At 42.7% G+C, this 288,358-nt stretch overlaps 1 protein-coding gene across 1 annotated transcript; it reads left to right on the top strand.

Moving 5' to 3' along the window:
- Positions 1-82,902: 82,902 nt before the first annotated feature.
- On the top strand, positions 82,903-249,303 carry Atp10a (ATPase phospholipid transporting 10A (putative)). Its single transcript, XM_027404730.1, has 22 exons — positions 82,903-82,965; positions 84,915-85,474; positions 156,676-156,880; positions 190,822-190,907; positions 207,928-208,034; positions 208,373-208,504; positions 209,636-209,766; positions 211,367-211,619; positions 214,798-215,015; positions 216,366-216,560; positions 219,733-220,330; positions 224,774-224,877; positions 224,995-225,121; positions 228,974-229,158; positions 234,497-234,821; positions 237,120-237,196; positions 240,519-240,644; positions 244,856-245,056; positions 246,750-246,830; positions 246,932-247,036; positions 247,465-247,652; positions 248,030-249,303. The coding sequence occupies exons 1-22, from the start codon at positions 82,918-82,920 to the stop codon at positions 248,646-248,648; spliced, it is 4,671 nt and encodes a 1,556-aa protein (XP_027260531.1). The 5' UTR covers positions 82,903-82,917; the 3' UTR covers positions 248,649-249,303.
- The last annotated feature ends 39,055 nt before the right edge of the window (positions 249,304-288,358 follow it).

Genomic DNA, 288,358 nt, shown 5'->3' with positions numbered 1-288,358 from the left:
GGATCTTTACCCTGGTCGCCATGTTCATCACTTGGGAGAAGGAGTTGTCAGACTTTGAGTCCACCTTAGCTAATGGGTTCTTGAAGTCTGATGTTAATTAACTGCTTTGTAAATACCTTAGCCAGTCTCTTTGCTGCAGGGATTCTCTGGATCTTTAACATTTTAATGAGCACTGGGACTCTGTTGGGGAAGACAAAGAAAGGAACTTGCAGCCTCTTACAAATGTATTCACCCCCAGGTTTTATTTTTTACTGAGCATAGCACAATTAGTCGGGAGTTTTTCCTATGCCAGGCACAAGAGAGAACTCCTAGGCATTTTCAACACAGCCTTGGCATTCAAAAGCTTTCAAAGCAACTATTCCATGAGGCTCTCTTGAGGCAAGCACCAGCTTTGACTTTCTGGAGATGGAATAAGCATGAGCAGCAGCCATTAAAGTTTGTGGAAACTGATGAGACATTTGCCTGACTTCCTTGATGTGTATGTTCAGTCCAACTGGCATTTCCAATAGTGAGCTGGATGGGTTTTAATTGTTGTTGTTTGAATTATGTACGCCCTCATCAGTGATCCGCCTTAGTTCTCTCTTTCTATAGGATGTCATTTAAACCTTATTAATTAAGTTAAGCATCCTAACTCCTGAACTTGATAAAATAAAATAAATGCAGTTGAAGGGACCAGCTCCCCTTTCGGCAGTCATAACGGCCAAACATGTGCTTGTCTGACCTTGTCCTAGACACCAGAAAGTCAAATGTCTGCCTCATGACAAGGAACCAATCAGAAGTTAGCTGGTAGCTATGCTTTATGACCCTGGGTGTACTTTATGGACAAGCACGACAAGTGCACAGTAATGATGCACAGAGCATAGCAACCACCCTGGGAGGGCCTATGGGCCATAACAACCAGTTGGCCAATCAACACAGGGCAAGCCCTCCAAGCCTGGAGGCACACCAATCGTGAGCCTCTGCGTACCCCTAACACTTCCCCTTACGCTGCCCTATAAGATCTAGGTCCTGTGGCTCCTCAGAGTCTTTTTGGAGCCATCCAGCATGGCGGATGGGTGAAAGACCCCAGCTAACATGGGGTTAGCTCGTTAAACTATATAATAAAGCCTCATACAGTTTGCATCAAGCTCTCGAATTTGCCTGGTGATTGGGGTGACCGTGGTTGTGGCCTGGGACCCCGGATACCTGAGTTTTCCAGGGGTCTAACACAGTGAGAACCCTCTGGATAGGCCATAACCCTCACATTTTGCAGCTGAGAACTGTAAGGGATAAAGGATACACACTTTGTGCAAAGCCACACTGCAGATTATCCTCAGAATGACATGTACATACAAAACTCAAAGCCCCAAAGAACATATGAGTCACAATGATGAGTGATAGCCATTCAACATTCGCAAACTGGTAACATTTTAATTCATATTTTTTAATTCATAATTTTTTCTTCCTGTCTTAGCAACTGTTCTGTGGCTATAAAGAGACACCATGGCCAAGGAAACATGTAGAAGAATGCATTTAATTGGGAACTTGCTTGCAGTTTCAGAGGGTGAGTCCATGACTATCACTACATTCCATTCCCTGCCTTCCACAGGCTTGTTCATATTACGGGGGGTGGGGGGGGAGGGGGCAGGGAGGAAGGAAGGAAGAGGTGGAAATGACTGTTTCTAGGTATGGTGGAGGAGAAATTTTATTATAGATGAAAGGGATTGCATAGGTAGAGGCAGGGACATCTGGGAGATTCCAGAGTGGACATGACCATACTCAGCTGGGCCATGTGGCCATGTGGGGAGGTGGTGTGGGGGAAAGGATAGGGGAAGAGAAGAGAACCAGGTGCAGCAGCCAAGAGGTCAAAGGTACAAAAGCAGCAGGTAATTAAAATGTCTGAGTTACATAAGGAAGAGCCTCCTGGGGAAGAGCAACCTTGGCTGGAGTTTAGGGTAGAGGCTGGGATATGCCAGCCATACACTGAACAGGTAGGGACTGAAAGCTGCTGAGAGAACTTGGGGGGTGGCCAGGTTGCTTTGATATGTTAAGTAGGCACCTCAGCCTTTGTCCTGGAACTTATCTATTATAAAGCAAAATGCATTTAGTCCAACTTCAAAAGTCCCCACAGTCTTCCAGTGTTTCAAAATGCAAAATCCAAATCTCCTCAGAGACCCAAGACAGTCTTAATTGTGACCTTCTATACAACAAAAGAGCAAATCACGTACTTCTAGCATACAAAGGCAGTGAATATTCGTTACCATTCCAAAAGAGAAGAATGGAGTAGTAGTGAGGAAGTAATAGAACAGAGCAGGGCAGACTCTAAATCCTTCAGTTCCATGCCTCATGTCAAAGGACTCAGAAGGCACTGCCCTTACAGCTTTGCTGACTGCAACACACTTCTCTCTCTTGGTCTGGTTCCACTCCCTGTATGCAGCGCTCCCTGGAGAACACGCCTCTGCCTGGGGTCTCCAAACAACCTTTTACGGCTCCACAAATGGCCTCCCTGGACCTGCATGCAAAGACTCCCCTGCCACACACCCAGCCTTAGAAGGTTTCCTTATCTAAAGAGGAAGATTCCTGAACTCCTTTCTCACTGTATCCATGAATCTCAAGTCTGGTCTATGCTGCCAAATTCTCCTGCCTGCTAGGTCTGGAGCATGACTCCCTCTTTGAATTACATTTGCACAGACTTCATTTGTTGTTGTTTTTCTCTTTCCAGTTGCAGGATTAGCTGGGTGGGCTCTTGTCTTCAGGGCACCACTTCCTTTTATTCCATTTAGCGACTAGGTTCTCTTCCCCTCCACCCACACCCCAGCACAAGCCTTGACTCCAATGTCAAATTTCCTGGTGCTCTTTTTCTCCTCAAATTGTACATTTTGTATATTTTTTTGTCTTACTTGCTCTTTCATTGTAGACCCTTGGAAGAGTGATCACTAATAATGAATGGCACAACGTAGTCAACATTAGGGAGTCCTGAAATTTCTACCAAAGAAATCAGTCCCAAACTCAGCCTCAGGCAGATTCTTAGGACAGGGAAAAAAAAAAAAAAAAAACCAGCCATACTTTTTACCAAAATAACACAAGAATTGTCTCTAGACTAGTTGCTAAGCTGTTCCCTTCTGGAAACTCTCTAGTCCACAGTGGTCTCAACACTACTGTCTTCCAAGTTCCTACTAGACTGGCCCAGTAAGCCCACTTATGTCATACTTTCCTAGTGTTTAAAGTTGGACCCCAAAAACTCAAGTATCTGGGGTCCCAGGCCACGTTCGAGGTCACCCCAATCACCAGGCGGATTCGAGAGCTTGCTGCAAACTGCACGAGGCTTTATTGTAATTTAACGAGCTAACCCCATGTTAGCTCGGGTCTTTCACCCACCCACCATGGCGGATGGCCAGAAAAGACGGTTTGAAGCCGCTGCGCACAGATCTTTATAGGGCAGCATAAGGGGCGTGTCTAGGGGTACACAGAGGCTCACGATTGGTGTGCCTCCAGGCTTGGAGGGCTTGCCCTGTGTTGATTGGTCAACTGGTTGTTATGGCCCATAGGCCCTCCCAGGGTGGTTGCTATGCTCTCTATGTCATTGCTGTGCACTTGTCCGTAAAGCACACCCAGGGTCGTAAAGCATAGCACCACCAGCCAACTTCTGATTGGTTCCTTGTCACGAGGCAGGCATCTGACCTCTAAGTGACCAAGGCAAGTTTATGGCAAGCATGTGTTTGGCTGTTATGGCTGCCGAAAGGGGAGCAGGTCCCTTTGAAAGACCTCAGAAGAGGTACTTTTGTAGAAGGAGACCCGCACCCAGGAATCAGCGAAACCACGAACTCTGGATGCAAGAGCAAGAGGGTTTATTGATGGCGCCGGGCACCCGGGGACCTAGCTTTTTGTTAGGCTAAGCCCCGAGCCCCGGAAGGGGAGTCCTTTTATAAGGGAAAAAGGCACCGTAATAGTCAGGCGAAATGGCCTTTATCTTTTGCTGGTCCAGATGGCTGACCTTGGGACGAAGGCTCCCCATTGGGGGGGCGTGGGGGCGGGGGAAGTGGAGGCCGGCGGGGGCAGGGACAGCGGGATGAAGGGGAAGCAGGGCGGCTCCGCCCTTGGCCTTGGAGGTGGCTCCCTGCTCGCAGCTCGCAGCTCCCGGACAAGCATCGCCCGCGCTGCACTCTCCAGCCCCTGGCCGCATCCTAGCCCTGCCCTGCTCTGCTCAGTCCCCGCCGTGCTGCCCTCGGTCAACTGCTCTTCCCAGCCCATCCTGGCTGCTCCAGAGAGAACACCCAGCATCGGCATAGGCGGGGGGAGACAGAGAGGCAGCGGGCCTTTCACCTTCACTAGTCTTCCACGTTCCTCCCCAAACCAGCATAGTCAGGCCTGTCATAGCAATAAACCACTCTCTGGTACCAGCTTCTATATGTTACTTTTCTATTGCTGTGGAGAGACATCATGTCCAAAATTCCAGCATGGACGGGGAGGGGGAGTGTTCAGAGACAGGTGGATTTCTGTGAGTTTGAGGCCAGTCTCAACATAATGAGTTCCAGGACAGCCAGAGCTACATAGTAAGATTCTGTCTATAAATAAATAAGTACTCCTAATTGGGGCTTACTTATAGTTTCAGAGGATGAGTCTATGAACATCCTCGCAGGGAGCATGACAGCAGGCAGGTAAGCATAGCACTTGAATAGTGGCTAAGAGCTTATATCTCATCCACAAGCACAAGGCAGAGAAAAAGAACACTAACTGGGGATAGCTTGGGCTTTTAAAATGCCAAGGTCCTCCAGAAGGCCACACTTCCTCCAATAAAGCTCTACTTCCTAATTCTTCCCAAACAGTTCCAGGAACTGCAGACCAAGTGTTCATATACATGAGACTATGGGGACCATTTTCAATCAAACCACTATACTTCCTGAGCATCCCCATGTACTTGGCAATTTGATAAGCATGATACTATCCAACCAAATGTCTTTGGCTTGAAAAGTCTCACACTTAACATTAAGTAGAACATTGATTTTCAGTGTTAAATTGCTGATATTTATATATTTAACATATTTTTTCAGGCATTACTTCCATTAAGCAGAAACTGCCTGAATGTAAGTTTTGAAACACAGGTTTCTGTTTTCCTCATCCATGTACTGACGGGTTCATTTATTTACTGTGCACCCAAGACCAATGAATCAGGTTTATATTTTAAATGTCAGCTGTGTGCCTGCTGTGGTGTATACAGTTAGGTTTGTAAAAGAAGTAATCCCATTCCCAAGAATCTCACAGTTGAAGAGCGGTCACAAAGTAGTAAAAATTAGCATATGTGTACAAGAACTGGGCCTCAGGGAAAAAGTACCTCAAATATAACACTTCTAACAGGCTGTTCTTTGAATTGAAACCACAGCCATCTCAGAACCAAGGTCTCTCTAACCTTCATCCAAATCCTGTCTTCTACCTTTGTTTTCTTATTTTAGTTACTGTCCCATTACCTGGAACAGACACCATGACCAAGGTAATTTATAGAATAGAGCCTTTCATTGGGGATTTGCTTACAGTTTCAGAGAGTTAGTCCATACTCACCATGGTAGGTGGTATGGCAGCAGGCAGTCAGGCATGGTGTTGGAGAACTGGTTGAGAGTTCACATCAACCCACAAGTTGAAGGCAGGGAGAACAAGACTGGGGGTGTCTCACACTTTTGAAACCTCAATGCTTACCCCCCAGTAACACATCCTGTCGACCTCCTGTAATAAGACCACACCTGTCAATCCTTCCCACTGGAGAACAAGCATTCAATCATAAGAGCTATGCTGACTCTTCAAACTATGACACCCCATGAAACACAGGAAAAGACTTTTAAAAAATGTTTTAACTTATTTTGTGAGTGTCATGTGTGTGTAGAGGTCATAGGGTAAGTTGCTAGAGTCAGTGCTCCCCTTCTAATATGCTGGTCCTTGGGACTGAACTCAGGTTGTCAGGCTTGGGGGCATGCACCTTTTCCTGATGAGCCATCTTGCCAGTTCAAGGAAGAGACAAGTTCCTTTATAGAACTGAAGACTGGATTTCCTCAAAGATTAGGGAAAAGATAACAACCCACAGAGAGCCTAGACAAATTTGACCTAAGATACTCTATCCTGAGGTATTGCTTATCTCCCCCAAAGTACTTTAATCCACTTCTACAATTGTCTGAAGCCTCACTGTCCCCCACCTCATGAAAGGGTCAGGGAGCTTCTAAACCCTGCTGGATGTTAGTAGACAGAGGCTCCCATGAACCAGATAAATTTCTCTTGTCATTTCTCCTGTCTATCTACCCATCATGACTTTATCTCTCCAGCTGAAAAAACTGAACCTCCAGAAGTGAGAGTGAAGGTCCACTGGCCCCTACAGAGGGAGCTAGGGGAATTCAGAAGAGTCCCTGTGTCAACCATAGGAAATGGAAGACTGAGCACTGGGGTACACTTTACAGAGAGATGGAATAATAACAAAGGTAAAAAGGTCTGAGAAGAATTAAGGTGATGCTAAACCAAAGTAGCACCTGAGGTGTGACAAGCATATCCATAGTGCTACACAGAAAAGGTTGTGGGTCAGAGGCAGGAAGTCAATAGCAAAAGTGCTGACAGTTTCATAGAGGGAGAAAGTCTAGAGTACCATGTAACCTTTGTCCTAGGCCTGGGAAGTTCAGCTCAGTGTTCCTGCAATTTTGAGGAAAGTCATTTTTGTGAGGGCCATCTTGTGCATTGGTGGGTGTCTAAGAGAATTACTGGATTCCACCCACAAGATGGTAGTAGCTAGAAACTTCCAAGTCTCTTCTAAAAGGAAAACAAGAACACACTCAAAGATCATTCAAGCATTTTCATGTTCAGGATGGGACAAAAGTATCACTGGAGGAATGTTTGGAACTAACTAATATGAAGGTATAAGTGAGCAAGACCCTTTGGTCCCAACAGTGAGACATGGTGTCTGATAGGTTATGCTAATGAAAAGCTGGAGTCACTGGGAAACAATGGGAAGTTCCACTGGTAAAAGTCTCATTAGAAGTGTGTGTTGGTAAGGATTCAAATTCCCTTCAAGATTCCTTGACATGAAGCAGGAAAAAACAAGAGTATTAGCTTTCCACAGATACGACTGTATTTAGTCAGAGAGAAATCAACCTAAAGGGGAAGAGTTGGGTACAATTCCCACTGTCAAGGTTTCAGTCTGGGCTCCACATGGCCTCACTCAGCCTGTGGTGCAGTAGCAATCATGGCAGAAACATGTAAGTAGAGGAAATGGATCACATCATCAGATAGCAAAGAGAGAAATAGAAGGGTCCAGGGACCTAACATCTTCTATTTCTTCCCTCTAGGCCTATCTATTACAGGTTTGACTAATTTGCAGGAGCCAAAAACTGACAACTACACCTATATTAATGTGTTGGAGACTCAAACTGTAACACACAAATAACAACTAGAAGTTTCTTTCACCACTCCACAGGCTGTCACTGAAGACCATGTCTTGAGCCTCCTAGGGAAATGTTTTGGAACGGAGCAATGGAGTAAGAGACTAGCGATGGGGACCCAGATAGAGAAAAATAACAGATAAAAACCACAAGACTTCCAAGTCAGAGGTTACAGAGAGCAAGAGAAACAGCTATCCATGGAGTGTCTGGGATAAATGTGGCCAATAATCTAGGAGGGAAGGAGGACATGGGGAAGAGCGAACTGAGAAGTGGATTGAAAGCAAGAAGAAGCCAGCACATCCCAGCACCAAAGACACTTAAACTGCCTTGGGAATCAGATGTCTTTCTGTATGAGCTCTTAGCAGTACTGTTCTGTTTGTCTTTCTGCCTGGTGTGCAAATCTGTTCTATCAGCTTCAATGTTCTTGGCAATCTGATGATTATTCTTCCACATGCAAGTGACAAGCCCCAGCATCATTTCACTCAATCCCCCTTTTTCTCTTGATAGCTGATATAAATACAGATATTTGTATAGCAATATCGTTTCCCAGAGTTCTAATGTCAGCTCATTCTCGTACATTGCCAAGGCCACTATCCATTCCCTGTGTCCCTTTTGCCAATTTCTCCCTTATATCCAATTTAAGTTATTGATTATATAGGCATCTTTCTAAGGTACCATTTTAATCATTCCATTCCCCTGCTCAGCAGCCATCTCTCATGAGTCTCTCATGAGCTCAGGCCCAAATCTGACCATCTTATCCAAAGGCTTCTCCTCTAACGCCTCACCCACAGATTCCCACAGTGAATCTGTGATCCAGACTCTGCTCTCATTGTCTTTACCTGTGCTGCTCCTCCTGCTTGCAGGAGCACTATCCCATCACCTGCCTGCCTTTATTGTCACTTCCTTCAGAATAGTCCCCTTCTTTCCAGGGCCTCAGATGCCTGAGCTTATTTTCATCTCTACCTCACTGTACTTTATTATCTATATGATAATTGATCTTCCCAGGAGGCTGTGGATTTGTGAGGGAACTGCAGGATTGCATCAGTAAAGACCTGCGTGTGGTCAATGCTTAGTAAATGCAATCTGAGAATGAAGTAAAAATCCAACAAAGAAGCAATTTCAGTATCATCCTGCTGCCCTGACTTTTTACTATTATGGGTAAATGGACACCATGAGACACAAGTGCTCGTTAGAAATTATCCACTCTAATTAAAGAAAGAGAGGGACAGGGACTTGAGGGAGGAGAGAGGAGGAAAGGCGCTCTGGCTTTGTCTATTGTGTGAAAGCTTTCTCTGAATACAGAAAGAGAGAGGAGGGGAGGTAGAAAGCAAAGACCAACATTTGGATCTTTCCTGAACTCACAGACAGAAGTCACAGTATTATATAAAAATAAATAGATTGATTGATTAATTAATTTGGAGACTAGAAAGATAACTGTTTGACAATTAAAAGCACTTGCTGTTCTTGCAGAGGAGCTGGCACTCCCATGGCAGCTCAAAATCAGCTGTAACTCAAATTCCAGGGGATCAAATGCCCTCTCCTTGACTTTTCAGGCACCAAGTGCATAGGTTGTATACATACATAAATGCAAGCAAAACACTCATATGCATAAAAATAAACTGAATGTTTTAAAAACTAAGTTTGTCTTTTTTTTTTTTTTTTTTTTTTGAGACAGGGTTTCCCTGTAGCTTTGGAGGCTGACCTGGAACTAGCTCTTGTAGACCAGGCTGGTCTCAAACTCACAGAGATCCACCTGCCTCTGCCTCCAAAGTTCTGGGACTAAAGGCATGTGCCACCATTGCCCAGCCTAGTTTGTCTAATTCTCAAGATGGTTTTCTTAATCATTAAAAAACTGCTATGATAATTTCTGTCAATGTAAAATATACTGTTTTCTCTCTGTCTGTATGAATACATTTCAAAACCCCTAGTGGATGCCTAAAACTACAAATGATACTGCACATATGTGTCCTGATTAGCTTTAATTATCAACTTGATGTAACCTAGAGTCATCTAAGAAGAGAACCTCAAATAAGGAATAGTCTAGATCAGATTGACTTGTGGGAAACTGCCATGATTGTTAATTGATGTAGGATGGCTCAGCTCACTGTGGGTGGTACCATGCCTGGGCAGATGGTCCTGAAACTGTATCGAAAGCCAGCCTTCTAGCAGCATCCTCCATGGTTCCTAATGTACCTCTTTGGATATGAAATGAACTCCTTGTCCTAAAGGTATGCTGTAAGGTATAGTAACCAGGCCTGTCTTCAAGTTCTGGAGATCTACAAAGATGACACCAGCTAACAATCTAAACAACAGAGGAGAGGCTACCTTAAATGCCCTCCCCTGATAATGAGATTGATGACTGACTTATATGCCACCCGATAGCCCTCATCCAGCAGCTGGTGGAAGTAGAAGCAGACACCCACAACTAATCACCGAACTGAAATCCAGATGCAGAGAAGGACGAGTGATGAGCAAAGGGGTCCAGACCAGGCTGGTGAAACTCACAGAAACAGCTGACCTGAACATTGGGGAACTCTTGCTCCCCAGACTGATAGCTGGGATACCAGCATGGGACTGATCCAGACCCCAGGAACATGGGTTTCATTGAGGAAACCTCAAAAATCCACGGGACCCCCTGTAGTAGTTCAGTACTTATCCCTAGCATAGGTGTGGACTTTGGAAGCCCATTCCACATAGAGGGATACTCCCTGAGCCAAGACACATGCGGATGGGCCTAGGCCCTATCCCAAAGGCCATGATAGACTCTGATGACACCCTATGGAAGGCCTCACCATCCAGGGGGAGCAGAAAGGATATGTGATAGGTAGGGTTTTAGATGGGGGGGGTGGTAAGGGAGGACGGGAGGGAGAAGGGAACTGGGATTGTCGGGTAAAACAATCTTGTTTCTAATTCAAATAAAAAAATTTTCAAAGTAAAAAAAAAGAATTCAAATAGCTAATAAAAAATTATCTATTTAGTCACTAAGAGGCTAGTGGGTATGTAGTTTACACACAGTGAAAACACTATGTGATTAATATATTAGATAGGATGATATAGGAGGTAGCCAGCCTATGTAAAAGTGCATGGTTCTAGTCAGTTAATACCCCCAAACCAGAGACTCACTGTGTAAGAAGTATCTGGTGGGTATACATGACTATAGGATCTGGGGGCCTGTGCTTAAAGAAATGCAGATACTCATAAATTTTACTGAGCACAAGGCTCCATACTCCTGCACAGACTAGACACTGATGAAATCAGGTCTTCTGTCCTTTAAATGAGTAAGGAAAGCTTGGTAACAAAATGTTTGGCAAGTTGTATGTGATCGTATGTTTTCACAGTTGATGAATGCAGTTCAGCCTTCTACCCTCCTGCCCACTGGCCTTCATGAGAGCAACAACTGCAGCTATGTGATTTTCTTCTGGATTATTTGATATTTTAAATCACTTCCTGATCTAAAAGTATTCACCCATGGTAAAATGTTTCTTACCAAGATCTTCCTGAAGATACCAGTGAATGCAAGCCTACAAAGATCAAAAGGTGTGCACCAGGTGAGCCTTTGCACTGTTCTGTTCAAAAGGCAGAGCCATGGGTAATTGTAGAAGACAGTGGGAGCCTGGAAAGTAGGACTGAAAAAAAGCTCAGAAGCTACAAGACAAGCTTTGTGACAGACTCTATTGCCCTAGACACAAAGCAAGCATGGGATCCGATGTGAATGAAGAATGAATGCATTAATTAACTCAAGAAAGAGTCCAGCAGGATGGCAAAGCTGGTTCCCTGAGTTCACAGAACAAGGTCCAGGGCATTTTCCAGGAGAAAGGAAGAAACATGTCCCTGAAGTACGTTTTCTATGTAGAGACAATCTCTGTTAACGCCCTAAGCGGCAAAGGGGGGAGGGGAACACAATAGAAATGCTGAACCTTTAGTAGAAATTTCTCTACTGGATTCACACCTGCACTGACTAGGGCAAGTTCACAGTCACTTGTAGGGTCTCATAATCTAATATGGCCCATAACAGTAAAGGTTAATCCCAGGGACAGTAACATGACAAAATACTACATGACAAAGTACACAGCAAACGTGACTTAGCTGAAGTAATTAAGATGACTAAATCAGTTGACTTTGAGCTCAGGTGGGTTTAATCTAATTTCAAACACTGTTAAAATAATTTTTCTTCAACTGGCGACAGAATGGAAAGTTGAAGAGAAGGGTAGAATGGGGAGAGGAGATTCTGAGCCTTGGAGATGGAAAAGCTATGCACCAAAAACCCCAGAGTACCTTGAGGTTTGGGACCATCACAGACTGGTGGGCAGTGGGAAATGGGAGCTCGGACCTACAACCCCAACAACCTGGAGAGCAAGCAATATCTAAATGAAAAGAGCATAAAATAAGACCAGTTGTCTCCTAGATCATTCATACCCTTCCCAGCTGGCTCTGAGTTCTTCCAATCTTTGCTCCATCCTAATGCAGAGGAGGGTGTTTCACAGTGCCATATCTCCAGATCAGTGCTGTTTTTAATCAACTAACAAAACGCATTTAGCGAACATTGCAGCCCAATACATATACTCACATGTAAACACAGCAGTGCCCCCGTCTGTGAGGACTGTGTTCCTTCATTGACTGCCTGAAGCCATGAAAATGCTGAACCCTGTAACAAAGGTACTAATTTATAAACCAGGCACAGTAGATAATACAGCAAAATTAGAGCAATATCCTATAACAAAACTTTTATGGATGTTCTCTATCTATCCCATTGTATTTATCCTTCTAATAGTAATGTCATAACTGAGATAGTAACTAAGTGACTGGTGTCATATACAACAGCATGGACACACTGGTTGTAACTACAATTCACAACCAGGGTAAGATAGAGGAAGACAACATGAACTTTGATCATGATACTCAGAAGGGCATGCAACTTAAGGCTTATGTATTGCTTATTCTATAATTTTCCTTTTTAATATTTTTTAGATCATAAGTGACCTTGTGCAACTAAACTATTAGAAAGCAAAACGACTTTCTAAATTTGACAAAATACATAACATTTTCTGAACCAAAGTGTGTCCCCTCAAAATGTATATGCCAAAATCTTAGCACTTGAGAATTCATAATGGACCTTTATTTGGAGATAATCTATTTAAAGAAGCAAATTAAAGTAAAACCTTATTTATTAAACACAATCAAGTATAAAAAGTATCCTGGTTATAAAAAAAAAAAAAAAAAAAAAAACGGGATATTGGCATGAAGCCAAACAGAGGAAGCCCAGGGGAAGACTCAGGGAGAAGGCAGCCATCTGCAATCCAGGAGAAAAGACCGCAGGAGCAACCAGCCTTGTTGACCTCTGGGCTCCAGAACTGACAGACAATGTGGTTGGTTTTTTTTTTTTTTTTTTTTTTTTTTTTAAGTTTCCCAGTTTGTAGTACTTTGTTAAGTCACTATAGTGACATCTTGCTTTGATCCTCAGGTCACTCTGGACTAATATAACTCAAGGGATACCTCAATGTTTCCTAGTCTATTCCCTTTCTTTTTGTGAAATTTTATTTATTTATTTTTATGTGTATGAATATCTTACCTGAATGTATGTCTACACCATGTACGTGCAGTGCCCACCAAGGCAAGAAGAGGCTGTAGTCACAGACAGTTGTGAACTGCCATGTGTGTGCTGGAAATTGAAACCAGGTTGTATCTCAGATTCAGACTTTTTTGTTTTGTTTTGTTTTTTGAGACAGGTTTTCTCTGTTTATCCGTGTAGCTCTGGCTGTCCTGGAACTCACTCTGTAGACAAGACTGGCCTTGAACTCACAGAGATCTGCCTGTCTCTACCTCTCTGAATGTTGAGATTAAAGGCATGTGACACCATTGCCCAGCTCAGACCTTTTTTAAAAAAAGACAGTTTCTCACTCTGTAGACCAGGCTAGCCTAGTAGTTCTGGGGTCAAAGACATGTCCCACACCTGGCTCTATTCCTTTTTTCCAACCTCTTTAGCACTATTTGTGACCAAGTTGATTCCAGAGCCACAAGTGTTGCAGAACATTATTTTAAAATATGTTACATTTGTTTATACTGGGGAACATTTGTTTTAATGATGTGAAGATGCATTGCATAAACTCTGAAAAGTTGTTAACTGTGCCTGTTTGCCTAATAAAGACCTGAATAGTCAATAGCAAGGCAAGAGAAAGGATAAGAGCAACTGGCAGGCAGAGGGAATAAATAGAAGGAGAAAAGAAGGGATCAGGAAGGGAGATCAAGGAGCAAGAAAAGAAGAGGCCAACCACCCAGCTACACAACCAGCAACAGAGTAAGAAAGAAAGAAAAGTTATACAGAAATAGAGAAAGGTAAAAGCCCATAGGCAAAGGATAAATAGGATAATCTAAGAAAAGCTGGCTAGAAACAGGCCAAGCTAAGGCTGGGCATTTGTAAGTAAGAATAAGTCTTCATGTGTGATTTATTTGGAGCTGGGTGACAGACCCTTCCCGAAAAGAGCAAAAAAGAAAACAACAACACACAAGTGGACGTCACTTACAAGCTGAAGAACAGAATTCTAATACCCTCTGATTTCCTACACTAGTAACATAAGACGTGCTATTACTAGCTTGAGAAATGAAAAATTCTGTATGTCCGATTCAGACAATCAGTTTGAGAGATGGGGACTAAATCTGGAGCCTCCACAGTAGAAATGAACTCCCCCAATCATTCCCGAGGCAGATGCAGTAAATGATCCCCTCTACAGCCCTTTGAGGCACAGAACATGAACCTGAGTTTACAGAGAGGGGTGCAATTTTTCAGCTTTTCACAAAATTATGTCCTACCTCTGAATGTATCTTGGTTGCATAACTTCTTAGTCACACAACAAGTAAAAAGAAAATACAGGAGTGGTATTGAGATTTGGTATTCATCCATTCTGGAGATGTAGAGAGGAGTAGCTTAGCCAGGGCTTGGTGGAAACACTTTTATATGAAAGGCAAGAAATGATGCTGAAGCAAAGCCAGAGCTTGTGGCATTTTTAAGAGCAGGGTGATCTTTTAAGAGCCCCTGTGATCACATCCTGCTGCCATGTAGGTGGAAAATTAAAGGCTTCAGGTAAATATCCCTTACATCATCACCACCATCATCACTATCATCACCATCATCATCATCATGGCCTAGTAATAATTACCTTAATAATGAGAATGTGTATGGAATTTCATAGCTCAGAAAGCACTTACCACAATAGCAATTTTTTAGCATATATAGATATATAGATATATAGATAGATAGATAGATAGATAGATAGATAGATAGATAGATAGATAGATAGAGAGCAATAATGGCAATATGTTATGCATCAATACCAGCAACAGCTTTTCCAGGTTCTGCAGTCCTTTGAACAAAATTGTAGAGACATCCAGCACACTCCATTTAAAAAAAACAAAAAACAAACAAAAACAAAAATCAAACAAACAACAACAATAAAAAACTAAAAACAAAAACCCAGAAAACAGCACAGTTCTATTACTCTTGTGGTACTTGGCACCATTTTTTTTTAATTAGTTTCTCAGTCATCATCTGGGAGGAAACCATTCTGAGCAACATCATTAAAAACAGCTCTGATAAAGCATGGTCACTAATATGTATCATAAAGCAGGTCCACATATGAGTGAGTACATATCATGTTTGTCTTTTGTGATTGGGTTACCTCACTCAGAATGGTTTCTTCGAGTTCCATCCATTTTCCTGCAAATTTCAAGATTCCATTGTTTTTTTTCTGCTGAGTAGTACTCCATTGTGTAAATGTACCACAATTTCTCTATCCATCCTTCGGTTGAGGGGCATCCAGGCTGCTTCCAGTTTCTGGCTATTACAAATAATGCTGCTATGAGCATGGTTGAACATATGTCCTTGTTATATGAATGTGCTTCTTTTGGGTATATGCCTAGGAGTGGAATTGCTGGATCTACAAATAGCAACTTTTGCAGCTATTAGATGCAGGTCTTAGGACACAGTGGTCTGTGCCTAAAGGGTGGAGTGAGGTATGGAGATGGTGAGCATCTCTTGTGCTCTGGAGATACGAGGATATATGCCAGGGTTCCGGGGCCTCCCTGCTTCTCCCACCAATCCTGAGTTAAGAGCTCCCTTTCTAGGTGGATACAAGACAGCACATCTGCTTCCTGTGTGCTGATTCCCTAAACCACTTACCCTCCTCACTTTTGTCTACTTCAGAGGCACCAGTCTGTTTGAGATGGGTACACGTGTGTGCTTGTGCATGCATGTCTGTGCGAGTGTGTGTTCCATGTGTCCATGTGTGTGTGCCTGCGTAAAATAAAGATTCTGTTTCAAAACCAGGAGTGGGCTCTGATGTTGTTTCATTTTCTTTTATTTTTAATTGATATATGGTATTTGTACTTATTTATGCAGTAAAGTATTCTAATTCAATACATTATTCAGTGTGTGCTCATCCAATCTGGGTAATTAGCACTTTGGGCTCTTTCAACTTTTCTATTACTTGGACATAGTGGAACTTGCTGTTTTAAATTGTAGTTGCTCTACTGTGCTTTTTAGCATCAAAATGACTTTCCCTCCCTGGCTACATTTTGGTGCCCTGTCTCCTTGTTCTTGCTCTCCGTTCTCCTGCTCTTCTTAGCCCAAATGACCCCCATCCCACCGTCCACTTCAGTGGACAAACCCTCAGAGGGTGCTACCCGGGCTGTTGCTGGCCCCAAGTGGTACTTAGAGGGTTCATAATTTACAATATTCAAGGTTCACTCACCAAAAAAAAAATAAGAAGTTTGAACCACTTTACCATCTTTTTTATATGAATTTGAATATTACAGTCCAGGAAGTGCAAGCCATGCTCCTGCAAGGCAACTTGGACAGCAGCATAATATGAAGTTTCTGGGATGTAGTGGAGCTGCTCAGAACTGATGCTGTGATTACAGAGAAATCACAGTCTGGATCTCCAGGGAGGACCAGCCACAGGGCCTGAATGCAGCCTCTCCTCCACTGGAGTTGCTTAAAGAGTTTTCAAAGCCCCTGTTCACTCCCTCAACAGGTCTGAGACATATACACTGGATCTGGGAGAAGCTAGTGTAGAGTCCAAGTGATCTCAGCCTTGGGAAGCCAGAAGGCTCTGAACCTGGGCACTCTGCCCATTTCTTTCCAAAATGCAACTGGGATTTCCAAGTGTTCCAGATACCTGCCACAGGTTCTGTGAGAGTCTCTAACCAGATGCTTTTCTTCCAGCTGTGCTCTTGATCCCACTCTTTCCCATAGCTTGGCAGGCTATACTTTGGGGAATGTGAAACTTAAATTGCAGATGCCTCACCCTGGAAGGAAGTGAGAGTATATACCATTGTGATTCAAACAGCACAAAGGTAGAGGTTCCCAAGTGTCCATGGGTGACTGAGTCTGGATGGTAGCCACAGTGTGGCAAAATTCATCTGGGCATTAGCAGATGTCACACAGAGTCAACACACAGGGGGAATATTTGGAAAACAAAATCTGTTCTGTCCACATATTGACCCTTTCTCTTGTCATTATTTTCTAAATACAGTGTAATAACTGTTTACATACCATTTCTATAGTACTAAGCACTAGACTTCATCTAGGAATGACTAAAGGCATATAGAAATAAACACACAGGTTATGCATAAACACTATTCCATTCAAAATTCAGACTTGAGCATCCTAAGCTTGTTGTTCCCAAGGGCCTGGACCATTCCCTGAAGATACTGAGAAACAGCTATGTACCTATAGTGTAGAATATTATTCCTTCTTAAGGCAGGAAGGGCATGGCATGGCAATGCATGTACACAACCTCAGCATTCAGCAGACTGAGACAGGAGGATCACAAGTTCAAGGCCATCCTGATCTATAGTAAGATAGACCATACTGTGATGTCTATTCTTGGTTGCCAACTAGAATTAACTAATAACCTGTGAGGGGTTATTTCTTAAGAATACCATTTGAAATAAGAAGGCCCACTTTTAATCTGGATCTTTTGAGATGGGAAAGCATGCCTTTATTATGAGCCACATCTTCTGCTGGCAGCCTACATAAAGGACATGGAAGAAGGAAGCTTGCTCTCTTTGCGTGACCTCACTCTCACTGGCAAGTCCATCCTGCCACTGCCATTAGAGCCTGCTTCTTCAAGATTCTGATGTATACTGAAGACCAGCTAAGGCATCCAGCCTCGTGGACTGGGTGACTACTGAATTCTCATACTTCTGTTGGTAGACAGCCAACTAGCTGGACCACACCCTGTAAACTATTCTCTTCATCTAGAGAACACTGACTAATACAGAAACAAACAAAAAACTGAAAAAAGATTTATACCCTTTGGAGGTGAGGTATAGCCTGGAAGCAAGACTTTACTTCCCAGGTCTGAGGGCTTAATCAGACATGGCCTGAGCACACAAGGATTCCCCACTAGAGAAGGGATTTCCTGCACAGCCCAGACCAGCCTAATACTGTGTTGGCCAAGCTTGGCCTGAAGACAGTGCCAAACCATTTCCTAACTTCCTCAGGCCTCTGCAACTCAAGGCCTGTGGATCTGGTCATTTCTCTCCTGCTCCTACACTGTTTTCCCAATGTCCTGGAACTTGGGAAATAAGATCTTGGCTCCTTGCAGGCTTAGATGTCTTGGTGAGAGCCCAATTTTTTCTTCTAAGTTGGCCCTTGAATGCTACATGGTCTGAGTCTGAACTGAAATGGTTGGAGATGAAAAGGGACTGAATTGAACATAATGTGAACCCCAGATCTCAGGGCCTTCATCCTATGCAAGGGAAAGGAAGGTACTCAGGACGAATCCCACTTAGAGTTCGTCTCTGAGTGGTATCACAATACTCCTGAAGGAGGGTCTCTCAAGACTCAGCAGTTCTGTGCAGTAGCAGCTCTGATACACTCATTTTTTGAAAGAAACCCTCACCTGTTCTCTCCTGGTGAGTGCCACCACCCACCGTGCAGTGCATGGCTCAGATGGAAAGCCAAGCCCCTATTGTCAGAAGGAACTGAGGAGAAAGCAAATCTTAGGGTACCTCATCTTGGGAACTGAGAAGTAAATTGGAACCAGGAGACATTGGTAACAGCTGAGACCAATCCACAGCTGTGCAGCTCCTCCACGCCTCACTCTGCCCTTCCTGGCCACACCCACACTGGACCTCCCTTCTTAAAGGACAAGAAGATTAAGAAGCTTCCAGTACCAACAGTCTCCCAGAGAAAACAAAGAAGTGTGCTCAGCTCCCTTAGTGTGCCAAGAGGGAAGACCACATAGGGGAGCACAGAAGTGAAATAGGCTGTGGTCAGAATAATTCCTACAATACTGGCTCTGGTTACATGTAAAATTTAAATAGTGTCTCTGACTTTCAACATGAAAATGTATGGGAGTAAATACAACAAAAATGAGGAGGCTTGGAATTTTGAAGTAGTGTAGTATAACACACACACACACACACACACACACACACACACACACACACACACTTCTTGCAAATAACCAAATAGCACTGTTATTCAAGGCCCATGGATGTCCCAGCTCTGGTCCTCCTTCTGCCTGGCTCTAAGGCCATGCCAGGTGAGGATATTGCTGCAGTCATTCAAGAGCAAACTGCTCCTCCTCCCCTGCCCCACAGCCAGTTAGCTTAGACCCCTCTAGAAAAACCATTTTCATGGCTCCTCAGTGAAAACCATGAGTGGCCCAATAGCACCGAGTGAAGTCAGCCATACATCTGGATCCTAAAGATGCAGTGGTCTTTCTGAAGTCACTGGTGGAGGGTACAGGATGGGGTGGGGGCTGCTGTTGTTTCATTCAAATCATGCAGGTGTACCACAATACCACTAAATTTTACTGTCTTATCTATCAACTAGAATCAGATGTGGTAAATATAATAATTCACTTGTCATAGAGCCACTAGTAAAAATGGCTTGGGCTTATGGTGTGCATGGGGAAAAACAAGAGAGACTGTTTCAGAAGTCGTGTTGATGGTCTGACAGGAGTTTCAAGTGAGAAGCTGGAACTTCAGGCACGTGTTTCTGGTTTTATAGCAAGTATATATCCTATGTGTATAAATGTGCCTGTGTGTGAGTGTGTGTGCTAGGCATGTGTGTGAGTGTGCCTGTGTGTGAGTGTGTATGCTAGGAATGTGTGTGAGTGTGACTGTGTCTGACTATGCCTGTGCATGGGTGTTCATGGGTATGTGAATGTACAGGATTTTGTGCACATGGGTAAACATACATGTGTGAGAGGATCCACGTGCATGTACATGAGTGTGCAAGTACATGCTCATTGATGGCATCCTTCAAAAGTGAAAAGCGGAACCACGCACATACTTTGGTAGCAGTCTATCCATTGGAGACCAGCTGGATTGTTCTTTCAATAGCTTTAATTTTAAAACATACATAAAAAGAAGGGAGACACTATTAACATAAGGATGTTTTGTGGTATTTGACTTTTTATTAATTTGGAGATGATTTGTGGACACCTGGGAAATCTTCTGTGAGAAAGAAAGGCCTTTACTATTGAGAACACTGCTGTGCCGACTAGACAGCCCTCTCAGACTGGGCAGTGATGCCCCTGGTGGATGCTGCCAGCTGTGAAGACTGGGTACCTGCAGGCCTCAGGCCCCATCTTACTGGCTTTTTTATAACTGAGCCATTTCAAATAGAAATCTGTGGCCTTAAATAAAAATGAAGGATGAGAGACCAAGACCCCTTGGGAAATTAAAACTCTTTAAGAAGACAAAGGCTGAACACTTTATTGTTGAATTGCTAAGTGTTCTTAATCTCTAGGCAAACTTGATATAATATTCCTAGTCTCTGTAAAACTCAGTGTTTGCCACTAAAATACATTGCCAGCAAACTCGCCTGAGTAAATACATATACCCTGATTCTGACATTATTATAAAAACCACAAGGGGAATCAGGAGATGGTGGGTTTGGTTTGGTTCTGGTTTTTTAACTTTTGCGTTACTGATTAAAGTCCAACCCTGTCTAACAGTTCAGTTTATTTTTAAATTTCTATATGCTGGTTCCACCATATCAATATCAGTTTTACACACACACACACATACACACACACACACACACACACACACACACACACACTCGCAGACACACACACAGACACACACATGCAGATACAGATATACACTCACAGACACATACAGATACAGATATACACTCACAGACACATACAGATACAGATAAATACACAGGCACACACAGAGACACAGATATAGATACAGACACACAGATAAACACACAGGGACACACACAGATGCACACACAGAGAGAGACACACACACATACAGATACACACACAGGCACACACATAGGCACACACACAGATACACACACACACAGAGACACACACACACATACAGATACAGATATACACTCACAGACACATACAGATACAGATATACACTCACAGACACATACAGATACAGATAAATACACAGGCCACACAGAGACACAGATACAGACACAGACACACACACACACAGATAAACACACAGGGACACACACAGATGCACACAGAGAGAGAGACACACACATACAGACACACACACACACAGGCACACTCACAGACACACACAGAGACATACACACAGACACACACAGATACACACACACACACACACACACACACACACACACACACACATGCACGCACGCACACACATGCTTCAAATGTAAGTCAATACATGCTCTCTTAGACCAGAGTGAGACAAAATCTCCAGGACAGCTTCTCACTGTTGCTCAGGACATCGCATTGTTTTTTGTTTTTTGTTTTTCTGGAGGATGTCAAGTTGTTTATTTTTATGATAACAAAACTGTTCATCGGAAAGTTTCAGGTACCAAGGGAAACATTGCCTTAAGGCATGTGAATTACATATTCAGGATGCCAGTGGCATTCTGGAGGGGCTGTAACAACTGACTGGCCTCCTGGAGCTAGGACATAGCTCTCCCACCTCTTCCCAATCCAATGGCTCAGAGAGCACACCTTTTGTGTATTATTGTAAGAAATACACGATTCCAACAGAAGGTAGGGGTGCACATCTGTAGTCTCAGCAGCAAGAAGCTCATGAGCTTGAGGCCATCCTAGGTTATATGATAACCAGAGTCTGCAGCAAAATAAACAATGAAAATAAAGAAATTCATTTTAAAAAGTCTTTGGCTACTCTACCAATATATTCTGTGTGGCATTTAATTCATTTCTGCATTCACATCGGAACTCCTTCAGAATCAAAGGCTGGCAATCCAGGGATGACTGGGTACATGCAAGTATTCAGACTGCTCCCATGAGGTCCTCTTTCCCTCTCTATGCGATTCTGAGGCTGTAATGCCAACGTGTTGTCTCCTATGCCCATGGTGCCCTGAGATTCTAAGAAAGCCCACTGAATTTCAGTCTGCCCCACCCACAACCTCTTCCTTCTAAAACTGCCCAAGTTTTTGATGACAGACTATTAGATTTGGACAGAGCATGTTCATTTCTTATACTACCTTTATACCAAATACAAAATTGGAAGCCAGGTATGGCAAGGCATGTCTGTAATCACAACACTCAAGAAATTGAAACTGGAGGATCTCAAAGTCAAGCCAGCCTAGACTACATAGCAATTTCTAAGCCAGCCTGAGCCATGAGACAAGGTCCTGTTTCACAGGCAGGAGGTATGCATTATGAGAATTTTCCCAACACAGTCAAGGAAAGTGTCTTGGCCCTGCTGCCATCTTGGCAATAGCTACTGAGGGATGGTTTCACTTTCGATGGGCATGCTTTCCTCTTTTTGTATGACACTTCTCAGGCAACATAGTAAAATAGAGTTAAACGGGTTTTTTATTTTTTTTAAAATCACACTTCTACTTAAGGCTTAGGAAAGGAATCTAGATGAAAAGCAAGACAGTGTCAGGTTAAGCCATTTTAATTGCATGACTCACACCATCACCCTCCATGCCCCGGCCCCAACCCTCCACCCCCACACACTAAGTGGCTTCAGAAAGGGTTCTGGCATCATCGCTGTGGGCTGCTTACCACTAGATGGAGCCATTGCCTACAGTGAGCACCCCGCCTCTGCACTTTTTGCCTTGGGGAGGGGCAAAGAAAAATCCCACATATAGCATCCTGTATTCAACATTAACAGGGTCACAAATATCTCTGATCCATGTCGTTCTTTGTCATAGGCTTTCAGTTGAAGTCAGGACCCTCTTCAGCCTTCTCTAGGCTTGGAGGATGTCAGTGATTTAGGAAGCATCTTAAGGTAATACAGTCACCATGTATGCAGAAGGCTGCATCTACTGGCATTTGAAAGAAAGGCACAATTGAAATTGTTCTTCAGAGAAGCAGGGTTGAAATCAACAAAGGGCTCCAGAGAAGTGCACTGCACCTGTGGAACACATTTAGCTACAACAGAAAGATCTCACAGTCTGGAGCCTGAGGAGTAGGTGGCTGGGGATTGTGAGCCATAGGTGCCTTAGGCTGTCTGGAGGTGTGCTCTCCTTAGGCAGTAATAACACTTTACCCTCTTCAAATGAAGCGGTGAGGTGAGTCAAGGCCTCTTTTACCCTGGAAAACAACATTTCCTGCAGGCAACTTTCTTTGCAGGAAAGCTGGGACCTGGGGAGCAGTTGAGCAGTAACTGTCAGTAAGGGATGAAGGCAGAGGGACAAAGAGACCATCACCTACCAAGCATCACAACAAAGGGCACCAAGATACACGTCAGTGTGGATGTCAGGCTGCACTGGCCCCTGTACTTTCTTATGTATCTATTACTATGAGATGACTCTGGGAAATATTGACTTTTCAACTTTGTTGGTGGGAGCTGTGGATTGAGCCCAGGGCCTTGTATAGGCCAAGCACATGCACCCTTCCCCTCTACCACTGAACTGCAATTCCCAGTCCCAGCAGCAGCAGCAGCTATCAAGGGAGTCTCAGAACACCTATACTACTGTCCTGATTACTAAGCCACATGGGATAGCTGTTCCCTAGTGATGTGCCAGAGGGTGACAGTGAGAGAGGAAAGTTCCAAGAGGCCAGCTTCTCTGGGACTCCCCAGTCATGTCCATTCTAGGACCTACATATCTGCAGAGACAGCCCACAGGCAGGGCCAGGGAGTCCATGAACCAGGTGACACTGGTCCACATCTCTTTTCAAGCACTAGGATTTGCCCCAGCTGGACAATGAGGCATCTGGTACTTAATATATGTGACACTTCTGCTGCACTCAGGGACAAATCCCTCTTGAGTCTCTAACAGACCTTGAACACATTCTGCTTGGGGCAGGGGAGCAAAGCATGTTGCCATTAGGCAGCCCACTTGGGAAAAACACAGCCCCACCCTTCAAGAGAGCAAAGACAGAGAGGTGACTGTGGGGGCCTCCTTCTCCTCCTTCCCACTCTGCACAGGACTCAGGCACCACTGCGATCGAATTGGTAAGACATGTGTTATTTTAAGAACTAAAATTTCCCAGAACTCTGAAACACTCCAAGAACATTCAAAGAAAGCTATTTTTGGCCTCTGAAGGTTAGGCTAATATTTAATCCTTCTCGAATCATCTGATTTATTGCAAAGATAAGCCCTTCTCCGGGTTCCCAAGAGAAAACAGCATCCACAGTGCAAAGCTCTTGCTTTCTGCTGACAAGCAATGGTGGTGCCAAGGTGAGTGGAGCCCCGAGGGACAGGTCAGACCACGTGTTTGCAGAGGTCTCCAGTCACTGCAGGTATGAGATGAGATCTTTTTTTGTTCACCATTCTCTATGTCCCTAGATCCCGGGGCCACTAGGAAAGTTTAATGAGCTGCAGAAAGCAAGATATCACCTTTCTATAGGTCAAAGCCAAATTATAGGATTAAAAAGGCAGAAGAGAATTCATTTGCATTTTTTTATAAAATAATTGCACACTTTTCTGTTACCTAGTGCAAATTTAGTTGTACACTACTTCTCCTTAATCTTTTAAATTATTCATAGATGCATGCCAACGTGTTTTCTTCCAATCTAGACTTGGACTACCATAACTGGAGACTGCTTGGCCTTCCAAAGTGACCTGCACTGTCTCCTACTCTGTTCTCCTGTGTGGATGCTCACTATGCACAGGTGACATGGTGGAGAGAGACCGATGCCCACATGTAGATCATAAGACACACAGAGAGTGAAGGAAAAGGGCTGGAAAAACAGATTCCAAACACATGGAAGCTGTGAAAAAACAAGGGTGGCCATGCACAGACAAGGCAGACTCAAAATCAAAACTCTCACAGGAGTTTAATCTCAGAAAAGTCATTTCACCAAAATAATTAACTATACACATACCTGATGTGTATGCACTCAACCATACAAGGTGACCATACAAAGATCTGAAGAAGTTGACAACCTAACAGCAATAGTAAGAGGCTTCAGTTCCCCGTTTTCAACAGTGGACAAAGGATCCAGACAGAAAGTCAATGATTATAGACTTGATTCATGTTATAAACTGAATGGATCTGACAGACCTGTTATAGTACATCCAATCCAGCAGCACAGTGCTCATCTCTCCCAAATGCATGCAGCAGGTCTCCAAGTGTATCAAATGTCATCAAATCCAACAAAACAGAAATAAGCTCTTGTCAAATTCCTCCTCTATCTGCAATGAATAACTATAGAAATTAACACCCAAAGAAAATAGGACAATTAACAAATAAACAAGACTTGAACAACCCACCTTTGAAAAACCACTAAGCCAAAGAAGAAATCAAGACAGACATTAGCAAACATCTTGAAACAAATAAACATGAAATGTACCAAATTCTACAGGTTTGGCAAAAGCAATCTTGAGAGGGGAGGTTAAAGCAAGAAGTTTCTGAGTTAAGAACAATCTAAGGCCAATAAGTTAACTTCATACCTCAAGGAAATGAGGAAGGAGGAAGAGGGGAAGAAAGGGAAGGGGAAGGGAGAAGAAAGAAAAGCAACCCACATAGCTAAGTTGACAGAAGGGGGGGAAATAGAAGAAGAGAAGTAAATGTAACAAAGAATAGCAAATTTACTTTAGGATTAACAGAATGTACAAATTGTATCTTTTTAGCTTAAAATTAATTAGCATACAAATTTTTAGATTATTTTAGATTGTGTAACAGCATCTCTGAGCAGTGTGTTTTAGTGCATCTATTTCTCCTTCCTCCTCCTCAGTCAGCTGTAACCCTGGCCACCCCCATACTCTCACAAACCCCCTTTTCCCTTGTTTCATTTCCCTTGTTTTACTGCAGCCATGGATTTTCATCAAAAAGCTCCAGAGGAGGTAGCTCTAAAGGTTTGAAAAAAAAAAAAAGACATCTAAATGGCTACTAGGTTTGTGGAAAGGTGTTCAGCATCACTGGAAACTGTGGCAATGTGAATCGAACCAGGATAAGATGGCTGTTGCTGGGACAAAGAGGAAGAAACAAGAGTTGATGCAGATATGGAGAAAATGAGGCCTCCAACATTTGTAGGGATGCGAATTATTCACTGTGAGAAACAATGTTAAGGCTCCTCAAAACATTAAAAACCAAACTTATGTGATCCAACTGACTTCTGATAATAGATACAGAATTAAAACCAGCCTGTTAGCTGCAACACTGCTCACAGTAGCGAAGAACAATCCACAGATAAGTAAAGAAATAGCATGTGCCTGAAATATTGCTGTACTCTAAGGAAGGTGATTCTTCCATTTGTAATAACATAGGTGAACATCAAAAGCGTTATGCTAAATAAGCCCAGCACCAAAAAGAAATGTTCCCTGGAGCCACACCCCTGGCAGTCAGGAGATCAATTGGCTCATTTGTTTGAAGATTCTAGGTTCCAGCTGCTTTTGGATGAGCATGTCTTCCAGAAAATCTAGCCCACCATGCAGCTCTCAGCACAGGCTGACTCTCAGCAGAGTCACTGTAGCCATGCCAACCACAGGAAGGAAACAGATGCTCTCTCTGTCACTGGGCATGAGTCAGGGCACTTAGTAAAATCTTTTTTTGGTCACATATTGTAAAGGGCATCAGTAAATGAGTATAAGTAAATGAATATAAACTACAGATATCCAAGGTTCTAAGAGCAGGTATTGCCATGCCTTGGGAAAGAAGATGGAAGTGAGCCACACCCATCTGTAGATATATAGGGACTTCCTGGGTATTGCAAGACCTGGAGCATTGTAAATGTCAGTAAATTTCAGGGGAAAATAATTCAAGAGAACCTGACTGTCGGCTGCATGACAGTGGAAGAGCTCTCATTAAAACCACTTGTCATTAATAGATAACACTGGGGATTCCGTGTCATCATATATGACTCCAAAAGTCCATGCAGTCCATTAGTAGAAAACTCCTGACTTAAAAGGCAAATGTTCCAAAGGAATAGTGACCATCTAAAGCAGGCCAGGAAAGAATGTCAGCTTATCAGTCAGCATCATCACACCCAGTTAAATGTTACCAGATGAACTGAGTATGCTTCTTCTTCACCCTTAAACAGAATGGTGATTTTCATCCAATTGCAAAGGAACTGATTCCCTCCTGAGAACATTCAGATAGTCATTTTAATATTTGGCATTTTATCTCCTAATTTTTTTCTGCCTACACCAGCAGATTCCCACTTTCAAGCATAATACAAAGACCATCACGAGCCTCCCATCAACACACATGCTTTGGAATTCATTTTGAGTGTTTCCTAAACAACGACATGTATAGAATGCAACCATGAATGTGTGATTCTGAGTATCAGCCACTTTAAGTCTCCAACTTGAGTCTGATGGGTAAGAATGGTAGTTCTTACAATACAACATCATGGTTCATTTTCCTCCTGCTTTTAAAAAATAATAAGAATAAAAAGTAATTTTTAAAAAAGCATCCAAATGGTTACACAAACATTAACAGAGATGTCACAATCAGTCCTGTGCCCAGCTGGTAAACAGTGCCACCATGAAAGTCCTCAAAATTGTATTCAGCTGATGTCTATAGTGTTCAGTTAGCATAAGAAAGGTAGACAAGGAACAAAGGTCAAAGGAGAATCTAGGGGTTGGTGTTTCTTTGTTTCTTCTTTCTTGTCGGCATTTTGTGGAGTGAAACAGATTGCAAACAGGAATATAATATCCACCCCAGGAATTTACCTTGACAGATGCAACTGCTCTTTTTTCATGAATGCTTTGGGAGATTCTATTATTAGTGTACGGTCCTGAGGTACTTCACAAAAAGAAAAAGAAATCACTTTTCTCTAGGCAAAAGCTTAGACATAGAACTTTCCCTTAAAGGATGCGCATCTGTGTGCTTGCTGAGCCTCACTGCCAAAGTGCCAAAGTGTGGTCCTTTAATTATGGGCAGCCTCTCAGACAGAATACAGTGCCATCATCTCATCTTTCAGACTGTCTCTGCTAATCCCATTGTGTCTTCTCCCTTTCACTCATTCATATTTTTATGGCAGAAATAAAAGCTGTTTGTATTCATTAAGAGATGTATTTTAGGCCAGGGTGATAGCTCAGCAGGAAAAGGGGCCTACTGCAAAGCTGACAACCCAAGTTAGATTCCCAGGACTCACGGAATAGAAGGAGAGAGCCAACCCCCACTCCTGATCTCCACCCCTGTGGTTTGCCATATGCAGGCAACACACTAAATAAGTAAATATAAGAACATGAAAGAGATTATACTTCACTTCTCCTCATTTTGTACCGTCAATATCACAAACACTCGGCACTATCTCAGTGTTCTTTATGGATTTTGTGGATGACATGATGCATCCACCCACCCTACCCCTACATTTCCCACCAGATGAGAAACTTAGAAGACAGTTGAAGTCTAATTCCTCATGGAGTCACATTTGATGACTGAATAGGTGGAGACAAGCCAGGTCCTGGAGGGCAGAAGGACAGAGCTGAGGGGCTCAGCACTGACTGAGACAGGAGGCCACTGCATCATGAGCAGGTCATTGTTGTATTAAAAAAAGGGGGGGGCAAAATGAAGTGATCTTCCCTGAAATCTGGAGTTCAGTGTGGCCCAGAACCACCAGACAGTTCTTCAAACAGCAGCCCAGTTCTCATCTTTGAGTTTCTAACTAGGGGAAGCAAACTGACTACTGGTTTGGTAGTTTAACATCCAAGGCGTTTGAGCTTCTCATTCCTCTTCTCAGGAACTTTTAAATGACCTCTGTGGAGGCAGCTGTAAAGTGTCTGCTTATATCAGGCAAACACTGTGTCCCTAATCTACAAGGAGTCTAAGATGTCTTTGCATGCATGAATGCTCTATGTTCCTGCTGAAGGCTCCACGAAGACAATCACAGCAAGGACTTTCAAAATGCCATCCTCCAGGAGCTGACTGAACATCTCAAAGCTGCCTTACTGTGCTGTTACTGTTGGCCCTCTCTCTAAAAGCCAGGATGGAAGCATATGCTGCGTGCTGGTACATGGTAGTGGGAGTGACAGCATCTTTTACCAAGACCTACTCTACAAAGTGTCAGAGATCAATGAACAAAATCTCAGATTTCAAGGAATTTCTTATCTTTCTTTCTCTGCCTTCACCAATAGAGATGTTATTAGGCGGAAAACTTTCCCCCACCAGCAGGAGTGTGAGCATTGATGGTGCAGATTCTTTGTGGTAGGAGTTCTCTGATATGAACATCTTATGTGTTTCCTTTCAGATATGATGTACCACTTACTAAGAAACCAGGCCATGGAGTAATAGCATAAAATCTTCATGCCAACCACACTTTCACCACTTGTATTTGGTTTGATACTCTTTGTTTATTTGTTTATTTTTTGTTAATACAAAATAAAAATTGAGGAGGACCGGTGGGAGAAGGGAACTGGGATTGTCATGTAAAACAATCCTGTTTCTAATTCAAATTTAAAAAGTTGGAAAAAACTAAATAAAAATAAAAGTAAATCTCTTTTATAAAGATCTCAGAGGCAAGGTCTCATCAGAGAATATGAGGAACGTAAATGATGATAAAAAATATTTAACAACATGCATAATATATCATTAATATGTAAATCAAAACCAAAATCCCCTCTAGTTGTCTAGTGGAAAATATATTAAACAGCACTGGTGCTTGCTAAGCAATGTGAACAACTGAGCAAACTTCTCATTAACTCACTCCTATAATTCCAAATTTTAAAATATTGATTGCAGTGAGTCATATAACATGCAAATTCCTGTCTGATACAGTTTGACCTTGAACATTCCCCAAAAGCCCATGTATTGAAGGTTTTGTCTCCAGAGTAGAGCTTCTGAAGGGAGGGTGGGCAGTGGAAGCCTTAAGGTGTGAGGTCTGGGTGAGGTCCTTGGTTTTTAAAGGTGGTTCCTTGAAAGAGACTCACTCTCCCTCTCTCTCTCCCTCACCTTCTCCCCCCTCCCTACTCTCCCTTCCTCCTTCCCTTCCCCTTCTCTTTCTGACCACCCCTTTTCTCTTCCTGGCCATGAGAGGAGCAGTTCTCTTCTCAGGCACCCACCAAGATGCAATGTCTTCACATTGGTCCAAAACAGTGAGGCCTGAAAAATAAAATAAAATAAAATAAAAAAATTGAGCTGGGATTGTAGTACATGGCAGAGTTCTTGCCTAGCAGCATAAAGCCCAGAAGAGCAGAACAATAAAAGTAAAAACAAGATTGAAACAAAAATAATACCTCCAGTATAAGAAAAATGAAACTTTGCTCATATTACCCTTTAAAAGTGTGTTCTTTTTCTAATGACCTGAAAAATAGTCTTTGGGTGGGGAGATGGCTTAGAGGGTAAAGGCAGCTTCATCTCAAGACTGACTCCCTGAGTTTCATCCCCAAGACCCATATGGTAGAAGCAGAAAACCTAATTCTACATGTTTCGCTCTGACCTCTACATGAGCACTATGCTCCTGTGCCCAGATACATACACACAAACAAACAAATAAATGAATAAAACTCAGTGAAAACATGTATTTAATTATTCCTTAAGCCAAACCCTGGAGTTCAATGTATTGCTTGTCTGCCACATAGAAAAGATTCAGCACCTCTTTTCCTGAACTTCATTCATATCCACAGATGTGAGCACAGATGCAAACAGAGGGCAATTTGTCAATGAAAATGAAGTGGCGCTAAACAATGTCATCCTGTCAAAGCAGTTAATAGAATTATATTTCATTAACATTATTTTAATTTTTAACTGTTGTAGGGAGTCTTTGTTGATGTTATTATTATTACTATTTTTACAGAGTCTCAGCCACCAGATATGATGCTACATGCCTGTAATGTCAGGATTCAGGAGGCTGAGGCAGGAGGATTGCCATGAGTTTGAAGGAAGCCTGGCCTATATAACAAGACTTTATCTAAAACAAACAAACAAACAAAAGGTTCTAATAATTTCAAAGATATTCAAAATGCATGTGAATAAAAATCATGTCTATTTTTTTCCAACAGAAAAAAACTAAGATGTTGGAGATAGTTTGGCTTTTAGGTCAATGTGGCAGAGATTTTCCATAGATTGAGTTGTCTAAATCTGTAACATCAAAGTTTTTGCCAACAGACTGCAAGTATGTGATAATGTGTTTTACCAATAATAAAAAGAAAAGACTCACAGTAGCATAAGCTTGCAGCTACTTCAAGAAGCTGAGTCAGGAGGAATACTTAAACCCAGAAAGACCAACCTGGGCCACAAAGTGAGGACCCTATCTCAAAAACAAAAAACAAAAAACAAAAAACAAAAAACAAAAAAACAAAGGGAGTGAGGATTGATCTCAACCCAGCAGAAAAAGTAGTTTATAATCACACACTAATAATGGTTTTTTTTCTTTTTCTTTTTGAAACAGTGTCCCATTATGTAGCTCAGGTAGCCTGGAACTCATCATGGTCCTGGTTCAGCCAGTGCTGGGACTTTATGTGTGCATGACCACACCCAGTTCTTAGCAAAGCTATTTTTTGATGTTAATGATCCAAGTTTTTTTCAACTCTTTTTGAAAAGGAAACAGGAATAGTAACTGGGGAAAGTCTGCCTCCATGCAAGAGTGTGCTTGGTGGAGATCCAAGAGCACCCTGGTAGAACAACACACTTTTGTGTTTCTTTGCTATTGATCTAGATCACAAGTTGGGAAGCTGTAGATGACTGACAGTGAAAAACATATCCTGTCAGTAGCCATGGGATTCCCAGCTTGCTGGAGAGGCTCTGCTGACTTCTTCCTGGTAGCTAAAAAGACTGGACACCGTCCATTTGCGAATTTCTATGGATTTTTTCTGATGCACCCAGACATTTGTCCTGAGACTCTCCTGTACCTGTTGCAGTAGTTCACTGGTTCTTTCACTGCTGAGTTAAATGACATAGTTAGCATATGCTTACTTTACGACTGTATGAGAATCGTGACCTAGCCTTTTTCCTTGAATTTTGTCTTTTCACAATGAAATTTCTTTCTCACATTCCTCTCAGAGGTTGAGAAAGTAAATGACTTAAGTGACAAATTCCATGGCAGTCCCATTTTGACTTTTAACAAAATTGAATCAAGCCAATGAGCAGCCTGCAAACAATTTGTCAGGATGGATTATTCATAATTTGGGCTATACAACCCCTTCCCCAAATACCCAAAGACCTGGATACTGTAACAGTAACTAGAATTACTCCATTTACCTTAAGATGTTGAACTCTGCTTAGGTCTAGCATCAATCTGTGCCCATGACAGGCATATGAATCACTTAGAAAATAAGCCCAATAACAAAGTAAGTGCTGAACTGTCAACTATTCTAACAATTGTTTCAAAATGACTCAGTGTCTTTGCATCAGTGTATATGCATTTTGTGGCAGAAATCTATGATAACCAGTAATCAAAAAAAGACGTAAGTAAATATCTACTATATCAGGGGGAAAGCTGTGAAGAAGAGTTAAACACATAAGGGGGAAATCTTCTAATTTACACCTGTTAAAATTTTTGTGAACCTTTTCTCTTTTGTTTCCTATCTCTTTGTTTTTAAGGGTGATGGTGCATTTTCAATGACTATTACTATTAGAGCATAGAAAGGCCAGCAGGATGGCATAGAGGATTGATGACTAAGGTGTTTGTTTTGACTTTATTGTTTGGGTAAAAGTGATATACTTCATGAATCTCTCAGTTCCATCTCTAGTGTCAAAAGGTAAAAATTAAATGAAAACAATTAAAATGACTATATGTGCCTTACATATGTTTAATGTCAATGGTAATGTAACAAAAAATGTCGCCTTTTCGAACATGAAAACAAGATGACAAACAGATGAAAGACATCCTCACAACCTGTGAACAGGTGAGCGGTTCCCAGTGAACACTGAAAAACATGTGACAAACAGTTCAGAGGCTGTTACCCTGACCACCTTTTGTGTGAGGGTTTTCTGTTGAAATGGAAATGTTTTTGCATAATTCCCCTTCATTAAGTTTCTCTGTGCTATTTCCTTTATTTTCTAGATGTTTACTTAGTCCTTTCTTGTTCAATTATATTATGTACAGTGTTTAATAGCTCACTGAAAACATATTAAAAGGATCAATACCCTGATGCCTCCCACTACTCTGCTTTCTAGAAATGTCAGCATATACTGTTACCTCCCCAAGGACACAACTTTCTGATCCAGACTCTCTCCACCAGGATATAAAGCCTTTCCACTCTCACTGTCTGTATTAGTCAGCTTCTTATTCCTGTAACATAATACCTGGGGCAATTAACTTAGGAAGAGAAACCATGTACCTCATGGTCTGGAAGTTCCAACATGACACAGGCAGACCCCATTGTTTTCAGCTTTGGGCAATGGCACAGACGCACAAGGCAGGACGTAGAGGGTCTCACAATTCCCTCCAAAGACACACCCACAGTGACCTAAGAACCACTCACTAAGCCTCAGTCTTTAAATGTGACCCTACCTTGTATTAGCAGTACCAAAGAGACCAAGTCTTAAAGGGGACATTTGCCATGCAAACTGCAGCACCTCTTGGAAGTATTTAAAGTTCACATTTAAGGTGTCTATTATACACTGAAATAGTTGCAAAGGCTTTCCAGCATATGCTAACAACAGCTGACCACCATCCATTTTTTAAAATGTTCAAACAAGCCCTTCCTTGAATTAACTTTGTTTCCTTCCCCAACAGAATTTTATTAAAATAATATTTTTCTATGCACTACCCAATTTCCTAAGGTTTGTTTGGGAGAGAGGTAATGTCTTTTCTTTTCTTTTCTTTTCTTTTTTCTTTTCTTTTTTCTTTTCTTCAAATAGGGTCTCATTCTAAACTCTTGATCCTCCTGCTTCAGCCTCCCCAGTGTTCCAATTACCAGAATGCATCACCATGTCTGACTTGATGGGGTATGGTGTTATGTGTCTATAATCCCAGCACTTCAAAGCTTGAGCAGGAGGTCACAACTCAGGTACACTTGACTCAAAAAATAAAAGAAAAAAGAAAAAGAAAAAATGAACAAAATATACAGAAACCTTATTTTTAAATAAAATTATTTCTTTATTTTACAGACCATCCATAGTGTTCCCTCCGACCTTTCCTCCCAGTCCCTCCCCCAACCCCATCTCTGTTGCCACCCCCAAGCCACTCCTCCTCCATTTTTGTTTAGGAAAGGGCAGGTCTCCCATGAGTATCAACAAAATATCAAATTCAGTAAGACTTCACCTTAAAGCAGTAAAACACTTCACAGTGTATTAGGCTGGGATAGTTAACCCAGTGTGAGGAATAGGGTCCCAAAAGTCAGTAAAAGAGTCAAGACAGGCCCTGTTCCCACTGTTAAGAGTCCCACAAAAGGACCAAGCTACACAACTATAATTTATATGCAGCGTGCCTGGGTCAGTTCTAGTTTGCTTGTTGTCAGATTGTAGCAAAGTTATTCTTTATTTTAAAGCTAGTATTTGCTTATGAGTGAATGCATACCATACTTGTCTTTCTAGGTCTGATAAACCTCACTCAGGATGATTTTTTTCTAGTTCCATCAATTTTCCTTCGAATTTCCTCGTGTCCTTGGTTTTAGCAGCTGAGTAATACTCCGTTGTATAAATGTACCACATTTTCTTTATCCATCCCTCAGTGGAGGGACATCCAGGTTGTTTCCAGGTTTTTACTATTACAAATAAAGCTGCTAGGAACGTAATTGAGCAAGTGTCCTTGTGGTATGATTGAGCATCCTTTGGGTATATCCCCAAGAGTGGTAAAGCTATTTTTTGTGGTAGATTGATCCCCAGTTTTTTGAGAAACCACCACACTGACTTCCAAAGTGGCTGTAAAAGTTTGCACACCCCCTAGCAATGGAAGAGTGTTCCCCTTGCTCTACATCCTCTGCAGAGTGAGCTGTTGCTTGTGTTTTTTAGCCATTCTGATAGGTGTCAAATGGAATCTCGGAGTTATTTTGTTTTGCATGTTGGCTGGTGACTAAGGCTGTTGAATATCTCCTTAAACCTCAGCGATTTGAGATTTTTCTGCTGTGAATTCTCTGTTTAGGTTTGTACCCCATTTCTAAATTGGTTTACTTAGTCTTTTGATGTCTAGTTTCATGAGTTCTTTATATATTTTGGAAATCAGCCCTCTGTAAAATGTGGGGTTGGTGGGGTCTTTTCCTGTTCTGTAGACTGCCATTTTGTCCTATTGATGGTGTCCTTAGCCTTACAGAAACTTTTCAGTTTCATGAGGTCCTGTTTATTAACTGTTTATCTTAGTGCCTGTGCTATTGGTGTTCTGTTCATGAAATTATCTCCTGTGCCAAAACCTTCTAAATTATTTCCCACTTTCTCTTCTATCAGGTTCAGTGTACCAGATTTATGATGAGGTCTTTGATCCACTTATACTTGAGTTTTGAGCAGGGTAATAAATACGGATCTATTTGCATTCTTCTATGTATTGACATCCAATTAGAGAATCAATCATCATTTGTTGAAGATGTTTTCTTTTTTTCATTGCATAATTTTGGCTTCTTTGTTAAAAACCAAGTGTCCATTGGTATGTGGGTTTACATCAGAGCCTTTGATTTGATTCCATTGATCTGGCTGTCTGTTTTTATACCATTATCAAGTTTTTATTACTATAGCTCTGTAATAAAGCTTGAAGTCAGGGATGGTGTTCAGGAATTATTGTGCAGGATTATTTCAGCTGCCTTCAGAGACTTGAAGTTCTTGTTATACAGGTATTTCATTTGCTTGTTTAGACTTATACCAAGCTATTTTATATTATTTGATGTTATTGTAAAGATGTTTTTTTTCTCTAATTTCTTTCTCAGCCCATTTACCATTTGTATGTAAGAAGGCTACTGATTTTTTTTTTTTAGTTAATCTTATATCCAGTCATTTGACTAAAGATGTAGGAGTTCCCTGGTAGAGTTTTGGGGATCGCTTATGTACACTAACAATTAATGACACTTTGACTTCTTCCTTTCCAAGTTATATCCCCTTGACTTACTTTTGTTGTTTTATTGCTCTTGATAGAATTTCAAGTATTATATTGAAAAGGTATGAAGAGAGTGGAAACCTGGTATTATTCCTGATTTTACTGTAATTGCTTTGAGTTTCTTTAATTTGATGTTGGCAATTGACTTGCTGTATATTGCTTTTATTATGTTGAGGTATGTCCCTTGTATCCCTGATCTCACCAATACTTTTATCATGAAGGGATGTTGGATTTTGTCAAAGGATTCTTCAGTGTCTAATTAGATAATCATGTTTTGCTGGGCGTTGGTGGCGCACACCTTTAATTCCCAGCACTCAGGAGGCAGAGGCAGGCAGATCTCTGTGAGTTCGAGGCCAGCCTGGTCTCCAGAGCGAGTGCCAGGATAAGCTCCAAAGCTACACAGAGAAACCCTGTTTTGAAAAACAAAAAACAAAAACAAAACAAAACAAAAAAGAAACAACAGCAATCCCCCAAAAATAACCCCCACAGATAATCATGTTTTTACTTTCAGTTTGAGACCTAAATTTTTAGTTCTCTTATACATCTCTAAATGTTAAATAATTTCCCCCAAACACTACTAATATTCAATTCATTAAAGCAACATACTACAGTGTAGCTTTTGACAAGTAATTTAAAATACTACGGAAATGCACAGCTTTTTAAAAATCCTCCTTCTATTGAAATCAATGCCACTGAGGTTTTTTTCCCACATAGTGTATCTGTAGGAGAGCATCCTGTCTCATCAACATAAAACAGAGCTCTGTTTGTTGTTTGTCTGTTTTTATGTTTTATGATGGAGAAAATGTTCACATAAATAAACGAGTGTGTGTGGTTCATTACAAGCATTATTCTTCTAAGCCACGTGCTGGCCTGCACTGGAACCACACTGCAAGGATGAAGAACTGTCTCTAATAATGTGACCTTATCTTCTACACTGAGCAAACCCTCTGGTATATAGGAAGCAGAGCCCCAGAACATGTGCCTGGACCCAAGGCCCAGCCCTCAGCTGCCAGATTTCTCAAAATGTTACTCATGCTATGAGCACTCTTTAGTCTGCTGAAGCATGGTGGCCTTTTGCTCTAAATAGATGCACCCTTACTTTGGTTAGGGGAAGTCCTGGGGTAGGGCTGGGAAGGGAAGACCACACTTTGTCAGAGCCTGTGTTGGGGTAAGGCAAGAAGGAGCTAGAATGCAGTTCCCTGAAAACTGCCTCTGCCTGGGGCCAGCTACAGATGGCTTCCCAGTCCAAACCATGATACCCATAGTTTTCCTTTTCCTGAAGCCTGCCAGGGGTGGGGGTGGGGGGGAATCCATGAGAGGCTTCTGGACTTATGTGTCTGTCCTCAAAGCCCAACAACTAAAAGATGTGGTACAGGAAACTGGAGAGTGACTCAACTGGGGAGCTCCAGAGCAGGGACACAGAATCTGCCAGAATTGCACAGACTAGTGCAAGCATTCTCTCTCTCTCTCTCTCTCTCTCTCTCTCTCTCTCTCTCTCTCTCTCTCTCTCTCTCCTTTTTAAGTTTTCTGGTAAGAAGCACTTCTACTGTCCAGGATGGCGTTAATGAAGATAATGAAGATAATTTGGTGTAGCCACTTTGTCTTCATTGTGGCAGGCTAGGGTCCAGTTCTTTTAGTTAGAGCTGTGGCCTGTAGCCAAAAGATCCCAAGGATGGCTGAGCAGAATGAAGTGTGTAACATGCTTCACAGGGCTCTTGTCCCTGGGACAGGGCCAGCACTGAAAGCAACTTAGAGGAGGGTGGTGTTCTCTGTGGAAGAAAAGACAGGCAGGCTGAGAGCAAGACCTTGGTTTATATGTCCCTTCCTTTGGGTCACCTTTCTCCCTAGATGCTGGCATATTGGCCCCTGTGCTAGCAAGGCCTTTGTGACATAGATCTCACAAGATGCACAGGTGGGATCCAGCCCTCTTGACCAATTTCCATGCAGGTCTCTCCAATCTTTGTCCCTGACTGCAGCAGAGGCTCGTGTGTAGCTGAGGGTGAAGTGCTTGCTGGACATGCCTGACACTTTTGATTCAATCTCCAATTCCAAAGGGCAAAAAAGAAAGAAAGGAATGAAGGAAGGAGGGAGGGGAGGAGGGAGAGCTTCTGCTAGCTGGTCCTCATTTGTATCTGTACTTGCCCAGGGTAGCCTTGCGGCCACCATTCTCCAAATTCAGCCCCCTGAGCACTGGAATTCTAAGTGTGGCCACCACCACAATCGATTTTCTTGATCCTCCTTTAAATCCCTGCCTGAGGAAAGTCCAGGTTACCAAACGAATTGTTTGTCCAGCTGGAACCTGAGGATGGGGCCCTGTCTCCCCACCTTCGGGGGAAGACAAGAGCCTAGCTTCAGTAAGCTCCAGTTAGCAAAGGCAGTTGGGCCATGGGCCACTGATTACTTCCCTGGCTTTGCTGAGCCTCCACTCACCTCTCTTCCTACTCCCCCATTCTCCCTGCTAACAGTAATCACATCTTGCAGTATCAGCATATGCCAGTCTCCTTCTCCACTGCACTAGTTATTATTGATTAAATTCTGTCCTGGACACGTGGCACTCCTTCTTTACCTGTGAGGCTCTGGATTCTGGAGGGGCTGGCTGGTCTCCTTTAGTAAGCCTCTCAGTGACTGAAGTCTGATCTACTGTCTGGGCTTGCAAGGCACAAGTTTTCTGTTTAGTGTGTTCTCCTGAGTGTAGTCTCCTCTGACAGACCCTGGCCAACTGGTAAACAACAGAGGGGTCCACCTCTTCTCCCTCCGATTCAGCCTCCATCCATGTGACTTTAGACATCTGTCTATTTTCTCCATAAATATCTGCTTTTTACCTGTTTTCTCTGAACATATAGACATAATTGTTACATAGTCATGCCATTCTCTTTACCCATTTCTTCGTGCCTAGGGTTAACACTAGATTAAATAATTTATTTCTAACAGTGCCTATGAATCTCTGCCTTCAACCTTGATGTTGGTTCTCACACAAGATAACCACAGTTCACTTTGCTCTGCTTCTGAGCAGCTGGGAATATCTAGAGACTAAACCCAATGTGCTCAAGTGGACCTTTGATACAGAGTATCAACACCATGGTATAGACCATGTGGCCATTCAATAAGAATATGGCTTCCCCCTTCCCAGGTCAACAACAACATCTCTGGTCATACATGGTATCTCTTAAAGACACGCCTGATTCAGTCTGGCCACACAAGATGATCTCCCTTATTATGGTTTAGAAGTGAACTAGCTAAGGATCTCTACTTAATTTACAATTTACAAAGTTTGGTATGCTACCACATATAACCTAGGCATGGTAACATCTCAAACAGTCACAGGTTTATCCACACACGAAGGAAAGTAACTATTCAAATCTTGAATATTAACAATGGGGACTTTGAAATGTCCAGAGATCCACAAGGATGAACTCGACTAAGAATCTAAGTAATAGGAGACAGGCTACCTTAAATGCCCTTCCCTTACAATGAGATTGATGACTACCCTAAATGTCATCCTAGAGCCTTCATCCAGTAGCTGATGGAAGCAGAAGCAGAGATCCACAGCTAAGCACTGAGCCAAACTCCTGAAATCCAGTTGTAGAGAGGAAGGAAGGATATGCAAAAGGTCAAGACCATGCTGGGGAAACCCACAGAAGCAACTGACCTGAGCAAGTGGGAGTGCACAGACCCCGGTTGTAGAGCTGGGGAACCAGCATAGGTCCGAACCAAGCCACTTGAATATGAGTGTCACTTAGGAGGCCTGGGAAGTCTATGGGACCTCTGACACTGGAACCAGTATTTATCCCCAGTGCACAAATGGACTTTGTGAGCCCATTCCCTATGGAGGGATACTCGCTCAGTCTAGGCCCTGCCCCAAATATGACAAACTTTGATGATCCCCCATGGAATGTCTCAATCTTTCTGGGGAGTGGATAGGGGATGGGATGGGGGGTTTGGGGGGACATGGGAGGGTGGGAGGGAAAGGGAACTGGGATTGATATGTAAAATAAGATTGTTTCTCAATTAAATAAAAATACACATATAAAAAAAATGAGGACTTTGGAAAGCATATGAACCTACAGATCCAAAACAGCAGTGAATCTTCACTACACAGAACAACAGCAGGATATTCAAGAAGAGCCCCAGCTCCATTACAGGTGTAGAAGAAACCAGAGGCCTCTGACCAGACCAAGGCCTCGTGATAATGAATATTTCAAGTACAGATGAACAGACTAAAGGGTAAACTGTGTGTCTCAATGGGCTACACTACAGGTTCCACAACAAGATTGTTCTTTTTTTGTTTGGAATTTTTATTTTTCTTTTAAATTTGATTCTTCTTTGGTAGGGAGAGTATATGTGCAAGAAGACAAGGAGATAACTGGGAATGGAATGCATGATGTGAAAACCCACAAAGAATCAATAAAAGTAAAAGAAAAAAAAGGATAAGGTCTTTGAACAGTAACTTAGAATTCTTTCCACCACGTGTCCCATTATTTTATTCTACCTGTGCCAAATCTGATACAAGAATGTCTTGTTCCATCATTCAGTCCTACAGAAGAGTGAACTTGGCTCCCACTTGTAAGCAGGGACAGCCAGCAAAGTGTTCACCACCATGGGATAACAGAGCTGTGCTGCCGACATGACTGACTACAGACAGAGAGAAGCATGTCAGACTCCTCCCCTACACATTATAGTTCCATCGTCATTCTTAGACTAACCTTTAACCAGCTGAAAGCTTTATGTATTCTAGGTATACATAACTTGCTAGTGAAGGCTAGAGTTTTCCAGACAGATGAGCAGTTTACTCAATACCTTGCTGCCACCCATGTCACATGGAGCCTCCAACACATTCAGCTCTGCAGTTGCTAAATGCCAGGCTCCCAGCAACTGGGGCAAATGGAAGGAAGAACTTGTGAAACAAAGGAGACAGTGAGTTATCACTGGGGAAATGGTAGAAGAGATATGATCAATTGAGAGAATGTTCATCCTGGATCATGGAGACTAAAAGAGAAAACTGAACAAAGTTTAGGAGCTAGCATGCAGCTCAGAGGTAAGGTACTTCCTTAGCATGCACAAGGCCAAAACTCAGCACCACAAAATGTTGACTCCTAACTTTCACTACTAATAAGAATCTGTAAGTGTTTAGCTGCCATGTTTAGCTGAATAATCTTATTTGGTGCATCCCTGCCAACATCAGCATGACACGCAAATTTATCCCACTTTTGTTAGTAAGGTAATATATACATACCACTCCTAAGGGCTTACAATAGAAAAAGCAAGCACACCCAGTTGCAAAACTCATTGACTGTACAGCCTACAGATTCAGGTATTCTGGAATTTTTCACTTTTTATAGTGAGGGTATCAATGTTGTTTGCTTTTTGATTATTTTTTAAATTTTTCATGTAATACATTTACATCATGTTTTCCCTTCCCCCAATTCCTCCCAGATCCCCCATCTCCAAATCCACACAACTTTGTTTTTTCTCTCTCTAAAAACAAGCAAAAAAAAATCCAATATAAGAAACACATTCAAAAAACATGAAAACAAAAATCAAGATAAGCAAGCAAGAGACCAATTGCATTGAATCTAGTAGGGTGGTCATTTTCACTCTATCATTCCTACTGGTCCATAAACATGATGGAAGTCTAATTTCTGGTGTCTTCTTCAATGTCTTAGGGATTTTGTTATAAAAATCTTTCACTTGTTCAGGTAGAGTCATCCCAAGCTATGTTTTGAGACTATTGTGAAAGGTATTGGTCCCCTGATTTCTTCTCAGTACATTTGTCATTTATATGTAGTGAGGCTATTGATTTTTTGTGTTAACTTTGCATTCAACTACTTTATTCAAAGTGTTTATCAGCTGTGGAAGTTTACTTGTAGGTTTTTGGGGGTTTTGTTTTTTGTTTTTTTTGGGGGGGAGGGTTCAAGACAGGGTTTCTTTGTGTAGCTTTGGAGCCTATCCTGGCCCTCACTCTGGAGACCAGGCTGGCCTCGAACTCACAGAGATCCGCCTGCCTCTGCATCCTGAGTGCTGGGATTAAAGGCTTGCGCCACCAACACCCAGCTACTTGTAGGTTTTAAAGACCTTTTATGTATAAACTCATATCATCTGCAAGTAATGATACTTTGACTTCTTCCTTTCTTGTTAGTATCCTCTTGATTTCCTTCTGTTGTCTTATTGCTCTAGGTAAGACTTAAAGTACTATATTCAATATGTACAGAGAGAGTGGACAACATTGTTTTATTCCTGATTCTGGTGAAAATACTTTTAGTTTTCCTCCCCTTAAGTTGATGTTGGATACGGATTTGCTGTAAATTGCCTTTATTATGTTGAATTAGTATCCCTTATGTCTCTAATTTCTCCAGGACTTTTATCATTAAGAGGTGTTGGATTTTGTCAAAGGCTTTTATTTCATCTAATGAGATGATTATGTGTTTTTTGTCATTCAGTCTGTTTATACGGTGTATTACATTTATCATGTACTTTTATGTTGGACCTTCTCAGCATCTCTGAAACAAAGCATCTTTAATCATAGTGAACGAAATTTTTTTGTGGTCCTAGATTTGGGTTGAAAGTAATTTTTTTCAAATTTTTGCATTTATGTTCAAAAGAAATATTGGTGTATAATTTTTGAGGGGTCTTTGTTTGGTTTTGGTATCAAGGTAATGTGGTCCTGTAAAAGGAACTAGGGAATGTTCCTTCAGTTTCTATTTTGTGGGATAATTTGAGAAATATTGACATTAATTCTTTGAAGATCTGGTAGAATTCTGCACTGAATCCATCTGGCGCTGGATAGGAAAGTTATAATTACAGCTTCTATTTCACTAGGGGTTATGGGTCCATTTAAATTGCTTTTTTTTGATCTTGATTTAATTTTGGTAGGTTGTATATCTCAATGCAACCTTTTCTTTTAGGCTTTTTAGTTTGGTGGATTACAGATTTTTAAAATAAGTCCTTATGAATGTCCTAGGCATCTGTTGTTATGTCCACCCCTTTTTATATCTACTTTTATCAAATTGGATCTTTTTTCTTTATCTTTTAGTAAATTTGGCTAAGGGGTTGTCAATCTTAATAATGTCTTCAAAGAACCGGCTGTCTTCCTTCATTGATTCTTTGTATAAAGCTGTTTTTATGTTGATTTGAGCCCCTTAGTTTGATTAGTTCTTCTTGTTTCTCTAGAGGTTTCAGGTGTTACTAATATGAGATCACTCAGATTTTTTTATGTAAGCACTTAGTGCTATGAACTTGAATTTTGAACCTTCTTCATTGTATCCCAAAGGCTTGGATATGCTGTGTTTTCATTTTCTTTCAACTCTAAAGTTTTTAATTTCCTTCTTGATTTCTGTCTTGAACCATTTTTCATTCAGAAGTAAGTTGTTCAGTTTTCAGGAGTTTGTGCACTTTATGTTGTTGTGATATCTAGCTTTAATACATAACAGTCAGATATGTTGCCACTGGGGGTCCCTGGAAGAAGTGTTTCTGAGGATTGACAGCTGAGAAGGGAAGGTTAAAAGGTTGAGGATTGATGGGAAGGATCCATGCTGGGTCATCCTTTGAGGGTAAGTCTGAACTGGCAATGATACAACCTAGAATGATTTCGTACATCAGACTGGCTGTTAGCATACCTATGAGGGACTTTTCTTAATTGGGCTCATTGTAGTGAGAAGACCCATCCTAAATATAGGAAGCGCCATCTCCCAAGCAGGGCCTGAATGGCATAAGAGTGAGAAAGGCGAGCTGTTTAATAAACGTGCACCCATTCATCCCTCTGCTGTTTGTTGACTGTGGCTGTGAAGTAACTAGCTGCACTGAGTTCCTGTCACATGACTCCCCTGCTGCGTATGATACACTGTAACCTTCAACTGTGGGCTAAAATCTGTCCTTTCTCCCCAAAAGTTGCTTTTTTTTCCAGGGCACTCTATCACAGCAACATGAATGAAATTTGAGCATGTGTAAGTCTTTGCAGCAAGCCCCAGAAGACCTCACCCATTTCACCTTCCAGTCTGACAGCTTGATATTCAGCGATTACGGACATCTTACCCTGCCTTACCTTCAGCAAATGTTTCATTGACCTTGTTTCTACAAAACACATTCAAGTCCTCTGAAGCTTCTTTCACATCCATCCATCCCCTTGTCATTTTTATAGCTATGTGTATAATATATACACTCAATGGCCATATTGAATTAAGTTTGCTAGTGCTGTCTTCTGGATTCTCCTTTGTGGGTCCATGTATGCATCTTGATCGTTCCCAAATGTCTGTAGTTTTGCTCACTTGTTGGCCTTTTCTTTATAGGGAGGGATACAGGGATGGTTAAGGACAAGAAATAGTTGAATTAGCTGCTGCTCTTTGGCAAGGAAGCCACAAACACACACAAATCATAGAGCTTATCCAACAGATAAGAGAGCTATTGGTGCCTTGTTCCCAGTGTGGTGGAATCTGCCCTCATTGAGAACTTCTGCAAAATGGGCATTCAAGCTTCAGCTGAGAGTCTGATGCATGCCTTTTTGTAGGCAAAGGACAGACCAGAGCTCAACATCTTCATTGTGCTCATGCTTATGCTAAAATGCAAATCTAGATACTGTGATTTAGGAAACTTAAGCAATAAAAAGAATTAAGTGGTTTCTGTCATGTTAGTTGAAGAGATCATTGAGGGTTAAATGTGGAAAATAGTATGACGTGGAAGAAGAAGGAAACAGATGTCCATTTTAACTTACCCCTCACATGACTGCCAGTGCACTAGGTTCTCCGCGCTTGTATGGCTTTTCCAAGATGCTTAAAATGGAGCCACTCAGGCCACATAGTACATATTGTACCTCTACATGATATCTTAATGAGGCAGTAGAGTCAGGGGAACATCTCTTTATTCATAATGGAACTGGCTCTTTGCCACTTGAATTCTCCTGGTGGCCTTGTGGGTGTTTTGCCTCCTCCTTGAGCTGTAATGCTTGAAGCAGGCAAAAATATCTATCTCTAAATCCCATGGACAATTTGTGATTTCTAAACCATTATTCCTAGGAAAACCAAATATCAAATGTTAGAATTGTGTCCCAACCCCCCGCCAAAAAAAAACATTAGAAAAGGGTGACTATTAAGTGGTGTGTCTTGCCAGTGGCCCTGTCAGAGGAGTAACAGATGGCAATTGACTTCAGAGGATCAGCCCACCAGGAAACAAAACCCTGATGGATGAATCTTGTATAGGCAAGCCCCAGAGAGCCTGGACTCCAGAATCTTTCTTGCTATTGCTATGTCTTTATATGTTTGCCTGTGCCATTTTTCTCTGGTATCTGGCATGATGTGAATGGGTGTGGGAAGATCACCACTGCCCTTAATGTATATGACCATCTCTTGGAAATATCCTGTCCATTCTACTGGGCATTTTTACCTGTGGGTTTTGTTTTTGTGTTTTGATTTGTTTTGTTTTGTGTTGAGACAGGGCTTCTCTGTGTAACTTCAGAGCCTGTCCTGGAACTTGCTCTGTAGACCAGGCTAACCTCACAGAGATCTGCCTGCCTCTGCCTCCAAAGTGCTGGGACTAAAGGCATTTGCCACCACCACCCAGTTTACCTGTGGATTATTATGAAGATGATTTCCTCCTAAGCTGTACTGTTTAACTGAAGCAATAATTTTATACAACAATAGTGCTAGTTTAAATAGGATTTTGATGTTTGAGGGTTTTTGATATATATAGTAAGGGATTGTGATAGAGGTTAGTTTAGTGGAAAAATTAGCATAGGTAAAGGTAGGATAAAATGTTGTCCCTGCCTCTGATAAAGCAGAGGCTTGGAGGATAAATAAATAAATAAATAAAACAAGGAAGTATCACACAGCTAGAATACATGAGTTTTATTGTGGAGCCAAATACACTGTGGCTTAGGTTAATGATTAAGAAAAACAATTGAGTCCCACTAGCCCAGCTAGCTAAAATTCTTTTAATCTTAATGTTGGGAGATATATTCTCAGGCTTTACAGTATTTCATAACTGAAACAAAACTTTGAAAATAACTTAAGGTTAGACTAAAATGCTTTTGTCAAATAGCTTTGAGGCGAAAAATCAAAAAGGACTGTCTAAAGTTTTAGAAAGGCACATAGCTGAGTGAGGGACTCGTTAAGGTTAGGGATCAAAATCGAAGCAGCCTGATTATTATTAGCTGATGTGCCTTTCTTGCTAGGTTGGGAATATGACTAATTCTTTGTGCCTATTTCTGCCTTCAACTTCCTGATGATGATGATGATGATACTGTTGATGAGTATGTACCTGGAGGATTGAAAATAGACCTGACTGATTCTTTTTCACATATGAAAGTTTAGATTTGTGATACTTCTAATATTTCTTATAAGATTACCCTTTGAGATAAATAATAAAATGATTGGTCCTTTCTTTGTAATCACAAAATGCAGACTGCCAGCAAAAGAACTGGCTGAGAAAAATAACTTGCTTGCTCACCCTCTGTTAATCTATAACAAGTTGCTTGGAGAAGAATGTATGTGGGTTCTTGGGACAACTTGTTTTTCACCAGCAAAATGTAAGCTACTTAATCATGTAAGAGATATGGAAAACATGCTGCTTTTTTCATGTATTCACTGTAATCATTCACATGAAAAATAGAACATAATCACATTGTCATTTTTATATTGCTTGAAAGATTTTCCTGGTATCTATAAACTGTACGGAGAGAAAAAAACCAAAGTTAGTTAGAAAGAAACCATCAAGGATGAGAGAAAGAAAACATCAGGAAATATGTAGAGGAAAAATAAGGAACAGAAGAAAAAGGAAGTCAAGAAGGAAGTCTTTTCCCTTAGTCCTTCAGATAAAAGTCTTGGTTCACTAACTCCATTGGATCCTCATCAAGTCCTGTGCTGCTAGGGACTGGTCCTCACTGAGGTGGTGGTGTCTCAAGGAGAGTCTGAGTGTACTCAATGGTGCTGTGATTGGAGTTCCTCACCCCATTAACATCCTATGTGTTTTCTTTTTTCAGTACCCTAACATGCTGACATGCTAGAGAAACCTCAATTGAGTTCAGTATGGAATAGTTCTTGTTAAATATCTGTTGGTAGGAAATGCTAATAGATACACTGTCTGTGAGAGACTGGCTTCCAAAATCTTCTCCAGGGTAATAATAATTTAAAAAAAAAAACAAAAAACAAAAAAACCTCAGTGTAGTGGGTTTAGGGAAAAATTCTTATCTACCTAAAAAGGCCTTTATGAAAAAACAGACTCACATGATCAGAAAACAACTTTATTTCTCCATGCTTCTTTAAAATTGCTCTTTGCTGTCTGTATGGCCGTTGCTGGCCTACTGCCTGTGTTCCTCCCCTCTCTAATCACTGCTGTTTCTGCTCTCTGCCCTCTACATCGCTGCCCTCTGTTACTTACTCTGTCTGCCTCACTCCCTCCCCTCTGGCTCTTTCTCCCACAGTCCAACTCTGGACAATAATTGGTTGTTTTTCAGGGCCTGACCCATACTCAAAACCCAACATAAGTCACGTAGTTTCTCTCAGGCTAGGAATATCACAATGACTCGCCTTGCACATAGCTCTAAGTTGGTGATGGTTCCTAGATAGTAAATGACATTGAAAATCAAGACTTAACAATAACAATTAATTAGCTAGACCTTGAGGTTGGGGAGTACGTGCAGACTAAAGTTGCTTCAAGCTTTGGCCTTGACTCAGCAAAAAACTGCCTGGAAAAATGACTTTGTCTCCAGGGGCTACCAGCCTGCTTTGAATTTGCTCTGAGGTCTAAAGATAGCTTGTCTGTGTAAAAGGTTGTCTTTGTGACTGAGAATCCTAGGTCATCCTATGGTCATCTTCCTGACCATCCACAGCTATATGTGTGCCAAACAAATATAAAACATACCACCACAGGGCTATGGGAAGAACCCAGAGCTGTTCTTATTAGGGAGGTAAGTAAAGTCACTCGATAATGTTATGGACAGGAACAACCAGTCATTCAGTCAGCAAACCCATGGCTTTGTCAAGTGGGATTCCCCAATAATGCCTGGTGAGTCATCTTTGCCTACAGTGTTTAGTGGGTCAGCTTGTTCAATACTAGTTTTCACCGCTGTACAGTCCCATAGCCCTCTACAGATAATTTCCATTTCCTATAAGCAAAAATATAAAAGCCACAGTTTCTACAACTACACCTTGAGCATGTACCTCCTTATGGGCAGAGGCAGAGAACAATTGCAAAGGCTTCAAAGGAACCTCTAATTTACGGAACAACTACACCCTTGTGAAAGCAGAGATGACAGCCCAGAGCTGAAGCTGCTGCCAAAATGAACAACATATTGTTCCCCACTTTGAAAAGACAGACAATATCAGTGAGGAGCAAAGTGGGTGATTAAGATAAAGTGGCACATGACCCTTTCAGATCCAACATGCCTGAGGATGGCTCCAGCAGCAGGCTGATTTGAAATATTAGAGGGGGTGGGTCAAAGGTCATCTTGATAAGTTTCAAAGAGAAAGAACAACCTTGCTTTAAATGGTTGGTGCATAGTGCTTCAAAAGAAACTGGGGGCAGGGTATTCAAAATGTCCTTTGTTCTTTGATCCTGCAATAGATCTGGAAGATGAAAATCTCATCATAACAAAACGGATGTCAATTTAAATAATGTCCAGTCTGGATAACAAAAATCCCATCAAAGAAAGAAGAGAGGAGGAAAAGAGATGACACTCACAAAGAACAAAGTGATTCTGAGAACTAAGGAAATCATTTCCTCCTGGCACAAATATAAAAGGTGTAATGATAAAAATAATAATTGCGCCAAACAATTTGTTCCCAATTCATGTTTGCAGTTATCTCATTCCATATTTTAATGAAACTCCAGGAAAAATTGAGTTTCCCATTTCTCTTTTTAGTGCCTCATGACCTCCAACCCATGTGTCTGTACAGAGTAAAGGAGGTCTCTGGGTGTCTGTATAGAGTGCAGAGCAAGGGCTGTCGCAGAGTTCAGTAGCATTGGTGGTGCACAATGTCATCTGGGTGGGCCCTATTTTTTCAGGCTCTGGCTGGACTTGTGAAGCCCACAGAACACTCTTCTCCCATCTGTGGACAGGGCAGATTGTGGCTTTTACCTGGCAATAAGACCAGCAGAACATGGGTCCAGAAAGGTGTGACTTTGACTCAGATGCCGGAAGTTTTCCTAAAAAAAATTCTCTCCACAGTGTTCTCTTACTCTGCATCCACACCACCACTAGCTATTGATTTAAAATGGACTTCCTCCTGATACTGAGAGGTTCATCTCCCACAAGCTGCACTGGGCCGAAAGCTGCTATTAACACACATGCCCTTGGCCTCACTCACAAGAACTTGTACGCAGTGTTTATCAAATGTAATAAGAATAGCCCTCCTTTAAACTAGAAATATTTAACTAGAAGAATTCTTTTGATGTTTTTAATAATTGAAAGTCAATATAGTCTATCATATCAACAAATTAAGGAAAAATTACCTGGTAATAGCAATAGTGGCAGAGAGGGCAGAATCTGGCAGCCTTTCTTGTTGAAGGCTCCCAAGGCCCTAGGACAGGGTAATCAGCTCAGCTATTAGAGAATGTCTGCCCACTGTGCAGCTATTGTCATGCTGAGTAAGAAGTCCTTTCTTCAGAGAACAGGACCCAGGCAGGGTGCACTTTCTTGTCATTCCTTTCTATCACGTGCTAGCTAACACAATGAGACAATAAATGGAATGAGAATATGTATTGATTGGAAAGGGAGAACAAAACTTTGCATACAACGTGACTGGCTGGACTAAAATCTGGAAAAAAAAAAAGCAGACAGACATCCTCAGACACCACAGAGACTACAATCACTGATCACTGGTTGAATCAAGGTTTCAGGACACAAGTAAACAAGAACCCTCCTTTATGATCATTTTTATTACTTTGTAGTTGAAAGGTTCAGGCATTATGCTGGCCTGCCCCTGTTACCTGGTGGAACAGGAAGTACCCTGGTCAGTCCAAGGTTCCATGGGAACTAAGTCTGCATGCAGGTGCAGAGGACCCCTTTAAAAGACAGATCCCTGCTCATTTACGCTCTCTCTTGCTCTCTACTCTTCTCTCTGCTCTTCTCTTCTCCCACCTACACTCTCTCTGTCTCTATGGCGACCGGCCATGGCGGTCAGTCATTACCCCTGTTCCTCTTCTCTCTGTGTCTCCCTACTCTGCCAGGCCCTTATAATAAACTTATAGCCAACATGTCTCATGTCTTAGCATTTCTCTTTTCTTCTTTTTAAACAAAAGAATAACAGTAGTACTTAGATTACATGCCTTTTGTCTTTGCTTTCTAGTTCTGCAGTTCCATCTTCCTGTTTCCCTCAGCAACTCTCTAGTCATGTTGCATAAGGTAGTACAAGCTTGAGGATCAGAAGGCACAATGAAGGAGCAGGTTACCCCTGCTCCCTGAGCCCACTCATGTGGAAAGCAGTATATCAATCAACAGATAATTCAGGCAGCATTCATTGGACAGCACTAGTCTGGGTGGGCAGCAGTTACTGGAAAACAATGGTTTACTGTGATTTTCAGTAAAAAAAAAAATAAATATATATATATATATATATATATATATATATATATATATATATACACACACACACACAGGTATTTCTCAATGAACAGTGGAACTTTGTCCTGATAAAACCATTATAAATTGAAAATACTTGAAGTAAAAAAAGTATGTAAGGAGTGAGGAATGTAAGTGTTGAAGAACTTCTGTCTACCACTTATGAGGACCTGAGTTGATTCCCAGCAAGGCACACTCACACACATGTACACACACACACACACACTGCGCACGTGCACTCGAGCACACACACTGAGCATTCGATTCACTCAGCCTGCCAAACATCCTAACTGAGATGAGAAAGCACTGCTATCTCCCTAGGGTTGCCTGGTGATGGCAGATGCCCAGTATCACAAGAAAGGATCAGGCTTCACGTCATCGCCTGTGAAGAGATCAAAATTCAAAGCCAGAGGTATGGTTTCTATTGTATGCCCTGCCATAAAACCAAAATATCACCCGTTGAGCCATCGTAAGTCAGGGGACATATGTGTTTTTATGATCAATAAGTAGAAAAATCTGAAGATTGAGTCCAATAAAATCTCATAGCTTGGAGCATTGTGTTTTCTTCTAGGAGAATGAGAAAATCAGGACATTTTTTTCTTTAGTTGTGTGGGAGTGAAAACTGGATTCCTTCAGGCAGGCAGCATTGAGAGATTTCAAGTATAAAAGATGATGTTACTGTAAAAGAATATCACCTTCTAGAACAAAATTTCTTTTCTTTCCTGTCTTTATTTTTGAAAAGTGCTTGTTGATGCAGGGTCTTTCTATATAACCCTGGATGGCCTAAAATTCGAGATACTCCTCCTGCCTCAGACTCTTGAGTGTTGGGCCAAGAAATAAAGAAGCTCACAAATCCTGGAAGAATCCGAGTCTTGTCTCTATATTGGCCTCTTGTTGTAAAGAATCAAATCAGATTCACTGATTTAACATCTTTGTAAACAAATTCAGGTGAGGCACCCTCTCTATCACTGCACCCCATTCACAGACTTCCCAAGTCCTCCTCCAGGGACTAGTTTGGTAAGTACCCCATGCTATTTGATACTCATTTTTCCACAACCTGTCAGATCTAGCCTGGGTGCCACAGCTAGTGCCCTGGCTTAGTTTGGCTACCCGTTCCTACACAGAAGCCGACCTCTAGGCTTCACTGGGTTCCAAATCCCAGGTGGACCTAGCTCCAACAACTCTTATGCTACAGCCAAACTCTAGGATCCTGACAGGACGTACTCTCCCTACAGACATCCAAAGGTCCCTCCTAGAGTGCCTCATCACCCCACTAGATAACCAGAATTCCCACATCTTCCTCCAAGTTTTAGCCTGAGTCCCACATCCTGCATTCCAGCTTCTGACAAACCCTTGACACATCAACAAGTTTAGGAGGGGCTCAAGAGATGGCTCAGTGATTGAGAGCACTTGCTGTACAACTACAAGCACCAGGGTTAGGATCCCAACACCATATGACAAGCTGGGTATATGTAAAGCTCACTCTAGTGTCAGCTCCGAGGCAGGCAGAAACAGAAGGATCACCATAGCTCAGCTTGCTGGCTACTGGCCCACTGAGTCAACACAAGCCTCAAGTTTAAATTTAAAGAGAACCCCTTGCCTCAGATGAATAGGCCACGAGAGATAAAGGAGAGCACTTAACACTTCCTATGATCTCCGTGGGAACGCACATGTGCATGCACACATTCACACACACAGACATAGATACACACACCAAAACAAATCTTTTAAAACATATTATGAGGGGGCCGGAGAGATGGCTCAATGGTTAAGAGCACTGACTGTTCTTCCAGAGGTCCTGAGTTCAATCCCCGGCAACCACAGGGTGGCCCACAACCACCTTAAATGAGATCTGGTTCCCTTGCTGGCATGCAGGCAGAAGACTGTATACATTATAAATAAATAAAATGTTAAAAAGAAAAACATATTACGAAAACAAAAAGGAGCGGTGGTGGCATACACATTTAATCCCAAAGCTCAGGTGGCAGAGGCAGGTGGATGTCTGTGAGTTCAAGGCCAGCCTGGTCTACAGAGTGAGTTACAGGACAGCCAGGACTGTACATAGAGAAACCCTGTCTCAAAAAAAAAAAAAAAAAAAAAAAAAAAAAAAAAAAAAAAAAAAAAAAAAGCCACACAAAAAAAAGAAAGCAAACTACGGATTTTTTTTTTTTTTCTTAATCAAAATGGTATGGCATTTGAGCTAGATGTGGCAGGCAACTCCAAAATCTCAGTACCCTGGAGGTTAAGGCTGAAAATGTTTAAGTTTTAGACTAGTCTATGCTACAGCAGGAGACTACCTCAAAACAACAATAATGGAAAATGTGATGTTAACAGCAAAAAGGACTACAGACCAATGAAGCATAAGGCCGTGTTCTGAAATATAATACAGTACATATATTTTGTTTGATACAGATGTGCCCTTAAATCAGGGAGTAAAAGAAAGACACCTCAAGTAGATGTTGACATAGGTTCTTATTTAAAAGAAAACTGGATGCATATCTTAGTTATATGTGGGAAAATGCTTTCCCCATAGCTATTGGGGTTACTTGGAATGTGTTGTAGATATCAAAGTTAACAATGGGCTCCTGTGAAGGACGAGTGAAGAGCAAAGGGATCCAGACCAAGCTGGTGAAAGTCACAGAAACAGCTGACCTGAACATTGGGGAACTCTTGCTCCCCAGACTGAAAGCTGGGATACCAGCATAGGACTGATCCAGACCTTGGGAACATGGGTTTCAGTGAGGAAACCTCCGAAATCTACAGGACCTCCTATAGTAGTTCAGTATTTATTCCTAGCCTAGGTGTGGACTTTGGAAGCCCATTCCACATAGAGGGATACTCCCTGAGCCAAGACACAAGGGGGTGAGCCTAGGCCCTATTCCAAAGGATACGAAAGACTCTGATGACACCCTATGGAAGGCCTCACCATCCAGGGGGAGCAGAAAGAATATGTGATGGTAGGGTTTTAGTTGTGGGGGGATGGTAGGGGAGGATAGGAGGGAGAAGGGAACTGGGATTGTCATGTAAAACAATCTCGTTTCTAATTCAAATAAAAAATATCTGAAAAAAGAACAATGGGCTCCTGTTATGAAAACAGTTCATTTGCACAGAGACAAGCCCACCCATTCATATGTGTGGAATTATCTCTAGATAATGTATAATATCTGCCATGGTGTGAATCCCATGTGAGACGCTCTTATGCCTCATCATTTAGGAAATGACAGGGGAAAGTCCACACTTACCCAGCTCTGAGGAAATGGTTTGCACATATTTTCAATCTGTGATTGGTTAGATCTACAGAGATAAAATGGATACAAATAACTATGTGTCATGGAAGGCCCCAGGAAGAGAAAATAGTTAAGACCTCTGAGATAAACTGGAAGGGGGGTAGAAGGGAAGGGATGGAGGATGGGAACATGAGAGATCAAGAAGAGCCTGTTGGGGAGGGATGAAGGTGGAGAGCAATTAAAGAGATATCTTGATAGAGGGAGCCAATATTGGTTTAGAGAGAAACCTGGTGCTAGAAACATTCTCAGGAATCCAAAAGGATGGCCCCAGCTAAGACTCCTAACAATAGTGGAGAGGGTGTCTGACCCGCCTTCCCCTTTAATGGGATTAGTGGCTACCCTAAGTGTCATCATAGAACTACATCCAGTAATTGATGGAAGCAGATGCAGTGATTCACAGCCAAGCACTGGGTTGAGCTTCTGAAGTGTGGTTGAAGAAAGGGAGGAGGGACCATATAAAAAAGGGGTGGGGGGCAAGACCATGATAGGGAAAACCACAGAGACAGCTGACTCAAGCTAGAGGGAGCTCACAGTCTAAGGACTGACATCTGGGGAACCTGCATGTGACTAAATTAGACCCTCTGAATTATGTGACTTGGTCTGTTGAGGGGAGGTTGGTCCCAGGCAGTGGCACCAGAACCCATACCAGGGGAATGAAATGCATTTTTGGAGCCCATTCCCTATGGTGAGATACCTTACTCAGCTTTGAGACGGGGCCTAGGGGAGTGGGGTCTTGGTCCTGCCTCAACTTGATATACCAGATTTTGTTGACTCTCCAAGGAAGGCCTTACTCCTGAGGAGTGCATGGGGGCGTGGGAAGAGAGGGAGGGAGGTGTGGAGGGGGGCAGGAGAATGGGAGGGAGAGGGAACTGGGGTTGGTATATAAAATGAAAAATACATTTTTGCGGGGGGGGGTGGTGGTTCGGGACAGGGTTTCTCTGTGTAGCTTTGGAGCCTATCCTGGCACTCGCTCTGGAGACCAGGCTGGCCTGTGAAGGGACCAGCTCCCCATTTCAGCAGCCATAACAACCGAACACACACTTGCCTGACCTTGTCTTGGTCACTAAGGTCAGATGCCTGCCCCTTTCGACAGCCATGACAGTAACACGTGCTTTTCTGACCTTGCCTTGGTCACTAGAGGTTAGGTGCCTGCCTTGTGGTAAGGAATCAATCAGAAGTTAGCTAGTGGTGCTATGCTTTAAGGCTCTGGGTGTGCTTTATGGACAAGTGCACAACAATGACGTGCAGAGCATAACAACCACCCTGGGAGGGCCTAGGGCCATAACAACCAGTTGGCCAATCAACACAGGGCAAGCCCTCCAAGCCTGGAGGCACACCACTCCTGAGCCTGTGCATACCCCTAGACACTCCCCTTACACTGCCCTACAAGATCTCTATGCAGCCCCTTCGAGCTTTGGAATCTGCCTGGTGATTGGGGTAACCGAGGTCCTGGGCTGAGACCCCAGAGGCCCGAGTTTTCCGGGGGTCTAACAGCATGGAACTCACAGAGATCTGCCTGACTCTGCCTCCCAAGTGCTGGGATTAAAGGCATGTGCCACCAACACCCAGATGAAAAATACATTTTTAAAAGAAAAAAAAATGGTTGCATGAAAAATAAAAGACCAAGAGACAGATATTGGGGTTCAAGCTTCAAACTGAAGATCAGAAAACCAAAGTGGCTAAGTCACTAGCTTTTACCTCTACCTCAGGCAGAAAGAGCTGATTCTGTCTCCAGGAGCTCTCACCAAGCTTCTGACTGCTGCCTCTCCTCAGCGTGACTGGACAGTCTATGCCTGATACTGACTACTCAAGATCTTGCTCCTATCTTTTATACCTCCCTAGTACTGGGATTAAATTTCGTGTAGTCAGTGTGGCCTTGAACTAACAGAGATCCATTTACCTCTTAATCCTGAATCCTGGGATTAAAAGTGTGTATAACACTACTTAGTTTCTATAGCTAACTAGTGTGGCTACTTTGCTATTTTGATCTCCAGTGGATTTAATAAGTCATAAACAACATATCACCACAACAAATAGCTGTGTGTTATGACTATAGTGGATGTTAAACATATTTCCTTTCTAAGAAAAAATAATTAAGTCTCCTTATTTTCCAGCATAAGAAAAAGTCCTTAAATTTGGATGAGTTTTACCTTTCTAATATGACTCAAAATTTGAAATTAGGACCACTAAAAGAAAATACTAACAATAGAAAAATGATTTGTGAGTATATGTATGTATGTAACTTCACAGGGACTAAATAAACATAGTTTTTAATCCTAGGAAAAGATTGATCCATCTCATAAAAATAGGAGACACATAAATCAAAACAATACTGAGACAGCATTTCACATGTGGCCCGGATGACAAAAGTAAAAACTATTGATGAAAAGTCACACTGAGCCAAAGGAGCAGACGCCTGCAGTACTGGCATAGAGAACAATTTAACAATACCAAGCAAAACCACACTGTTTACTCATGATCCTAAAATCACACTTCCAAGAACCTAGCTTAAAGATGTACTTGTAAAAATATGAAAATATGTAGGTGGGGTGTTTATTCACTGCAGCAAAAGACCAAAAATAACCCACAAGTAAACCTGCAGGAAATTGGTGGAAGGCACCATGTGCACCCTGCACCAGTAAGAGCCAAAGGGAATCTGGGCGAGGTTGCTATGCTCCTAACTGTATTTATTTTAAAAGTGTTGTAATAAAATGCTAAGTACTGCATATACTTCCTCCCCAGGGAGATTAACCTTAGGGAAACTTAGGTTCTTACTCATTGACACAAAGATCTGAGAGTGGCCTGAGTCCCCCTCATCAGCTAGGGACAGCCCTTGATTTAGAAAGCTCCCAGTGTTTCTAAGTCTGAAAGTCATTGCAGTAAGACTTCTGCCTGGCCACTTTCCAGAGAAATATTTTGTTGCCATCGCAATGCTTTTCCATTTTTCAAATGTCTGATTCTGGCCGCCATTCAGACTTGGGTTGGCTGTATCTGCCAGAGCCGGAGAGGTCCCTGGCTGCCTGCAGCTACTGCGGAGAGATAGATGCCTGTACTCTGATTTGATTTACCTCTCTTTTCCGGATTACAAAACCCCAAGGTCATTTGTTTGTTTGTTTGTTTGTTGTTTGTTAGTGTTCCCTCCCTGCCCTGGGCCTCTAGTTAGCACTACTTGGGGGAAGTTAAGGTTTCCCAAAAGCTGTTAGGTTTCTTTGTTCAGCTTTAGCTTAGCTCCATCCCCCCAGCACTGGAAAGTAAACATACAAATGAATGAATGAAAGCATGTATTCACAGCATTACTCGTGCGAGTGTGTACATTAACTGTGGTACGCTCATAGAATGGAATATTTATTATTCAGTTCTACAAAGCCATGACATATGAGACCATGAAAGGACATGGGGGAAACTCAAATGTATGCTAGTGAGCAGAATTAGTCACTGTATCATATATAATTTTAACAATGCAGCATTCAGGAAAACATAAAGCTGTTGAGCCAAGAAAGAATTAGGGGCTGGGACGTGACATAGTCAAAGGGCATTTTTCCAGCATCGTATGAGATCCGGGACTCTACTCCTAACATTAGAAAAAGGTAAAGAGGAGAAATGGAAGGAGGAGAGAGAGAGAGAGAGGGAGGGAGGAGGGAGGAGGGAGGGGGAGAGAGAGAGAGAGAGAGAGAGAGAGAGAGAGAGAGAGAGAGAGAGAGAGAGAGAGGAGAGAGAGAGAGAAAAAAGGAAGGGAGGGAGGGAGGGAGGGAGGGAAAAACTCAGTGATTGCCATGGGTTAATGGAGAGGAGGGGTGAACTGGAGGATCAGACGGTCTAGGCAGAGAATGACTGATACCTTAAGGATAGGTGCTGCCCATCATACACTAGTTCAAATCCATGGACTACACACTAAGACTGAAAGCTAAGCACACAGACTGTAAGTGATATAATGTGACAACATAGGCTCATTAGCTCTGACAAACTAACTGATTGGGGTAGGGTGATGTACACGATGCAAAGGCTAAATAGGGACATTGCACCTTCCTTTCAATTTTGCTACAAAATATAAACCTGCTCTAAAATGCGTTTGTTTAAAAAAAAAAAAAAGATTGCGGGCTGGGCGTTGGTGGCGCACGCCTTTAATCCCAGCACTCGGGAGGCAGAGGCAGGCAGATCTCTGTGAGTTCGAGGCCAGCCTGGTCTCCAGAGCGAGATAGGCTCCAAAGCTACACAGAGAAACCCTGTCTCGAAAAACCAAAAAAATAAAAATAAAAAAATAAAAAAAAATAAAGAAAAGATTGCACTGATAAACAATACTAGAGAAAAATTGAAAGGTATTAATAAATGGGAAGTTCAGTTATATAAAATTTGCATGTTATTTTATCACTCACTCCACAATCTCCAGTTCCGAAAGACGTCCTTGACTCCTAGCCCAGTCCACCACAACTAATAATAAACATTGCATTCTAGACCAGCACCTCCCCATTGTGCTTCCATTTGCCTCCCCATCCCTGGTCCTCGGGATCAAACCTGAGCCTTTCAGAGGCAGCCAAGCGCTCTTTACCCCTGACTATCTCTCCAGGCCTCAATTTGCGCTGTTTCCTTCTCAAACCCAAGAGAAGCAAAATGTGGCAGCACTTCCAGCATGCTGCAGGAATTTCCCGTCTACTCAGAAATAAAATTGGCAATGTCTGATGCTGTCTATACTTCTCTGCATTGAAAGTATAGAATGAGCCTCTCACAACATGGTAAAACCTGCTTTCTTTCTACACAAGAGCAGCACTCGCCACACTCAGTTCTATAGGACTGGGGCAGCAGGCTTCCTTATCGACCACTTTTCATTGATCCAAATTTCCCAGAGGCTGCTGCCTCTAGGGATCAAGGTTCAGGTCTTCCTCATGCACCATCCTCTAAACCTCAATTATCCACTAACTTGGAAAACCTAATAGAAATAAGCGAATTTTCTACATGCATATGACAAGAGAAAATTAAACCAAGATTAACTAAGTAATTTAAACATATCCATAATCAGCAACAAGATTAAAAGAGTAATTAAATAGTCTCCCAACAAGCACATGGACCCCAGACTGCACTCTGGGATGCCATCACAAGAGTGATCCAGACCCCTGAACGTGGATGTCAATGAGGAGGCCTCTGCACTCTATGGGGCCTCTGGTAGTGGATCAGTATTTTTCCCTGGTGTAAGAAGGGAACTTGAGAGCCCATCCCACATGAAGGGATACTCTCTCAGCCTGGACACATGGGGGAGGGCCTAAGCCCGGCCCAGGATGATGTTGTGAAATTTGGGGAGCACCCATGGAGGGTCCTACCCTCCATGGGGAGCAGAGGGGGGAGGTTGGAGGGGACTGATGGGGATTTGGGGGAGAGGGGAGGAAGAGGGAGAAGGGATTGACATGTGAAACAAGCTTGTTCCTAATTTGAATAAAAAAAAAGTTAGTGCTGGGAGTTGGTGGCGCACGCCTTTAATCCCAGCACTCGGGAGGCAGAGGCAGGCAGATCTCTGTGAGTTTGAGGCCAGCCTGGTCTCCAGAGCCAGTGCCAGGATAGGCTCCAAAGCTACACAGAGAAACCCTGTCTCGAAAAACCAAAAAAAAAAAAAAAAAAAAAAAAAAAAAAGGATTCCAACAGAAAATTCTTCAAGCTGGTAAGTATTTTCATCAAAATGGCAAAGAACAAAATGAACACTCAAGAGTCAGTAGCTTTTCTATATACTGATTGCAAACAGACTGAAAAATGAGGGAAACAATTCAATCCACAATAGCCAAACAAAGAAATAGAATATTTAGGAATAAACCTACCCAATGAAATGAAATATTTATACAACAAAAATTTTACAACATTGGAGAAAGAAATAGAGGCAGACACTACAAGTTAGAAACACCATCCATATGCATAATCAGAAGAATTAATCTAAAATTAATCAAAATTTCAGGACTATTATTCACTGGCATAGAAAAAAAGACAATCTCAAATGTATATGGAGGCCCAAAAGTCCAAAGATAGCCAAAGCAATCCTTAATAAAAAGAATATAGTGTGAGGGATCACTATACCTGATTTCAAAATGTATTGCAGAGAAAGTAATAAAAGTAGTATGATAGTTTCACAAAAACATATGCATAGATTAATGGAATCTAATAGAGGATTTATACACAAGTCCATACTCTTACTTGATATTTGACAAAGATGTTAAAAATATACATTACCAAAACAAAAAAAACAAAACAAAACAAAAAACCCAAACAGCCGAGCGGTGGTGGAGCACACCTTTAATCCCAGCACTCAGGAGGCAGAGGCAGGTGGATCTGTGTGAGTTTGAGGCTAGCCTGGTCTACAGAGCAAGTTCCAAGACAGCTAGGACTGTTACACAAAGAAACCCTGTCTCGAAAAACCAAAAGAAAGAAAGAAAGAAACAAAGAAAGAAAGAAAGAAAGAAAGAAAGAAAGAAAGAAAAATCTCATGATCTGAAACTTCTAGAGAAAAAGTAGGAGTACTCTTCACTATATACAGTCCTTCTGAATAAGGTTCTGGTAGTGCAGGAAATAAGGCCAACAACTGATAAGTTGGGTTTCATGAAAGTAAAATACTTCTGCTCAGCAGAGGAAATTTTCAATCAAGTGAAGAAGCAGCCTAAAGAATGGAAGAAAATCTTTGCCAGTTATCCATTCAGCAGAGAATTTGTGTATAAAATATACAAAGAACTAAAACTATGAAACATTAAGAAAACAAAAAAAAATCCCAATTTTGAAAGCACTATGGATATAGTTTGCTTTGTTTTGGCATGATAAACATGGTGGCCGAGAACAGCTTGGGGAGGAAAGGGTTTCCTTCAGTGTATAGATTAGAATCTATCATCAAGGGAAGGAATTCAAGGCAGGAACTGCAGCAGAGACCACAGAGAAACAGAGGATCTTTGTTTACTGGCTTGTTTCTCATGGCTTTTTTTTTTTTTTTTTTTTTTCTGTACAACTCAAGTCCTCCTGTCCAGGGATAGCACCACCCACAATGGTCTGGGCTCTCCCACAGCTTCCATTAGTCAAGAAAATGTCCACATAGTCACACTCATAGGCAGTCTGATAGAAGCAATTCCTCATTTGGGATTTCTTTTTCCCAAATGACTGGCTTGTGTCAAGTTGACAACAACAACAACAACAGCAACAACAACAAAAACTTAACCAACACAGGAATTGGACAGAAAATTCTCAAAAGAGGAAATAAAGCCAGGTGTTGGTAGTGCACGCCTTTAATCCCAGCACTTGGGAGGCAGAGGCAGTTGGATCTCTTTGAGTCTGAGGCCAGTATGGTCTACAAAAAAAAAAGAAAAGAAAAGAAAAAAAGAAGAAATAAAAATATATAGGCAATACTAAGAGAGAGAGAGAAGTGTTCAGCATTCTTAGCCTTCAAGAGAACTGCAGATTAAAACTACTCTAAGAGTCCATCTCACCCCAATCAGAATGGTAATCACCAGGGATACAAATGACAACAAATTTGGGGAAGGATGTGGAGAATGAGGAACTGATACATACTGTTGATGGAAGTGTAAACCAGAGAAGTCACTTTAGAAGTCAGTCTGGAGATTTTGTAAAGCACTCCAACTCAACTACCATATGATCCAGCTATAGCACTCGTGGGCACATTCTGTATCCTACTACAGAGATACTTACACACCCACAATTACTGCTGCTCTATTCATAAAAGCTAAGCAATGGAATCAACCTAGATGTCCACTGACTGATAAATAGATAGGAAAATGTGTTACATACACACAACAGAATTTATTTGTCTTGGGAGAAAAAGGAAATCATGAAATTTGTAGGTAAATTGATGAAACTAGAAAAATGAATGATATAATTCAGGCTTTCAAACAAATCTCATGTGCTTTTTTTTTTTTTTTTTTTTTTTTTTTTTTTTTTTTTTGGTTTTTTTTTTTTTTTTGGTTTTTCGAGACAGGGTTTCCCTGTGGCTTTGGAGGCTGTTCTGGAACTAGCTCTTATAGACCAGGCTAGTCTCGAACTCACAGTGCTCCACCTGCCTCTGCCTCCCGAGTGCTGGGATTACAGGCATGTGCCACCACCGCCCGGCCCATGTACCCTCTCTAACATGTGAATCTTATCTTTGGATCCTTTGGTTTTCTGTGTTTAACTTGGAGCATATATGGAAAATAGAAAGAGTTTACTGGAGGGTATACAGGTAAAAAGGAAGTAGAAAGGGAATACTAGGGGCAGAAAGGTTTAAAGTGGGTTGAATGGGAATGAAGGAAATGAAGGAGAGAGGTGTAGGGAGACACTGTAGCCCCACCTCCTAGGAGCCCTACAGGTGTGCCTGGCTACGCCCATGAGGGCGTGGTCAGAGGAGGTTCAGGATGGGGGAGGAGTGGGAAGAGTGGGGGGAGTGGGGGGGATGGGGGATGGTTCTTAAGGGGTGGCAGACACATGGGGAGCCCTGCTCTCTGGCCTCCCTACCTTGCTGCCTCTGGACACGCTCTGGCTTGTGCTTGGCCGGTATTACTTGAATAAAGATATTTTAACCTATAACTTCACGTTATAGAGAGGTAAACTAAATTGAAGTGTTAAGAAATCCATAAACCTACTGTTTTGAAATCCAATAGAAGAGCCGGGCGTTGGTGACTCATGCCTTTAACCTCAGCACTCTCGAGGCAGAAGCAGGTGGATCTCTGTGAGTTCGAGACCAGCCTGGTCTACAAGAGCTAGTTCCAGGACAGCCTCCAAAGCCACAGAGAAACCCTGTATCGAAAAAAAAAAAGAAAGAAAGAAGAAAGAAAGAAAGAAAGAAAGAAAGAAAGAAAGAAAGAAAGAAAGAAAGAGAAAAAGAAAGAAATCCAATAGAAGAAATAGTGGAACACATGTGATATGAAACAAAAGGAACAGAAATCATGGTGTTAAAGATTTAAGCAGAGATAGGGGTCATAGGTGGGGATAAATACAGGATAAGGAATGGTTTCACTAAAACTAAGGATGTGTGAACAAGCCTACGCAGATCCACCAGTTGTATGCTAATTACAAAATTATTTGTTCTTTTTAAAAGTAGTTTAAATGAGGTACCCTGTATGGGTAGACAATGCACAATGATGAAAATGAGTTAATGAAAAATCTCAGTGCAAAGAACCCTGGGTTCAAGCCCAACACCATAAGGAAAAGGAAATGTTATATATTGCGGAAGAAAGGAAAGAAGGGGGGAAGGAAGGGAGGAAGGAAAGAAAAGCTCTTATTTAAGAAAAAACAAACTGTAACGAAGTAAAGTTTAAAATTGTCTGGAAGTAGTAATAGCAAACTACTATAGTTATTAACTGGAAAATTAGAATGGTCACCATTAGGAAAACTTCAAGTATATACTAGAAGAAAATTAGGAAGAAAATATGGCTAATGGCATTTTAAAAATTGTTGTGCCTGAGTCACAAGGATTCCCAAAGAGACTAGGGAGACAGACCACTGATGCAAATGCATAAGGTTTATTAAATTGTTTATCCTACACCTCGGGAGGGACCCTGTCTAGCAAGCTGACACAGCAGCCTCTAGAGGGGTGTAGTTCCCGGTCTATTGCTAGGTTTTGTTTGTTTGTTTGTTCTTGGATTTTTGTTGTTGTTGTTTTTCGAGACAGGGTTTCTCTGTATTGCTTTGGAGGTTGTCCTGGAACTCGCTCTGTAGATCATGCTGGCCTTGACTCACAGAGATCCATCTGCCTGTGCCTCCTGAGTACTGGGATTAAAGGCATGCACCACCAACACCCCTTATTGCTTGGCTTTAAAGACAAAAGTTACAGGATTACATCAGTAGGTACGGGTTAATTTCTGATTGGTTGACATTTGGGGAACAATCAAGAAATTTCTCCAAGTCATATTTTGGCATGAAATACCTGTGTACCAGGTATTCTCATTGGTCAGTGCTGAGAGGGAACATTCTGTGCTTTCTATGGCTTTGTCTTGTTACTTGTAGGTGGCCTGTTTTTCATAGATATCAATAGTTTTTAGAATTGCATCCTGGAGACTATAGGGGAGGTTTTGGTCTTCCCTGGAGTTTCTTTTGTGGCCAAACAGTTCCTAGGAACCAAGTACCTAGGAGGCTGGGGGAAGGGGGGGTGTCTGGAGTTTCTTTGTGTTTAGTTTTGGTCCTTGGCTCCAGGAGGACAGAGGATCTGGAGTTTCCTTGTGTCAGAGGTCTAAGTGTCTTTTCTGTCATGGCTGCTAAAGCAGGGGGCTGAGTGAGGGTCTGCTCCCTTGATTTTTAAATTATTAGAAGTGAAGCCTTTGAGTTTAGTTTTCCCCTTTCAAAAATATCCCTAACTTGTGGAGATAGCATGATCCTGCCATCTTCATTCCTCATGAGGAAGACTTCAGTCCAGAAGTTAGAGAAGCTTATAATGGCAGACCTGAGGCATGAGAATGGCAGCCAACCTATCACTCAGGATGGCCTGGGTAACATCTCCAGTCTGCCTCTGAAAGGTGGAGGAGGAGTCTACATCTGGGAAAATGTCCATGGCAATAAAAATGACAAGCTAAGCTAACAAGGCACTACATTATAGTTAAGAAATTAACAGATCTATCATGATAGACATCCCTGGTTCAGGAGGCTTCCTGGAATATACCAATGCCCTTTTCTCTACACCACAGAAACTTCTACAAACCAGACCTGGGACATGATCTTTCTATTGGGCAAGACTGTCTAGGAGGAAAAGAGGCTCCGCTCAGAGGAGGGAGCATGGGGAACCAGACTAGTGACACTGAACTTACTCCTTAAGGGCTTGGGATTTTTCTTTAATAAAAATCCTGTGTCTCTGTGTGTGCTTTCTGCATCCACTGTCCCCTTCTTCGTGCCATCCCATGCCCTCTACATCTCCCCATGGCCTCTGTATTTATTGTATGTCCTGTGTCCCTTCATGTTCTCTGTGTCCCTCTGAGTTCTCCCTCAGAGTTTTTGTCCTAGCAGTCACTGATGTAGTGAAATAGTTTGTTCATGTCAATGGAGCTATCTCTCACATAATAGCCTCTCCTGACCCTTCTCCCATTTCCACACAAACCTGCCAGGTTCTGACTTACCAGCTAGTGAGTACTAAAACAGAGCTGGGTGGGGTCTTTGCATCTCCAAAGAATTTCCATTTCCTCCAGGTAACTACAATTGGAACACAGGGTTTGACACATGAGCTTTACTACCAAGCCTTTATTTAACCCTCAGGCCTTAGAACTAACTTTTGAAATTCTGTGGTAGAGAAAGCCAGATGAGCAAGACTGCTGGAAACTCATTATGAAAAGCCATTCCTCCCACTCCACCAAGGCTGGACAAACATGCCACATGACAGGAATATAGAAGAGAGGAGGAGGTAAACTGCGGTGCTAGACACAGAGAGGCACTGAGAGGCTGGCCAAGGAGGGAAAGACAGAGCAACTCCCCTATGCTCGCCTTATCACACATTGTCTGCTCTACTTCTTCCTACATAAATTCCATTCCCTTGGTTTTTTCTTTAATAGAGATTGGAATGTCTCAAACCAGGTCTGATGGTATACACGTGCAATCCCAGCACTCCAGCACTTGGGAGGTAGAAATAGGAGGATCAAGAATTCAAGGCCAGCCTTAGGTACATAGAAAATTTGGGCTCAGCTTGGATTAACTGAAACCCTATCAAGGAAAATCAGACGGTGTGTGTGTGTGTGTGTGTGTGTGTGTGTGTGTGTGTGTGTGTGTGTGTGTGTTATATATTTATCTATATGTATTCATAGTTTGAGTGTATTTCTGTGTATATATTGAGGGAGAGGAGATAGATGTTCGGGGTATCTCTATGTTGCCCAGACTGGTCCTATACTTCTGGACTCAAGCAATCCTCCTCTTTCTGCTCTGCCTCCTGAGAAGTGGGGCAGGTCAGGACTCTCACTGGGTTTCCCCCTTTGATTCAGTTTTCTGTTGCATGTTTAATCCAGCATTTTTGACTGCTACAACCCACCCTAAGTCCTCAGTATTTTTTTCCCTAAGTCTGTACATTCACATGCTCTCAGCTTCCCATTCACCTTTCCAGGGCCACTTAATGCCACTGGCAAACACTCTGGGAAAGAGAAAGCACAGCATCGGTCCAGCTCATAAGGACTTTAGACCAAACAGGCTGCAGGAGCCACAAAGACCTCACATACAGCAGTATCGGGTGACAGCCATGCCTTTGAAGATGAATGGCTCCTGGAGAGTGCCCAAAGATAATGAGCAGAGGAAGAAGGCTTCCTCCAGGAGCAGAGGGAGAGCTGCAACAATGAGGAGAGTAGGTGCAGGGAGGCACAAGAAAGAGACAACATGTCAGACTTGAGAAGCCTGTTTAGTTTATAGACCCCAGAAAAGGTTGAAGAGAGTTCACAGAGGACTTGGAACAGAGGAGAAACTCTGTTTGATACACATATTCCAAAGGATCACCCTCTGGGCTGAGAACACAGTTCAGTGGTAGAGCATTAGCCCAGCAGGTCTGCCACTACAATAAACTGAAATAAAATTGTCATAAGTGATAAATAAGCCACCCTTGCTACTGTGTAGGAAATGGAACACAGTGAGAATGTATAAGGGTGGCACTGAAAGGAGAAGTCAGAAGACTGTTTTAAAAGTCTCAGGGAAAGCCAGGCATGGTGGCACACGTTGACTGTCTTAACACTCAGGAGGCTGAGACAGGAGAATGGCCAGAAGTTCGCAGCAAGTCTGAATGACATAGTGAGTTCCAGGTCAGCCTGAGAGCTATGAGACCTTCTGAAAACACAAACACACACTGCAGGGGGAAAACAGTGGCTGTGTGGGCTGGGATGAAGGTAATGCTTCAATAGCCTGTATCCTGGTGTAGGCTGAAAGAGGAGGCAAGCAGCCAGTCTTTGGTTTGTGTGAACTTCCTCTGTGTTTCTTGTGGTTTTTTTTCCCTTTGTCTTTTCCTTTTTCTGTTGTAGTTTTTAGCTTAGCAGATTGCAGTGAGGATTTGAACTATTTCTTTCTTTGTATTTATTCAACTTACCAAAGAGTGTTTGTCTTCTTAGTGTTGAAGGGCCTCTTTTTTTTTTGGTTTTTTGAGACAGGGTTTCTCTGTGGCTTTGGAGGCTGTTCTGGAAATAGCTCTGGTAGACCAGGCTGGTCTCGAAATCACAGAGATCCGCCTGCCTCTGCCTCCCAAGTGCTGGCTCACACCGGTAGAATTTGCTGAAAGGGCCTCTTTCAAACATAGCTTATTCAGAATTTGCAAGGTGAGCTGGTTGATGCTCCTGGGATTCTTCCCCTGAATGACCAGGAGCCACATTGCTTCTCAGTGTCTCACTTCAGCAGACAGACATTAAAGAGGTCTTACAGCTGCATCCTTAAGAAGTGCGCAGAAGCTGATTATTTACAGGCCTAGCATGCATCTTGTCACATACAAGGCCAGAATAGGCTACCCAGAACGTGTTTCAAAATGAATGCATTTTTTAAAAAGATCCAGAAGGCAATTTGAAGAGACACCCACTGGCAATAACTGGGCAACTGGAGCAGCATGTGTTAATTACCACAGGCTGGGTGACAGTGAGTGCATTGTGTCAGGAGAACACTCTGGGCAAAACCAGAATTTTAAAACTGGTGACCACTGGAAAATGAGCATGCAGCCTAGCATTCTGCAGGCTGGTGAGCAAAGAGAAATAATACAGCATTTACAAAAGGATATACAAAAAGTTGATTTAGTTCAGTGGGGTTAACTGTTGAGAAGACTCATAGGTTCCAGTGTGGTCATGCATACAGACCTGCAGACAAGAGAATTTGTGACAGCCAGGAAGTAAAGCCATGCTGCACTGCCAGTGTCTTCCAGCAAGGAGTTCACAGGCCTGCTGCCCTGTCTCCCTCTGGTATGTCTGTGACAGATGCACTGTCTTTCAGAGTTGGACCAAGTGGTCAGGGAGGCACGTGTGAGGCAGGTGGAGCAGACCAGCTGAGCCAACCTCAATGAGTTGCAGAAGATGGCAGAAAAAGGGCAGGGGGTGGAGTGAACGGGAGCAAGCATGCCTCTTCCATGTCATTTGGTTTCTCTGGGTGTTCATTTAATGAACTTAGAACAAGCCAGCCGTTTCCACGTAGTCTGTAATTAAAAGAAACAATAACATGTTATTTCAAAGAGAACTGTTTAAGAACTTTACTTCATTAGCCAATTAGACCAGCTCCTCCCTCTCCCTGGGAAGGCCCCATGAAGAGACTTATGTGGATGGGGAAGCTGTGAAATCTATTAAGGAAATATCAAGTAGACTGGTGAGAAGAAAGTCTTCAAACTAGACTTTCACAATTACCCTCCACCGCTGCTGGCTTTAAGCTCCCCGACCATCACAAAAGCATTCTTGGTAGAAAGTAAAGCAAAGGACAAGAGGCTAGCCCAAGAAAGCCCAGCCAGCCCTTGGCATTCCCTCTTAGGAGATAAAACTTGCCCATGACAGTTAGAGCACACGAATAGTGTCACTGTGACCAGAGTCCCAACAGCTTAACTGCAGCCAGCGCCTTGGTCCTCGAGTTAGGTCTCTGCTCCTGGCCATTGTATCTCAGAATCATATCATCCAACCTATTTCTCAAGTGTAGGACATTTAGGAAATTTTCAGGAGCGTAATCACATGAAGAATGACAGTCAAGGATTACCTTAACTAAATGCTTGCATGTCAAGTAACAGAACATTACCATGCCAGACACACCCTCCATCCATTCACACTCTCCTTCCAGAGGTTAGCACTCCACAGTGAGACACTATTCCATCCAGTGAGACAATTTCCAGATGCCACAAATCAGCACCATGTCCACTCCACAGGCAACCGCTGTTCTTTTCCTAACCTTGAACTGAAACAAAACTGAATCAAACTTCCTGAATTTTCCCCCCTGGGTTTCATGCAAAATAACATTCTGAGATGTACCAGGTTTGTAAGTATGTCTTTTAAAAATCTCTTAACAGTATATACATAGAAACACACACACACACACACACACACACACACACACACACACACACACACACACAGAGTGTTGGCTGCAGTGTGAGACCATAGGAAAAACACTCACTTCCCCTGACATATTTGTCTTCTCATTGACTGGTTCACAAAGTGCATTGATTTCTAGCTTCCAGGGATGATGTTAAAAGCTGCAATAAAACTTGTCAGTGATGGCCCACACCTATAGTCTCAGAGAGGCAGAGGCTGGGTGTATCTCTGTGCATTATAGGCCAACCTGATCTACAGCAGAGCGAGTTCCAGGACAGCCAGGGCTACAAAGAGAAACACTGTCTGAAAAAAAAAAAAGCTTTGTAACGAACAAGCCTCTGCTTGCTTGTTTTACTTTTTGAGACAGAATCTTACTCTGCAGCCCAGGCTTGCCTATGCAGCATAGGCTAACCTCAAACTTACTGCCACGACTGGCTTCCAATGTACTCAGTGATGGGATTATAGGTATGACCCACAATGCTTGACAACAAGCCTTTTTGTGTATATGTCTTGTCATTTCTCCATAATAGATGTCTAAGACTAGAGTTACTAGATCATGGGAAAGATCTGTCAAATTCAATAAAAAAGCTGCAAACTACTATTTTCAGTTCTATGCTCTCCACACCATCCCTGTTCCACACTCACCAGTACTTGTCGTCATTTCTTTCTTTAGTCATTCTTGTATCCATACATTTGTATCTAAACCTAGAGAACCTTGATTTTATTTTGAATTTAGGATCTTTACTTGAAAGGTTGAGATTGAAGTATAACTTGAGTTCTGGAGATCAAGACCTGCCTGAGCATTGTAGGGACACCTTATCCCAGTTAATAAATACAGTTAATAAATACAATTATTGATGAAGCCACTTGGACCTCTTAGTACCCTTGGGCTGTACTTTTTCTTGCTGTAAATTCCAGGCAAGCCTGGGCTGGAATAAGACTCTGTCTCAAAAGTAAAACAAACAATTCCTTTGGTAAGCAGCTTTGTGTGCAATGGTTCCATTTGTCTAGTTTCCCATATATATTTCTATAGAATCACTCACATATTTCCTTGGTACTGTTTACACATACCTAGTGGTTGTAACAACTGTAATTCCACTTAACCTCTACACTTTATGCTTTCCTGTACATGCTAAAGCATATGGCAAATTGGCATACACTTGCTTAAGCCATCACTTGATTTTGGTTACAGTTCAAAATAAACGTTAGAATCTTCTACAGTTTTTACCTGTGATATTTGGTGTTGTCACTGTCTTTGATCTGGGGTTCCATCTATACTCATTTCTCTTGCCCTGGAGCATTTCAGCTTCTTTTCTAACTCAGGTAGCAGCTGGTGGCTGTCTTCTTTGTATTCAAACCTTCTTGAGGCACAGTTTCCTCAAACAGCCCAGACTGGTCTTAAACACTTGGAACCTGTTGTCTCAGTTTCCCAAGTCCTGAGAGTTTAGGCTGGTGCCACCAAGCCTGACTAACCTTTATGTATCTTAAAAAATCTTTGTTATTAAAATTGGTTTTTATTTATGTATGGTATGGTATTATTCTTATTATGATGATGATTACGATGATGAAAACAAGACAGAGACGCATGTAATTCAGGCTGGCCTTGAACTACATAGCTGTGGATGACCTTGAAGTCTTGTTATTTCTGCCTCCACCTTCCAAGAGTTGTGATTAAAAATGAGTGCCACGGCTAGCCTGTCTTCATTTTTGAGAGGTATGTTTTACTGGCTATAGAATTATTGACTAGGCCTGGCGTTGGTGGCGCATGCCTTTAATCCCAGCACTCGGGAGGCAGAAGCAGGCGGCTCTCTGTGAGTTCGAGACCAGCCTGGTCTACAAGAGCTAGTTCCAGGACAGCCTCCAAAGCCACAGAGAAACCATGTCTTAGAAAAAAGAAAAAGAAAGAATTATTGACTAGCTTTTGTTTGTTTGTTTGTGTTTCTTTGTAGTCCTAGGTGTCCTGTAACTTGCTCTGTAGAGCAATGTGACCTTAAACTCAGAGATCCACCTGCCTCTGCTTCCTATGTACTGGAATTTTAATTCAGGGTGCCACTAGCACCCAGTGATAGTGTTTTGGATGGGTATTTCTATCATCACTTTAAATATATCACTCCTCTGTCTTCTAGAATGCCCCCCACTTTTTTTTCCGTGAAAAGTAGCTGTATTTCTAGCCTTTGCCTCTATTCAGTGGGTCTGTTTTTCCTGTCTGCTTTCTAGTTTTCTTTTTTCTTATTTTTGACTTTCAGCAGTTGTACGTAAAAAGTTTTGTGAGTTTCCTGAGAGTTTAGGGAAGCTTTTTTTTTAAAGATTTTATTTATTTATTATGTATACAACATTCTGTTTCCATGTATGTCTGCACATCATAAGAGGGCAGCAGATCTCATAACGGATGGTTGTGAGCTACCATGTGGTTGCTGGGAATTGAACTCAGGACCCCTGGAAGAGCAGTCGGTGCTCTTAACCTCTGAGCCATCTCTCCAGCCCGGAAGATTATATTTTCACAATGTGCTCCTCTTTCCTGTCTAAGGCTTCTGCTCTCCTGTTTCCCCCTCCCCCCCCCCGCCCACATTAGAAGATGGAATATTGTCTTACAAATGTTTTTCTCTCCTCTATTCAGATTGAATAATTTACATACATCCATACGCGCATGCATATATGTATATGAATACATGTTTTCTGGCTTGCTTGTTCTTTTATTATGGGAACAGAACACAGGGCCTCCACACATCCTAGGCAAGTACTCACCTGCTCAATTATGTACCCAGTCATGAAAATCTATGTTTATCTCTTTGTTTATTGATATTCTCTCAACATTTTTAATCTACTGTTCAACCCACCTAAGTAGCATCTTCATTTATTGCATAGTTCTTTTCAGCTTTGATATCTCCACCTGGATTTTTTTTTTATCGTTTCCATTTTCTTGCATATACTTTATTTTATATTCATTAAGAGTATAGTTTTCTTTACATTTTAGTATGCTTATAGTAAGTGGTTACTTAAAATCTCCTGTCCTCTCATTTCAAACTTGGGTCATGTAAGTTGACAATTTCTCTCTCTCCACCCCTTCCTTCTTTTTCTTCTTGTCTTCCTCCTTGCTCGACCTTTCTCTCCCCCTTCCACTACCACACCTAGCTACAGAGGTTGGGTTCCACTGTTTTGTCTTGGCTGGTTATGTCTTAACAGCTACTTCCCAGGCTTTGTAGTGTCACCTTATAGTTCACTTGACATTTGTATTCAGAATCATCATCTCTCCTGTGTTTTATTCTGCAGGACTGTGGTTGGGATCAACTTGTTTCAGAATGCCTGGACTACAATATTGTGGGGTCTAGAGTAGCCCCTCCTCTGACTGGGCTAGCTCTGCACTTAGTCCATGACCTACCTGGGATCCCCTTAGATTATTAAGGATGCTCAACCTGGTATTGAAAGCAGAAATGCTGAGGTAAGAGGGATGCACCTGTGGCACTAAGAACGTTTCCAAGTCCCCAGAGTTTCTGTTTTACACAGCAGCTTCACAGCACCTGGTCTTACACAGTGTCTGCCTGCATGTACTTGCTTACTTTGTAGCCAAAGATGCTATGTGGAATTCTTAAGATTCTTTCCTGTAAGTTCTCTGTTTCCAGCTTCTCCCAAAATATAACTGCTTAAACAACTCTGAACTTCAAGCAAAACCTCCAGTAACTCCAGCTACACTTTGAAATAGCCATCAGGTAGCAAACTGACACAATCTGTTCTTGCTCTATACATCCCTCCTTTGCCCAGCATCTGAAGATAATTCCTGAAATACCATTTGCCCTTGTTTAAAGTTATTTATGATAATGAGGCTGGCCAGTCTAAAGAGAAGGCTTTCTCTGTTTTCAATGTAAAGACTTTCTTCCCCTAATTCATTCATCACTTAATAGCATATATTCTATCATATCAAACAAGTCATTTTATTATTATTATTATTATTATTATTATTATTATTATTANGTCTTTCGGAAACCCTGTAGTTATCCATTAACTGGCACCCTTGGCTACATGGAGAATTTGAGTTTATGTGAGTACATTTCAAAAGGGGGGAGATAGTGTCTAAATAATGGGTCTCTTCACATAAATATTTATTTTTGGTTTTTCGAGGCAGGGTTTCTCTGTGGCTTTGGATGCTGTCCTGTTACTAGCTCTTGTAGACCAGGCTGGTCTCAAACTCACAGAGATCCACCTGCCTCTGCCTCCTGAGTGCTGGGATTAAAGGCCTGTGCCACCAACGCCAGGCAAACAAGTTAAAAAGCTCGTAGTTGGATCTTGGGAGCCGGTGGACAGTCCGCCCGTCCTGCCCCTTGCCTCTCGGAGCCCCCTTGATGCTCTTAGCTGAGTGTCCCGAGGGGCCCCAAGCGTTTGCTTTGAAAACAAGTCATTATTTATCTAATGATGATTTCTGTCAGTTACTCCATAAGATAGAATTGGATTGATGGTAGGGTTTGATAAGGACCAATCCCAGGATCTTGCAAGGGTAAGCACATACTCTACCAATGAGCTATACCCTCCACCCATGCTCCTTCTCCCTTGAGTCTTATCCTCCTATAGGCTGATCACACCAACCATTTACTCAACAAAGCATTTAACTAACCTGCTGCTTTTTATTAGCTAAGTTTGTGTCCCTGAAGTTAATATTCGGAAGTCCTCATCACTCTTAATACCTTAGAATGTGACCTTATTTGGAAGTAGGTGCATTGAAGATGAGTTTGGGTTACTTTTGCCGTGATGAAACACCATTACCAAAAACAGCCTGGGGAAGAAAAAGGGTTTATTTCAGCTTACAACTCAATCACCAAGGGAAGTCAGGACAGGAATTCAAGGCAAGAGCAGAAGGCAAGAAGGGAAACAGAGGCCATGGAGGAGTGATGTTTACCAGCTTACTCCTCACTTTCTCAGCCTGCTTTTTTATACAACTCAGGACCACTTGCCCAGGTGTGTCATGACCCACCATGCTATGGTCCCACCCACATAATCACATAAATCATTAATCAAGAAAGGCCAATCTAGTGAGAGCCTGTTCTCAATTGAAGTTCTGTTTCCCAAAATGACTCTACCTTTCATCAAGTTGACAGCAAAAAAAAAAAAAAAAAAAAAAAAAAAAAAAAAAAACGGAAAAACTAGTCTTCACACCAATGAAATCCTAAGTAGAAAGAATAATGTAGGAAGGGTCATCATCTCAGATTTCAAGTTATTCTAAGAAGCAATAATAAACTGGCAAAAAAGCAGAGGAATAGATCTGAGCCACAGAATAGAGGACCTGCATATGAATTTATAAAGCTACAGCCACATAATCCTCAGTAAATGGTGCAAGGAAAAGCTGGATATTCACATCAGAAGGATGAAACTAAATCCTTATCTTTCACCTTATTAAAAAATAAAATAAAATAAGCCGGGCGTTGGTGGCACATACCTTTAATCCCAGCACTCGGGAGGCAGAGGCAGGCGGATCTCTGTGAGTTCAAGGCCAGTCTGGTCTCCAGAGCAAGTGCCAGGATAGGCTCCAGAGCTACACAGAGAAACCCTGTCTCGAAAAACCAAAAAAATAAAAAATAAAAAAAATAAAAAAGATAAAATCAGCTCTACCTTGCCAAGCAAGATGGACCCACTGGTGCAAGTCTGTTATAGGGGTAACTAGCTATTTTCTGATTGGATGTCTGTTATACAGGAGGAATTCAAATCTAGTACTTGAATGTCATAATGAAATGTCACAGTGAAACCCATTATTATGTATAAAGACATGTTAATGCAAACACTAAAAAAGTCAACTCTGAATGGATCAAAGACCTTAATATAAGACCAGAAACCAAAACTGATAGCAAAAGCAGGGAGGGGGATATGATAAGAGATCAGCATAGGCAAAGGCTTTCTAAATAGGCCTTCATGCATTTAAGAAATAAGGTCAATGATAAACAAACTGTATCTCATGAAATTAAAAAGCCTTCATATAGCAAAAGAAACGGTTAATATCAAGTGAAGAGACAGTGCTCAGAATGGGGAAAAAAAAAACTTTGTTAGCTGTACATCTCACATCTCGATTATGCAAATCATTTGTTGTCAGGGGACCCTGTAAGTGTCACTCTTGCAGAGAAACCATCCACATGAGGTGAAAAATGAAACTCAAGTCAGCACCCATTTTGCAGGCACTGTGTCAAAACTTCCAGAGACTGACCTTAGGGTTTATTCTTCTTACACATTTAAGCACAGTAAAACTTCAGAGGAAGGATTCCAGGAGATAATTATCACAACACAGCTTCAGGCATAGCTACATAGAAACTTCCTAGCTAAGTAGCAAAGAATGAGTTCTACTCACTGATAAACGATGCTCAGGGCAAGGCCTAAGGAGGATGGATTTGTAATAAGCAGAAGGATAGATTCTATTGATGGAGGATACAGAATTCATTGGACCTCTCTCATAAGGAATGGTTCTATGAATTCACTAAAAGACTAAGCTCAGGATTAGGGCATAAACAGTGCTCAGGATGTTGTGGCATTCAGGTAGGCTGGCTCCATAGAATGTCAAAAAGATCACCAGGTTGTAGGACAACATCCACTCCAGCCTTCCAGGTGACCAAGAGTCAGTCATTTCCTTCCCTTGAAGAAAACAGGCCTGCCTTGCCCTATTCCTCCTGTGCTTTCTGTGACCTGTGTCTTCTATAATTTTTAAAAGCTAAACAAGATATCAAACAAGCCAATAAATGAATGAGTTAATGAAATAAGCAGAAATGTCTCAAAAGATGAAATATAAACGGCCTATAACCATCTGAGCAATAAGCAACCTAGTTGCATTACCATACAAGAAACGCAAATCAAAAAAAAAAAAAAAAGGTAACTAATACAGGCAAGAATGTGGACAAAAGGGGACATTTACTCACTTGTGAGAATGTAAACTAGTGCAATCACCATGGAAACTAGTATGGAGGTTCTTTTCAACAGACTAAGATAGATCTATCCTACAATGAAACTATACCATTCCTGGGTATTTTCTCAAAAGTCTTCAAGTCAAGGTCGGAAAGATTATGTTTACATCACTATTTACTATTGTTCACTGCTATTCACAGTAACTGTGTTATGAAACCAAACAATAGAGAAATGCATAAAGAAAAATGGTTTATAAAAGAGAAGCTTTCAGCCATAAAGAAGATGTTATATCATTTGCGGGAAAACAGGTACAAATGGAGATCATTGTGTTAAGTGAATCATGCCAGTTTCAGAAAGACAACTGTTCAGTGCTTTCTCTTGTTTGTGATTTCGTGCATGTTGTGTAAATACATAGGATAAAGTCTGTATTATGACAGGAAAGTAAAAGTGAAGCTTCTAGAGAAAGACAGGGGGTCAATGGTCAATGTGAAGCACAAGCAGCTAAAGGAAGGTAGGAGGGTACAGGGTGTCAGTAGCAAACAGTATATGTTTTTATGAAAATACCATAGTACCACATTCAGTGAGCAGCAACAGTGGTAAATTTTAAAATTATAAATGAAGCTGGCATACATGTTTTTGATGTTTTTCATTTTAAAGAAAGTTTAGTGTGGTAGAGGATTCTTTTTTTTAAATCTATTTTTATTTAAATTAGAAACAAGCCTGCTTCACAGGTCAATCCCAGCTCCCTCTCCTTCTGCTCCTCTCCTACCCCCTACCAATTCCCTTATCTCTCCCACTCCATCCCCCCTCCACTCCATGGGGGACCCCCAAATCTATCATTCTCCTGGACAAGGTCTAGGCCCTCCCCTATGTGTCCAGGCTGAGAGAGTATTCCTTTATGGAGAATGGGCTCCCAAAGCACATTTGTACACCAGGGATAAATACTGATCTACTACCCGAGGCCCCATAGATTGCCAACACCTCCTCACTGACACCCATGTTCAAGGGGTCTGGCCTCCCTGGGGTCCATGAGCTCCCCCTTGTTCAGGTCAGCTGTTTCTGTGGGTTTCACCAGCCTGGTCTTGACCCCTTTGCTCATCATTCCTCCCTCTCTGCAACTGGGTTCCAAGAGTGTTCAGTGTTTAGCTGTGGTGTCTTCGTCTGCTTCCATCAGCTACTGGATGAAGGCTCTAAGATGGCATGTATGGTAGTCATCAATCTCATTATTGGGGAAAAGCATTTAAGGTAGCCTCATGATGGGGATTCTTTTAATCTACCAACATAGGAAGCACAGGCAAAACTGTCATGAGTTGTTCCAGATCAGCCCTTTCTTTAAAAGGGGGAGGGGTGGAAGAGCAATGACTTCACTCTTAAGTGTTTGCTGCTCATGAAGGGGAGAACCAGAATTCAGTTCCCAGAAACTGTTCCAGGCAGCTCACAGTTGCCAGGAACCCCAGCTCCAGGGGATCTGATTCTCTCTAGTTTCCTCGGGTATTCCCACATGTGTGTACACGCTCACATACAGACACACACAAACACATACAGACAGACACAGGCACACACCTACATGGAGGCACACACACACACACACACACACACAGAGATACAGGCACACACATATACACACACAAATACAGACACATAAATAAATAAAAAAATTTAAAAACTCATATTTAAGTAACAAATACATCTGAAATACAGAGTAAGGATTTATTTACTTTCCTTTTAAAATAGTCAGTTTCCTTAATGTCAGAACCTAGTATTTCTTTCCTCTTTTTCTTGGGACCATATTTATCACAAACTGAATTTCCATATATGGAGAAATGTATTGGGTGTTTGTTTTACAGATGTATATTTCTGCTTAAAGAACACCAGAAATAATACATTTATTAATAAAAGATATACTAAGATATATCCTTTGTATCATTATATACTGATAGTGGAATTTATGTTTATATTTTTTGTGGCTTATCTTCTGAATTTATCATTTATCATGTGAACAATATATATTAGGTATCATTAGTTATGAAGTCTAGCAATGATGTATAGCTATATAGCAATCAGAAGATTAATATTAAAATCAGTTAAAATTAGTAAGTTTAATAATTAGTGAAATGTCAGGTATACTATTACTCTTAAATATATTGCTCATATGTTTGTGTATCTTTAATATAAATATTAGTTAAATGTAACTTTATAAAAAATTTCTAAAAATATAAATATATATTTAAGTAATAACTAATGAAATCCATCAGCTTTATTTAGATATCACCATTCACCCATATATTTGTGTTTTGTGAATTTATCATACATAGATAACTGTAACAGCACTCCAGTTTTTACAATTAAATACAGAACAGCTCTATCACAAGGATGCTTTGAAGTATCCTTTTATAACTGCAGACTGTTCCATCCTTCCCATCTCCATAATCACTGGCAATCAGCATGTTATTCTCATCTTTATTAGTTATTGTTTCAAGAATGCTATGTTAATGAGATTACACTATGCAGCCTGTAGAGATGGGTTTTCTCCACTCAGTATTCTTCTCTTGAGACCCATTTCAGTTGTGTGCATCCATAGCTTGCTTTTATGGCTGGCTAGTTAATTCTGTGGTGTGTATGCACCAAGAGTTGCTATCCATTAGCTTGTTGTAGGGATTTGATCTGTTTCTAGTTTCTGACTACTATGAATAGAGCTATTATGCTTTGTGTATGTTAAGTTTTAATTTATCTAGGAAAAGTGCCCAAGAGTGCAGTGGCTCTATTCTACAGTAAACACACTTTAGTTTATGAGAAATGATCATATATGAATAACAATATTCTTCTTAGTATTGCTACTAATATCTGTTATCTCTAAAACAGTAATGCCATGAATGTAGGCTCTTGAGAATTATATTTTATGTTGGGTTTCAAGATTCTTTCACGTTGTTGCCTGTAGGTCTAGTTAATTTTTGTTGTGATAAGTTTTATTTTGTGAATCATTTTATGAACAAAATGTACCATTTATGAGTGTGTTATTTGTGTGTAAAATTCCTTTGTACATTTTCTTAGGAATGAGGATATTGAGTTTTTGAGAATTTAATTTTCAAATGAACTGTATGAAATATTAGTCAGGTAGTTCCAGTAATTTACACTCCCAGCAGCAGTGTTCAAGAGTCCTTCCAATCCATATTCTCTCAAGCATTCAGTATCAATTAGGTTTTTAGTTTTTGTCAATGCACTATAATGTTACTTTCCTATTTCTAAATAAGTGTTGCTCATTTATCCTTATTTGTTCTTTGTCTGCAGAGCTTCCCTGGTTCCCAAGTTTGTGGATGAAGCATCATCATCTCAGCTTCAGAGTCATATGCTCTTTCACGTCAGTCCTTTCTCAAATCCTCATGTATTCTACTGATTTTGTTTCTCTGGGGATTTTGGAAGTTTTTTCATGTGATTTGTTTGAGACCCAGTCTCCAACCTTATTCTCTTTCCGTCCCTCCGTCCCTCCGTCCCTCCGTCCCTCCGTCCCTCCGTCCCTCCGTCCCTCCGTCCCTCCGTCCCTCCGTCCCTCCGTCCTCCGTCCCCTCCGTCCCTCCGTCCCTCCGTCCCTCCGTCCCTCCGTCCCTCGTCCCCGTCCCTCCGTCCCTCCGTCCCTCCCTCCCTCCCTCCCTCCCTCCCTCCCTCCTCCCTCCCTCCCTCCCCTCCCTCCCTCCCTCCCTCCTCCCTCCCTCCCTTCCTTCCTTCCTTCCTTCCTTCCTTCCTTCCTTTTTGCTTGTTTTGGGTGTTTAAAGTTATGGTCTCAATCAGCTTTAAGTCTTGGACTTGGTACAATTTGCTACTTAGTTTAGGCTGGCCTTGATCTCCTGTTTCTTCTGTTTCCACACAGTTCAGGGATTGCAGGCATGTACCACCATGCCTTCTCCTCCCCTCTAACCTGAAATCCATCTGCCATTGCCTCTCAAGTATAGAGGTTATGGATGTAACCACTGTTCTTCGCAGGAACTGTTCTTAAGGAATAGCAGTTGAAGGATGAGCTTCTTGAACTGTTTTGGGAGTTTCTACATTCACTCCCTGATTTATCAGAGGTGAAGATACTAAGGCAGTGTTTCTCAACCTGTGGGTATCGGTTGATACCTTTTGGGGGGTCGAATGACCTTTCCATAGGAGTTGCCTAAGACCATTGGAAACCACAAATATTTACACTATGAATCATAACAGTAGCAATTACAGTTATGAAGTAGCAACGAAAATAATCTTACGGTTGGGGGTCATCATAACATGAGGAACTGTATTAACAGGTCACAGCATTAGGAAGGTTGAGCACCACTGTGCTAAGGGCTCCATCACCAATCATACAATAAGCATTGCTAGCTCATAGCATGTACTATTTGCAGAGACAGAAAAATTATATGCCCTGATACCAAACATTTCTACTGTTCCTCATTTGCTCCTTTTCTTGTCAGCTTTGATGATAAAGAGGAAAATCCCACTTGCATGAATTTCTTCTGTGCTGTCTGGTGTTCTCAAAAAGCCAGTGATTTGATAGCAGTTCAGGTTCATGCTCATTTCAGAAGTGACTAAACCTGAAAGCTCATAACAATCACCCAAGAAGTCTTTAAGAAACATGGTACTAGAGCCAGCAGACCTGTGCGATTAATTGCTCTAGCACCGAGCCTAAGAATGTAATATAGCAACAGTAGAAGCTCAGTGGATAACACTAATTTGAAGCTAGTTTGTAGAGAAACTACCTGAAAATCTCCAGATGGGATACTGGCCATTCCTGTCAGGATGCTGCAACTCAGTGGCCTCATTATTTTCCCAACTGCCCCAGGGCTACTTTCTCAAATTTTGAGTTTTCAAATTTGTTGTTGGAAAAACAACAACAAACCTGTTTATAAAAAAGTCTTTACTAACTTAGCTCTATTATACATAGTCATCTTTCCATATCCATGGGATACTAGGTTAGTATCTGTCTTCAGTCTTCCACCTCTATGCAGATACCAAAACCATGGACACTCAAATCCTTCATATTCAAAAATTGTCTAATAGTTACTTATAATCTAGGCACGCTCCATATACTAAGCCATCCTTAGATTTCTTCCTAATACCCAATGCTGTAAAAATAGACTATATTGTTCAGAGAAGAATAACAAAGAACAATACCTGTACATGTTCAATGCAAATGCACTTTCCCCAAATATCTTCTACTTGTGATTGGTGGAATCTTAAATGCAAAATTTGTTGACAGGGACAGGCTGGTGTACTTCCAAACCAAACTGTAATTTATTGCCTTTTCTGATCCTACTGTGCTTAGAACCCATCCTATATCTACTAAAAGGAAAAATCAGGTCCTACTGTCCCATGCTTCTGTCCTGGGGAATCCATGGCTTCTGTGCAACTCCAGCAAATACAGACAAGACCTCTGTCCTTTACAAAGGATAGTGAAGCCCTGGATGCTGACGACTCTGCCTTTCCTACTCTTTCTTGCACATGGACTGACTAACCTCCCTCCTTTCCTTTGTCCTTCCTGTTCACTCTGTTCCTGTGGCTTTGCCCTGTGGGGATGTGACTTGCAGCCCTAACCATATGGCACTGTGTCATTGTCCGCCTAGGAATAAACTGCTTTATCCTAGTCATTAGAGTCATTTCCCCTAGAGTGCTCAGACCTGTGTAACAATTTATATCTTCCCCTGTGATGGCTAAAGAAACTTAACAGGGTACCAGACATCCCTTAAGGGCCATTGAACCTTGCCCTGAAATGCCTGTGGAGATCCTGGTGGCTTGCAGGTGAGAAAAGAAAAGGATAATAGTGATCCTGTTGTGAGATATTTAACCACTTTTGCTTTTGTAAACTTCCTTATTGCTATGTGACTGGGATGAAGTGATCTTTCCTAACTGTATAACTTAAGAGAAACAACAGAGGGAGTAAAGCAATGGTCTTGCCTGGATATGGATTCCATAGATAACTGTGATGCACACCTTTGATAACCACTGTTATAAACCCTTTCTTTAGCCCCCTTCAGCACAATTCATTTGTCTCTAAGCCTGTCATCCTTCTGCTAGCAGTAAGAATGAATTCATTTAATCTAAATTTGAATCGAATCTGTCTTTGGTCTTTCCCAGTGGATCTGAATGCTGTAACAGCCACAACCTTCCACACCTTGGGTGGCAGCTCCACTTTCAGATGCTTGGCCATATGTAGTTCTTTCCTTTATACCCAAGTAATAGTAAATCCTCTTGCTCTAGTAGTTCCCTTTCCCCACCACATAACCACTGTCTGAACCACTTTCTACTCTCTGTACTGCAGAGGTATATATATATATATATATTATATATATATAATATATATATATATGTATATGTATATGTATATGTATATATGTATATATATGTGTGTGTGTATGTATATATATGTGTGTGTACACACACATACATGCATAATACACACACATATATATTGCCTCCCTTGATTCATACAATGAACAGGGAAATTTGAAAATCTGAATCCAATTACATGATTCCACAGAACTCAACACCTGCACAAGGATTCCCTTTGCATTCAATATAGAAGTCAAAATTCTCACTAGTCTTTGTATGTCTATGTAATCTCATGTTTATGCTCCCTCACTTAGCTTCAAACACACAGGTCTCCCTGCTGAACCCAGACTCCTGTGAGCACCTAAACTTGCTGCTGCCTGGCATGGCTTGTAGCCTTGGGCCTATATCCAGGGCTGTCAGAAAGCCTCCTGACTTCCATCCACAGAGGTAGTAGCTGTACACTCACTCTTGTGCTCTGTGTCCCAGCATGTCTTTGCTGGGATTATTACACTGGAATATGTAGTGCTCCTAGAGTATTCTGACTCCAGCAGAGGATGGGGGTCAGGGAAGGACAGTGGGTTTCTGAATGAATGACAGGCAGAGCCCTACCTGTTTAGAACCAGAGCTGTCCTGCTTTGGGGCCTTTGTGCAGAAGGTCTCCTCTGCCTGGGTCTTCCACAGATCTTGCCTCATCCAGGTGTAATCCCCTGTTGACTCCCTCTTTCACCTCTCCTGCACCCCTACAGGGTTCTACCTATGACTCTTGGCAGGTTCTCAGGATTTCTTGTGGGTTGCCTTCTCTTCCTACTAGAATATCAGTGGCACAAGGATGTTTGTGGACCTTGACAGTTTTTCCTTTCATTCCTGCTGCCTACAACAATGCCAGGGCACAATGCCAGTGGTGAAAAGAGGCTTTCTGAACAAGATGGTTCCAGTGTTCTGCCCAGGACCCAGCAACCTGGTGTCATTAAAAGTTTAGCCATATGGGTGGCAAGCACAGAGCTGGCCAGGTTATATCACAGCTTTGTCCCTGTCTAGGCAGGCTACAATCTAAGAATTAGTCTAGTGGGCAACATCTAAACTCAAAAAGTCCTACAAAACCTAGGATCGTGGTGTGTGTGTGTGTGTGTGTGTGTGTGTGTGTGTGTGTGTGTGTGTGTAACTTCTGAGCGATGAGATGAGCTAAGCCCAATTGGAGTTACTGAATTAGGATTGGTGAAGACCATGTGAGAGAAGATTCCAGACTGGTGGGGCAGTGTGACTCACAGAATCTTGGAATGTTAGCATGGAATGTAGACAGGAGGGACACGTCTGTTCTGAGAAGGGTAAGGAGACCTCTCACCCCGGGGTGGGCAGGGACTAGAAGGGACAGAGTTAAACCAGCTGGTGCCAGTTCCCCTAGAATTTGACTTTGAAAGCAAAGGGGGATTCCTAGGAGCTCCAGGGTAAGGACATGGGATTAAGTAAGTGATCAGGTAACTGCCTTGACAGTGAGAACTGGGGTGAAACAAGGATATTGGGAGGATATAAACCAACCTGAATGCTTTGGGGGGCAGTCCTCGAATACCTGTAAAGACAAGAGACAGCCAAGGAGTGGAGGGATCTGGCAAGTGGTGGAACTCCACGGGGTTGAAGGAAGGAGTTGAAAACAAAGTCATAGGTGTTAAGGACGGAAACCAGTCTGCTCACTCATTTCCTGCTAAGCTTTAGCTTAGGGCACTATTGGTCTACTACAAGTGTTCTTTTTGGGAAATGCAGACACTTTAGCCCAATGTTTTTCTAATCTTTTATTCACACTTGAAAATTGAACCTGGTATTGGGGGTGAGGGTGGGGATATTTGATAGATGGCAGGTTTGTTGTTGTTGTTTTGATGCCGTTGCATTATTTTCCTTATGTTGGATTCTAGTGAATAGAGTGGGTTATGGCAAGAATGAGACCCTCCTACAGCTGGGGAGGTTGTAGACCAGGGAGCACAAAGTGGGGATCATCCAAAGACAGGGATAGGAGAAGACAAATGATTTGAGTAAAGCCAGGGCAGAAAATGGTCAGCAGACCCAGGGCCATCAAATGCTGCTGAGGTAGGTAGATGACACAATGAACCCTTGCAGGGAGAGAAAGGAGGGCTAACCTGTCACGGGAAGAGGTTAAGGTTCTCAAATCTGGACACAAATTGCTTCCAAATTACTTCTTATTTAGTCTCTCAGCCTTGTGCCCCCCCTCCCCCGTCTACAAATATCCCTATTTCTCATCTCTGCATTTGCAAAGAGTGGAAGCTGTGGCCCCTCACTTCATGGCTAGGGGCCCTTCCAAAGCCAACTTCATCCTCCCAGCATTCACATATATTACTTCTCTCTCCCATCAATAGGGAAGGAGCCCTTTGCTCATGTTCCCTCTGCTGCCTGTCAGCCTCCGCACTGCCCAGTCTCTTTCTAGATCTCCTCAGAGTTGCCCTCTTAGGAATCTCAGTCCATGTCCACCAGGCAGGGAAACGACTCAAATATCTCTCTTTGAATGTACATTATAATATTCCCTTCTACGAAGAAATAAGAAAATGATTCTTATTTGGGGAATAAAGAAAACCGATGATGTTTCTAGAATAAGACAATGTCTGGTTCACCAAAAAATTACATCTGAAAGTAGGTGCAGGCAGGACAGTAGGGTAGGGATTTTTGTAAAATTTTGTAAAAGGGCAGAAATAGTGATTCATGGTGAACTTTTAGGCGCCAACGCTCTCTTCAAAATAGAATTTGAAAACTGGAAAATTGGTGTGCCTGGGACTCTGAAATTTAACTCTCAAGTCTCAGACTTGAGGGGGGGTGCCTAATCCAGCTCTCAAGACACCATTTCCTGGTCCAGAATTAAGTTAGTCCGCTCCAGGCAGAGCGCGCAAGCTAGAAGGGGATGGGGCAACCTGCCTCTCTGTCCCGAAGTTTCCCTCTCAGTCGCAGAGTGCGTTTGCAAAACCTCTGGGACTGAACTGATGCTTCAGGGAAACGAAAGTAAAGCTCTCTAAAGTTTCAGCGCGGGCTCTTTTTGTTTCCCGCTATCCGCCCAATCTGAATCTGGGCGCTGAACGAGGGCGGGGCGCAGGAGCCACCTCGGCGGAAACAGCCCCAGGCCGCCTGGGTGGCGGGAGGGGGACTGCGAGGGGCAGAGTGCCTGGCCCGCCCGCTCCCTCCCGCCCGGCGGGGACTGCAGACCTCGAAGGTTGGACGGGCCCCGCGGGCTGGGCGGGGCGCGGCACGCTGACCTCGGTGTCTGTGCGTCCCGCAGGAGGGGAGCCCGCGCCGCCGCTCCCGGGCGGCAGGCGATGATCACCTAGGAGGCTGGCGCGAGCGGCAGACGAGCCGGGCGCGGCGACACGCGGCCATGGAGCGGGAGCTCGAGGCGGCCGAGGAGTTTGCACCCCCAGGACGGCGGCGGCGTCCTCGACGAAGGCGCTGGGAAGGCAGGATGCGCACCGTGCGCTCCAGCCTGCTGCCGCCACTGGGCACCGAGGACCCAGCGGCCGGAGGCCCCAAGGGGGAGAAGCTACTGATGCGAGGCTGTACCCAGCACCTGGCCGACAACCGCCTCAAGACCACCAAGTACACGCTGCTGTCCTTCTTGCCCAAGAACCTCTTCGAGCAGTTCCACCGCCTGGCCAACGTGTACTTCGTCTTCATCGCTCTGCTCAACTTTGTGCCAGCGGTGAACGCCTTCCAGCCAGGCCTGGCACTGGCCCCTGTTCTCTTCATCTTGGCGGTCACAGCCATCAAGGACCTCTGGGAGGACTATAGCCGCCACCGCTCGGACCACGAAATCAACCACCTGGGCTGCCTTGTCTTCAGCAGGTGAGCCTTGCTGGGCCTCTTGGGGTGGAGTACCTCTGGGAAGTTGATGCTGGGCGTGAAGTGCACGGGGGCACCAGGGTGGCCCAAGGAGCAGCCTGGGCCCTGTGAAGTCATTCAACCTCAAAGGTGTCTCAGCGCTCTAGATTCAGGGGGCCACACGGGCTCCCTTGCCCCAAGCTGACATTCCAACTTAGTTTCTAAGCCAGAACAAACCCATGGTTGGCATCTGGTAGCACCTAGGGCAGCCTCATGTGATCACCTGAAGTCCTGGCCTCAGTGCTTGGCCAGCCACCATGGCATTTAACACACAGGAATGTACAGCTCCGTCTTAGGACAAAAACTTTTGATACACCTGGCACAGATCAGATAGACGGTCAGGGGCACAAACAACAGTCCATCCACTTAATGTGAACTGTGATCGGGCTACAGACTGGGTACCACTTCTTCTTCTTCTTCTTTTTTTTTTTTTTGGTTTTTCGAGACAGGGTTTCTCTGTGGCTTTGGAGGCTGTCCTGGAACTAGCTCTTGTAGACCAGGCTGGTCTCGAACTCACAGAGATCCACCTGCCTCTGCCTCCCGAGTGCTGGGATTAAAGGCGTGCACCACCAACGCCCAGCAAGGGTATCACTTCTTAATCTTCCCTCCCTCCCTCCCTCTCTCCCTCCCTCCCTCTCTCTTTCCCTCCCTTGCTCTCCTTTCCTCCCTCTGCTCTCCTTTCCTCCCTCTGCTCTCCTTTCCTTTCTTGTCTATCTCCTCTTTTTCCCCCCAGTGCTTTTGAGATAAGTTTCTATGTAGCCCCCAGCCTGTTACTGAGCTGGTGATGATCCCTACCTCAGTGCTGGGCTTACAGCCATGAGCCACCACACTGGCCAGGTTTCTTTCTCTGTGTAGCCCTGGCTGTCCTGGAACTCACTCTGTAGACCAGGCTGTCCTGTAACTCAGAGAGGCCCCCTGCCTCTGCCACCCTAGTGCTGGGATTAAAGACATGTGCCACCATCATCAGGCTCTGGCCAGTTTTCTTTCTTTTTTTCTTCTTTCTTTCTTTTTTTTTTTTTTTTTTTGGAGACAGGGTTTCTCTGTGGTGTAGCTTTGGAGCCTATCCTGGCACTCACTCTGGAGAACAGACTGGCCTTGAATTCACCACAGAGATCCGCCTGCCTCTGCCTCCCCAGTGCTGGGATTAAAGGTGTGCGCCACCAATGCCCAGCTGCCAGTTTTCTTAATAAGAATTTTGTTTCCAGATGAAAAGTGGCCTTGAGGGACCAAGATGCTTCCAGTTTGGTGATAGGGAGTTACCTTCCAAAGGAAGTCTCTGCTGTCAGAACCCTAAGGCTGGGATGTAAGACAGGGTTTCCTGGTATACCCTCACCTTTATCTGCCACCTAGACATCCACATAGAGGTAGAACATCTTTGAGCTCTCTGCCCAGTGGCTGGGACGCCCCTGAGGAAATATTGTAGTGATATTGTAGCCTCCCTCTAAAGCTCAGTTCATCATTTTCCTCTGGCTCACCTTATTGGACTTGGTCTCCTAGCTGGTTGACATTCTTCTTGTTCAGCCTCCACCAGGCCTGAAGGCACCCTAAGAAGCCCCTGCCTTTCAGTTGCAAATTGTGCCCCATACATAAGGGTGTTGTTGTTGGGACAGCTTAGAAGGCTGGGAATCTCTTCCTCTTTACTTGAGCTTTGATTTTTGTCTTTGATAAGGTTCTTGCTGTGTTGCCTAAGTGGACTTGAATCTTTCTACTGTCTGGGCAGTGGTTGAGGTTCAGACAAGTTAAATAACTTGCAGCTACTGCAGAGTGGTGCTGCGGCTCGGTTTCTGCTATGCCTATGCTTGTGCCTCTCAAACTTCTTGGAAGAACCACTGGGGAGTTTGTTTAAGTATCAGACCTCAAATGTGTTAGACCAGCAGGGCTGGGATGAGGCCCAGGAATGAGTACGAAATAGCAAAAAGGTGATTCTGATGTGATGACCCACCTTTGAGTAACACACCCTTGCTTGCCTGGGAGAGGTGCTGATTGGCCAATCACCAGACATGGTGACGTGGATGGCAAGGGCTATGGAATTTCCTGAGTCCTGTTCACCAGAAGCCTTAGCAAGGGAGTGGGGAATCTTTTATACAAAAACTCAGTGTCTCCAACTCCAGGCAGCCATGCGTCATCTGTCTTCTGCACACATTGAGTCAGGGCTCTAACAGGTCTCTGAGTCTGTGTACATGGACTTCCCACTTCCACCCAGCCTATCACTCCAGTAGCTTCCTTTTCAGAACTATTTAGGAAACTTAGGAAACAGTTTCTTTTCAGTTGACAAAGTGCTGCCCATTTGTCCTTTGGCCCTTGATAGCAGCCCTGACTGGTGGATGAAAAAAACAGGGATCTGACACTGTAAAACCACATCCAGTTTGTTCCCGAGCATCCATTACGGCCCTCCAGAGAGGCCTGTGATGTTCCCAGTACTCAGCACCTCTAAGTTAAATTCTTGAATAGTTTCCCTTGGCATGAATAGCTCTTCCACTAGGGAAGGTCCCTGGGTCATTAGTGGGTTTGAGAGAGATGATGGCTGCATCTTACCTCCTTTTCTGACATTGTCATCATCCCAGTGCAGAAGTTGCCAGCATTTTTGTTTTTGTTTTTGTTTTTTGTTTTTTTCGAGACAGGTTTTTCTCTGTGTAGCTTTGGAGCCTATCCTGGCACTTGCTCTGGAGACCAGGCTGGCCTTGAACTCACAGAGATCCGCCTGCCTCTGCCTCCCGAGTGCTGGGATTAAAGGCCCGGCTGCCAGCATTTTTTAAAAAATCAATTTCCTACTGTAAGAAGGGCAGTTAGCATTATGCCCCACTTCTCTTCCTAGTTGTGGGAAGATAGGTCAAATTCTTCCATCCCCAGGAGCCTGTGATTGATGTTATCAGGCCTTTGGGATGAAAGGAGGCAGAAGCTGGGTTCCATCCAAGGCTGCTCTTTAAGCCTCTGAGAGAGGCCCTAGACTGGGCTCCTGGTCCTGGTTTGCAGCTGTTGGCCCTGGTTTGCAGAGTGATTATCGGGAGATACCTCTTAGGGAAGGCAGGAAAGAATCTGGGGTTGCCATGTAAGAACCAGAGGGGTGTGACCAGAGAGGTTCAGGGAAGGTAGGTGCTTCAGATAAGGGATGGTGGAGATGGGGTGACATGCTGGCCAGGGCACAGAGAGATCAGGATTGAATTATAAGGCATATGGGGCCAGGAGGGACATGGGTTTTGGCTCATGGGTCACTTATTGTACTGGGAGAGCCCAGGAAGAAACCTGTCATGTCAGTCTGGGTAGTGCCTTTGTGAGCAGAGAAAATCACAGGCCACTGTGAAATGTAGAGGTCTGTCCTGTCTTGTGCCTATTCCAGGTGCCATTGCTTCAGTTACAGTATAAAGGAGGTATTTACTCAATCAGAGTAGCTTTGTTCATTTGTTTGAGATGGGTGGTCTCAATCTGGTGCCTAGGCTGGCCATGACTCCTGGGATCACGTAATCCTCCTGCCTCAGTCACCAAGTAGCTGGGACTGTCGGTGGGTGCCAGTATATCGAGTTCAAAGCATGAGAGCCCTTACCAGGGACCCTGTCCTACAAAGGTGAACTGACAACATGTGACTCTATGGCCTTTCGTGTGTCTGCTTCCCAGTCACAGACTCTTGAGCTCCTTGCTGTGAGGACCCTCTGTAGCAATTGTCATGAGTGCAGCTTCCTAGGCAAAGCATTTTAAGCAGCTATTATTTGCCTATGTTCTGAATACATTTTATCCTCCAGTGGATTGCAGATCTATTTAGGAAGATCCCTTGAGCCACACTCCCCAGGCTGGAGCAATATCTGTCTCTAGGTCAGGGGTTGACACTCCTGAGCTGGATAGCACCACTGTTTAGGGCAAGGGTCCCAGCACTGTATAGCTGGTGACAATCTACAGTAGAAAGTTTACAGCGGGGATTATGTGGAAACCAATAATCCATGCGTGAGGCAGTCCCTTATGTGAAGTGTGCAGTTAATTGCATCAAACACGTGCACATTCTCCTGGGTACTTTAAATCAACTCTAGATGATTTGCTACCTAATACATTGGAGATAATGTGTAAAGCGTTGTTCTTTTGTGTTGTTTAGGCAGCAAGGACAAAAAAGGGATACACAGATATATTTTACTTTTAGTGCAATGTTTGGTTGAGGCCTTGGATATAGACTCTGCAGGTATGGGGGGCTGGGTGTGCCATAGTGAGATGTGGTGAAGCAGCAAAAGGACCCACCCTTTTACAATTTTCTGGAAGGTGCTCAGGCTTAGTTTATTAAAAAGAGCCAGCTGTCTGGGCAGTGGTGGTGCACGCCTTTAATACCAGCACTCGGGAGGCAGAGGCAGGCAGATGTCTGTCAGTTCGAGGCCAGCCTGGTCTACAGATCTACTTCCAGGACAGTTAGGGCTGTTACACAGAGAAACCTTGTCTCAAAAAATACCAACCAACCAACCAACCAAACAAACAAGAGGCAGCTGAAGAGAGACCAAAGTCAGAAAGAGAGTCTATGTCTGACCTTAGGTAGGACCATGTTTATTCACAGAGAAGGGCCAGAAGGGGCATCTTGTCACCCACGTGTGCAGATGGCCAAAATGCTACAGGGGAAGATGGTATGTGACCCCTTAAGGGGCAGAAATGACTTCTGTAGTCCTTCGGAAGCTGGGAAATGTAGTCCTTCAGCAGGAAACTATCATTCCTAACTATGAATGGATATCAAAAACTGCAGGACGGGTGTTCCTGCTGTTTTCTGATGAAGAAGGTCTTTGTTGGAGTGGGTGGTTCTGGGTCCATTGAAGAGGTTGTTTGTTCTCTGGTCATGTAGTTGTGGGAGGGGTCTTAACATGATCATCTGTGATGGATCAGGTGATTGAGGTTCTAATATTCCTGATTGGATTTGGGAAATAATTATTAGAGGACTATAAGCAGATGATTTGCTTACAGACTAAAACAGAGATTTTCCAGGAAGGTTGAAGGATAGGGAGGAACAGAGGTGGGAGAAAGTAGGTGTAGAGTTGATTCAGGGTGACCAGTGACTGGTGTCATTGCTAGGATTGTTGCCCCAAAATGAACTAGCAGAAGAAGTAGGGAGCTACAGAGCGTCAAAGGAAGGAACCAGGACTAAATAGAGGACTAATGTAAAGAGTTATTTCTGGCTCAGGGTAATAGGGATAAAGGTCCTTTTAAGGAAGAGTTTCTCCGCAGCATTCAAAAGGTCTTTTTCCAAAAGTATCAGGAATAAATGGAGCTGTTGTAGGGTGAGAGCTATTGGGAGAGCTGACATGGAACATTTTATTTGGGTATGGGGTGAAGTTCAGTAAGTAAAATATTTAAAAGGCAGGGTAAAAACTAGGTATGAGGATAATAAGGAGGAAAACATGATCAAGGGGAGGAGCCAGAATGGGAGGGAACCAGAGGAATTTATTCTGGTCCCTATGTCTCTAGGCCACGTTTCAGTTTCAAACCAGTTAGAATTTGTTGGCCTGGAAGCAGCATTGTTCAAGGAGGACACACATCCCACCCTTGGCAGCAGTCTGAATCTGGTCCTTTTTAATTTTGGAGTGTTGAAGGCAGCAGCCAGGAGATGAGCTGGTCCTGAAGGATGTTAAGCTGATCTGAGCTGGTGAGACAGGCTAATTGATCCAAATCAGGCTTCGGTCTAGCTGCTTTAGTAACAATGTCCACAGTGGCAAGAAGGATGAGTTGGATGGACCATGCCTCTTTGGCCCCTTTGAGAGGTTATCCAAACTGCTTTTAGGAGTTTGAGGGCATCCATCTTTTGGGAACCGCTTCAAGGCTGACAAAAGGGCAATGAGGGAACCAGCAGTAATGAGGGGAGCAGCAGTTAGAACGCCTCAGAAGAGGGTCCACTCAAGGGGTTATGACAAAACTTAACAGTTGTCACAGATATGGAACATAAGGTAGGAGGTGATAACTGTACATCTTTGGAGGGAATATTCAGGTACAAAGTTATATGAGGAAAATGTATACATCAAAATGAACATGATTTACATTCAGTTGTACAACTGGCTGGACCGTGTACCAGAGCTCTGTAGAATGATACTGTAACTGTAGTTAGCTGGGTTTTTTGTTTTGTTTTGTTTTGTTTTGTTTTTTCATCAGACTAAAGGAACAAGTACCTGGAAGCTTTGTAAAAGTCAGCATCCAAGGAATGAATCTGAACAGAAAGTGTCTACATGGTATTCCTTGCTTTCCCATATGGTGAACCTTGTGTATTTGTTTTAAATATCATCAGATATTAACAATACCAGCTATTATTTTATGACCAAAACCAGAAACAATTTGATTAGCTTTTTTTTAAAACTTGGGACTGTTTCCTTAAATGACCATATCTAGTATTTGAAAACATGACAATACATGTGTTATTAGCATCAAATTGTTACACCTGTATCCCAAGCTTATATAGTAAATATATTTTACATGTCAGGTTGTATAAAGAGACAATTCTAAGTTGTATTCCCTTAAAAGAAAAATGATTTTCAATTTCCAGTTTAAAAGTATATTTGCAGAGATAGTGACCACCTTTCTTTCTCCTCAGGTCTCTCCTCTAGAACACTCTAGAGCATCCTATGTTACTACTCAAGTCAGCAACTGCCATGGCAAGAGTCAATGATCTGTTTTACGTTTTCTAAAATTGACCCTAACAGAACCTTTTAAAGTTTCTACACTGGGCCAACAGATGAAAGATGATAGCTGTCAGTCTTGTCAAATCAGTAATAAATAATTTACAGCATGGACTGAATTAATAAGGCAGGCTAAAGCCAATTCTTTTGCTCCTTTTGTCCTTGGACAAATCTCTGGGTCACCACATGCTGATGGCAGTAAGCATATGTCTTACCATCATTCTATTTAAAAATAGATTGCTTGTTTAGTTACACAATTTGTAAAGAAAAAATAACAAAATTAAGCGAACTTTAACAAGTATTGGATTTTGGAATTTTTTAGAAAACATCTAATCTACAAGCATCACTGCCAAGCTTGTGCACTCCTTGAATCATTTATTACTCTACAGATAAAACCGACTCTCAAAGACACTGCTTGGGTATTCTGAATACCCTTTCAAAGCTCTGAGTGTGATGTTCAAGTGTCTGGCATTCTCCTTTAATGAAAGAACATGAAGGGTTAGGGTGTAGTCCCTAAAATTAGCTTCAGCTAAGAGCAAGATTCAAATGCCAGGGTAAAGGGCATTACGAGTTGAACTATAATGCAGGTCCCTTAACCATTCAGGTGGTAGCTTAGGGACAATGTTCCCCTGTTCACAGTAGCCTCATATGTCAGTTTGGAAGACATTGAGAACAGAGAAATTGATATTTGCCTCTCTGTAGTTTGAGACATTTAGGATGGGGGTGTAGATTCTGAGGTCCTTCACTAGACAAGAGAATCCATCCCCCTGTCATATAAGACTAGAGGAGCAATTTATCTTTAGATAAGGAAGAAGTTTTTTTTTTTCTCCTGGTTTGGCCTACATGGACAGAGCTGGTCAGACCTACACCCCTAGAGCTGGTCAGGCCTATGTAGCCTAAGGCAGGAGCAACAGACTTCTGGCAAGCCTTCTTTCCCATGCATCCTTGTCCTGTGATGAGGCCATCAAGCAATGTCCTCTGGTGGGATAGGGCTCCATCCAAGATAACTTCTGCTGCATCCAAGGGAACTGCTTGAGCCTGGCGGGGGTTTCCTTCCATGCAAGTGTATTGTAAATTTAACCCATTTTACTCAAGCATTTAATCTTTTATAGCCAAGTTTTAAAATACATATGATTTTGAATATTATTTCACAGTAATCAAACTTTAAATTTACTTTAAACTTGTTTCAAGCTTGACAACATATATAGAATATTAAATGATGGAGATCTCTCTATGCTCATCTATCCTCCCAGAGTTAGTTTCCCGCTGAAGGATTACACTTTCCAGCTTCCCTTGCAGACTCCAGAAGTCATCCTGGCCCCATAGAAGAGTCCCTCTTTCATCATTCCCTGTAGGTATTTTGGCCATCTGCACATGTGTGTGAAAAAATGCCCCTTCCTTGTGAATAAACATGGTCCTATCTAAGGTCGGACCACCTCTCTTTTGTACTTCCATCTCTCCACAGCTGCCTTTTGAAATCAGTCTAACACTCTGGAGACAGTGTTCTCATCCTTTTAGCTGTGGGCAGCAGTGCCTGAAGTAGAGTATACAGTAGATGGGCACCCCTGCACATGGAACCCTAGTGCTTGGGCCCCATCTCTTCCTCATACCCTGCCTAATTTATCACATCCTCACACCCTCCCGGAGCTAACCTTTTTGTTTTTTCCTGCTACAGGGGATTATACCAAGTCTCACACATTCTAAAGGTTTGTTCTACAACTGAGATATACTTTTGTTTGACTTTGTCTTTAGTCTGTTGCATGACATACTGACACATACTTCTCCCTGACTCTTCTGGGCTCCCTATGTGGATCTGAGTATATATAGGCTTGGAAAGTCTTCCTATCATCACTTGAGAAAACAGTCTGGAATTCTATCTATCTATCTATCTATCTATCTATCTATCTATCTATCTATCTATCTATCTATCTATCTATCGCCCTGTTGCATTTCCTTTACTCTCTGTTGCTCCAGGGAGCCAGGGTTGCCTTTAACCTATGCTCTCTGATCTTCACGGTTTGTTGTTTCAGGAGAATTGAGAAGGTGACACTCTCCTAGTTTTTTTTTTTTTTTTTTTTTTTCTATGATGCCCTGCTCTGTGTCTTGCCTTCCTCCTGCTCTTCTGCCTTTGGGTGCCTTCCTTTCCCTTTCCTGGTGAGCCTGCCTCTTTCTCTCCAGAGCTTTGAATCCCTGGGCCATAGTTGTTCACCCCCCACCCTGCAAACATACCTGCAATAATTTACCTTTTAAAAAGGATACAATAGTGTGTAGATTGTGGAGTTTGAGATAGAACTGGGTTTGTATTCTTTTGACTGGGGAGAAGTAGCCTTGTCTTAATGGGACCTCAGTAAAACCCAGCTTCTCTCACCTTTTTGTTTTGTTAAATGATAATTAAACTCCTAAGGAGTGGCAAAGTTGTTTACAACTTTAGTGTTACCCAGGGAAATAGTGTTAACTGGAAAACAACGGGTGTGGCTCCAAAGCCTCTATGGCCTCTGAACCTACTGTAATGTGGCCAAAGTTGTTTTGTCTGTGTTCCCACCCACCCTTCTCAGTTTACGGAGACAGGGTCTCCCTGTGTAGTGCAGTAGTGCAGTGTAGTGTAGTCTCACAAGCATAATCTTCCTGCCTCAGCTATGTAGCACCATCCACTTATTTTGAAGCAACTCTTAGTCATCATGATATTTCATCTGTTAATGCTTTTTAAAAAAGTCTTGACTGTTTTAATAAATGAAAGTACAAATACAATTATCATGCTTAAAATTGTTAAGTTCTTGAAGTTATGAAATAGCCTAGTCTGTGTATTCCCAGGTCTTACAAGTGATTTTGTTTTTCAATTTGTTTGAATATGATCCACATGAAGTCTATTGATTGCAATTAGCTGATAAATTTCTAAGTATCTTCCAATGTGTAGATTTCCCTTGTAACCCCTCCCCCATTCATTTCTCTTGCTTTGACCTCAGAATTTGTTTTCAACAGTTGGCCTGTTTGTGCTTGTGCTGCAGGGCCTCTGGCTGCACATTGCTGATGACATCTGTGGTTTTCTTAGCGTGTTTCTACCTTAACATCTATGAAGTGGCAGGGTTATGGTAGACACTTCTGCAGCGCTCCATCAGGCTCAGGTTTAAATTTGGCTTGGCCAAAACAGCATTCACAGGTGGTATCTGTACCACATTTAGAGATGAACACATGGTGTTTCCTTGTTGCTGTGTGTCAAGGCAATGCTTGGAGCTATCTCTGCACCTCCTGAGTTGCTGGAGGGTGGAAATGGTGGGAATATGATTCTTGCTTCCAGGGAGCCCTCGCTTTAACTGTAAAAAAAAAGAGAAGTGCTTGGTGGTGTTCCACTATTGTTTTCCAATGAGAAACAATTTACTTGTTACACTTTATTAATTTTATATTGAAATAATTTTAGACTCATAGAGAAGTTATAAAGATAGTGTAGAATTCTTGTATACCCTTCCCTTACTCCTCCTCCTCCTTACTCCCCTCTCTGTATGCCCGCCCACCCCCATGTGGTGCTGAGCTTCATGCCCCCTTGTCCACTTTTAGCTAATGTTAACATTTCCTCATTTCTCTACTTTCACTACAAAGGCCCAAACTGGAAACTAATATCGGCGCAAAGCTATGTATTTCAATTTTTCCTTCCTGGTGTTGGACACTTCACCAGAAAGCTTTACTTCCCGCTTCAGAAACATTAATTAAACTACATTTGTTTTCATTTCAAAGCAGTCTTTCTTCCTTCCTTCCTTCCTTCCTTCCTTCCTTCCTTCCTTTCTTTCTTTCTTTCTTTCTTTCTTTCCTTTTTTGGTTTTTCGAGACAGGGTTTCTCTGTGGCTTTGGAGGCTGTCCTGGAACTAGCTCTTGTAGTCCAGGCTGGTCTCGAACTCACAGAGATCCACCTGCCTCTGCCTCCTGAGTGCTGGGACTAAAAGGCATGTGCCACCACTGCCTGGCTCAAAGCAGTTTTTCTATGGATGCATTAAGGAGTTTGGGTCGTACATCCTCTGCTGTGTTTTTTATACATGCTATTCAGGTATAAACACACACACACACACACACATACACACACACACACACACACAGAGGATTAAGCGTAAGACCTTTTGAACACAAAGCATGTGCTCTACTATTGAACTACACTCCTAGCCCCCAAAGTTCCTTTTCAATATTCATAGTGGGAATATAAGGGAACTTCTGTAACATGATAAATAGTATGTATAAACTCCCCCCTCTCTCTCTCTCTCTCTCTCTCTCTCTCTCTCACACACACACACACACACACACACACACACACACACACACAGGGCACTGTGGTGGGGGTGGTGGGTGTTGGAGTTTTCAGTATCTGTTGAGAAGATCATGCAGGCTTGTCATTTATTCAATCAATATGATTTGTATGTCAAATTGCAAAATATTTGCATACAAATGTCCATCTATATTAATACACTGTCATTCTACAAGTGCCAACAATGTTTAAGGCACAACTAACAGTCCAATCCTCTACCCTTCTGTATTAAGAATAGTTCCTTTCATGAAGTCCATGGTGAGGGAACCCTGTCTCTTAGTGTAGCACTCTTGTACTTCCATGTCCTCAAGTCCTGAGGCTTGGTGGATTGCCCATAATTTCTCAGCTGAGGGCCCATCTGAGACTTGAAGCTGACTGTGTTTGCCCAGTGTGTTTTAAGTGGTATTAGCCATCCCGAGGAGTCACACTTTTGCAATATAGAATGTAGACTTTCCCAAGCGTTTTCTTTATCCACAGGGATAAAGCTCTAATGCCTCAGTCTTCTTCAGTGTGACACCTCAGGAATAAAAAAAAATGTTCCTGAGCCATCAATGACCAAAACATTCGATGTTCTTGCTACAGGCCTGGACACAGCAGCTTCCACCTTCTGGCTACCCATCTCGAACACCAGGCCAGACACACACTAGAGCCTCTGACTTAGGTCTTAGTGGCTCCAGAAGCTGTGGGTGTAATGGGGCCTCTGTCCCAGCCCTGCTTCTCTGCCTGGTGGCCTCTCCAACCCTGACATCCTAGGGAGATGACACCTCCCTCAGCACTTGGGCTTTTCTTCATGGGGAGTTTTAAAACTGCTCATTCAATCTTTTCTTAGACCTTTCAGATTTTATATTTCTTGAGTTCTTGAGATAGTCTAGAGGTTCTTCATTGCACCTAACTCTTCTTGTATAGAGTTGTTTATAATATTTTTCTTCCCATTACTTTGATTATGATATATCTTCTCTTATTAATTTTAAATGTGTTTCTTTAAACATTTTTAGAATGTAAAATAGTGGTTTCATTGTGGCCTTTTATAGACATATATGATTATACTTTGTTCTTATTTGTTTTCTGCGTCATGTCCTCTCTCCCTTCCTTTTGCTGGTCTCTCTCCTTTCCTTAAGTAGCCCCTGCTTTCATGCCATGTATATTCCATAACCCTCTTGTTCCATAACCGTCACCTTCCCCACAGATCTATCCTTTACAGCGTTCCAGTTTCATTCCCCTTTACAGTTAAATAATAATACTACATTTTCTTTATCCATTCATCTCTTGGTGAACATCTAGGCTCCCATATTTTATTTTTGTTAATAGAGCAGCAGTAAACATGGATGTGCAGGTATCCGTATGCTGACTTGGTGGATTTATACCTGAGAGTGGGTAGCTGGATAGTACAGGAACTCTATTTTCAGCCTTTTGTGGGACCCCCATGTTGGTGTCCCTAGTGGCTGCATAGTCCCACCCCCTACCCCACAGAAGTATATAAAGTTCCTTCTATCCCACAAGCTCAGCAGCATTTGCTGTCATTTCTTTTGTTGATGACAGCTATTCTGGCCATAGTGACATGGACTTCCAATGCAGCTTTTATTTTTGTTTCCCTGATTATTGATTGATCATTTGTATTTCTTTGAGATATGACCATTCAGTTTATTAGTCCTTTCCAGAATGGATGATTTGGGAGAGGAAGGGGTATTAGTACTTAATATTTTGACTTCTTTATAGATTCTTAATATGTATTAGTCACTTTTCTGTTGCTGTGATAAAACACCATAACTAAAAACAACTTAAGAGAATGTTTGTTTTGGCTCGTAGTTCCAGAGCAATGAGACCAGCAAGGCAGGTTAGAAGCATGGCAGCAAGCAGAAGGCATAGTGGCAGGAACTGAAAACTGGGAGATCACATCTTTAACTGTAAGAATGAAGCAAGGACAGCCAATTAGAAGTGGGGTGAGACTATAAACTCAAGGCCCACCTCTTTTGACATACTTCCTCCCAGCAAGGCCATACTTAATAAGCAAGACAAGGCACTTTTTGCACCGTGTTTAGGCTTTATTTTATTGGATGAGAATTCCATGCAAGCATATAGTGTGTTTAAATCCAGTCCTTCCCCCAGTTTTCTCTCCTCCAACTTCTTTCCTATTCCCTACCCTTACTTGCACAGGATCCACTTACTGTTGCCAGTGTAGTGTCATTTGCTAGAGTATGGGCAGCGTCTCAGGGGACATAGCCCTGAAGAAAATTGACTCTGCCTCTCCCAACAGCCATCACTTGCCAGCAGCACCTCATATAAGGGTGTGACTCCTCGCCTCTTTCCATGCATGCTGTGATTTTGTCTGGCTTATTCTTGTGCATGCTGTCACAAGCATGCACATTAGTGTGTGCATTTGCCCTGCTGGGATTGGAAGAGAGTCTTTCCATGTAGTCATCCACCGCCTTTGGCAGCTACAATCATCCTAGCCCCCTCAGTGAGATGATCACTGAGCCTTAAGGGGAGGATACCTGATACACATGTCTCATTTATTTGCTGGGCACTCTACAGTCTCCTTTTCTCTATATTTTTTTGACCATTTTGGGCTTCTGTGTCAATCACAAAAGAAGCTTCTCTGATGATTGCTGACAGATGCACTAATATATTAGTATGAGTCATTAGCTATCTGTTTAACACTGTGTCTCTTTAGCAGAGTAATAGCAGTAGGTTCTCTCCTAACATCTATGATATGCTTGGCCTCAGATTCTTGCCCCCATTAGTAGTGGCAGGCATAAATTCTACCTTGTGGAATGGGCCTTAAATCTAATCATAAAGTTGTTGGTCCCTCTAATAATATTCACGCCACTATGGCACCAGGGAGCGTGTCTTGCCAGGCTGGTCATTATTACAGTTACTGGTAGGTAAGTGAGCATAACACCTTCTAGCCCCGTGAAAGCTAGGCCAGTAAGCATGAAACTTCCAGTTCAGTACCACCCTGATTTTTCCACATTCTATGGCTTGAATGTGTGGTATTTTCACAGTAGGGTCTTACCATCAAGTTCAGCAGGGTAACCAAGATCAATAGCCTGTATTTTTTTGGGGGTTGGGAGGCTTCTGTATTGGATCCCTCTGACAGACAACTCCAAAAGAAACAATCTATTCCTGGCATTTGGCTCTTTTATTTGCTAACCCATGGTATCTTAGAAAGTCCCCTCACCCACCAAATTATAATAAGATAACTTCACTTAATCCTTTTTAAACGTGTGTAAATATATATTAGGAAGCTTCTTATGGCGATAAGTTTCCATTTGGGTTTTTCAAAGTCTTCAGTGTTAGTAGTGTTAGTTATCTGGCCCCATCTTTCCTCTTCCCTGCTCTCCCATCCTCCATCCTACTTAACCCTTCCTCCTCTTTATTCCCCACAGCTGTGCTAGCTGCCTTCTACCAACCCTTGCTTAAAAGCTGCCTACCTACCATCTCTTACTGGTTTCCTGACTTCTATGTGGAGTCCTAATTTAAACACACATAGCCTAAGGTTCAAAGAATTTAACATAAATATATGAGAGAGAACGTATAATGTTAGTCTTTCTGGGTTGGGTTACCCCAATCAACATCAATATTTCCAGCTCCGCCCATTCATCTCTGAATTTCATGACATGATTTTTTCTTAACAACTAAATAGCATCATTTTATGTATATGTACTATGCTTTGAGTATCATTCAACAGTTGATGAACAAGGCTGTTTCCATTCCCTGGCTATTGTGAATAGAGAAGCCATGAGCATGGATGAAGAGAATAGTAGGATAGAGTCTTTGTAGTATATAGCTGATTCATATGGTAGACCTATTTTTAGCTTTCAGAAAACTCCACACTGAATTCCATAATCGGTGGAGCAGTTTGCACTCTCACCACCAATGCCTGCTCTAGTATGTAGTCAGCCACTTGTCTAGGAACTATTTCATTTAAACAGTATTTATAGTTTAAAATCAATAATTGGCTTGAGCTAAATATTTATTTGCTTATTCATCCAGTCATTTGTTTATTTATTTCCTTATGTTTCAAGTTAAACCCAGGGCTTTGTACATGGTAGGCAAGCACCCTGCTACCTAGCTATATGCCTTCCCCAACATGTAGATATTTTTGTAACTGATATTCTTGAGTCAATAGAAAACATTTGACTCGACTTCAGAGTTCTTTTGGTATAACCTCCAAACATTTCCTCTGGTCCTTATTTCAGGCTCATCTTACATATTTTCTACTATTAGTCATGACTGGACTAATAGATGGCCCTGTTATTTCTAATGCAATTCCTTTGTAGGTGAAGTTCCCATTTCCTAGCTTCATTATGGTGACTATTGCCTCGGCAGATTCTGTCTTTCCTGCTGAGAGTGGTCAGGTGTTCTAGAGGGGCAACACTATCAGGCGTGTGGCCAGTATTTAGTTATCACAGAGTCTTCCATAGTTCAGGGGACTTGATGCTCACGAGCCACGACTGCTGAGTCTGATATTCTTGTTCTTCTTGTGACAGTCCCACCCTCAGAGACCATTTAGGCAGATGTTGAACAGCTTTTTTAGTTCTGGAGACAAAGCTTACCCACACATCTGGACTCCTTAGCTAGGGGAGGTTGAGGTGGTAAGGCCGGCATGCTCTTGCCCTTCACAGTTTGGTGGCCAGCTTCTTCCTGTTGAGTTCTGGGAACAGGGGAGCCCAGAAGGCTTATTTGTCTATTTGTCCAAGACCTCCTTGCTATATATAGCAGAGTGATATAAAAAAGCAGATGCTATTTTTGTTACTACATTTTTAGAACACCCTTAACATTCTATGCTTACTTGGTTTGCATTTTGCTGAAGTACAGTTTGTATACATTACCCCACACAAATCCTCTGGCCATTTTTCCAGTGCAGATACTATATTTTGGAATACTTTGCAAGCCAAATTGGGTTTGCATGGTAATGAGTTATTTTACTTACTTTAACATTTTAATAATTAAAATCTCTGTGACGCAGAGCCCTTGCCAGCACCTATGTGCTGGGAAGCAGCTGCTTAATACGATCACTCTCCTCATTTAAACATGAGGAGTGATACTGACTAACCATAGTGCAGATAGAAGTCCTCCATGTACTATGAGGAATAAGGACTTGAACATGGAAAGGGTAGAGAATAAACGAACATGGAAAGGATAGAGAAGAAACGCAGGTGGGCGTTTGAAGAGGTCAACTTCTTTTCATTAGCGGTATCTCTTTGTTAGCTACACTACAATTTCCTTACTACTGAGACCTTTATGTCACAGTGTGACCGGTCTTCAACTCTTCAATGTGATCTAGATGTTCTTCCAACCAAGGCAAAGCTATCATTAGCTTATGGAGCTTTATTGTGAGTACAGTACATAGTGTGGACAAAACAATGTCAGAATGACTGTGGGGACTGCACACTATATCTTTTCAAAGAAGTAAAAACTAAGGCATTATTTGGATTAACAAGTTAACAATGTTGTATATAGGATAACTTAGTAAATCGAGGTTTATTTATTTATTTTTTTGAGACAATTTTACTTTTGTAAACCTGGAGGACCTGGAACTCACTATGTAATCCAGGCTGGTCTGAAACTCAGTAATCTGTCTGCCTCAGCCTAATTGCTTTTGTTTTTAAAAACGAAATGATTTTAATTTACTGTCCCACTTAATGGTGCCTTTGAGATGGTCTTTTAAAATATTTGTTTATTTACGTGTGTGTGTGTGTGTGTGTGTGTGTGTGTGTGTGTGTGTAGCGGGGAGAGGGAAAGGGGAGAGGATAGCTTGCCTGTTGGTTTTCTCATATCTCTTTCTACCATGTGGAATCCGGTACTGAATCCAGGTGTCAGGCTCAGTGGCTGCTACCTGTATCAGCTGAGCCATCTTCTGGCTCTGAAAAATAACCTCTTTATTTTTTGCCCATGAACAATCATAAAAATCAAAACCCTAAATAAGCCTCTGGTTTCTTAAAGGAATATAAATCAGGATCAGCCTTGCAGGAAGGGAACTTCCCTACAAAGATGCTGTGGGAAGTCTCATGGAAGACATGCATACTCTAGGGACCCACAGTCTTTTCCATAGTAGAGGGATGCCAGCAGCTCAGAGACTGGCCTTATTTGCACTTGAGCATCAGGCTTGAAGCGTGTGTGAACAGTTGGGCTTCCCTAGAAACTCCTTGAGGGTAGGAACAGTTTTCCTATGGTGGGCTGAGTGCCCAAGCCCCACAGGGAAACTCCCCAGCCCGTTTTCCTTCTCTACACAGTATTCCTGGGGAATTCAGCACCAGAGGAGTTAATGAAATGGCAAGAATCCCAAAGTGTCACATTTGAATGGAGTCATTTGTGAGATGTTTGCTTTGTCTTGTCTTTTTTTTTTTTTTTTTTTTTTTTGAGAAAAAGTCTCACTATGTAGACTTGGCTGCTCTGGAACTCCCCATGCTTTTGGTTTTGTTTGTTGGTTTGGAACAGAGTCGCACTAGGTTGAGCTTGCTGGCCTCTTGATTCTTTTTCTCCACCTTCTGAGAGCTGGGTTTACAGATGTGTGTGACTAGGTGCAGCTCTTACCATTTGTTTGTTTGTTTGTTTGTTTGTTTGTTTTTCTCCTTGCTGTACAGAGGAATAAATAACCCCATGATTGGACACATACCATGCAAGTGTTCTAACAGCTGAGCTACGTGCCTGATTTCATTACTATTAGGCATTTTTGTGTTTATGCTTCTAATGATTACCAGGGACAGCCATATTCAGGAGTTATACTTTGGTTCCTGGTAAGAGTCTTTGTCACTTTATGACCTGAGGAACCTTGGTGGCCAGCAGTGCGTATCACTGAAGCTGAGAGGTGGGCTTGGTCGTTGTGTCCCGGCTCTGCTTCCACAGGCCTCTCCTATGACTGCCCACATTAAGCAAGCTGGCCAGCTGGCCCAGTGAGCCACAGTGACTCAGGAGGGAGGAGGACATGAGCCTGCTGGTCTCCTTCAGCCTAGATACCAGCACTTGTTCTACAGTCCAGTTCTCCCAACTCCTAAGTACATGGAAGAGCAGTGTGGAGACGTCTGATTAGGGCCACGTCAGAAGGTGTGGCCACATCCTTCTCTAGACTTTTCTCTCCAAGGCTCAGTTAGAGATTGCACTAGATACTGCTAGTATATTTTCCAGTTGGAAAAAAAAATCAATGACAAAATCCCAGACCTATACCTTAGTCATCTCCGACACACAGCAGCTCAAAAAAACCTACTGATTCAGGGAACTAAAAACAATCCGAGGGAGACAGTACAGGAAGAGAGCGGGAAATGTAGAGGAGGCTGCTGCTCCGAGGGGATGCCCTGGGTTGTATCCTGAACAAACTTGGTATTTTTCACAGAGGGAAACTTTTCTCCAATTGTCTTCTGTAGATAATACACAGAGGAAACTCTTCAGGATGTGGGTCTGGGCAAGGATCTTTTGGTAATGACTCCCAAAGCAAGGCAACAAAAGTAAAAATGGACAAAGAGGGTTATATTAAATTCAAAAGCTTCCACACATCAAAATAAACAGTGAATGAAGTGAAAAGACCAGACATAGAATGGGAGACAACCATTGCTTAATTGTTCTCCACTGAACAGTCTTTAAGACTGTATATGTGGTGTTTATTTAGTAAACAATAGCGCTTTTATTAAACTGTGCGATTTTACTGCATGTCTTGTCCCTCAGATCTGTTTTGTAGAAAGACAAGTAACATTTCATATTATAATGGTTATTGCTCTCATTATTTTATTTGCTCTTTTTTCATGGCAGACATGTGTGAGGTTATTCTTGGCTTATATTTCTTATTATTACCCTCACCGAACAATTTTTACTTATAATTTGCTTTATGGTGGGTATACTGGAGATTGAACTCAGGGTCTCAAACGTATGTTAGGCAAACAGTGCCTAGCCCTGTAGTTTATCTCCCTCCCTCCCTCCCTCCCTCCCTTCCTTCCTCCCTCCCTCCCTCACCCCTTCTTTCCTTCCTTCCTTTCCTCAATCCATTGCCTCCCTTCCTCCTTCCCTTCTTTTTCCTTCCTTTGCTTTTCCCCCTCTTTTCTCAATCATGGCTTTTTGCATAAAAATTCTGACTCGTGGTTGGGATTTGATGACTTTAGTTTGTAATTCTGTGTGTGTGTGTGTGTGTGTGTGTTTGTGTGTGTTTGTGTGTGTGCACGTGCACGTGTGCGTGCGCGCGCGCACGCGCGTGCATGAGCTGAGGGCCAGCAGGTTCCTCCTGTACAAGCTGTATATAGTTAGTGGTATGTGCTCAGGGCCAGCATATACCCCCTCTACAATGTACAGTTGGAGCTATGTGCTCAGGGTCAACAAATTGCTTTTGTACAGGCTATAGTTGGTGGTGGTGTGCTGGACCCTGTAAAGGTGGATGTGTCCTTACACAGGAGGAGAGACCTAGGCTGTGTTTCCACTCACTGCTCCCCCTGTCAACCTCCCTGTTTTCTATTTTCCCTTCTCAGTTTCCTTTTCTGATGATTTCTCAGTGAAGTGTCTGGTAGTGCACAGTAGCAAATGCTTCTTACTGCACCAAGGGACTTGAGAAGGCAGCTCTGAGTGGAAGCACATGTCTGTAATACTCAGTTCTATTCCCAACTTCTGGCTGCAGTGACATCTCAAATCAACTCCTTTGTACCAGTCCAGCATTAGCCATGTCTTTTCATTTTGCCACTGATGCTGGGACATCTGGGACATCACTGGCCTTGATAGGAGTGCCCCTCCCAGGGTTCACTAGTTACTAGAGAGCAAACCACTCTTTTGAAAACATGCTTTAAGGATGAAGACAGAGGATCAATGTGAGTTCATCATACCTAGCCACCTTCATTAGTCTCTCTTCACTATTCCAGGTCAGGCACTACAGAATTAGAGATGGGCCAGATGCCTGAAGCCTGTTGGCATGCAGGCCAACCCTAAACATATTTGTTCTGCCTCTCTTGTCTGTTTACAGGGAAGTGAGAATAGTGCCCCCCCTGCCCCCCACAGCATGAGGTAGTGGGCATCCTCTTCAGAGTCACTCTGAGTTAAAAACTGTCTAACCACATGGTTTGTTTATTGATTGATTTTTGCAGTGCTGGAAATCAAATCCAGAGGCTTTCTTACACTAGGCAAGTGCTTTCTTTCCCACTGGGTTCCACTGAGAATGCCACCTGTGTTCTCAGTGGCTGTTGTCTCCTTCCTGTGGATTCGCCACACTTGAGAAATAAAAGAATGTGTGCATTCAAAATGGTTCTGGCCTGAAGAGATGGCTGAACAAATACAGTGCTTGACAGGCTAGTATGAGGCCTGGAGTTCAAATCCTCAAAACTCATCTGAAAAAGACAGATGCCCGTTAACACAGGATGTAAGAGGGGGAGACAGAGAGTCTCAGGAGTCAGCTTGCTAGTTGCTCAAACTGTGAGCCCCGAATTAAGTGAGAAACTGTGCTTCAAAGTATAAGGAAGAGACCAATTGAAATCTCAGCTTTGCTCTTCTACACATTCAAGCATACATGCATGTACACCACATAGGCATGTACACACACAAAAACAAAATAAAAACAACAACCAAGAGGTTTTCCTGGAGTTGCGTCTTCTTTGACCATTTTTTTTCTTTGAAGTTTTACCTCTCTAGCTCTCTCTCTCTCCCCCTCTGTCTCCCCCTCTGTCTCTGTCTCTCTCTCTTTCTGTGTGTGTGTGTTCGTCAGTGGAGGAAGACCCTTCCCTAGAGTAGGCAGCTCAGCTACAATGAGGTCTTGAAGGGAAAAGTGCTCATTCTGGGGGAGAGTCTTCCTCCTCAGTAAATCCCTCAAGGAGATACCCTCTCAAACCCTCCTGCCCAGAGGTCTGTCTAGTAATTGATTCCAGAGTCACTCAAATTGATAGCCAAGATTAAGCATCACACCCTCTCATCCTGTAACACAATGTGCACACACAGGAGTTGTAATTGTCACTGAGAGTCTGAGTCCTTTGAGCATGGTCTTTATTGTGTTTTCCTTTAAAAAGTAATTCACTACAGCTGGGCGTTGGTGGCGCATGCCTTAATCCCAGCACTCGGGAGGCAGAGGCAGGCAGATCTCTGTGAGTTCGAGGCCAGCCTTGTCTCCAGAGCGAGTGCCAGGATAGGCTTCAAAGCTACACAGAGAAACACTGTCTTGAAAAACCAACAAAAACCCAAAAAACCAAAAAAAATAATTCACTACAGAAAAATACATAAGTAGCATTACTGTTTTTGTTATTTTAGTGGAAGTATATTCACACTGCTGTGTAACCATCACAACTATTCTTCTCTGGAACATTTTCCACTAGATCCTGTACCCATTAAATGCTGGTAGCTCATTCACACTTCCCCTGGCCCCTGCTAACTACCTTCTATTTTATGTCTTTGTGAATATTGAATTACCTTGTGTAGGTGAAATCATGCAGTATCTGTTTTTGTAGCTGGCTCATTTCACTTAGCATGGTGACTATGTTGGATATGTGTTAGCATTTGCTTCCTTAAGGCCAAATAGTTCATTTTTTTGGGGGGGTATACCACATTGTTTGTCTACTTAGCTATGAACTGAGTATGGTGGTTTGAAGGAGAATGGTCCCCATAAGATCAAGTGTTTGAATACTTGGTCCTCAGCTGATAAAACTGTCTGGGAATGACTAGGAGCTGTGTGGCCTTCTTGGAGTTACTGGAGGAAGGGTTTGAAGTTTCAAAAGCCCATGCCATGCCTTTCTCAATTAGTTCCCTCTGCCTTGTGCTTGTGTCTCAAGATGTAATCTCTCAGCTACTGCCTACTGCAGTATTCTTCATTGTGATGGTCATGGACTCTCTCCCTTTAAAACTATAAGCTCCAAGTAAACTTTTCTCCTGTAATCTGCCTTGGTCATAGTGGTTGATCACACCAATGGAAGAGTAACTAAGGCAACCAGTATTCTGACATGCCATGCTGAGGTGACAGATACATACCATCATGGTTACACGGGTGCTGGGGATTTGAACTTAGGTTCTCGTGCTCTCATAGCAAGTGCTGAGCCATTTCTGCAGTCCAATCCTCCACCCGGCTTAGTTGCATGTCTTGAACTGAAGAGTTTCCTGCAGTCTTGGAATGTTAACATCTGTGAAGCTGCAGTCTTTGGAAGCTTCAGCAACCCCAGTGTGGGCTGGGGTGGTGATAGTTGGAATGCAGCTGACCCACCCCAGACAGAGGTAGTTGGCCGAGGGCTGGATCTATTATTACTGTTAGTTCACCACAGAAAAATATGAAAACAGAGACTTCTGGTGCTAGAACAAGATGGTATCAATTCACTTTAACCTGCCCCTCCCTGTAAATACAACTTGACCTTGGAAGTAATTCAACAGTCTATAATAAAAAGCCAAGGGATGTCGGGAGGCGCTGTAGGACCTGAGGACAACTGTCTGGGCTTCTGTTCTAATTCCAGGTGTATCTGACCTGGGCACAGGAGGTCCTAACCAGAACTAAGTGCCTGTGTAGACAAAAGCTATCAAAGCACAGGTTATAAAAGGGTCCAGTGGAGGCTCCATGGAGACCCAGGGCACTTCATGTCACATTCCAAGGGTAAGATGACACTCTTGACCTTCCTTGTCCCACTCGTCTTCCTCAAGGAACTATCTCATGTCTTGACTGCTTTCAAATTGTGGTCTTTGCTTTTTTAATGTTGAATTTTGAGTAGTTGTCACTATCTTCTTGTGTTTTACTGCTTTTAAATGTTTAAACTACAGTGTGTGTGTGTGTGTGTGTGTGTGTGTGTGTGTGTGTGTGTGTTTCAGCTTCAAGGGAAGAAGAATGTTTGGCAGATGTGGTCTATTGTCAAATGACTGACTGTTCCCAGTCAGTTTCTAGTTCTGTGCTTCCCTGACTGGTTGCTAAGTTATGTCACTACAGCATCTCAGTGAGGTCCCATCTTTTCCTTGCTTGCTTTCCTCCCTTATTCACGTGGATAATGTCACTTGTGAGGGATCTGTGGCTTCAGTCTTTGTAGTGTTGTGCCTCCGCAAGGTGTGCTCCAGGGCTTGTGCTACAGTGAGGCCTGTGGCCTGGGTAGGAAAGAGTAACACACATTACCATCTCCTGCAGAGTGTGAGTCCTAGGGATGCCTTACAGCAATAGCAGTTGTGTCTCAGTTCTGCAGGCTGCAGCTCTGCAAGACATTATTGGAAGGATCATGCCCCAGAAGACTCTCCGAAGAAAACTTCCCTGTCTATTGGTGTCCCTTAGCTTATTGATACATCATATAGTTTTAGTTTCTCTCACACATGGCTGTTTTCTTTCTGTAGGAATCCCCGTGTCTATGTTATCATCTCCTTGGATTAGGGCTGACCTTAAGCCATTATGACCTCATCTTAGCAGCTCACATCTGCTGAGGCTTTGTTTCCAAATAAGGTCACATTCTGATGTTCCAGATGAATGTCAGTTATTGAGGGGCCATACACGGCACAGCAAAACACCATAGACTGTTATTGACACAAACATCTCTACAGTGGGTCTTTTCATTCCCTTCCTTCCTTCTTTCCTTCCTCCCTTCTATCCCCCCTTCCTTCTGTTCTTCCTCTCCTCCCCTCTCCCATCCCTCCATCCCTTCCTTCCTTTCTCTTTCAGTGTTATCCTTTGGTAGCAAATAATGAATTATCAATGGCAGGTGGTTATTTGGAAATACATGGCATTGCTATTTTCTATACACGTAGAGGGACTTGTGAGTGGAGGCTAGCTGGACCCAAACACTAGCATATCCTGTGAGTTCCAGAAACTCAGAAATGGCATATTCATTCAATAGAGTCTATAAAGACCATCCTTGATTCAAATATCTTGAGGATCTTTCACAGCACTGATGAGTCATTTAAACTTGATGGAAAATTTTCATATCGGCACTCAGCATGTTGCTTTGGATTGCCCTGATGTGGCCCCACCCCATTAGAGATTGCTTTTCCTGAACATATTTATCAAGTAGATTAACTGTGCGTGGATAAAGTCAGCATTTTTCTGGGCAAGCATAAACACACAGAGCCCATTATAGCTATGGTAATTGTCCAACAATGTACAACTGCAGTGTGGAGAACCTTGTAAGAGAGGAGTTGCTCAGAGCCCTGAATGCCCCCAAACCACACAGCTTTGGAATTAGACAGGGTGTGTCCAGATGATCCAGATGGCCAGACACAGTGGAGGGGCTGCTGGGCCAGGCCCACTGTACAGACTGTCTGTTGAATGTGTGCTAGGGAAGTCGGGGTGGGTGATAAGTGTTTTGTCTGCATTTAATTGCAGATTGCTTCCTCATCCCAAATACAATTTTGGTTTTGAATAATGTAGATGAAGTACAATCTGGTTCAACTCTAGACTGCATTCTGGAAAGTACTGAGAGCTTCCTCAGAGCACTATTATCTCAGCTAACAGCTTCTCTGGTTTCACTGACAGTGCTAGGAAGTGAATATTCTTATGTTTGAAGTGTTGATTCCCATGGCAGTTACATTCTGGAGGCCTTGTTAGGTAACATACTTACTTAAATCTACTTGTGTCTTTTAAAAGGGTATGATGGCAAGAATGAAAAGGAGTAAACCATGTTATGGTGACATTTCTTCATGGCGCAGTACAGATGCAAAAAAAAAATGGTTGTAAGGTTAGAGCTTTGGACTGAAGGTTCCAGAATCAAGTGAGTGAAGAAAGGGAGGGATCCTGTAGGCTGTTTCTAGAGATATGTGAGAGGAAAAATGGAAGGGTCCTGAGGGCCACTTCTTAGAGATGATATGAGAACGTGATGCCCACTTCTTAGAGATGATGCTACATTGAGAGAATCAGAGTTTGAACATGAATTACTGAAAAAAAAAAGCTGTGTCTGCAAAGTCTGTTTGATTAGAACTGCAGTGATGTGGAGAGGTTGGAATGCTTGCTGCAGGTCCAGCAACAAATGGTAGCTCATCATGGGCTATTCTTAGCTCCCCATAAGCCTGCCTTTACTTACCTCTATGTTGGACCTAATCCTCTGTGACTAACAGACCCAAATCCTTTATAATGCATAAACAGTTTCTACCAAAGAAAGGGCAAAGAATGCTGTCGGATACCATCTAAGGGTTTTCTCTGCTTTGATATAATGCACCTACTCAATATACCCACGAAAGTATCGAAAATGTGTCTTGATTTATGACTGTCTTTGCTCTGGAGCGATCCAAATCTATGTTCCCTGGCCATGGTCACTCATATTTGGTTCCAGAATAAACTATCTCATATTCCCTTTGAGGTGAGAGTCATGTTTTTGTATAGGCCAATTCTGAAATCTCTAAGATTTTCAATTCAGCAGGGTTTTCTTTAGAATTATAAACAATTATTACCCAAGCCAGTTTCTGACACTGGAAATGATGTAGCACTAGGTAGTATTAAGATTGGCCACTCTTTAGCAAACCATGTTATTTTGGAGGGTTTGGGACACCAAGGTGACAGCAAGAGTTTTCAATGAGCACGTTGTAGGACAACCAGGTGTACTCTGAGGTTCATGATAGGAGGACAAGGGGGGCTCAGGCTGTGCACAGACTTGCTGATAGTCACACTGTGTCATATGCCTCAAGCCTCATCACTCTGTGTTGACCCAGCCTTACCCAAGTAGCCTTTCACCTTCCACTGTCCTGGACTCCACTATCACTGTCTTGTTCTTACCTATGATAAGGCCTCTTGTTCCAACCTGTTCTCTCTGCTCTTACTTCCATTGTGGAGGCCAACACACACTATCCTTCAGCCAGAGTGAGGGACAGAAACAGAAACTGCATCCCAGTACTCCTGGGGAGCTGCCAGGGCCTTCTCACCTCCCTGGAATAAGATCCAAGCATTTGTTTGGTCTACAGGACTCTACCTGACTGCCTCCTGCCTCACTCCTTACTTCTCATTCCCCCACACTGTGTCCTCTTTCTTGTGCATGCTACTCTAAGGCCAGCTCTACTTTAGAGCCTCGTGAGGCTATTCTTGCTGGAACTTCCCCTCAGCTCTCGCTTGACTTCCATGGTGCTTCCATGCATCCCAATGTCTTGTCCTCAGAGGGACATTCCTTTCTTACATAATCTCTGCCTTACTCTGTTTTATTTATCTTTATAGCACATACCACTACCCTGCCCTTTTACAGATTTGTGCCCTTGGCTTGTTCCCAAACCTCTCTCAGTGTAAGAATGTAAACTTACAGGAGCAAGAACTTTGTTTTGTGTATGGCTGCTTGCCTGGTTGCTATAGTAGGGAAACACCTGCCACATAAAATGTGTGTGTGTGTGTGTGTGTGTGTGTGTGTGTGTGTGTGTGTGTGTCTGTGTCTGTGTCTGTGTCTGTGTCTGTGTCTGTATGTGTGCTATAGCTCTTGTGTGGAGAACAGAGAATAACCTTAAGCAGTTCTCCTATTTAACCATTTAGGTCCCAGGGATCCAACTCAGGTTATTAGGCTTAGCTGCAGGTGCCTATACTCCCTGGGCCATCTTGATGGCCTCCAAATTTATTTATTTATTTATTTATTTATTTATTTTACTGGGATTTCTGTTTTAGTTCATATTTAAGTTATAGCTGATGCTATATACTAATGTAAGTTTACTAATAATGAGAGCAAAGTTCTGCTATTCACTGATCTGTCTGTGGACACTGGTAGAGGTGTCATCATCGTTAGTGGCCTTACTCTGTTGCCATGAGGACCTGTGAACCAGTATCGCTTCTTCCCATCAACAGATTTGAACAAATGTCATAATTTTTCTTCTGTGGAAAGGCACATTCATTCACTGTTTTCTCTTGTTTCACAACAGACAAAACCACAATAGGCTCTTACTTCCCCTTGCCCATGCCTGTTTCTTCAGGCAGATTGGAGTTGTGGTATCCACTGCTCCATCTCCTTTTACAGGGATCAACAGAATTGTCTGTGTTGACCATAGCTTTGCAGTCAAGGTTGTTTGGGACAACCAACCATAGAAAGATCTACTTTGGCTATTTATTTATTTATTTATTTATTTATTTATTTATGAGATAGAGTTTGGACATGTAGCTGAAGTTGGCCCTGAATTCACAATCCTGCTGCTTCAGCCCTTTAAGTACTGGGATCATAGACGTGCCATCACATCCCACAAGGCCTATCTTTTGGCTAAATAATTCTATTACTAATCTATCTTTGGAAAATAATTTTTAATGTAATCAAATATTCAAGTACCAAAGTAGCTCATTTTTTAAGCAGCAAAAATAGATGCTATGATACATTCATTTGTTGGGATACTCTCTCATTATTAAATTACATACAAATACTTTTTAATTACAAAGAATATGCTTAAGATTTAATATGATAATACAAGTGATTTTAAATACATGATATTAGTTTCTCTAGGTACTGCTTTTGGCTGCATCCTGTTAGTTCTGGGGAGTCACATTTTCCACTCATCATAAAGTATCCAAATTTCTTTTGTTGGTTATTTAATAATTCCCATGTATTTATGCTTTCTTCACAGCTTCTGTTGCTGTTGCTTTTATGTGTTCATTCCAATGAAGAAGGTGTGGCATTTGCCTATTAAACTTACTGAGATGGCTTTAAAGCTCAGCTTCTACTGTGGGCTACAATGTTGCATGAGCATGTTCCAAGAAGGGGAAGCAGCTGCTGCTGTTGGGAGGAGTGTTCTATATCTATAATAGGCAGATTGTTTTGGAATAGTGTTCATTCTGTTTCCTTGTTGAGTTCCCACCAACTGATCATCTTTTACGTTGAAGGTGGGGTCATGAAAACTAATTATTTTTCGATTACCCCTCTGTTGATTTTGTCATTTGTTTCAAGTTTTGGAGTCTATTTGGTGCATTTGGTCTTAGTTACTGTGATACTCCTCATGGAGTGGCTCCTTTATCATTACAGAGGGTCCTTGGTCTCTACTATTAGTTTTCACTTTCAAATAGCCAGTGTAGCTAACTTTGTACATGTTGTATATTGTTTCAACCATTTGCCTTCTATTTATTTGATTTTGAATGTCTTATTTTATACTGAACACATAGATACATCATTTTTATTTTTTCTTTTTGGTTTTTGGTTTTTCGAGACAGGGTTTCTCTGTGTAGCTTTGGAGCCTATCCTGACACTCGCTCTGGAGACCAGGCTGGCCTCGAACTCACAGAGATCTGCCTGCTTTTGCCTCCTGAGTGCTGGGATTAAAGGTGTGCGCCACCAACACCCGGCGATATATGATGTTTTTAAACAACCCATTCTTTGCTGTTTTTTTTTAAACAGTCAGAGTTTGACTCATACTAAATCCATGTACTAAAAAATGTGAATTAAGTGTGCTTTTGGCTTCCATTATACCATGTATTTCTGCTCATCTATTTCTCTTTTCCTGCCTTATTTTGCTAAACGCATGTTTCTTAGAATATTATTTTAGCCTCTTGTTATTTCTCTATTTTTAAGTAATTTTCTTAGTGATGACTTTGAGAATTATAACTAACATCATTAATTTGCAGATTAATGTTGCATTGACTGCAGTTCTGTGAAAGGCTTTGCTCCTGGGAGCTGTGTGCCAGCCCTCTGATTTGTCTGTGCTGTGATGCACACCATGCCTTTACACCTCTAAGCCTGTTGGCATGAACGTCTAAGTTATTGCTTCATGCTGTTGTTAAGAGTTACATTTTGCTGGACAATGGTGGCACACGCCTTTAACCCCAGCACTCGGGAGGCAGAGGCAGGTGGATCTCTGTGAGTTTGAGGCCAGACTGCTTTACAAGAGTTCCTGGACATCCAGGACAGTTTCACAGAGAAATCCTGTCTCCAAAAATCAAAACTAAAACCAACCAACCAACCAACCAACCAACCAACAAACCAACCAACCAACCAACCACCAAACAAAAAGAGCTACATTTCTAGTCTTTTGTTTCTGTAGCAAATAGTTGCTTGTGGTCGGTAGCTCTTTATCTTGTAGTTACAGTCCTGTAAGCTTTCATTTTATTTACAGAACCCCCTTCCCTACTGCTTGAAGCAAAGGTCTACAGGTGGCAATTTCTCAATTTTTCTACCTTTACCTTATCCTTCAATAGTTGTACCTGGATACAGACTTAGTGTCTGATAGTTTTTCTTTCAGTACTTTGAAACTGTCACTCAATTCCCTTTTGTCTTTCATTATTTCAGAAATCAGCTGTTAAGATTATTGGTACCCCTTGAAGAGGAAGACAGGTTTCTCATGCTTTTAAAAAAACTGTTACTGAAAGAGGCACTGAGGCAGTGGCCCATCTGGCTGTGATGTATATCAGTTTAGATGGTTTAGTTTTTACTTTCCCTTAGTTGTCTGCTGAGCTTTGAGAATTTCATATTTTCAGCCACTCAGATCTATGTTCCTCCTAGAACCCTAACTGTTCATGCATCTGTGTGCATGAGGCCATCACATCTATCTCCAGGGTTCTGTGGCTGGATCTCTGTCTGCAGCCTCAGCCGATGGCTGTGACTGTGTACGGGCTCTTCCCCCTCAGGAATCTGCTGGGAGCCTCTCATTTTCTCATTCCAGTGCATTTCAGCACCTCCACTTGGTTCCTCTCTGTTTTTTTTTTTTTTTTTTTTTTTTTTTGTCTCCTCACTGATACATTCTATTTCAGGAGATGTGATCGTCACAATTCTTTTTAGCTCCTTAGACTTTTAGTTCTTTAAACAGAATTGTTTTGCCTAGTAAAACATAGACTGTTTTTCCCAGGAGTTCTACTTTCTTGTTTATTTTCACATCCTATTAATGTTTTCTTTTTCTCCCCCCCCCTTTTTTGGGGTGGGTGGGAACGCTGGGTCTTGTTATAATCAACCCAGTCTTATCAACATCTGGAATTGTAGTTATTACAACAAAGGGCTCAATACCTGTTTTCATGATTTTTCTTTGTTGAAAATAACATTTTGGGCCAGTTTGTGTCGTATATGCTTTTAATGCCAGCATACTCGAAAGCCAGAGGCAAGTGGATCTCTGTGACTTTGAGGCCAGCCTGGCGTTTACATAGTAAGTTCCAGGCCAGCCAATGGTACACAGTAACACCCCCCCCCCGCGCCCGCCCCCCCCCCCCCCCCCCCCCCGCCCAAAAGGAACACAAAAAAAAAAAGAAAAGAAAACAAGAAAGAAGGAACATTTGAATAAAATAATATACAGATTCTGGAAATAGAACTCTTCTCTTTCCATGGGGTTTGCTGTTACTTTGATGTCTGCCTATTGACTTTTCTGAACAAACTGGAAGGCCCAGTATTCGTTCTCTTGTTATATGGGCACCGGAGACTCTGCTTTGTTAGCATAGTGGTCAGAAAGTAAGTGACCTAAAGTAAACAAGAAAAACACTGTTAAGATATAAGAAAGGAGGATGGCTGAGTAGCTTCTCGGTTACTTGGTTTAGTGAACCTTTCCCTTTGAAAGTAGAAAGTGCTCCTTTTGGAGCCTGTGCCCACATAAAAATCAATTTGCTTTGCTGCAAGGCTTTGGTTATTGGTGGGTGCCAACAAGCTGCAGCCCTTGTTTTTATCCATGAACTTTGTGGGAATGTGTCTTTATCACTTGCTTCTGCAGAGACAGAGGTGAACAGGTGCATCAGAAAGGCTCAAGCTCCTTACAGAAAAAAGTTGGTTAATCCCTCATATACAATGGAGTAAGTCAGTGTTTTAAATTGCTTTTGTTTATGTGTGTGTTTTTTTTTCCTGTCAATACAGGGTCTTGTCATGTAGCCCAGGCTGGCTTCAAACCCTCTATACATCCTTTGAATTGTGACCATCCTGTCTCATCTCTGCCTCAGCCTCTCAGAATGGGAATTACAGATGTGCACTGTCACTCCCACTATTTGTTCTGTATAGTAATGAATGGGAAATGTGTTAACTCTATTTGCATATTGTTACATTCAAGAATGAATTCATCAGAACATTTTTTGATATGGAAATGTTTTGTTTTCCTTATGGAAATTAAGATCAACAGAAGCTGAATTAATTTGAGTAATGTTTTCTATGCTCTGCATATATTACATTTTTTTGAAAGCTTGTGTGTGGAAACAAGTTGGTTTAGCAGCATAAATTTTAATGTTTGAACTACAATATGGTAGATTTTAAATCTCAAAGTGGGAGGAATGCCTAGTTGGAACTCTCAATTCCACAGAAATGTGTGAGTTTATAGGGGCATGGAGAGGCTCAAACTTTGTGCCATCAATGTTGTGAACTTAAGCATGCAATACTACCTTCTGACCTTCATTGTCTCTTTTACTATGTTGGTATCATACAACTCATGTGAAAAAAAAAAAAAAGGAATCAGAGCCTGGGGAGATAACTCAGGCTATTAAAAGTACTCGCTAGTCTCTCAGAGGACAGGCATTTGGTTCCTAGCTCCAAGTACCCCTGTGGAGTGGTTCACTAGTGCCTGTATCTCCAGCTCCAGGGGAATCGCATGCCATCTTCTGGTCTCTCAGGGCATCTGCTCATACAGTCATGTACCTACAGACGCATACATACACATAGACAAAAATGAATCTTAATTTTCAAAAAAAATGTGAATCAAATGAGGTCATGTATGTGTCTATCCCTCATAAACTGTAAGAGCTTAAAAATTGCTCCTTACTGTTATTACTAATAATACTGTCATGTCTGTAAAGAAGATGCAAAGGAGAAATTCTGTTGCCAGTGCCTATAATATTTTCCTTTGTAAATTGGATCATCAACATGTAGTAATAGTGATATTAATGAGGCTCATGCATGAACACATCCTGTCCACCACTGCCAAGTTTTAGCAACCCACCCCTCATCTTTCTTTTCTCCTTCCTTCAGGAAAGAGAGCAGGTGCTGCTTGTTGCTTGCTTATTTCATTGAGCCTAGTGTCTCCAGTCCTGTCTGCTGTGTTGTAGGTAACAAGCTTTCATTCTTTATGGTCGAGTGAAATTTCACTGTGTATCTATACTCTACACTTTCCTTATCCATTCATATGCCCATGGGCTGCTTGGTTAATTCTGTATCTTGGCACTTGTGAATGGTACTGGAGTGAACATGGGAAGGCAGGTGTTTCTTTGATATGTAGATTTCATTTCTTTTGGACATATGCCCAGAAGTGGGATTGTGGGATCATATGGCAGGTCTATTTTGAGTGGTTTTATTTTGGGGTGGGGGCATCCATACTGTTTCCCATTGTGGATACACTAATTTACATTCTCAAAACAATATAAGAGATCTTTCTCACCTCCTCCCCAGCATTTAATTATTTTTGTTTATGTATTTATTTATTTTGATAATAGCCATTTTGACTGGAATCAGACGGTGTTACTGTCTGGTTTGATAGGCATTTTACTAGGTGACTAACGGAACATTTTTTTTTTTTCATCTTTGTTAGCTATTTGTACTTTAGGGAAGTTCAGATTGCTTGCCTGCATCCTTAAGAATTCTTAAGGGGTCTTAAGCCTTTGTCAAGTGGGAGTTGGTAGAACCCTTCCCATTAGGTGTGTATCTTTTCAGCCTCGCCTCCCTTCAGCTGTGCAGAAGCACTTCAGTCTGATGGAATCTCATTTGCCAGTTTTTTACTGTAGTTTACAATCTCTAGGATTCTACCCAGTAAAGGGAGCCTGAATCAAGGCATTGGATTGTTTCTTTCCTTCCTTCCTTCCTTCCTTCCTTCCTTCCTTCCTTCTTTCTTTCTTTCTTTCTTTCTTTCTTTCTAGAATTTTAGATTTTGCATTTAGGTCTTTAAAGACAGACTTTTTATAAAATATGTATTAATAGAGCTGGGAAGTGGTGGGGCATGCCTTTAATCCCAGCACTCAGGAGGCAGAGGCAGGTGAATTTCTATGAGTTTGAGGCCACCTGGTTTACAGAGAGAGTTCCAGGACAGGCTCTAAAGCTACACAGAAACTCTGCCTTAAAAAACAAAACAAAAAATGCTATTATATGAATACTATTAACTCAAAATCAACACAGAATTTCTAAAGTCAGGCCCCAGTTTTGAGGTTTTACATTTAAAACTATGCTCTAATATGTTAAAAATATTATTTCCATAAATAGCTGGTTAACATCTTTAAGTCTGTACATTGCAGAAGCATCAGGAATTTCCATGGAGACTCAGTACTTCATAACTTCATGTTTGTGACCATAGATGGAAAGTTAAGTGCAGGAAAAGGATCTCATAGGAACCTAATTTGTTTTTATTTTAGCGTGAAGTAGCAATTCAGTTTGATTAGCATTGATTTACCACAGTCAAACATCTATTTAGCCTGTAATCCCTGGGGCTGGAGACTGTAGGGCAGCCTAGCCTAGAGTGAGATAGTCTCAAAATCAACAGAACAAACACAACTTCTTCAGCTGAGAACTGATAATCCACCATATAAAAGTTAAAGGTTGTTTGTGGAAGGCATAGAGAGAGGGGGCGGTGGTGGGGGTAATGAGAGCTCAGTGTGGTTTGCATTTGGTGTGAGGAAGACCTGGGATTTGTTAACCATTGCTGCTTAGGTGATCATTGTGTTTGTCCATTGGGTATGAAACTTAGAACCTGGGTTCCTCTACAAGGTGGAATATTGTATACCTCTCATAGCCTTATTGTGTGGTAGACAGAAGAGTACCAGCTCCTGTGCTCTTTCTGCCACCCTGATCCTTAGGTTAGCATGGACAGGACAGAACATAGGTCATGTAAATAAAATCCCACAGTTATCATCCAGGTGAAAATTATAATGTATGACTGAAATCAATGCAGGTTATGATTGATGGTGACTTGTTTTGGCAGCAGTTCCCAGCTGAAGATTTAGCATCACACAATATGAATTATATTGTGTGGTTATTCCATGAAATAATCCCTGCCACTGATTCCTGTCTTGGTGTGTATGTAGTTTTGTATCCCTCTCAGTTCACTATGACTGTATTTCCTGTGTCATATGATATTCTGCAGAAATGTGATTTTTTTTTTTTTTTTACACAGGCTTTCTTTGTATAACCCTGGCTGTCCTGGAACTTGTTCTGTAGTCTAGGCTGGTCTTGAACTCAGAGATCTGCCTGCCTCTGCCTTGGCAGTGCTAAGATTAAAGGCATGTACCAACATAGCCAGCTAGAAATGTAATTTAAAACAAAACAAAACAAAAAAAACTACAAAGTTTCTGTTTACAAGACTTTCATCATTATTTCACTACTGGCTAAGTGTAGTCATGGTAGGTGGCCATATCTCAAAGACAAATTAGTGCATGTGTGCGTGCTTAGGTGCGTGCGTGCGTGCGTGCGTGCGTGCGTGCGTGCGTGCGTGCGTGCGTGCGTGTGTGTACGCGCACACACACGCACCAATGTGGGTATGTTTGTGTGCATATGTGTATGTGCCTGTACATGTGAGTGTATGTATGCGCACATGCAAACTATGGTACATGTGGAGGTCTATGTCTATGGCACATGTCCGAAAGCAGCTTTCAGAAATTCAGCCCTCTTCAGCCTTGCTGAGGTAGGGTCTCTCTTGCTTTTGATCCTGCCTTGTATCCTGCAAGCTTCTAAAATTACTCATCTGTCTCTGACTCTGACTACAGTACTGCTGTGATTACAGTTTCATGCTACTGCACCCAGCTTTGGATGTGGGTTCCAGGGATCAAGTCAGGGTTGTCAGGCTTGCATGGCTAGTGTGGGTCATCTCCTAGGCCCTAAAAGCTTTGTGCTTTCTCTTATAGTCCTAGCAAAGCTTCCTCTCTTCTGTATTCAATGTCTCAATGTTGGAATTGAAGGCCTAGAAGGCCTCTCTACATCCGGACCTTTCACTAGTCCCTAAATCAAGTCTTTGCCTCCAAAACAAACAAGGTATTGTCTTATGTCTAGCTGTGTCTCCAGCCAGGGAGAGCAAACACTGTTCCTTTAAAGTTATTAGTCACGTTTTGTTTTATGTTTTTCCTTTTAAAGAACAGCTGTTTTTTGTCCTCTTAAAAATTTTATGAATTAACATTTTGGAAGGTGGGAATGGTCAAACTCAGAGCCTTGTGCATGCTGGGTAAGCCCTTTTCCACTAAGCCACTCCTCCTCTTTAGGGTTTTAAAACATGTTTTTTTTTTGTTTTATGTGTAATTGGTGTAAATGTGTGGACACAATACATCCAAGTTTTCCTCTTATCATTACTACCACTAAATGTATTTATGACATGTAAATACGAAAACTTGACTGAGCTTAAGCCTTATATGCCTTCCCTTTTTTATACCTAGAAAAACAAAAACTTGAAGTATTCTTGGAAACCCTGAGGGACCATTCTGTAGTGTGCCTTCTGTTGGTGTTGTTAAAAACGCTCTGACCAAAGGCACCTTTGAAGAGAAAAGGGCTTATCTGGCCCACATGTCCAGGAACTCTGGCTCTCATTAGCTTTTACTTCTCTTTCTTTGCTTCCGATGACCACCTGTCTAGGAGCAGTACTGCCTGCAGCCTGTGGGCCTCTCCTACATCAATTAGCAATCAGGAAAATACTATACAGATATGCCTCCAAGCCAGTATTATCAAGACTCCCCAGACTAAGGTGTGCTGAGATTACTTTGGGCAGTATCAAGCTGACAGACACTAACTAGGAGAGATCCTATGTTGGTCCCTCTCAGCCCTTACGGGAGAGTGAACACAGGACATGTGTACTCATGCATTTGAGGGAAATTCTCTGTGTTCCTGATGCTACCCACTCCTTTCTGTCTCATTATCTCCTGTCTTAACTTGCCACCTCTTTTTGGTGCCACTAGTGATTGAACTCAGGCCCTTGAACAGGCTAAGCAAGAGCTCTGCCAATGAAGTATAGGGCAACTTTTAACATCCCTCTTTTCCATTCTGAAATTGGATCTGTTGTCTATACTAACATTGACCTCACTGTGTAGACCTAGCCTAGACTGGATCTCTCTGATCTTCAGGCTTCAGCCTCTTGAGTGCTGATATTGCAGACATGAGCCATGGCCTAGGTCTTATCACACACCATTTAAAGTTATATTTCTCCTTTCATATGATGAATTGTCCCAGGAAGCATTTATTGAACTCTTTATTCTGCATCAGTTAAAAATTCTTACCTTTATTGTCTTTATTAGTATGGATACTGGATACCACACATAAGTGTGTAAATCTTTTTTTAAACTCTAGTCACTGATGTTGTCACACACAACCAGAAAATACATTTATAAACTTTGTAATGGTGGAAATTTCCACTGAGATTGGATCTCTGATGGGGAATGTACTTCTCTATTGATTTTCCCCCACATAAAATAGCTACTGTCAAGTTTGTATGCATCTGGGCAGCTACCTTCTGTTCTAATGTGTAAGTTACTGTAATCAGCCCTTAGATACTTTTGTAACATGAAGTAGGCTAAGTGAAATTTTATTTCCAATTTTCTTTTTTTCTCTTTCCATTAAGAATTCTAGCATATTCTTTGAACAATCTTTTTAATAGTGCAATTTGATTTTCCAGGTTATTATAATTTATTATGAATTAATTTATGAGCCAGGTCCTCACATAACATAGGCTGACCTCTAACTTACTATGTAGCCAATGATGACCTTGAACTCTTGACCAAGGTGCCTTCATGTCCATAGTGCTCGGGTTATGGGTATATACTACCATGCCTGGCTTTTAAATTTACTATGGATTGGTATACACACACTGTGGCATCAAGTAATGCTTCGTCATTACATATGTACATTGTGTAATGGTGACTTACTTTCCAGTTGTGTACAGATTTGCATGGTTAAGAGAACAGAGGAAAACTTGGATTATAGGTAGTGGATTGTATAGATGAAGTAAATTATAAATTTCAGGCAGTTCTTTTTTAAATCAAATTCTCTTATCAAGTTATAAGCCAGGAGCACATATTTTGAGTAGTCTGAAACATGAACAGCAGGAGGAATTCTTCTTTATTCTACCAGGCTTTTGGGTTTCAGTTGCCCCCAGTGAAAAGTCTTCAAGTGCAGCAATTTTATATCTGTTGACTTTGAATATTGACTTTGAATATAAGGCACAGCTCAGAAATCATTGAGGGTTCTGGGTTGTTGCTCATTGGTAGGGGACCTACCAAACACAGAGGCTTTGGGTTCCATTATCAGCACACCAAAAGTAACTAAACTAAGATAGTTTCAAAAAGTAAGCCATCCATTGTTGTCTCATCTGTTAATTTCTTGTGAGACCATCTGTACTGTATTGAATCTGTGACCTGTTGATAAAAGGAAGTAGAAAAGCAACTGTGACCATTGTTACTTTTTACTTTTTCAAAATGCACCACTAACAGATTTGCAGCATTTTGGGAAAATGTTAAATAAATTTTTACTGTTTTTAAAAAAATACACAGGTTTCGAGTTCTCTGTTAGGGTTAGAGTTCTCTGCTATGCCACTCATCATTAGTAGATACTTGAATTTTTGCTTTCTGTGCAATCCATTTTATTCTCTAGGAAATATCAGAAGGGAAAATCAAAGCCTTTGTCTTTATTTAGATTTTCATATTTGTTTACTTTTGTTTGAAAATCAAAATCAGAAAAGCAATATGAGGTTTATTTCATTCCTCACCAACTAGAAATATTTCAGACCTTAAAATTTAAATGTCATTCATTGCTGGTAAAGGAACAAGTAGATGTCAGTTGAGTTCATTTTTCTGGTTTTCCTATAAATTAATTTTGAAAGGTAGTCAAGGTCCTCTACGATGGACATATTTTTTCGCAGTATCATTTTTCCTTTTTCTGAAAACTTTTCCACAATACATAATTTTAAATTAAATCTTGGGTTCTCCACCTGGAATTTGAAAGGTAAAGTTTCTATATGTTCACAAAAGTTGAAACTAAAACAAATCAAAGCAAAAATATATCAGCCTAAGCCATCCAGCCAGTTCCTATTTTTCCTAAAATGGATATGAAATGAAAGAAGTCTGCTGTTTAACATGTCTGACAATTTTATTTTCTTGGGAAAAGCCAGTTTTCATACATGCAAACACTTATTTAAAATAAACTCAGTAATGTTCCTTTTTTTCTTTTTGCAAAAGATATTCAAGTTTGCTTTTAGCATGCATTCCTATAACAACCAATAGAAATAATTCAAAGTTTTGGGCATGATCTTTGTCTTTGATGAAGCTGATATATTTAAATCCCCATTCCTGGGGGCACGCCAGACAAGCACTTTATAACTGAGCCACACCCTCAATCCAAAATGTTCCCTCTTACTGACTGGTCACTTCAGTCATGGAAAGTTTTGAACTGGTGGGAGGTTCTGAGGGAAGTGAGGGCCTAGGAGGGGATGTGACCTTGAGAGTCCCACTGGTGGTATGTGCCCTGGCTCCTTGGTGTTTGGAAAACCATTTCACCCTGGGAGATGGGCCTATGTAGCTGCAGGAATGGCTGAGTTTCCCAACTCATTAGACATCTGGATATGGAAATCTTCAGAAATATCCACTTGATAACCATTTTTAGACTATTTTGTCACTTGTTGACAGCTTGTCACTGTGCTCCAGAGCCCCATGGAATAGACCTTCTGTGGGGTCATGAGAGTGCTAGACTCAGAACCTTGAACCTACCTAGTGTTACCTTCACCCTTGTGTGGAGAAAGAAGGCTGTACATGTATACACAGAGAAGCCATCCTGGAGCATGTGGATGCCCTACTCTTGTGCAGTCACCTGATCTGTGTTTGGAAGTCATAGTAATTGTTTAGGGTGCTGCTAATCTCCCTTAGTCAGAACCCTAAAATTTACCAGACTCTGTGGTGGATGTCTACCTCTGGCTTTGATGTTTGTACTGCAGCATTGGGTTTTATGACATTAAACCTCTGGGTGCCTGGTGGTTTAGCTGGGGTAGTACAAGAGGGTAAAGAGAGTGGAGGGTATTCTGTCCAATTAAGCAGAACTAAACCATCTGGAACTCAGTTGTAGCATCATTTTCTTTAAAAGGACATTCTAGTCCCTGGAGAGAACTTCCTTACAAACTCATTGTCCACAAACCAGATGGATATTTCCAGTTTCAAAGGCACATTGTGTACATGCAAAAGAAATACAAGTATTTGTGCCTATTGTTATCTGTTTTCAATACTGGTCCCAGTCTCTGACAAACTGTGTGATATGGCAGGCTCCATCTTTATCTCCTCAGCTGGAAAATTAAGAGGATTTTTTTCACCTTACTGTAGGCACAAAATGAGTTCCCAAACTAGAAAGGGTAGTGCCAAAGGCAGTGTGCAATGGCCTGTTTGAAGTAACTGGCTCTTGTCAAGCCAGCTTTACAACTTGGAAATCCCCAGGGATCACAAGGAAATAGATACTTCACAGAGTCCCACTTACCACAGATTGTGAGGAATGAAGGGCAGATGGGTTTGGATCCATGTGCCATGGTGTTGAACATTGCCATTGTCAGGGAAACCAGATAGATGGCACCATCTCCAGTCTGGTACCCTCTGTTCCCTGGCATCCTGCAGATTCTCTCAGAGGTCTTTTAATCCTGCTTGAAAGGATTAAATTAACATTTCCCTTCTAGCAGGTTTGCCCTTAATAAAGCTATATCTATCTTTATAAGCCTAGAAATGTTTTTATCTCTCTCTTGTTTTTAAAATACATTTTTCTTCAGTGGAGAATTATAGGATTTATCATTTTCTCTCATTAATTTTTTTCCAGTCTTTTATGCTTCACTGCTTCTCATGAGGTTTGGTCATTGCCTTTATCTCTACTTCCTTGTATGTCTTATTTGTTTACAATTTAGTTGTCAATTTTTGGCAGTTTTGTGAGCCTGGGTCTAGTGTCCTTCCCACCCCCCACTGGGATTCATTGAACATTTTGAATTTGTGGCTGTAAGTTTTTCATCTTATTCAGTCTGTTTCGTATGGGATCCCATGTTGCTTCTTCAGGTTCAGGAGCTTTCTCTCTCGTTCATGTTTTATAATCTGTCAATCTCATCCATCTTTATAGTTCTCAAATCTACACATTTGGTTTCAAAGGTTGTTGTTTTTTGTATTTATTCCCTCCATGTCTCTACATGCTTGAATCTTCTCTTTGACTTTTTGGATACGTGGACATGCCAGCTGTGTTGTTAGTTCATGTTTAGCATCTGCAGCATTTTTGGGTCTTTCTCTATGTGATTCTTACTCTCTTTATAGCCTGTGCATTTTCCTGCTTTTTTGTATGCCTGTTATTATTATTATTATTATTATTATTATTTTATTTTTTAAATTAGAGTCTCCCATGGTGGATTTTACCTTACAGAACTGTGGCCATGTGTGTTCCTACACAGGTTGCTGAGTGGCCTTAGATAAGATTGGTGACTTCAGGGTGGTATGGCTGTAGGATCAGATCATTTACTCAGTTTGGTTCTATGGAGGACTCCTTTTCACTTATCCTAAGTGGGATCCAAGTGTCCCTTTCTCAAGGGCTTACTTTTGCCCACTACTGAGAAAATAGCCACCAGATCACCTGTTTACCTGGGAATTGAGAGGTTTTTCTCCCCTAGCTGGTAAGACCTAGGGCTATTTGTGAGGTGCTGACCTTAGGCAGTGTCTCTATCTAACTCCTGCTTCTCTCTGGCTGTGGCTCCTCTCCTCACCCCCCCCCCCCCCGTGTTGCCTCTTAAAGACTTGGCCAAAGCCCCAGCAGGACCCTCTGAAGATCCCCAGTCTATACTTTTGGGGGCTCCATCCTGCAAATTCTGCCTCTTTTGCTCTCTCTGGGCCAGAAGCTCTGTGGTTTTCACATTGGGAGCCAGGGTTCTGTAAGGCTCCTTGTTTTGTGCTACAGCAGGGAGACTGTAGGCAATGAAATGGGGCCAACATAGCTCTGCTTTTGCCCTTATCATAGGATCATTGTCTGTGTTTCCACAGTTTAGTGTCTGAAACCTGTTAAAAATGTGTCACTTGTGGTAGGTAGATCCTGAGTTTTCATGGCATCTTAGTCAGAAGTGGAGCTGTCTGTGGTCACTGCTGAAAAGTCTTTTATGCTGAGTTGGGGATGTCACTCACTTTTTAGATTTCTTGCTGCATGCATGAACCCCTAGTTTTCACCCCTGGCATGAATAAAACCAATGATAGGGGCACATACCAGTAAACACATCTCTCTGAAGTGGAAGTAGGAGGATAAGAAGTTCAAGGTCATCCTCAGTTACTAATGAGTTGGAGGAGATCCTGTCATTTAAAAAAAATGGAGAGAATTATGCTTTGTTTTTTCTAAAAAAAAAAAATCCAGTTCAGAGATTAATAATGTGTTTGGCTGCCAAGAGAAAATAATACTAAGTAGTGTGTTCCACTGTGTTGAAAGAAAAATAAAGACAACCCCAAAGTAAAATAAATAAATGAATGAATGAATCTTGCTTTAATTTAAAGTGGAACAAAATGAGTATTTTTTTTCTTCTGTACTTGAATCAGGTTGATTGTAGATAAATCAGGACTTTGATATCATCAGCAAAACAGTCTTACAGGCTCAGGAACAAATGTAAGTGTTCCAGGGAAAGGCTTGTGGGTGTGCTCAGGGTGCTTATTTTCCCTCACTTTGAATGAAAAGAGAAAGGTATTTATTTTTATAGTAATATTTTCTTAGAGTGATTGTGCAGCAGTAGAACACAGCACCACATATTACAAAGCAGAAGCAAACAGTTTTCTTCCGGGTACAGAGCGTGATAGCAAACTACAGACGTTCTCTGTGGCAGGCGAGAAGCTGAGTGCTGGTTCCTGTTTCCTGCTTTGTTGTTTTTGAGTGTGATTGATACCACAGTCTTCGCCAGAGAATACTCAGAAACTAAGAAAGTGGTTTTTAGAAAGACATTAGCACTAAAAATGATTTTGGTTTTAACTCCTAGCTTTCAGCTGTGTAGAGAGCCAAGTTCAGGTCACAGCTTCCAGCTTTGCTCTTATGAAACATTCACTGTGCCTCCTAATTGTGTTGTGTACATATACACACACACATATATAATAAACATTTTAACTATATATATTTCATAGGATGTGTTTTGATCAGATTCACACCAATTCTTTCCCGTTTCTCCTTCCCAATCCACTCTCTATTCACCCCTTCAATTTCGTGTCCTCTCTTTTAAAAAAGAGAATTGATATCCCTTTGATTTCAATTTGTGCTATATACTTAAGGATGTGAGATCATTCACTGAGATGGATAAATAAATAATAATAGAAAAAAAAAAAACTTGACTCTTCTTCCCCTAGATGCCAGCAAGTGTCCATAACTCCTCAGTTACTATCTGGAATTCATGGAACTGTATTTTATTTCATGTTAGAGTATTGACAGGCTTGATCTTAAGAAGGTCTTGTGCAGGTTACCTACAGCAGCTGTAAATTAATGAGTATAATGGTCTTGTCATATCCAGAAGACATTTTTTCATTCTGTTTCTCCCCAGCCCCTTGCCCTTATAATCTTTTTGTTTGTTTGTTTTCTGTTTTTTCTTTTTCCCATATAATCTTTCTGTTCCTCTTTTATGGCCTTTAAGTCACTGAGGTGAGTGTGTGATATAGATGCACGGTTTGTGGCCGAGCTGTTTGCTGACACTTACTCTTTTCAGTTTGACCAGTATGTTTCTGGGCTAAGCACTATTGACTGCATCAATAAACTTCTCTGATGAAGTCTAAGAGCTGCACTAATCTATGGATAGAGAGATGGACTTTAAGGAACAGTTTAATACTAGGACCATTTAGCTAACTCCTAGTAGTGGGCTCATCTCTGGACCTGTCAGCTCCAAAATTATGTGTTATTGACTAGATTTGTAGTACCAGGTATGCGTTTCCCCCTGTAGAGTAGACTTTAAATCCAATAAGGAAGTGGTTTGTTGCTCCAATAACATTTGTTCCACTATTATACCCATAGACACAGCTTGCCATGCTGGTGATCATTAGAGTTGACAGAGTTCACAACCGGGTAAGACTGTGGGTCATCCCCCGCATCCCCCACAGTCAGCATAGCACCTTCCTGCTTGTCTTTTGATTCATTTCAGAGGGGAACAAGTGCTGAATGAGGCTATGAGAATAAGCGCTGAGTGAGACTCTATCATTCCCATGTGAGACTGTGTGTCCACTAGGCCCATAGACCTCAATGTGCCTATGACTTCCAGTAGCAGGCCTAAGTTTCCTCTGGCACTGGGTTATTCTGAGCTGTCACAATCCTTACATCATGGAGAGCAGGCCAGATCCAGCCAGGCATGACAGGTGGGGTACAGAAGCCCTGGAAGGTGTGATGGTTAAATTCTTCTTTGCATGTTGGGATGTCAGATCAGCTATCACATGTACTGGTGGTATCCATGATCTTATGAGGGCTTTTTTATTTCCTTTCTTGTAAGTTTTCACACCCCTTTCTACCTATAGTCCTTCCACAAATGCTTTAAAAATAGCAGAAGTCCCAGGCCAGCTACATAGTGAGACTGTCTCTAAATAAAGAAATAAGTAAAAATAGCGAAGTATGCACCATCTCCAAGGGATGCTTATTTGCCGCTGGGCCAGAGAGAGCCAGTGTGTAAAGCCACAGGAGTCACTGGAGTGTGGAGTCTCCATACTGGCAGGTACTGGAGCTCTCCCAGCATGCCTCATGATGCTCACTTATGTCTTTTCTTCCTCTTCACCTCAGATTTCTTTCTTAGTTCTGACTTTTTTTCTTCTTCCAACTGTGCCTTTTGCTTTGAGGAATTCTTTATTTTTGCTGGCAAGTTCCGGTCTGTAAGCAAAGTTTACTTCTGTCTCGGAGATTTCCTTACATTTTACAGGCAGTGATAATTTTTAGAATGTCTCTTTGTCTCTAGGAGAGTGTTCTGGATTTCCACAGAGTAGCCTCCTTGAGCTGGTCCACCCACACCTACTTCCCTATGACTTATGTTTGCCTTATTCCTACCATTGCAAAGGTAACTTACAAGTATTTATGGGCTTTAATAAATACCAAGACACAAAGTCTTGCTAAGGTGTCTTCCAGGCAGGCTGGCAGGTAGTGAGCTTTGCCTGATGGTAAAATTCCAGGCACCATTAAAAGGTACAGCTTGAGGTACTTGCCACCATAATTGATGTACAGAATTTGATCTCTGGGGCATGGTGGAAGGAGAGAATTTACTTCTGCAATTAGTACTCTGACCTCCACATGTACACTGTAGTAATCTATGCCCCCCATATAAATAAATAAAATGTAATAGAAACATTTTTAAAGGCACAACTTACTAGGTTTGTGAATGTGGCCCAAGTGATGGAGTACATGCCAGGCCTGCGCAAGGCCTAGGGTTCCTTCCCCAGCCCTGCCAGGAATGAATGAATGAATGAATGAATGAATGAATACATGCAACTTAGTTACAGTATGGCTAGCTGACATTGTGATTCAGGCAGATCAGCATTGCACCACCTGCGTCGTGAGGCTTCGGGTAGCAGGGAGGATGCCTTCTGCTTAGCTTTCCTGCAATTGACTGTTTTTTTTTTTTTTTTTTTCACACTCTCATCTCCCTGACTTCTATCGTTGCCACTAGACTTCCAGAGATTCAGACCCAGGCCATGCCTAGACTTGTTCATGTGCTCTGAACTGCTTACTCTATGTACTGTGGGGTACAGATACACCCAATTGATTTTGTGGCTATTATAGGCAGGCGGCTATGAGGAAAACCCTGTTAGACGTAGGACCTTAGTTTGATTTGTCTATTCTGCTTTAGCCAACTTCCATCAATGTCTATTTTCAGCATTTGCAGAACAGCCAGTGTACCCAGGATCCGGTACTATGCTTTGTTTAAAACATAGAGCCACTATGTTTTGAAAAACAAGTACACAAGAGTTACTTCTTAGAACATCTCAGATTTAAAGAAACTATGTAAGAGTTGGTAAAAGCATTAGACTCGTGACCTCAGACTGAGGTCAGTGCATTTGCTAAGCATTTCAGGCACCTCAGGTTCCTTTGGTAGTAGGAAGCTCCCCTGAGCTGAGGGACACGTCCTGTGGAACCTACCCTCAGCAACTTCATTGTTTCTTATAACAGCTATGGAGTGATGAGGATCTAGAGCCTTGCATCTTCTGGCAGCAGATCGCACAAGAAGGTTTGGGGTGTAGGAGATCTTTGGGGGTTCTTTTCCTTCTCTGTCACCATCTCCTCCCTCACACTGCTGTGGATGGACCATAGAGAGTGATAGAGGAATTCTCAGCCATCTTTCTCATCTGAAGACTCGACTTTCCTGTTTGTATGTCCTGGGAATTAAACTCAGGGTCTGGAGGATGCTGAGCCCCAATTCTACCATTTTGTTAACAGTCCCTGCAGATAATGCTGATTTTTAAGACAAGTCTTTAAAATAATGGCACTCTTTCTGTTGATAAATATATCAAAAAGCTACAGGATTAGTTTTTCTACTCAGTTTGTCAGTGTGTCCTGGATGCAGCTCAAGTGCTTGTATTACTAGTGTGGGTGATTAACAGCCTCCCATGGTGGAAGAGCCCACTTTCTCTTTGGGTGAGGAGCCCTGATCTTATCACTCACACAGGTGGCTATGGTGCAGAGGTGAAACTGAGAAGAAAGGCCACAGGAAAAAGGGCCACCTGTTTCTTTTCTCTATCTCATTGGTCCTCTATTTGGGGACTTTCAGCCAGGAAGCCTTCTTCAGTTACACAGTGCCATTCCATATGAGATGATTACAGATGGAATGTGGTGTGGAGGCCTCTCCTGGCCAGCCTTCCTTGCTGGGAAGCCTGTTCACAGGCACAAACTGTACATAGAGAATGTGAAGGACTTTGGCGCTTTCCCCAGAAGAAAAAGAGAATGAATAAAATCAAAGCACTTAAAACGCACATATAATTTTTGGTATTACTCTAAATGCGCTTATTGCACACACAAGAAAGGAAAAAATTGATTCTTGTATAAATTTCCCACATGTTCAGTCTTAAAAGCTCACAGCAACATTCTGGCGAAGTGCATGGATTTCTTCAGTTAATCTTTGACATTTCTTGTGAGTTTTTTCCTTTGGTTTTAAAAGGAAATGCATTCCTGAGGAAACTAAGAATGAAAAGCACGTTTTCCATCTCCTCCCACACCAAGTCTCTTGGAAGCCTTCACCCCTAGACAAGTGCTCTCTTGTGTGCCCATCTCTCAGCTCTTCTCCACCTGGTATCTTTTGGGCCCTTCATCATCCCACACTGTCTAACTTTTTTCTAGTCTCTTTCCAACCCCACCATCTGTCATACAGCATGGAAGCCTCTGCAGAACACAGGGGACACTGCAGCCATCAAGTACCTTCTTGCCATGGTTGCCTGTCTTCAGCTTCGGCCTATAGTCTCTTATTTTCTAGTAGGGTTTTACTGCCCACTCATCACAGTTATTTCTGGGCACTTTCCAAAACCTGAGAAATTCTGTTGTGACTTGAGTACTGAGGTCAAACTTAACCAGCCACATTCAAGAAGCCTCTTTGAATTTCCCCCAAAGTTGTGTAATATTTGTCATGTAATTGGAGTAAAGATTCAGGCTGGTCACCTCGTGGATGGAAACGGTGATGAAATAACACATGAGGCAAGAGCCAGAGGTCACTCATGTGGACCATTTTCACACCTGGGAACTGAGTTACAACGGGAAGCGAGCTGTGTTGAAGCAATCCTTTCTTACTCTTGAAGTTGACTGCCCCCCAATGTGCCATGCAGGAGAGTGAAGCCACAGTGAACCTGACAGAGGCGAATGAGCCTCAGGACTGGACAGCACTTTTGATATGCAGGGAAACTTCATGCTGCTGTCACAAATAAGAGCTGTACTTATTGTGCATGGGGACAGAGTTAAATCAGGGCTATCATGTCCTCAGCCTGCTGATGTGTTTGGCATATGTGACAGTAAGATGATATACTTTATATTACACAGTCTTTTCCTTTAAAAAATTAATAATGTTCCACCATGGGCCAGTGTATTCTGTGTGCTGCAAGAGGCTGTATGTAACAATTAGGATACATAGATTGGGGGAATTGCTTCAGCAAATAGCTGGGACTGCTATTTTTGCTTTTGGTTCCCAGACCTCCAGTCTAGAAAGATTGTGGAGGTTATAGGTTTGCTCTCCTTCTGTCTTTTACTTTTCTATTTTTTTTCTGGACTGGGTTCAGCTTTGTTCCAATGGGCCTGGAACTTGCCATGTAGCTCATATTAGATTTAAACTCAAGACCTACCTTCCTCAGCTCCTGAGTGCTAGGATTACAGTTATGATCTGTCACATTCTGAATGTGTCCTCTCTTCTCTCTCTTTTTCTAAGTAAAGGTAGGTGCTTGTTTGAATGGAACAAACTGAAGTGTTCAGTAATCTCCAGGTTTAAATGCATTTGAGAATGAAAATTGTCAGGCCTTCATTTGTAAAACTTGGATTCAGCATTTTTCTTTTAAGAAGCTGTTCCTGAGTATCTGCAGGGTTTCATTCAAGGACCCAATCCCAACCCCAAGTACCCAAATCCACAGAAGCTGAGGTTGCTTCTGTGTATATTAAATTATTCCAAGGTGAGTTACAACAGTAACTAATCCAATATGGAGAAACACCAGGTAAAAACCTGGTTCTGAAACAATCCCTTCCAGTAGGCATCAGCCATATCTTTTCAAGTGTACAATATAGATTTACCTAAATTCTGCTTATGGTTCATTTTAGGCACAATAGTGGCCCCAAAGATGTGCACATCCAGGTCTTTGGGAGCCGTAAGTATCTTGGTTTGGGTGGCAGAGAGAAGGAAGGTATTAATGCAATAACTGTCCTTAGGAAGGTTGTTTTGGATGTCCTGGTTAGACCAGTAGCCCTTAAAACACAGAAGAGAAAAGCAGCGAGATACCAGCTCAAGGAGAGACCTGGCATTGGTGCTGGTTTTGAAGATGGGGAACAGAGGTATCCTACAGAAGAGGAGAGAGACACAGAAACTCTGCTTGAGCATCAGAAATCTGTTGGGATTTTGAATTCACTCATCTGTTGGGATTCTGGCTGATAGAACTGGACACAGGTCATTTCTATGGTTTTGGCTACTAAGGTAGTAGAAATCTGGTACAGCAGTCAGGAAGGCCATTGGTAAATATTGAAGAGCTCCTCCAGGGATTCAAGCAGCAGCAGCTCAAGGGTGGGTGCACAGCCTAGAAGCTCTTCCCTTGTAGCATGGAGCAGCCTCAAGAGTCCTGGGTGATGGGGCCATCCCTTTTTCAGAGTGCATTTTGTAGTTTCTGTACTCCAAGAAGGAAAGGATCCAGATGGAGAGGGCCCAAACAATTCTGGCCCAAGCAACTTTTGCTAACTTAGTACAGGCAAATAGTTTTACCAAGCCTTCCAATGAACAACAGCAGTTTTGTGTTTTCTGTTGAACCTTGTGGACCATCTGACATAGTCATGTGGAGCACATGGCCTCTTTATTCTTAAGAGTGCTGATGAGACCCTTGGCTTTGTAGTACCAGGAAGTGTCCAGTCCTCTGCCCAGTGCTGGCAGCCAGCTATTTAATAACTTGGATTGATTTTGTCCCATCTGTTATGTAAGCAAAATTGGGCTCATAAGTAAGTATTGGGACTTATACTTGGTGAGCTAGGACTCCTCTCTTGTTCTATTATGTGGAGTGCAGGCAGAACAGCCTAGATGAAGATGCAAAGAACAGAAAGATATATTTCCACCCAAAGCAGTTCTTCCCCACCAGATTGGACAAGGATCTCTATGGGCAAATTTAGGCCTGATAAATGGAAACTCAGATGTTTGGCAAAGATGACTAGGAGTTGAATAGAGGTGGGCTGTGCAGAGTGGGTTTGTGCGTCTTGGAGGTTTACAATCTTCATGCCATACAGCATACACCAAGCCATATTCTCATTACTTGTTTGTATTTAAGGATGCTTAGTCCAAGACCTAGTGGGCTATGCAGCTCCTTCCTTCTCATGCCAGGGTTTAACCCAGACAAATGCTTCCATGTACAGTGACTCTGATTTCTGCTTTACAGTCATCTTACTTGGGGCATGGGTTGCTGTTGGCTAAATGCCCTGCAAACTTCTTCATGCCATACAGCATACACCAAGCCATATTCTCATTATTTGTTTGTATTTAAGGATGCTTAGTCCAAGACCTAGTGGGCTATGCGGCTCCTTCCTTCTCATGCCAGGGTTTAATCCAGACAAATGCTTCCATGTACAGTGACTCTGGTTTCTGCTTTACAGTCAGCTTACTTGGGGCATGGGTTGCTGTTGGCTAAATGCCCTGCTCGTTAGAAGCATGCATTAATTTCCGTAATGTACTGGACACAGTGTGGATTACTGCATACTTTTTATCATACCCTTCATGTAACCCTGTCTCCCTGGGGCACCTAACTGTTCTCTTTTCCACCCAGAGCAGACTCACCAAGTCCAAGGCCACAATGATTTAATCTCCCCAGGTGGGCAGCACCAGTAACTCACTCTCCCATTACTTATTCAGGTCGTTTCAGGAATGCTCTTATTTGTTAGCACACTGAATCATGACCTTAGGTTTCACTGCCAGTGTGTGTGTGTGTGTGTGTGTGTATGTGTGTGTGTGTGTGTGTGTGTGCTCGTGCATGCGCATAGAATCCCATACACTGTTGGTGGTAGTGTAGATTAGCGCTAGAGAACAGCATAGTGTTTCTCAAAGGCTTACAATGGTGCTCTCTCTTGTATAACATGTTCCATAATTGGAATAATGCAGGGAAGAACATCCTGACTTAAGCACCAGGATGACACACCTTTTTAAAGGTGTACAAATATAGTGTCTCATCTCAGTTTAAAAAATAAATGAGAATAAGATAAAACAGAGTTATCATTTGACCCAGTCATCCCACTTTGGGGTATATGTTCTAAACATTGAAATCAGTGTATGCAAAAGACATCTGCACCACTCTGTTTCTTAGGGCACCATTGACAAGAACCAAGTCAGTCATTAGCACATGGGTGGGTGAAGAAAATGTGTTAGATGTACCTGATGTAATGTTATTCTACTTAAAAAGGTCCTGTTGTTTGCAGCAACAAGCAAGGATGGACCCAGAGGAGAATGTGCTAAGTGAAATAAGTGAGACACAGAAGGGCAACTCCTTACTCGTACAGTCTCATTATATGTGGAATTCAAAACAATGGAGCCCATAGCAGCAGAGTTGTATGAAGGTTAACGGAAGCTGAGGGCTGAGGGAGAGATGGTGGAAAGAATCGTTAGAGTGAAAGCATCCATTATTATTATTAAGGGATGGATATGTTAATTACCTTGATCCCTGGAGAAGTGTTGAAGTGTTGAGAGAGGGGGGGGGGAGAAAGGAGAGATAGGAGAGATTTAAAGGGAGACTTGTTGGCTGTGAAGCTGTTGGAGGACTGAGTTAGCAGAGAAAGAGCTAAAAGCCTGTGCAGCTTATAGGAACCCAAGACTCCTTTGAAACTGCACTGATGATCTGTTCTGAAAAATTTCAGTGTTTTCTCTGTTAAGGTTGTTTTTGCATAACTTACATTTTTCTATTAAAAATTTTCATTCAGTAATGTAATTGTTGCACCTTTAAGTAATCTTTACACTTTTTCCCGTATCTGCCCTTCCCCGGGCCACAGGAAGCTCAATGTCTTACTGACAATTTTTTTTTTTAAGTTTCTACAGAGTATTTAGAGATGATATATTTAGTAAGTGTCCTGATTTAAAGATGTCTCACTGCAAATCTTTATGGGAACATCACGTTAAACTGTGTAAGTGGATAGTGTGCCTAGTCTGGTAAACATGTAAAACTGTCTGGATTCTAAGCAGCAGGTTGAGCATGGGTCCCTGAGCATGAAGAATTGTTACTGATCTTTCTGTGGTTGACTTGCATGTTGGGAGAGTGTCAGAGAGTGAGGAACAAGGGCTCAGAACTTGGAGTTTGTTTATGAATCCACCCTTCCATGTGGTCTGGATAAAACTCACTCACACTGCTGCTCCTGAGCCATGTCTTCTCAGGATTTTTACTTTTATTTCCTTACAGAGCAAGTTGATGTCACTTAGTTGGAGGTTTTGTTTTGGTCTTGTTTTAAACAAAGGTATTCTAAACTTTTGGGGTTCATCTCAAGTTGCTGGCTACCTAGGACATGCTCAGCCATCCATCTGTAAAGGGTGGGAACGCTTTTCTTCTGGAAAAGCTGGGCGAAGGCGAGAAAACCTGCTGGTCCAGATGTAGCTTCCAGGTGGGATTATTCTTTCTGGCTGGCAGATCTAAGGGGGCATGTCAGATCTAAGACAGGGGACTTGGCAAGCTGTCAGGATGTCCTGGGGGCTGGACTGTGGCCCCCCAACTGCTGAGTGTGTTCTCTGGCCATAGGAACCTGGAAGCTGTTGAGCCAGATTGTAATCTAGCACTTCAGAGGCAGAAGAAAGACTCCTTTTTCTGCTGGCGATTTGAAGCTCACCTTTGTTCTGGTGTGACCTGGCTATTCTGTCTGTAGACTGTCCAGACCGGCTGTGGAAGGCCATCCGATACCCCCACCCTCCTATGCCTTTTGATACTCAAGTGTCCTCCTTTGATATGCCACTCACATGGGCCTTTTTCTGTAACAGATGACCTATACAGCTATCTTGGAGGGTCACTCAAGACCCTCCAGACTTCTGGCCCGGGGTAGAAGAGTGCTGGCAGTGCCTGCTGCCCCTCTCTATACAGGAAGACCTGGGCTTGATCTGGGTGTAGCCCTTACTGGGACTCAATCCTTGAAGCAGGAAGAACACATTGTTCCAGGCACTTCCAGGGTATGTACAGTTTGCCCTACAGAGCCTGGAACTTTTCATTGACTTCGGGGTTCAGTTCTTCCACTAGGCAGGATTGTTGTGGCCAAGTGCACCCACTATAGGTGGCATAGACAAACTTTGTCATCAGGTTGTGCGTTGGCAGTGACAAGAAAAGAGAGGCAGCCAGCTTGGGGCCTTCCCTTGCCCTATTATGAATCTAGCTTCCCAAACTGGGGGTCCAACAGACTTTCTAGGGAAGTTGTATTTTTACAAAGGCCAAGCACACTACAGCAAAGTCTCATACTCTTTCTTCATAGAAACCTATTGTGACAGTGATCAGCTTGATAGACTTCACTGGAGAGTGTGACCTAGACATGGAACTAATGCCCAGGGTGAAATGTGAGGGTGGCTGTGCTGTACAACATAGAGGGGGTATCTTTAGGTCCCTGTTTCCCACCAGAAGACAGTCACTATTTGTTACCGGTGCCAAGTGCTTGTGGGAAGGAAGTCTTTTGGGGTCATCTGCCCTAGGCACCGTACCTTGGTAGAGTCTAGTGTCCCACTTCCAGTTGTCTATTGCTCATGAGTCAGGTGCTAGACCAAACTGAAGACATCTGAATTCTGTGAGAGACTCTTTAAAATAGTAATTTAAAATAAAAACAATAGCATAAACTTGAAAAGTGGGAGAGAAGTCAAAGAGCGACTTGAGTTGAGGATAACGGCATCTGTGAAAGGTGTGGACAGGTGTGGCACGGTCCAGAGCCTGGGACCCCAACAGAACTTGTTAGGGCTCCTCCTTCAGGTCTTGCCTAGCAGCACAAGGAGTCCAGAGACTTTTATTTGTGAATCTTTTTCTGAAAACAAAACAAAACAAAACAAAATAGAAAACCCACAATGTTCTATAATGCGGAAGAATCTTAGGGGACATATGCGAGGTAATCTAACTATAGACAAACACTGCTTATCTAGACAGGCAGAAGATCCCTCTGTGAAATTCTAAGGATCAAAATTTTTTAGATTTTTTTTCAGACTTGGATGTTTACATGTACATAATGAATTGCTTTGGGCTAGGACACAAGTCTAAGCAGGGGTGTTATTATCGTTTATCTTTCTTATACGCCCCATGTGCACAGCATTCAATGTTCTTAGCACACTTCCACTTTGACTGCAACATGTTACACATGAAACCTGGTAAGAACTTTTCTTTTGTTGCATCACGTGGACACTCAAAACCCTTTTTGATGTTCTGATTAAGGTACCTAGTATGAATGTGGAACACACACACACACACACACACACACACACACACACACACACACACACACACACACACTCACTCACTCACTCACACACCAACCACCACCACCACCACCACCACCACCAACAAAACAAAACCAAAAAATCCACACAGGGACAGGCAGAATGGGATGATCGGGGACCGGAGATAGGATGGAGAATAATTAGCCTTAGAGCTGTCTAGAAGGCATAGAGGGTAAAGGTGCTTGCCTCCAGGACTGTAATTCAATTCCAGGGAGAACCCATATGGTAGAGAGAACTCTACAGCTCAACTGTAAGTTGTCATGTGACTTACACACACACACACACACACACACACACACACACACACACACACTGAATAAATAAATAATGTGATTAAAAATTTGAGACTAGCTATTGGTCATAGTATGCAAGGTTTCGGATAGACTGCATGAATAAGTTTAGTTATCTGTTGCACAGTATGGTGGGTGACTACAGTTAATGTCTATTTCAAGATTGCTGAATAGATTTTAATCGTTGCCCCTATAAAAACACAAAGATGTGTGGTAGCTAATGGATTCAATAACTTGATTTGATCATTTCACTGTGTGTATCAAAATGTCACACTGTGACCACACATGTATGTATATAAATAGTTATTAATCATTTAAAAACCTAAAACATAAACAATTAAGGAATGTTTCTCATGTTGTAGCAAGAGGGAAACCTGTCCAGTAGGAACTCAGATTTCTGCTATCACTGCCTTCTTCGGCCACAAATAGCTCTCTGGCCAGCCAGTTAGTCCCAGAGGAAAGAGGTAGGTTTTGGTTAAAGCATACCCATGTAGGATGCATGTGACTGTAGCTATCCGCTAATGCCTTTCTGACTGTGAGGATCACTTAAAGATGGCTTCCTTAGTACAGGCCATGTCCCACAGTGCCCATGGGGTAACTCTTCCCTGGCAACTCATTTGCAAGACATTTGTGCATATATAAAAAGATCCAGTCCCCCTGGAGTCTTCCAGGTTTCAGGCCTAGCTAGGTGTACTCACAGGGTCATGGCTAGATCTATTCTATGTAAGGGAATGTAGCTAGTTAGAGCACATTGCAGATTTCCAAGGAGCCGAAAGAGAGGGTGTTGAACATATTCACCATAAAGATATGATTATTTTTGAGGCTATGGATAAGCTATTTTCCCAACTTGATCATTAAATGTATGCATATTATTATATATAATACATACTAATATATGTTTGTGTACTAACATGTAATATATTTATGTATAATATTATATTGTGCCTCATAAAATGAAGCCATACTATAAATCAGTCAAAATATTAAAATTAATAAAAAAAACTGAGCTGAAGGTGACTGGCAAGGCTATGTGGCTCTTTGTGGATGTGTGATAGTCATTTAACAAGCATTGTCCCAGCAGTCTCAGACAACATAGCTCTGTTGTGTAGTCTCATGTGTTTTGATATAGTAGGAGGCTCCTGGCTGAGTCATTCACTCAGAAAAGCCCAGGGGAAGGCATAGCTTGCTTTTTGTTTAGAGACAGGGTCATGCTAGGTACCTCAAATTGACTTTGAACTCATGATCCTTTAGCCTTGACTCCTGTGTGATACAATTACAGGTGGGTACCATCACACCTGGCTTGTCTTTGCATTCCTGAGTGGTGACACTAATACATAACCACTTGTAAGCCACTTACTTTCTCCAAGGAAGGGGAAACATAGTTTTCCAAAGTTCTTTAACTTTGGAAGTTAAAGAAGAGCAAGTTAGCCCCATGCATTTCTCAGCATTCTTTAGATAACCTGAAATTAGAAGAGGGAGTTAATTTATTTGGGGACTTTCACTGACTCCTAGCTGGGTGCTGTATTACCTTCCTTTGACTCTCAGTATCCTCTGAGAGTCTTTGAAAGGACAGCACTGCTCTTGGGACAGTGAGGATGAAGTAGGAACTGTGAATCTGCAGTAGCCATCTTGGGGTTCCCTGTTCATGGCCCCCAGTTTTAGAAGATGGCCACCAGCAGAGAAGGAAACATAATTTGCTGTGAATTCCAGTACCATTTCTTATTCTCTTTATATAATTGATGGGTTCAATTTCTCTAGGTGGCTGTCACTTTCCTTACTTTCCTGAGGGAAGCTGGGGGGGGGGACCTCAAGCTTAAATCATAGAGGTGTCTTGTCACCCCACAAGTGGTATCAGAAGGAATTGCATCCTAGTTGCTCATTTCAATCCATTTGTAACAACCCTTCTACTCTAATGTCTGCATCCACCACTATGTGCTGTGTTTATTTATGATCCCAGAGTGACCATAATTGTGTAGCCTGCCGTGATTTAGGATGTTTGCCAGAAATGTATTACTGGGAGATACTGCTGTGGTGGCATTTTTTGGATATCCTTTTTGTTAAAAGAGGTTGTGTTTATGATGCCAAATTCTGCATCATTGTGAGAAGGTAGCACCTAGAGTGGCATTGCTTGGGGTGGGTTGGGAGAGGTGTTTGCAGTGAAGGACAGCAGCAAGCCTCAGAAAGCACCTCCATTGCTGACCCGGCTGCTTCCCTTTGTGTGTGAGAAAGCCCATTTCCCTCTGGCTGTCAGTCTTCTCAAAGGTAGAGGAGAGGAAGGAGCTTTGTTATCATGAAGTCCTGTAACAGAAAGTTTCTGATTCAGAGGAAGCAGGATCTCTGGGGAAATGGTGGTGTGCACTAACCATTCTCCTCCTTGCACTACACACCTACGGTGCCATGTGTCCAAGCTTCTGGGGCAGACCTTCCTTCATTCAGGCCTGTGGGCAGCACCAGTCAGATTTATTGATTGTAAACACTCGGGGGCAAAACACATGGGGGTGCCTTGGTTTCACTCTTGAGATCTGCAGAGGTTAGGGGACTCTCTCTGGGGTAGGTACAAGGAAGGGTGACTAGGCCACTCTGTCCCTGGGATGATTCCCCTTCTTCTTCGCCACAAAGACCAAGAGGAAGTTCCAGCTTTCTATTCTTGGAAAGCCACTTCATCTTGCGTTGGGAAAGAACCTGGCATCATGTTAGAAAGCGGTCAAAGCCTGGACATGGTAAGCAAGAACAGTAACTGTCAACAACATGGCTCCTGGAGGCTTCAGGAGAGCGTGGAGTCAGGTAATGGAACTCACACCTAGAGAAGCCAAATCTCCTAGGAATATTTACAAAAAGGCAGTGAGCATTTAGAAGGGGGAGTGATGAAAGTGCCTCTGACAGAATGGAGCAAAAACAGGAATAAATGCAACAGTTATAGTGCTGGACCTATGTAAGGAGAGGAAGAGGCCTTGAGTTAGCTCAGTCCTGAGTGAATGTGCACTGTTAACATGGGCACTGGCATGTCCAGGACTTGAGAGTCTCAGACTCATGGAGAAAATGGCAACATCTTCTCCTTGGGGGTGAGGCTCAGAGGGCAATGGCAAAGCTTTCCCATGTGGTCCAAGTGTGGATGTTGTAGTGCATGCAGAAAATGTCCTGCATAGCTTCCTCCTCCTGGGGTATTTATGGCCTGCAAATGACTCCTCTCCAGAGACTGCTTCTACTGAGACTAGCTATACCTGTCTCCTTAACCCAGCTGTATGTAATAATCTTGCTTCTTTGTTTCTCTCTGTGTAATAACCCTGCCTCCTTGATCTACCTGTACATAAAATCCTGCTTCCTTGGTTTTCTATGTGTAATAACACTGCCTTCTTGTTTTGCCATGTGCAATAACCCTGACTCCCTTATACAAGTCTCTGTAATAAACAAAACCAAGCTATGGTTTCTACAGCAGAGTACAGACCATTCAATCCCAGCTATTCCCCTTGAGTCTTTTCACCCTCTCACTGCCCCAGTTAAGTCTAAGTCTCTGAAATCCGTGTGAGCACTCAGCAGACTTCTATGAAGAAAACTGCATTTGCTTTCTTACAGATGTAGGGATCAAGCCCAGGAGGTTGTGCCCCTGAAGAAATTACCACCCCATTCCAAACTATGTTCAGCCACATCCCCATTCAGCTACAAAATGTATTTTAAGGTGTGAAGAAGTCTTAAGACGGTATACCATTTTCCTTGGCCCTGCATGGGAATTCACCGAGATGAATTGTATCCTAGAGGGACATTTCAGTTCACCTGTGACAACCCCTTTACAGTAGTGTCTGCATCCAGCAAGATATGAGAGTGTTTCTTTATGGACCCTGAGTGATCATCACTTAGGACATTTGTAATAAATATATTATCAGGAAATATTGCTGTGGTGACTTTTTTTTAGAAAGCTTTGTGTTGTCATTGTTGTTGAAAAGAGGTTACTTTTATGATGTCTAATTCTTGATTGTGGGGAGAAGGTAAGCGCCTAGATTGTCATTGGTGGATTGGAAGTGAGTGGTTTTGGTTGAAGAACAGCCTCAAGCCTGTACATATGCTATGCCATTCCACCTGGAGGGTTGTATTGCCAAGAGGTTTAAAACACAAAGACCAATTTTTATTTTTTTACCAGATACTGGAACCACTGTGACTCACAAATATTTCTAAGCAAGCAACATAGAAGCTTTTCCGTCACATGCTCTGAGTCTCAAGGGCACAACCTTGGGGCTGTCTTACCCAGAGGGAGCGGGGAGCTTCAGTCAGATTGCAGCAAAGTTCTTCCCAATTCCCAGGATAATGGTGGAGCTGATCAGTAATGCTGTTTGGTCAAACAAGTGTGGTGTTGACATGAAAAGACAGAAACTACTAGAAACTGCAGACAAGCCCACATCATTCTATGCAGAGCAGAGGGGTATTTCCATTCACCGGGGGAAAGGATGGCTTCATAACTAGCATTAAAAAGGCTGGTTGGCCAGGAAAAATGTGTTGGCCAGGAAAAATGTGTTGGGCACTGTTGTGGTTTGAGTGTGAAATTTCCTCCTTAGGTTTGAGTGTTTGAAAGCCTGGTCCTCAGTCAATTATGCCGTTTAGGAACCTTTACTAAGTGGAGCCTCACTGGAGAGAGTGGGTTACTGTGGGGCATGCCCTGAAGGCCATAGTTCAGTCACTTCCTGTCTGCCCGCCCTCTGCACCCAGACTGTGGACATAATGTGCCCGCCACCTCCCACATCTTATCCTCCAGCTGCCTTCCTTTCCCCACCATGATGAATGGCTACACCCTTTTTCAAACCAGGGATCAAAAAACCCGCTCCTTCCTTTAGTTGCCCCTTGTCAGGCATTTGGTCACAACAAGAAGAAAAGTAATGAGACCCTCACTCTTGTGGTATCGTAAAAATGAGTTTCAGGTGGTTTAAACATTTAAATGTGTTTAAGGAAAACGCTCTGTGCTCACCTCCCAATAAAGTAAATAAGGGAGCTAGGAAATACCATGAACAGCCCAGACTGGGCCCAGAAACATCAGGTTATTTAATGATATACAAATATAAGACCATGCATCATGCTACAAGCACAAATTACAAGAGAAGAATGCGGTGTGCAGGGAGGAAGGCGGGGAAGAGATCATAGTTTGATAGAAAAATATTCACAGGGGAAAAGACAGAGAAAGATTTCTAGTTTACATATAAATGCTCCCACAGTTCAGCTGATCAAAACAGGAACAAAGCAAAAGAAAAAAAAAGTAAAGAGGTGTGCGGATGAACTCGAAGGATGTGTAGATTTGGGCATCCAACAGAGATCCTGGCCCAGTCCCTGTGGATACCAAAGGATGAGTGTGTTTTGAGAATTCCTCCATTCCAGGAGAGCAGCCACATTAGAAATAACTGTCCAAAAAGTTTTAAAACACTTTTTGGACAGTTTGTAGGCAATCTTGACTTAGGTATCATTTCGCTTTCCTGGGCAGGTATATTTCCTAGGAAATAGTCATTTAACCTGAGTGGTCAGTGCCACACTGGAGTGCATGACTGTGGTCTTTAAGCAGTCTAGTCTGCTCTCTTCTTGGACTGGGAAACTTGACTTCCTAGCCTGCTCCCCAAGTACCAAGGGCCCTCGTGTCTGCTCAAGCTTTGCTGGGACATTGTATAGAACATTCTGACTTCAGCCTGGGATAGCCAGCATTCCCCATTATTTTGTTTTGTTTTGTCCTTTGCATCATGGTCTTGTCCTGTAGCCTAAGCTGGGCTGAGACTCGATAGACTCCTGCCTCAGTTCCCCCATTGACTGTAGATGTGTGCCTCCATGCTCCGCGTTCCCATTCATCTTGGTGTATTGCTTTTATAACACATGTAATAGAAAATAACTTAGGAAATGTGGTTTTCCTCCCTATTTTTATTTACTTATTAATTGACATGTAAAAGTTGTATTTGTGGGGCACTATCTGATGTTCTGATAATGAATACATTGTGTTCAGAGGGAGTATATGGACTCCTCATTCACTTATCACTTCTCCGTGGTGAAAAGTTCAGTCCATTCTCCTCGCATTTTTGAAGTATATGTCACTGTCATCCAGAGCCATGCAGCTATGCAGTAGGAGACAGCATTCCTTTCTCTTGTCTAACTATAGCTTAGCACATAGCTACCAAACTTTCCAACCTTCAACCTCCCCACCAACTTGGGTCCACCGCTCTCTTCTCTGAGCTCCCCTACCTTTCTCATCTGGTGGCGTCCATTTTTCTCCCTCTCTAACTCTGTGAGATCAGCTTTTAAAGATTACATGCGAGATCAGAAAGTACATTTCATGCTGATAGTTTAAGTGATGGTATTTTTAGTAGTTTGGGAAGGCTCTGTTCAGAAGAGCCACTCCAAGCATCGTCTTTGACTGCCTGTGATTTCAAGTTGGACTCTGAATCAGTTAGTTCATGGTGCTGAAAGAGCAGATATTTGAGCTGTGGTAGAAGGAAGATCCATCCTGGGTGTTACAAAGCACATTTGGCTCGGTTTCTCCTTTGGCTCTTGACCATTCTGTTTCAGTGATGAGTTCTCACCTACATGGTTTTTAAAATATGTTGTTTCTGTAAATGTTTGCTTCATAATTCATTTTCCAGAGTGTCTGGGTTGTATGCTTCGATGCAAGACCTCTCCACCAGGGCTTATTCTGATGCCCAGGGGGCATTTGGCACTTTCTACAGTTGGCTTCTCTAGTGAGAGGGAAGGGTGCTGGCATCTTTTAAATGCATGGGTGCTCCTTGATGTCCTGTGATGTGCATACAGCTTCCTGCAGTCAGCTATGATCTGGCTCCGAGCTACTGTGGAGGTCAAGGCAGGAACATGGCAAGTTCAAAGCTACCCTGGGTAGTTTAGTGTGAGTCACAAAATTAAAAGAAGAAACAGAGGCTGTATCGCAGTAGCAGTAGAATACCAGTTTAGGACGTGTGAGTCCTGAATTCAATATATCCAGTTCTGGGAGTCCAGGTGGGAGGTGGGAGGGTGGGTTGGGAGGAACAGAACTACCTGGCTCAGAATGTCAGCAGTGCTGAAGCTGCAGAGCCCTTTAAAGCTGTTATCTCTTATTCTGGGCTTCCTAATTCCCTGTCTATTGAGGTATGAGAACATACAGCATTTAAGTAATTTTAAATAGTGCAGGTTTCTTTTTCTTCCTGATTCTCTCTCTTCATCTCTACTTCTTTGTTTCTCTGCTTTCCTCTCAAACAGGCGTATGCGCGCGCGCGCACACACACACACACACACACACACACACACACACACACACTTACACATACACCACTTGTTTACTTGCCCATCATCTGAAAACAAATCTCATGAAAGGATTTTCTATTTCCTATTATAAACACTGGAGCCCTCTCCACTAGTTACTTCTTGATGCTCTGTAAGCCAAGAGATCATAGACAAGGTTGAGATAGAGCAAAAAATGTTTTATTTGGGAGCAGATTAAGGTTGCAAATTGGGAGCACATCTTCAAGGGGACCAGATCAGCACACGCTTAGAGATCATGGGTATGGGTTCATCAGGGTCAGCAGGTGGAGTACATGCTGTGTGTGGATCTATGAGAACTCAGCATCCAGGATGGACTGGACTCGGCAGCCATTCTCACATCCTGCACTGAAAGATTGCTTCCCTGTGATGTGAATTCCATTTCTGACATGATGGCAGCGTGTCTCCTATCAGTAAATCCCTATGATCTGGCAATCACTTTTTGCAAGTATTTACCCCCTCACACATTCTGCAGCCTTTTTTTTTTTTTTGAATTTTTGTACTTTTATGTCTTAAAGACTTGTTCTGTTTGCTTAAGGACTATGCAAAGCCCCCTCAGCGAGCCAAAAGAACAGTCTGTTTCAGGGTGCTTGGGATGCCTCAGGGGGGCTGTTTGAGAGGTGGGTTTAGTTCTGTGGGCATTCCCTTTTCTTAGTTGCTTCTTCTGTGGGCCTTACTAGATCCCACCCCATTATAACCTTTAAATTTGCTTGACCATGATGCACTTTGGAGATGATAAAGTGCATCTGACTGCTTATAAAACAGGTATGCTTGACCAAACGCATTTTTGTTGGTTTAACAAATGTAACCACGTTAGTGGCAATATGCCCAAACTAACCCTGGATGTCTTAGCAGGAAATACAAACTGACAGAGACCAGAAGCCTACGTGATGTCTATAAAGACCCCTGCCTTTACATAGACTGTGATGAAATGGGATAAAGAAAAGACACTGGCCATGCAGTCATATTTATCTGATTATGTTGAAATTGTGCCTGTGTACTTCATTTCATTGAAATCTTGTGAACAGTTGTAGTTGTCTTTCTCATAAACAATGTACTAGCTAGCGTTTGTTTTAAGTCCATACCAGAAGTCAAATGTAAGATGTGACTCACTTGTGGTGTTTCTGGCTTTATTAGTTAAAATGAAACGCCTACTTCAAAGGCAATATAAGGGAAAAGTCACATGCAAAGCAGCCTGCAAAGTGAAGTCCAGCATGACCATGGCCCTATTTAGTTTCACAGTGCCAAGATAGGGGCAAGTGTACAGGGTAGGAGTAAAGAGCTAAGGGGGCGGGGATGGGTCTGGTGTGAAGGGGCGGGCTTGCTAAGGGTCTGAACTAGCTCAGACTCTTTTACAGATCAGGCAGCCTAGGCATTGAGAGCCGAGGGCCTGACTCGGGATGAGTCACCAGCTCAGGTGAGAATCTATGTGCATCTGGGCTTTGTGACCTTCAGGGAAAGCATGAGGCAGGTGGGAGGCCTCATTAGCAATAACCGGTTGCTCCAAATCAGAGGTGTAGTAGTTTATAAATATGTCCTTCAAAAGGGTCATGTAAGAATCTGTAAAGTAGCTTTGTGCCACACAGGACACAAACCTGTCTGTGGCTTCTTCCTGCAGTGACATGTGATTTGTCTTAGGAGGGGAGCAGGGCTCAGAGCTGCTGCTCAGCCTAAGGCCAGGAGAGAAACCAGCTTTTCTCCTCAACGAGAACAACACCAGAGGGAATTGCCCAGAGCCAGAGGCCACAGCAGAGCACTGTCCTATAACCACAGCTCAGATGGTTCTGGACACATGTGGTCCCAGGAATAATGGCTAATCTCAGAGTCTGCTCAGGCCTATTGAGGGCATATGTGCCAGTTTATAGCCCAATCTTTAATTTGGTGTCCTTTGACCTTGGATGAAGTTCCTCTAATTGTTTATAAAAGTGTAGGCATTTTGATAAAAGCACTAGAAACTGCCATTCTGTGCCTCTCAAACACTGCAATGTTTGCTCCAGCGTGCATAGCAAAATGTATTTTCAGACACAATGGTCTCTGGCTGCACAATTTCAAATGGACATGGGAGGTAGAGTTTCTTGCTTAGCATTTTCCAAAGTGTTTGTGGATGTTCTTTTTTTAGGCCATCAGATGGCCTGTGCTTTCAAGGTCAAACCTCCTTTGCCGTCAAGGATTCCAAAGTAATATGGGCTTTTACCATTGGACTGCTGAGTCTCTTTAGGATCCATTTCTCTGTCTGAAAGTGGGAATTTACAAGAGGGCTTCCCAAGATGCAGGCTGGAGAGGACATGGTGTGGTGGCTTCTGCATGATATGGAGTGGAGGGATCTGTGCCTTTTTTTTTTTTTTTTTTTTTTTGCTTGCTTGTGATTCCTGCCAGTACTAAAATGATGGAGTCTCAGTGTTGAGAGAAAGTAACAATGTAAACCATCTAGACCAGCTGGTGCTGGCTCTAGACCACAGATAAAAAGCGCTGGTGGCTCTGGAGTCCCCATGGCCCTTGCACAGAGGGCAATTTTGAAGAACAGTTGTGTCTTTTGAGAGACTAAACAGTCTGATGTGTTTTAGTGCTGAGTAAGTCTCCGGGGACATGAATGAATGCCAGGAATGTTTACAAAGATGACCCTCTGTGTCCATGGTGAACTGCTGGGAGTCACAGTTTCCAAAAGGGAGAGGATGTGGCCATTCCATGCACACATTCCAGGACTGTTTTCCATCTGCATTCCCCCTGACAGGGTTTCCGGGCAGAATGTACAGTAACTAGATTCTCTTGCTTTCAGCACCCATGGGACATGGGTGGGTACCATAGAACCCTATGCTCACCTTCCAAATGTGGGCTTATCCCTTACCCACTGGGCTTCATTTGATGGCATAGTGCCTCCCAGCTGCCCACAACCATGGCATCATTATGAACCTGCCTTTGGCCTTTCATTGCTCCAGACTAGGCTTGTCTGTCCTCTCTGCACTCCTTAACCCTGTGCTCAAGGCTCACCTCTGCCTGTCTTCCCAGAGCATCCTGAGGGGTCTCAGCAGGGACACCCCAGAAATTAGTAACCCATGTAGTGTTTATGGGCATTCTCAGAAATGTGGACAGCATGCCATTGCAAAAGCTCAGGGTTCTTTGTGCTGATAGCAGCACCATAAAACTTGAATGACTGTCACATTATGAATGCTGACTGACTACCAAGTCAGAAGCGTGAGTGCCTTTTATTCTTACATCTTCCCATGTAGCCTAGAAAGAGTTTAAGAGATGAAACCATTATATTCATAAGTCCAGAGACCAGTCTGAACATGGGGATAGTGACAAGTCAAATAATTATAATGACCATTCATTTACAGGGGACAGCAATAAGCTGCCAAGGTATTAATTGGTTGTGAGAGACAACAAACTCTGTCTTTCTCTTAAAAACTAAAAAAGCCACCCCCCAAAAAAACCAAACAAACAAACAAAGAAACAAAGCAAAATATTATTTCTTTACTTCTGAGGTCAAAGTATGGGCAAATAGCCCAAATATAAATCCCCTTGAGAGCAATGCATTGAAATAGAAAGGTAGTTGGGTAGTCTGTCATTTTCTGTATTAGTTACTTCTCTCATTTCTGTAATAAACACCTGGTAGGAGCAATGTGAGGGAGACAGTTGCTTTAGGCCCATGGCAGCAGGAACAGGATAGCTGGTCATGTTGCATCCACTGTCAGGAAGGGCAGAGAAGACTGTTGGTGCTGCTTTCTGCCCTTTTCATTTTATTCAGGCTGTGAGTGCAGGCCATGGGGTGGTACCAGCCACACTCAAGAAGGGTCTCCCCCAACTCAGTTAAACATCTCTAGAAAGCCCCCACAGACATCCAGGGGTGTGTCTCCTAGGTAATTCTAAATCCAGTCATGTTGACATTAGAGATGAGCTGTCTCTCTTTTTCTTATACTTTCCCCCATGTTCAATTCTATAAGTAGACCTTGTCTACTTTAGAGAGATGAGTAAATTGCACAGTAGAGACCCCTCTTACCATGAAGACACTAGAGAGCCATGAGACTCATACAATGAATGGAAATCCTGACAAATACATCCCTGACCAAAGCTTCAATCTTGAATTTATGAAGAACTACAAAGCAGTAATTTCCTGGCTTAAAGTAAAAGTGCTTTTTAGCTGGATAGAGCAATTACTTTAAATTCTGGAATACTTAATAGTCTCAAAAGCATGATTTCTATGAGTAAAGTAGTTTTAACCAAGCTTAAGCCAATGATCAAAGTGATGAATTAGGAGACCTTGTTTTATTTTTTCTGTAATGAAATTGATCATCCAAATTCTTTTTTAGTACTGTTTTTATTTTTTATTTATTTATTTTTTATATTTATGTATGTATGTATTTTATTTATTTATTTAATTTGGTTTTTTCGAGACAGGGTTTCTCTGTAGATTTGGAGCCTATCCTGGAACTCATTCTGTAGACCAGGCTGGCCTCGAACTCACAGAGCTCCACCTGTGTCTGCCTGCTGAGTGGATCATCCAAATTCTTATACCAAAGTATATCGTTTGACAAATAATGGTTCAGATGAGAACAGCAAGACTATATGCGATGGATTATAAAGAGTTAATGCGTTTTCTCCTGAAGAAAACTGCAGAAGCCTCAGATTCCTTCATATGTGTTTAGCACCATTACTTTCCAGCCGAGCAAACAGAGACCGTAAAGCAGTGTTGCAGGTATCCAGGTGATCTGTGGCTGGCTGGCCAGGCCAGGCTTCTACCCAACTCTCGGGGTGGCAGCGCCTTTGCCTCTTTTGAAAGGACTTGTTTTTGCCGGTGATCTTAGGTCTGGCTCTTTTGAGCAGAAGACACTCTTTCACTGTTTTCTTCTTTGTTTCTTGTTTTTATTCCTATTTTACTTAATTTTTTCTTAGAATTTTGTACGTGAGCACAACATTTACTTCATTGCCACCCCTCCCTCTCTTCTTCCAACTCCTCAAATTCATGACCTCTTCATTATTGTTACATGCATATATATACATGCACATACACAAAACCCAAACCAACAATGGCAACACCAAAACCCCTACTGATCCACTAAGTGCTGCTCCTATATTTAGGGATGACTAGTTAGGACTGAGTAACCCATTAGGGAGTTCATCACTGAAGAAAATTGATTCTTTCTCTTTCCTCTGTCACTGATTGCCTTTAGCTCTTCGTTTATGGGTGAGGGCTTGTAAGATGTCTCTCATCACCACTGGCATGTCCACTGGTGTTGTCATTATGCAGGTCTTGTTTAGGATTCCATACTGTTGAGATGTAATGGGTGCAACTTCCTTTTCATGTCTAGAAGACACTTGTTTTGCAGCAGGCGTCTTGGTGCTCCAGCTTCCAGCCTTCCCACCTTCTCTTTTCCAGTTTCCCCTGTGTCTCCTGTGTAAGGATTGCATTGCAGATGTATCATTTGGGGCCGAATACCCCACAGTCACTTATTCTCTGCAGTTTGATGAGTTGGTGTCTCTGTAATGGTCTCCATTTATTGCAAAAAGAAACTTCTTTGATTAGAAGTGATTTATCTGTGAGTATAAGGGTTAAGTATTTAGAATAGCTAGAAATTACAGTGGTTTAGAAAAGTGTCAGTAGGTTATCCTCTAGTGTCTATGGCCTCTCCTGCCACTGATAGTTGATGAGTCTCAAGAACCACACACATTTTCTCTACCTAAGTGTTCTTTGAACTCTTCTTGGGTTGATGGTCTTCGATTAGGCCCATGATGAATCTTGAGTTGCGACCTCAGCTAAGGGAAGAGCTGGTTATCATCCTCTGAGGTGATGATGATTTTAGCTTTCTTGAGTTGAGACCTCAGCTAAGGGAAGAGCTGGTTATCATCCTCTGAGGTGATGATGATTTTAGCTCACACTCCAAGGGTGTGCACCGTCAAAGCCTTTTGTTTATATGTCATGTCACCCTCTGGTGGACCATACTCCTGTTTCATGAGGTAGATCTTTCTTAGGCATAGATACTGTAAAACTAAGTGCTGGGGGAGATTTCTTGTTCATTGCTTGGTTTATATAGACTATGGGGCTGCCAGAAAGAGAGAGAGAGAGAGAGAGAGAGAGAGAGAGAGAGAGAGAGAGAGAGAGAGAGAGAGAAGATTGGAGAAGAAAGAGAGAGAGAGAAGATTGGAGAAGAAAAAGGAAGAAAATAGCGGGGAGGAGGGAGAGGGAGAGCTAGAAGGCCCTGGCCTTTGGTATAGGAATTAGTGATAAACATGTTGTTTTTTATGACTGTATAATAAATATCACACATGTAAGCTACTAAACACTACACAAACATGATCTCACACTTTCTATGCCCTACAGGGATTAGCTGGATCCTCTGCTCTTAGTCTTGCCAGGCAGAAAATACGAGCTGACCTCACATAGAAGGTTCCAAGGCTTCTGCATTTAAGAAAAGGTATTCTTGTCCACCTCCTCCCATTGAGTAGGTTTGGACTATGATTAGAATGATCCCACAAAAACTTGCAAGGAAATTTAATCCTTACTGTAAGAGACTCAGAGGCGAGACACTGAATTCTCCCACAGATTAAGGAACTACTGGGTTGTCTCTAGACTGTCTTTCACAAAATCTGGTTTGGCTCTAGTCCTTGGATCCCCTTTCTGTTATACCCTGTGCTGGCTTGTATGTCTGCAGATGTGCTACTTGTCCTTCACCAGACACTGCCCATTGGCCTTGAACCTCCTCCTTTCCACAGCCATGAACTGAAACCTTTGTGGTTTATGTATTATCCAGTCTAAGATATTCACTCATAGCAACAACAACAACAAAAATGATTAAGAAAGTCTAAGGTATCAGATTCTCATGCTGGCTGGCGAGTGAGAGCTGCACCCTTAGGTCCTGGCCATGTGGCCCCTTCTTTGTCATCCGTATACATCCTTGTCTCTGACATCAGGCATAGATTCACAATACTCATATATCTAGATCCACCTCCCATTGGAAGCTGCCCCATGGGTCAGCTTACAACACAATGATTGGTTACTGGCTTCCATGGGTGTAACTGACTCCAGCCCATTTGTAGAATGATCCTGTATAACCAGTGTTACCAGGTTAGGGTCATCTTGGAATCTTCTGCCATATAGAGGTAGCATCTGTCCTTAAAAAGAATTCACTATGGTATTCTTTTTAAAAAAGTGTCACTTCTAAACTTCCTATAAGGTCATCTACTGTGTTGAGGACTATAGTTTCTGTAAGCCCCCTACTACTTATTTAATTTTCTTTTTCTTTTTGTGGGTTAGGATCAAACCCAGGACCACATGCATGCTTGACACATTCTTTACCACTGAGCTATATCACCAGTCCAGCTCTGTGGCTGGTTCCTGGAAAGAGTGGCTTTTCCTGGGGAGACTAGATTGAAGCTATCTGTAGAGATTGAGTACTAGGACCTCTGGGACATTTGCTGTGGAGAAAAATGGTGGAATGTGTAGCTACTTGAGCACTGAACACAGAAGCGTGAGGAATGTGGAAGTAGACCTAAGTAGGTCACCAGGTCAAAGCCTCAAGAAGAGTACTCCTAAGAGGCCCAGGTGCCATCAGATGGATTGACTTCTGCTTTCTCTGTAGTGCTTTCCCTGTGCCGTGGTATGGAGCCTGTAGAGCACAAATGTGGATAAAACACACAGTGTGTTGCCTCCACCCAACCTGCCTCTTCTGCCCACCCTTTTCTGGCAATTCAGCCTGTGAACTGTTCCCAATTAGAGAATCGGGATTCAAGGTCATGAGGGAGGTAGTCACCCAATGCCTAACAGTGGGGGTTGTTTTCACACACAGGCATCATCAGGCCATCTTGTTCTTGCGGGACCTTTGTAGTGGCCCACCTATAGTTACAAAGACTTAGGCTGATCACTCCATGTGGTATCTTGATGCATTCAAGAGACAGAAACAGTGACCATAGGTGGGTGAATCTGATGACAAAGGAATCAGCACACTGCTTTATAGTAAATATTATTTATAACCAGATGTGTGCTTTAAAATGATCACAGAGAGGTTGGAGGTTTAGCTCAGTAGACAAGCATCTGTGGGCTTGGTTCCCCAGCACTAGGGTAAGAGAATAAAAGCAGGTAGTGGAGAAAACAGACAAGCCAGCAACATCATCACTTACCATCTAATATCATATCCTGCGTATGGTTACCTCTGGTGTGCTAAAGCAGCTTGCAGCACAGCAGCTTTGTTTGTGGCAACATCGCAGCAGACCTGAAGTTATACACTACACCGTGGCACTACAACAGCTCTCATGTCATTATGTGATGGTATCCGTTTAGCACACTGTTGCAGAAGTCTGGCATTGAGCTGAGCTTGTTGCAATAATGATGTGCTGTATTAATCAATGTGCTGCAGTAGCCAGGTATCTAGAGCTGGGTCCTCAGGAGGCTTCTTTATAGTGCCCCTATTGGTTAGCTCTGACGGGGAGTTTCCTTCGGTATGCACATGCCCCTCTCTATTACTGTTCTAAATAAAAGCGAGCTCTAATGGGGAGGCAAAGCTAAGCTCTCTGAATTTGTATACTGTGTACAAACTCAAAAAAGATGATACCTCTGAGCTTTTCCGCTTCCTATCCTGGAATGGGTCCCAAGACCCCCAATCTGGGGGTTCCATTGGATCAAAGCCTTACCCATGGACCTGAGGACATTTACTGCCATTCTCTGTGGTGGAAAATGTCTTTAAATTGCTTTGCACTTTCTGTAGAAACCCAGTAATAGTGTTGATGAAGAAGGGAAATTAAAGGCAAATACTTCTAATGATAATAAACTCAGGGTCTTACCTTTGGAAAAAGAATTGTAAATGCACTTAACATATTTAATTTATTTGATAACAAGGTCATATTTCTCCATGTTTAGAAGCAATCAGACTGGTAATTAACAAGTAAGAAAGGTGATGGAGTGTCCCTTCTGTGCCTTATCTCAGAGCTACCCATTTCTGGGGGTTTTGAGGGGGATCTTAGAGTTACCAGTGGGCCATATAGTTCCCTGGGCTAAACATAATAGGTCTACATGATCATTACAGTGGAACTAGATGGAAACACACTTTGCTGTGTGGGGTATGTGATCCACTATGTGGACTTGATTGCTACAGCCCACAAAGTACTCTCTAGTGCATGTGTCTGTCTCTTAGCATTTATATTCAAGGATAGAAGCTGCATTTAAATCTTACTTTTATTATAATGACCAGTGCTGTGCTTTGAACATATTTGGGTTGGTGGATCTTGAATTAGTAAAACACAAGAAAATAGAGGCTTAAAATGGAAGAAGGTTCAGGAGTGGTGGTGTGCACTTGCAGTTCCAGCTGCTTGAGTTTCTGAAGTAGGGTTCTTTGAGCTTGGAAGTTTGGGGCCAGTTTGGGCAACAGACAGACAGATGAGAGTACAGAGAAAGGAAAGAGAAGCCGGGGAGAAGCTGAAGGTGCCACTTGTAGCAGGCAGCCCTTGACGTTTGTGGGGATTTCCTCCAATCCAGTGTGGACTCTAAGACAGTTGAAAACATTCACAGTCAGCTATCTACACTCTATATTTAACATCCAAATGGCTAAACCCACCTTCAAGAAAGTGTTAAAACAACCTTTTTGTCCTATCAGACTTAGACTGCCCAAGGGGAGGCCTTGCCTTCTCCAAGGAGCAGATGGGAGGTGAGTGGGAGGAGAGGAGAGAAGGGGAAATGGGGATTGCAATATAAAAAAATGAACTTATAAAAATGGGGATGTTAAAAAATTCTACAATCCCCAATAAAAAGAAAGAACAAAACCCAAAACAACACAAAAAACGACCTTTGTGTTGGATTAATGGGTTTGTTTTTCCAGCAGTCATGTGAATGACCCAACCAGCAGGTTCTGAAAGCTGCTGAGGTTGGTGACTGTAGCTTGTGTCATGGGCTTCATCTTGATTAGGTAGGGAGGATGGATCTGGTTTCATACCCATTTTGCAGACCCAGAAGTGAAATATGGCATTGCTTAGCGATCATTTCTGGGCCTTGCAGGAGCACCAGTGCCAGCACTTTTCAGGACCCCATGTCTTTCTAAACCACTGCAATGTAAATCTAGTTTCACAGGGTTTAAATTTTTTTAATTATATTTTTTTATTTCAGGCAAATAAATGCAAAGTTTACCATTACAATTAAGTTACATTTTTTGAAACAAAACAAAATTGTGACACGCAATGGAACCTGCCATTGTAACTATTTTAAGTATATAATTTGCTGTGTCAGTTTTTTTTTTTTTTCCTACTCCAGCTGCTGGTAATTCTAATCTCTTCTCTATGTGTACCTATTCTAGGTCGTTCATGAGAGGAGGCATTATATAGTCTGTTTGTTAATCTTCACTTAACACAAGACCTTTAAGGTTCACCTGTGTTCTAGCTTTCTTTCCTACGTATTGGGTAATATTCCACTGCATGTGTGCTATATATGTCTGCCAATCCATCAGTCGGAGGAGGGGGTTGATTCCATGTTGTGGCTGATGTCATACATAATGAACATAGATGATCTGTTTGAACCTTTGCTTTCTATTCTTTGGGGCCACGGGTCTGGGAGTGGTTCTTTTAAATATTTTCTAGTGATGAAGCCATTGGTCTGTATAGTATCCATAGTGTTGAGTGCCACACCATTGTCTAGTGCCTGAACATTTTGTCAGCCCAGAAACAGCCCCCCTTCTCATTAAGCAGTCAGTTTTCATCTCCCTATCTTCCAACCACTGTAGCTTTGAATTCATATTCTGTCTCTATGGTTCTGTCTATTCTGGCCATTTCAAATAATTATATGTATATATAGCCTTAATGTTGTTTTTGAAAATAACTTTATTGTGAAAAAGTAGGCATAGCTTAATTGACCCTTAAATACTCACCAGCCAAATTCAGCATGGTTGGATCTTGCCAGTCACATTAATCCAAATCTCTCACTAGGGAGGAAAAGAAGTATGTGACTCGATACTGGAAAGAAATCCGAGTGGGCGACTTTGTCCGTCTTCACTGCAATGAGATCATACCTGCTGATGTTCTGCTGCTATCATCCAGTGACCCTGATGGGTTGTGCCACATCGAGACTGCTAACCTGGATGGAGAGACGAACCTGAAGCGACGACAAGTGGTCCGAGGCTTCTCGGAGCTTGTAAGTAATCTGCATTCCCAGGGCACCACCAGTAACTGTCTCCCTTCAAGCCTGGGTTATTGGGCTGGACCACTTTTCCTAGTAGACAGAAACTGAGGGTCTGAGAGCATCTTCGTGCCTCAGCCTGTGGTCAGCCTGCTCCCACAGGGATGGGGCTCTTTCTGATGGTGATTTGTAGTGTACACTTAGTGAGTTTCTCAGAAGGATATTTACTTTGAAGAATTGTTGAGTTAATATTCTGAAACAGTCAACATTTACTGAGTCAGTGTCCGAGGTCACTAAATAGCAGCATAGCAGAGTCACAGCCTGTTCCCATGTAGGTTGGGAACATTGTCTCCTTAAGTGACCTTCTCAGTTCAGCCTTAGGGCTTCCAAAGTTGAATTCTGCCTCAGATGTGTGAACCAACAACTTAAGTTGAGTGAGCAGTAGGAAAGGAGGCAGGGAGGTTTTACCCACAAACAGGCTAGGAAATGCTGAGTCCCCAAGGGGCTTTCGCATAGGTGTTCTTCAAAAAGGGTTTCCTCTTCTGAGTCTGTAGAGGCATTCAATGCTAATACCAGGTGAAATAATGAGACAAAAGTCCACAAGTCCCCAGATGTCAGGAAATGTCTACGAGGAAGTGGGTAAGCCTCCTCCTGACCCCACCTACTTTATCCTGCATTTCTTATCTGAGTCACTCTTTCAGGTCTGGCCATTGAATGCACTGAGGATGGCCCAAGGGAGTGAGTCCCAGCATTTGAGGGAGGAAGTCACTGGGGATTTCTTCTGAGCCATCCTACCCACTTCCCAATAGAGTTCTTTGGGGGCTAAGAATCAGGGTCCACAGGGCTGGCTTTAGCAACTGGCTTGGTTTGATAGTTTATGGACCCACATGAGCATACTGCAGGCATTGTGGGTGAAGTGATTCCTTGATCAGGATCCCTGAGTGCATAGGAGCCCTGGCTCCCACTCTTGCAGTGTTCTGCTATTCACCTCACTCAGCATCACCGTCCCTGCCACAGATGCCCCTTCACACTCCTAGAAGGCCATGAAGGGAGATTAATGCTGAGACCTGTGGCTGGAGGTTTCGAGGCAGCTGCCTCCACGGATGCCACTTTCTTACAAGTCTGTGCCTTACGGTATTACTTACTGTCTTGCCCTTTTCTGTTTCCATCATAATTTCCTCATTTATCTTTGACTTAGGAAAACAAACAAACTAACAAAAAACTGATTTTCTACCAAATATTTTTTGTGGAACTGTAGAGACATAATTTAAAAATTACTTGTATGTAGTGGTGTATGTTTATAATCCAAACTGGCCTAGAAACTGAGGCAGAGGATGGAAAGCTCAAAGCCCAGGTGGGCTATGTAAAAAGACACTGCTAAAAACAAACAAACAAACAAACAACTTAATATATATGTGTGAACATGCAAAGTACCACATATGTGTATATATTTACACTTATATGAACATTTGTTTGTTTAAATGAAGTACTCTCGTTCCAGGCCAGGAAAGCTACAAAGCTTGTTTGTTAAGGGCTCCATGCAATTTCTGACCTTGCCTGATGATTATGCTTTCCTGAATTTGGTAGTTGTGTGTATCCACATGCAGGGCAGTGTCTTAAATAAGTCTTGGCAGTCAGTCTTATATGTAGGTTTTTCACCTGGCCCATTGTGTCCCAAAACATGAAACCTCTGCCTTGTCTCCAGGAAACCAGTAGGTGGATGGGTGAGCTAACACTGAAGCATTGATAGCTGCAAGGGACACAAGTCCCCTTCCAATTCTTACCAGGAGGCAGGAAGAGGTGGGATGGGATACAAAGACTAGCATACAAGTACCGAACTGTGTGGAGGATGAGGCAAACCTAAGTGAACGTGTGTGAGTATCTCAGGTTGAGGGAAAGATGATGATATGCAGAATCAGGGGTAGAGTGTCCATATTTGGTTCCGTGGGAGTGATCACCACAAGACTGACTCCTTAGCTAACTTCCAAGAGTTTATTCATTTCATATTGTTCACTCTTCCAATTCTGAACTTACCTACTCCCCCACCCCCCATTTCTCAAATAGCAACCATGACACTTCATAGCTTCATCATGCTTTGTTTAAATCAGCCAGGTGTAAGTGGGATGCTTAAGATTCAAAGATGGAGTGACGGCTAATCTTGGTAACCTGGAATTTAGAATCACCATGTGTCTGTGAGGGATTATGTGGTTCATTGAAGTCGGAGACCCACCTTCACTATGGACAATAGTATCTTATGGCCTGAGATTCTAGAATGAATAGAAACGAGAAAGCAAACTGAGCACAGGCATCCATCATGCTCTGCTTCCTGACTGTGGATACAGCATGACCAGCTGCCTCACGTGTCTGTTGTCATGAGTGTCATGGTAGATTGTATCCGTAGCAGTTCAGGAATAAACCCTCAAGCTGCTTTCTATCTGGTGTTTGGTCACAGCAGGAAAACTAACAAGCAAAAAGTGTTTTCTATCACTCTCTAGGGCAGTGGTTCTCAACTTGTAGGTTTAGACCCATTTGGCAAACCTCTATCTCCAAAAATATTTGGAGCAATAGCAAAATTAGAGCTATGAAGTAATTTTGTAAAAATGAAATAATTTTATGGTTGGGTGAAGATGGAGATTTTTCTGTCCAGCCAGGTCCCACAGCTGCATCAGCCCCAAATAAACATACGGGCACTATAAAAATCATTTAACTGTTGGCCGATGGCTAGGACTTCTTACTGGCTATCTCTCTCTTAATTATTAACCCATTTCTATAAATCTATGTATTTCCATGAGGTCTTGGCTTACCGGAGAACGCCCTGGACCTGTTACTCCCTTGTGGTCTACATGGTGTCCTTTCTGCCTACCTTTCTCATAATTCTCCTTATCTCCTAGTCCTCCTATCTTCCTGCCTCTACTGGCTATTGGCCAAGCAGTGTTTTATTCATCAACCAATAAGAGAAACATATATACAGAAGGGTATCCCCCATCAGTTGGGGGTCACCACAACATGAGGAACTGTATTAAAGGGTGGCAGCATTAGGAAGGTTGAGAACCACTGCTCTCAGGAGACCTGAGGAAGCAAATAGAACTGAGTCATAATCTAGACAGATTGGGTCAGACTAAAAGCTAAATAACGCTGACTTTCCAGGAAAAGTTTCTTTGATAACAACAAAATTCTTCAAGATGTACGCACATTTTGATTCTCACATTGATGCGTTTTTCACCTTCAGAATTACTGCTTAGGTACTATAATTCTGAAATTTGTGTATTTATTTTCCACAAATGCCCAACAACTGACAAACCAAGCCTCTAAGGCAGCATTACAATGTAAGTTCTATTTTAGGGGTGTTTTGTTTTTGTTTTTGTTTCTGTTTTTTTTTTTCTATTAAGCATTAGAAAGATGAAGAATGGACCAGGGTTTGGATCCTGATTCATGTGAGATTCAAAGTAATGTTTTACCAGTTTGGTAGATGGTCAGTTGGAAGGAGTAGAGTGCAGGAAAACTTAAGTTAGAAGTAATTTTCATATCTGTGTTTCTTTAAGAATAACAGGTGGCAGGGGATAACTGTGTCATCAGAGTCTAGTCAGGAGATAAATCACACATGACTACATCAGAGCAAGCCTATCAAGGATTGTTATGTGTTCTTGTGGTGCTAGTAAGGGAACACAGGGTGCCCCAGCTACACATCCAGCACAGATGTGAAATGAGGTAGTAAAGACTGGCGGCTGGGTAGCAGTTGCAAACAGTAGGTCTAAGATGGTCACAGCCTTCTGTTCAGGAGACTGCCATGGGCTTATGGTGGGGGACTACTAAGGGACTGTAATGTAAGAACTTGCTGGATGACTACTACTACCGAGGGTCATTGAGAGCTGCCAAGCTTGGGAATTTGCTGGATACCAGGGTAGCCAGGGATGCTAAACTCTATGTGTTGCTCAGGTGGACAGCCCTGGCAGCTGCAGCAGGCCATACTCAAGATGGATAGATGTAGACAGTTACCCCACAGAGCCCAAGCCTGTGAGTATAGGTGGCAAGGTGAGGTTGTAAGGAGAAGCAGCCTCGCCTGGGACAAAGCCTACACAGTTTTTGCTTTTTGTTACCCTGAACTCTGAATCATGAAGAAAGTGTGGCTAAGTCCTGGGGAAACTTGGAATGGGCTGAATAGTTGGGACACACACACACACACACACACACACACACACACACACACACACACACACACACACACACACACACACACACACACTCCCTTCCTCCTCTGGAGGCAGTCCTTTATTCCTCCACCTTCCGCCAGCGCCCTCTACTGACAAGATAGAAGTTAGCACCTCTCCTACATATTCTCAGACATCATGGATGTTTAGAGGCAGTATGAGAGAGAGAGTGGCTCATGCAATGCCAGGCCTAGTAAGATAAGAAAACAGGACCAACCCATGTCCACCTGCTGATGCTTCTGTTAAGGCCTGAGGTTGGAGAGTGCTCATCCTCAGCTGTCAAGGGATGCTTCCAGAAACAGAGGCTTGAACCTAATCTGAAGGCAAGAATGAAGGTTGGTAAACTATACAATCCCCGGGTGGTGGAAATGTGCTTATTTAATGAAGAGTATTGGATAAAACTGTGCATAGTTGAAGGGCTATAAGACAGATCGGAGGTGATGGGCATATCCCACCCAGACCTGATATAAGGATGAGGATCCAGGCTGGGTGGATGGCTCCACCATAAAGCCTCAGTCAAAGGCAACTTGGAGCTTTTGACTTAAAAGGAAAGGTTTGGTTTAAAGCTTGGAGTTGAATGATAGCATCCAAGAATACAGGAAGGATTCCCAGTGCTAGACATTGCATTCAGAGTTGTAAGTCACATTTATTCTGCTCTCTTAGATGCTAGATCATAACATGCCTTTACAATTGAAGTACAGCAAACATTATTTAAAAAAATAAATCCTATGAAATAATGATTATCCCATTGTGTTACCAGTGTGAAATAGATAAGGCAAAGACAAATGTTCTGCCTGCCATCTTCCAGCCTGCTAGTCTAGGTGGTGCCTGGAGTAAGGGAGTTCTGCCTGAACTGTCAGGAGGAAGTTAAAAAGGTCCAGGTTTTGCCTGTGTTCAGACAGACATTCATACAGACCTGCAGGTTTGTCCTGAAGCTGTGTCTGATCCTCCATGGCCCAGGCATGGAAGTCTAGCTCACTGGTAATATTTGCATGGGCAGTTCCACAGGCATTTTCTAAGCATCTCAACTGATATACAACACTCACCTTTGCAAATTTGGGTTCATTCAACAAATATTTATTGAGCATCTGTTAGGCATCAAAGCCACATTAATCAAAACTGAAGCATTTTCTTCTCCTGGTGCTCATATCATCTCTGTAAATAAGTGAACTGGGTGTAAGGTTGAAATAGTAAGTGGGAGAGGTGAATAAGAAAACAGAAGGAGGGTGGGTGAAACACCAGGTGGGCGTTGGAGTTTCAGTTGATGGTGACAGGCAGAGGGCATGCCAGTATTCCTCAGGGCTGGGTCTCCGTTGGAGAAAAGCCTCTCCATGCATGGTTTCTTCATCAGTTGAGTTACTGAAGGAATGTGTTCTGATGGTTTTTCTTGAGTGATTCTGTCCCTGTTGACACTTAGCTTCTACTTAAGAGTGTGAGTGCATATGTTTTTTCGTGTGTCTGTACACAAGAATGTGTGTGCATAAGGATATCTAAATAGGAGTAATACAAGTAATATCTTGCTTCATTGGCAGGTAATTTTGCATTACTTTGTATTTCATTTCAATTGTTTTTTGTTTGTTTTGTTTTTGTTTTTGAGACAGGATCTTAGGATCTTGCTATGTAGCTCAGGTTGACTCCAATCTATGATCTTCCTGCTTCCACTTCTTGTAGTGCTGGGTTGCAGGCAAGTAACAGCACACCTGATTGTATTACTTTTAAATTTACAGAATTTGATTTCTGTAGTTTCCTGCACTGATAACATTGTGTTCCAGAACCAGTGGATTTCTCAGATAATGTTCTAAGGAACAGTGCCTCCGGTCTTGTCATTGACATGGCTGTGAGTACAGGCCTTAGGTCAGTGTGCCCAGATTGTTTGTTCATCCACTCCAGAGTGGACTAAAGAACACTTTATTCCTTGTTGAAGGGCCAACCTGGTGTCATTTGTCTCCCAGTTGTTTTGTGAGCAGAGTGCCCAATAGGCTGAAACTTCTCTGGGTCTACAGAACATAGCAGAACACTGCTTTTTTGGTGAGAGCCATTCTTTTTCTGAGTTCTACAAGCCTACCTCTGCATTTCACCACATGGTTCTGTTTAGTTTGCATGTGGCCTCCAAAAGTAAAGTTATGTTTTAGTCTTCATTTTGCTAACAGTGCGTCTCAGACTCTTACCCATCCATAAGGTAGAGGAGCTGGAAACAGTGAGATGCAGGGGTACATTTTTCTTACTTGATAACAGGAATGTAAACTAGATCTTCAAAGCTATGAAACTGACTTCAGAAAACAGTCACCTACTAGAGTGTGGATGGAACCATAATTTCTGAGATCAAAATTGGATCTAATGGTGAAATTTCAATAAATTCAGAGCCTTTAGCTTTATTTATTATGCTAATGAGTGACGCAAGTGCTCAAAGTGACTTAAGACCTCTTGAGAGTCTTAACCAAGCTGAGACTGGGAAAAAAACCAAACTTCTCTAGCCCATCAGATCCAGGAAAACAGTGTTTAGTCACTTAGTGTACATGTCAGAAAGCTGTACTCACCTCTGTTCCTCACCTACAAAAGGCCAAGAAATGTGTGTGTCACTGGACTGTGATGAAAAATTGTCCCTCCCCTGGGCTCCAAAGATCAGTTACTTCAGTTACTTAGAGGTGCCAAGACAAAGCCAGGAACTGGTCCAGAGACATTTGAAGATATTCTCTCTCTCTCTCTCTCTCTCTCTCTCTCTCTCTCTCTCTCTCTCTCTCTCCACTTTCTCTATTCTTTAAACCCTCTCTTTCCTTTCCTTTGTTTAGTGGGTACTTAAGAGTGTATGAAGCTGTGTGATCAACAGCCAGCAATCTAATGAACCTCCCACCCCAAAGATTCAACTAAGCAAAAATATCTAATTTAAACTTTGAGTTGAAATAACAAATAATTCTTAATCACCTAGACTGACTGACTTTCATCAGTGGCACCTGTCATGGGCCGAAAGTAAGCCTTTCATTTGTGTGGCAAGAAGGGCTAACTTAGGTCAACTTCAAAGGCTTACAGATCTACATTTGTTTTGGACGAAACCTCAAATAGCTGGTTACTTTGCTCATCCGGCCTTTATCAAGCATGAGAAGCCTTGACCACCAGGCAGGAAATTCTCCAGGACAGATGCTGAAGCCTGTCTTTGCCTTGGCTCAGGCAGACCCCCTGCACTGTGGACTATTGTCATTTCACGTGCACAGGCTGGAAAGGGGTTATGCCAGGTCAGGTTCTGAGGCTAAAATCAGACTGTCTCTCCCAGCATCAAAATCAGAAGGTCCCCCACTTTGGGGGCATAAGGGAAAGAGAGTGCCATCCTTAGCAACATAGTGACTAGCCTGGGATCCTTTTCTTTCACTGAAACAAATGTTTGAGATAACCCACTGAAGAGACAAACTAGCTTATAGTTTGGGAGGTGTCAGTCTGTGACCTGGTGGTTCAGCAGATGTGGTGGGAGCAAAGACTGAGCAAAATCACTCACCTGTGTCCGGGAAGGAAAGAGGTCTGAAGGAGTTGGTAGTCCCATTTTTTTCCCAGTGACCTAACTCCTTCCCACTGGCCCAGAATCTTAAGAGATTCTATCCGGTCCTAATGGCACCATGTAGGAGACCACGACAATAGCATTTAGGGGATACTTGCTTACCGTGTACATTGTGGGATCATATTGTGGAGTGGCAGGATCCCTTCAGCCTCCAGCGGTACCAACTATATTCTCTTCACCCTCTGTGTGTTGCGCCATTTTCCAAGTATTCACTGGCTTTTCATTTTCAATATAAGAAAATAGACTTGGGGGAATCCCGAAGAAGAGAAGGAGAAGGGACTGTGGGAGCCATGAGTGTCAAGGACACCACAGGAAAGCTCACAGAGTTAACTAGTCTGGGCTCATGGGGGCTTGTAAGAGACTGTGCTGACGGCTAAGGAGCCTGCATGGAACTGACCTAGGTTCTTTGCGTATATGTTGCAGTTGTGTGGCTCGGTCTTGTGGGACTCTTGGTGGTGGGAGCAAGGGCTGTCTGACTCTTTTGCAAGCTTTTGGAATCCTATTCCTTATTCTGATCACCTTGCCAAGCTTTGATGCGTGGGGAGGTGCTTAGTCTTGCTGCATCTTGATATGCCCTGCTTTGTTGATGCTCATGGGAGATCCACCCTTTCCTAAGGAAAAATGCAGGAGGAGTGGATTGGGGGTGGGAACAGAGGGGGTTGGGAGGGGACTGGGAGAAAAAGAGGGGGAAACTGCAACCTGGATATAAAATAGCTTATTAAGAATGAGATGAAATTATAAAAAAGAAAAAAAGAAGATAGAAAATACTTTTCATACAATGTATTCTAGTTATGGTTCTCCTCCCCCTATTTCTCTCAATTCCTCCCCACTTTCCCTCCGACCCAGACCCACACCCTTTCTGTCTCTGGGTAGAAAACAAACAGGAATCTAAAGAACAATAATAAAACACAGTAAGCTGAAACAAAACCAAACAGATTTGAATGAGACAAAACAAACAGGAGAAAAAGACCCAAAGAACAAGCACAAAAACCACATATAGATGCAGAGACACACACCCAGGAATCCCACATGTACACAAAATGGGAAACCATAATCTATAAATGTAAATATATAGATGTAAGGTTTTTTAAAAAAGATGCCATGACTCAGCATTATGAGACAAAGAATCTCCAAAGATGGCACCGTCTTTCCCATTATTTGGTGATATCATTTAGATTGCCTCCATATGTATATTTATACTTAAAAAAAAAAGCTTCTACTGTATTCGGTTTCCATATGGCCCCATGGCCCCTCAAATGGCCCTTTGTTTTAGTTGCCCCTCCCTGTTTTTCCCCTTGCTCCCTCTTCCCTCTCCCTCGTTATTTGATTGTTCCATTCTAACCCTCACCCCTCCAGTCCATCCTTAGCTATCTATTCTACTTCTTCCTAGGGAGATCCAGGCCTCCCCTCTAGTTCCTTACTTTATCCCTAACCTCTGTGGTTATATGGATTTTAGTTTGCTTATTAATGACTCGACAGCTAACATCCACATTTAAGAGAATACATACCATATTTATCTTTCTGAGTCTGGGTTTCTTCACTCATATTTTTTTTCTAGTTACTTCCATTTATCTGTGAATTTCATTCTTTAACAACTGAGTAACATTCTCCTATGTAAATGTTCATTCATCTATTGATGGGTGGCTAGTTTGCTTCCAATTTTTGGCTATTATGAATAGAGCCACAATGAACATAGTTGAGTGAGTACCTTTGTAGTAAGATGAAGGCTCCTTTGGGTATATACCAGCAGTGAATAGGGATTCTCCTGACTCCAAATCATTGACAATATGACTTGCCATTTGTTTTATTGATCTTGTCCATTCTGACCAAGATAGTATAATATGGAATCTCAAACTAGTTTTGATTAGATTTCCCTGATGACTAAAGATGCTGAACATTTCATTTAGCGCTTCTCAAGTCATTTGAGTTTTTTCTTCTGAGAACTCTCTGTGTAGATCTGTACACCACTCTTAAATTCGGTTATTTGTTTTCTTGATGTCCAGTTTTTGAGTTCTTTATGTATTTTGGATACTAGTCTTCTATCAGATATGGAGTTGGTTTAAAAAAAAAAAAAGGTGTAGCCTGCACCTTTGTCTGAATGATGGTGTCCTTTGCTGTGCAGAAGCTTTTCAGTTTTATGAACCTATTGTTGATCTTAGTGCTTATGCTAGTGGTGTTCTGTTCAGGAAGTATTTTCCTTACCAATGAGTTCAGGAGTATTCTCCACTTTCTCTTCTATCAGATTCAGTGTGTCTGGCCTTATGTTGAAGCATTTGATCCATTTGGAGTTGAGTTTTGTGTTAAGATTGTGTCTATTTGGATTCTTTTACAAGCAAATGCCCAGTTTGATCAGCACCATTTGTTGAAAATGCTGCTGCTGCTTTTGTTTTTTCAGTGTGTATTTCTGACTTCTTTATTGAAAAAAAATAGGTGTCCATAGGTATGTGGAAGTATGCCTGGGTCTTCAATTGAATCTCATTGATCGTTGTGTCTTTTTTGTGCCAATACTACACTGTTTTTATTAGTATAGATGTGTATTAAAATTTGAGGTCAGGGATGGTGATATTTCTCTCAGTTGTCAACATCTCTAAGAAAGGATTTATTTTCTTGTCCTGTGACGGCACAGTTGTACTGGGGTGTCAATCTGGTGAAAACAGCAAAAAGTGCCCCTATACTTCCCAGGAGTACCAGACTTTGTAATCATGGTCCTATGGAACATGTGTGCTGCTGGCCTTCCGACATAGACTAGGCACATAAAAAACTCACCCCATTCTTAATAGAAAATGATCCAAGGAATAGAGGAGAAATGCAGCTTGTGTCTAGCGTGGAGAAAGTGATGCCTGGTGTGATGGCATGGGTGATGCTTCCAGCTTCCAGACCTCAGGGTCCAGCACTGCTCAGTCATCTGTGCTCATTTTCACTTCCAGTCTGGAGGAGTCTGGGAGTAGAGGTACCTGTGTCAGCTGCAAGCTCTAAGAGCTGTTGCAGCTGTAGTCATGGGCGGAGTCGCTGAAATCTCCTACACACATTTGCTTAGACTACTAAAACCAAGAGTTACACATTCTGGAACTTAAACCTGAATTTATTTTTCACAGCATTGGAGACCAGAAATCAGGGGTCAAGATCCACACTTAGTAGGATTGGCACATTCTGAGCTTTTCTCTTCTGCTTGTGGATAGTGACTTCCTGTGTCTTCATGAGGTCTTTCCTCTGTGACCTCATCACCTCTCTTTATAGGGACAACAGTCACAGTGGGCCCGGGCCCACTCTAATACTTCATTTTAACTCATTCATATCTTCAAAGCCTTGTTCCATATCATGATTATTGCTTCTACACAGGAATTTGAAAGGGACAGAACTCAGTTGTCACAGTGCATTTTCAGAGAGACCTTTCCTCTGCAAATGGTGCACTGTCACTCTGGTCATCTCCATAAACTCTCAGAGCTCATTCCAGCTTGCTCTGCTCCCCAAAGAGGAAAGCTGATGAATTTCTGGCTGGAAATTTCAGTAGTAGTAGTGGAGAACCTTGGCATGGTAATAGAAGGCTCCAGTCTCCCAGAAAGCTGATTGTTAGTGTATTCAACATCCATGAATGATGGGGCATCAGAAGGAACCAGGATTTTACTGTGGGGCAACTTTCAGAACTTCTGCTAGAGGATAGTGTGTGTGTGTGTGTGTGTGTGTGTGTGTGTGTGTGTGTGTGTGTGTGTGTGTGTGTGTGTGTGTGTTTGTGTGTGTTTGTGTGTGTGTATACTATATATGTATATGTGTATATGTATCATACATGTATATGTAAACACACATGTCAAACATATAAGTAAAGCTATTAGTAGCCAGAACAGATCCTTTTTTTTATCAAATATTTTCTGTAGAAACAGGGACAGGAAGTCTTTCAAACTCTGGCTAAAATCTGCTTTTGGTCACAGTGTTTCCTTGAAGGAAGACTAATTTTCACTGGAAGAGATCTCTTGTGTTTTCCTACTTGGTGTTTGTTTTACATTATAAAAAGAGCCAGGCCTTGGTTTGTTTTGTTCCCACAGTTAATATAAAACTACCAAGCAAAGATCTGCTGAGAGTCAGTAGAACCCCGACCTGGTGCTGGAGGTAGGCAAGGTCCTGCTGGGCTCAAGGAGTGGGCACATCTGTGGCTTAGGCCCCTCCCCACTGCCCCATTATAAGCCTGTGTTTATAAGTCCACATTTGTTGTATAAGGGCATTAAGAAACATGAGCATTGTTTTAGACAAAGGGAACACTTTTCTCTGATTATACCATTCTCCCAATGTCCACCGTTAACCGTGGCATGAGCAGCTGGGAAGGGTTTAGAGCTGACACTAAACTGGGCTGTTCCTTGACTGACTGAATTCTATTAGTGGCCTGGTCACTTCACCATCAAGCTAACTCCTGCATCTTGAGTCCCACTTGACTCTCTTGTGCTCAGGGTCACCTTGCCTATAATAGTGGTCACAGTTTGCTGGTACACACCAGCTACTACCAGTGAGATCAGAACCTGTCTGCCCCAGTGGGTTCCTTGACTACATGCGGGAGCCCCTCTAGCTCTTTATATATAAGACAACAGGAATAGACCTTCGATGCACTGGTGTTGGATGGGCTATGCCCTGGAGTTGCCCTGGGTTCTAAAGGGCCCATGCTTGAGGCCTCGCATGTGGTTGCCTCCTTTTACAAGCAAGGAGCTAGGTTTACAGGGGTCAAGTGGCACTTTTTAGTCACACAGCAAACTCTGAGGCTTCAGAGACTCTTCGTTACATATGCCGTCTGCTTCTTGTCTGTGCTACTTCTTTGTACATATATATTTGCTGTCTCTGGCCTGGCCTGCACTTTGAATACTCAGAGCCTGGCCTGGCTCCTCAGCTGCCTTCTCAAGATTGCTGCATCATGCTGTGCAGTCTCAGTCTCTGCAGACTGCCCATGCTTTGCAGCAGCTGCTGCCAGAATGTCATACCCAAATAATAGCTCTGACCTTGCAACTCTGGCTCAGGAGCTTCCACGGAAAGAGCTCTCTGGTGAAATAGAGGAACAACTCTCTAGAGCAGAACAGGTGGAAGGTGATTTGATTACTATGCACAAATCTGATTGCAGTACGCTGCAGAGCAGAACAGCCTGTCTAAGGGAGCCGTGCATGCCAAGAGTCCAGGAAGAGCCAAGTGTCTAGATGTATCCATATCTTTACACACAAGCACAACGCATATGGGGCTCATTTAGGGGGCCACTGATTTGAGAAGGAGTTTCCATTAATTTAGAATATTGACAAGACCCTCACTAGATTATTGCTAAAATATTTTCTATGGTCAGTGCACTGTGACTTTGGGTTGAAGGGGATTGGATGGTTGAGGTGCCCCATCTGCCTGTTCACAGCACCCTGCTTACTAGGGAAAGGTAGATGTCAGTTGGGCAGACCAGGATGGGAAGTCGCTGCCCCTCAGACAAGACCCATAGAGCACATGGACCCCACAGTAAGCAATGTTATGCATTGGGGTCCTTGGGCTATATGGTGATCTGTCACCAGAAGAGGTGTGGCCATGGTGTGGTGTTTTACTTTTCACCTTTCGTCTCTAGCTAGCCTGAGGAGTGGACAGAGCAGAGGAAGGGGGTGGCAAGTAGAAGCATCTGGAAGCAGGCCAGAGTATCCACATGTAGCTCCAAGAGGCTTCTTCACTCTCTCAGACTCATGGAGTACTTTGGAGTGTCAGGCCCTGTAATTGAAACTAGAAAAACAGAAACCAAAGGCCAACCCCCCCCCCCCTTTTTTTTTCTTGAGGCAAGAAACCTGAGTTGTTAGGCAGAACTGATTCAGACCAAAGCCTGCTTATGTTGTTGAGACCAGAACAGCAGGAAACAAAAGGTCTTGGGCTTCTGGCCTACCTTACACCACAGGGCTTCCTTCTGGGCAGAGCAAATGTCTGTTCCTTCAGTGCTTAGCACAGGACACTCAACCACCCTTTAAAGAGCTGTCAGAAGAAAACCCTTGTTCTCAGGACCCGGGAGCTGGGCTGATGGTGCTGCTACAACCCCTGCCTTTATGATGGGCATGTAAAGCCACATCTTCTGTGGCCTCTGTCTGTCTGTCTTTCTGCCCCTTCCTGTTGGCTCACTGAAAGAGGCATTGGCAGAGCTTAAGGAGGAGCCTGGTTGAATGGCACTTGAAGACAGGCAGGTAGTTAGCTGGCAGAGTAAGCTGTGGGATCTGTCTGTCTGCACTGGCTATGTTCTCATCCAGAGAAGTTATGTGATCCCCCTGGGCTGCTTTAATACCTGCAAAACGGGAGGTGTCATGTTTTGCCACCTACCCTTCACAGTGTATCTGTGGGTATTGAGCACTCCTGTCATGGAAATACTATTTTCTTTTCTTTCTTTTTTTTCTTTGGTTTTTCGAGACAGGGTTTCTCTGTGGCTTTGGAGGCTGTCCTGGAATTAGCTCTTGTAGACCAGGGTGGTCTCGAACTCACAGAGATCCGCCTGCTTCTGCCTCCCGAGTGCTGGGATTAAAGGCGTGCGCCACCAACTCCCAGTGGAAAGACTATTTTCTAAAGGAGCTGCCCACTGATTGCTTCAAGGAGAGTCAGTCTGAACTTACAGGTGAAGTGGCAGAGAGAAGAAAAGAAAAATCTACCCTGTCGGTGGACATCATTGTCTGTGTGGGGCAGGTTGTGGTGCTTGTGACAAAGGGGCTCAGTGCAAGAAGCAAAAGCTGAGTTCCCAAAGCCTAGGTATTGGGTAAGGCCTGGCCAGGGCTGTGGATCCTTCTCACTAGGACTTTGGAGCATGAGATAGTTGAATCACACTGGACCTCCGGTGTGTAGGAATCCAAGAGTGGTTTGGCTCCCGTGTATAGGGCAGAACAGGCTCTTTGCAGTGAACGTCTTGTTGACAGAGGCGGGTTCCATCTGAACATAAAGGTGCATGCTGGTTGCCCTGTTTACTAGACACTAGTGAAATACCAACCTTCTGTCCTTGCCTTCCTGCTCTTTCCATAATTCACTGAGACACTTTTGTTTAAAAAAAAAAAGTACCCACCGAAATCAGCTTTTACAAAATCATGCTTTTTGCAAAGCTTTGTCTAAATAAGTTTTGAAAGCTGTCTTTCTATGTAAGTGTCTTTAGGAGTCATTTATTCGCGTTGCTTACTAATGGATTCATGTAGGAAGAACTCATTGCTGTCAGACTGTGCTCCGCAAAGTAGAAGGAGCCTCTTTGCTGGGGTGAATCATCTTACAGTTGATGGTGCATGATTCATTTTTGCTGTGTTGCTGTGTTGCTGTGTCCTGGTCACTAGCCTAGAGCCAACATTCCATCCGGTTTCCTTAGAGAGCAACAGGGGTTGACTTGGTCATCCACTCAAGTGCACTCATGCACTTAGCCCTCGCATGCATGTCCTTGGTGTCCAGTGGTGTTTTTCTTGGAGACACTATAAGAAGCTAAAGGGGAGGAGCAGTTCTGAAACTGTAGCCGAGGGCTAACATAGGAGGACCATTGTGCCACAGATGACCTTAGAGGGGCACCGTGATCCCAGTTGCCCTCCCTCCATGATCCTGAATGGAGCTCGATAGTGCACTGACTAGGAGGAATGGAGCTAGGCAGCAAGCCGAGTGGGTGGGGCTGAAGCCCGGCTACAGCATGGCTCTGAGATTGCGGCCAAGTCAGTTCTCCTCACCCAGATCCAGGACTTTTGGCATGATTGGACAAGGACGCTTGAGTCCCCTCCTACCCTCCTCTACTATGCAGTCCATTTTACAAAAAAATGCCAAGACCTTGTAATGGATGGTATGTGGTAGGAAGAAACAGGATGAGTGTGCGGCTGTGCCCCACATGCCACAACCTTCCAACCTTTGTGATCATTGTGTGCTTACCACCTGGCTCTAATTTTGCCCTTAGCAGCCTGGCAGATGGGAGCTTGTGCCTGGCTCTATTTCACAAATGCAAGACAATACACAAGAATATAAAGCCCATTTGTGAGAGAGACAGCCGAAACTTGCTCCTTTCCTCATAGCACATTCCCATGTACAGCTTCCTCGGGAAAGGAGAGACTCGGACTCCAGAAGGTGAAGGTTTCAGTTGAACCCAGGCCTCATTGTGACAATATAACGAATGTATCCTATCCTTCTATAGAAAGGTGCTAGAATTCTCTTCGATGGAGGATGACCATCATTTCTTTTCCCATTCCGGGGATAAAATACTCTGGCAAAAGGAACTTAAGGGAGAAAATTAATAGGTCACAGTTCCAAGTTAATCCATCCTGATAGGGAGGTCAGATTAGGTCTCAAGTGAGACGAAATCAATGCCTGCATGCTCGTGTCAGTTCATTTTCTCCATTTCCTTTATCACACTGGATCTACTGCCTAGGGAATGGTGCCATTCACAGTGGGCAGGTCTTTTAACCTCAGGTAATCAAGGTGATCTCACACAGACATGGTCAGAGCCCCATATACCCTAACACAGCTACCTTGGTGGAGCTCTTGGTTCTACTGAATGTAGTAAGTGGCTGTGACAGGATGAGTGAGCTCTTTTTTTAGAAGATAGAGCCTGAGTGCTGTCAAGTGCTATCAAGCAACACCAAGAGCCCTGGTGGCATTAAGCTCTTACACTCAAGGTAGGGGTTGGATTTTTGCCTGTTTGGATACCTTATTAGATCCTCTCTCAGTGAAGGAAGGCTCAGGTACCTCTCCTTCCAGAACTTCCCCTGGGTCCCAGTAAGCCCCACTCACCCATATTCTGTTTATATATGCTCTATGTGGACTGGGCCTTCCACAAGAACCTTGTCTTCCCTGTAACTCTTACTCCAGGCCCTTCCCATAGATGGACTTCAGCCACCTATACTGCATGCTCAGCTTCAGGGCCAGGGAAGATGAATCAGTTTGCTACCAGTCACAGGACTAGCACTTGAGAGGCCTGAGGTTCCAGTTGGGTTTCTCTGGTTGGTTTGCCCTTTGCCCTCCCAGGTAAGCAATAATTTCAAGACTTTTCTGTCATGTACCCCAATCTGTGAACAGTGCTTGAATGTGTATTAGATTGCAATGAATGTGTTTTACCCCTTATAAATTTGACTATGCATGTTAGGTCCTCGCATGTGGGAGACAAGCTCTGTACCACTGACTTGCATGCCCAACCTCCTTACTGTTTATAGGTCAAATAGTAGTATACTACACAGGTTGAGAATCCCCAGTCAAAAAACCCAAATTCTCCAGAATCCAAAACTTTTTGGTGGCATTACTGACACCATGAGTAGAAAATCACATTTCATGAAAATTTTGTGTCATGAACAGAATTATTTTTAAAACTTTTGTAAAAGTACATTTAGGCTATACATTATATATGAAATGTAGTGAACTTTGTGTTTAGACTTTGGTCCCCCCTTAAGGTATCATAATGTATATGTTAATAACCCAATATAAAAAGAAACTCCAATTGAACACCACCTCTGGCCCCAAAAACCTTGTAATTTGCCATCTTTTATGTCCATTGTGAAGGTTATAAAAGAGAAAGATTTAAAGATAAGGTTTAACATAAGTGTCCCCGGCAGTCCTGCCTCTGGTTCCTGCTCCTGGGTAGCTGGGCTGACATCAGGTGGGTGCACTTCCCCTCTGCAGCCCCTTGGGTGGATGCACTGGCAATGGATTCCATTAATCTCTCATTAGCAGGTCCTACCTGTACATGTGTATAACCAGGGGACTGGACAATCAGAATCCCAGCGCTAAGAATCTGGACAGGGCAGACCGGTATCTTTGTCTCTGAGTACAAGCTTAAACTCCAGCATGCCCCCTTTTACTTCTGCCTTGGTCTAGACGACTCAGGGGAGTTCACATGATGATGTAGGTTTATAGGAGGGCTCCCTACTAGCTGCATTCTAGCGGGACCCAGAAACCTTTCTGTCTTGTGAGAACCAAGCCTGGACCACCCATGCCATAGAAAATGCATGCAAAGCTGGGGAGCAGTGAGAGCCTAGGCTATGTGGAGTTGCTATCAGATTCTGATCCCCTCATAACAAAGAGGTTTCCTTTCAGTTGCTCATTCTAATCTTCACAAGGCTTAGGAATTTGGCAAACATGAGTGTGCTGGCCAGGTGAGCTCTGTTTTAATCATCTTGTACAGGAAAAGGTCACCGTAACCTGCTTGGCTCAGGTGCTGATTTTGGCAGTGTGTGTTCCATTGGCCATGGGTGAAAGATGCAGAAGAGGGGCTGAAGGATGCACCAGCACAGACAGTGGGGGTCAGAAAGCGGGCCCTCTTCCTCTCCTTCCCAAATGGGGCATTGAAGGACATGAAAACGATAAGGAAGCAGAACGATGACAGAGAGAGGAGGTTAGCTTCCTGCTTGTCCCTAAGTGGGTCTCGTTACACGTTCTCTGTGGCCCAGCTGCCTTGTATGTACAGCATGCTTCCTGTGCTGTCCTGGGAATCAGAGACAGATTACGGTACCATTTGCTGTAGTTTAATATCTCTCCTGAATGTTCTGCTGAAAAGCCTGCACAACTTGATATGTTGATGATATTTGGAGGTGGGGCCTCTGGGGAGTAACCAGAACTAGATGAGGTCATAAGGTGGAGCCCCCTTGTGACAGCAGTGGCTTTATAAAAAGAGGAAGTTTCAAGTTTGTATCTTTAACCCTGTTTTACTGAGGTGAGGTTGATATGTAACAGACTGCCCATAGTGAAAGTGTGCAAGTGAATGAATGAGCCTCCACAAGAGTGGGAAACCCCACGGCAGGCAGACACTCATCACCCTAAAGTGAGGTAGAACTCCACTCCCTTCTGATTCCTCAAACCTTTGGTCTTCTTTCAGTCACTTGAGACTGTCTGGGGACTGTCTATAGAGGTATATAAATGCACTTTGTAAATTTTGGGCCTGGCTTTTCTTCACTCAGTATGCATGTAATTGGCATGGAGAAATGGTTAGCCAGTGTGTCTGCTTGAATTGTGGTGACATACATAATATATAATTTGTGACATTGTCGGGTTTTGTTTTGTTTTTGTTTTTTGAGTTTTTTGTTTGTTTTGTTTTGTTTTGTTTTTTTTTTTCAATACAGGGTTTCTCTGTGTAGCTTTGGAGCCTTCCTGGCACTGTCTCTGTAGACCAGGCTGGCCTCCAACTCACAGAGATCTGCCTGCCTCTGCCTCCCAAGTGCTGGAATTAAAGGCATGTGCCACCAATGCCTAGCCGACATTGTCGTTTTAAATGTACAGTTTAATGATGAAAATTTCCTTTAAGGCATTGTGCAGTGTTATCACATTTTTTCCCTAAGACCTACCATATTTCAAACAGTAACTCTTATAAAGGAACTGTCTGTTTTCCCATCCTCTAACCCCTGGTAATCTACTTGGTTCTGTCCCTATATATTTACCTCGGATAAATGGAGTGGTAGGAAAGTGGGTTGGCTTGCTTTTTAAATCTTCCTGTTTCACTTAGGACAGTGTTTTCAAGCTGCATTCCCATCACAGCAGGTGTCAAAATCTTAGTCCTTTTATGGCATGCAATATTTTGTCGCATGAATGTACCCTATTTTGCTTCCTGTTTCCTCTTGGGATGTTTCTATCTTAGGCTATTCTCTCCCCCCCCCCCCAACTGTTGTTTGCTTATTTGGTAGGTTTTGGAGACAAGATTTCTCTGTATACCCCTGGCTGTCCTGGAACTCACTCTCTAGACCAGGCTGGCCCATTGCTCTGAGATCCCCGGGCCTCTGCTGGGATTAAAGAATTGAAGGAGGGGCCTTTGTCTATTCTTTTTTTTTGGGAGGAGGGGGTTTGAGACAGGGTTTCTCTGTGGCTTTAGAGCCTATCCTGGAACTAGCTCTTGTAGACCAGACTGGTCTCGAACTCACTGAAAGCCGCCTGTCTCTGTCTCCCCAGTGCTGGGATTAAAGGTGTGTGCCACCACCGCCCGGCCGTTTGTCTATTCTTAATGGTGCTACAATGATCACAGGTCTACAGAGTATGTGTTTTCAATACCTTTTGGCTTATTAGGAGTGGAACGGCTAAGTCATGTGTAATTCTATGCTCAGCCTTTGACAACTGCCTATTTACTCTCCTTTGTGATGCCCAGCAGCCCCAGTTTCTCCACATCCTTGCTGACACTGACTTTACTCTTGTGGTAGCTATTCTCATAGATGCGAGATTTCACCGGTAATTTCCATTTTCCCAATGCTGCGTGCAAACAGTTGCTTTTTGCCCATTTGCTCATTCTAATTGTTTACCCTTGGTTTGCTTTTTTTTCTCATTTTTTTTTCTAAAGCAGCGGTTCATTATGCAGCTTGCAACAGCCTGTAACATAAAATGTTACCAGATTGGTCTTTAGCTTACAGCTATCCTCCTGCCTCCTGAGTGCTGTGATTAAAGCTGTGAACCACACAGGTGGCTCATGTTCCCATTGGCATATTTTGGTTTGGATTGGTTATTTTGTCTGTTCTTACCAGACATATGACTATAGTCTTCTGTAGGCTACCCCAGATATTGTCCTGAGCAATTCTCCTTATTCTAATGACAACATCCCTTCATATACTAATGTTCTTAGTATTTACAAGTCCTTTTGTTCATGCATTTCCTATTATATTTTAGAGACCATCATAATATACTTCAGGAATATTTAGTAAATATTCTATTAATTGTTCTATGGTTTTAACTAGTATTTAGATCACGGATCCATATTGAATTATCTCTTATGTATGTGTGATGTAAGGCTCCAAATACATTATTTTTGTTTGTGTGGTTTGTGTGTAGTATAGTGTATGTCTATGCTGATGTGTATGCCTAGGTGCACGAGAGGTAGAAACTGAGTATGTTGCCAAATCACTTTCCATCTTATTTTTTGAGCAAAGTCATCTCCACAGATCTTTGATTTATTTGAGACAGGATCTCAATGTGTAGCACTGGCTGGCCCAGAACTCACTTCCTGTCTGGATGGCCTTGAATTTATAGTGATCCATGCCTCTTCCTCCGAAGTGCTGGGCAAATATTCTTTCACATGCAGAAACTCAGTTGACCTGGCAGCATTTTGTTGAACACTCTCTTTTCCCATTCACAGCCTTGATACCAATCTCAAATATCATTTGACTATAATATGTGCAAGGTCTTGCTAGCTTATATGGTTTGTTGGTCTATATTCTGGCCTTATGGCAATACAACAGTGATTTGATCATTGTGGTTCTTTGGACTAAATTTTGAAATCAACTTCTTCCTTCTTTCTGAGAATTATTTTGGCTATTTGTGATCCCTGAAATTCTACATAAATATGAGGAATGGCCTTTTCTTGCCTGGAAAAACAAACCAAACAAAAAAACCTGCTGACATCATGACAGGCTGCACTGTTATCTGGACATTTGTTTGAGGCATGCCTTAGTTACATTTCCTGTTGTGGAAAAAAAATGCCCTAAATGAATCAATTTAAGGGATTGAGGATTTATTTTGGCTTACAATTCAAAGGGACAGTCCATCATGGCAGGGAAGTCCTATAGCAGGAGCTTGAGGTAGCTGTTCACATGGCATCCTTAGTCAGAAAGCAGAGAATGGTGGATGCCAGTGCTCAGCATCTACCATTTGTTTGTTTGTTTTTTTTTCTGTGTAGCTCTGGCTGTTCTGGAATTCACTTTGTAGAGTAAATTCTGGCCTCAAACCCACAGAGATCTGCATGCCTCTACCTCCCTGGGTACTAGGATTAAAGGCATGAGCCAACACTGCCTGGCCTAGTGCTTACTCCTTTTTATCAGTCCAGGAATCCAGCCTTTGGAATGGTGCTGCCCACAGCTAGGGTGTGTTTTCTCACCTCCATTATTTAATCTAGATGATATCCTACTGGCTTGTCCAGAGGCTTCAGTACAAATCATCATAGGTAGTGAGGCACCATCACAGTTTAAGTCATTTTGCCTAGAACAGGCTGTGTTTTCATTTACATGTCACTGCTGTACTTTCTCCCATTGATACTTATGGTCTTCAATATTCAACCATTTCACTCCCTTGATTCAATTTATTATCAGTTATGTCACTCTTCTAAATGCTATTTTAAATTGGATACCTTGGTTTTTTCATTTCCTTTCCAGATTGTTTATTTCTGGTGTATAGCAAATTCTAAGCAGTCTAGCTGAGTGCATTTAAAGACAAGTGTAACTTCCATAGGAAAAGCATCTTCTGTGAAGAAGGGCAATCTTGAATCTCTTGGCACAGACGTTTGGTAGTCAGGTTAATGGCAGGAAGCAGGCTGACCTTAGAGTCAGAGAAACAAAGGTCAGACAAAATGGAGATGCTTTTCAGCTTCTGATGGGATTATGTTCTAGTAAGCACAGTATAAATGAAATACAATGTAAGTCTAGCATGTATAATACATCTAACCCACAGAGCATCATGGCTCATCCTGGCCTACCCCAAATGTGCTCAGAATATCACATTAGCCTATGATTGGGCAAAATCATCTGAGGTTTATTTTTAAATAATGTGTTGAATGTATCAACACTGAAGACTGTTCTGAATGTGAAAAACATGACATCTGTGTGGTATGTTGTCACATGTTAAAGCTGAAAATTTCAGGTTGAACGTTCAAGGGGAAACTGAACTTCGTACCATGATATTGAGATTGAATTGGGATGCTGGAGAATACTTTTTACAGGATAACACACATTTTGTTTTTATCCTGATAACAGATATGAGTTGGTGTTGAATCATATCCTTTAATTTCTACATTTTCTGATTCAACTGAGATGATCAGGATTTCTCTGCTATGTCAAGGAAGCTATACTGACTTAGCTAATGCTCAGCTGATACTGAATTTCTGGAATGTGTCTCCTTCCTAGTATATTATTTACAGGTGTCTATGTTAGGAAAGAGATATAGAAAATAATGCACCCATTTTATATCTGAGCTGGGCTTGATGTGTTCACGTTTTATTAAGGATTTTCCTCAATAGTTAGAAAGACATGAGTAGTGGTTTGAAAGAAAATGGCCCCCAAAGGGAGTGACAATATTAGGAGGTGTGGCCTTGTTGGAGTAGGTGTGGTCTTGTTGGAGGAAGCTGTCACTATGGAGGTGGGCTTTGAGGTCTCATATATGCCTAAGCCATTCCCAGTGAGATAGAACACTTCCTGTTGCCTGCACAAAATGTAGAACTCTCAGCTACTTCTCAGGAACCATGTCTGCCTGCATGCTGCCATGTCCCACCATGATGATAATGGACTGAACTTCTGAATTGTTAGAGAGCCTCCCCAATTAAATGATTCCCTTTATAAGAGTTGCCACGGTCATGGTGTCTCTTCACAGCAATACAAACCCTAAGACAGCATGTAATTTTCTATTCATATAGTGTGCAAGCGTCAGCTTTATGAAGTGTTTGTTCTCATTGGAAGGAGTGTGGTTCCCCCTTCACATTCCTTGGTGACTTCTATGGTGAAACCATCTGAGTCAGAACTGTTTTTAGTAAACTAGTTTAAACTGCCTTTTGGTTTCCTTTGTGTGAAGCAGTTACTGAGGATGTATGATTTTCCTTACTCCATGTAAATTAAGAACTTTGTTGTCCTAACAAATTGAGCTGTTGCCATTTCAGATATACACTTTGTGTTATACATGGAAATGCCTTTTGATTCTGTATAGCATCCTATATTGGTACAGTTACATTAGGTTTTCCTCTGAACCAGTTATTTCTTCCTTCCTTCCTTTTTTCTTTCTTTCTTTCTTTCTACCTATCTATGTCTATCTATCTATCTATCTATCTATCTATCTATCTATCTATCTATCTATTTTTACATTTCAACTTTTTTCTGCTATCTTCTTTTGATGTTTTTGTTGGGGGGTGGGGTTTCGAGACAGGGTTTCTCTGTGTAGTTTTGGAGCCTATCCTGGCACTTACTCTGGAGACCAGGCTAGCCTCGAACTCACAGAGATCCTCCTGCCTCTGCCTCCCGAGTGCTGGGATTAAAGGCGTGCGCCACCAACGCCAGGCTGATGTTATTTTTTTTATAAAGACATATTGGGTTTTTAAACAAATTTAAGTCTGATAGTCTGTTTTCATGAAAATATTTTCATTTGCCTAATTCAAGACTAATTACTGATATATTTTTTAAGATTAAAGCATTATTTTGTGAGGTGCCCTCAGAAGTCCAGAAGAGGGTTTCAGATCCCCTGGGACTATTGATGGTTGCCATCTGCTGGGAGCTAGCTGAACCTGGCTCTCCTACAAAAGAGCGAGCACTTTTAACTGCCTAGCCACCTCTCATCCATTATTTACCGATAGGTTCTGTTTTTGTTTGCTTGTTTTACATGTGGAGTAGAGTATACAACTTTTGTTTGTCTTGCCTGATCTATTTTCCCTTCTTTTGACTGCCCACTTTATCATTCTTTCTTCAGATACTCTGTTGCTGTTACTTAAGTGCTTACACTACAGATTACAGTGTTCATCCTTCCCCCTCTTCAGTGTGGATCTATTTTTGTACTTTCTTAGACAGTGAAAGAATGCTCTAATTCCTTTTATCTTTCTGTTCTCTCTGAGCGCATGCATTCATTCGTTGTGAGCATATCTGTCCATAAGGCCCCAAGTTACCATCACTAGTCCAGTCAAGACACCCTAATGACCCACAGTTGCCATTCAGTGTCCTAGCTTTCTTGTGAAGACAGATTTTCCTTCTCTTTGGACACCTTTATTGAGTGTTTTTAGTTGTGACCCGCAGTAGCAATTTTTCTCAAATCTGTTGTATTTTTACTTATCATTATTGCTATTATTAAGTGAGAATGATATAAGGAGGCTTATATCGCAGCACAGGTGTGGAAACCAGATGATGACTTTTTAGAGCTGTTTCTCTCCTTCCACCATTATGTCAGCTCCAGAGACTGAACTCAGGTCTCCAGGTTTGTGCTGCAGTCGCCTTTGTCCACTGAGCCATCTCCCCCAGCCCTGTTTCCTTTTCTGGTTATTTGGTTTATTTACCCTGGTTTGCAGGTTTTTGTTGTTTTATTAGTATATTGAGACAGATTCTTAAAGTTCTGTTCATAGTTTCAGTGGCTCCTCCCATCTTAAAGCCTCCTGGAGGCACAGACATGAGCTGCAAACCTGACCGGCCTTCTGAATTTTGGTGCCACATGCCTGAGAATAGTCTCTGTCCATTTACCTTTCTTTAAGGTTGACTCTTCTGTGCCTTATAGTCATCATACTGCATCCTCAGCTTTCTTTCCCTCTAGTCCCAGTGCACTCAATTGCACATGTGTGACTTTTCTCTATCTTCCCCAGACACTGTCCTAACTTCCCAGCCTGTAGGATCCCCACTCCATGCTTTGTTCTAAATGAATTTCTCTGATGTTCCTTATTGTTCATTATTTTTATATTTTGCAAATCTAATGAATGCCTCCTAAGTTTTAAATTGGAATTTGGGGACTCTGAAACTGCTTGGCTACATCTTAGCTTCTGGCGCTTGTAAAATTTCATTTTTATCATTGGCTTCATGAACATAGCAAATGAGATTATTTGAAAGTGTCCTGTTCCTGTTTCTATCCAAGTTTCCACGTGTGTGTGTGTGTGTGTGTGTGTGTGTGTGTGTGTGTGTGTGTGTGTGTGTGTGTTGGCTTAATGTCCATAAGTGTGCGTGCTTATTTACTTAGCGAGGGGAGTCTGCTCTCTCTAGATGCTCTAACTATGTGGAGTCACCACAATCTGATTTTAGGTTTCTGATTTTCTGGCCTCCCAGTTGACTCAGCTGGGTAGCATTTTGCACGAAATTAACTCAATACTAGATAGAAGGTACTTGGCACACAGTCTCCATGCTGGGATCTTCCTTTTAGTTCCCTCACTCTCTGGGGGGTATAGGTCTTGGTGGACTCATGGAAGCCATGGTTATCCATCAGGTCCTTCTCTTTTATAGGTCTAGGCAGAATAGTCGTTTTCAAAGATGTCCACATCCCAATTCTCTGAACCTTTTAATATATTAAGTTAATGACAGGGAAAATTGAGGTTGAAAATGAGACTAAATAATTTGTCAGCTTCCTCCAACATGCAGAGATGGTTCCAGATTATCCCTGTGAACTCAGTCTAGCCACAAAAGTGAAAGGAGGCATGTTATCAAAGTGACACCACGAGAGAAAGGTTCAGTCTTCGCAGTGTTCGTTTTGAAAATGGATGGAGGCCAGAAACCAGGGATGGTGGCTTCTTGAAGGTGGGAAAATCTAGAATGAATTCTCCAAAGGAATCTCCTCTGCCTTTAGAGCCTGAACGTTGACTTCAGCCTGGAGAGCAGCAAGGTTGTGTTGTTTTCTGGGGTCCAGTCTGTGGTTACTGGTAACATTGACAGAAAAGTGGGTGCAAGCCCCTTAAGCTAGAGCATTTGTTCGACTAGTCTTACCCAAGTTGTTATCCTCTACTCCCAGAATTTGTAAACCTCTAAGATAAAGGAGCCCTTGAAAGCCCAGACTTCAACTCTCTTGAGGTGCTGCCTTTTGTGCGTGCTGGCTTGATGTGGCTTCACCTTTTGTTAAAGTAGGTCTTTGGGATAGGTGACTTTAGCATTCTGTCCCAGCATGCCCTTGTGTGGAGCTGGAGCTCTGCTCTGCATTGCCCAGGCCTGCAGTGCTAATCTGTCTTTTAAATCTGATGGAGGAGCTAGTTTGGTTGTGGTTTAGAATGTCACATTCCAGCTGCCATTGAGTCATGTAATCATTCTGCAGGTTAGAATAAGAACGCCTTAGCTGGCCTTCTTTTTGTATCTCTCATGCTAATTTTCTATGAGAGAAATGTCCTCCTATTGCTTTCTTGTAAGTAAACCTGAGGCCTTGGTTGCTTTCTAGCTCCTAGGTACCTGTCATTCTGGCTCCCTGCTGCAAATCTTCCTTTCTATTCATTTATTCTCAGGGGTAAAGTTCTTCATGGCCTCATTAAAAAGACAACAAAACAAAAGCCATGGGTGTTTATAGGTCCATCCCAGCAGGATGGTCCTTTCTCTCACCAGGCTGTGTACTCAGTGTTCTCTAAGACACACAGCTTACAGCCCTCAGCCCTACTTTGCTCATGTCATCCCTCCCACGGTTAGTGATAGAAAAGGCACAAAGAAGTTGGTGGCTGTGAGATAGACAGCGGAGCAGAGCCTGGACTTGTTCCCTGGCTAGATTAGGTCAGCAGTGCCACTGCAGCATGTGTCCTGTGGTGGCACCATGTTGGAATAAGTGCAGGCTCTTTCAAGCCAGCTATCTTAAAGAACAGCCCTCATTTCAGTTCTGTGGGAAATGGCATTCATTACTTGCAATCAAAATGCACAAACTGCCTTTGATGCACTTAAACACATTTGATAAAAAGGTAATGTGTGGGTTCAGCTGATGACTGGCCCACTAAAGCAGCATGAAGGATCTGTGGCCAAGAGGGGAAAAAAGGCTTTGAATTTTGAGAATCGGGCTCAAGCACAGCACTCTGAGCCTTTTGAATTTTGCCACCATCTAAATGAAGCTTCTAGGATTCTGGGCTGTGAACCAGCCAGGAGCCAAGCGAACAAAGGATGAAGGGGTGGGAAGAGAGGGGAGGAAAAGGCTCCACACACTCAGAACAGAATTTGGGAGGGAAAAGCTGGCTTTCTACTCTCAGAGAAATGCCCATTTCATCTCTAATGCTTGGGTTTATGACAAGAAAATTCGTAGTTAGAAGAGAAATGTGCAACAAGCCAGACTGCTTTCCTCAGTACCTATCAGAAGTGTTGGGTTTTGTGCAAGCCACCTATGGGTATGGACATGTGTGAAGTTGTTCCTGCAGAAGGACCAGGGATGTCCTGAACTGTTCTCATAGTCTCTGCTTTGTTACCCCGGAAACAATGATGTCAGGAACTGGTGAGACACACATAGAGCTATCACATACCAAGTTACCTGCCAGCTTTGTTAGACTTCAGTGCCAGCCTACTTATTCATGAGGACATGAAATAGTACCCTCCCAACAACTATTGTTCTCCTGTAAATTTCAATGGGTCCTGTTTAATATTTGTATCTGGGCATAAACTGTTAGTGTAAACACTCAATCTGTGAGCTAATTAAAAATGATCACCAGCTTTTTTCCTTATATATTTGAAGACATTTACCCCTAGCAAAATATATTCTATTTGAACATGTATTTATTTAACAAACGTGTTTGAACCTGCACTGTCTGCCAGAGCTACCATTATGGACTGGACAGACTACCTCCTTAACAAGTTGAAGATTTTCATTTGTCAAAATGATGCTGACAGAGACGTTCACTCATGCATCTGTATTTGGCCACTGGCCTCCTGTGAATTACCACAGCACTGTCAGGCTCATGTGGAACACAGATTGGATTCCAATTGCAGAACTAGAGGGGGGTAATTACTCCCATCAATTTGGGTTAAAATACTTGCCTAAATTAGTTCAGTAGTTTTCACACACTGTCAAGAGATACAGAATGAGATTAGAGGCTATGGAGAAATTATCTTACATTTTGCTGAGATGAAACATGCTTGGTTTTGTAAAAGACTGATATTTGGAACCATGGGAAACTCTCATAGCCTCTTAGCAGTCATGCCTTCCCCAGTGCCAGTTGAAGCCTGTTTGCTGTTGGCAAACAGCAGTCAACGGGGTTTCTAACCCCTTGACCCCCATGAGCCCAGCACAGAGCTTTGGAATAATACCAGAAGTGTATGATACATGAGCTCTTTCTAGAATAAGCAGGCATTACCTCTTGACCATGTCTGAGCATCAGGTTCTGTGCTGGCTCACAGGGTAAAGATTTCCTGTTCACTAGACCTGTGGTCTAGTGAAGGAGACATGGGTCTTCTCAGCCTTTCCTAGTGAAGCAGGAGGCTGATGGTGTCTCTATGTCTCTCTCCATGCGCATGTATGTCTGGGGTAGGCGAGCTTGTTGTGCAAGCTCCAAACAGTGGCACTTGCCTGCTGCCTTTAGGATGCTGTCAGAGGCTTCTGAAAAGGCAGTGGCCTAAGTTCCAGGGCAGCTGGCCATTTAGTAGAGGGAGAACAAAGAAAACAGCATGTGGAGACTTGAATCTCTGAGGCAGGAATGAGGGCCTGGCAGGTGGTCAGAACAATTACCCTGGCAGAGCCTCACCACTGTCTTGGAATGCAGTTTGTTTTCTATGAGATAGCAGAAAAATACTTCTGTGATCAAGCTAGCGTGGCCCAAGTCCATGGCAAGTGGTAAGACCTGACAATTCAGGAAGCCAGACAGAGGCATTGTACCAGGAGAGAACTTTGGGGGCTGATGTCCAGAGGTGGCATTAAGGCTGGTGGTAGAGGAAGAACCTGGAGTTCCTTTCAGCCTAGGAGTATCATGACAAATGACACAGTGGGTGTTTTTAGGATAGGGTCCAGATGCAAGAGATGGAAGGATTTTCCATGTGCCTACGCAGAGATAACAGTGGCTCTGGCTAGCCAGAATGTGGTGCTGCTCACAGCATATCCTCCCACCAGGCCCCTTAGGGCCAATGCCATGTAAAGACCATGTTAGGAGGTCTCACTCTCAATTGTACCTGGGAGTCAGGCAGGATTCCTAACAGGCAGCACAGCAGCAGAGGCTCACAGTGTGCACCAGTGAGGTCCACTTACATCATCAGCTGAAGCCATAGTCTGACAATGTCCTTTCAAAGTAGCATTTGCCACTGCTACTGTTGTAAGATGCAGGAAATCTGCTTTGCTTTCATTGAACAATTATGAGTAATTTGATCAGTGCAAGTGTGAAATGCCTTCTTACTTTGGTGTCTGTTGGGAATTGGTTCCAAGGTTTCCCACCCCCACTCCGAGGTTAAAAAAACCTACAGGTGCTGATGTTCCTTGTGAGAAATAGCACACATTTACATAGTACATATTTAGATCCTCCTGAATACTTTAAGTCATCTCTAGGTAACTTATAAGGCTTAATAAAGTTGTGAGCATTATACACATGGTTATGCTGTATTGATTAAGGAACAGTGTCAGAAAAAGACTGTCCTGGTGTAGTTTTTTTCTGTATATTTTCAGTCTGGTCTTGGCTGTGGTTGTTTGACTGTGTATGAATGGAGTTTGGGATATACACCCCTTACCCCCTGCCATTTCCACTGCAAGGCAGGTAACAGAATCACATCTGTAAGTAGTAGAATTCACTCAAATAATTCCTGGAGTAATGCCTACAGTGCGGTGCCTCCTTGTGTGATTGAGAGGGGCCACGACATCTGCACAGACATCTGGTCTACCTGGAGGGGACGTGGGGGGAGTATTAGGAGGATACCCTCCTTTGGGGCTTTGGGTGTCCCTGGGCATCAGCTTCTTTGGTGACTTTGCTCCCAAGGCTTGTGCAGTTTCCAGCAGAAATTGCAAGTTCAAGAAAAGAGCTGTTGGGCTCTCAGCTGCATCACCATGCTGCCTCTTCCTTTCCAACTAATAAAGTCCACCTATGTTTTCTCATATACTAAAACCTCAGAGCTAGCTGAAGAACAACAGCATTACACAGCCAGTGAGATATGTAGCAACTGCTATTTGCAGTGGAGGGAGCCCTCACTGTAGTCAGCTACACTTAATCATGGAATATTGGCAGCTTATAGCCAAACTGCTGAAGGCTGCAACTTCAGTCCAAGGCTGGTCTGCACATATGAGTATCATTCTTGTAGATTCTGTAATAATGAGCCACCATCACAAGCACCATCCTTCTTTTAGGGAGATTTTATAGAATCTATGCAAGCTTCTGGTGTATTAAATATGGCATGTTAAGGCAGCATCAATATTCGATGAATGTCCATCTCTGGCAAAGCTGGGTGTCTCCGAAGCCAAGGCAGCTTTAGTTACAGCAAGGCACCCTTGGCATTTGTCATCACACTTAAGGGGCACAAATTCTAAGTAGTGTAAAATACTGAAAAAAAAAAAAACTGAGGGGGTTGGAGAGATGCCTTAGCAGTTTAGAGCATGTACTGCTCTTGGAGAAAACCCAAGTCCAGCTCCCAACACCCACATCAGGCTGTAATTCTAGCTCCAAGGGATCTGAAGCCCTCTTCTGGCATGGGAGGGTACCACGTGTGTGTATGCATGTGCGTACACTACACACACACACACACACACACACACACACACACACACACACAGAGAGAGAGAGAGAGAGAGAGAGAGAGAGAGAGAGAGAGAGAGAGAGACAGAGACAGAGACAGAGAGACAGAGAGACAGAGAAATTAAAAATAAACTGTATTAAAAAAAATAAACTCCCCCAGCAGTGTTCTCAAAAGAGTACTGCTCCTAGCATAGCACATTTATGTGTTATCAAATACTTGTTGCTGGTTAATCCTGATGACCCTGATGTAAGATGATGGGACTTTCAAAATTAATTTTTCCTGGCTGTGTGTGTGTGGCTCATGACAGAGCAGGTGCTTAGTGTAATCAAGGCTTTGAGCTCAGTTCCTAGAACAAAATTGAAAGCAAACAAAACCAATTAAAAACTAAAAGCAGAGAAGAGTTAGATCCAGGTAAAAATGCCCACATATTCACTTGTGCTGGCTGGATAGACACCTAGGGTCTCCCAGTGGCTGGGAAGATGTGCTAGGGACTCACAGAGGCTAGGCAGATGCGCTAGGATCTCCCAGAGGCTGGGCAGGTGGGCTAGGGTCTCACAGAGGCTGGGCAGGTGCACTATGGTCTCCCAGAGGCTGGGTAGGTGCTCTAGGGTCTCCCAAAGGCAGCTCTAGTATCTCCCAAAAACTGGAGTACTAGGGTCTCATAGAGGCTGGGCAGGTGTTGTAGGGTTTCATAGAGGCTGGGCAGTGCATGTGCTAGGGTCTCATAGAGGCTGAGCACATGCTCTTGGTTCTCACAGATGCTGGGCAGGTGCACCAGGGTCTTCCAGAGGCTGGACAGGTGGTCTAGGGTCTCCCAGAAGCTGGGCAAGTGCACTATGGTCTCACAGAGGCTGATTAGTTGCACTAGGGTCTCATAGAGGCTGGGCAGGTGTGCAAGGGTCTCCCCGAGGCTGGACAGATGCATGTCCTAGGGTCTCATAGAGGCTGGGCAGGTGCTCTGTCAAGGAGTTCAATCTACAGGGTAAAAGACATTTTAAATGAGAAACTGGAAGTGGTCTTAGTGTCTTTTGGTGAGCTGCCACAAATGAGGATTGAACCAACAGACACATATTTTGTCATGGTTCTGGAAACAGGAAGTCGGAGTTGAGGGTATCAACAGTTTGCTGTCTTCCAAGACTTCTCCCTTGGCCATCTTTTCCCTGTAGATTCATGACTGCCCTCTCCACCCTCACCACATGTGCCAATGGTATATCTAGGTCTGATTATAAAGACACCAGTCTTGTTGGATTAGCCCTATCCTCATGGCCTCAATTGATCTCAATTAGTCCTCTAAAGGTGTGGTCCCTAAACACAACCACATTTTGTAACCCTGGAGGTTATGAGCCCAACATATGCATTTTGTGCATGAGAGGAGTGTAGGCCAGCCTGTGGCAGACTCTCCACTTCGAAAAGTCTTTCCCAGTTCCAGATGAAGTCAGACATCTGTGCCCTGGGCATGCCTGTTTCCCAAGGCACACAGCTGGGGCAAAACATTACAAACACAGTGATGAAGCCCCAGGGACGGAATACCCTACTGTTTCCAAGCTGTGCATATCACATTTTTCTTAGGGAGAATGAATAATGAACAGACGGAATATTTTAAGTCATACCTTCCTTGAATGCCAAAAAATCATTCTGGCATTTTGCAGAGACCACTCCCTTCATGGCCATCTTGTATGCTGTATCTGCCACTGTTTTCTGTGGAAAAAGCAGTCCACTTGTTTCAAGATAATTCACTCAGCTTTAAATAAACACTGGACACTGAAGCAGAGCCCCTCTGCAAATGGAATGCAAGGCTATTTCAGTCAGGGAGAGAGACTTATGATGACTAAGAGACTCTAGAAAAATGTAACTGTAAATGGCATTTCACGGACTGAAGGCAGAGCTCAGTGGCAGAACACCCTTATAGCACATGGAAGGCCAGAGGTTCAAGCCCCAGCACTGCAAAATGAATGCAAATTTAAGTATTTCAAAACCAGCTATTGCACTATGGTTAGCATTGCCAGGTGAGTCCTCTTTAATGTATGCAGGACATACTGGAAAACTGTAATATGTGACTTCTGAGTAGTTACCTATATGGCTATATTGTGTACAGGGAGATAGATACGTTGTTGTGATAGAATACAAGTCACCTGGACTGATGCCCACAGTATGTATACACTTTTGTGTTGTTTCAGCCTGCTTTTCCAATGATATATGAGACCAAAGACAGCTCAATCGTTTATTGTTTTGTGACATTCAACAGAGAAAATCCAATGAACCTGACCAGAAGGCTAATAAAAAATAGAAAAAAAGAAAGAAATTCTTTGGTTTCACTGGGCTCTTTAAGGCTTGTTTACTCCATCTTTCTCCTTTATTGTCTTTTCCCTTCCTCTCCTTCTGACCTCTTTAGAGGAGCAAGGCATCATTACATCCATCTAAACCTCCATCTACACATTGCCTTTAGAGTGAACTGTCATTTCTTTTTGAGCAGAATCATAATGAAGTTGCTGAACTATTGGCTCATACTTAGCTATTTAAATTCTTTCCAGCAAAGGCCAAGGACAGATCTTTAAAGAATATCAAGGAAATGGGAGTTTTAGCATAAACTATTTTCAGATAGCAACTGCTTCTTTGAATTGCTATGGAGACATAGAAAAGCACTTAAATGTGTCAAGAAACCCCACTCATCCCTTTTCCTTGACTAATGCCTCCTTTGCTATTATCTTAGTCCCAATTTTGCATTAGAACTAACTAATCATTTCATTCCATTAACCACTGTAAGCCCACTGGTTGCTGTTCATAGTTAAAACAATTAGTTACTGTTCATTATATAAAAATAAGACAGCTTGCGTTAAGCCCTGGGTATATGGTATTCTGCAGAGACACATAGCCAGAATCTATGATGGTTCCTCTACCATGAGTGCAAGACAGATGAGCAGGAGCCTTCAGAGAAGAATTGCCAGAGCCTAGTTTCTCTAATGCAGCAACAGTTCTCAACCTGTTGGTCATTATCCCCTTGGAGGTCGAATGGCCCTTTCTCAGGGGTCACCTAAGACCATTGGAAAACATAGATGTTTACATTAAGATTCTTTAACAGTAGCAAAATTGTAATTATGAGGTAGCAACAAAAATAATTTTATGGTTGGGGGGTTACCACAGCATGAGGAACTGTATTAAAGTGCCCTAGTTCTAATGTGTGTGTGTGTGTGTGTGCTATTATTTCAGGTCTCAGAATTCAATCCTTTGACGTTCACCAGCGTAATCGAGTGTGAGAAACCAAACAATGACCTGAGTAGGTTTCGTGGCTGCATGTGAGTATCATGCATCTTTGAGAGCTTGCCTATTTTTCTGTTGTTAAACCATATGTATACACAGAAACACAGATTCATAACATGCTCTTGGATATTCTTTGCCACATACATTGCTTTTGGTTGGTCTTGGAACTAGTTTTTAAGATGCAGTCAGCAGTGGGAACTTGTCAAAAGCACTGTATTACTAAGGAGTGACTGATTTTCCCTCTTGAGAGAACATGACAAGGGACAAGAGGCTTATGGCAGTTACACATGGCTTCAAAGCACTAGAAGTCAGAGGCCAGAGGCCAGGCAGGAAGTGCCTGGATAGAAATGTATTCCTTCCTGTTCCTTCAGTCATTGAACTGTATTGAATACTTGCTGTATGCTGGTCCTAGACAGTACACCGACTATCAAGCAGTAACAATTATTGCCTTCATATTTATTTCTTCCAATTAGGATAAAAGAGATTGCTGTGTGCAATAACTCCACCATCTTCGTTGTTCCTTAGCAGAAAGACCAAAGGTGGATAAATGGCCCACGAGTGGCCACCTGTTGTGGTACTTGATGAAGCTGGGTCATGGGTACATGGAGCACAGGAGGTCACTATACCATTTGGTCTGCTTTTATGTTTGGAAAATCTCCAAATAATAGCAGTATTGCTAGTGTGGGGGAAGCAGTGGATGAGGGCAGCATGTGTATGGAACTGCTGAACTGCATGCTGGAGCCGTGAGAAAGGCTTTCATGGAGAATGAAGCAGGTGATAAGGAGCTAAGGACGCCAGGCTTGGGCTACCATGGCATACCACTAGACCCTTTCTGTGAGAGCAGAACTCATGGACTTAGCTCCCTGAGCATCCATGTGATGGCACTGTCCAGTGCAGGGCAGTCTCCTCTCATAAATGGACTCCTGAAAGTGGGTCTTATCTCTAAGAATTCTGAGCAGGTCTCTGACTTGCTAGTAGTAACCAGCACTACAGCCTGTGCCCAACCCAGGCACACAGGGGCATTGGGGTATAGTAGCAAAAGCTTTACAGTAAGAAGTGAAGCACATTTGTGACCTGGGGATGAGCCAGCTACTTGCTGGACTTGCCTGAAAGTTCAGAATTTGGAAGCCGTTAGTTACATCACCCCCTTAAGAAACCAACAAGGCTAAGCTCCTAAAGGGAAATGTTAATGCTCAACTACCACACAGCCAGTCTGCTGTGGGCTTTCTGGTCTTTATTGACTTCTGGCCCATCTTCTTCTGGCCTGTTTAATCAGCTGCTAGGAGTTCACATGAGCAGCAACATCCCAGGCCCTCGGTGAATCCCCAGGCGAAGTCCGCTGCTGAGAGCAGGTGCCAGGTGGTTAAGGAGTCTTGACATCCCGTAATTGCTAAAGGAGGTGAAGGCAGTCTCTAGAGAACATGTTCTATGTGCTTTCTTCCAAGGGGGTAATTTCATGCTGCCAAATCAATAGAAAATGAGTGGAGGGTAGGTAGATCCTTCCCCAAAGGCTTTTGCCCTAGTCCTTGGGCTCTGCTCACCAGGACTCCTGATGAGTCCTGAAGGACACCACACTTACATGGACAGACAGCTGTTCATATATTCATTGCCTGCTGTAGGGGTAGGTTCATGCTAAAGAGGACTGAATCTTCATCAGCCTCCTTCCCCTGAGGACCTGCAGGGAATTAACTACCTTTTGCTTCCTCAAAGGGGTGCAATTTGTGGGTTTTGGAGATCATACTTTCCAGATAATCTTGGGTCCTCGGTGTAGTGGGCATAATCTTAGGACACCCCCAGGTCATTGTAGACAACTCATTTAATGCACGGAAGGTTTCCAGAATGTTAAGTGCCCACTAAAGATTGACCACTGTCATTCTGGCAACTGCTGTTACCATCACTACTACAGGGAGCTCAGAGCAACAGGTGAGACAGGCCAGGAGATAGGAGGTAGTCCTAAGGAGGGAGGTTAGTTCAGAAAGTGGCTAGAACCGTCTGTCTGTACTGTGTGTATCAGAAAGAACTAGAGAAGACAGGAAGGTGGGTTTGCATTTTCCTGAGTTTGAGGAGATGGCAAATGCCATTACTTTACTGTAATGAAGTAACTGAGGCTGGGTGCTTACAAAGGTGTTTATAGAACAGTTTTGAAGGTTGAAAGTACAACATGGTTCATACTCTGGGGAGGAACCCAAGCTATGTGTCTCCATGGTAGAAGGACTCTCATGGGGTAAAATGGGCCCCTTCACCAGTGCTCACTTTGGGTGGTTCTTTGGAGGTAGGCTGTAACACGAATAATAAACACCCAGGGGCAGCTATTGGGGTTTAAGCTGAAGATCAGAAAAGCAAAGCAGCCAGCCACTAGTGCTTATCTCTACCTCAGACTGAAATGGGTGATCCTGTCTCCATGAATCCTTAGAGCGCAATGCAAACTGCACTGCTCTCCACTAAGCCTCAGAGAGCAATCCTCCTGTCTCCTCCCGCCTTATATACCTTTCTCTGCCCAGCCATATCACTCCTGTCTTCAGCTCTCTCATGCTGGGATTAAAGGCATGAGCTCTGTTACATTTTTAGACTGATTCTTTCTTGTGTAGCCCAAGGTGGTCTTTGGACTCACAGAGATCCATTTACCTCTGTCTCCTGAGTCCTGGGATTAAAGGTGTGTACCACCACTGCCTGACCTCTACAGTTTGTGGATGGCTTTGCATTCTGAACACTTAGGCAAGCTTTATTAAATCATAATAATACTTCACCAAAGTGGGCTGTAGGCAGCTTCATCCTAGTTTTTTTTTTTTTTTTTTTTTTTTTTTTGCAACTATGAGACACTGCAGAGTGAGAAGCTCTACCTCAGCCAATTAGGCTGGAGCTGCTCTTGGGAATAGTAAAATGGTAGGGCACGGATGCAGGTTAGCAGATATCACCAGGGGGCCCAGTTGAAGGGTGTACCTTCTGCAGGAGCAGACCTGATCCTTCCTCAGAGAAGATAAGCCTGAGCATAGCCTGGTCCTAATACTTACATCAGGGGCTAGCTCAGAAAGTACATCAGCTACAGGACCTGTGCATTTGTCCGGGACTCAGGTGATCCTGTTATCTTCCCAGGGTGACCTCCCATCAGCATCTATGAGACAGAAGCTACTATCCAGGGAGCCATGGGTTACCTCCAAACCTACTGCTATGCAGGCCTGCAGAGTCTGCTCTTTTATGGACCAGCTAATCCAAACTCGGATCTATAGTCATTATTACTCAGAAAATGTAACTCAGGGTTTTAGCCCCCAACCCCTTATCAGAGCTGGTAGTTGTAGGAACATTATCCTGCATTTCTGAGCACTAGTCTAATTCTGTAGATAACATGATTGCTCCTTCAGCCTCTGGTTGACTTGAAAGAACTGTTAGGCTAAAGCTCGAAGAGGTCCTTGCGTGGGGGAGGGACCATTTAGGATTCCATGGCAGGATTCCAGGGGTGACCGAGGCTGGGGGAGGGAGTGAGGGATGAGGGGACAGGGAAGAACAGGATGGGTCACAGGACACAAACATGCCAGGCAGGCAGAACTTAAGTGAGAAGTTTTATTAGAAAGAGGAGGGAGGGGGAAGGAAAGGGAAAAGAAGTAGAGATGTAGAGACACTGAGAGAGAACAGAAGACAGAGACAGGAAAAGTCCTGTATGCCCCAGGGGAATAGTGGGAAGACAGCTGAAAGAGGTGTGGGGAAGAGCCCGAAAGAGAGCTTAAGTGGGCAGAGGTCTGTCTTTTAAAGGGGTCCTTTCTATTTGCATGCAGTCTATTACTTGTGGAACCCTGGGTTGACCAGAGTTCTGCCTGAGTGCATTATGCCAGGTGACAGGGGCAGGCCAGAATAATGCCTGAATCCTTACAAGAACATCTGTAAAGTACCATGTGATTTAGAAGTCATGTATAGAAAGGGTGGCATTTGCCTCAGTGTGTGATTCTGTTGATAGGAAATACAGGACTATCTGTAGAGACAATAGGAATCAGAGGTTATCAGGGCTTGGGGAAAGCAGTGTAAAGGCAGGGGAATGACTGGCCATGGTAAAGGGTTTCTTTGTGGGTGGAGGAAGCATTTTTGAATTAGTTGCTGGTGATTTCACAGCTCTGAATGTATAAAGACTGAGCTTTGTACTTTAAATGAGTGGATATTGCGGTACATGAAATGCTTTGCAGGGGCTTCATAATTCAAGTGCACTTTAGTGCACCATGTTTTTTAAATCAGTCCCTACAGTTAAGCCCTAATGAGATCCTCAGAACCTGAAAATAACAGCATATTCAGCTATTTCCAAAGTTCTCTCACTAGTGTAGGGCTGAGCCTTGCCTTTCCATATGAACAGAGAAAGCTGTCCTAGGCAGCCTCTGCTCAGCAATGTTCAGTCAACTTCATAGCATGTGATTTTTTTGGGGGGGGGTGGTAAGTGTATGTGTATGTGGAGCTACCCACAGAGCCCAAAAGGTGTCAGATCCCTTGGAGCTGGAATTACAGGCAGTTTTAAGCAGCCTTGACTTGTGTTCTGGGGAACAATCTCAGGTTCTCTAGAAGAGTGGTAAGCAGGCTTAACCACCTAACCACCTCCTCATCCCCATATGTGATGATCTTTGAGACCAGAATCCCGTTGAATATTTACATTTTTCCACAAAAGACAAAAAAAATGGGTGTCTGATACAAAATTCATTTCACATTGTAAAGCTAATTTTCTGCTTCTCCATCCAGATCTTCCTTTATTTGCTTCTATATTTGGATGCTTTGATGTTGGATGCCTTTATAAGGGCTATATAGTCCTGTTTTGCTGCTTTTTAAAACATATAATACAGAGTTTTTGTTTGTTTGTGTCTTGGGCATTTTTTTTTGCCTCAAGCTTATTTGTCCCCTGCAGGTGTAGCTAGCTACTCTGCTCTCTGTTGCCATTCTTGCTGTCAAGTAAGCCTCTGCAGAGCTGTCCTACCTGCATGTCATAGAGCTGGATGCAACATCACAGCTCCTGGGAGGCTGCTGAATGCCCTGGGAAATACACCCTGCTTACTGGGGTAGCCACCTCACCCTTGTGGATGACCAGTACACCTCATACCTTAGTTACTGTTCTATTGCTGTAAGAGACACCATGACCAAGGCACTTAATTGGGACTTGCTTACAGTCTTAGAATGTCCATTTCCATTATGGTGGGGAAGTGAGGTGGCAGGAAGGCGCTGCAGCTGTAGCTAAGAGCTCACATCCTCATCAGCAGGCAGGAGGCAGAAAGAGAGTGAGACCAGGTCACATCTCCTAAGCCTCCCTAAACAGCCCACCAATTGGGCCTGTAGGAGCCATTCTCATTCAAGCCACCACACCCCCGTGAGACAGAGCAGCAGGATCATTACTAACAATTGAACTGTTTCAATTTCTTATCTTCCCCCAGCTAGTGTTGAGAGTGAGATTTATGTGAAACATGTCCACGAGCTTCAGTGGCAATAAGCAAATTTTAAGGTGAAGTGTAATCATAACAGCTAGACTCATCAATGTTTGGGGTGCTTTCATTGACCTTAATAGACATAATCATCCCTCCAGAAAATGGAACACTGGCACAAAGCAATTTGGTAATTTTCACATGTATTTAAATTAGATGAACAAAAACCTGAACAATGTATTATATCAAAGAAAATGATGTCTGCCCTTCAGCAATTCCAGGCATTACCTATCAATTATCTATCATTCTATTCTTCTTGCCTGTGCCAGTCAGTGTGCTGATAGGAACAGATGGAGTTCTCAGATTTATGGAAGTAAGAGTACAGGGATGGAGGGCCTAGAAACCTGTAAGGCATGGTAGAGATACAAAATCAGTTGTGATTTTATCTGCACAGGAGTGGAGGGGATGTAGGAACCTGTAAGGCATGGTATAGATACTGAATCAAAGGCAGTTATGATTTATGGAAGTAAGAGTATAGTTATCCACACAAGGATGGCAGGGGCCTAGGAACCTGTAAGGCATGATATAGATACTACATCAAAAGCAGTTGTGTTGTCACCATGACAAGGCCCATGGACTCAAGGGCAGGAGTGGCCACTAAATGGAATTCTGTATGGTCAAGGGACAAAGTCAAGCAGTGTTCTCTGACCAAGGAGACACAGACTCTGCTACTTCCATCCACTCCTGGCATCCTTCCCAATTCCTACCCAATAGATCCAACCCAAATCTAACCAAATCTGGGGCAGCAACCCAAATCTGGGGCAGCAGTCAGCATTTACCAAGTACTGAGAGGGACAACAGCGTACACAATGTAATAAGGCATGAGGATCCTGGCTTGGGGCCTGGACGCTTAGCAGAGAGGATGTAAAAAGGAGCCCACACTGTAAAAAGAGACCTCCTCTATGCCAAAACCAGTGCAGGGAGGAAAGGACATTTCTGTGGTGTGGCTGCCCAGAGCCTGCTGAGCACAGTGCTCATGCATACTCACAGGTGTATGCATTTCCTTATGACAAGGCCAGCAAGGCTGAGCTACAGGCTTCTGCAGAGAAATTTGTAAAACCTGAATCAGGGCAGTGCTTTAGACAGGGTGACAAAAAGGTTTTGGGTTACAAAATTTATAATATTTTGTAATATAATACTGAGGTCTCATCACAGAGGTGATGATACCAAAGCAAGACAGGAAGGAGTCCAGATCACAGACCACAATCTGTCTGTGGACAGGTTGGAATAGAGCTACCCAGGCCAGAATAAATTGAGGGCCCTGGTGTCAGAGTGCTCCAGATTAGCTACCGTGAGGAAGGAGTTGACATAAAGCCTGTGCAAGCTGCTGCTCCTTGCACCGCAGGGCTTGGTGAGCATTACATGAGCATCACAGCCTTATCCTGCTGTGTCTGTGCAACTGGATGGCTTTCCACCCCTATGCCTGGCCCTTGTCAGTATGCATGTGAGATGAGCACTCACCTTTCCTCACAGACAACACTCAGATGAACGATGAACATTCCTCATAGCAAGTGAGGCGGAGAGAGAAGAGCTGAGTCAGACATTGAGCTGCTGAGCATTGCTGTTTCTCAGCATCACTAGATCTTATCAGACAGTTCTCCAGAAAGTTTTCCTTCCAGAGTTTTCATTTAGAATCGCCTATTTAGGCAAGTCATGAAGTCTGGGGACTTTAACTAGATGAGTACAGCCCAGTAGCCTAGATTAAATGTTAAAGGATGTGCTTGATTGCCAAGGACAGAGTACTGCAGAAGGTTGCAATTGAAGACAGTTTATCTGCTCAGTCTGGAGCCTGGAAGGCTGAGGCCAAGCTTTGGTGGGTTGATTTTGTTCAATCTTTCTCTGTGTGGCTTGTGGCTGGCCAACTTGTTCCTGTGTCTTCCCATTGCCATCCCTGTGTGTGTGTACCCTTCTTAGAAGGTCACCAGTCAGATTGGAGACTGTCCTAATGACCTCATTTAACCTAATTACTTTCTTTTTTAAAAGATGTATTTATTATGTATACAGTGTTCTGCCTGCACATATGTCTCCAGGCCAAAAGAGGGCACCAGATCTCATTATAGATGGTTGTGAGCTATTATGTGGTTGCTGGGAGTTGAACTCAGGACCTCTGGAAGAGCAGCCAGTGCTCTTAACCTCCCAGCCATCTCACCAGCCCCTAATTATTTTCTTAAAGACCCTATCATATCTTGAGGTCCTGGTGATTGAGACTTCAACACATGGATTCTAGCGACAAAATAGTTGGGCCTATAACCAAGAAGCAAGTGCTGATGACAGCTTGGTGAGCTCTCTTTGTCTTTAGCATCTTTGCAACTAAGTCATATGCCTGTGTCTTCTACTGTTGATGGGAGCACCCAGCCTCAGAAGTTCAGGGCAGCCCACCAGTTACTGAGTTCTGGGCCCACTGGTGATTCTCTTCTTTAGTCTTCCTTTCACCTCTACTGTGGGCCCTGTTCTCACAGGGGCATGTCTGTGCTCCCACATCTGCTGCCTGTTCCTGTGGAGGCACTGATAAGGATTCATGGGACTAGGTTTAAATATTAAATATAATTTATTTCAGGGAGAAGTTACTTACACAATAAATAGATTGCTGCCACAGGTTCCCTCTCTTAAAGATCCATACAGGCTGCTCCCTGTGACCTGACCAGATGAAAGAGAGCACCACCTGCCCAGACCCCTTGCCTAAACTCAAGTCCTCACCTGTGACCACACCTGTTTGAGCATGGTAGCACTACAGTTGTGGGCAGGGTGGATATCACACTACAATTCCCCTTTTAGTCTAAAGAAAAAGATTTAGGCTCGATACAAAACTATGTACAAAGATAGCAAATATTAAGTATGCACTAGGAGAAGGAAAAGTAAGAATAAACACACTTAAGACATATTGCTGCTGGGAACTCTTGCTCTGGGGTCTGCAGGCACTTCGACTAGGCCCTTGAGGACCAAGCTACCCAGACTCTGCTGACATCTCTGTGCTAGTCCTGCTCTCACCCACCTGGAGATTGAGTGCCTCAGACCCACCAGCACCCACCTTGAGACCCATCAGAGTATCAGAGCCACTTGCACCCACCTGAAGAGAACCTTGGACCCATACACACCAGGAAAGGAAGAGACACCACCTGCACCCACTGGAAGAAGAGATGGGAAGACAACAATATAAGAACACATCCAACCACAGGAAAACCAATATGACAACACCAGAGTCTAGGGACTCAACACCAGCAAGACCTGAACATCCCAACACAGATGAAGCAGAAGAGAGCAACCTTAAAAACAACTTCATGAAGATGATAGAGGCCCTAGGAGAGGAAATCAGAAAACCCTTCAGAGAAATGGAAGAAAAGACAAAACAAAAGATGCAAGAAATCAAGGAAAGCCAAAGAAATACAATTAAACAACTGAAGGAAACAGTTCAGGACCTGAAAACGGAAACAGAGACAATAAAGAAAACACAAACTGAGGGAATGCTGGAAGTGGAAAAGCTGAGTAAACAATCAGGAACCACAGATGCAAACATGACCAACAGAATACAAGAGATGGAAGACAGAATCTCAGACGCTGAAGATAAACTAGAGGAAATAAATTCATCAAGCAAAGAAAATCTTAAGTCCAACAAATCCTTAACACAAAATATCCAGGAAATATGGGGCACCATGAAAAGACCAAACCTAAGGATAATAGGTATAGAAGAAGGTGAAGAAACCCAACTCAAAGGTACAGAAAATATATTCAACAAAATCATAGAAGAGAACTTTCCCAACCTAAAGAAAGACATGCCAATGAAAGTACAAGAAGCCTACAGAACACCAAATAGAGTGGACCACAAAAGAAAGTCCCCTTGTCACATAATAATTAAAACACCAAACATACAGAATAAAGAAAGAATATTAAGAGCAGCAAAGGAAAAAGGCAAAGTAACATATAAAGACAAACCTATCAGAATTACACTGGACTTCTCCATGGAAACTCTGAAAGCCAGAAGGCCCTGGATAGATATTCTACCAACTCTAAGAGAACACAGATGCCAACCCAGACTACTATACCCAGCAAAGTTTTCAATCACTATAAATGGAGAAAACAAGATATTCCACAACAAAACCAGATTTAAACAATATGTAACCACTAATCCAGCCTCACAGAAAGTACTGGAAGGAAAAGTCCAACCTAAGGAAATTGACTACACTCACAAAAGCATAGGCAATAGATAATCCCACTTTACCAAAACCCAAAAGAAAAAGCAGGGTAAATCCATATACAATACCACTGCCAACAACAAAATCAAAACCAAACAAGAATAGGCACTCAATTGTCCTTAATTTCCCTCAATATTAATGGTCTTAACTCACCTATAAAAAGACACAGGCTAACAGAATGGATACAAAGACAGAATCCATCCTTCTGCTGCATACAAGAAACACACCTTGAATTCAAAGACAGATATTACCTTAGAGTAAAGGGTTGGGATAAGATATTCCAATCAAATGGACCCAAGAAACGAGCTGGGGTAGCTATCCGAGTATCTAACAAATTAAACTTCAAACTAAAATCAATCAAAAGAGATGAAGAAGGCCATTTCATATTCATCACAGGAAAAATCCATCAAGAAGTAGTCTCAATTCTAAACATCTATGCCGCAAATACATAGGCACCAACATTCATAAAAGAAGCATTATTAAAACTCAAATCACAAATAAGGCCTCACACAGTTATAGTGGGAGACTTCAACACCCCACTCTCACCACTGGACAGGACCACCAGACAGAAACTTAACAAAGAGACAAAGGAACTAATGACCCAATTGGGATTAACAGACATCTATAGAACTTTCCATCCAAGCACAAAAGAGTATACCTTCTTTTCAGCATCACATGGAACCTTCTCAAAAATCGACCGCATACTCAGCAACATAGCAAACCTCAACAGGTACAAAAAAAATGGAATAACCCCCTGTGTCTTATCAGACCACCATGCCTTAAAGTTAGAATTCAAACACAACACAAATTGCAGAAAGCTTACCAACTCATGGAAATTGAACATCACTCAATTGCACCATTCCTGGGTCAAGGAAGAAATATAGAAAGAAATTAAAGACTTCCTAGAATTCAATGAAAATGAAGACACAACATCCAAACTTATGGGACACTTTGAAAGCAGTACTAAGAGGAAAGTTCATAGCTCAAGTGCTCACATGAAGAAACTGGAGAATAGTCACACCAGAGAGTTGACATCACAGGTGAAAGCTCTAGAACAAATGGAAGCAAATTCTCCCTAGAGGAGTAGACTCTAGGAAATAATCAAACTGAGGGCAGAAATCAATAAAGGCAAAACAAAGAAAACAATGCAAAGAATCAATGTAACAAAGAGTTGGTTCTTCGAGAAAATCAACAAGATAGACAAACCTTTAGAGAAACTAACCAAATGGCAGAGAGTGAAACTGCAAATTAACAAAATCAGAAATGAAAAGGAGGATATAACAACGGAAATCCAGAGAATAATCAAGTCATACTTCAAAAACCTGTACTCCACAAAATTAGAAAACTTTAAGGATATGGACAATTTTCTGGACAGATATCACTTACCAAAATTGAATCAAGAATGGATAAGCAACTTAAACAGACCTATAACCTCTAAGGAAATAGAAGCAGTCATCAAAAGTCTCCCAACCAAAACCAGCCTGGGGCCAGATGGATTCACTGCAGAATTCTACCAGAAATTCAAAGAAGAGCTAATACCAATACTCCTCAAGTTGTTCCACACAATAGAGGCAGAAGGTTCATTGCCAAACTCTTTTTACGAGGCTACAATTACCTTGGTACCAAGCCACACAAAGACACAACTAAGAAAGAGAACTACAGACCAATATCCCTCATGAACATAGATGCAAAAATACTCAATAAAATACTGGCAAACAGAATCCAAGAACAAATCAGAAAAATCATCCATCATGATCAAGTAGGCTTCATCCCCTGAATGCAGGGTTGGTTCAACATTCAAAACTCTATCAATGTAATCCACCATATAAACCAACTGGAAAAGAAAAACCACATGATCATCTCACTAGATACTGAAAAAGCCTTTGACAAAATCCAATACCCCTTCATGATAAAGGTCCTGGAGAGATCAGGAATAACAGGAACATACCTGAACATAATAAAAACAACAGTAAGCCAACAGCCAACATCAAACTGAATGGCGAGAAACTCAAAGCTATTCCTCTAAATTCAGGAAAAAGACAAGGCTGTCCACTCTCCATATCTCTTCAATATTATACTAGAAGCAATAAGACAGCAAAAGGAGATCAAGGGAATACAAATTGGAAAGGAAGAAGTCAAGCTTTCACTGTTTGCAGATGATATGATAGTCTACATATGTGAACTGAAAACCTCTACCAGGGAACTCCTACAGCTGATAAACACCTTCCGCAAAGTGGCAAGATATAAGATTTACTCAAAAAATCAGTAGTCCTACTATATATGGACAATAAATATGCTGAGAAAGAAATCAGAGAAATATCAACCTTTACAATTGCCACAAACAACATAAAATACTTTGGGGTAACGCTAACCAAAAAAGTGAAAAACCTGTATCATAAGAATTCTGAGTATTTAAAGAAAGAAATTAAAGAAGATACCAGAAAATGGATCTCCCATGTTCTTGGATAGGTAGGATCAACATAGTAAAAATGGCAATCTTGCCAAAAGCAATCTACAGATTCAATGCAATCCCCATCCAAATCCCAGCACAATTCTTCACAGACCTTGAAAAACACAATTCTCAACTTTATATGGAAAAACAAAAGACCCGGGATAGCCAAAACAACCCTGTACAATAAAAAAACATTCAGAGGCATCACCATCCGTGATTTCAAGCTCTACTTTAGAGCTATAGTCCTGAAAACAGATTGGTATTGGCACAAAAATAGACAGGTAGACAAATGGAACCCAGTTGAAAACCCTGATATTAAGCCACCCACCTATGAACACCTGATTTTTGACCAAGAAGTTAAAGCTATACAATGGAATAAAGAAAGAATCTTCAACAAATTGTGCTGGCATAACTGGATGCTGGCATGTAGAAAGACTGCAGATAGACCCAAGCCTTTTGCCCTGCACAAAACTTAAGTTGAAATGGATCAAAGACCTCAACATAAATTCAGCCAAAGTGAACTTACTAGAAGAAAAAGTAGGAAATACCCTTGAATGAATTGGTACAGGAGACAGCTTCCTGAACATAACACCAGTAGCACAGACACTGAAATCCACAATTAATAAATGGGACCTCCTGAAACTGAGAAGCTTCTGTAAGTCAAAGGACACAGTCAACAAGACAAAACAACCGCCCACGGATTGGGAAAAGATACACATCCGACATAGGGCTGATCTCCAAAATTTACCAAGAACTCAAGAAGCTAGTCTCTGAAACACCAAACAATCCAATTAAAAAAATGGGGTACAGAACTAAATAGACAATTCTCAATAGAGGAATCTAAAATGGCTAAAAGACATGTAAGAAAGTGTTCAACATCCTTAGCCATCAGGGAAATGCAAATCAAAACAGCTCTGAGATACCACCTCACACCTGTCAGAATGGCTAAAATCAAAAACACCAATGACAGTTCATGCTGGAGAGGATGTGGAGAAAGGGGGAACACTCCTCCACTGCTGGTGGGAGTGCCAACTTGTACAGCTACTTTGGAAATCAGTATGGCGACACCTCAAGAAAATGGGGATCATCTACCACAAGATCCAGCAATTCCACTCTTGAGCATATACCCAAAGAAGCACAATCTTACAAGGACATCTGTTCAACGGTGTTCATTGAAGCATTATTTGTAATAGCCAGAACCTGGAAACAACCTAGATGCCCCTCAGCTGAAGAATGGATAGAGAAAATGTGGTACATTTACACAATGGTACTACTCATCGGGGGGGGGGAGGGGAAACAAAAAAACAATGGAATCTTCAAATTCGAAGGCAAATGGATGGAATTAGAAAAAAAACTGTTCTGGGCGAGATAACCCAGTCACAAAAAGACAACCATGGTATGTACTCATTCATAGTGGATTTTAGTCATAGAAAAAAGGATTACCAGCCTACAATCCACATTGCCAGAGAAACTAATAATAAACAAGGAGGATCCTAAGTGAGACACACATGGTCCTCTGGAGAAGCGGAAAGGGACTAGATCTCCTGAGCAAATTGGGGGCATAGGGATGGGGCAGTGGGAGGTGAGGGAAGATTGAGAAGGGGAGAAGAGGAGGGGTGAGGAACACAAAATGGGGCAGGGAGGTTGAGTTGGGGAAAGAACAGAAGAGAGCAAGATAAGAGATACTATGGTAGAGGGAGACGTTTTAGGTTTACAGAGAAATCAGACACTAGAGAAATGTCTGTAGAGCTACACAGATAACACCAGCTAACAATCTAAGCAACAGAGGAGAGGCTACCTTAAATGCCCTCCCCTGATAATGAGATTGATGACTAATTCATATGACATCGTGTAGCCTTCATCCAACAGCTGGTGGAAGTATAAGCAGCCCCCCAATTAAACCTTGAACTGAACTGGAATCCAGTTACAAAGAAGGAGGACTGATGAACAAAGGGATCCAGACCAGGCTGGTAAAACCCACAGAAACAGCTGACCTGATCATCGGGGAACTCTTGCTCCCCAGACTGATACCTGAGAAACCAGCATGGGGCTGATCAAGATCCCCTGAATGTGGGTGTCAGTGAGGAGACCTTGGAAATCTATGGGACCTCTTGTAGTGGATCAGTACTCATCCCTAACATAGGAATGGACTTTAGGAGCCCATCCCACATGCAGGGATACTCCCTGAGCCTAGACAGAAGGATGTTGGCCTAAGACCTATCCCAAAGAATAAAAGACAGTCTTTGAAGACCCTCTATGGAAGGCCTTGCCCTCCCTTGGGAGCAGAAATTGTATGGGATAGGTAAGGTGTTAATTGGGGGGGGCAGGGGAGGAGGGGAGGGAAAGGGACCTGAGATTGACATGTAAAATAATTTTCTTTCTAATTAAAATAAAAAATAAATGAGAAAAAAAAGACCTATTGCTAGTGAAGCAACTAGAGCATAAGGCAAGAGCTATGTATCCATTCCTAGGGTAAAGGCACAGTAGATTACTATAGAGTTGTCCTAAGCTGGAAAGTTTAAGTATTGTACCTAGTATTTCTATCTAGGAAGAGAGAACAATAATTGTGACAGTCTAATCTTCAACCTCATCAAAGACCTGAGAAGGAGGATAACAATACTAGGGTAGGCAGGAAGTGCAGGCAAGTAACTTCCAAATGGTACAGTTAAGACAGAAACTGTAGGCTACCTGGATACTCACCCAAAGTCTCACAGCAGCATAGAAGCAACCAGGTTTGGCTAAGGCCTGGAGTGTCTGACTGTGACCCTACCTGACTCAAGAGAGTGCCACCTGCCTGACCCCTGCCCTAAATTCACTCCCCTCACCTGTGACAGCACTACAGTTGAGGTCAGGGTGGATATCTCACTCCATGTTCCTGTAGTTGTGGTCCTCATATAGGCAGGTTTAACCTCTGGTGATAAGTTCCTTCCCACGTGGTTTGATTTGAAGGTACAGTGTATGAGTCAAGAGCATCGCTCAGTTGTAAGTTGTACTTGCCTAGCATTTTGAATACCTGGGTTTTTAATCACCAGTACCACACACAGACACACAGAGACACACACAGAGAGAAAGTGAGGGGAGGGGTATGGCAAGAGCCAAAGAGAGTGAAGGACAATCCTTACATTCTTGGTACCTTGGAAATTATTTATGGAACTCTTTACTGTGAATACCAAAACTCATAGACATTCAAGTCCCTTTCATAAAATGGCACACTGTTTGCATATAAACTGTACATATCCTGTAAACTCTAAATAGTGTGACTTATAAAAAACAGTACAGTGTAAACAGTTGTATATTGTATTTTACAGGAAATAACAAGAAAAAAATTACCTGTTAACTATAGACAATTCCTTACTCCCATTGTCACCCACCTATACCTGGCTCAGTCTGCAGGTGCAAAGCTCACAGATTTAGAGGCTGGATGTAGCTTCATGTCACATCCATCAAAAAAGGTTGTTGTTCTTTTTGCTGAGTTCATCTTGTTCCTAGAAATCATGATTAGGGTGATTATTCTTCACAGCTACACAGTGAAATCTTTACCATGTCCTGCTGTCCCTAGAGAAACATCCTCATGAGAGATCCAGTATGGGAGTTCTCTCCCTGGGACGGTAATGGCAGGGCTTTGTTTGTAGCTGCCTACACAAAGACAGATGCTTATCTTCACTCTTGACCCTCTCTCTCTTGGTTTTGCTAGTGTGAGCCATCAGCAGAGGGCTGATTGGATAGTTCCTTGAGTGTCCCTTTCTATATGCGCTGTAGAAAAAAATGGCACTATGATGATTTATGTTAATTACAATAAATTTAAATGCAGCAAGCATTTTTAGTCTTGATTTTAGTCTTGTTTAGTTTATCTTCTTCCCTGGAAAATATATTTACTTCTGCAGCTCATGGGTGTCACTGTAAGAGATGACAGCAAGAAAAGACTTAGAGGTCTGAGTGTCAAGCAGAGATTTTTGAAATGAGGGTGGGAAGAAGGATGCCTAACATGTCAGGTGGCCTATATACTTGGGTTTCTGGGTCTGTCCCAGCCTAGTACTAGTGTAAACTCTCTTGGCAAGCCCTGGTCATTGGGCCAAGAGGACAAGTTTTAAAGTAAATGACTTAAACTTGGACAGTACTTCTGGATCTATACAGCACTGAAACAATTTGTATCACCCGTGGATTTAAACACAATTCAGATTAAATATGTTAGTATCTTAATAACTTTATGAAAATAGATGTAAAATGTTACCAAAATTTGGATTGAAGAAGTGGATAAGAGAACTTGTAAACATGAGGACCTGAATTCAAATCCCCAGAAACTTTGTAAAAATCAGGAGCTGCCACTATACCCGAGGCACTAGTGTTGGAGGCAGAGGCTGAGAACAGAAACTGAAGGATAGCTGCATTTGCTGGCCATACAGCCTGGCTGAAGAAATGACAAGCTCTAGGTTCAGTGACAGACCCTGTATCAAGAAAATAAGACACAGTGATAGAGCAGGGTACCTGATGGACTCCTCTGATCTCCATGCTGGTACCTATATACGAATGTTGGCATACATGCATATACCACACGTACACACTTACACTGTTGCCAAAATGAATACCATCTTTTCTCAACGTCTGTGGGTTTTGTGTTAATACAAGGCACTGAACAGCGTTAACATTTCTGGCAGAGTAGATATGCCAGCAATCTTCCAGCAGGGCTGTCTTGTTAGCTTACCAGATCTGTCTCATGACTACAGGGTTGGTCCCTGTGTAGTCAATCCCAGTTAATCCCATGTAAAGTAGATAAATAGCAGCATTGGGGCTTCTGTGTACCTAGCTGCTAATTGAGCAGCTTCCTCTCAGCTGCTGTGGAGACCCACAGGACAAGAATCCATGCTGGAGCCTTCTGTACCCTTCCCTGTCCAGCAGCCAGGTTTCCTTGGATCCTTCTGGAAGGTCTTGTACAGCCATGTGACATGCTGTGGTCCATGTTCCTCCACAGTATCCACAGCAATGGGGAGAAAGCTGGGCTGCATAAGGAAAACCTGCTGCTTCGAGGGTGCACCATCAGGAACACAGAAGCGGTGGCTGGCATTGTCATCTATGCAGGTAGGCACAGGCTAAACCTTAGATGGCGTGCTGCTACACTGTGATGTATGCTTCCCAATATTTCTTCATCATTTCAATCCAATCGTAAGAGTTGTGTATACCCATTGTAGAAAATTGGGCAATTCAGGACCATAGAAAAATGTAAGATCAAAGATTGTTCTAATAGTACTTCAATCCAATAGTTTTTGGTGTTTGTTCCCCCCCACACACACACATTTTACCATATTTCTTTCCATTCATTTCACAGTTGTTTGTTATAATGGTGTATTCATTCTGCATCTATTTTTGACCAAAGTTCTTAGGGAACTGTCCCCGTAACCCTCCATCCTCCTCTCCAGGACATGAAACCAAAGCCTTGCTGAACAATAGTGGACCCCGCTACAAGCGCAGCCAGCTTGAGAGGCAGATGAACTGTGATGTCCTCTGGTGTGTCCTTCTCCTCGTTTGTATGTCTCTATTTTCGGCGGTTGGTAAGTCTCCTAAAATGAGTCCCCAGTGAGGTAGACTGCTGGACAGCCTACAGGCAAGCTTGGGGGTGTCTATCCTGACTGCACCAGACCCAGCTACCTTAAAGGTCAAATGCACCACGTTCACTGACTTGGATTCCAGGAATGTCTGCATCAGCATCAGTGTGGCCACATTGAGGTGAATAAGCTTTGCCGAGTAATGTTCCTTTCCTAGTTTAAGACTGCTTGGATACCAGGATGAATTGATCATAACAGTAGTAATGAATCTAGTGAGGTGTCAGCAATAGTTATGAACTAAGCTAACAACAGGTGAGGCACATGTACACCAATGTGATTGGATAAAAGGAGAAAACAACTATTTGTGCCCTAAAATGTGGTCAAAGTTTACATAAGCTTTGCAGGAATGTGTTTTGAAATTCCAGCACTTGACTTCCACCTTGTCCCTGCTCCACTGTCAGCATGTATCAGACGTATAACATGGTCTTGAAGCATAGTCTCTGGTGATTAAAGACAGAGCCACATAGAACACCAAAAGGTTTCTGTAACCAGATAGGTGTGGGACTAAGTTTAGGAAGAACCGTACATAACCCTTGACTTCTCAGAATCTGTAACATGAGAAAGTTGAACTCCAAGAAGTGAACATGTGGGCAGTATTGAGGTCCTACTGCTTTGTTACCAAGCAGCTCATGACTCTGTTTTTGTGGCACCCAGAGGGTGAAATTCTTCTCCCAGCACACATACAGTTTCTATATGATGACTAGTGGTACCCACCATTTAGTATCGTCAGCAGGAAAACCTTGGGGTGTGGTTGGCGTGTTCTTGCTATGTTGTTCAAGGTGGCCTAGAATGTTTGATCCTCCTACCATAGCTTCCCAATTGACATGATTACAGCTGTGTGGTATCACACACTGTTTAAGAAACCCTCAATGTGAGCAAAACACAAAGTGTGCACTTTTTCCAGCCATCTACCCATGGGTCCAAGAATACTATGTGCTATACTTTTCTTCCATGGCAAAGAAAGCTGATAAACCCAATATGCCGTTTTCAGTGACAATCTTAAATTTGTCTTATTTTCCCAAGCAGCATTCTTTCTTTCCCATCAGATAAATGATGCCTCTCTTTGAACATGCACAGGACATGGATTATGGGTACGGCGCTACCAAGAGAAGGAAGCATTGTTTGATGTTCCTGAGGCTGATGGCAGCTCTCTATCCCCAGCCACAGCTGCGGTTTACTCATTTTTGACAATGATAATAGTTCTTCAGGTAACAGTACTAAGCACTGTGTGGTAATTACTTTACTCTCTTTGAGCAACTTCAAAAGCCTTGCTAAGAATTTCTCATCTTGAAGAGTCAGAAATACATGTTACCTTTTATTCTCTGTTTGTAGGTTATTTCTTTGGTGACTTTCAAGTTGATGCTCTCCTTTGCTTTTCTTAAAAATGATGCTTGAGGGTTGGGTTTTGCCAGTTTTTCCTCTTTTTTTTTCTATTATTACTATTGTTGTCCTTGTTATTATTACCATCATCATCATCATTATTATTAACCTGTTATTGAAGAAAGACCCTCACACATGCTAGGCAAGTGTCTAACCATTAGACTATACCCTTAGTTGTTTACTGTTTTACAAAAGAAATTTTATCTGGGAGTTATTTTCAGATTTACAGGAAAATTTCAGACACTAATAGAGAACAATCACGTGTGCCCCTCATCCCGTTTCCCAGACACTAGTGTGTTACATTGATGTGGTACTCCATAAACCTGGGAAACCAAGCTGAATGCTTTGCTGTGAGCTAAACCCCAACTATTTCCTTCACAGCATCTCTGAGGATGAGCCTCCCTCCCAGGATTCACTGTGACGATGCTGCATGTACCAGCATTCATTTTCAGTAGCAGTAGTATGCATTCATAACCTCCCTGTCTGAAGAGAGGCAGCACCCAAAAAGGTCTGTTAAAGAGTAAGGACAGCCCCTGAGCTCTAAGGGGCAGTGCGGCTCACCACTAACCCCTCTGAGAGCAGAGTAACCAGATGATATGTTCAGCCTCTACTGAGATATCCCTGCCTCTTATAGCAAGTGCTTCCTACAGTGGGAAAACAGTCTCATTTAACATTCCAAATTAGTCTTTTCTGTAAATGCAAATTTTATTCTAGCCTTGAGTTAGGATAATAGTTGGTGTCTTATTAGCATAATTAATTTACCAAGAGAACCCAGTTAGTCTGAATATGATATTCTGGGCTCATAAATATTAGTTCAGTGCCATGACTATGCAAATAAACATTCATTTCCAGAAGGCTGGTCTTGAATGATCAAACCATTACTGGCTATTTTATTCTCAAGCCATCTTCCCTTTGCTCTCTGTTGCACAAGACCACAAAATTTTCCTGCAACATAAAACCAGCCTCTGAACAACTGTTTTCATTTCATGGCTGTCCCCTAGACTATGGACTATGTCCCCTTGTGATAGACAGCTCCTGTCACTGGGGCTCAGGGGAAACCTGAGGGAGAGTGCTGCTACAGAGGTCATTTTGCTCATGAGGACTCTGACTGTGCCTGTTTTCTTCTCTTCTCTCTTTCCTTTCCTAGCCCCTCTCAAGCACAACTTAAGTCTCCAGGCCATCGTTATCCTTCCAGACATAGGAGTGGATTTCCGCTCTACAATTGCACCAGCCTAGGCTATTCTAGTTTAAACTCTTTGCCAGTACTCTAATCCTTTTCCAATAGTGACTTTAAGCCAACCTATTTAAACTCTTAAAGGTACAGTACAGTTCATGCTTCCTTGGTCATTTGTCATTTGAGTCAATTGGATTAACTCTACTTCTCCCTGGTGCCCACAGTCATTCATCCTGTGTGCCTTTGTCTTCTAGGTTTTGATCCCGATTTCCTTATATGTTTCCATCGAAATTGTTAAGGTGTGCCAAGTATACTTCATTAACCAAGATATAGAACTATATGATGAAGAGACAGATTCACAGCTGCAGTGCCGAGCTCTGAACATCACAGAAGATTTGGGGCAGATACAATACATCTTCTCAGACAAAACTGGTACTTTAACTGAGAACAAGATGGTCTTTCGAAGATGCACTGTGTCCGGCATAGAATATTCTCATGATGCCAATGGTGAGTGTGAGAACAGAGGCCTCCAGTCTGGGCTGCATAAGAAACCTGCTCTCTCCAAAGTTGCATGGGCAAGGGGGCAAACTGTCCACAAGCTACAGGACTTGCTAGTTTTCAAGGGAGGATAAATCCTTGGCGATCACTTGGGAGTCCTGTGCTATTTATAGGCTGAGCTGACATTGCCGTGCTCGATGCTGTGTCTGGAATGATTCGCATCTGTTTTGGCTCATTTTCTGTCAGGCAAGCACAGCAGCCGGGCAGAGCACTCTTGAAGTGCTAGTTTTTGCAGTGGCTTTACTTTGTCCTACAGAGGGACAGAGAGATTTTTTCTGTTGTCACTCATCTATCTTCCAGCTATCAGCTGAAAATTCTCAGATGGGCACTATGTACTTTACGCTGCACTCTTAGCCTTGGAACACAATGTCCATTGGAGCCTGAGAGAAATGAGTCTCTTCACTTCTGGTTACTCAGGCAGCCCTGCCTCCTGGCTGTCCTTTCTTTATCCTTTGCTGCCTCCTTCCTTGCTAAAGGAAGGCTCAGGGAAAGCCATTAGCTTCCTGCGCTCCTTGCCAATAGAAGACATGTGATGAAGATGTCTGCACTACAGCCATATTGCTAGAGCAATAACAACTTTAAAAGCTCCCTTGCAACCCACCCCATAAGAACGACAAAGAAACACACACTGCCAAAGAGAATAGAGGATGAAATGGGGAAGGCAGTGAATGACCACATCTGTAGCTACTGAGATACCTCTCTAGCAGCTAAGGATTATCTTGGTGACCCCTGTCTTCCTCTGTAAACAGTATAACAGAAGGCCTAGGAATCTACTTACTATTTAACATTTTATTTGCACCCCAAATAAACTGCTGGTGGTATTTTCCAGGCCGTTACCCATTTACCCTGTCTTCTTTCCTAACCTCACTCCCCTGTCCGTATCGCATACTCTAGCCCTCTGGTTTCCCCCTCCCCTTCCCAACTGCCCAGCTTTGTGACTGGAGTGTATTCCCAGGCATTGTGTTAGCAGCCTGTAGAGTGAGGACTCAGTTTCACAGACAAGAACAGGTCTGAGATCTCTTGCACAGTATTGCCTTAAATCGATGCTGATGTTTCCTCTTGGTGAGGTGATGGATATATTAATTAGCTTCATGTGCAGGTGTAGGCATATCAAAACAAAAATCTGTACCCAACAAAAGATATGTACAGTTATGATTTGTCAGCCAAAGATGATATTAACAGCACAATTAACAAAATAACTCTGGGATCTGTGACTCCTTGGGACAGACTCATAGATTTGACAGAAGTCAAATGCTAAGATGAGGCTAACGGGTTCTGTCACCTCCAGAGGACACAGTAAAGCATTTGAGGAATGAAACAGTCTTTGGGTATCTTCATGACATGATGTATAGAAGTGCCAGCACTGGATAAATATCATCTTCAGTTGATTCAGCCCATGGTTGACACTGGCTTTGAATACAAATCTGAACAATGGGCCCCAGCTTATATGCCAGAGCCAGCCACAGAGACTCTGGGCATATCCTTACTGCATGGCCTGATAACCTAGGCTTCTCTGAGGCCTCTAAAGGCAGAAATGGCCTCAGCCCACAGGACAGCAGCAGTGGCTCCTGCCTGGCTTCACAGCCTCAGAGGGAAGGAGGAGGCTGGATGGTTACATGTTGTCCCTCTCCATGCTGGAACCAACTCAATACACAATGCCAGAAAGTGGGCATGATTAGATGCCCAGGATTTTGCTCCTCTCTGCCATCCAGCTAGCACACTGGGACGTACGTCACCAGAAAACAGATGGGTTGTTTGGCACCCTGCTATCGAGAAATACTTAGCTTGATGACAGTGGGCAAGTGACTTCTTCCTTATCCCTGTTTATCTCCTCACTGACGGAAGGCCTGATGATTAATAGAAGAGTTGCTCTCATGGCTGACTAATACCATGGTCATCTCTCAGAAGTTCCCTGATACTACAACTGTCCAAATGTTTCTTCCAAGTGCCATGCTGGCACTTGAACTTCTACTTAAATACTTGGTTTGAAAGAGTAATCCTGAATAGGGTTCCTTATTGCTCACCCATGACTCAGAGAGTCATCCTAACCTGGCAAACCTAGGAAGATTTGTTCAAAGCCACTGGCAAGAACCAGTGGTGTGAGCTCTTCTTCATGCTGTTTTTCAAGCATCTGTGTAGATGTGGGGATCCTACTGAGCAGTGACTCTCAAAGACTGAAGCTTAGGACCATAGTCAAGATCCCCTTGGAGGGAGTCTCACTGGCGTAGTACAGTCCTGGCTACATGCAGCCAACCTGTGCAATCTCAAGAAAGTGAACCTTGCACTCCACAGTCCAGTGGTTTATGTAGACATCTCCCTCGCCCGCATGGCCATGTGCAAGGCACCTACTGTGGTGCATACGCTCCATTCCACATGGAAAATACTTCATTGTATTGAAGGCCCCAGTAAAGCAGGCCACCCCAGGGCAGGGAATCTTTCAAGAACCCTGTTGTGTTGGCAGACCCACAGTCTGCCCTTCCTATTACCAGATCAAAACATATCTAAGCTCTACTGGAAGAGAAGGCCAGTTGGAAGTCCAAGTCTGGTTGACTACAACAGTGTAGCCACTGTGCCGTACTTGACAGGACCCAGGTTTTAGAATCCTTGGACCTGGGTGCCACCTTCACTTTCCTCGTCCTGTGTTGTATAACCTTAGTAAGTTCCTTAAATTCTCTGACCTGACACTTGGTCTTCTTACCTGTGAAAGATTCTAACTGTCATTAAACACTACAATAATGCTGGGCGGTGGTGATGCACGCCTTTAATCCCAGCACATGGGAGGCAGAGGCAGGCGGATCTCTATGAGTTAGTGGCCAGTCTGGCCTACAAAGCAAGTTCCAGGACAGTCAGGGAAGTTACTCTGTTTCTCAAAATCAAAAAACAAATATTACAATAAAGCCAAAAAGTTCTGCTGCCTTTGGGTTTGCCCACTCAGTAAGTTCATGGAGATTGCAGTTAAGTAGGGGTGTTGTAGGAATTTTCTCAAGCCCCTTGTCAGTGTGAAACACTCACTAAATACAGCCTTACCATTAGACAGTGGGGATAGGGTGTCCTCTGGGGCCTACAACTCCCTGAGTTGATTGAGTCTGCCCCTATGATGTTTTACATTGTATCCCTGTCCCCATAGCCCAGCGATTGGCCAGGTACCAAGAGGCAGAGGAGGAGGAGGAGGAAGTCATGCCCAAGGTGGGCACAGTATCCCAACATGGTAGCACTGGGAGCCATCAGAACATCCGAGTTACTCACAAGAATCAAAGTATCAAATGCCACCGGCGCACAGGCAGTCTGGCTGAGGCCAAGCGAGTCAGCATGCTGTCTAAGCACACTGCTTTCAGCAGCCCCATGGTGAGTACCGGCAGCGTGTGGCCCTCCTGGTGGGATGGCAGCTTACTATCCCGCTTTGTTCCCACTGTCCATTGTCTCTGATCATCAAAATTCTCTCTTTTTAATTGCACAAATAAGCTCAGGCTTGTCCGTGCGCCACTAGCAGAAGCTCTCTGGCCAAGCCCTCTCTTCCATTGTATCTTTCCTAAAACCCTTATCCCGCCTCTTTGCCATGGTGTCTGCTGCTGGGTGGTTGCCAGGTGAGCCACCTAAAGAAGGTAACAAAGAGGATGCCTAACCAAAGGAAATGAACAAAACGTCAGAACAAGATGACACGTGTGAAAATGCAGAGCCAATTACCTGCCCCATAAAGTTTTAATTAGATGAGCACAAAGCAAATTTCTCTCTTGTCTTGTCAGTGGCTAATGTGTTTATGAACCACTGTCATTAGGCAGAGAAATTTCTAGAAGTGGGTAACAGGCCTTGAAAAGATCCTTTGACTTCTGCAATGTTTTAAGAACAGAGAGGAAATAATTTGTGCTCACTTTGAGTTGTCTCATTCCTTTAAGACTTTCTCGACATGTACAGAAGCTACCACCATTTAAGCACTGCTATCTAGACTTGTGAATGTTAATCTTTGGGTTCATATCTGTCATGTGGAAAGGAAGGCTCTGGTAGGCAAGAGGAAGACTGCATTCGAACATATTTTCCTTCCACCATTATGCAATATATGTCAAGAGGACGTGAATATTCAAGCTTTCCAACCTAGCAATTTAGTCATTCAGTCAACAATTATTATAAAGTGTTTACCAACATGTTATTTATTCCAGCAGAATGGTGAAACTGAAATATCTAGTGGGAAAGGATACCCCGATAATTATAGTCTGTCCATCCAACACTCATATAATCTTAAGCTATGGAAAAGTTCATATGATGGGTTTTGAGAGAAAACTGAATTTACTGTCAATTTTCACATAAAATATATTGATTATGTAAAGCATTTTAATTATTTAGATGTAAAGATATGAGATCTCAAGGAAATGTAGAAACATGATTTTCAAAAGGTAGATATTATTTTGTGGGGCAATGAGATGCAGACCAAGATTTTCTAGACTGATGGTATATCTTATTTTTACCTTGTAAGAAGTTATTTCACATATAATAATAATAATATATCAATTTATTTCAATATGTAAGTATTTTATACAATTGAAGTTACATATAAACTACAATTGTAAAATGATATGTCTATAGTGCGATAAAATTTTATTCATTCCTTATAAGAAATTCAAGTCTGCTTAAATGGTTAAGTACCAAAGCACTTGGCAGGTTACTGTGTCAAACTTACTATGCATCTCTGTTTTCTTCCAGGAGAAAGACATTACTCCTGACCCTAAGCTGTTGGAGAAAGTGAGTGAGTGTGACAGGTGCCTTGCTTTTGCAAGGCACCAGGAGCACCCACTGGCCCACCTCTCACCTGAGCTCTCTGATGTTTTTGACTTCTTTATCGCACTTACCATCTGCAATACCGTAGTTGTCACATCACCAGATCAGCCACGACAAAAGGCAAGTTCTGCAATATCCCTGAGACCCCAAAGTGTCCATGACTCTCTCTGAGGCCTGCTCTGTGACTCTTGGCTGAAGGTATTAAGCATGCTTCACTTAATGGCAAGAAACTGCTCATGGGTGGTGCTTCAGGCTTAAGGGGATTCGATGGGGACAAAGCGGCCATCAAGCTGCTGTAAGTGCAAGGACAGTTTGTCAGATACCTCTTGAGCCCAAATGGACGGGGTATACACAGAGGCCAGTGAAGACCTAGCCTTGGGGATAGACACATGACTTTGAGGCTGCCCTGGCACTTTGGAACCCCTTGGCCTTGGGCAGGGGCAGAAAGATGACTACCCAAAGTGACTTACCCAGAGAGTCTTAGGCTTCTAGAATCATACAAGAGGGATGATAAAGGTAGCTGGGGGACAGATTCTGGGACAAGATTTGTGAACTTTCAATCCTGACTCTAAGCTTTAGACATGTTATTCTCATCACCGTGCTTGGGAATGTCATCTGGGCAGTGGTGAGGGTTTGTGGGAAGGCCTCAGAGTCAAGTTTTGGTACACAGAAGATAGAAGGTGAAAGTAATAAAGACATTTATCATCGTCCCTCAAGGTGAAGTGGATGAGAGGGATTTGGTCAGTGGTTATTTGGGCTTTTGGAAACAGAAATACCCAAGTTGGGTGTGCTTTGGTCTTATATTAAGATTCTTTTTGGAGAGAGGAAGTTGATATGAAAAGGGCTCCTTTGGCAAAGGGGTCCAGACCAGGCTGGTGAAACCCACAGAAACAGCTGACCTGAACATCAGGGAACTCTTGCTCCCCAGACTGATAGCTGGGATACCAGCATGGGACTGATCCAGACCCCAGGAACATGGGTTTCAGTGAGAAAACCTCGGAAATCTACAGGTCCTGCTGTCGTAGTTCAGTACTTATCCCTAGCACAGGTGTGAACTTTGGGAGCCCATTCCACATAGAGGAATACTCCCTGAGCCAAGACACACAGGGTGGGCCTAGACCCTATCCCAAAGGATACGATAGACTCTGATGACACCCTATGGAAGGCCTCACCATCCAGGGGGAGCAGAGAGGATATGTGCTAGGTAGGGTTTTAGTTGGGGGGGGGGGCTGGGATTGTTTATTCACTGAAAGGAACTGAGATTGTCATGTAAAACTTGTTTCTAATTCAAATAAAAAAAAATCTGGGAGAAAAAGAAAAGAAAAGAAAAGGGCTCCTTTGTGACACAATTGTCCCTCCGAGAACTGTGCTCCCAGAGAGGATGGAAGTGTTGTTCAGGTCTGAGTATGTGCCCCAGACCTTCCTTGCCATCAGCCTTCTGACTCAGCTCTGCCAGCAGCCCCCACTAATGGAACCACTGCTCTGTTATGTGGGGTGAGTAAGCTGGACCAGCGCTCCTACTGTGACAGTAAATCAGAAAGCAATTGCCACTTAGCTTTGCTCTTAATTCTCACTGCTTTCCTCTGATGAGGACCAAAAGGACTTGGAATATCCCACGTGGGCAGTTCTGTCCAGTGCAGACCACAAGTGTGGTCACTAGTTCTAAGCAGAAGCTGTTTCATCCTGTGGTACAAGCTTCCTAAGCATCCCTTACTTGGCCATGTGAACTTTCATCACCAAGCATTAAAGCCTTCTGCCATGTACATCATCCCTGGAGGGCTGAATGTTTCCTAGGTAACCCTCTGCCTAAGAGATGAGAGCAATATAGCAGATGTTAAATAAGCAAGAGGCTCCAAAGTAACTACGGCATGTTTAGAAAGTCACGTGTGCTGTCAGTTCCACAGAGGGAAGAGAATATTTAATCACCCACCTTTGAACTGCAAATGAACATGTTTCTGGATGTATTTCTGTTCCTGCATCAGGGGTGGAGGCATGAAATGCCACCTTCAGGAGCATTTGGAGCCTCCAGGTGCTGCATGGTGATGCCTATCCCCCATTTAGACATATAGTATATATAATGAACATGGAGTATGGTTCCATGGAAGAAAGTAGGCTTATCATGAGTGAGGTCTTGCAAAAGCAAGGCACCTGTCACACTCACTCACTTTCTCCAACAGCTTAGGGTCAGGAGTAATGTCTTTCTCCTGGAAGAAAGCAGAGATGCATAGTAAGTTTGACTCAGGCCCCAGAACCAAAGAATCAAATAAAAATAGAGACACTCTAGGATCAAAGGAAAAATGTTCTTGTCGTAGTTTAGGCCAGTATCTCACTTTTCCTGATGCCTGGCTTAGCTGGAAATTACTATGGTAATTTACAACGTTGCTCCCCAAGGATCAGTTGAAAAGTTTTAAGAATGCTTACAGTTCAGTTTTGGGTTGTTTCTACATTTGCTCCCCCCCCATCTTGTTTTCTCTGTCTTTATTATTCTTTCTTTGAGAATTCCTTGAAGTGTATTTTTATTATATTATTGCCTTTCAACAGCTCCTTCCAGAGCCACTCCACTTCCCCACTCATTCAATTTTTATATGTCTTTCCCCTACCCCATTTTTAAAACTGATCAAGTACAATTTGTGCTGCCCATATACCCATTGAGGTATGGCTACCACTGAAGCCTGGTCAACTTAGGAGGGGCCACACCCTTAAAAATGACTTTCCCTTGCCTCTCTGGAAAGCTATCAAGTGCCAACAGCTCTTTAGCTAGGGGTGAGACTTCAGGCCCTCTCCCTCCATGTGGGATTTGGTCTGACTGGACGCTCTTGATTTTTTCAGTTTTCTGTTGTTTTGACATTTTCTACTTAAATTAAGTGTGACTTCAATGCTGTTATTAACCTTTTGAACATTTAGCAATATTGTATGTGTGATTCCTTTTTCTTTTCTTTTCCTTGGTAAAACTTTAGTGATTTGGATCATGAATCAGTCTATTAATTTGCTGAGAAAGATCCTTTTGGTTTAGACATGTGACTTACATATAAACATTTATATGGGCACAAGTCAAAAGAATAGTCTCCAAGTATCCAAGACTGTGGATTTGTGATTCTCCTGCCTCAACCTCCTAAATACTTGGATTACAGGTTTGGCCCAGCATGCTAGTTCTTAGTGGGCTTTTACTTGGGTTGTGGGTGGAAGAGACAGGACCAGTTTTGTGCCAGAAGTCAGAGAGCCACTTACACTTATAAAGAGTGAGGGGTCAGTAGGGTTTTTTTCTCATGACTTTGGACTGCTTCCTCTACAGGTGAGGGTGAGGTTCGAGCTGAAGTCCCCAGTGAAGACCATAGAAGATTTCCTTCGGAGGTTCACACCCAGCCGCCTGGCTTCCGGCTGTAGCAGTATCGGGAACTTGACCGCCAATAAGTCCAGCCACAAATCTGGATCTAGTTTCCTGCCCAGCCTGTCTCCAGACAACATGATTCTCAGGCTGGAGGAGAAGCTAGGCCAAGGGGCACCGGCCATTGCCAGCAATGGCTACAGCAGCCAGGCCGCCCAGGCAGAAGGTTGGACCCCTCAGTGCACTCCAGAGAAGTGCCCTAGGAAGGAGGCGAAGCAGCAGGACCGCGAGCTGCGCTATGAGGCTGAGAGCCCAGATGAGGCTGCCTTGGTGTATGCAGCCAGAGCCTACAGCTGCACGCTGGTGGATCGGCTTCACGACCAGGTGTCCGTGGAGCTGCCCCACCTAGGTAGGCTTACCTTCGAGCTGCTGCACACGCTTGGCTTTGACTCCATTCGCAAGAGGATGTCGGTGGTGATCCGACACCCGCTGACTGATGAGATCAATGTCTACACCAAGGGGGCCGATTCAGTGGTCATGGATCTTTTGCTGCCGTGTTCCTCAGGTAACCAGCCTCCTCCTCTCCCATGACACCCCAGAGTCAGGGAGGGCATTTTGAGAAATCCCACTCAGCTGAGTCAAGGGACTTTCATTGGTCCTTTCTGGAGTTTAGACCCTTTGAGAGAATCCCAGGGTTCTAAGTGCTAAGGTTTTACACTGGTGTGAGTTTAGGCAGCTTTTGCAACTTGACCCAGCCCTCTTCTGCCCTCGAGCATAGTAGAATTGGATATCATTTGGGAAGCAGCACACTTTAAATATGAGCAGTGGAGATGGGGACTCTTTAGATGAGAAGTGCTGGAAGTTTCTGTCCTTCCGTAGACCTGTGGACGCTTTGAGTTCTAGGCCATGGTCTTCAGCCTGTTTGTGAGGCTGTGTAGGAGTAGACTGTGGTGGCAAGAAGTGAGCCTGGCATCCTCTTTCCTCTTCTCTCAGTGGATCAAGCAGCCTCTTGTCAGTCTCTCTGTCTATTACTTTTGGGTTAAAATGTAGTTTAAAAACCACAGTGCAATTAACCATCAAAAGAGGTTGTAACTCTGTCCAGCTAGAATGCTTCTGTGGCAAAACACTTGAGAAGATCAGTCTATAAAGAGAAGGGTTATTGCGGCTCACAGTTTAAATATTCCATACATGGTTGGTGGACCTTATCACTCTTAGGATTGTGACTGTAGGCTAACCTAATGAAACACACTTCTTATCTCATGGCTAGGAAACAAAAGTGGAAGGGGGTACACTTCAGGTCCTACTGACCTCTTTGAAAGCATATCCCTGATGATCTAATTAATGGCTTTCCACCAAGTTTCAGTATGTGGACAACATCCATGCTGCTCCAAAATATTGGGACCAAGATTTTAACACATAGCCCTTTGGAGCATTCAAACTGCATTGCCATTGTTTCACTTTAAAAAGACATTTAAATGCCCACCAATACTAAGGATACCTCAGAAACAGACACCATTATGTAAAATAATTAAACACTATAGACTGCTTGCTGTCTTGTCACTCCTTTCCTCCTAATATGCCAGAGTGGAAGGAACATATTATCTGGGGTACTGTCAGGGCATTCATTAGGGGCTGAAGGGGAAACAGGCAGAGGACCAGGGATGGTAGCTATTAAGTGTGCCCAAGCATTTTCTTGTACAGCATTTGTAAGACAAGGAAATATTTACCCTTTACAAGACCTATTCAGAACCAACTTTAAAGTCAAGGGTGGGGAGCCTACACTCTCCTCTGGAGAGACTTATGGTCCCTTCCATTCAGTCATGCAGCCTAACACAGGGTTGTGTGCCCCACATGCCTTGTTCCCCTCTGCTCCCTATTGTGGGCCTCAGGAAGAAACCAGCCATCACCAGTTAGCTGCAGATATGAAGACTGAGCTCAATTCTCTTACATCCTGGAAGTCCCAGGTAATGACAATTATATATCCTATTCTCAGGTGCCGCATAGCAAGTAGGGCAAATAAAAATAATTTGTTTGTGTGTATTTCCACCTTCCTCTGGGAAATATTGCAGTTGGTTTGGCCAGGAAAGATATATAAGTATACTGGGCAAGTTAAGACTGAGAAAGTGTAGACACGAGGAAGAGCAGCTCTAGCATAGCACTGGGGTCACTGTGAACTCATGCTCCTGGCCATGTGGCCACATACATACATTGTTCAGCTTTTAGTCTGAGAAAGTGAGGCAGGTTTGGAGAAGAGCAGACTTGTTGCAGATGGCAAGGTGTAATCAAGAAGCAACACATAGTGGCCTGGCCACTCCACCTGTGCACAGATGGTAACTTCAGCAGGGTACACAGGTCTCTTAGCTGCATGTAACCCACCCACTGTCTTCAAAGAGCTCACAGGACTTCACCAAAAGCATCATGAACTGGCTGAGCAGCAGTGAATATGACAGTGTGGGAGGGGCTATGTGGCATTATCAGCACATAGCCAAGTCCTTGTCTTGCCTGCTATGGTGGGAAGTTAAATAGTGTTAGATACAAAGCATCACCCCTCCTCAGTCTTCACAGACCTCTGTTCAAATACCAGGTCTGGAATTCCCGGCTCTATGTGGATGAGTCAGTCACTTTTTGTGTGTCAATGACTACCTCACAGGAAGCCCTGTATACACTGGTTCATTGCCTCCTAATGAAATGGACTAGCAGCATAAGTAGGACTCCCTTAGACTCCTCTATCCCCTCATCAAAGTTCTGTTGCTTCTGGTTGGGTGGAGTCACCACTTTGTATAGTCTTTAAGATGTAATCGACCATCTGCTTTGCCCTTTTCTGAGAGCAAGGATAGAGTACATGGTCATTGTGACCCACTGCCCATCAAGGGCTCACATTCTGCTACCCAGTACATACCCAGTTGTTTGTTTGTTTGTTTGGGTTTGGTTTTTCATGAATGAGTAGAGACCCACTTTCCTCTCTTTCCTGCCTTAATAAAATCAAATTCCTTATTAAGAAAAAATAATTTCCAAAGTATAAAAGAAACAGCATGTAGTACCTTGTAAAAACACACACTGAGAACAAGAAGAGACACTGTATTCCCCTTGGGAGCCTCTTAGTGTTGCGAACATCAGCGGTGGTTTTCCAGTGTCTGGCCAGTTGCAGCCCTCTCAGTCCCACTGGGTCTGGAAGTTTGTGAACATGCATAGCATCTTCCCAGACTATAGCGGGAGCTGGCACTCTGTCTGTAGCTTCAGGGCCCTGGTGCAGTCTCAGCATCCTTCTAATAGAGGCTTCAGCAAGTGGTGAAGGTACTGGCAGCCTTGGTTCCACTGCTCAGTGCATTAGTGTTCCATTCTCTAGGGAGCTGAACACCAGACTCAGAATTCTTCCATTAGTAGGTAGTTAACAAAGGACATGGCTTGCTGTAGAATATCAGAAAGTAGAGGCTTTTGCATGACTGTGACCTCACATGCATTGAGAATGCCATGACTTTAGCTCGAGTCACCACCCTCCTGGCCTTGGTCCCAGATATGGGCAGAATAATGGGTGATGCACACCCTTGTTCCACAGGGCAATCTCCTTAGACTCCCCAGATTCTTGGTGATGATCATTGTGGAGCTGGAGTTTTCTCAACATCTTGTATCTTCATCAGACCACAGATCAGTCCTAGCATTCATAGAAACAGGTCCTCCAAGCCTCAGTACTATGTCTTTTCTCTGACTACCCTGCCCTGGTGCTATAGGTATCACTCACAGGAAGCTGCTTGATAGTGTAGAAAGGTTTCTCCAGAAGTGTACAGTCTTATGTCTTTGTGTCTGGGGTGAGATCAGGCCAGTGAACAGTTTTTTGCTGGGTCGGGTGGGTGTTCTTTTCTATCAGGCTTTGTGCAGATAGTCTACCTATACCTCAGTGTCCATCCACCTCAGAAATGGATGCCTATGGCCAACCCTATCTCCATCTATTCCATGTCTTGAACGGCCTACTCTACTTAAAGTCAAGTAGTTGGTTTGAATGTGTGTGCGTGTGTGGGGGTGGGGTGGTTTCAACAATTGTGGTTGATCAGTCACTGCCCTACTTGCCTTTTCTACTGGTCCATCCACCCTTCTTCTCCAGAGATAACGGAAGAGTCTGGTGGTTTGTATTTTAATTTCAGAGCTAAAACAGTAACTAGAGGCCCAGGAAGCTTTCAAGAGTGGTAACATACCATTATAAGACAGGCAAACTTAAGATGTCTTTGAACTTGTCTTTCAGTAAATTTAAATACCAAAATAATCCAGGACAACAACTCTTCATGGTCATTACCGACCGTAAGAGGCCACCTTTAAGTAATTGGCCTGTCAAGACATTTTAATGCCATAAGAGTACTATTTGTCTATGTTCTGCTTCATACATGAGAATAAGGTTTTTCACCCCAATTGTCAGCATCCTGCATTCTTTGTCAGCCTCTTGAATTGCTGGCCAGGTTCAGCTTGGCATGAGTTGAACTTGAATAGGACACAAGTCTTCCTGGGTCCAGATGTCTCATGGCTCAGGACTGCCAGAATAAGAAAATATAATATCTAAACTGTTCAGTTCCACTTAAATTTCTAATATCGCGTGTGACTGTGTGTGTGTGTGTGTGTGTGTGTGTGTGTGTGTGTGTGTTTAATAAAAGTATGGCTTATATATTATTTGGGCATCTTTTACTGACAGTGGGGGATATTGTGGGGAGAGAAATGTGACTTTGTCTGAGTTCAATTTTTCATACGTAAGTTAGTATACACTTTATTAAGTAGATTGTACTAAACATGCCACATCACTTTTGATGAAGTTTTGTTCTCCTGTGCCTCTCAAACAAGGGATTTTAGAAGTAAGCCCAAACTTGTGTTTTGATGAGTTACTTTGTTAAAGTAACAGCGTACTGACTTTGAGTTCTATGACATTTGCACCTGATTTGTAGTCCGCATGACAGGCAACAGGAAGACCCTTTTTGGGGTGCTCAGCTGGGCTGTTATTATTGGTTCTGGTTGTACTCTGACCTAGATGACGCCAGAGGAAGACATCAGAAAAAGATCCGGAGTAAAACACAGAATTACCTCAACCTTTATGCAGTGGAAGGCCTACGTACCCTGTGTATTGCCAAGAGGGTGAGTGAGGTGCCCCCTCAGGGGGGTGAGTGAGGGACTTTTTCATGAGATTTCACACTGGCACCTGCCCGTCCCATGCACAGCACCAGTGCAGCACTCAACAGTGTATCTCCACAGGTCCTGAGCAAAGAAGAGTATGCCTGTTGGTTGCAGAGCCACATAGAAGCGGAGGCATCTGTGGAAAGCCGTGAGGAGCTCCTCTTCCAGTCCGCGGTTCGCCTGGAGACAAACTTGCACCTGCTGGGTAATTAGCTTTCCAGGTGCCTGTTGTATGGAGTGTGCTATTTACAGGGGTCCTGGGGAGAATAGTGACATGGCTGCTCCTCTTCCTCTGTCTGGACTGTGATGAGCTTGTCTGAGGAATGACCTGGCTTGAAGCTAGCTTGGAAGGAGCATTTTCTGCAGGCTCTTGAAACAGGGCTCATATGTGCCAGGCACTCCAGGGTGACTGTGTCCTTGCCTCTTTTAAGCCTCATTTGCCAACAAAATGGATCCAAGGAGCAAGCCTTTTGACATAGACAGTTGGAAAGATTTCAACCCCCTGGCAATCTACGTGAACATTCATGGAAATGCTGAGTTTTGCATCTTATAAATATTTCAGATTCATTTGGGATGAAAAGCAAATGGCTCGTATTTCCTTCTTTGTCCCCATTTGCATCTAATAAAGTCTGATTAATTATTAGGAAGACATTAAGGTACTTATTACTTTGGTACCTATTTTAATATTTAATTTTTCAATATTTGAACATTTCATATTAAAATGGTGAATTCCTTCAGTTGAGCATCCCATCGCTGTGTATGTGATGTGTGCTCACAGAGGAACTGGCTATGTAATGTACACCTCATTTTGTGAAATGTTAATCAGATTCCACTGGGCTTGCATAAAGCTCCAGTGAGTTCATCTTTTCTTATTTAACAAAGGATGCATTTCCTTGTCCTCATTTCCCGGGCAGAGGAATGAGATAATCTATATTATCCATATATACATATTTTTACAATAGTTACTATTAATATTTAATAGCATGATGTGCTCTAGACAGAAGACCACCACATACTCTGTCCATAGTGTCCTAATCAGAAAGCCACAGGACTCAGAACCTGGAGACTTAGTGAATGCTATCTCTAGTAAATTAAACGAAGCTGCTCAAAAGTGTTTCTGCCCATTTTAAGCCACTGATTTAATTATTGAATTGGGACTGCTCTCATAATGAGACCCCTGTCTTCAGAAAGCAAACAACAGCCAGTCAAGATGGTGCAATGATAACATTCATGTAATTCCAGGACATAGGAGATACAATCAGTAGGATATGAGTTTGAGACCAGCCTGGGCTGGATGGGGGGGGGGTCTCAAAAAAGAAAAAAAAAACTGAACAACATAAACCCCTCCCCCCGGAAATAGTTTCCCTGGAATGTCCTTTATTGATAGCTAGATTGATAAGAGGGTGGATCCTGAGCTTATTCTTCAGGACCACCTGCCCAGCTTCTTTTATCCCAGGTACTCTCCCTCCATGGCTCAGGTGGTGAGTGGTGAGGTGGTATTTTCTCCTGGACAGTACTAACTTCTCAGAGGGAGTGGTTTGCTTCCTGGTACACTCTCGTGGTGGGTGTTAGACCTACTTTAGAGATGGTATCCCTTCCCTTCCCAGGGCGTGAAAGCACAATTGTGAGTTATTTCACTGCTCCATCCCTGCCATCTTTCTCAGTTTGGAGTTCTGGCTTGGTTATTATGTCCAGGTTCTACCACTTACTAGCCATGGAAGCTTGGACAAGCTACTCAGTCTTTGCATCCAAGTTTTGTTTTTTTGTTTTTGTTTTTGTTTTTCTGATATGTGGGGAAGGTGGCTGCAAGGGTGGAAGGAGGAAATGCCATGAAGCACTGAGTATGGTTTGGGCATGGGCTCTTGCACTCAGTCACTGGCATACTGATAATCTCTTGTGATATTGTCTACACCTGAGACGACCTGACTGGTCTTTTGTCTACAAATTGTCTGTAGCATCTGGCCATCCGCCACTTCCCAGTCTTGGTGCTATGTCTCTGTTAACATATCCTAAGTTAGAACAGCCTCTGTAGATCTTAGTTTCACACTGAAAATGAGATCAACTCACCTTTTGCTCTTTTGCATGAATATATGGCAATAGACAAAATCCAACAGTTGCTAACTGCTTTCCACCTCCTAGCACCTAGAAAATTTATGTTTTAAGTGATGGAGCCTAAGCTTTAAAAAGAGCCACCCAGCACAGCTTCACCAAGGGAGTTCAGGAAATTTCCCAACACCTCACTGAGCAGTGTATATTTTTAATATTCTAAGCCAAATTCTTCTTTCTCAATCTTTTTATTTAGGTGATTATGTTAAACAACCTAAGAGAACCACAAGTAACATTTGAGCAGGAAGGGTCACCTTCATTCTTGGCTCTTAAACTGCTTTTCCTGGGCAAGAAACAAAATTTAACTGTAGCATTCTGCTCATTTACCCCAGAATTCTTGCTGGTTCCTCTAAATGTTATCTGGAACCACTCTTTACTTTCCCCTTCCATCAAAAACCACCTGACACTTGGGTATTGGAACGTGGGTACATGTAGCGTTCAGAACTGAACTGCTTTTTCCATGCATCATGGTACATGGTCTCAGCTAAACATAATCACCTCAAAGGCCCCACCTCCTAACACTGTCATATTGGGAGTCAGGGCTCCCATCTGTTCATCTGAAAGCACTGTTGGCAGCTGGGGACACAGGCATTCAGTCCATGCAGGGAACTTGAAGTAAGAATGCCTCTGCTAGGCCTGGAGTCCAGGAAGTCATGGGATGCAGCTCAGAAACCATCTTACCAGAGTGTACTCAGATGAGTAATGGGGCAGACTCGGGCACACTTTAGCACTGAATACAGGTTGATAATTCTTCACCCAAATTTCTTAGGATAGGAAGTGTTTTTGGTTTTAAGTGTTTGTGATTTCTTGTATCGGCACTATGATAAATCTAGGGATTATGATCTTGCATTTTGTATGCCTTACACCTTATGTAGAGGCCTGAAGGCAATTTCAGACCATACACACCTTGTGTTTTCGTGGTAATCTATCACGAGATCATGTTAGATCTAAACATTTGGGATTCTGGAGCATTTCAGATTTCATCTTTTTCTGGTTAGCAATGTTCAACCTTGTCATATATTCTTAATGAAGTCAGTGAGAGGAACTTGCCCCTTAAACTCCTTGTTTGTGGATAAGGCATTCTGATAGTGTTGTTTAAAAATGAATGGGTCTTTCTCCACCATTGGTTTGGATAACAAATGGTTGACATGGTTAAACAAAAACACTGAATTTCATTTGTGGAAACTTTCTGGAGGATAGGAGATGGGTAATTACTAAGTCTTTTCTTTTAATCCTTAGGCATATTTTCTCCCTCCATAGTCTCTGTTTTCAGATTACATGAAAAGTTAGCTGCTTGTTAGTCAGAAAGATTTCAAGGTATGCTTTTGTGAGTGTACATATTAATGTTTGGTGAGTCGCACTTGTTCCTCCTACATATTATTGACCAAGTCATGGCAACAGCTATGGTTAAGTGTCCAGCACAGCCCTGTAATGATGAATCATTTTACCTTGCTTCCAGAGGGACTTTCTGCCACTTAGTGTCATCTGGTGAGTGAACCCCTGTGGGGGACCGAATATCCCTGTTATGGAATATTCTGGGTTCAGGCCCTGGCTGACATAAACAGTGATGGCGCCAGGAAACTCCGAGTCACCATTGTATTCTTAAGTAACACCAGGCTGTAACTTTACCTGGCCTGGGGGTAATAATCCTCTTATTTTACATCTGTATGGGCCTAAGCATATGGATAGGCCCTCACCTGGGCGGAGGGCTAGCGATGTGGGAGTAATGGATGACGACAGGAGAGGAACGAAGCGGGCGAGGGCCAGAGGGGACAGGAGAACAAGAGAGAAATGGCTGCCTCGTAGTGTTAGCAGGATGTTAAGGGACACCAGAAAGTCTTAGGTATTTGGTAGTGCCACCTCTGTCTTTTGGTATATTTGGTGCATGGCACTTATACCCCATTGGTAATTGTGAAGAGCAATTCACTGGAACTATCATACATTCAACCAGGTGCCACTGGGATAGAAGACCGTCTTCAGGATGGAGTTCCCGAAACCATCGCTAAGTTAAGGCAAGCTGGTCTGCAAATTTGGGTTCTCACAGGTGACAAACAAGAAACAGCCATTAACATTGCATATGCCTGCAAACTGCTGGACCATGATGAAGAAGTCATCACACTGAATGCTGAGTCTCAGGTATGTAGTTTCCAGAGAGTCTATGCCCTGTCCTAGGATGGCTGCGTGTCCTGTAGGCTCCCAAGATAGAGCTCTGTTGGAACGCCACTGAGGCTTCCACCTCTGGTGGCCACAGTGAGGAGGACACCTGCCCACTGCATCCCTCTTAGCATGTGTACTATTTCTGAGATTTGAGACATTCTTATCATTGTCTTGCAAAGATGTGGAATTTTCTGGGATTTCTTTTTTTTTAGTATTTTGTATTCCAAGATTATAATATAATTATATTATTTCTTTTTTTCCTTTTCCTCATTCCAAGCCCTCCCCTTCTACCCCCTCTTCGCTCTCTTTCAAATTCATGGCCTCTTTTTTCAATTATTGTTGTTACGTTCATATTTCTCCCACTCTCAGCATTCCTTCATTGTCTGTAGTTCTTTTTGAAGGATGAGATCTTCTGGGCTTTTCCTCATCCATGTTAACGTGTCTTTTGTTTGTTGTCCTGTTGAGCTCATGTTTAAGCAGAATGTAGCTTCTGTTATTTCTGTTATTTCCAGCAAACTCCCTGTTCCTCTGGCTCTTATGACTGTTCTGCCCCCTTTCCCTATACATTCTGAGCCTTGGGTCCCACAGTTGTATTATAAATGTATCCACTGGGGCCAGGCTTCACAACTCTGCATTTTGATTCGCTATGGTTTTCTGTAATGATCTCTGGCTGTTGGAAGAAGTTTCCTTGATTAAGGGTGAGGACTCCACTTATCAGGCTAGATCCTGGAAAAGGATGTCTTCTGAGTAGAGAGGTTGGATTTTGGATTTCTTAATACCAAAGGAATGTACATCTGTGTTTTATTAATGCAAAGTACAATTTTTTTCCATGAGGTCCTACATGTCTAGCATGTGGAGCCAAGGCAGTGATCTATTTAGTATGAACTCCTCCAGTGTCATCAACTGCCTCTGGGCACGTCCTTTGTCCTTTCATATTTATTTGGTTAAATCCTCAAGTATGCAAGGGGTGTCTACTCCCAGTGACTCCCTGAACTAGTATCTGGTTCCTCCCAGATACTAGTTCCTCCTCTTTAAATCTCTTTAGGCTATCCACAAGCTTCTTGGTGAAGCCCACGCCTCCCTCTATGTAGAGCCCCTCTGCAGCCATCTTTATGAGCTCAAGGCCATGACATCCTCTATGGATACTCATGGATTCTTTCTAAGTTCCACACCCAGATCATCAGCTGTCCAGACCTCAGAACCCTTCCCCTGTGAGCCACATGTTCACAGTTTCTCCTCCCTACCTTGATGTTTATGGCTCTTTAGTGACACTCCCTCTCTTATTTATGACATTCATGTTTTGTGTCTGTTCTCTGATTACTTTTGACACCAGTCTATCAATTATACTGACTCTTTTAGAAGAAGGTTTGGGTTGCCATGATTTCTTTTCTCTTTTGGCTTGTTTTCAGTTTTGTTGATGACTGCTTTCTTCATCATCTTCAACTTGCTTTTATTTCCCTGTTCCCAAATATTTTTTTCTTTCCTAATATAAACAAAATGTATGCACCTGACATTTTGAAATGTGTTTTCAGCTACATACAGCTCAAGATATTTTTTATAAATATTTCCTATATTTACTTTCTGGTCTGTGGACTATTTCAAAGTGTTTTGTTTCATTTTCAAATACTGGGGGTTGTCCTGTCTTTTCACTTTTATGTTACTGATTCATAGTTTGATTTCATTTTGGTGAGATAATATTTCTGATTAGATAATATTTCAATTCATCAAATTTTGTTAGCTTTTCAATAACCAAAGGAATGGTCTATATTGAGACCAAATTGTGTTGGGTGAGCTGCTTTCTTCTCCAAAGTCAACACCCATCAGTTGATATGGAATGGTTTAGTTTTTGTGTCTTAAGGGTCAGGAGTCAGAATTTCCTCCTGGGTTTCCTTGGCTCATCATTTCCCTTGTATCTGAGGCAAATTGTTTTAGGGCAGGTCCACTGACAAAAAATACTGCCTTTTTACTCAGGAAATGTCTTGACTACATACACTTCCTTCTAGAATCATGTCTTCACTGAGTTCCTTTTGGGACTCTAAGAAATTCCACTTCCTTCTAGACACGTGCTTTCTAGTGAAATCAGTGCAGTCTTTGAACCCATGCCACCTATTAACCAATGACTGTTTTTGTATGGCTGCTGTTGGGATTTTTTTTCCTTCGCCATTTGCCTTAAGCAGTTTGATCCATAGTGTGTTTGTATTTCAAGCTCACTGGCTTTCACATGTTTTGTCTCTTTACTACTAAGCCTGTATAGTGATGATTTTGGAAAATAAACTCCATGTATAGAATGGTTTTATACTTAGAAAAATGTTTGAAAAAGTCTTTGGAGCCTACCCATCATACTCAGTTTCTCCCAATTAGCATCTTATAGGAGCATAGAGCATTTTCGATACCCACAAACCAACATTATTAACATGATCTAACTAAAGCTCCTCCTATATTAGATTATCTTAGCTGGCATCCACCATCCTGTTTTAGGATTTCACATTACATCTGTTTGTCAAAGCTCTCTTAAATATTCCTGGCTGTGACAGTTCCTTAGACTATCTTTGTCTTTCATGTCCTTGGTGTTTTCAAGAGGGCTGATAAAATTGTTTATAGACTGTTTGATCTTTAGATTCACCTGATGTTGCTATTATATCTAGAATGAAGCTATGAATTTTGTGTGGAGGGCATGAGGTCTCATTATTTCATCACATTGCATAATCATGCCATCATGTTGCTGATGACCTGGTATTTGCCACTTGTAGGGGAAGCTGTAGCCACGCCTACTTAGGGGCTGGCTACAGGTGTGCCTGATCACGCTTTCGAGGGCATGCTCAGGGTGCCGTAGAGTGACTGCGTTTTCTCTTTCGGTTTCACTTTGGTACTTGCTGGACAGACTGCTGCCACAATGACTGGCTAGGTTGCTCTGTAAGTAAGGCTTTTCCCTATTAAATACCCTTATATTTCCACTTGGCTCGATATTGGTAATTTCCCACTGTATCCGTGGCTACAGCTTCCCCTACAGCCACTTATATCCGCTTTACAAGGAATACAGCCCCCCCTTCTCTGTTGAACTCTTTGGAAATAAGTCCTGTGAACTCACACTTCTGGAGTGTGGTGCTGCTCTCCACCTCCTGGAGGACAAAGACTCTGCATAAAGTATTTAGAGTTAAATTGGCATTTCTGGATAATCTTTCTGTATAATGCTCATAGTCTTTCCCCCAGTACTGTTTTGCTGCTGATTTCCAGAAGACTGATGCTTGCTTGGAGCTTTTCTATGCTGGCTACCTTAATGTCTGTTAGGTTATTCCAATGTCAAAGTTACCTTCTGTCCATTGTGCTTTTCTACAGGAGCTGGAATTTCCTGGTTCTTCAGACACTGTGAGATTTTGTCATGTGCATTATGGGTAGCGTGTTATGACTTTCACCCTTTTTATAAATTCCTCTGGAGTACCACGTTTTGGAAGCAGGGTATCTACTATGTTCGATTTGAAGTGCAGGCTCTGATCAGCCTCTCTCCAGATGTATGGTTTTCTCAGCCTTTGACTGCTTCCAGTGCCAGCTTTGAATGTACATATTTCTCTTTGGAGGACAGTTTGGAGCAGGGATTGTGGCTGTGCTGGAATGTCATTTCCAGAGTGTTGCTGTCCCCTCGGAATTATGCCCATGTGTTCACATCATATAGTGAAGTCATAAATTCATAATAGCATTTTAGAGCCAGCTAAAGCATCCCGCTTTTTGTCTAGTACTTTCTAGTTTCCCAAGAGCCCCCTTTTCTGTCCTCTGGTAAGAAGGCCAAGATGTGTGTTACTATTTTCTACTTCCTGTTTTCCTCCCCCTCCACCTGCTTGTGGAGTCCAGGAATAACAGGACAGAGAAGAAAGGCAGTCATACTGTCTTCTTGACACCACAGTGCCTGGGACAAGAAGCAGGTTCTACTCTCTCTGAATCTTTATCCCCAGATGGCCCTGTTCTCTGCCAGCATAGCAAAACTCATGTGATGGAGACTAGGAGAAGACAGGAAAATAAAACAAACAAACAAAAAAAGCAGAGAGTCTCTGCATCTTACTGGAGAATTGAGAATGCTCTTCCTCTCTCCTGCAGCCAGAGTACAGGGTTCCTTCCAGAACTCCTGGTTTCTGGTATCTACTTTCAATTCTTTGAGACCTCAGGCCATGCCTTAAGCTTCCAGGATAAAAATGGAACATTTGTCACCCTTTGGTGTCCTTATGATAATCTCCTTTCCCTATCTGAATGCTACTGTTTGCTTTCAGAGTTCATGAATAGCTGTTGTGTGCACCTGGCCAGATATAATATCTCAGCATCAAGGGAGAGATAGGACGGGGTGATCCTGCTTCATCTCACCAAGAACCAGCTATGTCAGTGCTTTGTAATTGGACTAGGGACCTCATGGCGTTTCTGCATTCACTTTCTTAAGTCTTCCCCAGTTACCAGCATGTCCTCCTCCAGCAGAAGTTTCTGTCTCCAGTCACAAGTGTGTATGTTCCCATCTGTGCCTGGTAGTGGTCATGTCCATAGGCTTGCCTTTGCAAGTCTTCCTAAGAGCATTGGCAATCTCTTTTCAGATTTATTAGTTTCTGAATGTAACAGACTTCAGTAAGTATTGATTGGCCACAGCTGGATGTCCACAGCGTACTGCAAGGAACTAGGCTCTAGGCCAGTGGGTTGTCTGTGTGAAGGAGGACAGGAGCCTTTCAGACTTCTCCCTGTGGGTTTGTTCCTGGAAATGAGCTCCCTGTTTGCTTTCTGCTTCCTGCTGCCAAAGCCTATTACTATCAGGTTTTCCTTCTCTCTGGGACTCAGGTTCAGTTTGGGAAGGGGATAATGAAAAGCCACAGTAATTGGAGTTTTTTTTTTTTTTCATTCTCAATTGGAAATGGAGAATTTAGAGAGAACACTAAAAATTATATTTCTTTATTGGCTGATCCAGCAAAGGCTTAGAAAGAGATTTGTGCACCACCACTGATGGCTCAGTATGAGGCAGGAAGGTTTAGGTGAAGGCTTCAGACAACTGCAGACAGACACAGGTTGAACCTTCAGCCTGACTATGTGGTGCCACACCTGTGCAGGTGAGCATGCTCATTTCAACTTCAGCACAGCTGCATGGCCAATAAAGTATAATCCAGTGGACGATGAGCTCTTTCCTCCTATGCAGGAAGTCATCCTCTCAAGCTGAACTTCCTTTCCTGGAGTTCTAAAGAGCCATTCACGACAGCCGTGTGTCCTAGAAGGACATTAACATGGGGTGTTGAGGCAGATAACCAGGGTGAGTGACATTCCTCTCCTGAAATACATTACTTGTTGATTTCAGGAAGCATGTGCTGCCCTCCTGGACCAATGCCTCCACTACGTGCAATCCAGAAACTCCCAAAGTACCCCAGAGTATACTGAAAGCAACGTGAGCGTGGGGTTCTCCTTTATCCCAGCCTCCACATCCTCAGACTCTAGCCCCAGCCCGAGTCTTGTGATTGATGGGAGAAGTCTGGCCTACGCCCTTGAGAAAAGCTTGGAGGACAAATTTCTCTTCCTTGCCAAGCAGTGTCGCTCTGTCCTTTGCTGCCGATCGACCCCTCTGCAGAAGAGCATGGTGGTAAAGCTGGTGAGAAGCAAGCTCAAGGCCATGACCCTGGCCATAGGCAAGTATCTAGGCCAATGCTGCAGGGCCTGACCCTACAGCTGCCTTCTTCGGCTACCCCCTCTCAATGTGACCTGCATTTCTGTTCCTCTCTGTCTAACACTGTGAAACAAGAGAAGCCTTATTCACCTGTTTCCACTTACATTATTATACCTGTTATACTGTATAATGGAAACTTCAGGCATAAAACATACATCAAAGAGCCATAAGATGTGGTGGCAATTACAGGTACTATTATAAGGTCAGCAACTGCCAATTTAAGAAGCCAAGCTGGAGTATAAGCAAATTCTTGGGAGACAGGGCTTTTGACACCTACCTGTCCTACACAGTTCAGCCTCAGTGAACTGCGGTTCACTGTAACAGGTAATAACAGGTCTTGTGATAGCACATGTTTATTTAACAGAGGCCCTTTTCAAGGATTTGAGGGCTTTGAGTTGTCACATATCTCTTGGGGTCAAGGCTTTATGATATTCCAGGGACCCAGACTGCACCAAACAGAAGCCTCAGTGATTCTTCTCAGCTCAATTTCTTGGCTGTTCTAGACAAGCATCTCATTAAATAAATCCATTTCAAGGCAGCATTGAATCATTTAAAGACAGTATCTAGCATTATTTTTCCTTGTAGGTACTCTTGCCTGGGGGCCCTTCTAGATTCCACGGTGGTGGTCACTTAACACATTCTTAGGGAACCATCTGTCCCCATTTCTGAATTGGTTCTAGTCTCCAGCACAGGCTCAGCTGCTTCCTGGTGAGGGCCAGGAAGGCAGTAACTCTCATAACACCAATTATAAATACAACCCACTCCTGGGAAGAAGTCAGCTCAGTGATAAAGTATCTTTACCAATTAGTCACCTATAATTACAGTATTATTTGCAGAAAGTCTGAGGTATTAACTGCTATCACCATGGGTACTTGGTCTGCTAGGAAGAAGCCAGCAGTAAGTGTGAGACCTAGTCTGCACACCCTAAGAATTATGGAGCTCAATAGTGTCCACTAAGGAGAATGCACAGATGGATGAGGACACATACTTAGGAGATATGAGTAAAGTGTTCATTATGTCTCCCCTGACCCAGGCTGAGGGAAGATAGCATCTCCTACAGGGAAGGAGAAGCTAATCTCCCTTAGAATGTCATGTCATTTCTTGGACCATATGCCCCAGTATAAACCCAACAGTTTAGACGTAGAGAGACCCATTGTGCATCATAATTCATTTTGAATGGGGGCATTATTGGACAGAGATTCCCATTGTTTCACAAAATTTTAATTCAACAAATACTGATTATCCATTGAGGTTAGCCCAATAAACAACAATACAATCACAGACCTGGGGCATACTTGGGAATCCAACTACTGAGAAGGCTGAGATAAAAAGATTACAAGTTTAAGGTCAGCCTTAGGGATACAGAGTAAGTTCAAGGCCATTACAACAAACTCGATGTGACCCTGTCTCAAAATTAAAAGTAAAAAGAGGGCTGGGGATATAGGGCAGTGACAGAATATTTGTGTAGCATTCAAAAATCCTAGGTTTGATTTCCAATACTGGGAGAAAGGCAGAAATAAAAGGGACAACCTATATTCACACTGTGAGTCACTCTGACTTTTGTTTATCTATCTACATCTGTTATTTTTACAGCTTGGTATGTCTGCTATGCCTTGGGCTATTCTGAGCCTAATTCCAAGAATGGCTGCTATTGCCTCACATTATAATGGATATGTCTGCATTTTGACATCCCAAAGATGTCAAGGTCTCTGACTTTTAACATCCACCAGTCAATAGCTTGATGGTACAATGGACGTTTTCTTTGCTTATGCCTCAGAGCCAAAAAGCTCATACTGGTTAATTCAGTGAGGTAATCAATATGCATAAAACACTGAACAAAACTTAAACTATTTGACTTAGTAAGAAAAATACTAAGGTGACTATGAGTTGGAGAGGTCCTGATGCTCAGATGGAGTGCTTGAGTCACTGCAATAGCAATGAAGATGATGATGGCTTCTCTTACTTTGACATCACATTAAGGACCATTTTTATGCATACCCTGATAGTAGAGAACCCACCGAATAAGATGGTGGCTCAGTGCTAGCTGATTTCTGGGACAGCTTGATGTGACTGGCAGTTCCATGTTGTCTTGTGCCTGATTCTGATTGGTTATCTCAGTTTTCTCACGAAGTTGTTCTTCTGCCCTTTCTCTGACCTTTCTCACAGAACTCAGTCCAGCAGGGACCCGAGAGGCTCATCATGTCCGGGTGATTCTATGCATCTCAAAATCAATGATTCTTCCTGCCTGTGTTGTTTTTAGGTGATGGGGCCAACGATGTCAGCATGATCCAGGTGGCAGATGTAGGCGTGGGGATCTCAGGCCAGGAGGGCATGCAGGTAAAAGACCTGTAGAACTAAATGGCCCTCATTGGGCTCTTATGCCTTAACTGTGCATGTTGTCCCAGCCTGTCTCTGGGCTCTAATGAAGCTGAAGGATTTGCCTTCACTATGGGTTAGCCTTCACCTTCTGCTAAGGCAGTGGTAGAAGGTGAGATGGAATGTCATTCTGCTAATGAAGCCACACGCAATAAGCAGCTTTGCCTGCGTCAACACAAGTATATTTTGGGAAATTCTGACTCTAAGAGATGAAGGAAGTCATTTCCTCCCCTGGCTCATCCCAGGAGGCATTTCTGTTTACTATGTTCAACAGTAACAATGCTTTGTAAAAGCTGCCTTGTGACACTGTTGGGATCTGAAATCACTCTGAAGATGGTATGTAGCCATCTTGATTCCCATGGAAGTTCCATCTGTGCTTTTCATCTGTCTCTATGTCACCTCTGAATGTTCCAGAAATTGAAAATACTAGTTAATTTAAAATATGCTGCTCTGGATATAGTATTAGAACTTCTAACACTTGTGTAAGATTAATGTCTCTTTATTCAAGAAGACACCAAGGCAAAACACAGGCCAGAGCTAGGTTATAGAACCCAGCAAGCGCAGCCAGAACAAAAGGGGCCAGGGTCCCCACATGCAGCCCCTTAAGAAGCTCCCTTATGTCACCCTGGCTTTCCTTCACCACGCCCTTATGGGTGAGTCCCGGTTCCACCTGGTACCTGTCCCAGGACTATTGGGCGGGGCTAGGGTGTCTCCCTACACACTTGAGCAAGTTTAAGTCAAATTCTTTTAAACTTTGGTAAAGCTTTTAGGGAACAATGTGTTCAGTGCATTTTTTAAAATCATAATGTTAATCACCATTTATTCACTGGTTGGATCACCCATTATTTATGAAACATTCATTTTCTGACTCAATATTAAACAGCAGTCATATAATAGGGTCCCTGTTGGAAGTACAGTGCAGTACAGTTGCCCCTCAATATCCAGGGGGAGCTGCTTCAACACAAAATCCACAGATGTGTAAGTCTCCCATTTAAACTGGTATATTTGCATAAACCCTACACAAACCCATCTATCTACTTTATGTAATCACTAGATGATTCCTTGTGCCCAATGCAATAGAGACACTATGTAAATAGTAGTTGTGCTGTGTTGTTTAGAGACAACAATTTCTATGTTTTTCAATACTGTTTTTACTGAATATTTGACATCCACAGTTGTTTGAGTCTGCAGATTCTGTTCCCACAAATACAAAAGGCTAATGTGCCTAATGGAACATCCATTTCTGAACCCAATGCTTCATAGGCTTTTTGATTCTTCAGTCACTTACCCCATTGTTCATTCTCTCGACAATCGATGAGACTCCACTATGCCTGGCACAGCCTTAGAAACAGACACCATTAGATATAGTCACTGACATGAGTGGATTTAACTTAGAAACTCATTCAAAGGGGATAGCCACCAGGGTGGTGTTGCACGCCTTTAATCCCAGCACTCAGGAGGCAGAAGCAGGTGGATCTCTGTGAGTTTGAGACCAGCCTGGTCTACAAGAACTAGTTCCAGGACAATCTCCAAAGCCACAGAGTGACCCTGTCTCGAAAAACGGAAAAAAAAAAAAATAAAGGAGGGCAGTCACTGAAAAGGAGCTAAGGACACAGCTCAGGAGTGGGGTGCTTACCTAGCACATACAGTGCTCTCGGTTGGATCCCAAGTGCTGAAAAACAAATAGATTGTAGGGCACAGTGTAGACTTTGGGGCTGTCTTTGGAAACACTTCCAAATGCTGGGAATTCCTGAGGAAACTCACCTGTCTCTCCAGTCTTCTGCCTTTCCTTCCCACTCCTATTCCAGCACAGACACAAGACCTGTTCCTGTGTAGAAATAGTCTCTGCCAATACTTCCAGCATCCCCAGCTGTCCTGTTAGAGATGGGGTGGTAGAAGCTGTTGGACTTTGGACTTGCCTCTGTTAGAGTTTGGTTCCAGAGACACAACAGTATGGTGGACCAGAAGAGTCCACAGTGACTGTTTCAACCACAGAAGCTCTGTTGTCCCTTCCAGCTCTTGGCCTGAGGTGGCTGTCTGACAGGGGCTGGGCTGGTGACCTACCCTGACATGCCCATAGGGACTCAGCCCAGATTTCTCACATCCGTGCTACACAAGAAGAGATAAGAATAGTATTTCCTCACTTACTGGAATAACATGCAGGCACCAGTGTCATCAGAAGAGGTCTGACCGACCATCTTACACAATAAATCTCCATGACGTGTAACTTGAAGTGTACAAAAATAATCAGACCCGTCCTACCTAGAAATTTGCTTGTTCAGTTTCCATCTGTTTCCATCATTGCTCACGTGATTCCAGTCACAAGTCTTTATGGATGGGAGATTGTTTCCTTGCCCCAAGCCTAAGAGCAACTAAGTCTCCCCTAGGTACTCACCATCAATGTCTGTAATACATAAGGTAAAATGTTTCTTTGTCAGGATTCTTTGCATATGGCATTGACAAGTACTGTGCTAGGTAGCTTTTCCTTAAGGGAAATAGAGAAAACCATTCTGAAAAATCCCTAATGAATTTTTCCTTTTCATTCATTCATTCATTCATTCATTCATTCATTCATTCAACAAATGTCATTTGAGTTTCTCCACATGCGTGGTGTTGTGGGGGCATTGTGAGAAGACAAGAGGAAGTCAAATGTGGCTTCTTTTCAGTTTCATGAGTGAACAGTGATGAAGACTGCAGGAAGGGAGGGGAGGGCCAAGAGTAGACTCACACACAGCTGCCATTTATACCCATAGCTTCAGCATCTGCAGATGATCCAGCAGCTGGGAGGATGATGTTTAGAAACAAAGTGCATGAGTGACAAACATTATTTGTTTTTCTTGTCATTCCTTAAAAACCTCAACTCCAAGAATGTCTGCATGTCTGTCTGATGAATATCAGTGGGTCATCTTTAGCTCATCCTTGAGATCTGGGTATAGTATAGAAATAAGTACCGCTGGAGCTGGAGAAAGTGGGGGAAATTCCATGCATCTCTATGATTTGTGAATTGATAGGAAACAAGAGAAAAAATGAAGCTTTTTAAAACTCATTAATCATATACTTCACATTTGAGGCCTTAAATGGATCTAGAAAGTGGCATCCCTGAGCAACAGTGCTTATTGAGTGGCTTTTCTCTTTAAACTGAAAGAGTTAATAAAACAAAGCCACACTTAGCACTGTGATTGAAGCTGGATTTGTTTTTCCTTCCATGTGTGCTTTGCCTTGCCTTTGTTCTTCTATGCCAAGTGGGGCATCAGCAGTGATGAGAATTACTTTCCTTTTCAAGGCTGTGATGGCAAGCGACTTTGCAGTGCCAAGATTCCGATACCTGGAGAGACTGTTAATTGTTCACGGACACTGGTGCTACTCCAGACTGGCCAACATGGTGCTGTATTTCTTCTACAAAAACACAGTAGGTATTTGGCACGGGTCTTTAGAATTTTTCAATTAAAGGCTTACAATAGCTACTTTGCACTGCAGACTCAGAGTCGAAAAAGAGGGCCATAGAAGGCCTCTGTGACAACCCTATCCCCACTACTACCCCTCAAAGGCATACAGTTTATAGGATCAATGCTTGCATAAGGCCAGCAGACCACCAGGGTCCCCTGTGTACTCCATCCTTTTGGGTTTCTATGATCGTTTCCTGGCCTTGTACTCTCTAATATCCAAAAACTAACTCATGGGAAATGAAAACAGCTGCCTTTTGAATGATGAAAGGTCTTATAAACAGTAGGCAACACAACAAAGTTCATATATAACTTCATAAAGTAGTATAATGACAAGGCCAGCAGTTTCAAGTGACCAAGTTGATAGTAAGTTGCTAAGACTATCACAATCTGACATCTGCTTCTGTTCTTAAGTCCCCAGCCTATATCCTTGTGTTTCCTAGGAGTGTTCCACTAGTATATCTGCAGTGGGACACTGGTTTCTCTGTTGTAGACAAGGAAGGCTAAAGACAAAGTGTGTTCAGTGGCCTAGTGAATATAAAATTACTTGATTTTGCTATATAGTTCAGACATTGAATGGTGTGTATAAGAGACACACTCCCACTAGCCCTGTACAAATCCCCAAGTGAAGCCTTGAACTAGTAAGAAAGGGGCTTCGGTACTCTCCTGGGCTTGGGGCAGGTACACACTCTGGTAGCTCTGTTAATGTGAAGATTCCTAGGCCAGATGCACTGTGAACATTTGTGTCTCTTCAGGGGCTTTGAATACAGAGCCCTTCCAGATCTCTCCCACATGGTACTCATGTTTAATCTTAGTGCCTTCATACTCCATAGGACTGCAGAATGGCCCACAGGATCACCATAAAACTCTGACTCATTTTTAAGATTTCTAGACACTCCCCTGAGGGCCTTCTGGTTTTGGCTCTGCCTCTGGCAGCTTGAGGCTGAGTGAACCAACAAAAAGACAAACTAAACACTCTTGGGATAAATGACCTTTTAAGCTTGTCCCATAAATCTCACTGTCTAGATACTAGAGCTCCAGTGTCAAGAATATCTTGTCCTCTACTGAAAAAGAATAAAATAAATTAAAAGGTTATTTTTAATTCCCTATGAAAACTTCATGCTAACTCTTAAGCTGCTGTCTGTACAGTTCTTTCTTGTGTTCTTAATAGTTCATTCTGGAGGCTGACACACACTTTCCCTTCCTAACCTCTCCCACCCACTCACTTGCCTGATTTTCAAAATGCCTTCCAACGAATGCTTGCAACCAATCAGGACATGGCTAATTGAGTAGATTTGGAAATTAATTCAGATTAGCCTCCACCTGGGACCACATCCAAAAACATTGTTCTGTTTCTGCCCTTGTGAGTTCATTTCTCCTTTTCTTTATGTCCCTAGTATTGAATTGCCAGCACGGCCAGGCCTCAGATACCCTGAACCTAGAGTCTCCCAACTTCCCTTCCCAGGAGTGAATGACCCCTTTGAGAAGGTTAGACTGGAAAGCAGCTTCATTTCTTTCCGTCCTTAGTAGTGGCATCTTAAGCATAGTTGTTCCTTAGCTTAGGGTAGGATCATGTTTTCTTGATAACAACACATCACAAGTGGAAAATATATATAGTACACTTAGGGCAACTACCACCATAGCTTTATGGCCCAGCACACTTGGAGCATTGTTGCCTCGTGGCCAGCTAGTTGGGAGCTGCGGCTCAAAACCACTGTCCAGCATTTCCTGAGAAAATGAAGCCCAGACAAAGATCCATACCAAAATTCATAGTTTTGCAGAATGCATATTGTTTTCACACCACCATAGTAAACTTGAAAATTCCTAAACTGATGCATCATAAGTTGAGAACCATGTCTTTTTCACTTCTTTGGGTAATAATTTTTTTTAATCCGAAAAAACAGAACTGTGAGTTAAGCTAGCTGATCTCTATGATTCCCATTTGAATACTGTGGATTTGAGAAGGTAGTGAGAATCACACACTCCAAGCTCTCTACCATTTTAGAGTTAAACAGAGGCTCAGGTGGCAGCCTGAGGTGAGCCAACCCTCTCCCTGCCTGCCATATTAAGCCTGTCCTTGTTGGAGTATACAGGGAGGAGAAAGAGCCGCTGCTTTCCCTCATATAAGATGCAGGGCTTTGTTAAGAGCATTCATCTCCGAGAGGAGTTCAAGGGTAATCACTCCCCACAGGAGAGAGTCATTAATTTTAAGAATAAATTGGCCTTTCCAATAAAGAGCAGAGAAGAACAGTTTCTATAGTAACGGAGATTTAGTACTAAAGCTCTTTGGTGTATTATGAGGGGGGCTCTCAATTATCTAAGTCGTTTTCTTCCTGTTCCCTTTGACTCCATTTGCTCTCCTATGACTCAGAAGGCTGAGCCCACGATGGTGGGTGAGCAAGAGTGAGCCGTGGGAGGAAGGCCGGGGAGAAAATCAATGAGAAGCCCAAGTCTGTCAGTGGCATATTAGGAATCTTAAGTCATAGATTAAAACAGTACTTGGGGGATTTAGTCAGCGCTTCCACCCACATAGACTTGATTTTTTTTTTTTTTTTTTTTTTTTTTTTTTTTTGGTTTCTGATCCTCAGAAGCCATTTTCAAGGCAAGAAATCAAAGCTCAGAGTGGTAAAGTCAAGAGCCAGAGTCACAAAGCAACTCATTCAGTGGCTATGGAGATCTGTAGCTCCAGGACCCAGACGCAGTCCTCACTGTGCCCAGTGGAACATTCATCCACTCCTCCACATCTCCTTTGGAGACTGCCTCTGACACCTTAAGCCGAGATCCATTCATGTTTGAACAAGTTAGGTTTATTACTCATACTCTGATCACTTTCAAATCTCAAACCTTAGTTTTCTGTAAGTGTTAAGGTTAGCACCTTGAGGTTTTGCTTCGAAGAAGGAAATGACATTAAACTAGGAAGAGTATGCCTCTAACAATAGCCCCAGTATTTTAGGGATCTCGTGAATTCTTTAAAGGCATTGGATCCTTTAAATCTCAACAGCCTCCCTATATAGCTCTCACTAGTATGGCCATGCCATAGATGGGGACACTGAAATAGAGAAGGTGATGTGATCTATACCAAATTACACAATGAATGTGAAAACATATTGTATGTTTGTTAGTTTTGCATCACTCTAATGAAATAACTGAAATAAAGAAGTTACGAGGGAAAGTTTTTTGTTTGGGGGTTTTTAGCTTTGCTTTGGTTTGATTTGTTTGGCTCATAGTGTCAGATGTTTCAGCCCATAGACAATTGGCCCTGTTTCCTTTAGGTCTATGATGAAGCAGTACATCATAAATCTATCTACCGCATGGTTCTCAGAGAGGCAGAGAAAATTGGGTTACCAGTATTCTGTTTAAGGACGTGCCCTCCCTGACTTAACTTCCTCTCACTAGTCCCACCTCTTTCAGTTTCCACTACCTCCAAATAAGCTGGGAGACAAGCTTTAGCTTAGGGGCCTCTGGGAGATATCAAGATCTGAACCACCGTGGTTTACATCAATCAGACTGCCATACCCCACCCCCCTTCAGCCACTGATACTCTCACCTGTTGAAAGTAGAAAGACATCCTACCTAACTCCCACCACTGCTGAGTGGGTTGATGACACTCTCTGCTTCTTATTTTCTTGCCTTTGCTCTTGTACTCATGTGTCTTCCTCTTACTGAAGTTGCTGATGATTTTTCCACTGTTCCTTTTCAAAAGTAAGGCAGAGATGGGAGGACCATAAATCCAAGGTTAGCCAGGGCTACATAATTAAAAAGAGAAAGAAAGAAAACGGGGTTCTCAGATCTATCCTAGGGTCGGTGTTTAGGAAGATAGAAAAAAGGAAGGCCCTAGGGAAGGAGCCACAGGCCCTCTTAAAATGTAAGTCATCTTAAGCCCCAGTCACACCTTAACCATCTCCAGTTCTTCTAGAATAAAATCTCATTCCTCCCTGGGATATTCCCAGGAATTCCAAATTCTTTCTGCTGGTCTCTTGAGAACAGGAAACTGGGAGAAGAGGATTGTGAGCAAGCCAACAACAAAGCTGGAGGTTAGGGCTGTCTTTCTGGAAGAAATTACTACCTCGCCACTTAATTATAGAAAATCTCTGCAGGGGTCTTGAGTCCTTCAGATGAGTCTCTGCAGGGACAGCTAAAAAGTAACCGGTTCTTATGGCTCCTCTCTCTGTTGCAGATGTTTGTGGGCCTCCTGTTTTGGTTCCAGTTTTACTGTGGCTTTTCTGCATCTGCCATGATTGACCAGTGGTATCTGATTTTCTTTAATCTGCTCTTCTCATCACTTCCCCAGCTCGTGACTGGGGTGCTGGATAAAGACATTCCAGCAGACATGTTGCTGAGAGAGCCACAGCTTTACAAGAGTGGCCAGAACATGGAGGTAAGCTCTCCAGTGTCTCTGCCTTCGTCTCTTGGCCTCCACCCTCCCTTTCATCTTTCAGAAAGAGAAATTTCCCCCTAGTCCCTACTATTAAACACCCCCAGAAAATTGTTAAGATTGTAGAATGGATGCCGTATGCTATACTCTGTAATACAATATGTTAGCTTTGCCCTGCTTTAACAAAATACCCGAGATGATTAACTTCTTTTATTTTATTTTATTAGTTCAAATTAGGAACAAGCTTGCCTCAGATGTCAATCCCTTCTCCCTCTCCATCCCCTCCCACCCAACATCCCACCTGCCCCTTCTACTCCCCAGACACCCATGAGACAAGACAATGTAAACTTGTCATTTGGAGTGAGGTAACCACTGAGAATGTTACCAGTGCTTCCCTTTAAGTGATGGTTAATGTTGCTCCTGAATCCTGTGTGCATCCTACAAGCCAAACAAATCCTTTGGTGTATCCTAACTATCTCCCAAAGGTGCAACCAGTTTCTGCTCAATATTTCACAGGATTAAGCATTAGTGAATCAACCTTCAGGGACACAGTGAGACTATACCCAAACCAGAGTAATAGTTTCTTTATTTCACGTTGTGAGGGGTTGGAGAGATAGATGGCTTGGTGGCTGAGAGCACTTACTGCTTTGGGCAATGCATAAACATCCTGCATATATACAGGCAAAAACACTCATATATGTAAAATAAAAACAAACAAACTAAAAATCCAGTAGGAAACATCCATCATCTAACTTTAAAAGTTAAGGCTCATTAGTAAGAGTCTTTCTAAGGGACTCACCTTAAAACCTTTTCAAAGTGAAAGACTAGGAGGGCCCAGATCAGGGGTGGGAGGGGGGAGGTCAGGGAGCAGGCCCAAGGTTTCAGCTATTCTTTCCTGATGAAAAGTTCCTTTGTAAAGCTTAGTAGGCAGTGTTGTCCTCCTGCCCCACCCTGGGAATTTCATGAGTACTGATGGTATTGACATCATTTCTACCCTTCCTTTTTTCCCCCCTTTACAACTCTTCCCAGCCATTCTTCAGACTCCCTCTCAAATTCATGACCTCTGTTGATATATACATATAGGGATTGTGTTCTGGGTTCAAAGGTTCCCAGTGACTCAGCTGCCTTCAGCTATGAGCCTGTCTATTTTGGTTTCTCATCTGCCATGTTGGAGCCTTGGTCTCCTCAGGTCTTGAAACAGTCTCCAATGCTTGACCTAAGAATTTAACATATCACATGCTCAAGAATGTGTAGCAAGCTTTCTTGTCAGACTATCTTTGGATCACCAGCTCCCAGATAACAAACACAGAAACTTATGATTAATTATGAAAACTTGGTCTTTAGTTTAGGCTTATTTCCAACTAGATCTTATAAATTAATTAACCCATATTTTTATTCTACATTCTGTCACATGGCTTGGTTACCTCTCCTGTGTACAGCATGCCTGACATGCTCCTAGTCTACTGGTGAAATCCAAGGGCCTAGATTGCTTCTCCTTATCCTGTCTCTCCCTGGAAATCCCACCTAGCCTCTCCTGCCTAGCTGTTGGCCATTCAGCTCTCTGTAAAACTTCTGATTAGATGGTGTCTTGGCAAAAGATAAATTTTCACAGTGTACAGAAAGATCGTACCACAACAAAGATGTCTTGGAGAGGACAGACCAATCTCTTTAAACCCGTCCTATTTCTGTGTCCCAGGAATACCGGCCACAGGCATTCTGGTTAAACATGGTGGATGCTGCCTTCCAGAGCCTGGTATGCTTTTTCATTCCTTACCTGGTAAGTGGGAACCCAGTACAGATTTTTTGTTGTTGTTTTTCCCTCAGCTGCCTCTAGGCACCTACAGACACACAGACTTTGCCCTTTTGCTTGTCTTTCAGGCCTACTATGACTCTGATGTGGATGTATTTACCTGGGGGACCCCTGTCACAGCAATAGCACTGTTCACCTTCCTGCTGCACCTGGGTATTGAAACCAAAACCTGGGTGAGAGCCATGGGCAAGGTCACACTTGGGAAGGGACTGATGTTGTGATCCACATACTTCCCAGCAGGTGTTTTACACATATAGGAGGCCTCAAAGCTACCCTAGCGGTGTGATTAAAAAGGAAAATGATACCTACCTAAAGCCACTTCCCTGGGGAAAGGGACAGCCTACCACCCACCCTCCTGAGCCCTCTTCATCTACCTTCCTTCTTGTCTCCTTCACTGCTATGCCCCTGCCTCTCTCTCTCTCTCCTCTTGCCCTCAGTCTTGTCCCAGGCTATTCTACTAAGACCTACCAGCCATTGATACCAAGAGTCTTCACTAGGCTCTGGAAGGCACACCCCTAACCATTCCTGATAAAGGCACGTTGCTGTCACTGTTGCTACTCTTAAAGTGAAGTGCAAGCCCTTTCTCTATGGTTCCTTTCAGACGTGGCTCAACTGGGTAGCCTGTGGCTTCAGTACCTTTTTGTTTTTCTCCGTGGCTCTGATTTACAACACTTCTTGTGCAACATGCTATCCTCCATCTAACCCTTACTGGACCATGCAGACATTACTGGGTGACCCTCTGTTTTACTTGACGTGTCTCATCGCGCCTGTTGCTGCACTGATGCCCAGGTGAGTGGATAACTCCAACTGACAAGCAAGTATGGCACACACCCCTTGCCCTTGCAGTGTTTGGGCCTGCTTGAGTCTCAGGAAGCTCAGTGGCCTGCTATAGAATCTGATTCTTTTTTTTTTTTTCCTTTTAACTTTTTTTTTCTTTTGTTTAAATTCTTTAATTACTACTCATATTTACATATCCATCCCTCCCATTCCCTGGCCCTCTCATCCTCCCATGTTCCGCACCAACCCCCTCCACCCCCTCAACTACTCCCCAGGGATAGTGAGATCTCCCACCAGGGACCTTCAAAGTCTGTCACATTGTTAGGGGGAGGGCCTAGGCCCTCCTTGCTGTGTCTGGGCTGCCATCTGATTCTTTGTGTTCTTTCTAGATTGTTTTTCAAAGCCCTCCTGGGGAGCCTTTTCCCCACCCAGCTCCAGCTGGGACGCCAGTTAGCCAAGAAATCTTCCAACAAATTCCATGCTCCCAAAGAGACTTCAGCTCAGAGACAACCACCTGGAGACTCAGCAACTGAGCTTTCAGAGAAGAAGACCATGGGACCTTTTGAGTCCCTTCCCAGGGATTGTGCCTCTCAAACTTCCCAGCTCACACAGCAGCTGGCCTGCTCCCCAGAGGCCAGCGGGGAGCCCAGTGCAGTGGATACAAATATGCCATTAAGAGAGAACAAATTGCTGGAAGGTCTGGGAACCCAGGCTTCAGGGCCCTTGAGGCCTGAGGAGGCTGTTTCAGTAGAGTGTCCTGGGGACTCCAGGAGGAAACCCACCAGTACTACCCAGCCAGCCCCCTTATCATCACTCTTTCATCTGCCCAGCATTGGCTCACTCAACTGGATCTCCTCCCTGTCATTGGCCAGTGGGCTGGGAAGTGTCTTGCAATTGTCTAGAAGTAGTTTACAGATGGACAAGCAGGATGGTGAGTTCCTGTCCAGCCCCCCACAGCCAGATCAAGACCTGCACAGCTTACAGGGACAAGCCACAGGCTACTTCTAGTCTCACCTCCAAAGGGTCACAGCCAATTGTGGTGACAAATCCTTGAAATGGCCTTTTTATTATGTAACAGATGTTAATGTTATTTATGTTTATTATTTGCACAGAAGAGTTCTAGGAAGATGTATTTTTAAATATTTCCAAGACAAATATAGGAAACCAGAGGTACCAAAAAAGAAAGTTTATTTTTTAAAGTTCTAAGTAGAGTATACTGATAAGAAATAAGAACACATATCTTTATCTGTTTATCTGTATATAAAGTTTAAAGAAAAGTGACACTTGGAAAGTGTGTCTAGATTTATTTTTTCATCTCATTTTATAAAGAAAAGCTACATGCTTTGTTTCCTCAGCACACAGGGCCCTTGCTTTCTTCAAGCAGGCATAAACATGTGACTAGTACATTGAACCCTGGGGTGGCTGACCAGAGGGCAAGGGAGAGTGTGTGACCTCTGAGGCAGATTCCTCATTAGCTTCCAATGTTAGCAACAGCAAAAGAAAAGTGAAAACTCAATAAAAACTCATGTGAAGTTCCTGCCAATACTCAGTTCTGTGCAGGCATTTCATAAAGTTCACTTCATAGGTATGACAGCTCCAATGTCATGTGTATTTCTTGCTAAAATCACCACAAGCAATAAACAACCTCCACTTTGCAAAAAGAGTGTCTGGTAGCCACTGTTGTGTGAAGATGCTGATGTATGGCTTGAGTGAATGTGTTCTGAACACTGTGTGGTCATTTCTTTATGCAAGTCCTTGTAGACATTGAAGAAAATGGTACTGTGATGTATAGACCAGGTTCACAGAGTGGCCTGTTATCCTTGACTCCTTACAGCAGGCCATGGGCAACAGCCAGACTCTACTGACCAAAATCTTAAACATTTTGAGTAATTCCCTTTAGGCTTTTGTCTGATGAGCTATCATATCTCCTTATCTGAAAGGGAAAGGGAGATGCTTAAGACTCTTGATGATAAACTCAAATATTTCAACGGCAATGTTAACTCATCCTCCATGTAGTGCCTACCCTGTCACACACTTGGGATAGGAAGTAAGCAGTGTATGTCATAGGCTTCTCCAATGGGTATCTGTCTCCTCAGACTGCAATGCAGAGGACCAGAGGATAAAGATTTGGGGGAGAGCTGCCCACTGAATATGGTTCTTGTCAAGTATCAGAATGTGTCTCGTTCCTCAGAGTGGATGCTCACTGTACCAGTTCCAGAGGAAACAGGGCTTTAGGGACCTTGGACTCAACAACACTGATCCAGGATGCTATAGGCTATAAATGTCCCCACAGAATTCTATGATGGAAGCTTCCATCTCTATATAGAAGCACTGAGAGGTGGGGGCTTTCGTGGGGAGCTATGTTCAGGACACAAGGGCCCCATCTTGAGTGGATTAACACTGATCAAAGGGGGCTTTCAAGACTACATTTGTTATCTTGTCCTTTAACCAGCCACCATTGTGATGATGCATTAAGAAGGCTGTCACCAGATACAGGCAACTTAACATTGGACTCCTAGCACCCATAACTGCAAGGGAACACATTTTTGTGCTTTATAAATTAGCCAGACTCGTGTATTCTGTTCTCAAAACATAAAACAAACCAAGGCATAGGATTTTTCATCTTATCTCTTCCCTTCATTTTGGGGTTCAGTCTTATAAGGCTGCCTCTTTTCTTGGTCAGCGTTTCTTCCAGTCAGCTAAGACTATAGTCATGCATTTAAAGGAGAGACTTCTGTTCACATTCTCAGTAGTCCTAAGCAGTATCTATAACCTCCCATATAAAGGTTGCCCAGCAGTTCCCAAACTAATTACTGGTAAACAGTGTGTATGCACACATACACACACTGAGAGAGTCAGAGATAGAAGCTTGAGTCAGATGGGCTAGGCTCTCTGATGGAGAAGTGTCATCACCCAGAAATGCAATATGTTTATTACATAGAGTTGAACAGAGAGGTGGTGTTACTGTACACAGAGAAACAAAGAGGCAGAGTATACGGTATACAGCTGCATCAAGGAGACAGGTTTAGGAAATCTTAGTAGGAACAAGTCTCTGTAGGAGAGTGGTCTGTTAGCTCTAAACATCCAGGGAGCAGGAAACTGTAGTGGACATTTTCAGCATACACTATCAACATCCAAAACAGAAGCGTCCAAGGCTAGGGTCCTTGACATTTCTGTATCCATGTCAACAATGCACATTCACCTAGGACTTTATTTACTTGGAGCTTCTCCTGCTCCCCACACTAGAGTTCCTTGAAGCTCGTAGAGATGGAGCTGGATGTTGTGAGATGGGGGTGGCAGACATGAGTGGGACACAGCTTTAGCAGTAGCAATGCAGGATCAGCAGTAACTGTCCTAACCTTGTCCCTGTTGTGTCACACATACCTCCATAACTGGTGCCATCTTTTCTGTTCTTTGGAGCTATGCATCCAAATAGTATTGAGTTGTTAAGATGTGTTATTAGCAAAAGACCACAAGCCAACAAGCATATATTTCTAAGTGTTTGTCACTTCAAAATGACACAGTGTCCAGACACCCTGCATTCACAGCCTTGCACCTTTCCAAGAGAAATCTTCCTCTGAGGATAGGGTTTCTGGGCAAGTAGAAGGATTTGGTCATTAGCTTCAGAAACTTGCATAACAAAGCCATGTTAAAGAAATATTGCAAAAGGCGTGGCAGTTAGCTGTTCATGGGTTGAGGAATACTCAACAGCATTTACTGTAATCTATTCCAGCCAACTCCATTTATCTCAAAGTAGCATCATATGGTGTGAAAGTCATGATCCTTTCCAAAACGTGCCAACTGAAAGACATTACCAAGTCTTGACAAAATATGAAAATTTGAATACTTTAAAACAGTGACTAGTGGAAGGTGAGAGACTGAAACCACCATTATTCATACATGACTGGGTGTAATACCTGGAAATTCAAGTGAACAAATGGGAGGCTCTCAATAATCTAGGGAGGAAGTATGTCAGCTCACTGTGTAGGAGGATGGCTGCTTTTGAGGACTCGCTCTGCTTTGGGTATCAGAGTAAACTAGCTAATGACCACCACAGAGCATGGCTGCTTTCTTCAAAATCAAACCAACTAATCTGAACTTCTCAGAGGGCAGATATTCTGTCATTTCACCTTTTATGTCTGGGATTGTACAGAATCTAACATCTTGAATGCATTCAGCAAATATTGGGTGAGTAGAAGAATCAACCTATTACTTAAAATTAAAGACATTCCAATTAAAATTGTAGTCAAGAAAAATTACTTGTTATAACTCATTACTTGTTTAATGGTGTCCAGGTTTTCTGGCTAAGGCAATATGTGTAGTTTTAAATGAAGAATTACTGGAATGGCAGAAACTTGAGATAAACATTGCCCATATATGATATGATTGTATACCTGGAAAATCCTACAAGAACAAGTTAAAAGGCTCTCACAATGAATGAAAAAAAAAAGAAGTGAATTTTCTCACTAGAAGGAAAACAAGCTGTAGTTTCTATAGAGAGTGGTGTACCAGTGAAGGCTGGAAAGGTCTCAGTTGTCACACTACTACTACTAAGAGAAACTGAAATACTGAAGATAGAACAATCTCTGTGAACATACTTAGTTTTCAGCTTCTTTACATGGTTGTTCTGAAATTAGCAAAGTGGTTCGAGAGTTTATCTAGGAGGATGTATGGGCCAAAACACCAAAGAAAATTCCATCAAATAAGTCAGGGACAGAACATGTCTGCTTTGTACAGTGAAGTGTTAGCCAATCTAGAATTGAGCATAAACCCAGCTAAGATCATTAAAGGATAATGGACAGTCCATATTGGAAGATGCTTTATGGCATTCAGATACTTAAAATAATGTACAATTGTTCAAGAAAGATACATGAACAGAAGACATTTGATATGCCATTATATAATCAGAATTTATGCTTAAAGGATTAAGAGTCAGTGAGAGCTGTTTATGAAATCACAAGTAGAACACATAATCATATGTATGTCACATGTAATCATATGTAATGTAGAAAATCACATGTTCATGTGTGGTGCAGAAAAAAATTATTCATACACAGTCCCAATAAGGTAAACTTGAAATTTTTAGTTGAAAGCCACAGTATAGATAGAGGAAATTGAAATCAAGTACCCTCAAATGTCTGAAGGTGATCCCTTGGGCACTTGGGGAAATTCCTGGGGTCTTGCCTGTCTTTTGACTCCTAAGGCTGCATTCTTTCCCTTGGCCCTGTGACCTGGGCCTTTCATTGCACCTGTCTCAGCATTGGTGGCTCATTGCTTGTTGTGGATCTGTCAGTCCTGTTCAGTGTTACTACGGAGGACTGCTAGAAGCCTCTAGCAGGCCATTCCTGTAGAGTAGGAAGCAAGAGAAGCTATGATGAGGACACTGCCCTGCCCTGGTCCTGGAATGTTATCATCAGTCCATTCCAGGGCAGCTTATTTGCTTAATAAATCTAACACGGATGGCCGATAACTGAAAAATGACAGTAAAACCTCCCAAGAGTAAAGCCATTTGCACTAAAAATATTTCAGCATTTGTGTATTAAGTGAAAATTAAAACTGAAAGGCCTAATCTATTGGGAAAAGAGGTATGCTATGCAAATACCACTATGAATAATGAATATCAAATCACTATTTGGATTGAGCACTCACATATTCCAGTGAGAACATTCTACCTGGGACGAAGCTTGAACCCATCCCTTCTCTTTGACCCTGTATCCTCTCTGGGGGACTAATTTTTTTTTACAGATGTACATGTATGTATGAAGTATATGTGTGGATATGCATGCTCAGCCCTGTCTAGTACATGTGTATGCAGCTGTACAGACACAGTTGTGTGTGTGTGTGTGTGTGTGTGTGTGTGTGTGTGTGTGTGTGTGTGTGTGTGTTTGGCTTCGAGGTTGACATAGGGTATCTCTATTATTCAATCTTATATATTGAAGCAGAATCTCTTGCTGCACCTTTACCTCTGCACTTGGGCTAGTCTAGCTATCCTTCTTGCTCCAGGAATCCCTGGTGTCCACATGCTGAGTGTACAGGACCAACACTGCCACACAGCTTTTCAGAGAGATCTGAGGATCTGAACTCTAATTCTTGAGTGGGCACAAATGCTTTCCCTGATGAGCTATCTCCCAACCCAATTTTGGGGACTAAATCTGAAGAAAATATCCAGGTATGTTCATTTAAGATATTCCTGATAATCAGAGGTACAAACTTGGAAAGCTTTTGGATGGTCAGTGAAATAATTTCAGGAAACATTAGAGATATCTCAGATCCAACATATGGAATCCACTGAGAAGTGCCGTGAAAGATTTCCTGCCTGCCATGTTAGAGACCAAGCCCTGCATGACTAATGTTCATATACAAAGCTGGCACTTGCTCTGCATGACATATTTTCTAAATCAAGAAGCAGATGACATTGCATTGGAGTCTTGCTGCAGTGGAATGTGACCATTAAAACACGGTTATGAAGCTTTGGGGCAGGGATGTGTGACCCGTAAATTCTCAGTGTGAGGTTGTGTGGCCGTGGGCATATGACCCTTAGAATCTGAGTATGAGACAATTAGAGCTGGGGGATGTGTGTATGTACTTATGTGTCCTTCCAAATGCAGAGTCACACAGAGGAATATTGTGAAATTAAATGTGCAGCAAAAAAATAAAAAATACATGAATATGGGAAAGAAACTAGCTGTGATAGGAAGGTGATTACAAGGGGCGGGAGACAGACTGAGAGAGCATGGAAAACAGTAATCAGAATATAATTAATGTGTGAACTTGTCAAAGAATAAGTCCAATAAATTTGATTTAAAAAATTGTGTATGGTGTTTCATGTCTATGATCCCAGCTATTCAGGGCAGTGAAGCTGGAGGATTTTAAGTTGCAGTTAACCTGAGCTGCATAGAGACATCCTATCTCTGAAAAAATAGGGGAAGGAAAAGAAATTTTGAGACTGCTCAAGAATGAATACTCTTTATATGACATGTTTGTGGGCCTGCTCATCAATTTTATGGAATCTGATATGTTTCTATCTTCATTAGCACAGAGTTTTAGAGCCTCATCATTGAAAACAACACAATGCCTCCACAAAATAGATGTGAGTGTCACAAAGTGACTCTATGTTCAGTTACAGATCTAAAATAATAACCCCAAACTGTCAACTCTTCCTTTGAACCCTTTTTCCAGTTGAAAAATTAGTCCAAGTCAACAATGTAAATTGTTCCTTTATTTCATTATTTTATCACAGAGCGTCCTATATAGAAAAAGGATGGTGAAAAGCTGAGGGTCTGGGTGTAAAGAATACGCTGGTGGAGCATTTGCCTGGCACTCATGAGACTGTGGGTCCCATCCCAACACCACAAATAATAACCATAAAAGTGGAGCTTCATTACAGATAATGTGCCATCCAGAGCCAGCACTTGCTGCTCAGCTTGCTTTCCCCGCACATTTGAGTCTATGTAGGTGAACCAAGGCCTCACTCTCAGCCTCAGAGTTGAACAGCACAGGAAGCCTGGTAGGCATGGCTGAGCTTTTTGTCATGGCATCTTCATATTTCTCCACCCAATCCTACTTTTTCCCGTGTGTTCTCCAGTTGTTCTAAGGGCATTCCTGTAAACCTACTACATTTGAACCTGTCTCCATCAACTTTCTGGAATTCTTAACCTAACAGATTGCTGAATCAAGAAATAATTCCTCCGAAAAAGGCAAGGTATGGTTCCTTATAATTAATTATCATTACACACATTTAAGAACAGTTATAGGAAATATAGTTGAGCCAGTGTAATGGTGGACATTTGTAATCTTGGTAGCAAAGTAAGGCAGGAGGATCACAACTCTAAATCTAGATCAGTAGTTCTCAACCTTCCAAATAATGTGACCCTTTAATACAGTTCCTCATGTTATGGTGATCCCCAGCCATAAAATCATTTTCATTGCTGCCTCATGATTGTAATTTTGCTACTGTTATGAAGAGTAATGTTACCTGTGTTTTCTGATGGTCTTAGGAAGCCCCTGTGAGATGGTTATTCAACACAAAGGGATAGAGACACAAGGGGGCTGCGACCCGCACGTTGAGAACACTTGGTTTAGATGAAATTAAAGCAAAACATATGCTTGAAACTGTAATCTGAATCTTATTGTGGGGAGGGAGAGATTGTTTAGTGGCTAAAAGCACTGTCTGCTCTTGCAGAGTGCATGGGTTTAATTCCCAGCTTCACATGGCAGCTCACAACTGTCATGAACTCCATAGCCAGGTGCTGTCTTCTGACCTCCAGGATACCAGACGTGCACATAGTGGACATGCATGCATGGAGGCAAAACATGCATATCACAAAATAAATACCTAAAGTAAAATAAAATCTTATTGTGCCACATCTGACCCTTTTATTTAAGATCTCTCAGTATAATTTTGTGTTGAAGTTGGTGCCCGATATCCTGAATATATAGTTTAAAAGCAAGCCAACCTTCTCTTCACGGTTTTTGAAAGCAGTCAGTACTTGAGTGATGAGTCCCCAGTGGCTACTCTGTTTTCAAGTCCTGCTGCACTCCATGGTCACAAATCACACCTGCCTGAGGCTTTGAGCCCCCAAGCTGTCTGTCCTCAGTGCTCTAGCCTGCCTCTGCTCAAGGTGCTCTCTCTCCATTATGCCCAGGACTGCAGTCTGGATTTCATACTTAGCTGTGTCCTTTCCTTCCTTGTACTGAACCGTTCTTGTTAACTTCCCCAGAGTATTAGCTCTTTCAGAGTAGAGCTCAAATTCTTCAGAGTAAGTAATTCTCCCAAGATATGTGTTTAATAATTGCCTAATGAATCATTGCTAATTCAAATTAGCTGGGCTGTCCACACCATGCCTTTCTCCCCTTGGGCATGCTCCAGTTCTCTTCGTGCAGTCCTGTCTTCCCTGTGTTGTTGGCAAAAGCATGCTATGGTTTGAATTCTGATTGGCTTGCAAAGCAAGTCCAATGGTGGGTGTACTTTGGGGAGGTGGGCCCTAGTGGGAGGACCTTATGTTATTGGGACATGCCCTAGGAAGAAATTGTAGAAACACAGGCTCTACTTCCTTTTGCCTCCAGTTTCATGAAGGAAGTTCCACCATGTGCTCCCTCCATTGCTATCCAGCAGCCCCCACCAGGGACTCAAGCAATGGGTCCTCTGATCCTAGCTATCACTTATACTTTGCCAAGCAAGTTCAGTTTTCTGCCACTTGTAGACATCATGTTCCAGTCTCCCTAGTAGATCTCTAAGGGGTTTTTAGGCCTCTGCATTAGACTGATGTCACCTCACTGGTTCTTTCATTCTGAGCCTTCTAATGTAGACTGGACCATAGGCAGCCTTGGTGAGTTCTTAGCCCCATGACTGTCAACCATACTAATAAATCCTCTTCTATAAATATATGTATTCTGCATAGTCTCTGATTTCATATTGAAACATCCTTAGTATCATAATTTACATTTTCCCAAGTAAAGGCTCTAAAAGTCAGCAAATGATACAATATTTGGAATATATGGATGTAGAGTCAACTGAAAATTAAAAGTAGTTACAGTATAAAGAAGTATAGCTTTAGAAAGGTAAAATAGTAAACTGAAAATCTAAAAATCATTTGACTTACATAGCTCTCCATCTAAAGCCTGACTGGAAAGGGGAGCAGTCAAGGAGCAAGGGTCAGGTGATCAGAAAGAAAATAACAGGCCGAGCCTGGTGGACTTCCTGTAATCCCAGATCTCAGGAAGCTGAGACAAGGCATGATTTTGAGGACCGTCTGGGCTACATGATGAGACTGTATCTTGAAAAGGAAACAAAATGAGTGGAGGAGAAAGGTGGGAAGGATTAGCAAGACAGACAGATTTTTTTTTTTCTTTTGGTTTTTCGAGACAGGGTTTCTCTGTGTAGCTTTGGAGCCTATCCTGGCACTCGCTATGTAGACCAGGCAGGCCTCGAACTCACAGAGATCTGCCTGCCTCTGCCTCCTGAATGCTGGGATTAAAGGCGTGTGCCACCAATGCCCGGCCACAATACTGATTCTTAAACCGATGAAGTCAACAATTCCATTGGAATTAAGTGGTTGAGAAGTTGTAATACAAGTCATTTCCAAATGAACTTTTAAAAGAGGAATGTACAGGTCCGCAATGAACAAAGGCACAGGCAAGTGAAATATTGGAAAATTATTTGAAAACAATATGTGTAAGAAAGGTGATAGTAGTTCTGGACAAAGTAGACTTGATGACAGACAGGTACCTTACATGGTAAAGGCGGCAGTCTCTCAATAGGGTATGGTAGTCCTGAATGACAAATCCCTAATAACAGAGCTTCTGCTATTAAATATGTGAAACTAAAAGTTGTGGAGGGAAGAGACATCAAAAATTGATCCAGATCATCCCAGCAATTCACAGAGTAGCAAAGCACACCTAGAACAGACATGTCACACTCAAGGGCCTGTGAGGAGAGTAAACGCAGGATTTGGAGGACAAACAACTTGCTTCTGCACTCCACGCTGGAAAATACTTGAAGTGTGGGTCCATAGCATGGACATGACTCCAGCTAGAGAGTTGTTAGCCTTTTGAAGACAGATCAGGTGGTCCAAGCCATGCCAGGGGAGGTAAACTGGGCAGGGAATGAAATTCCAGAAAAGAGCAATCATAGAGATCTGGGGTCTCTGGCACTCACTTGCTAGGAAGTGACCTGGTTGGTACCCATGGCTATGTGAAGGGAACCATAGTCTCTCTGGGCCTAGAGTCTAAGCACCTGCAACACTATACCTGCCCCACCTAGTACTGCCTTATGCTTTCACCTTTAGTGTGCTTTTGTTGTCTCTACTAACTAATGTCTAATCCATGCCCATTTCCTGACAGGTATACCAACTACTTCAGCATGAACCCGGCCATTGCAGCAAAGCACACCTAGAGCATACATGTCACACTCAAGGGCCTGTGCATTTGTGGATCAGACTTGGCACCACCAGCTTGGTTTCCTTTTGACTTGGATGAATTGCTGGCCTGCGATGGTGTGAGTAGATTGTAAGGAAGACAGTCACCCCTGCTGGCCTTCCTCCAGCACATCATTTGGTCTTATTCAGAAGGGAGACCTCTGGTAAGGTCCCTCTGCCCTGCATGATATGGATCTCTCTGGTGCATAGACAATAATCACACATGTTTAGACTACTGCAGAGGATCTGGCTGCCACAGTTCCTTTCCATATCAATTTAGCTAGGTCTAACATGGCAGCCTGCTGTTTCTCACTAAATGAATCCCTTCTTGGGTTTGTACTTAAAGGCATGAGAACTCTTTTGAACAATCTGAACCTGCTTTATACCTGACTCAAGGTCAGTGTTTGAGATAATGAAAGTGACAAGTGTTTTTCCACACAATTAGGCTGCTGTCGCTTTTCTCTGGCCTTCATTAATAGAAGCATAGCTGCAAGACCTTGCTGGAAAGTTGATGGCATGGCTCAGAAACTGGATGGAATGGATAAAACCCTCCTCATCCAAGCCCAGTCTCAACTATTACATAGCATGCCTCTGGCTTTGCACACAGACACCCAGAGTGGATCCTGTGAGTTTAGTCACTACTTCCACCCAAGGCAAATTTTAGATGTGATTAGGTTTGCTGTGCTATTTTTCAGTTCCTTTAGCTCTTGGATAAACTAGCACACATTCCCCAAGTCTTCACCAAATTGAAGTGCTTTCTTGTTCTTATCTTACTCCACCCTTTGTGGTCCAGGTAAAGAAGGAAACAGCTATTCTTCACAGTTACACTCTTAATGTTTCCACCGTCTTTTAGCAAGGCCATCTTCTCAAACACCCCCAGAAATTAGTGTTTTTTTGTTAACCACAGGAATCTGAATTTATAGGCTCATGGTTTGATTTAGAAGGAGATATCATTTAGTTGTACATACTTTGTGTTTCTGCTTTTCTATGTTAAAGGACAAAACAAAGGAATAGGCAATATATATTAGTCATTAGTCTAGCTTCTCCATTAAATTTTACACACACACACACACACACACACACACACACACACACACACACACATATATATATATATATATATATATATATATATATATATATATAGTAAAGCTATGTTAGGCATCTAGGATTGAGCCCCTCTATGCCTTTAGAGTAGAACCATGGATCTTTAAAAGACCTGGCCAGGCCCCAATGCCTGGCTGGCATGGGCATAGAAGAGCTGGCTTTGCCCCTCACCTGAGAGATGCAGTCCCAGCACCTGAAACTAACCAAAACAGCTACCTCCCAGACCCACATCCAGGGCTTTGAGTTGGTCCACCCCAACATCTACCCCATCTATGACCTGCCTGAGTGTGTGGAACTGGTCCTTCAGAATCACAACTGCAGGATCTCTGTGACTCCAGGAAACAGCAGGATATCCAAGAAGAGTTTCAATGAAAGTCCAGTATTGATGGTGTGCCAGAAGCCAGAGGGCTTGAACAAGACCAACAACTCAATGCAATGAACATTTGCAAATAAAGCTAAATGGACAAAATGGTGTACTATGTGACACACTGCAGCTCCCAATGCTACTAAGATGGTTGTTTTGTTTGTTAGTTTGTTTTGTTTTTAATTAATATATTTTCTGAATTGTCTTTTGGGGGAATGCTACAGGGGTGAGAGGAGGATACAGAGGGACTGGCAAAGAAGTGGAATTAGAGTATGTGAGATGAAATTCCAAAAAAAATCAATAAAAATTATGTTAATTTTTTAAAAGACCTGGCCAGGGGCACCATGAATAAAATGAAGGAAGGGATGCTGTCTAGCTCAGTTGTCTAATTTGAGCGATTCATCTATTTATCCTGAGGTCTCTCCACAAATCATCCCACTTGTAAACACAAGCTCAATTGTTGGGATAAAGAACTAGTGTTCCCTTTGTCTAGGTGCAAGTGGCCACAGTGGCTACTATGGAAGAGTTTTCAGAGTCCTGGCCCCACGTTAAGGAGAATACTTGGGCCTGAAGCACAGGACAGGTTTGACCAGTTTTCCAGCACCCCAGGGAAAACATAGTGTGAACCTTCCTTTCCCCTCAACATACCTAGCTTATCATGGCACTGGATGCCTCATGGCCAGGTACACAAAGTCAAGAGCTTGGACAGAGTGTCTCAGGTCAGGGGATGGATATCAAGTCTTGTCATCACCTTTTTTACCCTGAATAATCTTGAGGTGAAACACGATAATGATGATGGTCAGGCCTGTCTCCCTCAGGAAATTCCAGTGTAGATAACTTCAGGAGTGCTAAATCTCATGAAGTTGAAAGGCATTCCAGCCAGGCCTCTGAGAAAGGGCTGAGAATCCCAGAAGAAAATGTATTTTCCACCAGAGAGAAGTCTTAATGCCCACCTCCCTTATCCAAATACAAAGAAGAGACATCTCAGTGTTTTACTATTTGTGAGATTTCTCATTATAGCAGCCTTACCAAAGATGCCAGGGAATGTTATGCAACTCTTCACTTGTTAAAGTCATGGACAGCAAAGCCAGCCCTTCAAAACACATCTCTACCCATTGTGGGCTCACCTTCACCTTTACTTAGAAGGCTGAAGGTGTTCTCCAGCCGCTGAGCCCAGTTTCTTGTCCTGAGTCCCCGTGGCATGAACTGAGATCCAAGGGACATCAGTGTTGGTCAAAAGTGAAGAGTGAAGACTCTTCTGCCAGGAATGCTCACCTTTCTGGCAGCCATTTACGGCACCTCATGACAAGAGAGGGAGCTGAACCCAGCAGACGCACAAGGAAGCCCTATCTAGCTTGGTTTTTGTTTATAATTTTCCACAGAGAAGTTCCTGTAAAAATGTGTGGCAGAGCTGGGCTCTCCCCCAGCATCCCCAGTGGCTGTAGGAAAGCTGCCTGTGCTGGGAAATCAGCCTGCAGGTCTTTCCCCTTCTCGTTCATGGCTAAACTCACACAAAGCACGTTTCACTGGCAGATGGTCTGAGAATTTATCTCCCTATAAAATTAGCACGGCAACAAATGTGTCTGCCCTGACTCGGGAGCTCAAAATAAGCCAGGTGGCCATAACTCTCTGTCCTGCATTATGGCTCTCAGGAGTGGGAAACACATCAGACTTGAACTTCTTAGAGGAAAATTCTGCTATTTTTAGCCCCTGCCCCTGCCTTCTCTCAGCGAGAACAACATTCTTCCAGCTTGCATGCTCTGGGAGAGCTGCCCTGAACACTTCACCTAGCCTCCCTAGAAATGCTCCAGACCAGACCTTGCACCCATGCACATGCTTTATGTCCTCTGTAGCAATTTCCTCCTTGTGGCACAGCTTGTTCATTTGTCACTTGTTGGTTGTCTTCCTCTTATCCCTTCCCCTTTCCCTACAGAGGGAAGCATATTTTTTATGGTTAATTGAGGGTGGTTTTTGTGATTGTCATAACTCATTTTCATCTTTGATATTAAATAACAGTATCACCCCACAGCCCAGAACAGATCTATTTACAAATAAATAAATAAATAAATAAATAAATAAATAAATAAGCAAACACACAAATTCTACCAGCTTCCTTGTGTGCTGGGTTTTCTAAGCACACTTATTAAATTGTACATTTTCGGGTAGTTTTTCATTAAAGAAGATTTCTGATGGCTCCCACCCTGTAATTTCTGGATTTTTAAAAGATTATCCAAAGGCCCCTCTCTCTGGATTTCTTTCTTATTGAATCATGTCTTGGAAGCAAACCATGACATTTTATTGCTGAGGATGACATACGTTGCTTTGTCGTTTCTAAGGAAATCTAATATTACAATGTAATATTCCACTGTGTGAACAAAGGGACTGGATTTTTGGCTACCCCTAAAAATACAACTGTCTAGCTAGTCCAGGAGTATCTGTGCTCTCCAGCACTATCTGCCAGGGGACCTGTGTTCACAAAGCAGAATGTCTTTGGGGGTTCTTGGGAAGAGGCCCTGTCCCCCAAACCTTCCTGTGATAAATGTTCCCAAGGGCTGTCTTTTGACCCTCACAAGCACATTGCAGATTTTGTGGACGGGCAATGGAGTTGAGAGAGCACCGAAGCATTTGATGTTGTCTAGTGCACAGATTAAAATAAGGCAAGGCTTCTGAGCCGCTTTGATTTCTTCATCGCTGTGCTCAGAGCCCCCGGAACACCACTCCCAATGCTGGATGAAAAATCGTGCTTCTGCCAGCCATGAAGTGTGAGGAGCTGAGCTATTTTTGGCTTGGTTTTCTCAGAGGGCTGACCACGTGGGGCTGCTGTCTGCAGCTTCACTGCTGGTATGTAGCAGAAGCAGTACTGAGCCACTCCCCCCTCCTCTAGCACTTTCTCTCCCTCTGCACTGGCTAAGAATCCACCAGAGAATCAATCGCCCGAGCCTGAGGCACCAGGGAGATAGATCTCTTTGAATACGGATACCATTTCTGAGATATTTTCCCCATGTTTTCTTGAATACGCATATAGATGTATGTATCCAACATTTATTTCAATTGCCATTTTAAACATGTCCTTATCTTCTTAGCTTACTTAGCATGGTGGAGTGAAAGAGTGTGGTGAATGGAGTGCCCCACAGATGAGGTGCATACAGACCTCTAGAGTGCTTTTCTCAACTGCCAACAGTTACAGTTTGAATAAGAAATGCCTCCACCAGGCTCATGGGTTTGATTGAGCACTTGGTTTCCTAACGGTGGTGCTGTTGAAGAGGCTGTGGAACTTTAGGAGGTAGAGTCAAGATAGAAGTGGATGAGGAGGGAGGGCTTACAGGTTATATCCCAGATGATTCTGTTCTGAACTCTAGTCTTAGTCTGCTGAAATGCAAGGAATCCCAGCGATACTTTCCTGCCACTTTGAACACTACTATGTCCTCCTGCCATGATGGATGCTATGATCTCTAAAACCAGGATGAACTAAACTAACATCAGTCTTTCTCCTTCTCGGGCACTTTTGGCCATAAGAAACAAAAAAAAAAATGTGGTATATTAACCCATCACCCCCCACCACACACACACACACACACACACACACACACACACACACACACACACACACACATCCCTAGCATGGGGAGGTTAACTTATGCCTTTAACTAAGTGATTTAAAATGGTGAAAACTGTAACTTGGTTCTCTTGAGTCAGAGGCAGTTTGGTTATTCATATAGGTGAGAATGAGGTACAACAAGCTGACTGCACTCCTAGGTATGACGATGTTATGCCTGTCTACATCTGAGTCCTCCGTCCTCCATAAGCACTCATCCCTCTACATGATTGCACTGATGGACTGCCCTTAACCAGCACAGTAGCTGGTTGAGAATGTGTAAACTTTACCCATTTTGCAAATGGCTAACACTAATGGCTATCAAGTGTAATGACTGTGCTCAACCCACACCATCAGCCTAGAATTGGAACCCACACACTCTGGCCTCTGAGTCTTCACCACCACAGAGTTCTGGACAGCCTCATGAGTTTCCATGTGCCAGTTACAAGTATATATTTTATTTGAACATAGACATATGAAGTATTCTCAAATGTGAAAAATAGAAACTTAAAATACATAAACCCTTTCTCGTGGGCCTCAGTTTACTTCTTTTTAATTTTTCTTATTTTTTTGAGATTATGTTACAATCACATCATTTCTTCCTTCCCTCTCCTCCCTCCAAACCCTTCCATATACACCACCTAGATTTCCTTCAAATTCATGGCCTCTTTTTTTCATTTATTGGTGGTGGTGGTGGGAATGGGTGGTGGTGTGTGTGTGTGTTCCTAAATATAGAAATATAATTTGCTCAGTGTGTATGTTTGTAACGACCAGCTTTACAACTCCTTACAGGTTCAGGCTGGGGAATCTGAGGGTTAGAATAAAGACAATGGGTCATTCTTGCAAGGAGAATGCCAATTTTATTCAGAGGGAAGTTGACTTATATACCACAGCATCACCCCTGGAGGTCACTCAGGTCAAAGTCCATGCTCTTAAGCCCAGGCATTGGGTGGACAATCTGTATATTTGTAAACAGGCCTAGTAGGTAAGAGGAAACAAGAAAGTAGCAAGCACCTAATCTGGAGGCAGTCAGGGGCTCCCCATGGGTACTTCCATCAACCTTAGATAAGAGGAGAGAAGTAGACCCCCAGGGGGTCCCCCACATATGTTACTTGTATGTCTATTTCCAGTTCCGAATAACCAGCTGGTGTGCCTTTCCCTGGGGAAAACTACTTCAAACCCTTCTCTCTGGCATTCGCATTACTTCTAAATCAAGGTCCCTAGGGCATCTACTGTTGAAATAATTTCATTTCTTCACTCCAGACAAGATACTTAGCCAACCCATGCCTGTCTTGGCAAAGCTTACTATAATACTGGCACACAGGAAGTATCCCCAAGCTTAGTGGATCATCTGTACTATGCAAATTTGGATGAGCCCACACTAGAAAGAAGCTGGACAGACCTGAAATGGGCAGAGGGAGTTAGGTGAGTTCAATCAGAATAGGTAACACATGTGGCATTGGGAGAAGGTTTGTAGCTTGACCCAAAGGAACAGGAAGAAGTGTGCCGCTTTGGAGGGTCAGGGCAGCCGGGGAGAGTGATTTTCTTGCAGGAATCCAGAAAGTACATCAGAGATCAGAGATCTCTGCACAGCTATAAACCTCATTAAGGTAAATAGACAGAGAGTATGTGCCCGACCTTTTATGGAATAATTGCTAGATTTTTTTTTCTAGAATAATTGTAATATGCCTCTGTATCTATTTTATCAACTTCGAAACAGGAACAAGTTGACTTGTTTTTCTTTTTCCAAATGTCCTATCTAAACAAGGCTGCTTAGTCTCTAGCAGTGTTCTCATTCTCACACAGCTTCACCTCATACTCACCACAGCTTCTAAGAAAGCTGCTGGCTCTGGGGTGGGAAGGCCTATGGGACCTCAGAAAAGCAAAGGGCTTTAGAGCTTTCCAGAGGTGTTCCAAGACTGTGTGTCCTCACTGACGAGGCTCCAGGGCCTGCTGCCTCACTGTGAGGTCAGGCCTGGGAAACTCAGGGTTCTGGTCCTCTGGGATAGAGCAGAGGATCTCTGCATCCTCTGGCAGAGTCCAGTGTACACGCCAGAGCGAACTTCAGGGTCACATGGGAGAAGCAAACAGGCCTGTGTTTGTAGGTTGGATGCTAGAGTTCGTCCTTCTTTGCTGTTCATTTCTTCCCAGATTTACCTTTCTTTTTAAAGGTATTAATATTACTATTATCATTATCATTAGTTGCTGTGCTTGGATGCTGTGTCGGCAGTGGCAGTGAGGCCCACATGCCCCTGCATGCACGTGGAGGTCTAAGGACAACTTTGTATAGTCTGTTCTCTTCTTCCACCTTCATATAGGTGCTGGGGATTGAACCCAGTTCTCCAGACTTGCACCGCTAGTGCTTTTAGTCACTGAATCATCTTGCTATTCCTCAGATTCATGTTTCTAAGTGTATGAAATAAAATATATCATATGACACTGGAAACCAATTATGTTGTGATAGTCAAATGGATTCTTATAAACAACTAAAATTGCAATACAGTCAATAAATGTGTGTCATTAAAAAGCTAAATAATCTGGCTCCTGGTTTATTGACTGTTGCAATTTTGTACAGATAATATTTCATGATAATTACAACAACAGTAATACAATTGGACATGGCTGACTGCCAGTAAGACAGAGTACCCAGAACTTGGGATTCCCAGGCAAAATGTTGGGTGGCCAGTTACATTTAAATTTCAAAAGAACAATGAATAATTTTGATATGCATTCATACCAAATATTATGGGACTTGCTTATAGCAAAGCACTGTTCATTTTTATAAAATTCAAATTTAACCAGGCGTTCTCTGAATCTATCAGCATTGTTAATACTGTAGTAACTTAATATCCACATCTATAATGAAAGAAACACTAAATATTTGATAGAGATTAGTGAGGAGAGAACATATCTATACTAGTTGATGGATACTTCTTCCCCATGTTGGTCAGAAAACCATCACTCTCCAGTTATGTGAAGGTTCTCAGCCCTCAGGCACATATTTTTTTAAGACATTTCATGTACTTAAAACCCTATCTACCTACTAGGTAAGATTCAGCTGGGGCTTGTATTAGTATTCTGGGATGCTGAGGCCCATTGGACCCCTGACCAATGTGACCAGTCCAGTCTTCTCATCCTAGCAGGCAGTCACAGAAAGAAGCCTTCCCTGCCATCTCTGGGTCTGTTTCATTTGGGCCACCAAATACACTCTATAAAGCTAAAATTCTCCCTGCTAGGATGTAAATCCCACAGAGACTGGGATTAGGCTGTCCCACTCACTACTGTATTACTGCTACACATTTCCCTGAAAAAGAACGTTTGGTAATTGGTGAGTTGACAAATAAGGTAGCAAGGATCACACTCTATGTATATTCCTGGCCATGGCTGTGCTTCTCATTTGCTAGTAAACGTACCCAGAAAAATAAAACAGAGCGCTTGCAAATCAGTGAGAAATTCAGTTTGTGAAATGGAAACTTCAGAGCCATGGCAAGCTTCTTGGGAAGGAGGAATGTGTTCTTAGTGTTAATTCTAGAAGTAATATTTTGGGTATTTTAGCAGTCCAAGCGGGAACAAGGAATACAGCATAATGACTCTGTAAGTCTTGCTGCCCATAAAAAATGTTTCAAAATCCTTTCCATGGACAAAATATGTCTTACAGATTTATTTTCTCATGAATCATCTAAAAATCCTTCTAAAACCTAAAGAAGTTTCCAGTAGGCTTCATGTAACATCTTCCCCTTAATCTGGAAGATGAGAAGTCTATACTCCCAGGACAAGACCTGAAGTTTCAGTCCCTCTGGGATGGAGAAGGCTGAGCTAGAATATGTCTTACTTTTCCAGCAGTTACTGGCCAGACTTCCTTTTCATTTCTTTAAGCTTTCAATGAATAGAATTACTTCAAGTAATATAATATTCATCTGAGTCTCATACAGAAGGAATGTGGATGACTGAACATGGCAAGGAATTAGCTCTTGATAAGCATCCAAGCTGCCTACTGAATGTAAAGTGAGTAGTACATCTGGATACGGCCACATGTGTGGCCCGTGGCTAGTGTGAAATCACATTCCCGTTATGCCCGAAGCACAGGTCACACATCTGAGTCACACTCAACCACTTTCCTTCCCTTCCACCTCTGGCTCTGATCTCATCCAATCCTGGCTGAAAAAAACTATTGACTCAGCCTCAGAATGTGAGCAGATTCTACTGGTTTTCCCGGAGGCTAACTCCTTCACCTCCTGTCCTAGGACTGCTCTCCATGGGCATGCCAGTTCCCTTTGGCCCTCCACAGACATTGCATTGGGAAGCTGCTTCTATGTGGATGCTAGCTAGGCCTTTCAGTCTTTAGGCTTTCCTTTCTGTACATCATGGGACCCTCTATACACTCATTCATCATTCCACCTATCTGATACTGATTAACTGTGGAGAGGCCATTCTTCAGTAAACTCTGTAATTAATTTACAAACAGGCTCACCGGTTCTTGTTTCTATTGTGTGACAGAAAGGCTTTGTGTACTGTTCACTTCAGCACCCCCGTAACATGAAAAAATAAATGACCCAGAGACTGATAATGGGGTTCAGACTTCAAGCTGAATATCAGAAAAGCAAAGCAGCTGGCCACTAGCTTCTTATCTCTACCTCAGGTTGAATGGCTGATCCATGCAGGAGCTCTTCACCAAGCCTCAAACTGTAACCTCTCCTCAGCATGGCTGGAGAATGAATGCCTCTCTGAGACCTTGCATCTGTCTTATATACTTCCCTAATGTTGGGATTAAAGGTGTGAGCTATAATTCTCTTTAGACTGATTCACTCTTGTGTAGATCTGGGTGACCTTGAACTCACAGAGATCTGTCTACCTCTTAATCCTGAGTCCTAGGGTTAGGAGTAAATGTGTATATCACCACCTCCTAGCTTCTGGATGCTTGGATTAAAGATGTGTGCCTGGCTTCTATGGCTTGTGACTCACTTTGTTTTCTGAATCATAAATAACATATCACTACAACTCTGGTGCCAAAAAGCAGTACCTAGGTCACCCAGAAAACTAATAACCTCCCTGAAGTGAATGTGTGAATAAATGAATGGCAAGCCAGGCTCACCCATACTGTTCCAGGTTATTTCAAGTAGGTTAAACACCAAACTAGCTGAGCAGCCAAGTAGAGGATTGACACCAAGGTCAAGGTAACTGTTGAGACATTTCTCCTCTCTCTCTCTCTCTCTCTCTCTCTCTCTCTCTCTCTCTCTCTCTCACACACACACACACACACACACACACACACACACACACACACAATGTCTGTAGGTTTCTGGAAACATCACTGTGTAGGGAGAAGTTGACAATTAAGCGAAGTACTTTCCTTCAAACCAGAGTTATACAGCCTTTCTGTTTTCAAAGGAGTCTCAACTCCATAATTAGGTTCTTCTGTGTATCCCTGCTGTGTGGTGTGGGGCCAGGGACATGAGCTTCTGTGAAGTGACTGAAGGGTTCTCAGAAAACAGTTCATAAAGTATGGGGCTCAGCATCTATGCAAGGCCAGATCAAGCTCAATGATTTGGTGAAGCCAGAAATCCTTTGTTACATGAATGGTATACATCTTAATTAAGATCCCATTTGGGCAGGCGATACAATGACAGAATTCCTGCAAAGGGTTTGACTCTTAGCACCACAGAAAATAAAAAGATCCCATTCCTGAAACTAGTTTTCAAGCAACAGGATCACTGAAGATGAGCTGCCAGTCAGTTTCCTGTTTATTCAAGGATCATTTCCGGGCCGTTAACCTGACGTAAGATAGCCAAAGACTTGCTAATGGAATGCAATGTCCCATCATATAGACAGAATCTCTGTTTTCACAAAGAACAACGCTCAAACAAGCAGGCAGCATAGAGAATATTGGGTCACTTGGGGATCTACAGGGAAAAGGCCCTTGTGTGCAGGTGACAGAAGAGTGCATTTTCAGAGCTTGTGGTATCAGGGACACTCTAGCCCAGAGTCAAGCCACTGCCAGAGTGGAAGATACACTGAGCGGGGTCTGATCACTTTTGCTCTCAGGAACTCTCAGAGGCATACGTGGGATGTTGGTGGGCAAAAAGGAAACTGACAAAATGTCAGCCTAAGGTGCTCCGTGAAACATCAGAGGATGGTACTGTCTTAGCTTTCCTTCCCGTTGCTGTGATCAAATACCCTGACAATAGCAACTTATAGGAGAAATGATTTACTTGGCTCACACCTTTGGCTTAAAGCAGCTTAAACTTAAAGCAGCTCGACACATTCCATTTGCTGTCAAGACAGAGAACAGTGATTCACTCATGCATTCTTGCCCTCACCCCAATTTCTCCACTCTTGTACAGGCAAAGGTTCCCGTCTATGGACTAGTGCTGCCATAGTGGGTAGGGCTTTACCCTTCAATTAATGAAATAAAGATAATCCCCCTGCCACACACATGCCCACAGGTCAACTTGATTTAGACAATTCCTCATGGAGGTTTTCCTCCTGGGTGACTCTAGATTGTCCACTCAAGTTGACAACTAAAACTGTCATAAGTATGTTCTCTGTAGCTCACCAAAAAAGCAAAAGTGCCAAGTAAACATTTTTCCCTAAAGTTGAAAAAAATGGAAATTCAAGAAAACCCCACCATACACTTATATTTTTATGTGACCTGTCCCCCTTATACATGAGACATCACACTTAACCACATTCCATAGCTGATAGTGTCTCCTCAAGATGAAGGTGCTACATCAGTTCACAGCAGTATGAGAATGCCTCAAGCCCAATGCTGAATTTATCACTGTCCCCTGTAGCCTCAGGACACACCCTGTCACTGTGGAGTATGGTAGCTGTCTCCTGTCCAACCCTCCAAAGTCACACAGCACCAGTAAGTTCATTTCTCCAGCTCCCCATCCCCCTGTCCTATTAGCCTTTGCAGGACAGGTGCCCTCTACTTGCTGACAGCTGAGCTGCTGTTGCTAGTACCTGGAGTCATCTGGCCACATGTCTGGAAAGCAGAGTGGTTGCTGCTATTATGTTGGACTATTCAAAAGGAACGTAAGATGTTACAAACAAGACAGATGGGGTAGACTTGGGAAGGGGGGGCTGGGATAACGGGGTGAGGGCACCTCCTCAAAGGTGTTGAAATAGTTTTGGGAGCAGATCTAAATGACAAAGGCAACATGTTTTTTACTCAAGGAAAGCAAACCGCTATCTCTTCACTGGGGTGACCAGGGTACATTTTCGTATGTACAGAGTGTTCACCCATGGGGCCTGTGTTTAAGAGCAAAAGGTCAGCAAGGCAAATGGCACAGAGTTGTGGAAAAAAAGCAACAAATAGTATACCCTTTGATGGGAACCTATGAAAAGTGTGTATATTTATACCCTAATACACACACTCTTACCAAAGCAGGGTCTTATTTGTACCTCGCAGTTAATTCATTTAGAATGCTGTTGCCTAGAAAGTGTTCTCTAGAAGGCAGCTAGTATTAGGACAGGATTTACAGTCTTTAAGTACTATTGGGGGTCTGGTGGTGTACAATAATCCCAGCCACAGTGACGGTTAAGGGAGGAGATTCTTCCATTGGAGGCCAGCCTGGAAATATAGAAAAATCCTGTTTCAAAATAAAACAGGGTTAGGCTTGTAACTCAGAATAGAGTGTTTGCCCAGCAAGGCTTGGGTTTAATCCAGGACAATGCAAAACAAAACAAATTTCTAGCCATCATTTCTATGCCCCTCAGATAGCTACCGTTAAAGAAGTTGTTATTGATGGGGATGTAGAGAAACTTAAACCCTCTTTGTTGCTGGGAGTGTAAAATGACAATTCACTATGGAAAACACTACAGAACGGGAAAAATCATCTAAAACAACCATAGAATTGCTGTGTGACCCTGCAACTGTTCCTCTGAGAACATATATAGCCAGAAGATATACATGTCCAAAAGAATTTTAAAAAGAGATTCAAACAGTTATTTGTATACCATATCTATAGCAACCATTTTCAATATCTGAAAAGTAGGAGTGCCCCAAGTATTTGTTGATGGACAGATGGAAAACAAATTGGGGCTTGGGGCTTGTAGTTCCACAGCAATATTATTCTACCTTTAAAAGTTGGGGTCAGGGGGTGGTTAGGTCCTACTATGTAGCACTGGCTAGCCTGGAACTAACTATGAATAGTAGGCAGGCCTCAAACTCACAGAGACCTATTAGTGACATCTTGTTCTGCCAGTGGACTTGTATGTATGTATTATGTTTCTACATACACTTAAGATATTTTGTATATTGATACAATTTAGGGTATTTTTTATCATTTTGTACTATACAGTTCTACCTGTGGTCAAGATATTTCAGTTCTACTTCTGATCTAGATATTTGCATTTATATGTATATAGTTACAATTCTGAGGTCATTGTACATATGCTGCTCATCTGTTTATTGGACGCTTCAGTCAGTAAGCAATATATGCTTTTGAGAGTTACAAAGTATAGTTACCCATGCTTCTTATACTTAGTGATATTAGTCAGGTTCTCTGTATGCTCAGAGATACACTCAACATAGACATTTGATTTTCAAACACTTCAAAGACCTGAAGAATATGGCATTTAAATGTTTTAATAATTTAGAACTCCATTGACATGAGACACAATTGCTCTGGCAGCACTGAACTATTCCTGAGAGTATGATGGACACTGATGACACTCCATTTGGAGTTCGTTTTCTTCTTGGCAATACTGGCCTTTTGGGCAAAGAACTGCCCTTGCCTCCACCACTAACATTGGACCAGCTGCCCTGGCATTACTGTGAGACCTTGGACGACTGTCTAGGTAGCCTGCTGTTTCTGTCATTTCTTGCACCTTTAGGAAGTTGCCCAAGTCCACTGATGGAACAAGATGCCACTACATTTCCCCTTTTTGTATAAATAAAAGAGTTTTAATCTGATATAAAAACTATGTATAATGATAACAAATATCAAGTATAGTCCAGGAGAAAGAAATGTAAACACATACATAAATTTAGACCTACAATCAGCAACAGCAAAATTAAGCATGAAACACAAACTAAATGTCCAGTCCCAGGGTAATAACATATAGCAGAGATTATTCTAATGGATGTGTTATTCTTATAGGAAGAGAAGGGGCTGGCTTGGTCTCTCTTGGTTGTGGTTGGAGCATCCAGAAGGGCAGAGACTACATCTTCAGGAGCAGGAAGACCATGATAGTTATTTACCATCATTGTATAAGTGTTTCCTAAATAAATACTTGTTAATCACTTATCTGGGTTTTGTAGATCCCTTTAAACCTCCCTTCAAAGATCTGCTTGCCTCTGCCTCCTGAGTACTAGGATTAAAAGCATGCAGCACCAAGCCCAGCCAAAAGGAAAGAAATTGTGAAGTCATGCATAACAGCTCACATTTGTAATCTTACATCCTGGAAAGCTGAGGCAGAAGGATTGACTGAGTCTGTTGCTATCCTGGACTACAGAGTAAGGCCTTATCTAAATAACTGGGGTGGGGATGAAAGAAGAGGGATTCCAGCACATGATACAATGCAGCTGGCATACAGATATGAGGCTCAGTGAAATAAAGGTGGACAGGCCAAAAAATTACAATTGCATGATGGGGTTTACTACGTTCATTTTTTTATAAGCCTTAGGAGAAATGTTCACTCAACATTTTGTGTTTTGGATAAGGTTCAGCGAACAGACAGTGTGAGGTCCACTTAGATGAATGCATAGTTATTTTGTATTATTATGTGGGTAATTTAAACACTTGAGGGAGGAAAAAGTAATTTGGCTTATGGTTTTACAATTTCAGACTGTGGCTGCTTGATGTTATATATTTAGGGAGAATTTATGGCAGTGGGAAGACAGCTGCTCCATACACGGGCCACAAAAAAGCAGAATGAGACAAGAAATAGTCAAGATATTATGCCACCAAAGACCCAATTCCTCTATCTTAGAATTTCTCAAAATAGCACTTCCAACTAGGAAACAATAATTCAAAGTAAGAGTCCGCTGGGGACATAGTATATTCAAACCATAAATATGAGGTACCTGGGGTCAAATTTATAGAGACAGAAATGTAGAGTGATGGCTACCAGGGAATAGAGAGGTGTAAAGAATGGGGAAGTGGTGTTTCAGTTTTGGAGATTAAGGGCACTAGAGAAATACTGTGCTGTTGACTGTAAATATGCTTAACACTATTGAACCATGCATATTGAAATAGCTAAAATGTACCATTGGTACATGCCTATAATCCTAGTATATGAGAGGCATCTTGATTCTCCTGCCTCTCATATGCTTGGATCACAGCTATGATTACAGAGCAGGACCAATTTGGACTGCATAAGATCCTATTTTAAAAAAAGAAAAGACAAATTTCAAATGGTTGGGTGATGAATTTCATGGTTTTCTTTTAAAAATTATAATTAACTACATTTCTTCTCTTCTCTCCCTCCAAACACTGGCAAACTCTTTTTCAAGTCCATGATCTCCTTTGACATTGATTGTTATTATATATATATATATATATATATATATATATATATATATATATGTAAATATGACATATTCAGTCCATACAATGTTACTTTCATGTATGTCTTCAGGACTGACCATTTGACACTGACAATTAATTGAAGTGCTCTTCCCTGGGGAAGACCATGTTGTGATTTGAATAGGTATGACCCCCATAGACTATGTGTTTGAATACTTGGCCAATAGGAGTGGCACTATGGAGGTGTGGTCTTGTTGGAGAAAGTGTGTCACTGTGAGGGGTGAGTTTTGATGTCTCATATGCTCAAGCTATGCCCAGTGTGACACACAGTTCACTTCCTGCTGCCCATAATTCAGCAACCTCAATTAAATATTTTCCTTTATAAGTGTTGCTGTGGTTATGGTATCTCTTCACAGCAACAGAAGCTCTAAGACAGAAGTTGGTACCATGGACTGGATATTGCCGAGGTAGTCCTGACCATGTTTTTGTTTGGAGCAATTTTTGTCTTTGGTCCTTTGGGTTAGGAAATCAGTGGAATGTTTAACATACCGCTTAATGAGCCATACTAGTAAGAGTATGGAAATTTTGGACTGTGGGGGCAATTTTGTCTTTGGTCCTTTGGGTTAAGAAATCAGTGGAATGTTTAACATACTGCTTAATGAGCCATACTAGTAAGAGTATGGAAAATTAGGACTGTGGGGGTCTGGTTGAAAAGAATTTAGAGGAGAATAATTTTTATTATGTTATCTAGATATTGTTCTTTTGATATTTTGGTGAAAAATGTGGCTGTTTTGGCCTTGTCCCAAGAGTCTGATAAAGTGAAGAGATTTGGCAGAGGAATTCTATTGGCAGAGGAAATCTCCAAATAGCCTAGTATAGACTCTCTGTGTGATTATAAGCGTTAACTATGATGAAGATTTATAATGGAAAGGGGGAAGCTGAGCAAATAAAAATCTAAAATGTACAGATTAAGAAAAGGGGAACCAGGAAGTGGAATAGAGCTAAATCCTATGTTCAAGGAGATAAATGGATTAAGAAATGGGACCAAGAGGTGAGTGACCAGCCCCCCAGCTGGACAATCCATTCTCTAGGGCTTAGGTCCTGGGGCAAAACCCAAGGCCCCTCTCCCACCTACCTCAGCCACACTAGTAGGTCAGTAGGCAAGCCTCCTATAGGCAGGCTGTTCCAGCACCATCCCATCAGACCCTGAAATCTACAAGTACCACTGGGCCTCCAAATCCACCCATCCCTGGAGACCTTAGTGGCTTCCTGAGGCACAGACAGTGACTGTACAGAGAGGACCAAAAGCAGCTCCCTGAGACACATCTGTCAATGTAATCCACAATATAAATAAACTAAAAGAAAGAAATATGATCATCTCATTATATGCTGAAAAAGCCTTTGATAAAATCCAATATTCTTTTGTAATAGAGGTTTTGGAGAGGTCAGAGATACAAGGAACACATCTAAACATAATAAAAGCAATATACAGCAAGCCTACAGACAGCATCAAATTGAATGGAGAGAAACGCAAAACAATTCCACTAAAATCAGGTACAAGACAAGGCTTTCCACTCTCTCCATATCTATTTAATATAGTACTCAAAGTTCTAGCTAGAGCAAGAAGACAAGAAAAGGAGATCAAAGGGATACAAATTGGAAAGGAAGAAGTCAAACTTTTACTATTTGCAGATGACATGATAGTATACATTAAGTGACACCAAAAATTCTACCAGGGAACTCCTACAGCTGATAAATACCTTCAGTAATGTGGCAGTAAACAAAATCAACTAAAAAAAAATCAGTAGCCCTCCTATATATAGACAATAAATGGGTGAAGAAAGAAATCAAAGAAACATCATCCTTCACAATAGCCACAAACAACATACAATATTTTGGGGTAACACTAACCAAAGAAGTGAAAGACCTGCACAACAAGAACTATAAGGCTTTGAAGAAAGAAATTGAAGAAAATATCAAAAAATGGAAATATCTCCCATGTTGTTGGATAGGTAGGATCAACATAATAAAAATTGCAATCTTACCAAAAGCAATCTACAGATCCAATGCAATCCACATCAAAATCCCAGCACAATTCTTCACAGTCCTCAAAAGAGTAATACTTAACTTCATATGGAAAAACAAGAAACCCAGGATAGCCAAAACAATCCTCTAAAAGAAAGGAACTTCTAGAGACATCACCACCCCTGACTTCAAGCTCTACTATAGAGTTATAGTAATGAAAACAGCTTGGTATTAGCATAAAAACAGACAGGTAGACCACCAATGGAATCTAATTGAAGACTCTGTTATTAATCCTCACACCTATGAACACCTGATTTTTGACAAAGAAAAAAGAAAGTGTCTTCAATAAATGGTGCTGGCATAACTGGATGTTGACAAGTAGAAGATTGCAGATAGATCTGTATCTATTGCCATGCACAAAACTTAAGTCCAAATGGCTCAAAGACCTCAACATAAATCCAGCCACACTGACCTTATAGAAGAGAAAGTGGGAAATAGCCTTGGATGAAGGAGGTGGAAGAGAAGAAGGGGAAGGGGGAGGATAACAAGAGGACTGAGACAGGGGAGGAATAGAGGAGGGCAAGAAAGGAGATGCCTTGATAGAGGGAGACAGTACAGGTTTGGAGAGAGGTCTGGCATAGGGAAAATGTTAAGGGATTGATAGGGATGACCCCAACTAAGAAGCCAGTCAGTGGTGGATAGGATGCCATTGATGCCCTTCCCCTATTATGAGATTGATGCCTACCTTGGTTACCATTCCCAGAGCCTTCATCCAGTAGTTGTTTGAAGCAGAAACAGGTACCCACAGCTAAGCACTGACCCATACTATTGGAATCCAGTTGTGGAGAGGGAGGAGGGATAAGCAAAGGAGCCAAGACGAGGCTAAGAAGCCCGCAGAAACAGTGTACCTGACCTACCAATAGCATGGAGACCCTAGTCATAAAGCTGGGGAAACAGCATTGGACCAAACCAAGCCCTCTGAATGTGGGAGCAAGGAGGCTGGGACCACAGTCTATGGGACCTCTAACAAGTAGAGCCTGTCTTCATCCTTAGAGCTAAAATGAACTTTGGGAGCCCATTTCCTAAGGAGGGATACTATTGCAGCCCAGATACAGCAAGGAGGGCCTAGGCCCTCCCTCAAATGAGATGATGGACTTTGAAGGTCCCCCATGGAGGGCTTCAATGTCCCTGGGAGGACTTGGGAGATGGGTTGGGGGTTGGTGGGGAACATGGGAGGATGGAAGGGCAAGGGAATGGGGGGATGGATATGTAAATACAAATAGTAATTAAAGAATAAAAATATCTTCAGCTTAAAAAAAAGGCACAAGAAAATACTTCCTGAACATAACACCAGTAGCACAGACACTGAGATCAACAATTAATAAATGGGACCTCCTGAAACTGAGAAGCTTCAATAAGGCAAAGGACACAGACAATAAGACAAAACGGCAGCCTAAAGAATGGGAAAAGATCTTCACCAACCCCATATTGGACAGAGGACTGATCTCCAAAATATATAAAGAACTCAAGAAATTAGAGGTTAAAATACCAAATAATCCAATTTAAAAATGGGGTACAGATCTAAACAGAGAATTCTCAACAGAAATATCTCAATTGGAAAAAAAAAAACACTTAAGTAATTGCCTAACATCCTTAGCCATCAGGGAAATGCAAATCAAAAAGACTCTGAGATATCATCTTACACCAGTCAGAATGGTTAAGACCAAAAACACGGATGAAAGCTTATGCTGGAGAGGATTCAGAGTAAGGGAAACACTCCTCCATTGCTGGTGGAAATGCAAACATGTACAGCCATTGTGGAAATCAGTATGGTGGTTTCTTAGAAAACTGGGACTCAATCTACCTCAAGACCCAGCAATACCACTCTTGGGCATATACCCAAAGGATGCACTCTGATAGCAAAAGGACATTAGCTGAACTGTGTTCATAGTAACATTATTCATAATAGCCAGAACCTGAAAACAACTAAGATGCCCTTCAACTGAAGAATGGATAAAGAAAATGTGGTACATTTACACAATGGAGTACTACTCAGCTGTTAAAAATAAAATAAAATAAACGAAAAACAAAAACAACAACAAAAAAACCTAACATTATGAAATTTGCAGGCAAATGAATGTAACTAGCAGAAACAAACCAAAACAAAAAGCCAGGTGGTGGTAGCACAGGCCTCCTTTAATCCCAGCACTTGGGAAGCAGAGGCAGGCAGATCTTTGTGAGTTCAAGGCCAATCTGGTCTACAAGAGGTAGTTTCAGGATAGCCTCCAAAGCCACAGAGAAACCTTGTCTCAAAAACAAAATAAAACAAAAAGGCAAAACAAACAAAAACAAAAACAAAACAAAACAAACCATCGGAGTGAGATAACTCAGACCCAGAAAGACAAACATGGTATGTACTCACACATAACTGGATCTTAGAAGTAAAACAAAGGATAACCAGCCTATAGTCTACAACCCCTGAGAAGCAAGGTAACAAGGAGAGCATTAAGAGAGACATACATGGATCCCCCTGGAAAGGGGAAATAGACAAGATCTCCTGAGAAAATTGGGAGCATGGGATAGGGTAGGGTAAAGGGAAGGCAGAATGGGAGGGGGAGGGGAGAATGGGAGGTGAAAGGAGGACATGAGAGAAAGGGAATGGGATGGTCAAGATGGTGGTAGGACAGAGAGGGAAAGCATTGATTGAGGGAGTCATTATGGGGCTAGCAACAAACCTGGCACTAAAGAAATTCCCAGGAACCCACAAGAATGACCCCAGCTAAGACTAAGCATTAATGGACAAGGTGCCTGAACTGGCCTTCCCCTGTAATCATATTGATGACTACCTTAATTATTATCATAGAACCTTCATCCAGCAACTGATGGAAGCAGATGCAGAGATCCATAGCGAAGCACTGGGCCCAGTTCCCAGAGTCCAGTTGAAGACAGGGGGAGCGAAAATATGAGCAAAGGGGTCATTTTGGGTATACACACAGAAACAGCTGACCTGAAGTAGTGGGAGCACACTGACTGCATTGTCAGAGGTGGAACCTGCATAGGACCAAACTAGGCCCTTTGAATGTGGGTGACAGTTGTGTGGCTTGGGCAATCTGTGGGCGACTGGCAGTGGGACCAGGATTTATCTCTAGTGCTTGAACTGGCTCTTTGGAGTCTATTCTCTTTAGAGGGATACCTTGCTCATTCTAGATATAGGGGGAGGGCCTTGGTTCTGTCTCAAAGAGATGTACCAGGTTTCAATGACTCCCCATGGGAAACCTTACCTTCTCTGAAGAGTGGATGGGGGTAGGGTGAGAGGGAGGTGGGAAAGCAGGAGGAGGGGATGGAGTGGGAACCGAGATTTGTATGTAAAATGAGAAAAGATTGTTTTAAAATAAAAATGTTATAAAAAAATAGAAATGGAATAAAGGGTGTGGTGACACCAGAGCAAGATCTTACCTAGTTTAGCTTCCAACTTGTGAAATGGAATTAAAGAAAAGTTTAGAATTGGGTGTGATGGTGTCAGCCTTTAATCCCAGCACTCGGGGACAGAGGCTGGCAGATGTCTGAGTTTGAGGCCAGCCTGATCTATAGTGCAAGTCCCAGGACAGCCAAGCTTGGGCAGTGAAGGAAACCATGGAAAACAGGAAGCTGGTGAAGATATAATTGAATGAGAGGGCCATAGGTTGAGTGGTATTGCTCTTCCACAAGCTCTCTGCCACCTTGTTATAGGACTAAAGAAACAAGGCCAATGACTGTTGTTGGGGAATATTATTTTAAGGTGTGACTTTGATTTATGCTGCATTTGTTTAACTGTGAAGCTGTGATTCTTTACTTGTCCAAAACACCTGATGGTCTAATAAAGAGCTGAACTGCCATTCAATAGTGAGGCAGGAGCAAGAATAGGCGGGGCTGACAGGAAGAGACTATAAATAGGAGGAGAACTGAGAAGGAGCAGCAAGAGGACAAGCAGAGGAGGATGTCAGGGGCCAGACACCCAGCAACACAGCAGTCTATGGAGTAAGAGTAAGATTTACAGAAGTAAAAGAATAGGAAAAGCCCAGAGGTAAAGAGTAGATGGGATAATTTAAGATAAGAAAATCAAGCTAGAAATAAGCCAAGCTAAGGCTAGACATTCATAACTAAGAATAAGCCTCCATGTATGATTCATTTTGGGAGCTGGCCCCCCAAAAGAGAAAAACATCTTACAATAGACTGTGGTCTGGAGCCCCTGTAACTGTGAGCTGAAATGATCCTTTCCTCTTCATAGGCTGATAATTGTTAAACTTACTTTGCTTAGGAGACAGATGCAATGAAAAAAGAAACAATAGATATACACGCAGAAAAGCTGGGATCAAGTGGGCTGTGCACTCAAATGGAGATGGACCAGCAGCAGCATGGAAACTCAGTATGTTTGCTTTCTACTTCTGAACTGAGGAGATGGATTTACTGTATATAGCTGAAGGAGAAGTCAGACAGGTTTAGCTAATCTCAGTAGGAAGGATTTTAGAGGAGCAAACTCGGGCTGGAAACATCTTTCTATACACACTGTCAATATCCACATGGGGACCATGAAAAGGCTTTGCATTGGAGAAGGTATTGCTATTGTAAGGGTCTGCGGCACTAGGGTCCTTGATGTGTCCATCCTCACGTCAAACAATACACATTCACTAAAGACATCATACATTCCCCACATGATACCTCAGGTATGTTGTTTTAGCATAAATCTAGTATTCCAGCAGGGTCTAGAAGCTTTATCTAGGCTTGTTCCTGGGACATAGACAGGCTGGGAAATGGAACAAACAAGGCACCTTATTTGAAGTCTGAGTATCTAAAAACTGATTCCAGGGTCCCAGTGCTTATCTAGTGGTACACTAGATTCTGGAAACAGCAGCCATATGAATTTCCAGATTCTCAAGGGCATCTTCTACCCTCCAGTGATGTTAACATAAGAACCTGTCAGACTTCAATTCAGATAAACAAAAAACAAAGAAAAAAGCAATTTATGCAATCCCCTCTACAGAGCCTGTCCCTCCAGGTGATGGAGGGTTGTAAAGCTACAAAGTCACAGCCATCAACAGCGAGAATATGTGGATGCAGAGAGGATCTTTTTGATGTCCTGACCCAAGTCAGTACCTCACCTGCCTCCTGTCTTTCCTCAGTGGGCACATAGCTAGATAGGGACTGGTGTTGAGAAACTCCTTCTTACTGTTGTCTAACCCCAAATGAACTTCCCATAAAATATTGCAAGGCACAGGTGACACACTTAGCCAGCATTCCTGTCTGCATGCTTGACTGTATGAAGCCCATCTCCTGCTCACATGCCCACTGGTGCCTCCACTTTGGGTGTTAGCCATAAACTCAAGAAAGGCATGCATTGCCTCAGGATAGCAAACCACATCCTCTGTCTTCACCAAATGAGCCATCACCTTGATCAGTGACTATCTTCGAAGTTTAGACTCTTTCTGAAATGAGTTCTGTCCTTAACATGAAAATTCTAAATGTATGCACTTTACTTATTCTGGGATTTTAAGCCAAAAAGAAAAAAGTGGAGCATGAAAGGGTATTGTTTTGGTAATAAAGCTTCAGGACTTGTTCCATTCCAACTATTCTGGGCCATAAAAGCTCAATCATTTTGTAAAAGCTGAGATAAATCCACTGCAGCCTTATAATCTATTTATAAGAGCTTCTGTGCTTGCTTGTCTTCTTCTATTATTATAAAGTCATCTTTAGTCTCAGCCTGCATAATACCAAGAAATGCTCACCTGCCGTTACTTAGTTCTGGGTACTGTGCCTCTGTGGGAGGGGACTTTGTGAAAGGAAGGCACAGGCAGGCTAAATGCAGCCTTGCCATGGGGTGCAAGATTTAATGGAACTGAAGACAGAGGGAGGATGACATCATCTCACCAAGCTGTCCTTTGTTCCAATGAAAGAAGGTTAGAGGTCCTCCTATTATCCATCCCCAGTCTCTGCCCTGGTGAGCAGGACTTTCCCATCGTCATTGTTTTCATTCTCCCTCCTGCCTTCACCGGTGTTTGGATTATAATGTGTTTGTGATTAAGTTCAAGTTACCAATAATGCATTGGCATAGCATTAAGAAAATACATAAATGCATTTCTCCTTGGAGCCATTTAACTAAAAGGGAATCAAGATTTGAATTCTCTACTTCACACTCCCTGTGTCTTCTACTCCCTGTCTATTATATAAGCCTGAATTTGTGCCTGCCTGCATTATGAATCTGTTTGTCTCTGTGTGTCAAATTCCTGTGTGTGTGTGTGTGTTGTATGAACTGTATGTCTGTCTGTCTCTATCCATAACAAAGGGCTTCACTCTGTCTTTATTGAACAGTATAGAAAGCATCACATGAGGAAGGAATGGACTACTTTACAGAAATCTTTAACGGTTTTACAGGGGATTAAGTCACTGGCTTCAACTGACCCAGATAGCACACATCACTGTTTATCAACCAATATCCACAAATGGATGCTTTCAACCTTTATGGTAGATTTTAGGAAGTTGCTTTCAATTTCTGTATTTGCTGCTTTCAGCAAATGACACACATGCATTACCTGGGTTAGGGTCATGGAAGAGTACATAACTTAAAGATTACAGCTATGCTTAGGTTGTAAAAGTTGATTAGATGGGAAATTCAAGTCAAGTAAGGTTGATTGTATGTTTTTCTCTTAAAGCAGGTTAAACAAGGAGGTTGAACACATATGAGGACAGCAGTTTTAAGACTCAAGTGACCTCAAGTTGTATTATTAATTTTTTTGGCTGTGAGGTCCAACAAAAAATTCCAGTCTCTTAGAAAGTAAGAGATCTTTTCAGAATATTCCTTCTCCACACACTTCTCCTTTCCTTCTTCACTAGTCTGTGCTTCCGGGGTCATAGGGGAGTGGAGTCTTAACTTCCACCTTGTAGTTGAGTCAAGGATGATGCTTCTCATGGCCCTTGAACATGGTCCCTCCATCACAGAATTCTGCTTCCTTTCTTTCCTGACAACTCCTCCCTTCTCTTTCCTTCCCCTCCTCAGGATCCTAATTTTCTTCTGATGTCTCACAGACAAGAGTATATTAAATTTTAATATATCTTTTCTCATTTTAATAATAATGTTTGCTATCATCCTCATCAAAAAGTTAGTATCTGTGAGGTAGACTGTTTCTTATGGACAATTTTCCAACCAGTTACAAGACAAAATGCTGAGAGCCACACAATGAGAAAGATATTGCCTTGGCTCTTTCTTCTAAACCCAGGACCCCTAACTGTGGACTACAGACTCTACGTAGGCAGTTCCAAAGTAACCTCAAATTAGTTATCACGCCATGCCTTCTGCAGATGAAAGGGATGGAAACTGCTTATGAACATCTGCTGTTACTTTAAACATAAAACCAATTCACCCTGCTGTACCAATAGCTTTTGATATTTTGTGCATTTTCTCAATAGACAAATACCAAAGTAACAACCCCCCAGTAAAGGGGAGTTCATGGAAGTGTGTTTTTAATATTTTTAATTCATAAAATCTTCTAAATAACTATGAGTTCTGTGTGCATCATTTCCTAAACACGGTGTGTGTTCTGCTGTTGCTGTTGCTGCTGCTGCCAGTAGTTTGAGGGGCTACACAGGCATTGTACTTTGTTGAAGTGGAGTTTCTATTTGTGATCATGTTATTGGTTGGTTGGTTTTCTGAAAAAGCATATTCAAATTAGAAAGCAGTTGATGTAAAGAAAAGGTGGATACGTAGGAGGGTTGACTGGTTTGGGGGAAATGCTATTTTCGGGAATGAGGGACTTTTGTCTAAGTGGACATCGCTGTTAGACAATGGGATATTAATAAAGGGAGGATTGCTAAAATGGATGTGTTGCCAAGCACATACACATTGTGTGTGTGTGTGTGTGTGTGTGTGTGTGTGTGTGTGTGTGTGTGTGTTTGGTGGTGCATAGCCATGTCTCCTGGCTCTTAAAGCTTTGTCAAGGAGACTACTATGGATGTAAGCAGAATACTCACAGTGATTGTTTATCACAAAGGTCAATGAGCAGAGACAGGGCCTGCATCTTAAAGGTGCTCTTTATTTTGAGAGCGAGTGACCTAAGAATGCAGCAGATTAACATCCTCAAAAATATAGCCTTACGTCTCATCTGTAACCTGCAAGCATTATAGGAACAAGAGTGGGGGGTACAAAGGTATTTATTCTCAAATTTAGTCTTTCCCTTCTGACCAGGTGATCTGCTACGTTTCTGAGGGTTTTGATGGTTTAGCCTCTCTCCTTATCATCCCTTGCATGAACCTTTCATTCTCTGGATGTCTGGGCTGAGGCACTTCTCAAAATGGGTAGTCTGGTTAGTGTCTGCTGTTATCAACCCTGCATTCTTCCAGGGGCATCCGGATTGGGGAAGAGTTGGTTAAGATGAGGTTACAGACATCTTAGTGGAGACAGAGGTAGAGTGGATGTGGGGGGTGGGGTTAGAAGAGGTATGCTAATGGAAGGAGAGGAGGGAAGGGAAACTGTAGTCAATATGTAAAATAAATTATAAACCAATGAAAAAAAGATAAGGTTACAATGCATCAAGAGGCATCCTCATCCAATTTGGTAGCCCTCAAAAAAAAAAAAAATGGGAAGGGCAGTGACTGGCACAAACATAAAATATCTGACTATGGAACCACAGATGCACAGAGAGAAAATAGATGGAAAGATGTGGGTGGAAATTGGCCATCTCGAATCCAAGAGGAGAGGCTTAGAAAAAAACAAAAACAAAAACAAAAACAAAAACAAAAAATAACCAGCTTGTCGGACACCTTGATCCTCAACTTTTTAAATCTTTCTGTTATGCCCAACTGTAAATGGCAAACAGTAGGCTCAGGTGCCTGAAAGTGCATGCTATACTACACCTGGGTGACAGCTAACTTTGAAATGGCCTCTGACTTCAGCACTATAGTCTAGGAGGCACACATGGCTGCTGATTTCAGCCCTAGAGTCTTGAAGACACATGTGGCCACTAACTTCAGTCTAGGAGGCAAACATGGCTTCAGATATCATCCCTAAAGTTTTGGACATAAAAATGGCATCTGATTTCAGTGAGTCTGTCCCAGGCCCTCTCTGATCCCAGGGATAAAGGAATTAACTGCCTTGAAGACCAATACAGAAAGACTGCATTTTTAGGGTTAACTTTGGAAAGTACTATTTATTTATTTATTTATTTATTTATTTATTTATTTATTCATTCATTTATTTAGCACAAAAAGGGCAACCCCTCTTAGGATTTAAATTCCTACAAGAAAAGGTGGGGACATTTGGGCTCTATTGAGATGCACAAAGGCAAAGTTACTCTTTCTTTATTAAAAGAAGAGAATTTTATTCTTGGCTCTAAGTAGAGACCTGTTGTTTTAAGTTATCCAAAACATTGTACGTTACAGATTTTTTAAAAGCTACTTTATTTGGGCTTTCTTTATTACCTGGTGAGGAATTTAATTCTCAGGAAAGTTGGTCTACCTGAAGATATGTTAAGGAGAGGGGAGGACTAATTATATTTTTAATGAAATGATAACAACAAAAGTAAGACAAAACAACTCTGGAGAGTTGTTAAGATGTTAAGAGCACTTTGCACTTTTCCAGGGGGCCAGGGTTTGATTCTCATCACTCATATGGCAGCTCATAATTGTCTATAACTCTAGGGAATCTGATGCTCTCTTATGGCCTCTGAGGTCACCAGACATGCATGTGGCATATATACATACATACTAGCAAACCCTATTATGCAGAAAGGTTAATAAATCTTTACGACAACATGCTTTAAAAATGTTTTTGTGTTGGTTGGGGCATCTCTTGGAAAAGTACAATGTTAACTCTGGAATTAGTATTACCTACTTCGTGCTGAAGTTGAACATTTACTCAAAATTATGTCGCTCCCACGAATCAGAAAGAGCACAGCTGCCTGGTTGAGGTATTTTTGTGTGATTTGTTAATATTGTGTTTCTATTAATATAATTAAACTCTTGATTTCCAGTAGTTCAGACCAAGAAGGAATTGCCGTTTAAAAAGCATTGGTGGGTAAGGTCTTGCTACTTCCTCTCCCCATCTGTAGATTTTTGATACTCGAAGCAGCTAAATAGAGAATGTTACTCATTATTAAATACAATGAAAACTTCTGACATGTGTCCTCTTCTGAAAGCCCTGGGCAGGCCCATGTGTTGACAATATAGAAATAAACCTCACTGAAACCGTGACCCAACCCATCAGGGACAGCTCCTACTAGTTTCTGGTATACCCCATGACTCTCCATGGCCATTCTTTTCCCTCTACAGCTTTGTGACCACACATAAGTTCCTGAATCCATAGAGCAACAGGGCCCATATGGTATTTTCCATACTTAAGAATGTCTCCTCTAGATCCCCCAGGGAGGACCTCACCTTTCCTGAGGAATTGGAGGGGGGACAGAGTGGAGGGTTGTTGGGGGGGGAGGAGGGAGAGGGAGCTGGGATTGACATGTGAAACAAGCTTGTTTCTAATTTAAATACACACACACACACACACACACACACACACACACACACACACACACACACACACAACACATACACACAAAGAATTTCTCCTCTGTAAGTGATTTTTATGCCTCCTGTGTGCAGGCAAAGGAGGGAAAGGGGGAAGAAATAAGATGGCAACTAGTCCACAGTGGTTAGTTGCAAACCAGAACCTTTCAAATCTCCTAACCCCACCCCACCTCCAATGCTCTATGAGGCCTTATCTTGATGTTTATTTACCTAAACAGGAAGGCAGCCCTTACTCTGAACCTGCAGCATCCACTCAACTACTCTGTTGCTACTTTGGTAGATCCCACATTACCATTCAGTCTGCAGTGCATGTCCAGAACTATTAGCCCATTGTGCTTGAAGAAGGATCCTTCCCTGGCATTGGCCACAACAAATAAGGCTATAGTCATGATCCTGTTGATCCCAGGGAGGTATGCAGAGCTTCAGCAAGACCACAAGGCAGAAGCGCCCACTGCTGAACCCAGTGATAGGGTAGGCAAAACTAAACAGATTTCTGGTAAAACTGACTCCCAGATGCCCATTCTAGTATAAGTGTGTATACCTCTGTGTTCCCCAGAGAGGGGGTTAGCAACCCTGAGTCAAATTGGGTATTGAGTAGAAGATAATTACACCTTCTCATCCTACACACAGCACAGTCTCTCCAACTTCCATCTCTATGAGGCTATTGCTGAATGGCTCATTTTTCCTCTGTGATCTCAATGCAGCCTGGCCCACTAGGCCCTTTTCTATGCTCTTATTTCCCTCCCAGTGGGCTAAGGTCCACTGACAAGAACACTCCTGTCCCGTCCGCAGGCCTTACTATCTTTTCCTTCTACACTCAGTATTGTCAGCAAGAAGCCTTTTAATTCACAATGCAAGGTTCACACCAAGTATGAATTGTTAGGATCTTGCAATAGTATGTCTCCGGAGGAACTTCAAGCACCACCTGGGTGTAAAAGAAAGGAATTGCACAGTGCACAACTTGTGAAGAGATACCGCCGTCTCCTGTGGATAGTATGTCACCGCATCACTGTGAATAGTAACTCCTCATGTCACAAGGGATTCACAGAAACTGTGCTTAGAGGTTGACCACACCTCACTGTGCCTTGCACCTGCACTAGCCTGTGTTCCCAGTGCAGGCTCAGCTCCTGTGGTGAGTCTCTGCAAAATGTGCATCATTCCCAAATCATAATCTAAAGATATTTCCAGTCATTATTCCATTTCCACTTTCCTGTATTTTCCACTTCCCTTCAATTTCTCCACCCCTTGTATGGCTTGGCACTTTCCACATCGAAAACCTCTTTTTGTTCCCTCTCTATTCTTGCTTCACAAACCTTGATTACCTTTAGGTCTTAGTCATAGCTGCCCTGCCCCATCAATTACATTAAATCCCTAGTTCCTTTAATGAGTGCTCAGCACAGGTTTCCAGCCAGCTGAGGACAGAGTATCAAATGTTCTGTGACTGACTGAAGATCTTCCCTCACCTGAACAGTGTGTGTTACCAAGATTCATCTGTAGCCAGTACTCGGGAGCAAGGTCACAATAAAACCATTCTTGTCATTTCCTGGAGCTTTCCCTGATATAGCATTGGAAGCTAACTTCATTTGTATAGGAAACCCTGCTCTCACTAGTTGTCTCATGATGCCTATTATCCTCATGTGTACATAGAAGCATCGTCTATGTGTCAGGAGAGGATTTGTTCCCCTCTACTTTCA

This window comes from Cricetulus griseus, chromosome 3, assembly GCF_003668045.3.
Source record: "Cricetulus griseus strain 17A/GY chromosome 3, alternate assembly CriGri-PICRH-1.0, whole genome shotgun sequence".
In the NCBI taxonomy this organism is placed as follows: domain Eukaryota; kingdom Metazoa; phylum Chordata; class Mammalia; order Rodentia; family Cricetidae; genus Cricetulus; species Cricetulus griseus.
Note: the sequence above shows the minus strand (reverse complement) of the source record. Positions and strands in the feature narration are given on the sequence as shown.

Bases quoted from the DNA above. Each gene is read 5' to 3' on its own strand.
- Atp10a (XM_027404730.1), top strand. From the start codon at position 82,918: ATGTTAGCATGGAATGTAGACAGGAGGGACACGTCTGTTCTGAGAAGG. The intron at 215,016-216,365 runs GTGAGTACCGGC...GTTTTCTTCCAG, and splicing joins CTGCTTTCAGCAGCCCCATG to GAGAAAGACATTACTCCTGA. The intron at 229,159-234,496 runs GTATGTAGTTTC...TGTTGATTTCAG, and splicing joins CACTGAATGCTGAGTCTCAG to GAAGCATGTGCTGCCCTCCT.